The sequence below is a fragment of the Pseudophryne corroboree genome, chromosome 1 (genome assembly GCF_028390025.1).
Source record: "Pseudophryne corroboree isolate aPseCor3 chromosome 1, aPseCor3.hap2, whole genome shotgun sequence".
Lineage (NCBI taxonomy): Eukaryota > Metazoa > Chordata > Amphibia > Anura > Myobatrachidae > Pseudophryne > Pseudophryne corroboree.
The window spans coordinates 1169622955-1169911312 of NC_086444.1; the positions used below are offsets into that span (position 1 = coordinate 1169622955).

The following is a 288358-nucleotide window of genomic DNA, read 5'->3' on the forward strand; positions in this document are numbered from 1 at the left end:
CCGACAAAAAAAATTCGGTGAGGTTTTGCCAAAACGCGTTCGAACCCAAAACACGGCCGCGGAACCGAACCCAAAACCAAAACACAAAACCCGAAAAATTTCAGGCGCTCATCTCTAGTTACCGGTGACTGGGTCATGGTCCCGACAGCAGGATCCCGGCCACCCGTGTGTCGGCAGTGGGGTGAGCGCTAGAAAGCCCCTTGTGGGCCCACTGTACTTGCCACAGGTTATGTTCTGCCTCTATGGGATTCATGCATACCCTTAGAGGGAGAAAAGCCTGTGGTGCCGGTATTCCGGCCACGGCATTTCACTGCTTGTTGGGATTCTGGCATCGGTATTTTGACCATCGGGATCCCGACAGGTGGTCCCGTGATTGCCTCCCATCCTGGGGATACTTAGTGTTTATGGGTATCTCCAAAACGGCAGCTTTTGTGGGATCTCCTGCAAAAACTGGTTAGTAAACATGCCCCGTAGTATTGCTGGGGTCTACTAATACTGTATGCTGCAGACTATTAGTGCGGGCCCCACTTTCCTAGGGATACCAGCCCTGTGCTCACCAGCCTTGGGCTCATCACCCACACCTTTGGATGGGGTGTGGCGATAAAAATGATATTCTTTTCTGGTGCCCTTCCGGTCCCAGCTAGGGTGGTCAGAGCATGTTGGCACTTGGGGAACCTGGCAGACAGGAACAAATAAAGTTTCATGCTCATGCCCTGATCACAGAAGTCCCTCTTGCAAACAAGATACTGTAGCGTTGTACACAGTGGTTGTTACATATTAATGTTTAGCATCAGGGAATAGCTCTGCAAGCCATGAATTAGCCTAAAATTATCATTTAAGCATAATGGGCCTAAATCATGTTGGTATGCAAATGTAATTGTGATTATCTGGAGCTGCCGCCCAGAAATGAAATGAGACGCCCTCCAGAGTCATCATAAACTTATCTGCAGACTGGGACGGATGGGACGTGAGCAGTGGTGGATCTTGCCACGGGCAAGCAGGACTTTTGCCCAGGGCGCCGCCTTCCGGAGGGCGCCGGCGCCATCTGGAGGGCGCTGCACCATGGCAAGATCCGCCACTGTGCAGAGTGCCCCCCCAGCAGTGCCCCCGCACTGTGCCTATCCCCGCTGTGAGAAGGGAACCAGACGCTACGCGTCTGGTTTCCCTTCGTGGCGCTGGTCCCCCCCCGCTGTGAAGGGAATCAGACGCTAAGCGTCTAGTTTCCCTTCATGGAGAGGACCTTTGCGCGATGACATCATCGCGCACCGCACAGCATTGTAGCACAGACGCTAGGGGTCATAATTGACCTCTAGTGCCTATGCTGTGCTATGGGGGAGACGTCATGACTGACGTCTCTCCCATAGATCCAAGGAGAAGAGCGGCACCGGGGGGAGGTCTGCAGGTCTGGAATCAGGAGCGGGGTATAGTAAGTATACTTTGTTTGTTTGTTTTTTATTTCCTTTCAGCTGCGCTACAAATGGGGGCGTGACTGACCACGCCCCCGCATTAAGCCACGCTCCTAACTTTTGCCCGGGACGCCACAAGGGCAAGAACCGGCCCTGGACGTGAACTACAAACTCCAGAGTGGCAGAATGTGCTGCAGGGAGCCGGCCCAGTGATCACGGGTCCAGACCATTCCGGTTTTTACCCGATCCCCTTTATCTCTCTCCTCTTCATCTCTCCCCAAACTGATACATCTCCAGTTTGGAAGGTAAAATCACCAATGCACTATCAATTTGCAAGGAATTTCAAGTTTTCTGCTTGTAATAGAGAGAGAAGCTAGCAGGGCATTCTGGCACTTGTAGTTCTACAGTCAAAGATTTTTGACTTTGACATTAACGAGCACTGTTCAGTATGGAGAAACGTCCATCGAAGAGACAGATCATCAGTAGTGAACAAACAACATGTACAGTATAATATGAATCTCTGTTATTAAAATAAATGACTTCACATATATAGATTCATATTATGCATGTTGTTTATTCGGGATGTACTTATGTGACCGCCGCTTTCAATACATAGAATCCCAACAGTTGGCATGGCAACTAGCAGGGACTATTCCCACTAGTGGGTGTCCACAGCACTCACAGAGTGGGAATAGAAACTGTGGCGAGCACAGCTCACCACTGAGCCCGCAAGGGGCTTGTAGCGCTTGCCCCCCCAGCGGTAGTCATACCCAACCCCGTTTATTCACTGCCCCCTTCTCTTCACAAAGCTGTAATGTAATCAGTGTCGGACTGGGGTATAAAGGGCCCACCGGGGGGATGCAGTGATAGGGGCCCATACTTGGAGGTGTGACCAGCCTACAAAGGGGGTGTGGCCAGCCTCCACAGAGGCTTGAAATGCACAATAGTCTTGTGCAGTGTAATGCAACATATCTACCATGTATAACACAAGTGCACAGTCTGGAACCTGGTCCCTATAGGAAGGAGTGGGCCCTCAGGCAGTGGGGCCCACTGGTGGTTTCCCCTGTACCTCTGTGGGACAGTCTTACCCTGAATGTAATATTCAAGTTATTCCCTATATGATAAGAATTATAGGAATTTATGCAGATTTGCTTTACACTCATTTCTTAAATGAACATTTTTTTTAAGAAAGAACAAAGCATATAAAACATAAAACTGTTGCCTGCAAACCATGAACTATTCATGAGATGGCACTTTGCGGTTTTATAGGAACAGAATAGCCGCTGTATAGTCATTGTTATCTGCTACACCGTTAATACTTTCCTACAACATGAAACAGTCCATCTACAGTTACACATAAGCGTGCCGCTGCGTCTGCTCAGATAATAATCCCTTTATTACCATCGCCCAGTAACATTATCTAATATGCGACACATGCCCTCTTGTGGCAATTTGTGGTATTACTCCTATTAGTTATTTCCTATAGGCTTTTGTATCTAATGCTATCCAGTTCTCAGCTCTCACCCTCTCTCCTGTGTTCTTCTTACAAACTGTTCTTTCCAGTTGCACAGCCTTTGGTGGCTTCCTGATCCTCTCTGATTCCCATACCTCTACTTCAGCCTCTACCCCAGCATTGCATCTCTATGCTCTGTGCAGCACACACCTCTGTCCCTGCCTCCTAAGTGTCCCTGCTAAGTGCTGAGAGGAATCACTTGTGATCATTGCTACTGTACGTCTCCCTCAGCACGTTTTTATCAATGGACTGGATGACAGAGAATAGCACCTGGCTCAGCAAGTGCTCCATGTGTGTAATAGTCATCCTGACAGCCTGGGGACCCTTCTCCCTGCACCTGGAATTATGAATGGGTGACCTGCAGGAGCATACCGGGGGCTACAGGTAAGGCATGGTCAGTGATCTTTGTAATCATGATATATTGTAAATATATACATACAATCCTTCTCTCTCTCTCTCTCTCTCTCTCTCTCTCTCTCTCTCATGTGTATTTGTATATTTTACAAGTACAAGGATGGGTGCAGCTTCTATAACTGCATTCTGTGCCAGGCTGGTGACTGTATTTCTGTACAGGAGCTGTGACAATATTTGCAGCAAAGTTGCACAACTCACTGACACAGAGGTAGTGTATAACAATTTGCTAGTACAAAGTGCCAGTGTGACACTGAGGGGGATAATTGTTACTTTGTTTTGCTTTTGTCACCAAAGTGTTGAATGGAAACCTCACAGTGACAGTGATATGACTTTATTGTGACAGTATGTAACAATGATGTAAGGAGAGCAGCCGCGGTGTGTTACAGCAGTGTGGTACAGTGTGATGCTTACAGTGTTACCAGCATTGTGTGGACTGAGAGCTCCAGTGAGAGGAACCCGCTGGGCAGCATCAATGGCACAATCAGATCAGTAACTATTACTGTTAAATGCCCTGTGTGATCATTATCACCTGCCCTGTGTGATCATTATTACCTGCCCTGTGTGATCAGTATCACCTGTGTGATCAGTATTACCTGCCCCGTGTGATCAGTATCACCTGCCCTGTGTGATCAGTATTACCTGCCCTGTGTGATCATTATTACCTGCCCTGTGTGATCTGTATCACCTGCCCTGTGTGATCATTATTACCTGCCCTGTGTGATCAGTATTACCTGCCCTGTGTGATCATTATTACCTGCCCTGTGTGATCAGTATCACCTGCCCTGTGTGATCATTATTACCTGCCCTGTGTGATCATTATCACCTGCCCTGTGTGATCATTATTACCTGTGTGATCAGTATCACCTGCCCTGTGTGATCAGTATTACCTGCCCCGTGTGATCAGTATCACCTGCCCTGTGTGATCATTATTACCTGCCCTGTGTGATCATTATTACCTGCCCTGTGTGATCAGTATCACCTGCTCTATGTGATCATTATTACCTGCCCTGTGTGATCATTATCACCTGCCCTGTGTGATCATTATCACCTGCCCTGTGTGATCAGTATCACCTGCCCTGTGTGATCAGTATCACCTGCCCTGTGTGATCATTATTACCTGCCCTGTGTGATCAGTATCACCTGCTCTGTGTGATCATTATTACCTGCTCTGTGTGATCATTATTACCTGCCCTGTGTGATCATTATTACCTGCCCTGTGTGATCAGTATTACCTGCCCTGTGTGATCAGTATTACCTGCCCTGTGTGATCAGTATCACCTGCCCTGTGTGATCATTATTACCTGCCCTGTGTGATCAGTATCACCTGCCCTGTGTGATCATTATTACCTGCCCTGTGTGATCATTATTACCTGCTCTGTGTGATCATTATCACCTGCCCTGTGTGATCATTATTACCTGCCCTGTGTGATCAGTATCACCTGCCCTGTGTGATCAGTATCACCTGCCCTGTGTGATCATTATTACCTGCCCTGTGTGATCAGTATCACCTGCCCTGTGTGATCATTATTACCTGCTCTGTGTGATCATTATTACCTGCCCTGTGTGATCAGTATTACCTGCCCTGTGTGATCATTATTACCTGCTCTGTGTGATCATTATTACCTGCCCTGTGTGATCAGTATCACCTGCCCTGTGTGATCATTATTACCTGCTCTGTGTGATCATTATTACCTGCCCTGTGTGATCATTATTACCTGCCCTGTGTGATCAGTATCACCTGCCCTGTGTGATCATTATTACCTGCCCTGTGTGATCATTATTACCTGCCCTGTGTGATCAGTATCACCTGCCCTGTGTGATCATTATTACCTGCCCTGTGTGATCATTATTACCTGCCCTGTGTGATCATTATCACCTGCCCTGTGTGATCATTATTACCTGCCCTGTGTGATCAGTATCACCTGCCCTGTGTGATCATTATTACCTGCCCTGTGTGATCATTATCACCTGCCCTGTGTGATCATTATTACCTGCTCTGTGTGATCATTATTACCTGCCCTGTGTGATCAGTATCACCTGCCCTGTGTGATCATTATCACCTGCCCTGTGTGATCATTATTACCTGCCCTGTGTGATCATTATTACCTGCCCTGTGTGATCATTATTACCTGCCCTGTGTGATCAGTATCACCTGCTCTGTGTGATCATTATCACCTGCCCTGTGTGATCATTATTACCTGCCCTGTGTGATCATTATTACCTGCCCTGTGTGATCATTATTACCTGCCCTGTGTGATCATTATTACCTGCCCTGTGTGATCATTATTACCTGTGTGATCATTATTACCTGCCCTGTGTGATCATTATTACCTGCCCTGCGTGATCATTATTACCTGCCCTGTGTGATCATTATCACCTGCCCTGTGTGATCAGTATCACCTGCCCTGTGTGATCATTATTACCTGCCCTGTGTGATCATTATTACCTGCCCTGTGTGATCAGTATCACCTGCCCTGTGTGATCAGTATCACCTGCCCTGTGTGATCATTATTACCTGCCCTGTGTGATCATTATTACCTGCCCTGTGTGATCATTATTACCTGCCCTGTGTGATCATTATCACCTGCCCTGTGTGATCAGTATCACCTGCCCTGTGTGATCATTATTACCTGTGTGATCATTATTACCTGCCCTGTGTGATCATTATCACCTGCCCTGTGTGATCATTATCACCTGCCCTGTGTGATCATTATCACCTGCCCTGTGTGATCATTATCACCTGCCCTGTGTGATCATTATCACCTGCCCTGTGTGATCAGTATCACCTGCCCTGCGTGATCATTATTACCTGCCCTGTGTGATCATTATTACCTGCCCTGTGTGATCATTATTACCTGCCCTGTGTGATCATTATTACCTGCCCTGTGTGATCAGTATCACCTGCCCTGTGTGATCAGTATTACCTGCTCTGTGTGATCAGTATCACCTGCCCTGCGTGATCATTATTACCTGCCCTGTGTGATCATTATTACCTGCCCTGTGTGATCATTATTACCTGCCCTGTGTGATCATTATTACCTGCCCTGTGTGATCAGTATCACCTGCCCTGCGTGATCATTATTACCTGCCCTGTGTGATCATTATTACCTGCCCTGTGTGATCATTATTACCTGCCCTGTGTGATCAGTATCACCTGCCCTGCGTGATCATTATTACCTGCCCTGTGTGATCATTATTACCTGCCCTGTGTGATCATTATTACCTGCCCTGTGTGCTTACTGGCAGGTGCTGTGTAAGGTACTTTACTGATAATTAACATTTCACTGTACATGTTGTCAGCCGTGTATTGGAATTGGTGACTCTAGCAATAAGTCACCTGAGGATCAGTACAGCAAATGTTCTGTGTACAGTAATTACATACATTCAGGAGGGGGCAGCCTGGTTGACGGAGAAGGGAAAGGTGGGGGTGGGGGGACGGGGGAGCAGCTAGGTGGAGGGTACATAGGGTGTGATGCTGTGTTTGCGTCATTCTGGCCCCGCCTCCAGGAATATAGTGTCACGATTACCGTCATTGTAAAGCGGGAGCCAGGATGACACGATTCAGTGCAAACTGTGTCATCAAGCCTCCCAGACCGGTATCTGGATGATAGGTCCACAGTTAAAAGATCGAGAGGCCAATAGGATGACACCAAATGGTCGACATGCATATGGTCAACATGGTCATAGGGTCAATGTGGTCAAAGGTCGACATGGCAATGGTCGACACATGAAAATGTCGACACTAACTTTTTAAAAAGTCAGCTTTTTCATACATTACCATGGACTACAGTTGAGAACAGTAACCAGTGCCGAGCGAAGCGGAACAGAGAACGGCACCTTGCCCGAAGAATGCCGAGCAAAGCAAGCCATGTGAGGGGAACGGTTAGGGAGGCCAATCCCGGGCCAGTTTTTCAATCGATTGAAAAGTGGTCAATCCTGGGATTCTGGGGATACCCGGGATTGGCTTTTCCCTATGTAGCCGCCCCCTCGCCCGCCCGTCCCACACACATAACTCACCATACATCCAGGGCAGATGGGAAACATCCTCTTCTCCCTCTCGGCGGCTCCCGGCGGCAGGTGACGGCGCAGCGTGACTTGTGACTGCATGTCATGCTGCGCGGGGGGAGCCGGAGCCGGGCAGCATTGGTCTCTCAATCCCTGGGATTGGAGCTTCCTATCCCAGGATTGAATCCAGGCCATTTATGGGCCTAAATCCCGGGATTCCGGCGATCCCTATCCCGGGATTGGCCTCCCTAGTACACTAATTGGGGTACCACATGCTGGAAAGGAAAATTTGCCACCAAAAAAAACACTAAAAACTCAAGTCGACCTTTTCATGTGTCAACCTTTTAACCCTATCGATCTTTTGGTCCTGTTGACCTTTTGATATGTCAACCATTTGGTGTCAACCTAGAAACTATCGACCTATTAAACCATAGCCACCCAGACCGTCCACATCACTGATCAAGTAGGCAGCAGCAGCAGCCGCCAGGAGCCTCTTTCCCTGGGGTGGACATAAGAAGGGAGGCTGCATTATCTGCTGCCAGTGGTCTGAGCTGGGAGCGCCACAGTGCTGGGGAGACTTCCAGACTGTGGAGATCCCTTCACAGATGCTGCTACCAGGGGGCAGAAGCATAGCCAGACTAAGGTGGGGGCGGGGGGTGTGCAGGGCATACTGTACCCCAGGCCCCTCTCTGTCAGCCCCCCCCCCCCCCCCCCCCCCCCGGCCAGAGCACACTGACACTGACATCACTAGCTTTCCCTCTTATGCAGCAGCAGAACCAGACAGCCAGTATGCGAGCAGGACAGTATGCAATGCAGGCAGGACACAGGAGTATCAGATTTCATGAACTATCGACGGAGCTACCCAACAAGAGGAGAGATAGGAGGGTGGAGAGAGCTTTAAGTGATGACATAGGGTGGAATCCCTGTGTCACAGCACTCCACACCTGGGTGGGAGCCCTGTGTAACTTGTTATCTAATGAGGGTCTAGAGAGAGAGACACACACACAGTCCTCCTGAGTCCTGTCCCAGTGTTTAAGTAGTAGAGAGGCTGCTGCTATTTTTGCATGTGACAAGATAAACATGCTCTCTACCTGGACTTCCTTCTTAAATTATGATTGCTATCACCTGTGTTGAATTACCTTTCTTATCAATTAAATAGTTTAACACAGGTGACTACAATCCTATATTAAGAGGGAAGTCCATGTACGGAGCATGTTGTCCCTCCTGGAATGGGTCATGTTTGGAGGTATGCACAATCTTATATACAGCCCCCCCCCCCCCCTTCCTTCCACTAGGGCCCCCCTGTCTATATTGCTCCGGGAACCCCCAAAGCTTAATCCGGCCCTGGGCAGAAGGAAATGTTGGGTAAAACATTTGATTTTGAGTCGTCCTTTTAAATGACTCCTAAACTACCAGTAGTCCTGCATTATTTCTGTAAAAGCATAAATTGTCTTTTGTATTTGAGCCTCGGTTATAGCCAGTGTCAGACTGGGGCAAGCAGGGCCCACATGCGGAGGTAGGGGCACATGGAACAATGTGTGTGCCGCCACTGAAGAGACATGGGGGGTCATTCCGAGTTGTTCGCTCGCTAGCTGCTTTTAGCAGCATTGCACACGCTAGGCCGCCGCCCTCTGGGAGTGTATCTTCGCTTAGCAGAATTGTGAACGAAAGATTAGCAGAATTGCGAATAGAAAATTCTTAGCAGTTTCTGAGTAGCTCGAGACTTACTCCTACACTGCGATCAGCTCAGCCCGTTTCGTTCCTGGTTTGACATCACAAACACACCCTGCGTTCGGCCAGCCACGCCCCCGTTTCTCCAGACACTCCCGCGTTTTATCCTGGCACGCCTGCGTTTTTCCGCACACTCCCCGAAAACGGTCAGTTTCCGCCCAGAAACACCCACTTCCTGTCAATCACACTTCGATCACTTCAACAATGAAAATTCTTCGTTCGGACGTGAGTAAATCTACTAAGTTTTGTGCTAAAATACTTAGCGCATGCGCACTGCGTACCATGCGCACAGAGCCGGCCTTAGGCATAGGCAAATTAGGCAAATGCCTAGGGCATTTGGTATGCTTAGGGGCACCAGCAGCTTCTGCTGATTAAAATTATATGCAGCATGCCTATATTCTGTGTGCGACTGCGGCCGTATCTGCATACGAAATGCTATATTGCAGTGTATTCCTTGAAATCACTGTAATGTAGCATTTCGTATGCAGATACAGCCACAGTCGCACACAGAATATAGGCATGCTGCATATCATTTCAATCAGCAGAAGTTGCTTGCGCATCCTAGCCTTATAGTAATGCAAATAAGATGCATTTTCATAAACAAAAGGCGCCTGACGTTAGCAGAGCTGCCAGCTTAATCATGCCAGGCATCTCCTGCAGAACTAGCGGCGGTGCTAGGGGGCACCAGCCAAAATCTTGCCTAGGGCATCATATTGGTTAGGGCCGGCTCTGCATGCGCATTTTTGCCTTAACCGCTCCGTTGCGAAAATCGGCAACGAGCGATCAACTCGGAATGACCCCCATGGTCAGCCCACAGAGGAGGTGGCATGACCATATGCTGTCTCAGATCCACAGTCACAGATTTATTATTAAGATTATATTATCAAAAACTCTCAACAGACATCTGTGTACAGTTATAATTTATTATAATCCAATATAGTACATTGAATAAGATGAAGATCTTAATAGGAAACCTGGATTACTAATAACAGCTGCATTCAATAGACTGTAATTAGTCCCATGACGTATTCCAGTTAAGCTTCATCATTAATCTAAACTTATCATAAGAAGGTAGGTAACATACAGTGTGCTCATACGGTCTAGCAGCAAGCTATGATACTGTAGGTCAGCATTCATAAATCGCTTTCTGCAACAGCCAGTCAAACAGTGCACATATAGGCCCTCATTCCGAGTTGATCGCTCGCTACGGATTTTTGCAGCGCAGCGATTATGGCAGAATGGGGCTAATCTGCGCATGCGTATGCACAGCAATGCACACCCGCGTCGTACGGGTACAGTGAGCATCGTGGTTTTGCAGAGGTTCTAGTGACGCTTTCAGTCGCACTGGCGGACGCAAGGAGATTGACAGGAAGTGGGAGTTTCTGGGTGGCAACTGACCGTTTTCTGGGAGTGTTTGGAAAAACGCAGGCGTGGCTGGGCGTTTGCTGGGCGGGTATCTGACGTCATTACCGCGTCACTCGCCGCAGCAATCATCGCACAGAATAAGTAACTATAGGGCTGGCCTTGTTCTGCACAAAATGTGTAGCTAGCGAGCGATCAACTCGGAATGAGGGCCATAGTTCTGCGTGTTCACAATGCTAACTCTAGTATAACCAGTGTGCAGGGAAATCAATGGCAGCAAAAGACAGGAAACTTTTTTTCTTTTCTTTTTTATTGGAGGGCTACCTGGTCTCACCCACAGTAGCATTACACAACAAATACAGGCCTCTTTCCAAATGCAAACAGAGGGGTAGAAGCAAAGCTGTTCCAAAGAAATGAGGCACAAGCAGTGGCCAGAGGGACAATTAACCCATCAAAGATTTCATGCTACTGTATATCAGTATTAAAATGTTCCCCATCACCCAATCCTGGAACTTAAAACAACTACCCCATGAAACTCATAATCAGCTCTTGTGCAAGGATTCCCTAAACCTCAGGCGAAGGGCGCCCGGTGCAGTAGTGTTCCACTAGTCATTGATGTGTAGATGGTTTGCTCCCCTTGCCATGGCAGAAGGCAGCTCTAGGAAGCTATTGGGCCATAGATGCCTACCCTCCTGCATTCTGCAGGAGACTCCCTGAAATAGTAGCAATCTCCCTCACTCCCTAAATAGTCCATCAATCTCCCTAATTCTACCTTACCCACATTATGTAGCTGTTACATTCTTGGGGAAAACAAATAAAAATCAGATATACTTACATTCAAATGGGATCATCAGTGCCATTTCCCTGCACTGGTTATAAGGCATAATGATCCCTAAGGCTACATGCGTTTTAAATAAGGTTTCTCGTGGCCACTTACAGTATATGGAACCTCGTGTAATACACAAACAAATCTTGAGAAATATCAGTGTCTTTTCTTCAACAAGTAGATCTTACTAACTTTGGGGCTCAATTACATTTGGAGGTAAGTTATTTTTCTAACACCTCTCATATGTAGCAGTACACGTCCGCCCTGATAGGTGTTATAGACCCTACACACTACGCGATAACACTGAAAGATATGAACGATCTCGTTCACTAATGAACGAGATATCATTCATATCTTTCAGTGTGTGTATGCACCAACGATGAACGATGCACGGCCCCGCGCTTCTTCATCGTTGGTGCCGGGTCGCTTATATATGCATGCCAATATGGACAATCTCGTCCATATTAGCATGCATTGCTATGGGGCCAGGTGACAGGGGAGTGAAGAAACTCCACTCCCCCCGTCACCTTCCCCTCGCCGCCGGTCACCCACCGGCCGTATCGGCCATCGGGCACCTCGGCGGCCAATTGCCAGGTGTGTAGAGCCCATTACATTCACAATCTCCCTGACATTCTTTTTCGAAAGTAGGCAAGTATGTATTGGGCCCACTGCGGATATCTTAGCTCCCTGTGGGTCAGTCCAACACTGGTTATAGCACTTTCCACTGTCTTGTGGACAATGGTCAGGGATGATCTGTCTCCCGGGGCAAAGAGCCCCATCCCCAAATATGTAGTAGTAACCCTTGGCTTGCTTGAATACAGATGTCAACACTGTTTAGAATGACATGTATGTAGGGTTTAGTCCTGTTTCATTAAGGTACTAGCCCTTGCTTAATTTATTCTGTGATTATGGGGTGTCCCCACTTTTAAATGGAGCATGCAGACTCCATTGTCTCAAGACTCCAAGGTAAGTATTGCTGCATGTACTACACTACCACATCCAGCGAAGAGCATCACAGTGACCGCCATACTCTACAGAGAGCATCTCAATGACTGCCATATAATGTAGAAACCATCGCTGAACGTCATATAATGCAGAGAGAATCACAGTGACCACCACATAATGCAAAGAGCATCACATTGACCGCCATACTCTACAGAGAGCATCTCAATGACTGCCATATAATGCAGAAACCATCGCTGAACGTCACATAATGCAGAGAGAATCACAGTGACCACCACATAATGCAAAGAGCATCACAGTAACTGCCAAATAATACATATAATATAACAGTGGCTGCCATACAGTACAGATGGCACCAGTGACTGCTATGCAGTACAAATAGTGGGTGTGGTCACCTCATAATACAGACAATATTATTCCCACATCAATTATTAAGCCCTCCTGAAAAAACATTAATTACTTTTATAACATCATAATACCCAATTTTATCTAATTTATATAATGAACCCCTTTGCAGTCATTACCTTCATAATCCCCTTTATTAATGTACATGTAGTTACCTTCTTCAGGGGCATATTTATCATAACCTGCACCTAAGATACAGATAGTATATGATAAAATTGCCCAAATTCGCAATTGATAATTGAATACATCACAAGCTCTGTCCCTTTGAATCTTCTCCCCACACTTCTCAGGGTATTTTTTTCAATAAATACTGTACCCTGAGACTGTGTCTACACATGCTCCGCTGACGTACAATTCCCTCCCACACACACATACCCATGGGCCCTGCTCCACTAACACACTTACCTGCAGGCAGGGCATGCTGATTGGTGATCCAGTGTTCCTGATCTCCTGATCTGTGACGGTTAGGTCTAAAAGCAAGTTGGGGAAGGGACCTCTGACATAACCAGGGGAGGAGCCACATCACCAGGGCGGAAGCCATGCCCGAACAGGGTATCCGAAATGTACCATGGTGCGCTTGCTTTGCTCGCCACGTTTCGGGCACTTCGCTCGCCACCGGGTTACTAAGAAGAGTAGTTGGTGGCGTGGATAGTAGAAGAACTATCCTGCTGGCCTAGCTCCTCCCCCTGGTGTAGTGGCTTCTCCCCCTGATGTCAGAGGTCCTTTCTCCAACTTGATTCTGGCATCTACAGCTCTGTGACCCCAGTCATTTGATCCATGCATTGCACTGAGATGCCAACTGGGATTTCACAGCATCTTGGTTCACAATACAGATCAGATGATTGGGGTTACAGAGCACAATGATCAGATGTGGATCGCCGATCACCGGTCCCTGGGTGCAGGTGTGCAGGTGTCATTTTTATTTTATTTTTTTTGTGTGTGGTCTATTAGATGCACATGGCTGATCACAAAAGCCCAATCTGTGCTCTGCTTAGCTGTGGTATAGTAGATCAACAGTAATTAGATAAACAGTCATTAGGTTGACCCCATATGGTCGACATGCATTAAGTTGACCGGGTCAAAAGACATGGAAATGGTAGGCAGTAGAAAAGGTCGACAGGGTAAAAAGGTTGACATGGAAATGGTCAACTCAAAAGAGATTGACACAAATTTTTTGGGTTTTTTCTGTGTCGTTTTCAATATATCTATATATGTGACCACGTTTATTGTAAATGTAGACCCTCGCCATGCTTGGGATTGAGTGTCAACCATTATCATGTCGCCCTTTGCACCTGTCAACCTTTTAACCCTGCCGACCTTTTGACCACATCGATCTAATGAATCTCAACATGGGGTTGACATATTGACTGTCTATCTAGACACCGTCTTAAAAAAATGCGACGTTAAGAGCTTGGTACGATATCTCTGTCCATTTTATCTCTTTCCATTTTATCTCTTTCCAATAAGTAGTGCATCTGTCCCTTGGAGAGATATGAAGTGGACAGTTGCCCATAGCAACCAATCACCTTCTGTCATTTCAATGACTGTGCTAGATAAATGACAGAAGCTGATTTGGTTATTTTGGATAACTTTTCCACTTTATCTCTCTTGAAGACGTAATACATCTCCCCCTAAGGGAGATGGGTTATAAGTGGGAAGACAAAGGTGGGAGGGCAGATATATGATAGCTATGAAGAAATTTGATCACATTGCGAATTGAGTACTTCCCGCCATAAGACAGTTTAACAAAGCACTGGGACATCCAGGAAGAGATGGATTGGAGTGTCATCTCTTGAGCACATTGAGGAGAGGGCAGGAGGAGGAGCAGCAGGGTGGGAGCAGTGGGTAGGAGAGAGAATAGAAAGGGGAAGAAGGATTAAGAAGATAAGGTGTAACAACGGGAGCCATATAGAAGTGGGGAGGACAGGGAGGGTTAAAATGAAAGGGGGCAGAAAAATTCCACAGGGTGGCCAAGAATGTGAATGGTGGTGCAGAGTTTTGATTGGATAATAATAATAATATTTTTATTTATATAGCGCTCTTTCACTGACAGGACTCAAGGCGCTTTACAGACATCAAAAGAATGCACATAATACAGCAATAGACAGGCCACACAGACATAAAAATGAAAACCTAGAACGCATAGAGTAATCATAATGCAGGATTGGTGTAGGCATTTTGGCTAATAATGTCCATGGGTAGTGTATTCCACCCTCACAAGGTACTAGGCGAGGCAGTCATCTTGGGCTCACTGCGTAGGATTACCCTGGGCTGGGCAGAATAGTCCACCCCTAGAAGAGATGACACAAAATGGGGAGATTGCAGAGTCCTAACGTACAGAGTTGGGTCCCAACAAAACCATCAGGTCCATGTATTTTACATCTCATCCACAAGCGTACCAGATGGGGCAGCCATGTTGGGCGCACTACGAAGGTTACACTGTGGGAGGTGAGCCATACACGGACCCAATGCATATATGGGAAAATGGACACTTGTGTAGGCGTGTGATATAACCTTTCTCACACAAGCAGACAAACAATGGCAGTTGCTCAGTCATTCCTGGAGATAATTATATATCAGGTGCTAGTAAGGGGGAGGGGTCATAGACAAACAGCAGACAGAGAGGGGGGTGCTTTTCCCCCTTGATATCCCCACAGCACACTAAAATTACCTGTAACCATACCTGAACCTAACTGGTAATAGAAATTCAGAGAATTAGTCACACATGTTTGCAAACGCATGTTTAGCTGCTGAGTCACTTCACGGCTTCTCTGATATCAGCAGTCCTAACACTACATAATAGCAGTGCCCACATAGGGCCATGTAATTTGTCTACAGTAAGGCCTCATGATAAAGGCTATTACTAAAACATTCTGCCCCATAAGGGGACCCTTGTAATATCGGTATAAGAAAGCATACAGCAAAAGAGTGGTCTGCAAGACACACCTGATGACAAGAATTTATGATTTTAAAGTACATGAGCAGTAGCCTTCTACCTTATACTTCTTACAATAAAAGACTGACACCCGTTCTCACCATAAGCTGTCATGATGTTTAATAAAAGCATACAATACACACACTAGTTGTGAACACCTGAAACTAATTTTACATTTCCACATCACCCCACATTCCCATTTCTTACCCCCCTTACTTTAAGAAATTAATGAAGAAAAAGGAGAAGAAACCTGTATTGTTGACGCACTTATGAAAGACTAATTTTTCATAAAATATATCCTTTAATGTAATACAATTAAAATAGGATATGTTGTGTTATCACAAACTACAGTGAAACATAAGAGTTAAAATCACAGACATATACAATTATGTGAAAGAAATAAAGAATGTGAATAAGAGATTAAAAAACGCGTTCACGTGTGATAATTGATATATGACACTATTGCTTTACTATAATTATTAAATTGTTTCCACCATTCGGTCATTTAACTCAAATTGACATATAGGGGGTCATTCCGAGTTGATCGCTCGTTAGCAGTTTTTAGCAGCCGTCCAAACGCATTGTCGACATTGCATAAGGTGCACTACTACTGTGGGCATTGTATAAGAAGTGCTACTGCGGTGGGCATTATGTGTATTACAGGGTGGAACTACTGTGGGCATTATTACTATTGTGTGACTACGTCCCTTTCTTTTTGAGACCACGCTCTTTTTTTGCAATACCTTTATTACATAGGCGCCGTGGGGAGGGGGGGGTGAGTTCCACCACCTCTCTAGGACCACTTTAAGCACTGACTATATCTATATTCTCAGCTATTTCATTCAGAGATTTTACTATATTGGGATCCTACACACCCACTGTCTATACCAGTGATGGCTAACCTTGACACTCCAACTGTTGTTGAACTACACATCCCAGCATGCCCTGCATCAGTTTTAGCATGGCCAAATAGCAAAACTGTAGCAGGGCATGATGGGATGTGTAGTTCAACAACAGCTGGAGTGTCAAGGTTAGCCATCACTGGTCTATACCATTAAAGGAATAATCCCTATTTATTTGGTTAGGAGTGTGGGTGTAAATATTTTGAGGGACATGGCAATCCCAAATCATATATCAACCAGCCGAAGAAATTAGGATATGGTTGATATGTGATTTGGGATTGCCATATCCCTCAAAATATTTACACCCACACTCCTAACCAAATAAATAGGGATTTTTCCTTTAATGGCATAGACAGTGGGTGTGTAGGATCCCAATATAGTAAAATCTCTGAACAAAATAGCTGAGAATATAGATATAATGTACTGTATATTCAGCAATAATATCTAAAAATACTGTAAAATGCAATAACCTTCAATTGGAGAATAATTGATAGCTATTTGTATCCACCCACCCTCGTAGCCTCGATATTATAGAGATGATTCCACGAGGTATTCTGGAGGAGTAGGTGGTAAATTCTGTGCCAAGATTCTGTGGAAACTGACATATTAAAGGAGTAGACTTCTACAAAATATTAAACAAGTCAATCCCTAACAATATGTCAATACGAGTTAAATGACCGAATGATGGAAACAATTTAATAATTATAGTAAAGCAATCGTGTCATATATCAATTATCACACGTGGACGCGTTTTTTAATCTCTTATTCACATTCTTTATTTCTTTCACATAATTGTATATGTCTGTGATTTTAACTCTTATGTTTCACTGTAGTTTGGGATAACACAACATATCCTATTTTTATTGTATTACATTAAAGGATATATTTTATGAAAAATTAGTCTTTCATAAGTGCGTCAACAATACAGGTTTCTTCTCCTTTTTCTTCATTAATTTCACATGGTATAGATACTGTAGTAGATAGCACCCCCTAAGTAGATGAAACATTGCTCATGACATAAAAGAGGGGTTCCTAATAATCAGTGGCTGTATGGAAATAAACCACATGCACTCACGGTATTGATTTAAAATATTATGAGTGTGCAGATACCAAGTACCCCCCTTACTTTACCAAAAAAAACCTCTCCCCCCCCTCCGCCCTCCCACACACACACACACACACACACACATCATCTTTCCCACCTGTATGCGCTGACCACTCAACCATATTTTTCTGTGTATCCATGTTCAGTGTTTGTGTGTTCATGTGTATACATGTTCAATGTTTGTGTGTTTTGTGTATCCATGAGTAGTGTTCATGTGTTCTGTGTATCCATGTGTACTGTTAATGTGTTCTGCGTGTGTAGCCATATCTAGTCTTTGTGTGTCGCTGTATCCATGTGTAGTCTTTGTGTGTTCTGTGTTTTCATGCCTTGTTCATCTCCATCCATTTCATTTGATACATTTCCAGATTATACTGGATTTTCAACACATAATTAGACAAAGAACAATGTAACAGCTAAAGTGACAATTACAGAAATGCAGTAAATACCCAGACAGATAGAAAACCAATACAGATGCCAATAATGTCTCAGTATTGTGCACTGCCCGACACCGCACTATGGGGGTCATTCCGAGTTAATCGCTCGCTAGCAGTTTTTAGCAGCTGTGCAAACGCTATGCCGCCGCCCACTGGGAGTGTATTTTAGCTTAGCAGAAGTGCGAACGGTTCTATCGCAGAGCGGCTACAAATATATTTTGTGCAGTTTCAGAGTAGCTCAAAACCTACTCAGCGCTTGTGATCACTTCAGACTATTCAGTTCCGGATTTGATGTCACAAACCCGCCCAGCGTTCGGCCAGCCATGACTGCGTTTTTCCTGGCATGTCTGCGTTTTTCCACACACTCCCTGTAAACGGTCAGTTGCCACCCAGAAACGCCCACTTCATGTCAAGCACTCTGCGGCAAGCAGTACGACTGAAATGCATCGCTAGACCCTGTGCAAAACTACATCGTTCGTTGTGCCCGTACGTCGCGTGTGCACATTGCGCCGCATACGCATGCGCAGAACTGCCGTTTTTTAGCCTGATCGCTGCGCTGTGAACAAATGCAGCTAGCGATCAACTCAGAATGACCCCCTATCTGCAGTGTGACATCCATGCACTAATCTCATGTGCTATACACATAGCATGAGCAACTGCAGATCAGTGAAATGTCTCTTATTTGGGTGTAGTATGGTATGCCGGCGGCCGGGCTCCCGGCGACCAGCATGACGGCGCCGGGAGCCCGACTGCCGGCATACCGACAGCGTGGTGAGCGCAAATGTGCCCCTTGCAGGCTTGCTGTGGGCACGGTGGTGTACTATGCGCACCACACTATTTTATTCTCCCTCCAGGGGGGTCGTGGACCCCCACAAGGGAGAAAAAGTGTCGGTATGCCAGCTGTCGGGATTCCGGAGCCGGTATACTGTGCGGCAGGATCCCAACAGTCGGCAAACTGAAGACCACCCCTCTTATTTATGTGACTTTAATCCTCTGAATGTCACTCATGTCCTGTAAGCTGTGTCCCTTGTCCTCTGCTTACTTGTGATATAAGTATTTTTAGAGACAAAAGGTTTTTAAAATGAAAAAGCAGTGAGGTGTCTCTGCCTGTTCTCAGGTGTGTTCATGCATGAAACCTCAGCCCTGAGGTATCTTATTGATTATTGCCGCTGGGACCTGATAAATTGTGACACCAGTTTGGAGACCATCGACTACCTAAGCCATCCGCAGAACTTCTGTTACTAAAAGTAATTCTGGCATAAAATATCTGGGCTCAGTGCAAAAGCTGGTGCTACAGTACATCCATATGCATGCAAGTGGATAACAGAAGAGAACAGTAGATGGTAATGGATGTGACATCAGTCGTCTTCTTCTTCATAAACATAGTATTTAAAAATATTCATAATAAAATCTTAACATGCTCAAGGGCAAATCTTGAGTCAGAAATGTAATTAAGGGCAGCTTTAACATAAATAAATTATATATATATATATATGTAGAAGACGGTCCGGCACTCCAATAACTGGTGCATTTGTCCCTGGTGCCCTCACTTTCCCATAGGTAAATGCAGTAAAGATGATGTGCGGCACTCAGGATTGAAGAAAAGAATCACCACCAGCGTAATGATCAACGTTTCAATTTTACTGTGAAAATTGTCATCCCAGTAAAATTGAAACGTTGATCATTACGCTGGTGGTGATTCTTTTCTTCAATCCTGAGTGCCGCACATCATCTTTACTGCATATATATATATATATATATATATATATATATAGCTATTTTTGGGCCTTAACGCCCCGGAACGCCGTTCCTGAAGGTCTCTTCTAAAATGACATCATAAGGGACATCTGCGGCCTGGCCTGCCCTGCTGTCACCGCTGTCACCTCCACCGTTGCTTCCTGTGTCTGAGGGGAGGAGAGCGCAGCGCGGATCTCTCCTACCCCTCACTGTGTCCCGGTCTCCCGCAGCCATTCAGAAATGTGGCTGGGCCGTCAGCCAATGAGAGCTCATCTGCCGGCAGCCAATCGGGTCTTCCGACTGCCGGTCACGCGATACACACCTTTTTTGTCCCCCCATCTGGGCACGTCCCAGGGGAAAACAACTGCGTTTTGCAATGGTCAGTGGGAGCACATTGTGAATATAATTCTATTGCATGTAGGTTACAAATACACTTTAAAAATAAAACTCCATACAGGCAAGTCTTCTACCATTAAGGCCTCCATCCCTATAGTTTGCAGAATGGGGTGATAATATCGGGTATTGTTTGACCTAAAACCGCATAATTCAATTCTCTATTAAGAAGCCAATTGTGAATTGTTTGTGCGGACGTGCGTTGGATAGTTACAAAGCGAAAAAGCAATTACATAGAAAATTACTATCTCACAACATTTTTGTTATTTTTATCTGGTAAATACAATGCGCAGGAGTTGAACAAAAGTCCAAATCACTTGCATACATCCGTTTTGCCAGAAGCAAATTGGATGAACCTGTTTATACGTCTCTCCTATAGGGGTTATTATTATGCAAATGTCACTGAAGCATCTTTTGCGCAGTATGAAATTGTAGCGCCATTTACAACTAATTAAGTTACTGACTGTGATTCTTGTACTATCGCTTTAAAGAGCAAACAGCAATTATTCTAAACTAAACTGTTAAATACATTGTAGATAATTGTTACAACACAAAACATCAGCACTTTTCAGTACAGGAATAGAACCAGGGCGATTAGTAACGAGTCATGTGACTCATGTAATCATTGCTCAGAAAAATCATACAGTATTTATCTTTTAACAACAAAATTAAATTCAGGTATTTCCAGGAAGTACAGCTAATGTATTCTACAATATAAAACAATGAAAGCATCTTTATTTTACAGTTTCATGTACAAGTTATTTGCTATAATCGGTTATTATATGATTAATACAATTTTATTATTACTACTACTACCACTACTACCCCCACCATTATTTATATGGCACCACAAGTAGCCACAATGCCTTTCAGGGGTCAATAATACAATTGCACATCAGTACATAATATAAATTAACTATAACAAAATTATACAACCAAACGATGAGCGTTGTTAATGGGGGAAGTAAGGGGAGTAGTAGAGCAACTCATTGTGGCTAATGCAATCAAGAAATGGAAATATGCTTGGTGGAGGAGTGGAGTGTAACATAGTAACTAAGGTTGAAAAAAGACAATTGTCCATCAAGTTCAACCTATTTGTGGTCTCCTATGCAGTTTTATTATAGGACTAGTTATTTTTATGTTAGGACTAGTTATATTAACTATAATGCGTGCCTACGCACCAAAACCCTGAATATCTTTATCCAATAGGAATTTATCTAACCCATTCTTAAAGGTGTTGACTGAGTTCGCAGTTACTACTCTCTCAGGCAGGGAATTCCAAACATGTATTGTCCTTACTGTGAAAAAACCTTTTCGCCTCAATGTGTGGAAACTCCTCTCCTCTAACCTAAGCGAATGACCACGTGTCCTCTGTGCTGATCTTATAGAAAACAGGTCCCTCCCAAGCTCTGTGTATTGACCCCTTATATATTTGTAGATGTTGGTCATGTCTCCTCTTAGTCTCCTCTTTTCCAGTGTAAACATGCCTAGCCTTGCAACTAGAAGGGTAAACTGGGATAAAAAAGCAAAGCACTGAATCAAAGCAGCTTTTCACCTCGATTTGCTAGTTCCAGCAGCAGAGTACTGTAGATTCCCCTGTGTGTGTTGTCAATGATGAGAACTCATACAAGAATGTGTTTGTTCATTGATTAATCCCAAAATTGACAGCAGTCAGTGTTAACCAATGCAGAGGCATCGCGGGGGAGGGGGGAGGGGGGTTGCTGCTCTGAGACTGAGAGCTGGTTGCTACTCTGTGACATTATCATGCAGCAATCGGTTCCTGTGACTGAGGAGGGGTCACCAGTGTGAAGGGATAGTCTCCGTGGGCTGCCCATCATCTCCAGGAATGCTACCCCCACCCTCCGAGTGATGTAAACCAGGGCAAGGCCATGCCCCTTTCATTTGTAAGGCACTACAATGCTTTGCCAGAAAGTCAGGATAACAGAGCAACACAGACATTCAGGGACAGGGACATTCAATGTAAACAAAATACTGTAAAAGACTAGAAGTCCACACAGGAGAGAGCTTACAGCCAAAGGGTAACTATAGTGATTGCAAGGGTGCCATTGCTATGGAGACATGAGATTTAGGTTGCCCAGCTCTGGTGTGCTTAGTTCACGTGCATTAATAATAAGCTCCCTAAACCACACAGTATGAACGGAGCTGCAAATTCAAAAATTTAAATTTTGTTATCTATTGCTTGTACTTGTACTGTTTGGTGTGCTTTGTTCATGTGCATTGATATTAAGCTCTTTGATCCACGCAGTTTGAACGGAGCTGCAAGTTAAATATATATATATATATATATATATATATATAACATAGATGAAGTTTGGCACTCGTCAGACATGTACTTAGCTGCAGCCGGTGCCTTCATAAAGGGTAATCACAGGAGACAAAGATGCGGCACTCAGGGCTTTTGAAAAATACACAGCAACAACTTCTTGCTTTGCAACGTTTCAGTAGACCAACCTACTGTCGTCAGGCTTTAATATCAAATAAAAACATGTACATACCTTTATATCATCACCTCGTGCAATCCCGCCAGCTCGCCCCGGGACCACTCACCCGCCGAGTCGTGCAGGGAATGACGTCATCAACAAGCGACGACGCCGTGACGTACCCTTCACCATGGTAACAAATGTAAGCAATGCAGCGGAGAACTGTGTGTGCTGAAAGCATATGGAATGTAGTAATCATTACAATTCAAACACAACTTTGCAATAGATTAATCATAATCAGTACACAAGCTGCAACAATATTATATATAGGATACTCATTGAGGACATCAATAGCTATATTATTTAAAAAAGCATGAATAAGAGATTGATTCATTAAGCCCCCGTGGGTGTATTACCCCAAGGCGCAGAATCCATTTAGATTCTAATTGTAATAGTTTGGCACCTCTATTTCCTCCTCTCATATCTGCTGGTATATGATCAATCATTCTGTACCTTATACTATGTATTGGGTGTTTAAAACAAGCGAAGTGCCTGGCAACCGGCTGTTCACTGGTGCCAGTATCTAGGGCATTTCGAATAGCTGAACGATGGGCAGACATCCTTTCTTTAAATTTACGTTCGGTCTTGTCGATATAGCTAAGACCACAGGGGCATATAATTTGATAAATAATAAAATTGGAATTACAAGTCAGTTGGTAATGGATGGGAATTTTTTGCCCTGTCTGGGGATGGTTGAAACTGTCTCCCGTGAGCAGGTATTGACACGTTACACATGCACATTTAATATTTCCAAGCTTGGGATTCTTACCTAAAAAGGTCTTAGCTGAGGATTCTCTTTTTAATTTAGCTACATCTGTCTTGACTAACCAATCTCGCAGATTTCTGCCGCGTGAATAACACGGCATTAAATTGGTGTCCTTCAAATTTAGGTTATCATCTGAGGTGATAATAGGCCAGTGTTTTTTGGTTATCGTATTAATCTGGGAAGATTTAGTGTGAAATTTGTTTACCCATGGTAGAACAGATTTAGTCCCACTAGTTTTTTTGGTACTGGATAGAAGTGTCTCTCTATCTAGAGACATTACCTTGTTTTTAGAGCACTTTAATGCTTTTAACGAATAGCCTCTAATTAACAATTTATCAATGAGAGAGTCTATTTGTAACTCCGCTATATCATTGTTGCTGTTTATTCGCCTAATCCTAATCATCTGAGAGTAAGGAAGTCCCCTCGTCATTGATTTAGGATGGCAGCTGTTAGCATGTAAAAGTTGTTGTTTATCCGTAGGTTTTACAAATAAAGTGGTAGTCAAACTTGAACCTGTAATCTGAATCTGTACATCAAGGAAGCTAATAATGTTTTGATTCATCTTGAAGGTGAATTTGATGGGTCCTTCTGTGGCATTATAGTCGTTCAACAGATTTTCCAACTCTATATGATTACCTTTCCACAGGATGATAAGATCATCTATGTACCTGTTAAATAACAGCACCTGGGAAGAAAATAAAGGATTATTGTAGAACAAATCCTCCTCTACTCCAAACATGACTATATTTGCATAGACTGGCGCCACAGAAGAACCCATCGCACACCCTTGAATTTGCATGTAAAACTGTTTATCGTACAAGAAAAAATTCATAGTCAAAATTAATTCTAGCAGTTGTAAAATAACATCAATTTTTGATAAATTAAAGGCATCCTTCCTCAATAAAAACCTTTTGACCGCCGCCAGACCAAACTGGTGCGGAATTGATGTGTACAGACTAACTACATCAACGGTTACTAACCAGGTATCTTCCGTAATCGTAGTAACCTTGTTCAGATTATTTAACAAACTTGTTGTATCTAGTAGGAAGCTCGGTTCATTGCGAATTAGCGGTTGTAATAGAGCATCCAATAAACATGCTGATGGTTGCAATAATGCACCCCTGGCCGATACTATGGGGCGACCAGGTGGGGGATTAATGCCTTTATGAATTTTGGGAATTAAATAAAAAATGGGGACTAAAGGATGTTCCGGCACTAAAATTTTTCTTATATCTTCCGTTATTAAATTCACTGCTAGCGCTTGTTGTAAAATAATTTCCAATTTTTTCTTACAGAGACCTGTGGGATTGGATTGTAATTTAAGATAAATACTATTATCAGATAGTTGTTTCTGTGCCTCCTTGTTGTAATCAACGAAATCTTGTAGGACAATTGCCCCTCCCTTATCCGCAGAGCGGATAATCAAATTGGGATTATTAGAGAGCGATTTTAATGTCTCTCTTTCTTGTACAGTAAGATTTGGATGACATAGGACATTACTGTTAGTGGCTGTCACTACATCCTGTTCCAATAATCTCATAAAAGTTTTAATACTAGAATTGTATGAAATCGGCTCAAAGACTGATTTGGGCAAAAAAGGTTTTAACTGTTTAGGAATTGGAACTCTGTCTACTGGATCATGTCCTGGATTTTCTTTGAAATGTTCCTTCAACTTAATCTTCCTTTGCAATGAATATTTTTCGATATTCCATTGCAAGGGGTCAAATGGAACTGATGGAACAAAGGACAAACCTTTGCTTAGTAAGTTCATTTCAGTAGATGATAGTTCATATGAAGATAAATTCACTATGTTGTTTTTTTGGTTGTCGGTGGACGCCCTCCTCTTCCTCTGCCTTTCGTTTTGGCCACTTCTCCTGGTGCGCCATCTTTTCCTGGGTTTTTCACTCCTCTTGTTCTTGATCCTAAAGGGGCAGCAGCTTGGTTGGGTTTGTCCGTATCGCTGTTGGTCTCCTGAGATGACTCTGTATCAAATCGGGTGAAAGGTCTTCTATCTCTGCGAAAAAACGGACGTCTTTTTCCCTCTGTTCTATTGTCAGATAGCCATCTATAAACTGAATGTTTTTCGTAATCTTGTTCGACTTTTAATAATTTTTCTTTTTTAAAAGCTATCAGTTCTCTTTTATAGAGGGAAATTTGCTGTTGTAATTTGTCCAACCAGTCTCCTTCTTTATCAGCTGCCAAAGCCGGAGTGTGTATCAGCTCAAAGGCAGCTATTTTGTTTTTAACCACTTCCATTTCTTTTTTGGATTGTTCTATCACTAGGAGGATGAGATCAAACGAACATTTGTTTAATATGGCAGTCCAGCGTCGACAAAATTGTACGTCGTAGCGTCCTATAGTGGGACAATTTCTCACCCGGAATCCTCTGGGTATTTTCTTCATTTTATAGTAGTCACTGAGTGACAACCCGTGTAGATAGAAATCCACTTCCTTCTTTTTTAATTTTAACAAATCTTTAAAGATGTTCTCCACTGACGTTGCCTCCGCTTCGTCATTAATCCCCTTGTCGCAGAGTATTCCCTCCGCTTCAGATTCTGAGAAAGATAAGATGTCTCCTTCTGGAAACTTAAAGTGTCCAAATTGGTCCTCAATGTGTTCCATTGTCACAGAAAAAATGTATATAGGTCCGCAGTAGTTATCACAACACAGCTAGTGACTGTGACCTCAATTATATGCCCCTGTGGTCTTAGCTATATCGGCAAGACCGAACGTAAATTTAAAGAAAGGATGTCTGCCCATCGTTCAGCTATTCGAAATGCCCTAGATACTGGCACCAGTGAACAGCCGGTTGCCAGGCACTTCGCTTGTTTTAAACACCCAATACATAGTATAAGGTACAGAATGATTGATCATATACCAGCAGATATGAGAGGAGGAAATAGAGGTGCCAAACTATTACAATTAGAATCTAAATGGATTCTGCGCCTTGGGGTAATACACCCACGGGGGCTTAATGAATCAATCTCTTATTCATGCTTTTTTAAATAATATAGCTATTGATGTCCTCAATGAGTATCCTATATATAATATTGTTGCAGCTTGTGTACTGATTATGATTAATCTATTGCAAAGTTGTGTTTGAATTGTAATGATTACTACATTCCATATGCTTTCAGCACACACAGTTCTCCGCTGCATTGCTTACATTTGTTACCATGGTGAAGGGTACGTCACGGCGTCGTCGCTTGTTGATGACGTCATTCCCTGCACGGCTCGGCGGGTGAGTGGTCCCGGGGCGAGCTGGCGGGATTGCACGAGGTGATGATATAAAGGTATGTACATGTTTTTATTTGATATTAAAGCCTGACGACAGTAGGTTGGTCTACTGAAACGTTGCAAAGCAAGAAGTTGTTGCTGTGTATTTTTCAAAAGCCCTGAGTGCCGCATCTTTGTCTCCTGTGATTACCCTGTATGAAGGCACCGGCTGCAGCTAAGTACATGTCTGACGAGTGCCAAACTTCATCTATGTTACATTAGGAAAGATCACATAGCAGTGATTATTCCAGTTGGGGCACCCAGCAATTTTCAATTACATTGTCACCAGGCGATTCCTGTGTCTCTAGTACATCTAGAGGTTTTGTTTTTTAACAGTATATATGGTAACGTGTGTGGTGCAGTGCTCTATATTGAGGTCACAGTCACTAGCTGTGTTGTGATAACTACTGCGGACCTATATACATTTTTTCTGTGACAATGGAACACATTGAGGACCAATTTGGACACTTTAAGTTTCCAGAAGGAGACATCTTATCTTTCTCAGAATCTGAAGCGGAGGGAATACTCTGCGACAAGGGGATTAATGACGAAGCGGAGGCAACGTCAGTGGAGAACATCTTTAAAGATTTGTTAAAATTAAAAAAGAAGGAAGTGGATTTCTATCTACACGGGTTGTCACTCAGTGACTACTATAAAATGAAGAAAATACCCAGAGGATTCCGGGTGAGAAATTGTCCCACTATAGGACGCTACGACGTACAATTTTGTCGACGCTGGACTGCCATATTAAACAAATGTTCGTTTGATCTCATCCTCCTAGTGATAGAACAATCCAAAAAAGAAATGGAAGTGGTTAAAAACAAAATAGCTGCCTTTGAGCTGATACACACTCCGGCTTTGGCAGCTGATAAAGAAGGAGACTGGTTGGACAAATTACAACAGCAAATTTCCCTCTATAAAAGAGAACTGATAGCTTTTAAAAAAGAAAAATTATTAAAAGTCGAACAAGATTACGAAAAACATTCAGTTTATAGATGGCTATCTGACAATAGAACAGAGGGAAAAAGACGTCCGTTTTTTCGCAGAGATAGAAGACCTTTCACCCGATTTGATACAGAGTCATCTCAGGAGACCAACAGCGATACGGACAAACCCAACCAAGCTGCTGCCCCTTTAGGATCAAGAACAAGAGGAGTGAAAAACCCAGGAAAAGATGGCGCACCAGGAGAAGTGGCCAAAACGAAAGGCAGAGGAAGAGGAGGGCGTCCACCGACAACCAAAAAAACAACATAGTGAATTTATCTTCATATGAACTATCATCTACTGAAATGAACTTACTAAGCAAAGGTTTGTCCTTTGTTCCATCAGTTCCATTTGACCCCTTGCAATGGAATATCGAAAAATATTCATTGCAAAGGAAGATTAAGTTGAAGGAACATTTCAAAGAAAATCCAGGACATGATCCAGTAGACAGAGTTCCAATTCCTAAACAGTTAAAACCTTTTTTGCCCAAATCAGTCTTTGAGCCGATTTCATACAATTCTAGTATTAAAACTTTTATGAGATTATTGGAACAGGATGTAGTGACAGCCACTAACAGTAATGTCCTATGTCATCCAAATCTTACTGTACAAGAAAGAGAGGCATTAAAATCGCTCTCTAATAATCCCAATTTGATTATCCGCTCTGCGGATAAGGGAGGGGCAATTGTCCTACAAGATTTCGTTGATTACAACAAGGAGGCACAGAAACAACTATCTGATAATAGTATTTATCTTAAATTACAATCCAATCCCACAGGTCTCTGTAAGAAAAAATTGGAAATTATTTTACAACAAGCGCTAGCAGTGAATTTAATAACGGAAGATATAAGAAAAATTTTAGTGCCGGAACATCCTTTAGTCCCCATTTTTTATTTAATTCCCAAAATTCATAAAGGCATTAATCCCCCACCTGGTCGCCCCATAGTATCGGCCAGGGGTGCATTATTGCAACCATCAGCATGTTTATTGGATGCTCTATTACAACCGCTAATTCGCAATGAACCGAGCTTCCTACTAGATACAACAAGTTTGTTAAATAATCTGAACAAGGTTACTACGATTACGGAAGATACCTGGTTAGTAACCGTTGATGTAGTTAGTCTGTACACATCAATTCCGCACCAGTTTGGTCTGGCGGCGGTCAAAAGGTTTTTATTGAGGAAGGATGCCTTTAATTTATCAAAAATTGATGTTATTTTACAACTGCTAGAATTAATTTTGACTATGAATTTTTTCTTGTACGATAAACAGTTTTACATGCAAATTCAAGGGTGTGCGATGGGTTCTTCTGTGGCGCCAGTCTATGCAAATATAGTCATGTTTGGAGTAGAGGAGGATTTGTTCTACAATAATCCTTTATTTTCTTCCCAGGTGCTGTTATTTAACAGGTACATAGATGATCTTATCATCCTGTGGAAAGGTAATCATATAGAGTTGGAAAATCTGTTGAACGACTATAATGCCACAGAAGGACCCATCAAATTCACCTTCAAGATGAATCAAAACATTATTAGCTTCCTTGATGTACAGATTCAGATTACAGGTTCAAGTTTGACTACCACTTTATTTGTAAAACCTACGGATAAACAACAACTTTTACATGCTAACAGCTGCCATCCTAAATCAATGACGAGGGGACTTCCTTACTCTCAGATGATTAGGATTAGGCGAATAAACAGCAACAATGATATAGCGGAGTTACAAATAGACTCTCTCATTGATAAATTGTTAATTAGAGGCTATTCGTTAAAAGCATTAAAGTGCTCTAAAAACAAGGTAATGTCTCTAGATAGAGAGACACTTCTATCCAGTACCAAAAAAACTAGTGGGACTAAATCTGTTCTACCATGGGTAAACAAATTTCACACTAAATCTTCCCAGATTAATACGATAACCAAAAAACACTGGCCTATTATCACCTCAGATGATAACCTAAATTTGAAGGACACCAATTTAATGCCGTGTTATTCACGCGGCAGAAATCTGCGAGATTGGTTAGTCAAGACAGATGTAGCTAAATTAAAAAGAGAATCCTCAGCTAAGACCTTTTTAGGTAAGAATCCCAAGCTTGGAAATATTAAATGTGCATGTGTAACGTGTCAATACCTGCTCACGGGAGACAGTTTCAACCATCCCCAGACAGGGCAAAAAATTCCCATCCATTACCAACTGACTTGTAATTCCAATTTTATTATTTATCAAATTATATGCCCCTGTGGTCTTAGCTATATCGGCAAGACCGAACGTAAATTTAAAGAAAGGATGTCTGCCCATCGTTCAGCTATTCGAAATGCCCTAGATACTGGCACCAGTGAACAGCCGGTTGCCAGGCACTTCGCTTGTTTTAAACACCCAATACATAGTATAAGGTACAGAATGATTGATCATATACCAGCAGATATGAGAGGAGGAAATAGAGGTGCCAAACTATTACAATTAGAATCTAAATGGATTCTGCGCCTTGGGGTAATACACCCACGGGGGCTTAATGAATCAATCTCTTATTCATGCTTTTTTAAATAATATAGCTATTGATGTCCTCAATGAGTATCCTATATATAATATTGTTGCAGCTTGTGTACTGATTATGATTAATCTATTGCAAAGTTGTGTTTGAATTGTAATGATTACTACATTCCATATGCTTTCAGCACACACAGTTCTCCGCTGCATTGCTTACATTTGTTACCATGGTGAAGGGTACGTCACAGCGTCGTCGCTTGTTGATGACGTCATTCCCTGCACGGCTCGGCGGGTGAGTGGTCCCGGGGCGAGCTGGCGGGATTGCACGAGGTGATGATATAAAGGTATGTACATGTTTTTATTTGATATTAAAGCCTGACGACAGTAGGTTGGTCTACTGAAACGTTGCAAAGCAAGAAGTTGTTGCTGTGTATTTTTCAAAAGCCCTGAGTGCCGCATCTTTGTCTCCTATATATATATATATATATATATGACAAGAATTACTCTCCCACTGCGCTATTTCAAATAAAACACTAAAATTAATTAATTATATGGCTGCCTGTATCCTCTAAGTTCCCTGTTAGGAGGAACTAAATGTGTGAAAATATGAAATGAAATAGAGGAGATGGCGCCAAGGGAGTTATATCAACGCCCTACCTAAAAACGGACCCTCACAGTACTCTCCGGATAAATTACGTCAGATAACAAATACTAACATAAAAATTTATTAAAACAACATATAAACCCGACACAAATGTTCATAAGTATACAGAGTTGATACATTTACATTTCTCGCACAATTTGAACAATCAGTTTGTAGTGATGAGGAAAAAGCGTAGATATATCACTACGATTTCCTCCTTCTCCTTATTGTAGATTCGGAGGTAACATCAGATAATAGATAGATAAATAACCCAACGCGTTTCGTCTTGTTCCAAGACTTCATCAGGGGTAAAATCTACAATTGTAGAATAATAAGTCAACAAATACATAGCAATAAGCATCTTACACTCACATATAACATGACATATTGGTATCAAAAGAACATGACATAGCAACATGAGGAGGAAAACAGAATAAATAACATGAAGAAAGAGGAAAAAAGAGAACCAAAAAGCACAGGTTATGAAAAACATACCTCTTCATTTCAGAACATATTGTCAGCACATAAAAGGTCATTCAAAGATGTATGAACAACGTTTCAATATTTCAATGGGACTTGATTGATACAGCGAGGACCATACCTAATTAAAAAAACGTTTAATAACCTTTATTAATTAAAGGACACTTTTTGTTCAATTAGGCAGAGATTGGGATTAATCCAAGGGAACGGCACATACCTCATATATCATCAGCTTGAGTCTGACATTCAGATATTCGAATATGGGGAAGATTCATATGTGTATAGAATCTAACTGGTTCGCAAGCATAAGGAACCTAATAAATTGATTAATTGGGTATTAATTATAAGAACACCTACGAGTTCATAAATAGACCCCTATCTTATTTTGACACCCATAATTATAAAAATTCTGGTATCATTAATGTCTGATCACTAATGAACAGATCTCATGACTAACCCGTGTGGTTTCTATATATGATACAGAACAAAGCCACAGAATTGGCTATAACAAACACCAATGTTACCACTATACAATGATCCTCTACTAAATGATCTGATTATAACCAGCCATTTATTCATATTTGGAAAACCCAGGACTAATTGTATTAACCATCAGTATAGTGAACCCACATGATATGTTTATTAGGGAAACCCATCCTTTATGGACGGTATCACTGATCTATGATCGAATAATTCAAAGAAATTACTCAAAGTGCTACCCACAGGGGGTGTAGTTCATTAGTGCCAATCATTAAAGAAATCTCTATAATATAGCACATACCTCGTCGGTCAGCAGCTTGAACCTGACACTCAGAGACTCAGGAGTGAAGGCAATTCAAATGGGTATAATGTCTAACCAATTTAGAACACGTGGTAGACCTGGTAAATTAATTGGGTTGATATCAATTAGACCATCTATTAAAGTACCAGTATGGTACAAAGAGTTCCCACCCCATGGAGAAACAAATACTCCTTTCACTTAGTAAGGGGAAGATCTATTAACTATAAAAATTATATAAGTGAGTGTATAACTCATACAACTTAGTTTCATATTCATGAATAAATCTGTCATATTTATATAGTGAATATATATAATTAGTGCATATCATATACTCTTTAAAAAAATTACATTTATAAATGATTAGTGGTTAACCAGTCAATAAAATACATATAGTTGGTACAAAGTGTATACTAATAAATGGGACCACTTTCAAAGTTGATAATATACTATTGTAAAATCAAAAACAAAACCTTACCCTCCAGTGGTGCAGTGCTGACAGCCAAGTCTCTGTATAATGAGGCATTGGACCTGATAACCACCCTTTATAAAGGGAAAAGTGATTACATCACTTCCCTTGCAATGTGATTGGTGCTCTATATATATGTGCTCCATTTACTATATCAGAATGGAGATAACTTAACCAAAAGTGCATAGATTTATAATTTTCAAATAATCAAACTAAGTGTATTAACGGTATTATTATGAGAATAACTCCTTAGGAGGAAATACCTAATTGATTAATATTACCCATAATGCTTTTCACTGTCTCTCTGGTTACTATTTAGGGAAACCAAACCTGGCTAAATGCCAGGAATGATGTTGGACACACCCCATCTCCCCTTGATCGTATTGCATGACGCTGGAGCTATAATAAATAAATAAATAAATAAAAGTAAAATTAAAATTAAAATGGAAATAAAAATAAAAAAACAAAAAATAAATAAAAATAAATACTAATAATAAAAATAAATAATAATAATAAAAAATAATAATAAAAAATAATAATAAAAAATAATAATAAAATATATATTTTTTTTTTATTATTATTATTTATTTTTATTATTAGTATTTATTTTTATTTATTTTTTTTTATTTTTATTTCCATTTTTATTTTAATTTTACTTTTATTTATTTATTTATTTATTATAGCTCCAGCGTCATGCAATACGATCAAGGGGAATTACCCACAGGGGATCAGTCTAATATGTAGGACATGAAACTGAGTTAAATGAGATGGGGTGTGTCCAACATCATTCCTGGCATTTAGCCAGGTTTGGTTTCCCTAAATAGTAATTTATCCGGAGAGTACTGTGAGGGTCCGTTTTTAGGTAGGGCGTTGATATAACTCCCTTGGCGCCATCTCCTCTATTTCATTTCATATATATATATATATATATAAAACAATTCCCAAGTGCGCTATATTAGTTGAATATTTTTTCATAGATTCTCCCAAGAATACCCAAATGGATGTCGACTGTAAACTGGAGAATACTATTTCCTGAGGTCCTGAAACAGATAACCCCTCACCAGAGAATCACCCAAACAAGAGGCCCAAGGCCAATTAGTACCAATTGTTGGTTTATTAACACAGATTACACACATACACATTAAAAAGTTTTTACAAAAAATAAAATATGTAGATCAGTGAGAAATGTCCAGAATGTGATGATTAACAAGGTGTGAGCTCAAAAGGGAGTATCTTCACAAACTGAGTTAATGACATGTGGCTGACAGATCCAACGCGTTTCGTCTTCATCGGGGGTAATTCTTTAAGGGTGAAAAAAGAATGATTTCCTTAGTATTTAACAAAAGAGACTAAGGGGTACATTTACTAAGCAGTGATAAGAGTGGAGAAGTGAGCCAGTGGAGAAATTTCCCCATCAACCAATCAGCAGCTCTGTATCATTTTATAGTATGCAAATTATAGATGTTACTTCAGTGCTGATTGGTTGCCATGGGCAACTTCTCCACTGGCTCACTTCTCCGCTCTTATCACTGTTTAGTAAATGTACCCCTAAGTGTAGTAGAGGAAGAATGGATGTAATTGACAGGTACCTACCAATAACGAAAGTAGGACCAAATATGCAATTAAGAATGTGTATGTCAAAGGTCATAACCTAATGAAAAAATGAAAGACACACTATTTATGGATATAGTCAAAACAAAAAATTATGTAGAAAAAATTTGACTCAATAGACATACCTGAGAATAAGTAATTTATTCCCAAATGAAGCTTCTAAAATCTGATAGCTTGTGATAAAGCTCATCCAAAAAAATGATACCTGTGTAACGGTGTCCTTGAAACCACCTAATAAAGATGGAGGACATAATGTGTGATATAAACCTAACTAGGGTACATTACTTTGTAGGAGTAACAGACCTTATAGGCACATACCTGAATGTACTAGAGAGCTTTGACATCCATATGGTTTTACTCAAACTTGAAAAAATGTATATCTAAAAAATTCAAAAAATAATATATACATTTAGCGTGGGGTGTGTCAGCCATCATATACCACACTACAAATATATAAACATACATACCACAATGGTATAGCAGAAGTTAAAGACACTGAGACCTCCACAGTAGAATTCACAATTGGATCTTAAAAGTAAAAAAAATAGGATTTTGATACCTACCGGTAAATCCTTTTCTCTTAGTCCGTAGAGGATGCTGGGGATGCTTCAAGAACCATGGGGTATAGACAGGATCCGCAGGAGACATGGGCACTTTAAGACTTTAAAAGGGGTGTGAACTGGCTCCTCCCTCTATGCCCCTCCTCCAGACTCCAGTTATAGGAACTGTGCCCAGGGAGACGGACATTTCGAGGAAAGAATTTATTGTTAAACCACGGTGAGCATTTTACCAGCTCATACCTCCAGTATGCCGCAGAATGTGCATTCAATAGAATACCAGCCGACAGCATGAAGAATATGCAGCAATACGCTGACATAAAATGTAACACAACCTATGTGTGTAAACACAACCAGTAACAGCATAACGCATGCTATGGCCTGAATATCGTCAGCAACATGCTGACTTAAACACAACACACCATGTGTGTAAACATACCCAATGACTGCAGATACAGTAAGCACTAAGAGAAAAGGATTTACCAGTAGGTATCAAAATCCTATTTTCTCATACGTCCTAGAGGATGCTGGGGATGCTTCAAGAACCATGGGGTTTATACCAAAGCTCTAGAACGGGCGGGAGAGTGCGGATGACTCTGCAGCACCGATTGACCAAACAAGAGGTCCTCCTCAGCCAGGGTATCAAACTTGTAAACTTCGCGAAGGTGTTTGATCCCGACCAAATAGCAGCTCGGCAAAGCTGTAATACCGAGACCCCTCGGCAGCCGCCCAGGATGAGCCCACCTTTCTGGTAGAATGGGCCTTCACCGATTTCGGTAACGGCAATCCCGCCGTAGAATGAGCCTGCTGAATCGTATTACAGATCCAGCGTGCAATAGTCTGCTTGGAAGCAGGAGCCCCAATCTTGTTTGGAGCCCACAGGACAACAGAGCCTCTGTTTTCCTAACCTGAGCAGTTCTGGCGACATACTGTAGATTGTCAAAGCTCTGACAACATCGAGAGACTTCGATTCCGCCAAGGCATCAGTAGCCACTGGCACCATAATAGGCTGGTTTACGTGAAACGATGAAACCACTTTTGGCAGAAATTGCTGACGAGTTCTCAACTCCGCACTATTTGCATGGAAGATTAAATAGGGGCTTTTGTGAGACAAAGCCGCCAATTCAGACACCCGCCTTGCGGATGCCAAGGCCAACAGCATGACCACTTTCCAAGTAAGGAATTTCAACTCAACCTTACGCAAAGATTCAAACCAATGAGATTAAAGGAATTGCAACACCACGTAAGATCCCACGGTGCCACAGGGGGCACAAAGGGAGGTTGGATGTGCAGCACGCCCTTCACGAAGGTCTGAACTTCTGGAAGGGAGGCCAATTCTTTCTGAAAGAAAATAGATAAGGCCGAAATTTGTACACTAATGGAGCCTAACTTTAGGCCCACATCCACACCTGCTTGCAAAAAATGGCTCAACCGCCCCAGCTGAAATTTTTTTGTTGGAGCCTTCCTGGATTCACTTCAAGACACATATTTTCTCCAAATACGGTGGTAAAGCATCGCCGTTACTTCTTTTCTAGCCTGAAGCAGTCTGGGAATGACTTCACTGGGAATACCCTTTCGGGCTAGGATATGGCGTTCAATCGCCATGCCGTCAAACGCAGCCGCGGTAAGTCTTGATACACGCACGGTCCTTGCTGTAACAGGTCCTCTCGTAGAGGAAGAGACCAGGGATCTTCGATGAGTAATTCTTGAAGATCTGGATAGCAAGCCCTCCTTGGCCCATCCGGAACAATGAGGATCGCCTGAACCTTTGTACTTCTTATGATCTTTATCTCTTCAGAAAGAGTGGAAATGGAGGGAACACATAGACCGACTGAAACACCCACGGTGTCACCAGGGCGTCCACCGCTATTGCTTGAGGGTCCCTTGACCTGGGACCATATCTCTGAAGTTTCTTGTTGAGGCGAGACGCCATCATGTCTATTTGAGGAATTCCCCAAAGACTTGTCACTTTTGTGAAAACCACTTGATGAAGACCCCACTCTCCTGAATGAAGATCGTATCTGCTGAGGAAGTCTGTTTCCCAGTTGTCTACACCCGGAATGAAGACCGCTAGTATAGCGTTTACATGCCTTTCCGCCCAGCGGAAAACTCTTGTGGCTTCTACCATTGCCGCTTTGTTCTTCGTTCCACCCTAGCGGTTTACTTACGCCAATGCTGTTAAGTTGTCCGACTGAATTAAGACGGGCAGATCGCGAAGAAGATGTTCCGCTTGTAGACGGCCGTTGTAAATAGCCCTTAATTCCAGAATGCTTATTGCAGACAAGCTTCCAGGCTTGACCTTCTTCCCTGGAAATTCTTCCCCTGGAAAGACTGCTCCCCAGCCTCGGAGACTTGTATCCATGGACACCAGGATCTAATCCTGGATCCCGAACCTTCGTCCCTCTAGGAGGTGATAACTGTGCAGCCACCACAGAAGAGTCATTCTGGTTCTGGAAAATAGGATTATTTTCCGGTGCATGTGCAGGTGAGACCCGGACCACATGTCCAACTGGTCCCGCTAAAACCACTCTGGCATTTAACCTGCTCACCGAATGGCCTCGTAGGCTGCAACCATCTTCTTCATCAACGGAACGTATTGATGGATTTACACTGTTGCAAATTTGATCCGACTCTGGATCCTCAGATGTCTTTCCACTGGAAAAACCAAACTCTCAACAGTTCTGTATCCAACCTTATACCCAACTCCGACATCCGTGTCGTTGGGATCAACAGTGAATCTGGCAAGTTCAGGAGACAACCACTGTGTTGAAGAACAGTCAGAGAGAAAACAACGATTTGTACTACTTGTTTCTTGACCTCGCCGTAGTCAGGAGAGCGTCCCAGTACAGGATAGTAATGGCTTTTACTATTGAAGGAAAGCCATCATACTGCCATCACTCCGGTGAAATGGCAATGATAATCCTGAATAGCAAACCCAGGTAAGCCTAAGGCGGAAGGAACCGCACTTAAACCCTCTTTCTCCTTTTACAGATTTGAGATCCCTGCCCTGAGAGATTCCATCTTGTAGTTCAACTTCTTAAAAAGAATTTTTTTGGGATTGTTCTAACCGAGCTGTCCGGGCTCAGAAGCACAAAAAAGCTTGAATAACAGCTTTTTTTTTTTTTTTTTGTTTGAAAAATCAGTGAGGGGAATCATCTGGAAACTCCAGTATGCCCCCCTTGGGACTCTGTTCTTAACTCACCGGTCCATGTCCATTCCAGGACGGACTGAAGAGTATTAGACGTGTTCCCACCGGTGTGGGCTCCCGCAAGATAGACCCAGCGACATGTGGTGGATGTGGTATAAACAGAGGACGATATCTGCTTCTACGAACTTGAAAAGGCTGCTGACCTCTTACCTTTTCACCTTCCTCTACCTGCAAAGAAGGGGAAAAACGGTATCCATCCAGTCAAAATGACTGCGTCCTACAAAAATGCGTCACCAACCGTTGTGAGGGAACATAGCTCAAGAAGGTAGACTTACCAGTGGTATCTGCCGAGATCAACTTAACCAAGCCAGGTTTCACCTTCATAGGGAAGATACTCCAGTACTTCTCGGAGTCAGCCTCAGCATTCCATTGGTGAATCCACAACGCCCTCCTAGCCGGGACCGCCATGGAATTGGCCCGCGAACCCAAGAGTCCCATACCTCTTGTAGTCGCACGGCAGTATGCTGTAATGTTCCATATATGACCCAACTTGAGGAGTATCCCATCTCTCCCCAGGGTAATTATATCGGATGACAAGGTAACCGACCATTTCTGAATACAAGCACTTCCCCATGCGCATGTAATGCAAATATAATCAAAGCATATAATTAAAATATCACTTAGCTTCCTGTATACGATCCTTTGTGACAGGGCCCCGTGCAGAACAGGGGTTGACTCTCACTTTATTCTATCCACGGCGGGAAAAGAATAAACACTCGGACTCCTTGTGAGGATTTGAAACCATCTTGTCACGGCTGACCTAGAACTTTTCAACAGAGCGACCAGCACATGAGAAGGCATAACATTACTTCAGCATTCATTATTGAATATACACATTTAAATACACATATACACACATATATCTATATATATATATATATATATATATATATATATATATTTCATATATACATATTTTTGTCAGGAACATCAGGGTCCCTAGTGACGTTAATACGTTCTTAATGTGTATGAAACATGTACTGAATGCCCATGTTGTGGATCTAATCAGGAAACATCATGGTCAACATAAGAAATAGTATTCGTGTCGATATCAGGGAGTAGTAACTGGGCAAAATAACATTTTTGCGACCCCTAGGGGTCTGAGGGAAATATATTTTTAGTATTACGCCCACCACAAAAAATTACTACGTCTGTGTTCGAGCCACTGATCTATGCAACCGTACCATACATACATATGTATATATATATATATATATATATATATATATACACATACAGGTATAGCTTTCACATTATCATGTCAATTTTTTTACCCAGTCAGATTAGTCGGGGCCGACAGGGTCACCCACACACGTCTGTGTCTCCCATATAATGTTCTCATTAGAAAAGCATACATCTACTGACATGTTGACACTTATTTACATGAACCAAGTACCATCAGGAGTCGGCAGTGCTGACAGAGACGTTCCCATAGCCGTTTGTGGCAGAGCCCTCAGCCTCAGACATGCCTACTGTAAGGAATAGACCCAGTACTTTCTGTCAGGGAAACACAGCAGACGTTTACCAGCTCTAATTACACCATACTCATTATATATTGTGCTTTATTTCTAACATATATTGCACTAAACAACTGTGCCCCCCCCCCCCCCCCCCCTCCGTTTTTCACTGTGATCTGTTCAGCAGTGCTTTATTGGCAGGGCCAGCGTTTCTGAGGAGAAAATGGCGCTGGATCGAGCTGTGAGGGCTAAGCCACGCCTCCTTAATGGCGCGCTTCAGCCTCACTATTTTCTATATATTTATACCTGCGGGGGTCTGTATTTAGTGCCCAGGTACTTAATTTCTCTCTTGCCAGTCTCTATCTGAGGTAAACATGCTGCCCAGGGCGCCCCCCCCCCCCTCTCCCTGCACCCTTGTAGTGCCGCTTGTGTGTGGGAGCAATGGCGCGGTACCTCAGATAAAGTCTTCTGCCGTCACTGAAGTCTTCTGTTCTTCTTTTACTCACCCGGCTTCTTTCTTCTGGCTCTGCAAGGGGGGTGACTTCGCGGCTCTAGGAACGAGCAGCTAGGCGTACCAAGTGATCAGACCCTCTGGAGCTAATGATGTCCAGTAGCCTAAGAAGCAGAGCCTTTAAACTCACAGAAGTAGGTCTGCTTCTCTCCCCACAGTCCCACGATGCAGGGAGCCTGTTGCCAGCAGTGCTCTCTGAAAATAATAAACCTAACATAAAGTCTTTTCCGAGAAACTCAGTAGAGCTCCTCAGTGTGTGACCAGTCTCTCTGGGCACAGAATCTAACTGGAGTCTGGAGGAGGGGCATAGAGGGAGGAGCCAGTTCACACCCCTTTTAAAGTCTTAAAGTGCCCATGTCTCCTACGGATCCCGTCTATACCCCATGGTTCTTGAAGCATCCCCAGCATCCTCTAGGACGTATGAGAAATATTATTTCAATTAATGTGCACAAATTTGAACAACAATGAGCTCTCTATGAGAGCTTTCATAGATTTTAACTGCAGCCCATAAAAACAGGTAAGAGGGAAGAGAGCAGCTTATACACTCACCAGAATGGCTTATGCAGCAACCATGTGCAGAGGCGTCACTAGGGTTGGATTTCACCCTGTGTGGTAACTCATGGTGTCACCCGGTGTGGTAACTCATGGTGTCACCCCACATGGACCTCCTCCCATATCACACCACATGGAAACCTTAATAATGTTTTTGTACTAGTTTTACTTGTAAAAAGCAGAATCTGCAATCATTTCTGTAGCATGCTGGGGGCGGATGGCCATGAGTCCTTTGGGGCAAAGGGTGTCTAAGGTGAAAATCCAGAAAGATTCCCTTCTGGAAAGTGCACATTCTCTATCTCCTCCTCTTGGGCCTAGTTTCATAAATTCTAAAATTGTGAATTTAAAATCTTTAGTATTAGAATTTGGAACTTCCGAAAAATGCCGTGGTAGGCTGTGATTTGTAACCTTATTTTTTATACTACATAAATGCTCTTGTATTCTCAATTTGGCATTCCTTTTTGTTATTCCAACATACATCAAGTTACAGCATCATGTTATTCTATAAACTAAAAATTCGCTGTTACAATTTACCTTCTCTTTTAGGGTATACTTAAACCCATTCTCATACTCCCAAGAGAAAGTCGATCTTTCCATAAATTTGCAACAAATGCAGCGATTACATGGGAAACACCCCACAGTTTTTTTCAAAAAGGAGGAAGAACTATTATCTGGCTGGATGGCTGATTTTTTTTGTCCGTAATGCACTAGGTGCTCAGATATTTTTCAAATTACTGGCCCTTCTAAACACTACTTGAGGTTTACGGGGAAGTATCTGTCCAAGAACAGAGTCCTTCAACAGAATGGGCCAGTGTTTATCCAAAAATTTTGTAATTAAACGATTCTCTTTATTGTACGAGTAATAAAAGGCTTACATTTGGAGTCTCTCGTACTTTTAGTAGCCGAATCTTTGGATAAAAGACTGGCTCTATTAACATTACTTGCTCTATGTAAGGCTTCTTCAACCTTTTCCTGATTGAAACCTGTCTTTTAGCACATCTGCTTGTGTCAAAAAGTCACTAAAGATGCTACAATTTTTCCTCAATCTGAGGAACTGGTATATATTGCTTGTACTTGTACTGTTTGGTACACAGTAGCAAGGAAAGGCTCAGGACACTGCCTTTGTATGCGAGTGGTGATCTTGCTAGTACTACTGCTGTTTCATGCACTAGAAGAATACCTATTGCAGAAGCTGGGGCTAAACACAGTAAGGCATCTTTGTATGTAACATCATGTGATGATGCAGTCACTTCTAGAAGACGTGTCACCTGTAAAACAGGCAAGTCAGTGCAGAAAAAAGATACCAAGGCTGAAGAACAAACTGTGTGTTCACAAACTTAACAAATCCCTGAGCAGGGTCTAATGGTGTTCATGAGTACTATGTGCGAGTCTGACATTTCTGACACTGTACTCATAGAAAAGCCTCCTTTCACCATTTCTGCACTCTCTGTAAATGTTGGTAAGAGCAGCAGTAAACATTGAGACAGAAATTGAGGATGCTACCGTAGAAGTGAAACAGGATGTGAGGGATATTTGTGTCTCTGATTCTAAAATGGATATTGATGATGAGATCATGAGTGGTTCTAGGCACAAGGCAAGCAGGGTGAGCACCCAGGGCACTGCGGCCCTCCCATACCCTGCATCCCGCTCCCAGACTGCATCAGTGTGGGCACCCACTGCAGCTGGCGCCATTGTCGGACGATAGAGGTCATAAATGACCTCTAGTTTCTGTGTGGTGCTATGGGAGAGATGTCATGACGTCTGTCCCATAGAGGAGCGGGCGGCCAGAGACGGAGCAGCAGCGGCAGCAGCGGTAATGAAGCAGGAGCGGGGCTTGTGAGTATTGTGTTTTTTGTGTTTGTAAGCAGCGCTACTAGGGGGCACAACTACAGGGGGCACATTTACTTGGGGCACAACTACTGGGGCACATCTACTGGGGGCACAACTACTGGGGGCACAACTACTGGGGTCACAGCTACAGGGGGCACAGCTATAGGGGTCAAAGCTATATGGGCACAGCTACTGGGGGCACGACTACTGGGGGCACTACTGCAGGGTGCACAGCTACAGGGGGCACAACTACTGGGGGCACAACTACAGGGGGCATAACTGTGGCCACACCCCTTCCCTATGAAGCCTTGCCCCTATTGTTTGGCGCACACTATGTTTTACATGTCAGGGGGGGCACAAAAGGAAACTTTTGCCCTGGGCGCCACAAGGTCTAGAACCGGCGCTGGATGAGATGTTGTTTGTATCACAGTAATACAGCTACCAGTGGCAGCCATTGCCATGCCTGGGCATAAGATTAAAAAAAAGCCACCTCTTTTGTGTGGAACTATTTTTACCAAAATCCTGACAACATTTGTTAAGGCATCTGTTCTATTCCATTTGTGAGGCCAAAGTTAGTTGGAATTTGCAGTTCTGCAGTGCGTCTATTCATTTTCTTGGTTTCTTTTTTCCACCCTTAGCTATTGATATTGTATTCTTTTATAATCTTTTCTCTTTTATAATAAATACATTTTCTAAATCAAATGAATATAAATCAATCATTAAACAATCAATCAATCAATCAATCAACCAACCAGTCAGTCAATCAGTCATTCAATCAATCATTCATAAAATGCTTTACCTGCCTTGCACTACATACGCCACATCCATTTTCCTGTACCGCCCTGAGGCCTCTTCTTTTGAAAACATTCTTTCTATGGGGTCATATAGTTTATTAAACTGCCATCCTGTCTGCCACTGCAGTGTGCACAGTGTTTCATAGATTCGCTTTACTCTTTTAAACTGCCGTGTGTTTGTGCCGCTGCTCTGTGGCTTGGTTTAGCCAGCCAACCTTTGGCCAATATTGGTCAACAATATTGTAGGCTGTGAGATGGTCAAAATTGAGTTGAAATTGCTAGAAAGTAATGTTATTGAGGTTAATAATACTGTAAGAACAAAAACAGGTCCAAACAACAGGATTTTATCTGGTTTAGCAATATAATAATAATAATAATAATTATTATTATTATTATTATTATTATTATTATTTTAAATTCTACACCAAATCGTATTATAACAAAATAACAAAATATGTTTTCTATCCACAAAATGAGTTATGTTAAATAAATGTGATGGTTCTGATTATAAAAAAAATATTTAGTAACAGGACTGATTATGTAGCATCAAGTAACCTGACATATTTACAGAATGGTTTTTTTTTTACGTTTAACACCAGCAAAAATGTTATTTGCCAGCTGCAGATCATGAGATCAATATTATCAGTAGTTTGTATTATCATTTAATCATTATTGTATATCAAATTATTGAAATTGCAGCTCTGCCCTACCCTATCCCACTACTCCCCACTCTGTAGTGCATCCCATTTCCTTCCCACCACTACTCTGGAACATTTGCCGCCTGTTCTCTGTGACACGGCGCCTGCTCTGTCCTGTTCTCATATTTATGTGTTTTCGGCTGAACGTTCCTCCTCTCCTGGCTCCAGCTTGGCTAAGGTCTGTCTACCTACCAGTGGGGGCCGTTGGGACATGCATATTTTGGAGACGGGGCAGACCTGCCAAAACTAATAAATAGCTTCACACGTGTGCAATGGATTTACTTTAGAAAATAGCTAGAAACCTTCATAATAAAAGGTTATCGCTACTCCTCACCTCTATGGGGGGAATGCAAGTGTTTTGTATGCTGGCGGCCACTATATGTCGCCCGACAGAGCAATTCAAGTGTTGCTCCATTCGAGCATGCACAGCCCCCGGCACTGATATTACTGTTATGTTCTGTCATTTTGATGGACTGGTAACTAGTATTACATAAAGTAGATTTAGATACAGTAGACATATCTATAATGGGCGCATTTTGTGCGGTGAGTCCAGGGGGGCTAACATACCGCAAACCCTATACCCATGTCCAAGTAATTGCCTCTCCTGAGTCTCGCATCGGCGCTGCTGCTGCAGCAGAAATAACTTGCATGATAGCGCAGTGCTTTACGGATGCGCAGTAGAAATTGTTGCTGGGAACATGACGGGCGCCATGTTTCCAGAGACCTGCGTATGCTCAATAGAGATTAGTACCCACAAAAAGGATGGGGCCCGCACAGAATGCGCAAACGAGCCCCCTCCTGTAGACAATCAAAATCTAAGTTTAATTGGTGGCCTTTAAGAAATTGAAAAGCATTCCACGCCCCGCCCCCACCCCTTAGAGTATTATTGGTCTTTTTAATCTGTCACTCTGCAGTTCTGAACCAGGACTCTGCGAACATTGATTAATGACATATTGCAAATCTCGTTTCTACTGCTATCAATAAAATATAATCAGTGTACAGCACACTGTACATGTAGAGTAGTAGACAGGTCACCTTGGGGGGGGTCTGTAAGTGTCAGTAAGGGAGAAAGGTAGACTCCAAAAAGAAGCAAGTAGCACTCATATCTCCGACTCCAGTTTGTCCACATCTGCTATAGGTAATAACTATTGTCATTGGGTTTACTAAAGTGTACAGTATCTCAGATATGGCTGATGTCCTGGCTTATATACAATAAACTATCCTTGTTTCAGAAGCATCGTTCCATAAGCTGTATGTATAGAAAGCATCCTGGCATTACTTTGCTTTAAGAAAACAGCAGGCGATAATGTAGCTTAGTGTGCGATATTTCCAGCAGAGAACACATATAATGGATGCTTACAAGTCATCATCAATTTATCTCACCCAGGCTTCCCATTTCCTTTCATGGAGAGAGGTGGGAAACCAGAGTAGCTAACGATGCTTCCCAACACCCAGACCTGGAAACAGGCACTGTGCAACAGCTTGTGGCCTGCAGGGTCTCATCTCTGAATGTTGCCAGACCAGTATAATAGTGTACTGACTTGCCATACACAGAGCTCACATAAAACATCAGTTTTAGCCATTTCATGAATACAGGTGATTCTGAATGTGCCAAACAATGGGAAACAAGGGCTGATTACTGCTCTATTATATCTCAGCTGCTATAGAATCTATTCAGAGAATACAAACCATTACAATACTTCTACATTTCATGTACTTTACCTTTTCCATATGAATTCCATTTTTTTTTTTATGTCAAATGTGAATGTTTGAATCATATTTTGTTTGTGGCTTAAGTAAATTCAAAAAACTGTTTGCAGTTATAATGAAGAATATAGAGTTATGCAGCTGGATGCAACTGCTCTCGAGCATGTGCGTGATAAACATGCTAAATTATTGCTTCCACCGACCAAGCTTGAGAAGCAGACACCCACAGCCCTGCCCTGAATCATACTTGCCAACTTGTATTGCCTACATTCTGGGAGAAGCCTCGAGAGTAGCCCTTGCTGGCCACTTCAGTGGCTGGGCCATACACTCCACATGATTAGACTCGGCGCCACAACAGCAAAATGCTGTAATTCGCAGGTCCGTGTGAAGGGGGTGGGGCTAAAAGTGTGCAATCCGCATAATTGAATGCCGTACTCTTCCTACAGTGCTGTGATTCTAGTAATTATTGCCCATTCTGCCTGCGTCACTAGGAAGTGGGCAGGATGTGTGAGATGTACCTACTCTTCCAGGGGTGTGTGGTACTACCCGAAAAATAAGTCTCCCTGAACTTCTTGGAGAGTAGGCAAGTATGCCATGAATAAAAGAGAAAATTGACATTTACCACAAGCTAGAAAATCTGGCATTGCATTTCTGGATTTTCTAGCCTTTGGTAAATGCAATACCAGACGTTAGCATGGTTGCCAAGTCTCTTTCACCTATAACCTTCCAAACAGGGATGAACTGGGAGCAAGAATCAGCACCGGAATTCCTTAACTCTACATGCTTGATGACTCTGAGAAGACCACTTGGACGTGGAGGTGCTCAGCCAAGCATTTGGGCAGCCGAAGTTCCAGATGGCCAGACTGGCCGTGCTTCCAAACAAGTTCCACAAGTGAAAATAAAAAACATGCAATATCTTCAAGGCAACTTGTCATTGCGAGCCAAATATCAAACACAAGATCTGACAAACCATTAGGCTGTTATGAAAAAAATAAGTTACTGTAGTTTTAAAACTGTACTGACAGGGCTGGAAGAGGGGCCTATGCCGCTTGTGCCAAGCCGTCCTTTATACCCATGACATCACGCATAGGGGGTGGGCCACTAGCTCTAAGAAGTAGGAATAGACGTTCCATGCAGCTAATCAGGCTGCAAAGTGCATGCCAAAGCGTCCCTTGGATGCTTTGGGTTCACCAGCAGCAGTGCCACTGGCTGCAGAGTGACGTTCTAGGCACATGCAGGTGCCATAATGCACTGATGGTGGCAGGTGCACCCTGGCCAACAATACCACGCCCCTAGTTACTGCCCTGTGTACTGCTGTTATTAGATGAACTGCTAAGTAGAGATGAGCAAAGCAATCTGTCCAAATGTACAACGTTTCTGAATTTCTTACATTTGGGTCCACCAAATACTTTTGTGACTTGTGTCTGATTGGGAATAGGATTGACGGATAAGAAAAGCCGCCTGTAGGATCAGACCAACATCTGTGAAGAAAATGACAAGAAGCAAATCGCAATGTGACAAGACGCCATAGCATACCAATAGCCTCAGAACAATAACATGTAGCCACTTCCATTCTCATTATTCCTGTATGAAAGGAGAAGAATCTCTATTAGGGAATCTTGGTTCTTGTATGGTTTAGTGTAATGCCCCCTACACATTTGCCGATTTGCCGCCTAGGTGTCCGACGGCCAATACGGCCAATGGACGACCCGGCGGCAGGGTGGGGTGATGGGGGGAGTGAAGTTTCTTCACTCCCTGACATCACCTGGCCCCATAGCCCTGCATGCTAATATGGACGATATTGTCCATATTGGCTTGCAGGTATATACGAGTCGGCACCAACAATGAACAACCGCTGGGCCGGACATCGTTCATCGTTGGTTCCTACACACTGAAAGATATGAACAATTTCTTGTTCATTACTGAACGAGATTGTTCATATCAGCCACACACCTCGGCAAGTGTGTAGAGCCCTTAGGAGTTTCAGTTGCAAACTCAAGTTGATTGTTTTTTAGACTTGTTAGGAGCAAATCAAGATAAAAGGTGCACCTAGAAAAAAATAGGTTACACTGGAAGTAAAAGAGGCACAGTATAAATGTAATTTTCTCTGGCATCCAATCTGGGGGACACTAGAATACCATGGGGTATAGAGGGCGTTGTTCCAGGAACAGACACAAAACAAACAGGTTGTGCGCTACCTCCTCAGTTTCTTTTGTTGGAGTGGTCACCATCATTTGGGCCGAAGGGTACATTGTTTTTTCTTTTACGCTCATAAAATGTCTATCGTAGACTATCCTTCATTCACACGCATACTCAAGACATACTCTAAAGAAATAACTGACACCGACAACAGAAATAATTTTGCCAAATAAAAATGTCAGCTTTATTATTAAACAAAGGGTATGGTGGCAAGGAGGGACGGCCTATTTAAATCAAGTCCCTAATTATTCTAAATTTTAACCCTTTTTATTGTCGAAGACCCAAACAACATCTAAGTTTCAAACCAAAAGAAGAGGCAAGGCCCCAATTTCAGCCCAGCCTCTATTGCATCAGAAGGGGCAATATGGGCCCATTTGCCACCCCTTGTGTTGACAAATCTTTACCGGGGATACCGTGGCCAACTCTCCACTCAAGGTATTCCCCAACTCCACACCTAAAGGTGCTCAGGTGTCTACCCACTCCACCGGAGACCGTAGCCCACCTGGTCCGATGGTACTCCAGCCCCGTAATGTATCAAACTATACCACCTTCTCATATCCTGAGCACCTATAAACCCTTTTTTAACTACAGCAACAATTTCAGGCTGTCCCAACTTGCCACAGTTTCAACTAAACCCTGCCACCATACTGTCACGCTCGGCGTAATTTGAGGTTCCGACAACCGAGTTTCGGCTGAAGGGACAGCTACCTGTAAGGAGAGTAAACGAGGTGGCTGAATGTAATTCCTCCTCATGGGGTGGAAGCCAAACTAAGTGTTAATGTTGGCCGGAGGGCGTAAAGAAATAGAGGACTTCGTAGGAAGATAACTGTAGTTTTAATGAATAATCAGGCTGTACACGAATATTGGAGAAATAGAAGAAACTGGAAGAATTATAGTCTATGGTTAAATGACTTGAAGAGTGAAGCTGAAGAACTCCGGTAAAGAAGAACTGAAGACTGTGTTTTATGATTAAAAGATGAGGCTGAAGTACTTGGACTTTAAAGAAATGAAGACTGTGGTTTGTGATTGAAAGACGAGGCTGAAGTACTTGGACTTTAAAGAAATGAAGACGTGGTTTGTGATTGAAAGACGAGGCTGAAGAACTTGTTTGAAGAAATGAAGACTGTGGTTTGTGATTGAAAGACGAGGCTGAAGTACTTGGACTTTAAAGAAATGAAGACGTGGTTTGTGATTGAAAGACAAGGCTAAAGAACTTGGATTTTGAAGAAATGAAGACATCTGCGGGAACTGCCGTTAGCACCTGGAGCTCCTCTATGACCTGGGACCCTGTGAGCGCTTCCACGAGTGGCAACGGACTTAGACAGCAGGACTGCAGCAGCGTTTAGGTAACCGATGGATGAGAGCAACCAGGACCAGGGAACCAGAAGTAACCTGGGAGCACAGAGCTGGAGAACCTTTCACAAGGAGGTAACTTGAAGCACTGGCACTCTCCCTCTGAGCCAGCCCCCTTTCATAAGGGGAGAATACGCAGGATTGGCTGGACACAGATTGGGAACTTCATTGGTAATATTCTGGTCTCCAACATGGCTGCCCCCAGCACAGGAGACATACTTAGCTGTTAGCACACAGCTTTAGCCAGCTTCTCTCTCTGACACACTATACTGTGTCACCACTAGAGGACTTTACCGCAGCGATCCCCGCCGCAGCGCCCGGCTCTCCAGACCCTCGGCCCTTGGCAGCCGCACATCCGTCCAGGAGGATCCGCCGTCAGCAGCTCCCTGCCGCCGCAGCCTCGCCAACCAGCAGGATGGTAACACTCGGGAGCACCCGCCAGAGGTAAGGCTCCGGAGCCTGACACATACCTCAAACCTTAAAACACTCCACTTACTCTGTACCCAAAAAAATCCTTCTACCTAACTAATAAAATTCCCAACTATAGACGGAGGACAACAGGTCCTCCAGAAAAATTCCCATACCCTTCAAATTTAAATGGACACCATCGGCCATGTAAACCTGAGGGGTAGAAACTGAAATAAATGGATGCGGGACAACAAACCCCCAATTCTCACTCACAGCCCGGCCCACCACAGAATTGATTTGGCGCTGGACCAACTCTATGGCATCCGTTCTCTCCGCACCTCTTCACACTAAACGTGGAACGATGTCTGACCATCCCACACTTAGGAAGGGTAACCTGTTTTGTAGGCTAACTAGGTCCCTAACCATGGTTTTACGGCGGTCAAGTCATTTCCCCCGGCATGGAACACCACTCTCAATGTCTCAATGGGCATCCCAATCTCTGAATCTGCTGCCAAAATAGGGGCATGCTCCCAACGTAGGCCCCTCACACCGATCCACCTGATCAGCTCTGCTTCAGGGGACTGTAGGCACTCCAACCCAGACCTTTTGCCGTGAAAGACATATGAGTGCCCCACAATCCATATTGGACACTCATCCAAACGCCAATCTGAAAATGAAAAACAATATTCACACCACCTTCATACCACAAGAATTAAAAGAAATAACCTAAAAGCAACCATACTACCAAGTCAAAAAAAAAACTTTCCCCATTATGACCTTTCTAAAATGGTATTTTAATCATGAAACTATTTTTAATTTGGACTCTAAGATGACATATTTGAAAGGTGGGGTGGTGGTGGTGGTGGTAGGGGGGAATATGAAGAATCAGACTTGACGAGAGGTGAAAAACACACCTGTCAAGCTTGTGTGAACCCCATGGCTTAAGGCAGGTGACAGGATAAAAAATTCCTCAAGACCCCCAAATATGGCGAGTGGCTGAAACCTCAAGTCTGATTTTGTTACCCCAGGTCAAAACCTGATATATTTCCAAAATACATCAGACTTCCACCTACCAAGAGCTCTAATTTGCCCACTCAAACGGCCATCAGCTGCCGCTGTTGTTGCCGCACCTATCCGGAATTAATGGGTACCGTATTTCGATACTGGTAAACCCATCGTGAAAATACAGCGTTCTAACACCAATCTAAATTGGAATTGAGTAACCGGCATACCATCCCTATGCTGCAACCATGGACTTGGCATATCAGTCCTTGCTCTCAAATATTCCTTTGCCAGTGACACTGGGCAAAAATCGCAATAACCCCAACACACCTCAAGGCCACCCAACACCCTTTCCCATACTGATCAGTTTTGGAACGCTGCACTTTACACCATAAGCATCCCTTTTCCAGTGACACATGCTCACGAAGCATAGGTGACATCCCTGTTTTTGATGCTGCCAGCAATTCATCAACTCTAAAAGCCCCGAAGAAGGCCATCACGAAACACAATCTAAATAAAAGTGCCTCATAATCAGACGCACAGACCTCTTGCAAAACGACTGCCATGCGCCGCAACATTGAAATGGTTATTGGTCTTTGTGCATCCTGCACAGGGGGCATCGCTCGAGCCCACCCTTTCAATACTCTCGCTAAAAAGAAAGATTTAGTGAAATCATACCGGCCATCAAGTCTCAAAAAATAAGATAGAGCAGACAGTAAGCATGATACAAATCCTCTTGACTTGCCTTCGCTAAAACATTCCCAAACATAATCCAACAACATGGTATAATCACTCTTACCTTGATCTCGACACATGGACATATCTCTCCCACTCTCTAATTGCTGTTCTGTACCCCCGAAGAGTGGAAGGCGCCAAAGACCTTAGCGCTAGGCCTTCCAATCCGGACGTATCACCTGCCAGGCATAAGACAGGCAAGGATCACCAGATACATTTGCATCCGGCGCTAGCACCCTGAACCTGTGCCACTCAAAACGTGATAGAGCATCTGCCACACCATTTTCAATGCCTGGAACATGCCTGGTGCAAAAATGTAAATTCCATTGTAGACAACGCAGGACAATCTGACCCAACAAACGCAAAACAGGTAGACCAGCAGCTTTTTGTCTGTTATTTGCCTGAACAACCCCCGAATTATCACACCAAAAAACTACTGAAACATTGGCCATAGCTCTAAAGCAACAATGATTGGGAATAACTCTAACAACAACAGATTCCCTGTTAAGCCTTCATCAAACCATGCTTTAAGCCAGGGGGACGCACACGACCTGCCTTCATACGCTCCAAAACCCAAAGAACCAGACACATCAGTGAATAACTGCAACTCGACATTGGATCTGGGCAGTGGCGTGCGGTGAGGTCAGTGGCTGGTGAGGCACTACAGCCATAATGTACGCCGCATCCTGCCGATGACCCCTACCGCCTCCGAGCCAATGCCCGCTAACACCGCCAATGGCTTACAAACTCGCCCACCATCAACTGACCCAGCCCTCCGACACTAATTTGCATCTCAGTCCGATGCCGCCAATGCCCGCTGCCTGCCTGCTCATTATACTTGTTGTATATTGTACATTTTTATAGAAAAAAAAATAAAAATAGTGTTTGGGACTGGGAAGGGAGTGGGAGGAGGGCATGAATGCAATTTTTTTGTCCAGGGCTTCCATTAACTTAATGGAGAAGGGTCTGAATGGGTTAAAAAAAATGTAAAAAAAAAATGCGTGAGGTCCCCCCTCCTAAGTACAACCAGCCTCGGGCTCTTTGAGCCGGTCCTGGTTGTTTAAATACTGGGGGAAAAATTGGACAGGGGTTCCCCGTATTTAGACAACCAGCACCGGGCTCTTAGTCCGGTCCTGGTTCCAAAAATATGGGGAACAAAAGATGTAGGGGTCCCCCGTATTTTTAAAACCAGCACCGGGCTCCACTAGCCAGGGACATAATGCCACAGCCGGGGGACACATTTATGTAGGTCCCTGCGGCCGTGGCATTACCCCCCCAACTAGTCACCCCTGGCCGGGGTTCCCTGGAGGAGTGGGGACCCCTTAAATCAAGGGGTCACCCCCCCCCTCCAGGCACCCAAGGGCCAGGGGTGAAGCCCGAGGCTGTCCCCAGCACCCCTGGGTGCCGGGCTGAAAGTCATGTGTGTAAAAAAAAAGAATATTGTTTTTTGTTGTGGAACTACAAGGCCCAGCAAGCCTCTCCCGCTTGCTGGTACTTGGAGAACCTCAAGTACCAGCATGCGGGGAAATAACGGGCCCGCTGGTACCTGTAGTTCTACAACAACAAAAATACCCAAATAAAAACACAACTCACACACCGTGAAGGTAAAAATTTATTAAAACACACTTACACACTCACACATACTTACCTACATCCCACGCCGGTCACGTCCACTTGTCCAGTAGAATCCAATAGGGGTACCTGTAAAAATGAAAGACAGATTACTTACCTACATCCCACGCCGATCACGTCCACTTGTCCAGTAGAATCCAATAGGGTAGGGGTACCTGTCAAAATGAACATTATACTTACAAACTGAGAGAGAGAGAGAGAGAGAGAGAGAGAGAGAGAGAGAGAGAGTGTGAGGGCGGGATGTACTAAGCAGTAATATAGCGGTAAAACCTGTTACCGGCCCGATGTCTTTTCCCCGTATGTTCTATTAATCCTCAGCCTACTGCGCTGTCAGTTGCTTCTGCATCTCCTGTCACACGTGACTTCTTCGGCACGGTACCTGCTCTCATAGGTAGCCTATTGTTCCACCACGGGCACCGTATGTACGAACGTACAGGACCTGTCACCTCCAGGCATATGTGCCATCGTTTAATGATCGGAGGTGATGGGTCCCGTACGTTCGTATATACGGTGCCCGCGGTGGACCAATAGGCTACCTATGAGAGCAGGTATCGTGCAGAAGTCACGTGTAACAGGTGCAAGTGACAGCGTGGCAGGCTGGGGGTTAATTAAATACGGGGAAAAGATATTGAGCTGGTAGGACACACACACACCCCCCTACCTGCTGCTGGGGAGAGCCGCACGAGACCCACACACACACACACACACACACACACACACCCCTACCTGCTGCTGCACACACACCCACACACACACCCCTACCTGCTGCTGCACACACACACCCTCCCCCCTACCTGCTGCTGCTGGACACCCTTCCCCCCCACACACACACCTGCTGCTGCTGGACACACGCACACACACACTACCTCTGCTGCTGCTGCTGGACGACTCCCCCCCCCCACTCCCACCTGCTGCTGCTGGACACACACACACACACAACACACACAAACACTACCTCTGCTGCTGCTGGACACCCCCCCCTCCCACACACACACACACCTGCTGCTGCTGGACACATACACACACACACTACCTCTGCTGCTGCTGCTGGACGAGCCCCCCCCACCCCTCCCTACCTGCTGCTGCTGGACACACACACACACAACACACACAAACAGTACCTCTGCTGCTGCTGGACACCCCCCCCACACACACACACACACCTGCTGCTGCTGGACACACACACACACTACCTCTGCTGCTGCTGCTGGACGACACCCCCCCCCCACTCCCACCTGCTGCTGCTGGACACACACACACACACACACACAACACACACAAACACTACCTCTGCTGCTGCTGGACACCCCCCCCCTCCCACACACACACACACCTGCTGCTGCTGGACACATACATACACACACACACACTACCTCTGCTGCTGCTGCTGGACGAGCCCCCCACCCCCACCCCTCCCTACCTGCTGCTGCTGGACACACACACACACAACACACACAAACAGTACCTCTGCTGCTGCTGGGGAGAGCCGCTCCGGTCAGCGGGAGGGTGGAGGAGGGGGAGAGCCGCACATCACGGTGCTTTGGTCAGCAGGAAGACGGAGGAGGTCGGGGGAGAGCCGCACTCCCGCCTACCTCCAGCGACACTCACCGCCGGGACCCGCCGCCTCCAGCGCCGCATGTGTGGGATTGGACAGCAGATCCAGCACTGGATCCGCTGTCCAATCACAGGTGCCTCGCTGACATGGGGGTGGTGTCCCTGTCACTTGTATAAGTGCCGCTTCCCCATCTGTTTTGAATGGGCTTTTACAGCCCAGTGCTTGGCCCCGCCCCCCGCTCAGTCCCGTTTCAATTCTGTATGAGAGGCACCTGCTGTCAGTGCCTCGCAAGCACATTAAACCGCAAAAATTATTAGAATTAATTAAAGAAGATACTTATGACACAGAATATGTGTCATAAGTATCTTCTTTATATTATTTTAATAATTAATCACAGGGGAGGCACTGCCTCCCCTGACTGCACGTCCCTGGATCTGGGTTCAGACTGCCAAATGCGAACACCATTAAAATCCGACAAAAACTCTTCCCAAATATGCAAATCCTTACTGATTTCTTTAGATACACGTATAAAATGACCTGGCCTCTTAACACCAGCTGTCGCTCTTTCCAACTTTCTACTAAAGACCTTGCCCATTGGGATAACTCTACAAGTGAAATTAAGTGACCCCAATAATGATTGAGCCTGTTTCAATGTCACTTTGCCATTAGCCAAAGCCACCATTACATCCACCCTCAACTTTTAATACTTTTTTAATGGGCAAACGACAGCAACCCTCAATCGTATCAATTTCAATACCAAGAAGGTCAACAATGATTTAGGGCCCACCGTCTTTTTATCAGCTATTGGAACCCCGAAATCAGTAAACAATGACAATGCATTTGATAAAATATTATCACCAATATCGGACTCAGCGGGGCCCATGAACAAAAAAACATCCAAGTAATGAAGAAGTCCACACTTGCCTAAATATTCTGAAATGCACCAATGCAAGAAACTACTAAACTTTTCAAAATATAAACAAGATATAGAACAGCCCATAGGAAGACATCTATCTATATAGAAACCATCTGCCAGGCGAAAACCCAAATAGCAAATAAATTCCGGATCAATGGGCAAAAGATGAAAAGCCGACTCTATGTCAATTTTACTTATCAAGGCTCCCCTACCAAAAGACCTAAACTTTGCCAACGCGTCTTAAAAAGATTGATAAACTACCATGGTCAAAAACTCCGGAATGGCATCATTAACTGAAGATCCCTTTGGACATGATAAATGCTGAATTAATCTAAACTTTCTTGGGGTCTTCTTAGGAACAACACCCACCGGGGACAAAAGTAAATCCGGAACTGGTGGAGAACTAAAAGGTATAAACATACCCGCCGGGATACAATCCCGGGAGTATACCAAGAGCGCTGCTTCCACCCCAATTTCTATACTATTATATACTTTCACAACCAATTTGATATTCAATCTTTTTTATTTAAATAGGAATAGTCCTCTATAAATACACAAATAAAAAGAATTTCATCATATATAATACATGCTGCAGCATAAAGAATAAAAACAATCTTATTTACTTCCACATTAATTTTACATCCAAAAAAACCCTAAGAGGCTTGCTAATATCCGGATCTCAGGCTTATATTAAAACCAATTTAGCTGGGTAATGTCCACATTTCATCAATATGTCCCAGTAAGGTGCAAGGAATCTTTTACTTCATAATCTCTGTAATCCAAAACTGATTCAATTTATGAATATACTTATCTTCAAATTGTCCCAAGTTTACTTGGATCCCTTTTTAATTTTGTGTGCACACATTAGATTACCTTTACAGGTGTTACCATACGGGTTCTTTATAATATCACCTCCAGTAATTGGACTCTTTGCTGTTACGGTCCTCCTTTAATAGTTTAAGGCATCGATGGTCCAGTGCTTCTGCTCACAGTGCTCAGGCTCCCTCTGCTGGTAATGGCCCGTATTGCAATTTACACTGTGTGGCAGTATTATTGACCCCGTAATACAGCGTTCCGGAGGTGAAGATCTGTTATCACAGTCACTTGAATACGCGTTTCTCCGCCTGTATTACGGGCAGGGCCGGCTCGAGGCATGTTCGACTCGAGCGGCCGCGCAGGGCGCCACCCTTAAAGGGCGCCGCACGCTGGGGCCGCCATGTCGTTGCCTGGAGCCGGCCCTGTCTTGGAAGCCTGGAGGCAGCGGCTGTTCACTCGCGCAGCTGCCTCCTGTCTGTTAGTGAGATGTGCGCGCTATGCGGCGCCGGCGTCTGATGTCAGACACCGGCGCCGCACAACGCGCACATGTTCTGTTTCAGCAGGCTTCGGATCGTACAGCAGCACTCCTCCTCCTCCCTCATCGGCACAGCAGGTACTGGGGGCATGATATGTGGCACTGTGGGGGGCTTTTATCTGGCACTGTGGGGGCATTAATCTGGCACTGTGGGGGTAATTAATGTATCTGGCTCTGTGGGGGCATTTCCGGCACACTGTGGGGACATTTATCTGGCACTGTGGGGGCATTTATCTTGCACTGTGTGGACATTGGCATTTATCTGGCACTGTGGGGGAATTTATCTGGCACTGTGGGGACATTTATCTGGCACTGTTGGGACATTTATCTGGCACTGTGGGGACATTTATCTGGCACTGTGGGGACATTGGCATTTATCTGGCACTGTGGGGGCATTTATCTGGCACTGTGGGGGCATTTATCTGGCACTGAGGGGACATTGGCATTTATCTGGCACTGTGGGGACATTGGCATTTATCTGGCACTGTGGGGGCATTTATCTGGCACTGTGGGGACATTTATCTGGCACTGTGGGGGCATTTATCTGGCACTGTGGGGGCATTTATCTGGCACTGTGGGGACATTGGCATTTATCTGGCACTGTGGGGGCATTTATCTGGCACTGTGGGGGCATTTATCTGGCACTGTGGGGACATTGGCATTTATCTGGCACTGTGGGGGCATTTATCTGGCACTGTGGGGGCATTGATCTGGCACTGTGGGGGCATTGATCTGGCACTGAGGGGGCATTTATCTAGCACTGTGGGGGCTTTTCTGTATCTGGCACCGTGGGGGCATTTATCTGGCACTGTGGGGGCATTTATCTAGCACTGTGGGGGCTTTTCTGTATCTACATATCTGGCACTGTGTGGCCATTTATGTATCTGGCATTGCTGGGGGGCATGTCATGTGTTGCTGGCACTGCTGGGGGGCATGTCGTGTAGCTGGCACGGCTGGGGAGCATATCATGTAGTGTTCCCGCTAGGCGTCTGTGGCTAGGCAATGTGTCTAACGTGCTCTGCCTGGCACAAAGTGTCTAACGTGCTCTGCCTGGCGCAAAGTGTCTAACGTGCTCTGCCTGGCGCAAAGTGTCTAACGTGCTCTGCCTGGCGCAAAGTGTCTAGGAGGTTCTACCTAGTGCAGTGTGTATTAACTGCACTACTGTGTGGTGTAATGCGAATTGCCACTATTATGTGGCCACGCACCTTCCCCACGAAGCAACGCCCCTAAATTTTTGCTGCACTGTCCATGCTTTACCATGTGGGTAGATGAGCAACAAGCATTACAGTATGTACATCATTTTGCCCTCCTAACTTAAAAATGTGCCCTCCCTGCCCTAAAAAGTGAACACTATCGTATAGCTGGCACTGCTGGGGGGCATATTGTGTGTAGCTGGCACTGCTGGGGGGGCATATCATATCTATCTGGCACTGCACATTGTGTATCTGGCACTATACTGGAGACATTATGTGTATCTGACACTATACTGGAGACATTGTGTGTAAGGAACACTACTGTGGCTGTTATGTGTAAGGCTGCTAATTGTGTGCGTAGAGGGGGTGTGAAAACATATTTATTTATAGTCTAATAATATGAAGTTATGAGGCCACGCCCACTTTCCAAGAGGCCACGCCCTCTTTTCATGAAGCGCGCATAGGAGGGGGGGGGGGGGGCGCTTTTACATGTCGCTCAGGGTGCTAGTAGGCCTGGAGCCGGCCCTGATTACGGGGTAAATAATACTGCCACACAGTGTAAATTGCAATACGGGCCATTACCAGCAGAGGGAGCCTGAGCACTGTGAGCAGAAGCACTGGACCATCGATGCCTTCAACTATTAAAGGAGGACCGTAACAGCAAAGAGTCCAATTATTACTGGAGGTGATATTATAAAGAACCCGTATGGTAACACCTGTAAAGGTAATCTAATGTGTGCACACAAAATTAAAAAGGGATCCAAGTAAACTTGGGACAATTTGAAGATAAGTATATTCATAAATTGAATCAGTTTTGGATTACAGAGATTATGAAGTAAAAGATTCCTTGCACCTTACTGGGACATATTGATGAAATGTGGACATTACCCAGCTAAATTGGTTTTAATATAAGCCTGAGATCCGGATACTAGCAAGCCTCTTAGGGTTTTTTTGGATGTAAAATTAATGTGGAAGTAAATAAGATTGTTTTTATTCTTTATGCTGCAGCATGTATTATGTATGATGAAATTCTTTTTATTTGTGTATTTATAGAGGACTATTCCTATTTAAATAAAAAAGATTGAATATCAAATTGGTTGTGAAAGTATATAATAGTATAGAAATTGGGGTGGAAGCAGCGCTCTTGGTATACTCCCGGGATTGTATCCCGGCGGGTATGTTTATATCTTTGTTAATATTATAAGGAATGCAATTATCCTTTTAGCTAAAGAGCAGCAGCATCCACTAATTATATATAAAAATCTCCTCCATTGGTAAATCCCAGCGCCCTTTTATTTTGCACACACTGGGGTCCTTGTGTGAGAATCAGGGAACACGGTGTGTGCAAGTGTATGTGTTTGAGAACTAAAAGGCCCTACCATTCTTCCCAAAGCAACCTCTTTATCAACTTTTTCTTTTAAAATTTTTAGAAACTGTTCAGCCGAGCGCAAATTACGAACCACACCAGAACAAACTTGGCCCTTAATAGGCAAAGGGAAACCTCTGGAAAAACCTAACCTTAACAAATAAGCGTCTTCCCTGTTTGGGTAATATTCTAACTAGAGATATGCACTGGAAATTTTTCGGGTTTTGTATTTTGGTTTTGGATTTGGTTCCGCGGCCGTGTTTTGGATTCGGACGCGTTTTGGCAAAACCTCCCTGAAAATTTTTTGTCGGATTCGGGTGTTTTGGATTCAGGTGTTTTTTTTTTCCAAAACCCCTTCAAAAACAGCTTAAATCATAGAATTTGGGGGTCATTTTGATCCCATAGTATTATTAACCTCAATAACCATAATTTCCACTCATTTCCAGTCTATTCTGAACACCTCACACCTCACAATATTATTTTTAGTCCTAAAATTTGCACCGAGGTCGCTGGATGACTAAGCTAAGCGACCCAAGTGGGCGGCACAAACACCTGGCCCATCTAGGAGTGGCACTGCAGTGTCAGACAGGATGGCACTTAAAAAAATAGTCCCCAAACAGCACATGATGCAAAGAAAAAAGAAAAAGAGGTGCACTGTGGTCGCTGGACGGCTAAGCTAAGCGACACAAACACCTCAATATCACAGGAATTATTTGTTCTAATCAATGGTATTATTGATCCAAATCACTGGAAGAAAATTACAAAATCACAGGAATTATTTGTTCTAATCAATGGTATTATTGGTCCAAATCACTGGAAGAAAATGACAAAATCACAGGAATTATTTGTTCTAATCAATGGTATTATTGATCCAAATCACTGGAAGAAAATGACAAAATCACAGGAATTATTCATTCTAATCAATGGTATTATTGGTCCAAATCACTGGAAGAAAATGACAAAATCACAGGAATTATTCGTTCTAATCAATGGTATTAATGGTCCAAATCACTGGAAGAAAATGACAAAATCACTAGAATTATTCGTAAACATTTGTAGAAAGTCGCTGCTTTCTGATTACAGAAATGCTCAGATATTCCTGTGATTCCACAATCCCTTCCCAGAGGAAAAAGAAATTGAGAAACCGTTGTTTGAGAACGTTTGTTCTCTTTCCCTTACAAAGGAACAAACCACTTTCCAAGAAGACTGACGTTTTGGGGATTATGGAGACATAATGTTTTTGGAATATAAATCCTAAAGCAGGTGGTGTATTAGAGCAAAAGAGTGCAAGAGACCAGCCATGCAGTTTCTGAAATATTATGACAAAATGTTACTGTATTTCATAAGCACTCATTCCTAACTCTGCTAAGTACTGTTTGGTATACTGTATCTGGCTTCCATGAGGTAGTTGTCCATTATTTCAGCTTCCATTGACCTTTTTGAAAGCGGTAGAAGTTATCAATTCTTTTTTTTTTTTTTCCCTATTTTTAATTTTCTCCTGCATAGCCCAGTAAAATGTTGCAATGTTAAGTATTGACTTGTGCCTTCTGGGGGTCCACTTCTTCACCAAACCCAGCCAAATCTCATTCTAACCCTCTGTTCCACGTTCTCTATGTACCCCATCTGTGTTACCCATGTCTGTCTACCCCTCCCCTTTAGATTGTAAACTCTCACGAGCAGGGCCCTCTTCCTTCATGTGCTTATTCTTTGTCTTACTTTAATAATCTTCAACTGTACCACATCCAGTAGTCTTCTGCCACCTGATACTTATTTCAGTGTCATCTGCTGATGTAACTATGTTTATTTACCCTGTACTTGTCCTATACTGTCATCAACTGTAAGTTGCTGTTTTCCTGTTTGATTATTTATGTACTCTGTAATTGGGCGCTGCGGAACCCTTGTGGCGCCATATAAATAAAGGATAATAATAATAATAATAATAATAATAATAATATAGGGTGTATAATCCCCAGGTGTATCTCACACATCGCTCAGTACAGATTACAGGATGTATAATCAGTAATCACCAGGTATATAACACACGTCGCACAGTACAGTATACATACTGGTCACAACAATGCAGCAGATATTGAGCACTGATCAAGATACTAGAAGTGACACAGAGCTGCAAGATACAGCAATGGCCTACTGTACTGTACTATATATGTATACTGCTGGTCACCAAAATGCTGCACTGTCCTACTATATACTGCTCACAATAATGCAGCACAGATATGGAATGGATACTTGCAGTGACACAGAGCTGCAAGATACAGCAATGGCCTACTGTACTGTGCTATATATGTATACTACTGGTCACCAAAATGCTGCACTGTCCTACTATATACTTCTCACAATAATGCAGCACAGATATGGAATGGATACTTGCAGTGACACAGATCTGCAAGATACAGCAATGGCCTACTGTACAACTATATACTGTTGGTCACCAAAATGCTGCACTGTATATATACTGCTCACAAAAATGCAGCACAGATATGGAATGGATACTTGCAGTGACACAGAGCTGCAAGATACAGCAATGGCCTACTGTACAACTATATACTGTTGGTCACAAAATGCTGCACTGTAATACTATATATACTGCTCACAAAAATGCAGCACAGATATGGAATGGATACTTGCAGTGACACAGAGCTGCAAGATACAGCAATGGCCTACTGTACTGTACTACTATTATACTGGTGGTCCCCAGTCCCCACAATAAAGCACACTGAGCACAGATATTTGCAGCACACTGAGCACAGATATGGAGCGTTTTCAGGCAGAGAACGTAGATATTTTCAGCACACTGAGCACAGATATTTGCAGCACACTGAACACAGATATTTGCAGCACACTGAGTACAGATATGGAGCTTTTCAGGGAGAGAACGCAGCCACGTCCTCTCCGTTCAATCTCCAATGCACGAGTGAAAATGGCGGCGACGTGCGTCTCTTTATATAGAATACGAATCTCGCGAGAATCCGACAGCGGGATGATGACGTTCGGGCGCGTTCGGGTTAACCGAGCAAGGCGGGAAGATCCGAGGCTGCCTCGGAACCATGTAAAATAGGTGAAGTTCGGGGGGGTTCGGATCTCGGAGAACCGAACCCGCTCATCTCTAATTCTAACCAATAAGACAATTTATCCAATCTCACTAGAGTAGAGGCCCTACTTAGTATTTCTTCTGTCTGTTAAAACCTCTACCACCTGAGCGCCGTGAGCAGTCCCTAATGGGATGTGACTCTCCACAGCAGATACAAACATGCCGAAAACGACACTTAGACCCTAGGGTACATTGGCCATTATTAAAAGCATAGCACCTACCTTGACTGTTCTTTCCTGATGTCCATCTACTACTGTTACTACCACGTTTCTCACTAATCGCTTCAAAACCACTTTTCTGTGGTTGTGTAACGTCTACAAAAATCTCTGCATCTTTTTTCCCAAGATCTATGACAGCTCTGCCATGCTGTTTCCTACGAAAATCCTCATCATAAATCCTCCAAGCTGTCCCGCGCCCTGATCTCGCTAATTCATGTAACAAATACATATATTTGATTACATTCAAATGCTCTTGTGGTCTAGTCTCTAAATAACAGGCTGCAAAGGCCAGCATACCTTTTTGCCAATTTGAATATGATTTACATGCCTCCTCACCTACACCCAATTTCTGGCCACAGGTAATGCCTTCTTTGCTTTGCTAGTTAACGCAAACATGTTAACATATCTGCCCTCTCGTATGCGATCCCTAATTCTGGGCCGTATTCCTCTTAAAACAGCCGTATTAGCACATTCTTCATACAAGAATGTCTCACGGCGCTAGTACTAAATTTTAAATTTTATATTTATTCTAAAACAAACCTTAATAGTTAATAGGAATACAGATATTAATCAGCTGCTGAATGTTAATTGTGCTAGTGTAAGCACAAAATCAGTGGTTCCCCTTTAAGAAAGGGGGATTACCAGCTAGACAATATAAGAAAAGAACACTCTGCGCTATTTAAGAACCTTCCAGACTCCAAATAAAGTGAATTTACATGTATACATAAAAACACCTTTTTATTCCGGATTAGATTACACTAACATTAGATTACAGCCTATGAGGAAGCTCCAGTGACGAGCGAAACTAGTCAGAGGAAAGAAGGGACATCTGATGACAATATCATTCATTGCGGTTATCACCTAAGAATCACTGCACCACGCCGGACGCCAGCGAAATTACATCAGCGGCTTCACTTGGGACTGCAGCGGCATTTCATACGTTGGGTGCCGGAGACGTCTGGAGCTCCCTAGACGCACCTGACCGGCAGTGCAGTGTATCTCCAGCTGGATCCGTCTACGTGTAAGACGGAGGGTGAGAGTTTTTACCATTTAGCCAGCCTGATTAGGCAATCAGGAACTGTTACTATTATCTATGCAAAAGGAATTGCTTGAGACTTTGTAACAACGAGTGTTCAGTGTAATAACACAAGGAGCTGTTTTGAGACTTTGTAACAACAAGCGGTGATTACTACATCTGATTATTCTGTCTCTCTACAAGCAGTCAGTGGACAATCTGAGAATACTGATTTGCACATCAATTAATAAGTATATCCCCTATCGCACATATTGTGGTTATTATATACGCATGAGAGCTGATCCATATTTTGTTTTAGGTGCATATAGAAAGCCGGCTTTTGAAAATAAGAATTAATTAGAGTTGTTAAATTTATATATGCATATGATAGCTTTTTTATTAGATTAAGAATTTGATGTGGTTCCATCTACTAATTAGAGATTTATGTGATTAATCTAATCCGGAATAAAAAGGTGTTTTTATGTATACATGTGAATTCACTTTATTTGGAGTCTGGAAGGTTCTTAAATAGCGCAGAGTGTTCTTTTCTTATATCGTATTAGCACATTGCAGAGAGTCCTCAGGACCCTCCTCTGAGGACATACTAGAACTGCTATGTTTGTGCTTTCTTTTGTGTTTTCTCTTGCAACCACTGCAATCACTATCTACTGAATCTGAGGACTCAGAGAAAGATGTGGATGAACCACTACACTTCCTACGCCTGCGCCTATGTTTTTGTTTTTTGCTTACATATTTTCTCCTTAACCACTGACTTGTTACCCGAGCTGGCAACCATACCCTCCTGACACGCTTCAAGAATCAAGAGTCAAAATCAGACTCACCATAAAACCTACCACTATCGTCCATAGCGGATTCGACCACAGCTGCCGACTCCCCTGAATCCTCCTATAGCTTGAGAAATGCAAGGGGAAACATCCACTAGACACTCATCAAGTATGTCATTACCCCATTTTCCCTGCGTGCCCTAGCGCGTGAACCAGCAGCCGCTGGTTCACTTACACTACACTCATTAATCATGGAGGGCTTCTGCCCCCTCACAACTCTCCCCTCAGCATGACCCATAGTAAGAACAGGGACAAGTGCTGATATCACTGAAGTGGATATGGACGCCACCTCAGACAAATTCTAGCCAGCAACTTTGCGCCCTAAACACACTGCGCCTGCATATGACCGCCTAAGAACCGTGAGCCTGCTTTGCGTTACCTCAGACGCCACACATCTGCCTCTCACACTCAAATTAACAGGCTCAATTCTCTGCTGCACACCAGCATTTGCAAGGCCTAGAGTACCCGCACGCTGACCAACTCCCTCTGTAATTCCATAGGCATCCCGTAAACTGACCATCTCCCTGTTACCACCTCTATTGGGTGCTCCCAATCCTTGCACCACCAATTGTTTACTTGGGCCCCTTCCAGATTGCTCAACTCTGGAAAGTCCGAGTTCTGTAACAAACGCCTCTGCCCGCCACGGTCCCAGCCGCGGCGCACCTCCGGAACATGCAATCATGAGGTACCTCGGCAAGTTAAAAGAAAGAATAGTTAGAAAAAAAGGAAAGATTAAAGAAAAAAGGGGGAGGAAAATAAAAAAGTAAAGAGTGAAAGGAAATGGAGAAGAAAATATAACAATCACAATTATAAACAGTTCAGTACAACACAAACATAGAGCACTTCACTGAGGAAAAGAGGGAGAACTTAATCTATCGTCCCCTCATAAGGGTTAAGTCCCTTCCATCACCTGATTCATCAGCAACCCCATAGGTCAAGCAGTTACCATGGAAGCACCGCCACCTGTCCTTGCTGCTTCATTCAGTATACTACTCAGAATTTTATGTCACTTTAGACATATGAAATGTCCGCCATTCTCTTTTCCTTTACTGTTCTGTCAAGTACTAATTAGGCATATCTGCGGAGTTCTGGAGAGTCCTATGCTTTGTCTTCTACACGTACTCCCTATGCTATTGAGCTCCTGGAGAGGGGTCACCCTTTTGTGGATCTGTATGTTACTGGGGACCTCTAAGTACTTCCTAGGCTGCTGTGTTGTTTTTGTTTACTGTGTAGTTATTATATCCTCTGGGCTTAATAAAGAAACTGCCATAGCCAGGATCATGAGATGCAGAGGTTGAAGGACAGTATGAGGCCCACAAACAAATGTAGTTAGTCTTGTGCCTGATCCTGCAACAGCACCTTCTATACCCCATGGATTCCAGTGTCCCCCATATAGATTAGGAGAAATAAATTTAAGACTGAGTACCAAAAATCTTTTTATTTTTTTTTGTATGTAAGTAAAACACTGGCTTCTTTTACATGTAGCAAACACACACACAGGATCACTTTATTTTTACACTGCATTTACAGATGATTTTGGATGCACCTGTCTCCTAACTCTAAATCTGCCTGCACATTTTACATTTTTCCAAATCAAGGCGGGGGTTTTTTCGTTTTTTTTTTAATTATTAATATTATAATTAATTTTTTCTTAATGACATACACTTTCATGATGTAGCACTTTAGGCTCATCCGTACACACAGCACAGCGATATATGAGTTGTGCTCAGTGATGTCATTATTTGCAGGAATGACGTACAAACTACAACTACAGTAGTTATGAAGATTAATCTGCCCTATCTGGCCGTAGCTGGGTGGGGCTTGTTGTTTCCCCATGCTTGCCTGGGTGTTCTCCCATAATCTAAAAATATACTGGTAGGTTAATTGGCTACTGACAGAAAATGATCGCTAGTGTTTATGTGTGTGCATGTACATGTGGTAAGTGTTAGCCATACCAGCCAGTATTCAGGCTGCCTCCTCCGGGAGGAGGCAGCCAGCTCGGCATGGCGGGGGGGGGGGGTGTCTTGGCATGCTGGGGCGTTATGGAGGAGGGGTGATGCTGGATAGGGGCGGGGCGTGGGAGGTGTCCGTAAAATTGCATCATTGTGGACCTGCCCCTGCTACACAGTGCTGACAATGCAGGCATTGTGAGGCAAGGGGCGGGGCCACAATGACGCTATTTACATCAAATCATGTCATCGACCCCCCTTCCCCTGTCTGCGGGAGCTCATGTGCGGCTGCGGGGGAAGTACAGGCAGGTGCTGTTGGCCGGGAAACTTGCCTTCTCTTCCGGGGGGCCGGGAGCGCCACCCGATTTTCGGGAGCCTCCCGGCCATTCCGGGAGAGTAGGTAAGTATGGTGTTAGCTCCACTGGGGCAGGGACAGATGTGAATGGCCAAGTATTCTCTGTAAAGCGCTGCGGAATATGTGTGCGCTATATAAATAACTGGTAATAAAGTAATAAAATAAAAATAATGGAACAATACCAGTATTGTTACTGCTTCTTGTACAGAGACGCTTCTTCTCTCTGCGGAAACACTTCTGCCTGATTGTGTTAGTTATGGGTAGAAGAAAAAGGTATAAGCATTTTATGTCTATAGATATAAATAGGGAAGCATATAAAACTGACTAATAAAAGTTAATAGAGCGCAAGAGATAGCTGAAACAGGAATGCGGCCACCAGTCTATACTGTATGAGCACCCATCAGCATACACAAAGTAACGACAAAGAGGTGTATCTTGACAGACGGAAGGATGCTAAGAAAGTGATCAGACGCGCAAAGGCAGAAGCTGAGGAAAAAATTGCCCAGTCAGTAGATAAAGGGGGCAAAACTTTTTTTAAGTATATAAGTGAAAGGAGAAAATCAAATGGAGGAATAATAATACTTAAGACAGAGAGTGAGCATTTGGTGGAGGGTGACAAGGCAATAGCAGATCACCTAAATCATTATTTTTGCTCAGTATTTACTACAGAAGAAGGGATGGGGACACAGTTAAGTTGCAAGCACATTCATAAAAATAAGGTGGATGAAAGTACATTTACAGAGGAGAAGGTCCTAACAGAACTTTCACAACTAAAAGTGGATAAATCAATGGGACCAGATGGGATACACCCAAGGATACTTAAAGAGCTAAAAGATGTGCTGGTTACACCATTAACAGAATTATTTAACCACTCACTAAATACAGGTGCTATTCCAGAGGACTGGAAAAGAGCAAATGTAGTTCCACTGCACAAAAGTGGAAGCAAGGAAGAAGCAAGTAACTACAGACCAGTAAGCCTTACATCAGTAGTGGGGAAAGTAATGGAAAAACTATTAAAAGAAAGAGTTGTGGAATATCTTAAATCAAACCACTTACAGGATCCAAAACAGCAAGGATTTACTGGTGGTAGATCATGCCAAACAAATCTTATTGACTTTTTTGACTCTGTGACGAAAATAATAGACCAAGGGGGAGCTGTAGATGTAGCATATCTAGACTTTAGTAAGGCATTTGACACTGTCCCACATCGCAGACTGCTAAATAAACTTGAAAGTGTGGGGGTGGATTATAAAACAGTTAAATGGATAAGAACCTGGTTGCAGGATAGGAAACAGACAGTTGTAGTTAATGGAGTGCAATCTATGGAGGGAAATGTTACCAGTGGAGTACCCCAGGGATCTGTACTTGGTCCAGTTCTCTTTAATACCTTTGTTGGTGACATTGCAGATGGTATTGAAGGGAAGGTATGCCTTTTTGCCGATGATACAAAGATATGCAACAGGGTAGACACACCGGGAGGGGTAAAACAAATGACTGATGACCTAGGTAGGCTTGAGAAATGGTCAAGAACGTAGAACTACAGTTTAATGCTAAAAAATGCAAAATCATGCACTTAGGTCTCAAAAACCCAAAGGCTAAATATAGTATCAAGGGTACTATAATGGAAACTACTGAGGAGGAAAGGGATTTAGGAGTCACTGTTTCAAGTGACTTGAAGGCAGGAAAGCAATGCAACAAAGCAATGAGAAAGGCAAGTCAGATGCTTGGTTGCATAGGGAGAGGAATCAGTAGTAGGAAAAAAGAAGTGATAATGCCACTGTATAGGTCATTGGTGCGGCCCCATCTGGAATACTGTGTCCAGTTCTGGAGACCATATCTCCAGAAGGATATAAATACATTATAGAGTATACAAAGAAGGGCAACTAGAATGGTGCATGGCCTACATCACAAAACGTACCCGGAAAGGCTAAAAGATCTTAACATGTATAATTTGGAGGAGAGAAGAGAAAGGGGGGACATGATAGAAACTTTCAAATATATCAAGGGTCTTAACAAAGTTCAGGAGGGAAACATTCTTCAAAGGAAGAGAAATATTAGAACTCAAGGACATACACTGAGACTGGAGGGGGGGAGGTTCAGGGGAAATTTAAGGAAAAATTACTTCACGGAAAGGGTAGTGGACAAGTGGAATAGTCTCCCATCAGAGGTGGTAGAGGCTAAGACTGTAGAGCAATTAAAACATGCTTGGGATAGGCATATGAATATCCTTACAAAGAATTAAGGTTCAAAAAGGGTTGAGATTACCTAAAGGATAAAAAAAAAGGGGCAGACTAGATGGGCCAAGTGGTTCTTATCTGCCGTCAAATTCTATGTTTCTATGTTACACGTGAAGAGGTCAGCAGTAGCGGATCTTGCTACGGGCACACGGGATTTTTGCCCGAGGCGCCGCCTTCCGGAGGGCGCAGCACCATGGCAAGATCCGCTACTGTTGGTCAGTGCCCCCCGGTGCTGTGCGGCGCTGTGAAGGAAACTAGACGCTACCCGTCTAGTTTCCCTTCGTGGAAAGGACCTTTGCTGTGCGGTGCGCGATGACATCATTGTGCACCGCACAGCATGGTGGGACTGGCACATAGACGCTAGGGGTCATAATTGACCTCTAGTGTCTATGCTGTGCTATGGGAGTGACGTCATAACGTCTCTCCTATAGATCTGAGGAGCGGCGCCGGCAGAGGTCAGCAGCGGTCGGGAATCAGGAGCGGGGATAGTAAGTATAATTTTTTTTTTTTAAGCGGCGCTACTCTACAGGGGGCACAAATGGGTGCACAACTCTACAGGGGGCACAAATGGGGGCACAACTCTACAGGGGGCATAACTGACCACGCCCCTGTATGAAGCCACGCCCCTATTTTCGCCCGGGGTGCCACAAGGGCTAGAACCGGACCTGGAGGTCAGTATACTGTACAAGGAATGTTCGAGAGAGGCTTACTCGGCTTTTAATGGGGAAGTACATGTGAGGAATATTGATTTACTCCGATCTTTCCCTTTCTGAAGCTAGGATACATACAATGAGTGATGTAAGTGATTTTTATTTTGTAGTTACTAGTTGAATTTCAAAGCAAAAGTGTTGCAGAGAATCATTATACTGTAGGACACTTGTGAGACCAATGGATGCAATGGGGTCTATTCATGAAGCAGTGAAAAGTGTGGAGAAGTGAGGTGGTGGAGACGTTGCCCATGGCAACCAATCAGCATTGAGGTAACATTTATAATTTTCATACTATACAGTTGTACGGAGCAGCTGATTGGTTGCCATGGGCAACTTCTTTACAGGGTCACTTCTCCACTCTTTTCACTGCTTTATGAATAGAACCCTATGAGCAGAGACAGCTTCACCTTCTCTGAGATAAAGTCTACGTGTTGTGTATTACAGGTCACAAGAGCCGAAAATGCCGATGGACAAAAATGTGTCTGTGCTCTTCAACTGCTCGTACACATCATCGCTGACGAGAAGAGATGGGAATAAGACGGCAGAGATAGCTCCTCAGCAGGTGGTGGTTGGGATGCTACTGACTGTTATCGACCTGGTCACCTTCTTGGGAAATACAGTGGTCTTCATCTGCCCCGTGGTGGAAAAGAGACTGAGGACTGTAACGTACATGTTTATCATGTCACTGGCTATGGCGGATCTCCTGGTGGCTTGCCTGGTTATGCCTTTTAGGTAAGAATATCTTTCCTTTCTTCATAATTCAGTATTTACTGGTATGTTCACCTCTGTCCTGCTTTATTTACTGCCCCCAAATCTGCAGCGTCCAGGACTTAAGTGAATGGTTCATTTGTTGAAAGCAAGCCTGTTCCAGTTTTCTTTCTGTAACCCGAATGCTATAAGTAGCTGCAGCTCTGCATTCTACCTACCTATGGGGGAGATGTATCAAATCTTGGAAAGAGACAAAGTTCAAAGGGCAAAATGGGCAGATGTCCTAAGCCTTGGAGAGTGATAAAGTGGAGAGAGAGAGAGAGAGAGAGAGAGAGAGAGAGAGAGTGAGAGAGAGAGAGTACCACCCAATCAGCTCCTAACTGCCATGACAGGCTGTGTTTGGATAATGACAGCTAGGAGCTGATTGTTTGTCACTTTATCTCTCTCCAAGGTGTGATACATCTCCGTCTATGACTGATGTTGAACCATGTGAGGCCTTTTGTCAATGACAGTTATTGGCTGTTTGCTGTACTTAGTGTTGATCCAACCGCTGTGAGCCCTCTCTGCCTGCTCCGCTGCTCCAATTCCCAGGATGGCAGCTCCATTCTGTGCAGGCACACAAAGACTGGCACCATCTTGGATACAGCTGGATGGTGTGTCTCCCCGCTGTGAGCAGACCCAAACACCCGCCAGTGCCGTCTGCCTGCAACCAGGTGTGACTGTGCACCACACAAACTGCAGCCATTATAGAAATACAGTACCACAGATTCATAAGCGGAGTCAGATTGGTTATTAAGGGCATCCTATGTGTAACACCCCGATCTCCTGTTTATAGCCAGCAAATTGTACTTCACAATCTGTACTAAATCTACTTACACTCAATGCCTGTGAGAGTCTGTTATGCCGACAGACAGGGTGTCGGCTGTCAGTATACCGACAGTGGCATCCCGTCTGTGGGAATCCCGGCAGCGAGGCATTGAGTCCCCACATGGGCTCGCTGTGCTTGCCATACTTTGGGCCCGGCGGCACACTTTGCTCGCCACAGGTTATATTCCCACTTGGTTCCCACCCACTGAGTGGGAATACCCGTCGATGGTCGGGATTCTGACCGTCATTATTTCACCAGCTGTCGTGATTCCGGTGTTATTCTCCAGAATGCGGGGATCCGGACAGCCGGTATTTTACCTGCATCCCCTGTGAGCATAGGCTTACACACACAGCATACAGGTCCAGGGGCATATGTGTATAATGTGAATACCAGAATGTCAGCATTGGCAGGCATCCACAGAATGTCAACATAACTAAATGTCGGCTTTGTGAATGTTGACAGAATGTGGACAACCAATTGTAGCCTTATTTAGGGCTAGGCTTCGGCTGCAAATAAGTTTAGTAATAGCGGTTAGAAAACCAAATGACATGTTGACATTCTGGCAGTATCATTATGTCGACATTTGAAATGTTGTCCTCCTCTCCATGTCGACATTCGGGCATCAGCATTCTGAACTTTTTATAAAACCTCTGGTTGTGGGTGTTTGGGCACCATCCCCATGCTACCAGTTCAGCTGGCATTCTGATATGATGACACTGCGTGTGAGTCAGCTAATAACTCACAAAATGTAACAGCGCAGGTGCCGTAGCCCTGCTGGGATCATCACTTTACTTTTTAGCGTTCGCTGGCCACCTAATCTCTAGTGCCGCAGTTGTATGCGCAGATCTATGTTCCCGGTGATTTCTCTGCTGTGAGTGCTCATACCTTTGTGTGGCTGCTGTGTTCTCTGTGATTGGTGCTGCACCAGGGCGGGACTCCACAGAGGGGAGTATAATAATGGTGCAGGGAGGGTTCTGTGGGCCACCCTGGACCCAGTGACCCGTGTTCACTGCAAACACTGCACCCAGTATAGATAGGCCACTGGTCGCAGGGATAACCCTGACGCCTCTGCATGAGTTACTTGATATATTGGGCAGATAAATAATTTGCCGCGATATACTGTAAGAAAATATTCTTATCAGGGCTGAAAACTGACTTTGGAGTTGTGGTGAATCTGTCCATTCCCCCTGAGACGGTATTGCTGATATATGAGTATACAGTATAATGTATGCAGGTGGGAGGAAGGGGGGGGGGACACACCTGGATTTATCTTTCACACCACCTACCTGATGACAGAAACAATAGTGTATTAGAATAAAAATACAAGAATGAGGTGCTCATTTATTATTTATTGCATTTAAGACACATTGGGCGGGATGTACTAAAGGAAAAATGCGTTAAAACCCCTGAAAACGGGTGTTTTACCGCATTTTCAAATGTACTAAGACCCTACAACCGTTTTTTCGCCGTCCAGGGTATCGCCATCTCTGGGTGGCGATATCCTATAGAAGCCTACGGACTTCTTATCGCCGACCGCCGCAACCCGCCGCCCATGCCGCATACGCCTCCCCCCCCCCCAGGCATACCTTTCTCCAGGCATCCCTGGTATTGGAAGGTAATCTCCTCCCCCTAGCAATGCAGCCGGAGGTCCTTCCGGCTGCGGGGGGGGGAGGAGGAGGCGCCGGGGGCAGCCTGCTGCTGCTTCCTGACGTGTAGGCAGTGTGGAGACTCCTGGGAGGTGACAGAGACCCCCCACACACCACCTCACAGGTATCGCGGGGGGTCCTCCGTCACCGCATTGCGATATTGATCGCATATGTTAGTACATATGCGATCTACATCGCTGCAATAAGCGGCGAGGGGTGGCGATGTATCTTAATACATCCCGCCCAATAGGTGAGATGTGATTGGAGCAGAGTATGAGCTGAGTTTGCAAAATGCCCAATTTTGCAGAAAAAGTTAGACATTTTGCAAACCCAGCCAATGTAATTGCGTCTGAGTGCACGCAAAGTCAGATAGAGCGCCCGGTAAAAAGTCTGATCCAGATGTTTTGCCATGTTAAACATACAACTTGGCCGATGTAATGGAGTCCAAGTTTGGAAATCTCACACAAACAGCTCTACAAAGGCGGACATAAATAAACCTGGTTTGTTTGGGGCGAGCTGTATTTGACAATGTTGAAAATCAATTACAGGTACACAATTACAGCACATTTACAACAAATAAACAGTTCAAAAATTATTTCTAACCTTAAAATAAAGAAAAAATACTTTGAACTCTCAAAACAGTCCAAGTACTGTGCATGTCATTTTTGCACAGTTGCACATTTTTACCCGCAGACTCCATTGTCCGGACCGCGCCCTGCCAACGGCATTCTAACGCTGTTGGCACGTCCCCTCCCACCCCGTGACCGCTTTTGCCTGTCAATCAGGCAGGGTGATCGCAGCCCTGAGATGCTTTTAGCATCTCACTGGGCTCCCAGGGTGCGCACGCACAGCATACCTCCCAACTTTCAAATGCCCAGGGTCGAGACGTTCGCACAACCCGAAAAGAAGGCGTGACTTAGTGTGGGAGGGGCGTGGTCTCCGCCGAGTGAGCATGGCCGAGCGTCACTGGCCCATTTTCTGCATTTTGGGGGCGTGCCCAGCGCTTCCCGAGCAGCTGGGCAGCCCCCTGCTCCCCTCTCAGCATTGAATAGATGCCATGCGCGTTCTCACCGCATCTATTCAGAGATCACTCGCTGCTTTGCCCAAAACCTCCCCCAACTGCCCCACCCCCACCCACGGGACACTGCGACCCGCAGGAGGGACAGCGGGACATTGTCCGAATAGCGGGACTGTCCAGCTGAAATCTGGACAGTTGGGAGGTATGTGCGCAGTGCGGCCGCTGCGCGTACGCACTCCACAAAAGGATTCAGACTGCGATCGCTGCCGATCCAGTCTGAATTACCCCCAATGTGTAAACATTTGCAAAGGTCACAGGCTGCTTAGATAAATCTGTGCATTTTTTTGGCAACTATTATTTTTTGACAGAGTACTGTACATTTATGTTGTTACCAGAGGCCAGGGGACTGGTGATGATGGGAAGTAGAAGTTAATTAACTTTCATTTTTCCATGTAACCTATTAAGTATAATTCAAACCACGTCAGTATTACTCAGCAAGCGCTGGACAGTTCTTGGAAATAGCCAAGTCTTCAGCATGAAATGGAATGTCCTTACTCCTTCATACCAGCAACCAAGACAGCTGGAGAGAAATTGTACATAACAGCTTTTTCCATTTTATATCAGAGATATAGCTTGCAAGACCGGCTTGTTCTTCCTGCCGGCATGGGGTGTACGCCGAAACCCTTCTCTTTATTGAGCCTTTCTAGACTGAAGTCATGAGATCGCAGTAAGGTTATATAGAAAACACATAGAATGCTGAACAAATAAGTCATAGATACATTTCTCGGAACAACATCCGCAGCAGGTTCCTACCAATACAAGTAGCCGCATTACATGCAATATGGGATTTGTAGAGAGTGATGGCTGATGAGTCGACGACCTCAACTGTGGGCACAAATTACTTACCGCTAAAATGGAAGACGTAGTTTGAAGAGGAGTAGTGAGAAAGTGGGTGAAAAAGAAAAGAAAGGTTATGACTGAAGAAGATGAAAAGGAGAATGAGGCTGGGTGATGTAAAAGAATATTTTGGATGCTGCAGATGGACCATTGTTATTTATACTGACTGGACCAACTAGTATCTCGGAAACTAAGAAGCGTATGATGGATAGTACCAAACTAGACTTACCCATTCCGTTATGCTTCTATAGTAGTGTGGCATTATTATAGGTGGAGTGCAAGCTGCCCTTTAAAAAAACAGAGGGGGAAATTAACTAAGATGTGAGTTCTATTTAAGATGGAATGTTGCCCATAGCAACCAATCTGATTCTACTTCTGATTAATCTAGCACCTTCTAAAAGATAATACCTGGAATCTTAATGGTTGCTATGGGCAACATCCCATCTTAAATAGAACTCCCATCTTAGTAAATTTACCCTAGAGAGAGCTGCCATCATTACAGACAGAGGGCCTCATTCAGCATGGATCGTAGATGTGCGAAAAATCGCACATCTACGACCCATTACACTGACGGGGGGAAACCAGCACAGGGCAAGTCCGTTCTGCATGCCAGGTCCTGCCCCCACGATGGTGATGCTTTTGCATGTTTAGGGTTGCCCTCTGCCTACGCAGCCTAGCTGCTAAGGCAGATGGCAACCCACCATATTTTGGGTTGCACTGGCTGCGTGCGATGTCACTCAGCCGCCATGGGCCACCTCGAAAGCGGGCCGGACACACCTGTGTTGTCCAGACCGCGCCCCTTCCCCCCAGCGCCGCCGTGATGTCCCTAAAGCACCGCCGCAAACGCCCACCCCTGCCCTGCGAATGCCTCTGCTTGTCAGTCAGGCAGAGGGGTTCGCACATGTGAGATGCCATCGCATCTCACTGTATGCGCACGTGCAATGCAACTTCTGCATGTGCGCGCACTGCACTGGCCCTTAGCATGCGAACGCTGCCACTGCAGCATTCCATGCTGAATTAGGCCCAAAGCTGCCAATCTATCAGTGAGAGCTGCAAGATTGCTAGAACTAGCTACTAGACTATTAGGGAACTGCCAATCTCCTATGTGGCAAGCTGCCCCAGGAGTAGACAGAGTCCAGGTCAAGCTCAAAGGAGCAGAGGGAGTCCATGTCCAGTCCAGAGGAACAGAGGAAGTTCAGGTTCTGCACAGAGGAACAGAGGAAGTTCAGGTTCTGCACAGAGGAACAGAGGAAGTTCAGGTTCTGCACAGAGGAACAGAGGAAGTTCAGGTTCTTCTGCACAGAGGAACAGAGGAAGTTCAGGTTCTGCACAGAGGAACAGAGGAAGTTCAGGTTCTGCACTGAGGAACAGAGGTAGTACAGGTTCTGCACAGAGGAACAGAGGAAGAATACAGGTTCTGAACAGAGGAAGTTCAGGTTCTGCACAGAGGAACAGAGGAAGTTCAGGTTCTGCACAGAGGAACAGAGGAAGTTCAGGTTCTGCACAGAGGAACAGAGGAAGTTCAGGTTCTGCACAGAGGAACAGAGGAAGTTCAGGTTCTGCACAGAGGAACAGAGGAAGTTCAGGTTCTGCACAGAGGAACAGAGAGCATCCAGACCTTAACCTTTACATGTATTAGCCAAAGGATAAATTCAACTATGCTTGGTAATGGGGTGGTATTTCTGAGGGTTCGGTATGTAATACCGGCGGTCGGGATGCCGGCAGTCACATGACTGACAGCGGCATCCCGACGCTGAAGATCCCGACACCGCGACAGGGTAAGTATTTTACCAATCTTGGCATCGGCAGCCACTGTAGCCTATGGGCTACTCACTGCAAATTTCTTATAAGATGGATTTTAAGGATTCCGATGTCTGCTGGCAGGTCAGCCGACATCCGACGTCCATCAGCGCTTGCTCAGTAGCGGCAGTGCTGGCCCGGGAGGGTGGAGGAGCAGAAGGTAGAGGCAGAGTGATTGCATATGTCCCGGCATCTCAGTAATGATATAAAGATTCTTTATTGCCATGAATTGGGGTGATAAGGAACCTTAATACTGGGACATACAACAAAAAATAGTAGATATGTCCTAACTCTCCAGCAGTGATCTGGAGCTACAGTAGTGTTTGCTGCTGTACAAAACCATTCAGCCTGACACTTCTATCCACTGTGTACTTACCAAACATTCTACTTGTGATTGCAGGTTCATTAGCATCATCTTTAGCAGTGTTTGCCCATTTTTTTATGTTAAGTCTTGTAAGTTTGTCTACCAACCGGAAAGCACATAGGGGGTAATTCCAAGTTGATCGCAGCAGGAATTTTGTTAGCAGTTGGGCAAAACCATGGGGGTCATTCCGAGTTGTTCGCTCGCAAGCTGCTTTTAGCAGCTTTGCACACGCTAAGCCGCCGCCTACTGGGAGTGAATCTTAGCTTCTTAAAATTGCGAATGAAAGATTCGCAATATTGCGAAAAGACTTCTCTGTGCAGTTTCTGAGTAGCTCGAGACTTACTCTGCCAGTGCGATCAGTTCAGTGCTTGTCGTTCCTGGTTTGACGTCACAAACACACCCAGCGTTCGCCCAGACACTCCTCCGTTTCTCCAGCCACTCCCGCGTTTTTCCCAGAAACGGTAGCGTTTTTTCACACACTCCCAGAAAACGGACAGTTTCCGTCCAGAAACACCCACTTCCTGTCAATCACATTACGATCACCAGAACGAAGAAAAAACCTCGTAATGCTGTGAGTAAATTACCTAACTGCATAGCAAATTTACTTGGCGCAGTCGCACTGCGGACATTGCGCATGCGCATTAGCGACTAATCGCTCCATTGCGAGAAAAAAATAACGAGCGAACAACTCGGAATGACCCCCCATGTGCACTGCAGGGGAGGCAGATATAACATGTGCAGAAAGAGTTAGATTTGAGTGGGTTATTTTATTTCTGTGCAGGGTAAATACTGGCTGCTTTATTTTTACACTGCAAATTAGATTGCAGATCGAACACACCACACCCAAATCTAACTCTCTCTGCACATGTTAAATCTGCCTCCCCTGCAGTGCACATGGTTTTGCCCAACTGCTAACAAAATTCCTGCTGCGATCAACTTGGAATTACCCCCATAGGGCGATGTTTTCTAAATGGGTAAAAAAAAATACTTTAATAATGAAATGTAATACTTCTTTTTAACTCAAGAAGTAGTTGTACTGCTCTGTAAAATAAATAATATTTCAGTCTGTGAGAATTAATAAAGGATTGTCAACATGAATGACCTTAAACCACATTCAGCATTGTAGAAACATTCTCATGTACAGTAGAAAAAGAGTATCTCCTATAGCTATATGAGGGTTTCGAGCGCTCAGCAGGGCTGGTGTAGGGAAAGGGATGGCTATCGATGATTCAAAATCATTCATGGTCTATGACCGATGTCACATACTTTTACTATCGATGGGGGAGAACCAGATGGTTTCCCTCCATTGATGGCTAGGCCTAAACAAATTTTGTTAACAACACCCCCACCCCCACATTGTGATTGGCCCCCCCGGGCCTTTCACAGAAATAACAGGGATGGCCATTGATGAGAAAAAACATTGATGGTCTCCTATAGAACAGTTAGTGACCATCAAAAGCCAATCTCAGTTTCGCCATCGATGGCAACCATACCAATGGCCATCCCTAGGCTGGAGAAATGTGGTGGGCTGGTGGAGTGTTCAGTTGGATTGAGTCCCTCCCCTATCTGTGCTCATTGGCCACCAGCCTCCTCTACTACATCACAAGTGAACCAGGGATGGACATCGAAATCCGATGTTTACCAACCGTCAATGTTTTTGTTTCAATGGTAGTGGGGGGTTTTTTCAATTCGACTGTGGCCTTCCGATGGTTTGCCACCAAAGATTATAATCATTCAATGGTGTTCCGATGGTAGACTTTTTTTTAATTCTTGATAGCTACTCCTCCCCCAACTCCTTCCTGGCTGCTGTTTCTGCATCATGGAGTCTTTATGAGTTTGTTGGAAGCTGTCTCTGAGTCTCTGCCTGCCTCAGACGTGGCCCTGCTCAGTCTCCTCATTACCTCCCCTCTCTAGGCTGCTGCTAGGCAACAGGGCACATTGCTAGCTCTGATTGGTTCTTACTGTCTCAGAGAGCCAATCAGAGTGCATCCTTTGCTATGCAGCAGTGACAGTGTCTCTACTCCTCACTGCCTGGCTGTACTGGCACACTTCAGCAGCCTCCCTGCCTGTGCCGAGCATGCTGGACTGTATTTATAGTGTACCCTCCAGCTCCCATAAGCAGAGTAGCGCTGCTAGTTTCACTAATGTGTCTGTTGCTCCACGCTCCACTCTGATCCTGCCCCTAGGCCAACCACGCTTGCAAAGGTTTTTGCGCATGTGCAAATCATAAAATTAGTTTTTACCATTACTTTTTTAATACAATTGTTAGTTACCATCTCATTTAAAGTTTCAATGGTGGAAACCCAGCCATCATTAGACGCTGAGCTTCTGATGCTCATACCTAAACTGAAATTTTGCCTTTTAATATGTCACTTTATATCCTAACTTCTAGGATTAGGGAGACTATATATTTATTTTTTTATCTGAAATACATACTATATGTAACATGCATTCATTGAATCTTGTATCTCAACCACACAGAGAGATAGTGCAAACATTACATCATTGACAACTATAATAGATTATTGGCAAAATAATTTGCCCATAATACATTATCTAGGGTATTCAATTATCCGCAAATTCGCTGCAATTTTTTGCCCGAAATGTTTTCGCGGCAATCGGGCGAAAATTGCCGCGAAAAATAAATGCTTCGTTTTTCGACCTATTTAATTCCAAACGGGTTTCACGTGAAAATTCTTGCAGTGAAAAGTGCAGGTGAAAATGGGGAAATCAGCCTGTACCCCAAAAAATGCTAAACTAACATAGGAAATCAGAAGAGAAGTGTGTTAGAGATCACATTAGAGAGTTTTTGGGGACTTAAATTGTGTGAAATGGCTGTTATATGCATTTTTTTTTAAAAATGCAAAAAAATTATAGAAAGCAAGTTTTTTTGAGCAAAATAAATGCTCTCATTAAATTTGGGGTACATGAAAATGGGTATAAGTATATATTTGGGTCATTTTTGGGTACTTTAAAAAAAAAGAGGAAACATACCGATTACTCCCATCTGCAAGCCTAAAAACACCTGTCCCACTCATAAAGCACCCCAATATACCTGTCCCATACCTTGAACCCCAATTTCCATCACTTTGTACTTTTTCACCCCAAAAATGACATGTCATTATTGGCCAATTAAAAATAATTAAAAACCTCAACGTGCCTAATTAGTCATTAAGGGGGGTGTCCCAGGAGTTCTGTACCATATCCAAACATTTTTACCTTGAAATAGTGACTTTTCCCAACTTTTCACCTGCTTCAGAGTAGGTGAAGTGAAATTAGTGAAAAAATGATCACCGATAAATTGAATAGGCTGTAATTGCGTTTCGCGGGAAAAGTCTGTTTTTTCGCGCGAAAACCGGACTTTTCACGCGAAAAGTCAGTTATCGCTGCTAATTGAATATACCCCATTGAATGTAAATAATGTAGTGTTTGCGCTCTTTTACTGCTTAATTAGCATAACTGTAACAAAGGATTAGGGAGACTATAATTTCTTATTTTTTTGTAATATTTTCTTTTTTTTAGAATACATATTATATGCCAATCACTATTCATTGATTCTTATATCAATGAATAGTGATTAGCATATAATATGTATATAAAAAAGAAATAACTAAATGATAGTCTCCCTAATCCTAATACTGTGTGATTTAAACTACCCAGCTTCATAAGAAGAATGATAGTATTAATTATGATGAGGTGTTAATAACTTAATATAAGACTATGCGTTCTCATTTTGGGAAAAGCTTTTTCTAGCCATGGGGAAAAAGGGCAAATGATGGTAGATGGATGACTTGTAAATTATACAGTGGAGTGGATGACCACAGTGGTGCAAGTAGAAAAAATGTCTTACAGGTAATGTGTGCGTGTGCCAAAGGCCAAAAAAATGGGTGTGGCCAAATGCTACATGGGGCGTGGTCAATTAAAATGAGGGCGTGATACACATATGACCCCAATAGTGCCAAATACACGTTGTCCCACAGTGTCAGATATACATTGCCCCACAGTGGCAGATACACAAATGCCCCGAGAGTGCCAGATATACATTACCTCACAGTGCCAGATATACATTGCCTCACAGTGCCAGATACACAAATGCCCCCACTATGTCAGATATACATTGCCCCTCAGTGCCAGATACACAAATGCCCCCACAGTGCCAGATACACATGCCCCCACAGTGCCAGATACACATGCCCCCCCAGTGCCAGATACAGAGATGCCCCCAGTGCCAGATACAGAAATGCCCCCCAGTGCCAGATACAGAGATGCCCCCAGTGCCAGATACAGAAATGCCCCCCAGTGCCAGATACAGAAATGCCCCCCAGTGCCAGATACAGAGATGCCCCCAGTGCCAGATACAGAAATGCCCCCCAGTGCCAGATACAGAGATGCCCCCAGTGCCAGATACAGAAATGCCCCCCCAGTGCCAGATACAGAAATGCCCCCCAGTGCCAGATACAGAGATGCCCCCAGTGCCAGATACAGAAATGCCCCCCAGTGCCAGATACAGAAATGTCCCCACAGTGCCAGATACAGAAATGCCCCCCCAGTGCCAGATACAGAGATGCCCCCAGTGCCAGATACAGAAATGCCCCCCAGTGCCAGATACAGAAATGCCCCCCAGTGCCAGATACAGAGATGCCCCCAGTGCCAGATACAGAAATGCCCCCCCAGTGCCAGATATGCCCCCAGTGCCAGATAAAAAGATGCCCCCAGTGCCAGATACAGAAATGCCCCCCAGTGCCAGATACAGAGATGCCCCAGTGCTAGATACAGAAATGCCCCCCCAGTGCCAGATATGCCCCCAGTGCCAGATAAAAAGATGCCCCCAGTGCCAGATATGCCCCCAGTGCCAGATACATATGTCCCCACACATGCCCCCCTCCCCTGCTGCATACCGCGCTGCTGCTTCCTGTGTGTGAGGGAAGGAGAGCGCAGCGTGCACCTCTCCTGCCCCTCCGTGTCTACCTTCAATTAAGCGCCGATCCGTGATCCGTATCCCACCGCTAAATTCTTAAGGGTATGCCGTACTTACCCGTACCCGCACACTTGCAGCGCTGGATGACCATCAATGGTTTCACCAACCAAGGGCATTGCAGTGCATGGCATAATATATATTTTTTTATTTTTTTCCTGTGGTGGCCATGATCTGTTGGTGCAAGGTCAAAAACTGGGGTGTAAGGTAGTCTTTTCAGACGAAACCACGCCCATTTTAACGAGATCACACCCATTTTATTAAGGCCACGCCCCCTTGTCGGGAGCGCCCACGCCGAAGGCGCGCGCATACCTTTTACTTTTTATATCTATAGTGGGGGGCGCATTTTTTATGTCAAGGGAGGGGGGGCGCATTTTATAATCTCGCACTGGGAGCCAAATTGGCTAGAAACAGATCCTGTTGCTACTCTGATATGATGATTGCAGCAGTACAAGTGAATATATTTGGAACCCCTGCCCCCTCCCACCTCCCCCCCCCCCTTCCTTAGTGAGGTCCTGAAATTTCCCCAGGTGAGTGCCAGTGTGGCGTGATTGACAAGTCAGAGACTCAGGGGAGACTGGTGGGGCATAGGCTCTGATCCAGGTACTTGTTGTAGACTGTCATCCTGAATGGAAAGTGGTCTGTTGTATCCACAGAAGATCACTTGAGCCAGGAAATACAAACATCGAGCCACCCAGGCTGAATATGGTTAAATAGCTTTATTTTTTTCTTTCAAGCATCCTTCTGTATGTTATATGATGGCATATAAAGAGTCAGGAGGGAACATTGAGGCATATAAAGAGTCATACACTGAAATCTCTATAATGGGTGCAGGTTATGGGGTACATGGGCCAACAACACCCTGCACCCATGTTCAGGTACTTACCTCTCTGGGCATCTGTGTTGGCGCTATAGCAGCAGCACATATCATGTGTAGTAGAGATTAGTAACCAGGAACATTTCGGCACCATGTTCCCGGAGACCTGCATACTGTATGTACAGTAGATTTCTGGCACAATTCCAGAGTTTCCTGGGCTACAGAGAGGAGGGGACAGCACAGAGTGTGCACACAGGCCTACGCTGCTCTTAAACCGCCCCTTAAAAATTAACATATTTCAGGTCACTTTCAAAATATCAACCTCTGAGCCTCTCATGCCCCATTATATTCTGTAATGCTCCCTGATGCCCCATCAGGGAGCATTGCAGAATATAATGGGTCATGAGAGGCTCAGAGGTTGATATGTTGAAAGTGACCTGAAATATGTTCATTTTTAAGCAAGAAAAAAAGAGAGACATTGTTTCCCCCAGCACCCTGAATGATAACAGTAACCAGATATAAATCCCACATAATATTAGAATTCAGAGATCTTGGTTACACATATTTGTTTGTGCAAATATGTTTAACCAAGATCTCTGAATTCTAATATTATGTGGGATTTATATCTGGTTACTGTTATCATTCAGGGTGCTGGGGGAAACAATGCCTCTCTTTTTTTCTTGCTTAGAAATACCCCTCCCTTTCGAGCACCTGAATTATATCATTAAGCTGATTGAGTATCTACCATTATATATATATATATATATATGTTCATTTTTGTAAGGGATGGGGGTTGGGGGCAAAGAACATTTTCACCCTGGGCTCCACTTTGTCTAGAACCGGTCCTGATGATTCTCACTTGTTCTATAGTAAAAGGTGAGACCATTAAAAAAACCTGTATTGATTAAACTATTCATTTTAACAATGTGGCTCTCTTAATCTACTGCCCCACTCGCCAGAAAATAAATAATATTTGGGAGGAGGTGTATTATATATTATATGATATAATCAATACAGCTACATTATCATGTACAAAGGCTTTAAAAAAAGAAACTTTCATGCTTTTTTTTTTTTCAAATTGATCTGAAACAGGCAGCGGAAAGCCAGGCTTCTAGTTCCACGCACGCACCAAGCTCCTGCGTGTGTTCAGTAATGCAGATTAGAAGCCTGCAGTCATGTTATCACTGGCGAGATTCCTCATGACAGGCGAGTGTCACTCAGCTACCACAGGGATAAGATATCCATACACCGCTGGAAGTCATTTAAAAAAAAAAATTTTTTAGCAATGTGATAAGCAGCAGTAAAAAGTGTCTCTTGTCACCTGAAATTTTAATAAATAGGCTCCTCAATCTACAGCAACAAAGGGACTACAGGAGCCCAGTGATTCTGGGTTGCACTCTCTCCAGAATTGCTTTTAGCAAACTGCAGAAAAATGCTATAAAGGAAATTTTCATGACAGTACAGGTTATACAGGACTGCCAGAATAGATAACACGGTATAGTATGCAGAGCCAGGGAATTCATTATCTGTCAGTCTGAGGATAGGCAGGAGGGCAAATTGGACTATGATTTATTGAGGGCTTTTTCAGCCTTCATTGGATTAAACTAAAGTATTTGAGGATGAAGGCTTAAACTTGATGGGCTATCATTTTTTTTTTCTACCTAAACAACTATGGTCCTGATTCATGTTTGCAAGTAAAACAAATTATCAAGCAACTGGCAAAATCATGGGCAGATGTAACATGTGCAGAGAGAGTTAGATTTGGGTGTGTTTGTGTTCAAACTGAAATCTAAACTGCAGTGTAAGACTAAAGCATCAGTATTTACCCTGCACAGAAACAATATAACCCACCCAAATCTAACTCTCTCTGCACATGTTACACCTGCTCCACGTGTAGTGCAACATGGTTTTGTTAATTTGCTTTACTTACAGTCATCACTAAGACCCCATGGGGGTAATTCCAAGTTGATCGCAGCAGGAAATTTTGTAGCAGTTGGGCAAAACTATGTGCACTGCAGGGGAGGCAGATATAACATGTGCAGAGAGAGATAGATTTGGGTGTGGTGAGTTAAATCTGCAATCTAATTTGCAGTGTAAAAATAAAGCAGCCAGTATTTACCCTGCACAGAATCAAAATAACCCACCCAAATCTAACTCTTTCTGCACATGTTATATCTGCTCCACCTGCAGTGCACATGGGGGGTCATTCCGAGTTGTTAGCTCGTTATTTTTTTCTCACAACGGAGCGATTAGTCGCTAATGCGCATGCGCAATGTCCGCAGTGCGACTGCGCCAAGTAAATTTGCTATGCAGTTAGGTATTTTACTCATGGCATTACGAGGTTTTTTCTTCGTTCTGGTGATCGTAATGTGATTGACAGGAAGTGGGTGTTTCTGGACGGAAACTGCCCGTTTTATGGGTGTGTGCGAAAAAACGCTACCGTTTCTGGGAAAAACGCGGGAGTGGCTGGAGAAACGGAGGAGTGTCTGGGCGAACGCTGGGTGTGTTTGTGACGTCAAACCAGGAACGAAACTGACTGAACTGATCGCAGATGCCGAGTAAGGCTGGAGCTACTCAGAAACTGCTAAGAAGTGTCTATTCGCAATTCTGCTAATCTTTCCTTCGCAATTTTGATAAGCTAAGATTCACTCCCAGTAGGCGGCGGCTTAGCGTGTGCAAAGCTGCTAAAAGCAGCTTGCGAGCGAACAACAGTCGGAATGACCCCCACTGTTTTGCCCAACTGCTAAAAAATTTCCTGCTGCGATCAACTTGGAATTACCCCCCATGTACAGTAATTGTAATGAATACATTTATAAAAAAAAATGTAAGCACTTCTGTGTTCATATAATTACCAGATATTGAAGTATATAAAGTCTTTGCCCAACCAACAAGTCCCTTGAAGGACATTATACCGTATGACACCCCACCCTGCCAGATTTGCCTTTTTTTACACTGATCTGAAATTAAAGTGGTCAACATATAACCATGCACAGGGCCGGCAACAGAAATCTTGGAGCCCGGTACACTTTATTTTTGGGACTTCTCCCTGCCCCCCCCCCCCCCATCCCTTCCCGGGAAATACAGGGTTGGAATAAGTATGGACTTAAAGTGGTCCTAAAGAGGTTGTGGAACGCCCACATTGAGGAAAGCAATAAAGGATAAATAGGGGGAGATTTATCAAAACATATAAAGGGGAACTAGTGGAGAAGTTGCCCATAGCAACCAATTAGCATTACGTTATCATTTATCTAGTACATTCTATAAAATGATAGCTAGAATCTGATTGGTTGCTGTGGGCAGTTTCGCCTCCTGTCTTCTCTGGAAATTTTGATACATCTCCCCCACAAACTCATCACTGCTTGATAAATAGAGCCCTGCTAGTGCCACATTTATTTATTTCATGGCAGGGATGGACTGGGGCTGTGAAGAAATTCTGGCAACCTTGCTGCACAGCCACAGCTCATGGGGGCGTGCGAGGAGTGAGGGGGGGGGAGGTCTGACCTGACAGCACTCCCTGTATAAAGGGCACGGGTGGGACGGAAGAAGGGTGGGCAGCTGAGCAAAGAGCTAGGAGGCTGCTCTGCTCAGCCAGTCCCACTCTCTGTGTAGCCGAACCGGCCCATCTGGCCAGATGGTCGGTCCGGCCCTGTATCATGGTATGACAATCTTTACATATACATCTGTGAATGCTGCATGACACCGTGAAGATAAAGGGGTCCATTTTTATACTTAGTTGGAGCACAAAATCAGTGCCGTCTGTAGTGGCTGGCTAGCCGTGCGGCCCCATGGGGCACCCGCCGCTGCACTTTTACATGTTCCTCACTGCTCCAGGTGCTCCCCCTCCTCCCTGTCATTAGTACTCTGCTCAGGGGGTGGAGTTTCACGGAATTACGCATTTGCATCACGACGCAATGCATAATTTCTCAAAACTCCGCCCCCAAGCGGAGAACTATGACAGGGAGGCGGGGGAGAAGGAGGACTAAGTAACTGGTGGGCTGGCATGCAGACGGGTTAACAACATGTATTACACACCCCTGGCAACTAGCATTACACACCGCTGGCATTACACACCCCTGGCAAATAGCATTACCCCTGACAACAAGCATTACACACCCCTGGCAACTAGCATTACGCAAACCTGGCATTACACTCCCCTGGCAACTACTAGCATTACCCCTGAGCCCTGACAATGAGCATTACCCCAGGCAACTAGCATTACACACCCCTGGCAACTAGCATTACCCCTGGCAACTAGCATTACACACCCCTGGCAATGAGCATTACCCTAGTAACCAGCATTACAGACCCCTGGCAACGCACATGACACCCGTGCCAGAGCATGAAACCCGCGGCAACAAGCATGGATCCCAGAGCATGAAACCCCTGGCAATAAGCATGACACCTGGCTGTCCCAGAGCATGAAACCCGTGGCAATAAGCATGGATCCCAAAGCATGAAACCCCTGGCAACGAGCATGACACCCAGCGCATGAAACCCCTGGCAATGAGCAGGTCATTTTAAAAGTAATTAGAAGCTTTACTGTAGGGAATAATATAACACAGCATTGTGGTGTGTGGCATAACATGATGCAGGGGGCATAATATGGTGCAAGGGGCATTACTGTGTGGGACTTAATATGGTGGAATTTTGTTTTTCCCTGGGGTGGCCAAGGTTTGTTGGTGCAGGGTCAAAAGCTGGTAAGGCAGTCTTTTCCTGCGAGGCCATGCCCATTTCTAGCTAGATAATGCCCATTTTAGCAAGATCACACCCCCTCACTGGGAGGGAAGGGGGGGGGGCATTTTTTTATGTTGATTGGGGGTGGGCGTATATTTTTAAATCTCGAACAGGGAGCCAAATTGGCTAGAAACAGCCCTGCACAAAATTTGGTCATTCCGAGTTGATCGCTCGCTAGCTGCTTTTAGCAGCCGTGCAAACGCTAAGCCGCCGCCCTCTGGGAGTGTATTTTAGCTTAGCGCAGAAGTGTGAACGAAAGGATCGCAGAACGGCTACAAAATAATTTTGTGCAGTGTCAGAGTAGCTCCAGACCTACTCCTAGCTTGCGATCACTTCAGACTATTCAGTTCCTGTTTTGACGTCACGAACACGCCCTGCGTTCGGCCAGCCACGCCTGCGTTTTTATCTGGCACGCCTGCGTTTTTCCACACACTCCCTGAAAACGGTCAGTTGACACCCAGAAACGCCCACTTCCTGTCAATCACTCTGCGGCTAGCAGTGCGACTGAAAAGCTTTGTTAGACCTTGTGTGAAACTACATTGTTCGTTGTAATAGTACGACGCATGTGCGCATTGCGCCACATATGCATGCGCAGAAGTGCTGATTTTTTGCCTGATCGCTGCGCTGCGACCGAAATCTGCTAGCGAACAACTCGGAATGACCCCCTTGGAGCACAAAAGAGTGAAAACTTCTCAGAACACTGGAACATTAAGTACAGTAGGACAATTATCGGTCTGTTCCCATAGAATCTCTAGGACAGAGGCGGAACTACCGCCAGTGCAACCAGTGCGTTGCACTGGGGGCCGCCTCTGTCCAGGGGCCCAAAGCATGTAATGAGTCAAACTGACTCATTACATGCCGCTGTGTGCTGCGGGCAACCGCTGCCCGCAGCACACAGCCGCCCGGAGAGGAGAGGAGTGCAGCGGCACGGGGGTAAGGAGGAGGAGGGAGGTGGAGGAGGGAGCCGCAGCAGCGCTTTGTTACTGGTGGAGGCGCTGCTGCTGCTGCCCCTCTGCTTCACTATAGGCTGTCTTCCGAGAACAGCCTATAGTGAAGCAGAGGGGCAGCAGCAGCAGCGCCTCCACCAATAACAGCGCTGCTGCGGCTCCCTCCTCCACCTCCCTCCTCCTCCTTCTCTCCTGCCCGGGAATCGTCAGAAGCTGCACCGAAGAGCCTGAGCCAGCGGAGAGGGTAAGTATAATTCTTCTTTCTTTCTTTCTTTCTTTCTTTCTTTCTTTCTTTCTTTCTTTCTTTCTTTCTTTCTTTCTTTCTTTCTTTCTTGGGACTGCCTGCTGCAATGTGTAAAAATGGGGAATATGCCTGCCGCTATGTGTAAAAATGGGGAATCTGCCTGCCGCTATGTGTAAAAATGGGGAATCTGCCTGCCGCAATGTGTAAAAATGGGGAATCTGCCTGCCGCAATGTGTAAAAATGGGGAATCTGCCTGCCGCTATGTTTAAAAATGGGGAATCTGCCTGCCGCAATGTGTAAAAATGGGGAATCTGCCTGCCGCTGTATGTAAAAATGGGGAATCTGGCTGCCGCAATGTGTAAAAAGGGGAACGCTGTCTGTCGTAATAAGTAACAAGGGCACGCTGTCTGACTTAAAGTGTAAAAAGGGGACGCTGTCTGCCGTTATGTGTAAAAAGTGTACGCTGTCTGCCGTAATGTGTAAAAAGGGGACGCTGTCTGCCGTAATGTGTAAAAAGTGTACGCTGTCTGCCGCTATGTTTAACAAGGGCACGCTGTCTGCTGTTATGTGTAAAAAGTGTACGCTGTCTGCCGCTATGTGTAACAAGGGCACGCTGGCTGCCGTTATGTGTAAAAAGGGGACGCTGTCTGCCGTTATGTGTAAAAAGTGCACGCTGTCTGCCGTAATGTGTAAAAAGGGGACGCTGTCTGCCATAATGTGTAAAAAGAGGAATCTGTCCGCCGTAAGGTGTAAAAGGGTCTCTACCTGGTGTAGTGGTGCTACTGTGCGGCGTAATTTGAATAATGGAGACTACTGTGCACCGTTTTATGAATTGGTATTATTTTGTGGCCACACCCCTTCCCCACGAGGCCACGCCTCTATGTATTTTTGCGCGCGCCTGCGGCACGCACTGCCCCTATTTTGCATGCAGGGGTGGGGCTCCGATGCCGTTTCTTGCACACAGTGCTAAAATGTCTAGTTACGGCACTGTTGCTAGGTATCCATTTCTCTGGCCCTGAGCAGGTCCCCCTCACCAGATCCTCTCCAGGGGTGAGGGGGTGGACTTGGATGGGAAGAAGGGGGGGCAAAGCATTTTGTCGCACCTGGGCCCACCGCTCGCTAGTTCCGCCACTGCTCTAGGAGGTGTGTGTCTCTTGTCTCTTGCCAGTAGCGGATCTTGCCACGGGCAAGCAGGGCTTTTGCCCGGGGCGCCGCCTCCCAAAGGGCGCAGGGCGCCCTCCAGAGGGCGCCGCACCAGGGCAAGATCCGCTGCTGCTGTGCCCCCCACTGCCCGCTGTGAAGGGAGACTAGACACGTAGCGTCGTTTCCCTTCGTGGAGAGGTCCTTTACTGTGCGTTGCGCGATGACGTCAGCGCGCACCGCACAGCAAAGGTCCTCTCCACGAAGGGAACTAGACGCTACGCATCTAGTTTCCCTTAGTTGAGAGGACCTTTGCTGTGCGGTGTGCGATGACGTCATCGCGCACCGCACATTTCAGAGCGCTACAGTAGTCTGTACAGGGGGCGTAAATGACCACGCCCCCTGTACGAAGCCACGCCCCCTATTGCCGCCCGGGGCGCACAGAGCTCCAGAACCGGCCCTGTCTCTTGCCTACAGTAGAGTCTTCTGCACTATCTGTTGGAGTAACAGAAATAATAGACATGTCTGAGTACTTAAAGATCGCATTCTTCCTCATAAATAGGTAAAACTGTCAGTGGACGAAAGCAGGTGGCAATCTGACATGTCCTATGTTTTTTGGAATGTCAGCAGCTGTAACTTAAGTTCGTGGCTAGAGTCATTGTGAACTCATTTTGTCAGTGCCAACCTGCAATCAGTGCATTGTACACAAATGTCATATTGCACCGACCTCCCCTGATACACTGAGTAATAGCATACCTCCCAACATGACCCTCTCCAGGAGAGACAGAATGTTCTGCTCCTGGACTTCCCTCTTAATTTATGATTGCCATCACCTGTGCTGAAACACCTTTCTTATCCATTAACCTGTTCAACACAGGTGCCGACAATCATAAATTAAGAAAAAAGTCCAGAAGCAGTGCATGGTGCCCCTCCTGGAGAGGGTCATGTTGGGAGGTATGTAACAGGATAATGCAGAAAACAGGTCCGTCTGCCTGTGCTATTAGCAGTGTCTATGTATCAGTATGCGACCTTCTGAGACCTCTTCCATTTCACACTGAGATCATTATCTCGTGTGCTGCTTTTACAGGTCTCTTATTTTCAGACTAATATCTAGAAATATGGAATTAGAGCAGGTCTATAATTTACACACTCAACCAGAATGCAGGGCATGCTAGGACTTGTAGTGTCGCAAGTTTCCTCGGCTCACTCGTCTGTGCCTTAAAATAATAATTTGCTACATTGCTTTTTGGAATCCTAGATAAGTCTATATTCAGAGTAAAATCATGCTAATCATTATGCTCCTGGCAATTGGCATTAATGAATACATATGTACTGTGGGGGTAATTCAGAGTTGATCGCAGCAGCAAATTTGTTAGCAGTTGGGCAAAACCATGTGCACTGCAGGGGAGGCAGATGTAACATGTGCAGAGAGAGTTAGATTTGGGTGGGTTATTTTGTTTCTGTGCAAGGTAATTACTGGCTGCTTTATTTTTACACTGCTATTTAGATTTCAGTTTGAACACACCCCACCCAAATCTAACTCTCTCTGCACATGTTACATCTGCCTCCCCTGCAGTGCACATGGTTTTGCCCAACTGCTAACAAATTTGCTGTTGCGATCAACTCTGAATTAGGCCCTGTATTATATGTTAAGCCGATAGATAATGTACAGATGACATAACTGAAAGTACATATCCAGCAAGAGACCTCTCTGGAAAATTGAATAAAAATGAAAGACGAGAGGACGGATAGAAAAGTAAGTTAAATATTGATAAATAGCTCCCAATAAATGTTGTATACTTTTTGAAAATGTAATAGTGTTATCTTTTCTACAAGATGGGATTCTTCTACAGTTGTTCAATAAACCTCATATAGTCTGAGGATTGTCCGTAACATAAACCATAACATCTTAACACTTAACTATAATAAATAAAGACACGGAGACTTGAATTTGGCAGAAAATGTTAGCTATTTATTTAAGTGAACCATTAACTGATGAATAATTAAACTAAAGTATGGTGGCCAGAAAGAACGGCTAAAACTAACCTATCCCATGAACAAAAAACCTATCTTATAAAAAACTGACGTAAACCTTCCAACAAACAGTAGGTATCCGCTCAACCTCCATCTTGACTACCCACCCGTGAAGGTGATGAGGCTGTACCCATGAAGGCGGTCCAGCAGATGTAATACCAGTCAACAAAGGAGAGCGCACCTAAAAATCAACCACCAAACGACCTCCAATCAACTCCTTTAATACAACAAAAGTTAACTTGCCGTTCTTTCCCGCTCAACAGCAACTCCGCACCGCCACCATACCCCTAACCCAAAGAAGCAACCACCGAAAACAGATCCTCAAGGAAAATAGAAAGTCCCTGCCTAGTCAAATGAACCCCATCCGGTCTAAACAAGTAGAAGAACCGAAACTTGATCCGCTGGTGCCACACCACAGCACCACCAAGAGCCACCACAAACTTAGCAACTGCGGAATTGACCTTATGCCGAGAGGCATAAATCGCCCTGCAGTCCGCAACTCCACGCCAACACAACCACTGCACAATACAGGACCAGATAAGTCTACAGCCCGGCCAAGCACCCGCAATCACCTGAAAGTCATGAACAATTGCCAATCTAAGATTCACTGCCTTCCTCTTACCCAGGTCGTTCACTGCCTTCCTCTTACCCAGGTAACCTTCAGATCCTGCCACAACATCCGCCTAACTCCTATCCACCTCACGTCATCCGACCCAACAAAGCCAGGAGCCCCTTCCAAAGCCACCAACTTGGCTGCCCAAAAAACATAGGAGTGACCAATCACCCAAACACTAAACTCATCCTCCCGCCAACCTAAAAAGGAAAACAAAACAGAGAATCGTGAATATACAAAGTGAAACAAAAACCCAGACCAGAACAGGAATCAACTACTAGAACGAGGATCTGCCAAAAAGAAAAATTGACTAGAGGACTCTGAATTTCCTCTCGCACAAGCTTCGGGCCAATCGAAGCAATGAAACGTAAGGAAAAATCAAAATAAGAAAAGGGGAAATGAGGGTGTGTGTGTGTGTGTGTGTGTGTGTGTGTGTGTGTGTGTGTGTGTGTGTGTGTGTGTGTGTGTGTGTGTGTTAGGGAATGGAGGGGGGGGGGGCGTTTGGGGTCACACAGAATAACTCGGCTGGAGGTGAAACGTAAAAACCTGTGAGGAACTTGTAATTAGATGTCAATTAGGCGAATTGAATGAATTAAGCCAAATCAGTTCGTCAGTTCAGGCAAAAAATCGCAAAGCACTCCAGACCCCCACTGCCAGCAGTGGCGAGTAGCTAGCCATCTGAGTAGGGAGGACAGGGGAGACAAACAATACAGAACGAACAAACTGAACTGAAACGTATAAAACAGTACACGAACAACATGTTAGTAAAAACAACAACTCGCTCACGCAACAACGGGCCGAATGTAACGCTTATAAGCCGCCGACTTCCAGCGGCCCAAAGCCTTAATTTCGCCCACGGCGCGCCCTGCAGATGCTGCGGAAGTGACGGCCCCAATTCTAAATGAATGCGAACCAAAGTCCCGAGGGGAGAGACCCAAACTGGACAGGCAGCGCCGCATCATCCAAGTAAATTGGTATTTCGTCAATGGCAACCCATCGTAATGCAGAAGCCAAGACCCTTCTGACAAGGGCCTGACCTCCGCGTACCGACTAGCCAATGCCACCAGACAATAGTCCCCATTACCTGATGGTGCCAAAGTAATCCAATGACCTCTACCCATCTGATCAGTTTTGGAGCAGCACAGCCTGCATAGTACGGACCCCACACCCACGACAACATCCGCGCGCCGCATAATGGCCTCCGACTTCTTAGAAGCCGCAACTAACTCAGAAACTCTAAACGCGCCATGGAAAGCCATGGAAAAAGCCAACTGAAACAGAAGCGTTTCAAAACGGGAGTCCGCCACCCCCGCCACCACCCCCAAGAGGGAAGAAAGCAGGGACGCATCAATGGGGCGCCGACTATCAGGAGGCACCGGTGCCGAGCGTGCCCAACCTTTAAGCGCCTTCGTCAACAAGAAACTCTTCGTAAAATCCGGCATGCCCTTCAACTTTGAATAAAAGGATATCCCAGCGAGGTATCGAGACACCACGGCCCTCGATCGTCCCGTTACGAAGAGTTGCCAAATGAAGTCCAGAAACAATCTCTGACCCCTCTTACCTCTAGGCCCTTGGTCATGGGAAAAGTCTTCCCATTCCTTCCAGGCCTGACGGTATCCTGTGAGAGTGGACGGAGCCAAAGATAGCTCTGCTAGCCTTTCCAATCCGCCATGATGACCTGCCAAACATAAGAAGGGCAGGGCAAACCCGCTGAAGCAGCCTCCGGGGCCAACAAACGGAACCTATCCCACTTCCCCCTGGACAATGCATCGGCGATCCCGTTATCCACCCCGGGAACGTGCTGAGCCCGAAACAGAATATTGCAGCGCATACAAGTCAGCACGAGCCGCGACAACACCCGGAGGGCCTTAGCCCTTTGGTTGTTAACCGCGTGCACGACCCCTAAGTTATTGCAGCGAAAAAGAATACTGCGATCGCGATGGCGCTCCCCCCAAACCTCCAAGGCCATCATGATGGGAAAAAGCTCCAGCAACAACAGGTCGCTGGTCAGCCCCTCCCGCGACCAAGACTCGGGCCATGAAGCCGTGCACCAAGCTCCGTCTAGATAACAACCGAACCCCGACGAGCCCGCCGCGTACGTAAACAACTGCAGGTCAAAATTGTCAACGAGCGGGGCCATCCAGATCAGCACACCATTGAAATCCACCAGAAACGAAACCCACACAGAGAGGTCTCGCCTAATCTCAGCCGAGAACCGGACAAAATGGTGTGGCCTGGACACCCCAGCCGTGGACCGTTCCAACTTCCGACAAAAAACCCTGCCCATGGGAATCACCCGACAGGCAAAGTTCAACAGTCCTAGGAGGAATTGAGCCTCCCACAACGTCACCTTACGGCGCTCTAAGCACCGCGCTATGGACTCCTGAAGCTTCGCAACCTTGTCCCGAGGCAGCCGGCAAGCCCCTGCGACCGTATCGATCTCGATACCCAAAAAGGACAAACAGGAGAGAGGCCCCTCCGTCTTGTCCACGGCCACAGGGACGCCAAAATGCCCCAACAAGGCACGCAGCGACAACAACAGGAAACCACAGCGAGGATGCGCGGGCCCCATACACAAAAAGTCGTCAAGGTAATGCGCGATCCCGCCACCTCCACAAGAAAACTCCACACACCAATGTAAAAAGGTGCTGAACTTTTCGAAAAAGGCACACGAAACGGAACACCCCATAGGCAGACACTTGTCTACAAAGTATTCCTCCCCGACGCGGAAACCTATGAATCGAAATGACTCCGGGTGCAAAGGGAGCAAGCGAAAGGCCGATTCAACATCCAGCTTGGCCATGAGGGCCCCGAGGCCGCAGCCCCGCACCATGCCCAGAGCATCCTCGAAAGACTGATACACCACCGAACAACACTCCGGTGGAATTGCATCGTTAATAACCGAGGACCCAGATGGATAAGACAAATGCTGAATGAGCCGGAACTTACCCGGGGCCTTTTTGGGCACGACCCCTACCAGGGAAATAATCAAATCCTCAACAGGCGGCAGCGCAAAGGGGCCCGCCATTCTCCCCAGGCGAACCTCCTGCTCGACCTTTTCCCGAAGCACGTCGGGAAAATCCTGATCAGACTGCAGGTCCCTGGCGGCCCGAACTAAAACCTCCCCCTCCACCGGCAAATGAAAACCTGACGCAAAACCATCCCGCAGAAATTTTGCGTCGTCTCTGTTTGGGTACCACCCCAACCATTTGAACATGGCCCCCAAATGAACCGGGGTTGGTGCCCTAACTAGCGGCAAGCCCCCCAGTTGTTTTTCCGGCCGCGCCCCCGGCCGCCTTAGCTCCCGGTTGCCCTGCGCGGAAGCAATTGGAAGCCGGGTGGGATCCATTACATCGTAAGCAAAGGTGTCGAAAACGACACAGTTGACCGAGGGGGCACGCGTAATTGTTGAACGCGAAACACTTCCCCTTTGCCGGCGCCTGTTGCGGAGAACAGGCCGTGTTCCAAGGGCAGCGTGGCGGAGCCTCAACAGCGGGCCGAGACTGACTCGCCACCGCGGTCTGCGCCACCGACGCCCCTTTAGCCACCAATTTCATATCCTACGCTCGTGTGACCCGAAGCCATACCTCCACATCTTTGCATCCGAAGTCAATGATGTGCAGGCAATCGTGCTTCTGACGGAGCTGCTTATCATAATGCAGCCACGAATCGTCCTTAGACTGACGCTGCATGTCATGCACGAGGTGAATATACCTGATGACGTTGATGTGTTCATCAGGGCGATCCTCCAAGTAGCACGCCCCAAAGACGCAGAAACCCGCCAACCAATTGTCATACGAGCGAATCCCGGTGCCGCGCCTCACGCCGTGCGTACTTGTAAGCCCTCTTCTTAGCCTTTGTGGTGCTACTAGCTGCCGACTGCAACGAAGAAGAAGAGGAAGAAGATCTACTGGTCCTACTGCTGGACGAAGAAGAAGAAGACCCACGTGGTACAGCAACTGTATCGGAGCCCCACTCACCGGTCGGCCCGCTTCCTGAAGGTGAAACGTCCGCCACGACCGGCTCCTCTTCCCGATCGTCACCCGCAACCGAATCTGAAAAGGAAGGGAAAGCCGCCACGGGTGCCGAAGCCCCCCTGGTGGGGATGAAAGCAGGCGCCCCTGCGGGCGACAGGGCAGCGCCACCCAGCAGCGAAGCGGCGGAGCCCATAGCGCGGCACGCTTGGAGAAACTGCGCCATAGCGGGGCCAGAAACACAAGGGAGAACGGCCGCGTCGACCAAAGCGGGAGCCACGGAAACGCCACTCGGGGACAACGCCGACAAAAACGGTGCAAATGCCGCCGTCATTGCCGCCGCAACGGCAGAGGGATCCGGAGCCGCAGCCCCAATGGACCCCGCGCTCCCCGGGCCCGCAGCAGGGACGGCCCTCGCGCCGCTGCCACGCCGACCCGGGCGGCCCCGACTGGGCCCAGCGCCAGACGGCCTTCGTGCGCCCTCACTCCTGTGTGAAGCACCAGCTGCCCCAACACTGCCCCGGCCCCCACTGACCCCGCCCACCGGGAGAACCGAATGGCCACCACTCCCAGACCGCTCCACTCCACCCTGGCCCCCCACAGTGACCGCAGCAGAATCCGGAGAGCCCCCCCCGCGCTGGAGTGCCAAACGCGTACGCGGGCGCGCCCGTGCCCGCGAACCAGCAGCCACCTGGCAGGGGCGGCCAGTGGATGAGCCACTGGCCGCAGCCCTGAACAAAGCCCCCTCATCCAACGGGGATCTGTGAACGACTCTCAGCGGTGGAGGGCGCGGGGACCGCACGCGCGCTCGTCCCCGAGCCGCCGCAGCCGGAGAGGGAATACTGCCAGCGGGCACCCCCGCTGGCTTCCCCCTCCGACTGCCCGATCGCGTCCTCCGCCGCCCGGCGCCCCGTCCCACACTACCCGCCGCTGCGCCGGGCGAATCCCCCAGCGCCCGCGGCACAGCCAGTGTGGGAGCGGACGCACAGGCACCCGCAGCAGCGTCCGTAGACTAAGCCTCGGCCGTGAGCGCAGCGCTCCGGCCCGGGGCCCGAGAGGAAGAGGGGGCAGGAGGATAATACCTTGCAGGGGCACCAGGGGAGCGGTGGGGACGGGACATGGCGGGCAGAACGCGCTTAACCAGGAGGTAATGGGCACAGAGAGGGGATGCAATGTGGCACAAATCTAAAGTGCACCCAGGCCAGGCAGTGTGATTTACACAGGAATAAGGGCTAGCAGCACAAAACACAGGAGCAAAAAAAGGGGGGGGGGGATGAGCACTCACCCCTACCACGATTACAGCAGAAGAGGCTGACCCAGCCCCTTTACCAGGCTTAAAAACCCTTTCCACCTACCCCCAACATTCATTCCTATTGGCTAACAATAAACTCCCCTAATGCCTTACCGTCCTGCCCCCCAGACTAGCTGAGGTTTAACCCACTCCTCTCCTATTCTGTCAATTCGTTCTCCATAGAGTTGAAAATACCCAGATGTTCCTCTTACATTTCTGCACTGGGATGGGACCAAAAACAAAGGACTGACAGTCACAGAATATCAAATAAAGGCCCTCATTCCGAGTTGATCGCTCGCTGCCGATTTTCGCAGCGCAGCGATCAGGTGGAAAAATGGCATTTCTGCGCATGCGCATTTTACGCAGCGCGTATGCGCTAAGTACTTTCACACAAAACTTTGTAGTTTTACACAAGCTTGAGCGACGCTTTTCAGTTGCTCGAGTGTTCGTTGTTTGATTGACAGGAAGTGGGTGTTTCTGGGCGGCAACTCAGCGTTTTCAGGGAGTGTGCTAAAAAACGCAGGCGTGCCAGGTAAAAACGCAGGAGTGGCTGGAGAAACGGGGGAGTGGCTGGCCGAACGCAGGGCGTGTTTGTGACGTCAAACCAGGAACTAAACGGACCGAGGTGATCGCAGTCTAGGAGTAGGTCTGGAGCTACTCAGAAACTGCAAGGAATTATTTAGTAGCAGTTCTGCTAATCTTTCGATCGCAATTCTGCTAAGCTAAGATACACTCCCAGAGGGCAGCGGCCTAGCGTGTGCAATGCTGCTAAAAGCAGCTAGCGAGCGATCAACTCGGAATGAGGGCCAAAATCTGTTATGTTGTATAGAGGAGTTGGGTTTGGGTGACCGGCGTTTAGGTTCCTGCCGGTCACAATACCAACGCCAGGATCCTGAGCTTTAGATTGCTAGTGGGGGTGGGGAGGGATTTGCGAGCACTGCGAAGCCCCTTATGGGCTTGCCAGGGGTGTTTCTAAAGAGGAGGAGGCCTGTGTGCAGGATCCGGCTGGGCCCCCTGCTCTGTAGCTGGCAGCGCTGTATAGACTCTGGGCATTAGGGTTCCAGGGATCTCCAGGAAAATGGTGCGGTGGCCATTTAACCAGTGAATTTCCTACTGTGCATGCGCGAAACACCGGGAAAATGGCGCAGCGGGACTCCAGAGCGTAAGTATTTCATTTAATGGGTCACTATATAGTTCAGAAAAGGCAGCCCCAACACTGACACTCCTGGCGCTGTGTTAAATAATTTTACAAATATAGATGTAAATAGATAATCACACACTAAGAGTGCAGTAATCCACCTCAGCTGCACGTAATAAGGGTTTGGCTGACAGAAAAGACAATAAATAGATAATTACTACGCTTGTGGATGCTTATTGCTTATATCACATCAAATATATATACAGTATATATATATATATATATATATATATATACTTAATAATAAGTATTAAGAATTAATATTAGGAAGGCCCTGGACCTCCACCCACTGCACCCATTATAAATACACCAGTGGGGCTTGCTGTGCTCGCCAGAGGTGCTGTTTCCACTCTGTGGGTGTTGTGGACACCCACAAGCGGGAGTAGTCCCTGTCAGTCGGCATGCCGAATGTCGGGCTATTAAGCGGGTGGGATCACGGCAACGGTGTTAAAATGGACATGTGTGTAACAGTTGCTACAGTATATGTACAAGGGTAACATCTCTCTCATTAAAATGTTGATTTCAACTAGAGATAAGCGGGTTTGGTTCTCTGAGAACCGAACCCCCCCACCCCCCCTCCCCCGAACATCATGTCCCGAGCCCGGATTCGAGTCAGGCTCGGTTTTACCGCCTGACACGGAAACCAGAACAAGGCAAAACATCGTCATCCCGCTGTCGGATTCTCGCAGGTTTTGGATTCCATATAAGGAGCCGCGTGTCGCAGCCATTTTCACTCCAGTCCTGGAGAGTGTAGCGATAGGACGCCTCTCTCTCCTCAGTGTCTGTCTGTGCGGGAAAGTGGTGTGGCGACCTGCTCTTATGTGTCATTCCAGTGCTGTCTTGTGCTGCATCAGTCCAGTGGTGGTGTATTGTGCTGCATCAGTCCAGTCACAATGGTGGTGTCCTCTGCTGCCATATGTTCAGTGCTGCTGTATAAGTCCAGTGCAGTGCTGCTGTGTTGTGCTGCATCAGTCCAGTGGTGGTGTCCTGTGCTGCCGTAAGTCCAGTGCTGCTGCTGTATAAGTCCAGTGCAGTGGTGCTATGTTGTGCTGCATCAGCCCAGTGGTGGTGTCCTGTGCTGCCATAAGTCCAGTGGTGGTGTCCTGTGCTGCCATAAGTCCAGTGCTGCTGCTGTATAAGTCCAGTGCTGTGGTGGTGTCCTGTGCTGTCATAAGTCCAGTGGTGGTGTCCTGTGCTGCCATAAGTCCAGTGCTGCTGCTGTATAAGTCCAGTGCTGTGGTGGTGTCCTGTGCTGTCATAAGTCCAGTGGTGGTGTCCTGTGCTGCCATAAGTCCAGTGCTGCTGCTGTATAAGTCCAGGGGTACTGCCATATAAGTCCAGTCCAGTGGTACTGCCATATAAGGCCAGTGGTACTGCCGTATAAGTCCAGTCCAGTCCAGTGGTTCTGCCGTACAAGTCCAGTGGTACTGCCATATAAGTCCAGTGGCACTGCTGTATAAGTCCAGTGATACTGCCGTATAAGTCCAGTGATACTGCCGTATAAGTCCAGTGATACTGCCGTATAAGTCCAGTGGTACTGCCATATAAGTCCAGTGGTACTGCCGTATAAGTCCAGTGATACTGCCGTATAAGTCCAGTGGTACTGCCATATAAGTCCAGTGGTACTGCCATATACAGTAAGTCCATTGGTACTGCCATATAAGTCCAGTGGTACTGCCATATACAGTAAGTCCAATGGTACTGCCGTATAAGTCCAGTGATGCAGCCGTATAAGTTCAGGGGTACTGCCATATAAGTCCAGTGGTGCTGTCCTGTGCTGTATATTATTTACTCCAAATAAAGGGGTTATTAATATTTAATCCAAATATTTTTTACAGGGCTTGCCCTGTTTGGTTTAGGGGTATGCTCTTCTGTGCAAAATTTTGTTATATAACTCCGTCCAAATAAAAGGGTTATTATTAGCCAAATTATTTTTACAGGATTTGCCGTGTGTATGTGTGGTTTAGGGGTACGCTCTTCTGTGCTGCATATTGTTATATAACTCCGTCCAACTAAAAGGACTATTATTATCCAAATTATTTTGACAGGCTTTGCCATGTGTGTGGTTTAGGGGTACGCTCTTCTGTGCCGCATATTGTTATATAACTCCATCCAAATAAAAGGGCTATTATTATCCAAATTATTTTTACAGGCTTTGCCATGTGTGTGTGTGTGGTTTAGGTGTAGGCTCTCCTGTACCACATATTGTTATATAACTCCATCCAAATAAAAGGGTTATTATTATCCAAATCGTTTTTACAGGCTGTGCCATGTGTGTGGTTAGGGGTTCACTCTCCTGTGGCACCAATATTGTGCGTGTATTACATCTGGGCAAATTGCAGCACGTCCCATGTTTTGCACATACAATTAATTTGGTGGTGCAGAATTTTTTGAGAAATGACAGGGGCATGCAGGAGATGCGGTCAGTGGCCCGACAAATTGCAGGACACTTTCGACATTCATCCACTGCATGCCACTCCTAGATGGGCCAGGTGTTTGTGCCGCACACTTGTGTCACTTAGCTTAGTCATACAGCAACCTCGGAGCACCTCTTTTTCTTCTTTGCATCATTTGCTGTTTGGGGACTAGTTTTTTTTAAGTGCCATACTGTCTGACACTGCAGTGCCACTCCTAGATGGACCAGGTGTTTGCGCCTCACACTTGTGATGCTTAGCTTAGTCATACAGCAACCTCGATGCACCTCTTTTTCTTCTTTGCATGATGTGCTGGTTGGGGACTAGTTTTTTTAAGTGCCATCCTGTCAGCCACTGCAGTGCCACTCCTAGATGGGCCAGGTGTTTGTGCCGCACACTTGTGTCACTTAGCTTAGTCATACAGCAACCTCATTGCGCCTCTTTTTCTTCTTTGCATCATTTGCTGTTTGGGGACTAGTTTTTTTAAGTGCCATCCTGTCTGGACACTGCAGTGCCACTCCTAGATGGACCAGGTGTTTGCGCCTCACACTTGTGATGCTTAGCTTAGTCATACAGCAACCTCGATGCACCTCTTTTTCTTCTTTGCATGATGTGCTGGTTGGGGACTAGTTTTTTTAAGTGCCATCCTGTCAGCCACTGCAGTGCCACTCCTAGATTGGCTAGGTGTTCATGTCGCACACTTGTGTCGCTTACCTTAGCCATCCAGCTACCTCATTGCACTTCTTTTTCTTCTTTGCATGATGTGCTGTTTGGGGCCTAGTTTTTAAATCTGCTATCCTGTCTGCCACTGCAGTGCCACTCCTAGATGGGCCTGGTGTTTGTGCCACACACTTGTGTTGCTTAGCTTAGCCATCCAGTGACCTCATTGCACCTCTTTTTCTTCTTTGCATCATGTGCTGTTTGGGGCCTATTTTTTAAATCTGCCATCCTGTCTAACACTGCAGTGCCATGCCTAGATGGGCCAGGTGTTTGTTCTACTCACTTGGGTCGCTTAGCTTAGTCATCCAGCGACCTCGGTGCAACCTTTTGGCATTAAAACAATATTGTGCGGTGTGAGGTGTTCAGAATAGAGTGGAAATGAATGTTATTGAGGTTAATAATACAGTAGGATCAAAATTACAACCAAATTCTGTGATTTTAGCTGTTTTTGTGTTTTTTTCAAAAATCATCCAGATCCAAAACCAAAACCCGAAAGGGTGGTTTTTGCTAAACCAATCCAGATCCAAAAGACGAGCGGGGATCCAGATCCAAAATCAAAACACAAAAAGTGCCTGCCGCACTTCTCTAATTTCAACATGGAGGGAAAAAAGGAATGCCTTCTTCTATAAGTCTGTATAAGCACACCCCAGAGTTACCTTCATTTGTATCTAACTCTATTAGTAGCTGAACACTGATGACATCTGCATGTACAACAAACACAGTTGAGAACAATAGTTGCAATATCAAAATGACACATGTCTGACGCCCCCACTCAACAACCTCTCAAACCAGTCCCATCTTGGAAATCATGTCCTTAAACCTTAGTGTTGGAATTGGCTTTGTTAAAACATCTGTCAACATGTATAAGCAGCAGCTGGAATAGCACTTAATCACACTGTGTCCTCTTAAGGGGGTCTCTGTCGCTGCTCATCATCCAGCCCCCTCCCCTTATCCATTCCCTGTAGAGTAGAGGTAGTTACAGCCTCCTCAGTGTCCTAACCTGCAGTCAAGGGCGGAGCTACCATAGGTGCAGGTAGTGCAGCTGCTATGGGGCCCAGAGCTGAGAGGGGCCCACCTTCCCTGTCAAAGTTACATGTGTTATTTACATTTTTTACCATTGGGTGGTACATAAGAGTCCTTTCAAACTTTTTTCTTGGGACCTGCAATATATCTAGGTATGCCCCTGGACCTGCTCATTGTAGTGTGGTATAAAATGAACTGGGGGGAATTTTAATGTTATATAATATGATCAGGAGCACTGTAATAAGGCACAATATGAACGGGGAGCACTGTATATCATAATGTGAATTGGGGGTACTGTGCTGCATTATGTGTACTGGTAGCTCTGAAATGTGACATAGGGTGAACTTAAGCACTACTACGATTCATAAAAGAAACTAGGGCACTACTATGGGGCATAACATTAAATAAGGCTCTACTATGGTTCAGACAATTCATTAGGGCACTATTATAGGGCATACAATTAACAACTGCTGTAGAGAAGTGTCTCTCTAGAAGCATTGGGACAGGGGCCCCTTCAAAATGTTGCTATGGGGCCCACAAAGTTCTGGCTACGCCCCTGCCTGCTGCCTTATCTTATTTATTCTTACCGGCTACTGTTTGCTATCCTAGGATCCTGCTCCGAGGCTCACTGCTCCTTTTTCTTCATTACCCTTCCACTGTCCCTTTTCTCTTCTTTCTTGTTCCTTTTTCCCCACCCCCATTTTTTAAAATCTTTTTCCTTTTATTCTGTCTTTTGTATACTCTAATGTTTTTCGCAAAGTTCTCGGCTCAAGACTGCAACGTAAAGTGGAAAATGATGAATGGACGATGGCTCTGACTTTATCTTTTTCCTTTTACTGGGTGGCCTTGAGGACTCTTATATTGATTACATTGTTCCCTTCGACACGACACACTTTATGCTGTACAATCCATTCTAGGCGGCACACATTGTTATCAGCAATTTCATTGTACAACCTTTTTTCTTTCCTCACTATGGTCTCCTCACTAAGGTTATTGCTGTGTTATTTGACCCTTTCTGGTAATGCCATTATTGGCTCAATACATATAATAAAAAAATAAATAAAAAAAAGTACAGTAAGCAGAATCACATCTTACTCCACTGTATCACGCAGGTAACGATGCTTCACATCAACATGTTTGCTTATCGTTTTATTGTTTGCAAGCTTTATACATCCTTGAATGCCCTCAAACAATACTGTAGGTTGAGCTTCTAACTCTTCAGAATCCTGTAGTAGCTGACGTAACCAAACAACGTCCTCGCTGTCAATGGCTCCTGAAATGTGTTCGGCCCAATATGCATCTACATATGCTTGCTATCGGTGGCAGCTCCTACCTTGGTGGAGGAGGAGGGCTGCCGCTGGTGATGCTGCCAAGTCTCCGCCGCCTTTCTCCGCTGTCGCCTGGGTCCCGGCACCTGTACTTCTTCCACTTCACAGATGCGGGGGGCCAGGCGCATGCGCAGTAGCAGCAACGGTACTGTGCATGGGCAAAACCATAGCTTTTATGGACTGCATTGGCTGCAGTCCATAGAAGCCGGCTACTGCTGATGAGGCAAGGAGAAGGCATCCTACATGAAGCCAGCTCTCTGCCTATCGCAGCCCGGTCTGGCAGTCCCGGAGGGAGGAAACACTTCCCAAATGTGGCTGCCTGTAGTGTCTGTGACTGGCAGGTAAGACTTCCAATACGATGTCACTGGCAGCCACAGTGAAGCTAGTGCAGTCTCATGGACTGCAGCTGGCTTCACTGACAGTGAGCTGAGTGGTGGAATTTCCCTGGGGGCACTGCAGTCTTGCAGCCCATAGGTGAAAAATGCCACTGCTTGCAATTCAAATTTACCTTCTGGCAATATCAGGTTCAAGTATTGCATGTGTTTAAGGTACTGCATCACTCTTCTAGTGCATTCCAACCTCTGATGAGGTCTTCTCACACGTCTGCAAAAATTAGACATAGCTACTGAAATACCAGCCATTGTTGTGGTTGCCACATGATAAAGGCCCCTCCACTGCTTATGTGCACTGTTCATTATTTGGTAAGAGATCATCTTCCTTTTTCACCCTCTGACTTCAGATATGATGTACCCATTGGTTTTGACACACTTTTGCTGCTGATATTCCAATTGCATGTTTTCCTGGAGCTAACTCTGATCCCATGGCTAGAGCTGTTTGAGCAGCTTTAATCCATTTTCCCTTCTCATGGATAGGCACTTTCTGCATCTCTTCCCAGGATTCTGGCTCGAGTTACGGTGCTGTCTGAGCAAGAGAAGAGAACCATCCTTTACTTAAGCAAGATATTCTTCATGATTTTCCGATACTTCATCTTCACTGTGCAGCAGATAAAGAGTTGCAAACATCAATGAATGTAAGAATATATTTCTATTGTGCTGGGGTCACATCCTTCATTGGTCCACATACATCTGTGTAAACTGGCTCTAGACATTTCTTTGCTTCACGGTTACTGGTTTTTGGAAATATCTTTCTAGTCATCTTCCCTGATAAACAGACTACACATTTCATTACTTAGATGCAGGGATCAATTTGTTTTTGGGCTAGTATTCTTATGGCTAGTGGATTTCTCTGCCCTAGATGACAATACTTGAATACCGTTAAAATGCTTCTGCTTAGTGGTATTAACAGTTTCATTATAATTGAACTGATACAGTTGATTTGTGAATTTTCCTTTTTGCAAGTATGTGTCTACCATTTGTAATAATACATTTATCACTTTTAAATGTCACAACATGTGTGGTGTCAAGACGGGAACAAAGAAGACATTCTACTTAAGTATCTGGTAAATGTTGGTAAATGTTGGAGAGGCTGAACAGTTAATATAACCTTCTCCTTCTTAGACCATATAATGACCATTAGCTGTGGCTATTCTTTCTGAATTACGCTGGTCTAACTAAGTAAAAAAGTTTTTAGCATTTGTCACATGATTTCTAGCACCTGACTGAATACACCAGGCATTTATTACTGAAGTATTTGCTAGCTCCTATATAGCATTCTTTGCTTCTTGCTTTGTATCTTGTTTCTTTAGATGATTCATGCTGTGTTTCCAGACTCAGCAAATCTGCCTTTAGGAGACAAGGGGTATTATTTAGTAAGCGTAGATTTTGACTGATTCGTTGTTTGTCTGCGATATCACATCAATTTTGCAAATCAGAGATTTACTATAGGCTGACCAATGGGTAATCACAAGTGAAAAAAACTTTAAATAGTGATAGACTACATTACACTATCGGAACAAACATTGTATCCTTTACATAGACAGCAATAGAAATCCTGGATTTACTAAGAATTGTGTTGTTAAAATGGCTAGAACATGCAGAAAAATTTCATCACAATAGAATAATTAAATAGATGACCAAATCAGTGGAGTGTTTGGATAATATAGGTCTCCAATTTGGCCACCCTTATCCATGATGCAAATAAAAGGGGTCCGTACTGCCTGCAGCAATGTGGCTGATTTAGAAATAGCTGAGAGTGAGTTTGAAGCATAATTGCCTACTCTACCGGAATGGCCGGGAGGCTCCCAAAAATCGAGTGGCACTCCCGGCCATCCGGAGGAGTTGACAAGTCTCCCAGCTGGATGTTCACCCCCCCTGCACACTGCCACAACTGTCCACACCCCCACTGGCAGTGGTGCACAAGTTATTGGTCTGTTGATGCGATCGGTGCTGATTCACATCATCGTGGTCCCTACCTCACAATGCCAGTAATCTCTGCATTGTGTAGTGGGGGTGGGGACCATGATGATGCCTATTCTGCACCACAGCCCCTGTCATGACCCCGCAATACTGCCAATCAGGCTGTTCCCTCCGGGATGGGGCAGCTTTAATATCAGCAAGTATGGTTTGGAGCCGCTAAAGTGCGTGTGTTTGTATGGCTTGGGGTGTTTTTATAACATCTATTTGGTGACACAGTTGCATGTGATGCCTTCTTGACCTTCCCTCCTGTCAGCAAACATGGTTTAACATATGGGCAGCAGCAGTAGTATATATTATGACAGCTGAACCTGTAACTGCCCACAGTGCAGCCAGCAGCTCATAATGCTGGAGCAACATTGGTGCACACTGGTATTGTAACTTCCCACTGTGTGGTCCAGAGTGTCAGGGTCTGGAGTCTTGCCATCGGTTCTTAGTCCCAGGGTCTCCCTGTTCTGGGCAAAAAAAGGGACAGAGAAGATTGTCTCTTAGTTGGCGCACAAAGAAAAAGAAGTTTTGATTAGTTTTAATAAATATAAAATATAACTTTTATTATCAACCAATAAAAAAGGGTGATGTGAAATATATGAAAAAGTCTTGACTAATGAAATATATCTTTTTTAATGAAATGTATCTTTATAATGAATAAAAATTGTATTAAATTGTATTCACTGTGTGTGATTAATCATTGTACTCTATATAAAAGAATTACTATATTCACTATGTGTGATTGATCATTATACTCTATATAGAAAAATTACTGCATTTTTGTAGGAACCAGGATCTGTGTCTCAGATTATCTTGCTAGGCTTATGAGGATAAGATATAATGTGTCTAAACAGGTCTAGCAGTGTTATGATTATTTTGAAACTAGTATCACTGTCTAATCAGTTCTGACAGTGTTACGATTCTTCTAACCACCGCTGTATTGTGACCACTAAGGACAGATTTGATATGAGTTTTACTGTTTACTGGAGCATGTTAATTTGTTGCGTCATCTAAGATGTGATAATATACAACATGCATAACACAGACAAGCCGGAATATCCGCAGACATCTGTTATTGACACCTGAGCTGCTTGTGATGTAGCGTTATTCCCAATGCAAACTGTCTATGTGTGTACACTAAAATTGTCCACAAATATCTTTAAAACACATTTTTTGTTATGCTAACTGGGATCTGATAATAATCAGCATAAGAGACACAAACACACCAAAGTGTCCGCAAGCATCTGTTGCGGACCTCTCAGCCGCTCGTAATTAACTTCATTCAGTGTGTGAGCTATCCATTTACACACACTGAAATTATCCTCAAGTACTGCAAAAGTACTGTTCTGGTCATGGCTGTGCTGTGGTGGCGTGTAGCCGGGTCCCACTCGTGGTAGGAAGTTGCAATGTATCTGGCAGAGTCAGCTGGTGTGAGCTCAGGAATCAGGGACTTAGCAGGGAAAAGGAGTGCTTCCTTATGTGTCTGCAGTTATGGGAGCCACTATGTTGGAGACCAATGCATGCAGTGTAACCAGTACCAGTGCTATCTGTGGTTTCTTAGCCAATCCCAGTCTGCTCCCCCTTTTAAAGGGGTTTGGATTTTAATCAAACACTGCCATTGCTTTATGTTGCTCTTCCTAGAAGGTGCTTCAGTTCTATGTTCCTGCAGACGTCCCTGTTGCTTGGTGCTTCAAGTCCCTGGAAATCTGCTTCGCTCTCCAGCATTATACTCCACTTTCCTCTGAGCTCTGGTCCCGAGTTTGAAACCGGCGCCGCCTCCTGGGGCTGCCAGCTTGCCAGGTAGAAGCTGTAGGTGATTACTTTGTTCTCGGCTCAGTGACCAAGTATCCAGAGTTCGCAGTCAAAGTCTTTCAGTCATGTTGTCCAAGTACTCAGAGTTTACAGTCCAAGTCTTTCAGTCATGTTTTCCAAATATTCAGAGTTCGCAGTCAAAGTATTCCAGTCACGTTGTCCAAATATCCAAAGTTCATAGTTCAAGTTTTCAGCTATGTTCACCAAGTATCCAGCGTTCACAGTCCAAGTCCTTCAGTCACATTATCCAAGAATCCAGTTTCCAAAGTCTGAGTTCTTCAGTCATGTCTACCAATAATCCCGCTTCCAAAGGCTGAGTTCTTCTGTCACGTTTTCCAAGAATCCAGTTTCCAAAATCTGAGTTATTCAGTCACATTTTCCAAGCATCCAGTTTTCTTTGTTCTTGTCTTTGACCTGCAGCAATCCAATCTCCAGTCTTCATAGTTATTGTCTACAAGTCACCAAGTAACCTGTCTTTATAGTTACAGTCCCCAAGTCGAAGTCATTCAGTAGCTAATCTTTACAGTTGCCGCCTCCAAGTCAGTCTTCCAGTATTCAGTCTTTACATTTGTCTCCAGGTCATAGTCTTCTAGTGTCCTGTCTTCACAGTTATTGACCTCAAGTTACAGTTATCGAACGCTCTTCACAGATATTATCTTCAAGCCATGGTTTACAAACTCTCAGTCTTCACAGGTATTATCTCCAAGCCACAGTAATCAAGCACCAGTCTTGCTACAGAAACCACATTCCCTAACTTCACAACAACAGCTTCCTAGCCCAGTTATCTCATATCCTGTTGTCATAGTGTGCTAATCCTTCTACCCGGGAGTCCATGAGAAGGAACTATATTCGGCCTCCATGTCTTCTTCTGTCAGTGGTCTCTGCCACCTGCGCTCAAGTCCATTCGTCAGATACTGCATTCCAGCCTGACCTGACACAGAGCTCCTAATACAGGGGGGAATTAACCCTTTACTGGTGCACACTGTTGCTGCAACTGCCCGCAGTGCAGCACAGAGTTCCCACAGTGCACACACAGAGCTCCTAATAGTAATACAGAACTACATTAACCCTTTATTAGTGCATACTGGGGCTGTAACTGCTTGCAAATGTTTTTGGTGTCTGCCAATTTCCAAAGGTGCCAGGGTGCTACCATTACTATAAGCACTGTGAGTAACTGTAGTGTGTAAAAAAATATATTTACACAGTTGTGTTCTCATACATCTTTGTTGAAAGGGGCTGCATGGCATGGCTTTGCTGTGATCAGGGTAACGCCACGCCGTTGCAGTCCTTTGTTCTGCTAAAGCAGCACAGAGGAATCCACTGTAAACCACGGGTAGCGGGAGCATACCTGCCCACTACCCATGCCCATAGACTGCAGCAGAGTCCCTCTTCATATGTGGGGCAGCGGGAGCGTCTTACTCCCGTTGCCAGCGTATACACACCAGTTCTCTGTATTCACTCTTTGCCTACGATGCAAAGTGGCACTGCATTAATAATATAACACTGTGTGAGATGCAGTGTTAAGTCAGTTGTTAAAACAGAAAAACTTGTCATTAGAAACACATTTTTCCGTCTAAAAATTGGGTGTGTTCAGTGCCAGGCAATGGCACTGTTACAATAATGCTTAGTAGCTGCCATGCCACCACGTTAATATTATAAATGCTGTGAATTGGTATGGATCATGATCAGTTGATAGAAGAGCAGGAACAGCAACCAAGTACTAATGCTGTGGCTGCTACTAGTCATGATGGTAAAACTAGTACTTCAACATCAACTAAAGCCATGCTCAAGGGCATAGAGGGTACCTGAAATCAAAACAATATTTCACAAATAGTAAAGAAATAAACATCACCTCTAATATAGGAAAAGTTTACTGATATATAAAATTGCCAACATGCCATACTCCGTATGCAGTGGCAAGGAAAGGCTCAGGTCTTGGTCATTATTTACGATTGGTGTGTCTAGAACTGGTCTTTCTAGAACTGCTGTATCTCAGGCATCTTCTTCTGCAACCTCAAATGATGATGCAACACCTCACTCAGAGTCTAAAGGCCCGTACACACTGGCAGATATATCGGCTGTTCTCTACGGCCTCCTCCATGTCTCCTGATGTATTGGACTGTCTCCTGGTAGCCCCTCCATGCTCTGGACACTACGCTGACAGACACAGCAAACCTTCTTGCCACAGCTCGCATTGATGTGCCATCCTGGATGAGCTGCACTACCTGAGCCACTTGTGTGGGTTGGAGACTCTGTCTCATGCTACCACTAGAGTGAAAGCACCGCCAGCTTTCAAAAGTGACCAAAACATCAGCCAGAAAGCATAGGAGCTGAGAAGTGGTCTGTGGTCACCACCTGCAGAACAACTCCTTTATTGGGGCTGTCTTGCTAATTGCCTATAATTTCCACCTGTTGTCTATTCCATTTGCACAACAGCATGTGAAATTGATTGTCAATCAGTGTTGCTTCCTAAGTGGACAGTTTGATTTATATATATATATATATATATATATATATATATGTATATATAAAAGAAACAGGCACTTGACGTGTTAAGACTTCACCCAATCAGCAGATATTTAGTAATTCTTGGTCCCGGTTGTGATGTTATGTCCTTATAAGAATCATTTTCTACAGGGTGTTCGGAAAGTCACTGTGCACTTTTTATAAGGCAGTGAAAACAGTGGAGAAGTGAAGCAGTGGAGAAGTTGCCCATGGCAACCAATCAGCATTGAGGTAACATTTCTAATTTGCATATTATAAAATTATACGGGGCAGCTGATTGGTTGCCGACTTGCCATGTCCTGCTGGAAGGTGAACCTCCATCCTAGTCTCAAATCACAGGCAGACTGAAACAGGTTTTGCTCAAGAATATCCCTGTATTTAGCACCATCCATCTTTCCCTCGACTCGAAACAGTTTCCCAGTCCCTGCTGCTGAAAAACATCCCCACAGCATGATGCTGCCACCACAATGTTTCACTGGGGATGGTGTTCTTGGGGTGATGGGATGTGTTGGGTTTGCACCAGACATAGCGTTTTCCTTGGTGGCCGAAAAGTTCAATTTTAGTCTAATCTGACCAGAGCACCTTCCTCCATGCATTTGGGGAGTCGTCCACATTCCTTTTGGCAAACTCAAAATGTGCCTTCTTATTTTTAACACAAGTATTGTTTTTTTACTGGCCACTCTTCCATAAAGCCCAGCTCCATGGAGTGTATGGCTTTTTGTGGTCCCATGCGCAGATACACCAGTCCCTGCTGTGGAACTCTGCAGCTCCTTCAGGGTTACATTTGGTCTCTGTGCTGCCTCTCTGATTAATGCCCTCCTTGCCCGGTCTGTGAGTTTTGGTGGCCGGTCCTCTCTTGGCAGGTTTGTTGTGGTACCATGTTCTTTCCATTTGAAAATGATGGATTTAATGGTGCTCCAGAGGATCATCAAAGATTCCGATTTTTTTTTTTTTTTAATAACCCAACCCTGACTTGTACTTCTCAACATCTTTGTCCCTGACAAGTTTGGAGAACTCCTTGGTCTTCATGGTGTGATGCCTCTTGCTTAGTGGTGTTGCAGCCTCTGGGGCCTTTCAGAAAAGGTGTATTTATAATGACATATCATGTGACACTTAGATTGCACACAGGTGGAATTCATTTCACTAATTATGTGACTTCTGAAGGTAATTGGTTGCACCAGAACTTTTGAGGGGCTTCATAGCAAAGGGGGTGAATACATATGCACATGCCAATTTTCACATTTTTATTTATAAAAAATATTTTTTATATACATTTTTCTCATTTCACTACACCAACTTAGACTATTTTGTGCCGGTCCATCACATAAAATTCAGATTAAAAATAAATAAATTACAGGTTGTAATGTTACAAAATAGGTAAAAAGCCAGGGGAGGTGAATACTTTAGCAAGGCACTGTATATAGAGGTGTTTAGAAACAAAATAAAAAGTATCCAAACCTGTCTTGATGCTAACGGTGGTCATTTTCAACATTGTTTATAATTAATCATTCGTGTTTACATCATGTATTATACACTGCTCTAAAAAATAAAGGGAACACTAAAATAACACTCCTAGATCTGAATGAATGAAATATTATTATTAAATACTTTGTTCTTTACATAGTTGAATGTGCTGACAACAAAATCACACAAAAATTATCAATGGAAATCAAATTTGTTAACCCATGGAGGTCTGGATTTGGAGTCACTCAAAATGAAAGTGGAAAAACACACTACAGGCTGATCCAACTTTGATGTAATGTCCTTAAAACAAGTCAAAATGAGGCTCAGTAGTGTGTGTGGCCTCCACGTGCCTGTATGACCTCCCTACAATGCCTGGGCATGCTCCTGATGAGGTGGCGGATGGTCTCCTGAGGGATCTCCTCCCAGACCTGGACTAATGCATCCGCCAACTCCTGGACAGTCTGTGGTGCAACGTGGCGTTGGTGGATGGAGCGAGACATGATGTCCCAGATGTGCTCAATTGGATTCAGGTCTGGGGAACGGGCGGGCCAGTCCATAGCATCAATGCCTTCGTCTTGCAGGAACTGCTGACACACTCCAGCCACATGAGGTCTAGCATTGTCTTGCATTAGGAGGAACCCAGGGCCAACCACGCCAGCATGTGGTCTCACAAGGGGTCTGAGGATCTCATCTCGGTACCTAATGTCAGTCTGGCTACCTCTGGCGAGCACATGGAGGGCTGTGCGGCCCCCCAAAGAAATGCCACCCCACACCATTACTGACCCACTGCCAAACCGGTCATGATGGAGGATGTTGCAGGCAGCAGAACGTTCTCCTTGGCGTCTCCAGACTCTGTCACGTCTGTCACATGTGCTCAGTGAGAACCTGCTTTCATCTGTGAAGAGCACAGGGCACCAGTGCCGAATTTGCCAATCTTGGTGTTCTCTGGCAAATGCCAAACGTCCTGCACGGTGTTGGGCTGTAAGCACAACCCCCACCTGTGGACGTCAGGCCCTCATACCACCCTCATGGAGTCTGTTTCTGATCGTTTGAGTAGACACATGCACATTTGTGGCTTGCTGGAGGTCATTGTGCAGGGCTCTGGCAGTGCTCCACCTGTTCCTCCTTGCAAAAAGGCGGAGGTAGCGGTCCTGCTGCTGGGTTGTTGCCCTCCTACGGCCTCCTCCACGTCTCCTAATGTACTGGCCTGTCTCCTGGTAGCGGCTCCATGCTCTGGACACTACGCTGACAGACACAGCAAACCTTCTTGCCACAGCTCGCATTGATGTGCCATCCTGGATGAGCTGCACTACCTGAGCCACTTGTGTGGGTTGTAGACTCCGTCTCATGCTACCACTAGAGTGAAAGCACCGCCAGCTTTCAAAAGTGACCAAAACATCAGCCAGAAAGCATAGGAGCTGAGAAGTGGTCTGTGGTCACCACCTGCAGAACAACTCCTTTATCGGGGCTGTCTTGCTAATTGCCTATAATTCCCACCTGTTGTCTATTCCATTTGCACAACAGCATGTGAAATTGATTGTCAATCAGTGTTGCTTCCTAAGTGGACAGTTTGATTTCACAGAAGTGTGATTGACTTGGAGTTACATTGTGTTGTTTAAGTGTTCCCTTTATTTTTTTGAGCAGTGTATATTGAAACATGTGTGTTAATAAATATACATAATTGCACAGTGATTTTCCGAACACCCTGTAGTTAGTTGTATTCTCTTTCATTTTCTAAAGCACCAACATATTCAGCTCATTACTTTGAGATCATAATGCAAATACTGTACAATGACACAAAACAGGAGGTAAGGATGACCCTGCTTAATTGCTCTTAAATTCTAAAAGGTCGGGGAAATACTTCATACGTGAGGTAGAGGAAAAACTACTGTGGCTGTTGGTTGGGACCCATGTACTCTCATGATTCAACCACTGTGCTCTCTTTCTTGGTTTCACGCAGAGGGTGTATACAGGGGATACGGCGAGGATCCCGGCAGTAGAAATACAGGCGCCAGCATCCCGAATGAGAACACAATCCCAGCGTCAGCATCCTGACAAGATACATTTTTTACAAATTGAGTACACAACAAAGGGATCTATTCATGAAGCAGTGAAAAGAGTGGAGTAGTGAGCCTGTGGAGAAGTTGCCCATAGCCAGGGCTGTTTCTAGCCAATTTGGCTCCCAGTGCGAGATTTAAAAATGCGCCCCCCCATGACATTAAAAAATGTGCCCCCCCCCACACACACACACACACACCTAGATAAAAAAAAACATGCACGCGCACCCGGCAAGGGGCGTGGCCTCATTTAAATGGGTGTGGCCTCATTTAAATGGGCATGGCCTCGTCTGAATATACTACCTCACAATCCAGTTTTTGACCCTGCTCCAACAGATCACGACCACCACAGGAAAAAAAAATTCTACCATATCAAGCCCCACACAGTAATGCCCCCTGCACCATATTATGCCACACACCGCAATGCCCTTGATACATTAAATCCCCACACTACGGCAGGCAAGAGTCCCCATTTCACACATTACGGCAGGTGTCCTCATTTTACACATTGAAAGAGAGAGAGAATACTTACAGAGGCGATTACCGCTCTTCGGTCCGCCTCACCAGTCGCTCCTCGCGCCGGCCTTTCCCTCTTCCTAACTTGGATCCCCCTCTGTACTCCGCTCGGGGGGGGAGTTTCGCGGAGTGACGGGGTTGCGTCGTGACGTAACGACGCAACCGCGTCATTCCGTGAAACTCCGCCCCCCGAGCGGATTACTCGGGGAGAAATAGGAGGGGAAGTAGGGAGCCACAGTTAGTGCCGCGGCGGGCGCCCAGTGCAGTTGCACTGCTCGCCTGCCCCAAGAAACGGCCCTGCCCATGGCAACCAATCAGCTGCTACGTATAATTTTATAGAATGCACTTGCAAAATGTTTCTTCAATGCTGATTGGTTGCCATGGGCAACTTCTCCACTGGCTCACTTCTCCACACTTTTTTCACTGCTTCATGAATAGACCCCTAAGTTGCTCAGATCAATAACTTGAAAGTTACAATACAAGAATGTGAGTTTAAGGTTTTATTCGCTTATCTCCTTGTTTGTGCTGAGATACTGGAAAAGGTTTATCAGACTCTTTTTTTGGCAGTAACCACTCAGCCTCTCACTGCACAGACATCCCAGCTCTGCAGGGGAAGCTCTTTAGATGTGGGAAAAAGCTTTCATCATTTCAGTTCATGTTGCTTCTATAGAAATAACACATCCAATCGCACTGAAATGCTTCTTAGCATCCACCATACATTATAGTTTATCTGCTGTACATGGGATGAAATATTTATCAGGGAAACTGGGCAATGGAGGAAATAATTTATTAATGGTTGAAAAACCGTCTGGATGAAAGGTCCACTGTGACTGGCACAGACAAGCATTTGCAATGGGACATGAGATGTGGAAATATAAACTCCTTGTACAACTTCTGTCATCTCTGCATGGAGACAGGGGAGCTTATGTAATCGGCGGAAATGTCGGTGAGTCTGCCTGTATTTTTAAAGCGGCAATCATTTAAAAGGCAAAACCGTGTTGGAATTTCACTGGAATTTCCACAGGACGTGCAGCTTGCAGGCTACTGTATTACATAAACTCCAGGGATTTAATAAAGGATGGAGGAGGCACATGTGCAGGCCCCACCCCCACAGTGGGCCCCTCCCCTATACCATCTGATGGCTGCCATCTTTTGTATGATATTTTCAGAATAGTTTCTCATGTAGATCACAGAGACTCTGTCACAGTGTTGTGATCTTTGCAACTTCCAGCGCTGGCTCTATCTTTCCGAATATAGCAGCCAAAAGATGGCCAATAACAGCAGGTATAGAGTGGGGTCCTGCTGCTTGGCACACTTTGGGGTCTATTCTGGGTGCAAAGTGCGTGCCACAGGAACCCGCTTCACATGAGTATCCATGTGACCATCCACCACTTGTAGAACACATAACTGCAGAGATGCACTAGAGTTCTTTTATAGTATACTAGTTAAAAGCCTGTCAAAATGATGTACACCAGGGCTGGATTATAAGGGGGGGGGGTGTCAATACCAGTGCCGTAACTAGACATTTTAGCGCTGTGCGCAAGAAATGGCATTGGCGCCCCACCCTTATGTAAAATAGGGGCAGTGCGCGCCATAGGCGCGCAGAAAAAATATAGGGGCATGGCTTCATGGGGAAGGGGTGTGGCCACAGAATAATACCAATTCATATTACAGTACACAGTAATCTCCATTATTCAAATTACGCCGCACAGTAGCGCCACTACACCAGGTAGAGCCTCTTTCACACATTACGGCAGACAGCATCCCCTTTTTTACACAATACGGCAGACAGCGTCCACTTATTACACATTACAGCAGACAGCATCCCCTTTTTACACATTACGGCAGACAGCGTCCCCTTTTTACACATTACGGCAGACAGCGTCCCCTTTTTACACATTACTGCAGCCAGTCCCCCATTTTACACAGTACGGCAGACAGAGTCCCCTTTTTACACATTACGGCAGACAGCGTCCCCCATTTTACGCAGTACGGCAGACAGAGTCCCCTTTTTACATATTACGGCAGACAGCGTCCCCCTTTTAACACATTATGGCAGACAGCATCCACTTATTACACATTACGGCAGACAGCGTCCCCTTTTTACACATTACAGCAGACAGCATCCCCTTTTTACACATTACGGCAGACAGCGTCCCCTTTTTACACATTACGGCAGACAGCGTCCCCTTTTTACACATTACTGCAGCCAGTCCCCCATTTTACACAGTACGGCAGACAGAGTCCCCTTTTTACACATTACGGCAGACAGCGTCCCCCATTTTACGCAGTACGGCAGACAGAGTCCCCTTTTTACATATTACGGCAGACAGCGTCCCCCTTTTAACACATTATGGCAGACAGCATCCCCTTTTTACACATTACGGCAGACAGTGTCCCCTTTTTACACATTACGGCAGACAGCGTCCCCCTTTTTACACATTACGGCCGACAGCGTCCCCTTTTTACACAGTACGGCAGACAGTCCCCCTTTTTACACATTACGGCAGACAAAGTCCCCTTTTTGCACATTACTGCAACCAGTCCCCCATTTTACACAGTACGACAGAGCAGACAGAGTCCCCTTTTTACATATTACGGCAGACAGAGTCCCCCTTTTTACACATTACGGCAGACAGCATCCCCTTTTTACACATTACGGCAGACAGTGTCCCCTTTTTACACATTACGGCAGACAGCGTCCCCCTTTTTACACATTACGGCAGACAGCGTCCCCTTTTTACACAGTACAGCAGACAGTCCCCCTTTTTACACATTACGGCAGACAAAGTCCCCTTTTTACACATTACTGCAGCCAGTCCCCCATTTTACACAGTACGGCAGAGCAGACAGAGTCCCCTTTTTACATATTACAACAGACAGAGTCCCCCTTTTTACACATTACGGCAGACAGCGTCCTCTTTTTACACATTACGGCAGCCAGTCCCCCTTTTTACACATTACGGCAGACAAAGTCCCCTTTTTACACATTACGGCAGACAGAGACCCCTTTTTACACAGTACGGCAGACAGCGTCCCCTTTTTACACATTACGGCATACAGCGTCCCCTTTTTACACATTACTGCAGCCAGTCCCCCTTTTTACACATTACGGCAGACTGCGTCCCCTTTTTTCACAGTACGGTAGACAGCGTCCCCTTTTTACACAGTACGGCAGACAGCGTCCCCTTTTTACACAGTACGGCAGACAGCGTCCCCTTTTTACACAGTACGGCAGACAGCATTCCCTTTTTACACATTATGGCAGACAGCGTCCCCCTTTTTACACATTACGGCAGACAGCGTCCCCCTTATTACACATTACGGCAGACAGCGCCCCTTTTTACACATCACATTTCATACATTATGGCAGGATAGATAGATAGACAGATAGAATAGTTGATACTTACCATCTCTCCGCTGGCTCAGGCAGTCAGGCGTCTCTGCGCTGGCAGCTCCGGAGGCAGGGGAGAAGGAGGAGGGAGGGGGACTCGGGAGCCACAGCAGCACAGTGTAGAGTCCCCTTTTTACACATTACAGCAGACAGCATACCCTTTTTACACATTACGGCAGACAGCGTCCCCCTTTTTACACATTACGGCAGACAGCATCCACCTATTTACACATTACGGCAGACAGCGTACCCTTTTTACACATTACGGCAGACAGCGTTCCCCTTTTTACACATTATGGCAAACAGCGTCCCCTTTTTACACATTACGGCAGACAGCTTCCCCCTTTTTATACATTACGGCAGGACAGATAGATAGATAAACAGACAGACAGAATAGTTGATACTTAACACCTGTCCGCTGGCTCAGGCAGTCAGGCTCCTCGGTGCTGGCAGCTCCGGAGGCAGGGGAGAAGGAGGGGGAGGAGGGAGCCACAGCAGCGCAGTTTAATTGCTGGCGGCGCTGCATGCAGCTGTCCCTCTCCTTCCGCATTGGCTGGCCGCCGCTGCTGTGAATGCTGGGATGAGGGAAGAGCATCCCAGCATTCACAGCAGCGCCGACCAGCCAATGCGGAAGGAGAGGGACAGCTGCAGTGGCGCTGCTACCAATTACACAGCGCTGCTGCGACTCCGGAGTCCCCCTCCCTCCTCCCCTGCCCCCGAAGCTGCTCCTCTCCTCCTCTGGCGCACACAGCACGAGCGGTTTGTAATGAGTCGATTTGACTCATTACAAGCCGCTGACATGGAATCCTGGCAGTTGCGCCCTCAGGGCTACTGCGCTGTGTGCCAGGCACACCTGGCACACTCGCAGTTACGGCTCTGGTCACTGCTCCCACAATAGCTGCTGGGTTTCTGGAACTCTATTGAAAAAATCTGCATCTCTCTCTCCACTGTCCCTATTTGCCCCTACCATTCCACTCTCTCTCCCCAGTCCCTATCTACCCCAACCAATCCCCTTTTATCAACTTTTCCACCTCCACAGTGATGTAATGACCAAGTCCCAGATGACTGGCTGGCTGGTTAAGAATCCAGGGTCTATACCAGTACCAATTACTGTAAATAATTTCCCCTGTGTAGTAGCCACATGAAATACGTATGGTATGTTCACATTATTCTTCATTACTTAAGTTATAAAATCAGAATGCTCTTTAGTGTGTGAATAGAAAGATACCTAATTTCTCCCAAAGCATATGTACCAGATACCTCCAAATCACATCTAACCACGATGCAAACATCAGGTATTTTTCTATGAATTCTGATGCTCCCAGCTATTGTAGAAATATCATTGTTACGTGATGACAGATAACATATGATTTCAATCATTGTTCTTGCTTGAAGTTTGAACTTACTTTATGGTCTGAGAGATGTATGAATAATCTTGCTCTTTTGGTGCCCAAAGATGGCTTTAATGCACACCCTTACCAGCTCTATATCAGACATGGATGAAAGGACTTTTGTTTACCGATCTCCTGTCCAGGTAATTGCCTTTCCTGCTCATAGGATACCACCAGGGATGTCTGAGTGATACTACTATTTATCTGTGTGAGCAGAATTATAATGGAACATCAAAAGAACATAACTTAAAATATGCACAGATATACCCAGAATCCTTACAAAGATACATACAACTGCGTAAATTAGCTTCTGCGCATATGCTGTATGCACAAACTCCATGTTTCTGTCCATGCTAAGAAATCTGTCATTTAGAGTCCATCATATTTTTCTCCATATGATACCTTGCAGAGTTTAGTCGCACACCTTTTCCAAAATGAAAAAAAAAAGTAAACGATCAGCAGTTGTAACTTAGAATTTGATGCTGAATGTTACCATCGTCTGTGTTTGTTCCGGTCTATTGACAGCTATTCTTAAATGATAATAAAAAATGGAGGAAATAATACTTCCGCACTTGTCTGAAATCACTAAAAAAAAGGTCTCTTTTTGCAAATGTAAAACTTTTTGACCAGGACTTGCAGTAAACAGCAAATATAAAACTTTTTGACCAGGACTTGCAGTAAACAGCCCAATACGGTTCCTGTGAAATTACTGATGCTACTGATTTTTCTCCCTCACCAATGTCACTCCCAATGCCCCGTAAGCCAAAGCATGATTGGGTGTGCTGAAGTAGGGTGACCATATTATCCCTTTCACCTGGGACGCTCATGGATTACACAGGTTCTGTGGATGGCTGACTTCAAGCCTACATTTCAGCGGGTTTTAATCAGCCACAGAACCTGTGTAATCCATGAGCGTCCCAATAAAAAGGGATAATATGGTCACCCTAGCTGAAGCCAGTGGCAGTTGACACCTGGGAGCAGCCTGCACCCTCCTCCCCCCTCCCATGACACTATTGACTACACATAACACAGCAGACCTAACGATGGGACAAACTCATCTCAAACCACGTGCAATTCCATATATGCACAACCCTACTGTCACAGTCCGGCGGGAGACTGTGCAGGGGAGCCAGCTCTTACCTGTCCGGTCCCTTTGGAGAGGTCCATCTGGTGGAGGTGCGGGCTGCTGGCGCCGGGCAGGGTGCGCTGGGAGGACAGGCAGGGGCACTGGTTGGTGGGTCTGCAGACTGGCAGCATGTCCCTCCAGCAGAGGTTAGCGGTGCTGCTGTGGTGCCAGGGCTTCTGTGTACAGGCTGGGCTGTGTTCCCGGTGGCCATCTTGGATGTGGGCAAAAAGCCTGCCTTGCCCACACTTCGCCAATTTATCACTTTCCTGTGGCCAATTGGCTCCGATCAGCTGCTATAAGACAGGAAGGCCTGGAGGAGGGAATTTGCCAGTGCAACATCTTTCACAGTATCTGTGAAGCTAGTTCTCTGTGCTCCCGCAGCGTCTCCAGTGTCAGGTTCTTGTTACCGCAAAGTACCCAAGCCTCCTGTTATAGCCTTATGCAGACTGCCGACTCTGTTCCCATGTCCTACCTAGCTACCTGTTCCGGACACCGCAGTAACCAGCCTTCGGAATTCCTCCTTTAAAGTACTGGGTCACTTTTCCGGTATCCTCAGCCACCCGCTAACCTACAGTCGTATCTCTATTCAACTGTCTTTGGCGAACCCTGTTAAACTACTCCAAGTAATAAATGCGCAAGACCTTCATCCGTCCCGCTCGTTTGTTATTCAGAGATCCAAGTGCACCAGAATCATCTTCCCCAAATCCGGATCCACAAGAATCCTCAGACGTGACACCTACACAGCCTGCAACCACGTACACTTCCCATTAGTGAACCTTGTCTAGATGTGGGCAATCTATTACAAGCCAGTCTCAACATGTAAGCGTAAAGTGGAAATGGGACTGAACTGCTTATGACTTTTCATCACCCACAACTGGTTTTGAAAAATGCACAATGAGAAAAATGGCAAGGAATTAGCATTCTACGCTGCATCAGCCCCATTGTATATAGAAAAAAATGCCTGTCAGCCTCTGGCAACACAGGAGACAGGTCTAAGGAGCTTAAGGCTGAGCCCGGACTTGGCTGTCATTTTTATAGTACATGTTCTTTATGTTACTGAGGCTGTGGATCTACAGTGTGTTTGGGACCACTGTGACAATTCCCATGACGTCACCAACCAGGAGCGCCCATGGTTGTGCATCTCTGACTCTACTGCATGCTCCTCCGTACACAACCGTGGCCTCTGCGTACACTCAGTGGAATGCATGCACCGTAGGGTTTTTCTGGAGTTTTCACAAGTGCACAGTAGCCCCCAAAAAATGCTGAACTGCGCAAACATCGATATTGCGTCCACCTCTGCATAATGCCCAATATCTTCTCTTTAATGGACCTAGTCCATACAACAACAGTGTCCACACCTGTAAGAAGTAGGGAGGACTTTAAGACTGTGAAATTTGCAGAGTCTGTAGCTTTCTTAATAGACCGGGCTGAAGAAGTGAGATCGTTCCCTGTATGGGGGCTAGGTTGTTTTTTTATCTGTTACTGCATACTGACAATTTTAAAACGCCAGTTTGTTTATTTGATCCCTAGTCAAGTTGTATGAAGACCCCTATTAGGGCACCCAAATACTGCACCAACTGCCACTCTACTAAACAAAATATCCCATAACATCATAATATAGTGGAGAATTGCACAAGAGATCTACACAGAAATGTGTGGATTACAGCAACAGTTTATGGATTCTTTCTACACAACAGCATAATGCTGCTAAAAAACACTCACCAGCATGGAAGCGTAAGTAGGTGGTAAGTCACTCACCATCTACTTGGGCTGTCATGCTGGTGAGTTCTGTTAGCTTCATGCTCCTGCTGTTGTGCAGAAAGCCTCCGTAAACTGTTGCTGCTGTAATCCACACATTGCTGTGTAGATCTCATGTGAAATTCTCCACCATATTGTGCCTGTTATGAAGTTTTCTTTAAACAGAGTATTATCTACAAAGTTGTTAAGTGTTGCCACAAATAAAAGCAAGTGTCTGTGAAGTGAGGCAGCAGTGTGCAATCAGAACAAAGGGTTCATAGAGGAAACCCCCAAGTGTATTCCTGCTATAGAAAACAAGTGTTAATCTGCCTGTGGTGCAGAACAAGAAACCTTTGCAAAAGACAAAGGGACAGTTACTGGGATACATGCTGGTAGATGTAGCACCAAACCTGCAGTCAAATGTACGGGTTTGCTGTGTTGAGAATACTTTTGAAGCAAAGTGTGATACAGTGAAATGTGAGAAATGGAAAAAATAGCAGCGCTCGTGGGAGCAGCAATATAATCTCAAACAAATGGAGAGCCGGAAATAAGCAGAAATTATTTAATGAATATTGCAGTTAAAATATATATAGCATAAAATACTTATAACCTAAATTGCACAAATGACACTACAATTGTAAAAAATATATAAGATATAAAAAAGTGTCCCTTGTTTAATGGAAAGCCGCATTCTATATTATCTGAAGGAAGAAATCACATCAAAAGTTCACAAGCCGGAGGAGCTGTTACATCAGCTGAAATGATTAATCACAGCATGAGATGAGAACCTGGTTGAAACAAACCTATAATAGTTGTAGCATAAAGTGCTTGTTGGCCACTTAGAAATTATGTTTCAAACTCAAGCAGACAGAGTTACTTTGTGAACATATGCAACTAGTGATGGGATAAAGCGTAGCTCCTGAATGGCAATATTAATCGCTGTGAATTGTTCACGTGATCCGTGACGAAACGCGTCAGTACTCCTCCCCCTACCTTCTGGATTGACCACACGTCTCCTAAGGCATCTAAGCCCGCTTCTCTCCTTACGACATTGCAGCGGGCGGCACTCATCCAATGAGAGAGAAAAGCGATATCTACAGCTGGTCCATCGCATCTGATCCCGCCCTGGTATCTATACATATCCTCCAGCACAATGCAGGATTGAGCATACTTGGACTCACATGAGGACGCTTGGGTTTACCAGCTCACTGGAGAGGTAACTTATTCACCTGCTCACCGCTGCTATCAACATCTCACTGGCTGCGATTGCCTATGCCTGATTGACATACAGAAAAGTAATGGTACTTTCAAATGAGCGCAGTGAGTATTAGAGTGCTGCCCAGGTTCAAAAACAAAGGAGATAAACACAAATCTCCAACATTAGATTCAAGAAAAAGAGTGGTATTGAACCCCTGGCGCACTATATTACTAGATGCTGTTTCTATTGTTGAATAAATGGAATGAATATGTTGGTTGTAACACAACACTGACAATATTTATTAAAATACAATCCCCAGCTGGGAATAAATAAAAGCAAACAAGTATTAAACATATACACACAAATGTGGTAGATGGGAAGGAACCCAGTGCTTTCATAAAGTGCTTTCCGTGCTTAAAGTCCTTCTTATTTATAGAAGAAATCTCTCACCATATTGCATAGCCGCGGTGGGCTAGCTTTTTGAAGAGATAGCTATGGTCCTAGGCTTTGAGAAAGGCCAATAAAAGACCGAAACGCGTTATTTGGATAAAGGACAGAAGTGGTGGAGATCGGGGAACCAGTGACTAGGAAGCTGACACGCTTGCTGCGGTGGTGCTGGGCATTTCAGCCTAGGACCATAGCTATCTCTTCAAAAAGCTAGCCCACCGCGGCTATGCAATATGGTGAGAGATTTCTTCTATAAATAAGAAGGACTTTAAGCACGGAAAGCACTTTATGAAAGCACTGGGTTCCTTCCCATCTACCACATTTGTGTGTATATGTTTAATACTTGTTTGCTTTTATTTATTCCCAGCTGGGGATTGTATTTTAATAAATATTGTCAGTGTTGTGTTACAACCAACATATTCATTCCATTTATTCAACAATAGAAACAGCATCTAGTAATATAGTGCGCCAGGGGTTCAATACCACTCTTTATGCCTGATTGACAGGCAGAGGTGGTCGCGGGGCGGGAGGGGGCATGCCAGCAGTGTTAAGACGCCATTGGCGGGGCACAGTTCGGACAACGGAGGTGTGTCCAGACCATTGGGTGGGTGGGCCGCGGCAGCTGCGTGACGTCACACTCAGTCGCTGCAACCTGGAACGCGGCAGGTAGCTCCCTGTCAGAGCGCAGAAGCTGTGCAGGTAGGGAGCTACTCGCCAGGTACAAAAGCATCACCGCCATGCAATGCTTTTGTACCTCTGCGGGGGGGGGCTAACATGTGGGGCAGACTAGCCCTGTGCTTGGCATCCCCCCGTATGTCAGAGTAAATGATCAAAAATGTGCTAAATTAGCACATCTACGATCAACTCTGAATTACCCCCTAAAGCTCTTGGAGAGACAGGTCTCAAATTGGCTTGTCTAACTAAGAAGCTCCATGAATGCTCTGGGTAAAAAGAATAATGTCTTCATACAGTATGCAAAAGAATCACACTAAGTGGGAGAGAGACAATGATACAAAAGACTTGGAGATAGTTTGTCTTCAAGCAAATGCAGATGTTCCAGTCCATTTTGGCTACATCCAGAGCAACTTCAGGGGGTCTGACTGAAAAAAATGTATTCCTAGAGGAAACTCTGCATGAAACAGCAGAACATAGTGACATCTTGGAGGAATAATGTTACCATGTATGTTCTATGATTGAGAAGTTGCAGGGAGAGAATATGAGTCTTGAAAATATCGATCAAGGGCACAGAAATGGTTGCACAATCTCTGGGTGGAAATGGGTGCCAGAGAGCAAGAATGTGGGCAGAAATAAAAATTACAGAATATGACATACTGTGCTGAACAAAATTTGGGACTTGTTACCCTTGAAGATATAGGGGGTAATTCCAAGTTGATCGCAGCAGGTAATTTTTTAGCAGTTGGGCAAAACCATGTGCACTGCAGGGGAGGCAGATATAACATGTGCAGAGAGAGTTAGATTTGGGTGTGGTGTGTTCAATCTGTAATCTAATTTGCAGTGTAACAATAAAGCAGCCAGTGTTTACCCTACACAGAAACACTATAACCCACCCAAATCTAACTCTTTCTGCAAATGTTATATCTGCCCCCCCCCTGCAGTGTACATGGTTTTGCCCAACTGCTAAAATATTTCCTGCTGCGATCAACTTGGAATTACCCCCATAGAGAGCAAATCTTCTGCAGACTTAGAACAAGTTGGAAAGTGCAGTGGGAACAAGTACCCAGCTGGAAAGACAGCTCTCTGCAGCTCTCTCCCACTTGGAAGTGGGAAAAGCAAAAACGACAAAGAAGTGTGTCTCAATTCTGCAATTAGATTCTGGCAATATTGATACAATTGATCAATTTTTACAATTCTTGGGTTAAAGCTAAATGGTACCTAATAATTAATGTGGAGTATTGGATATTGAAGGCAATAAGTACAAACCTGCTGCAGAATATGAAGGTTCTGGGCAACCAATAGAAATTATCTAGAGAATGATGGTCTTTTACTCAAAGAGTCCACCCTTAGTAAGCAGTCCTAGTATATAAAATGGGAACTTTTGTTGAAAGAGTTTCTGGAATAGTCTGATCCTACCAATAGTGTCTTGAACAATAGTATGCTACTGTGGAGCCATTCAAAGCTAGAGTCCTTAACTGAAGTAACTTGTCCTGTTAATCAATGTGTTGGGAATTGAGAAAAATTGGAAAGTCTCAAACCCCTGGGGACAGTTACAATCTCCATTGTTCCTGACATCACAACCAGTGAGCAGGACAAAGATCCTAACTTCTTGCCAACTGATGTGGGGATTTAGGCTAGGTGGTGACTGTGATCTACTTAATCAGCATTCTCTATAGCCACATCCAAGTTGTGGTGGAGTAGGCTAGGTGGGGTTGGTGATCCATGAGTCATTGTTGGGCCGGAGGGACCTCACACCAAGAACACACATAACAACCACTAGCCACATTTACCTTACTTTAACTGTGGGTAAATGTCATCAATTTATTTATTTGAATGTAATTCATTTAATTAATTGATTTTATTAGCAAATGAAAGGCTTAGAAAACACAAATGCTTTGCATGTGTGTATGATACACCTTTTTGCTTTTTCATATCACTTGCATTATGAAATCACTATTGCTCCTCCAGTTATTTGTGAGCTCGGTGGAAATTGAAACCTCTCCTACTTTACACTCTTAATATGGCAGCAGATTTTACGCTTATTCGACCGGCCCCCATTTATTCTTGGGTGGACCTGTAAATGGATCAAAACCCTAAAGCCATTAAATCAGAATGGCCCATTGTGTCCTCAGTACATGAATAGCATTATCTCAAACACTTGTTTCCATAATCGTATCTGTTATATTTCAAAATACTTCGGGAAAACTTGTTGTAAAATCAGCCTAAAGCAACTTAAATGGCAGCAATAATAATCTATCAACAAAATGAGTTAAAAGTTAACTAATGGGAAATGAGTGTTGAATTCCATAAATCAATTGAGCCATTTAGTAATTCCACCTTGACAAGGCAAAATACGGTATTATAGATGTTTCCTAGAAAGAGCTTTAACATATTCAGTATGTGGAAATTATTTATGCCCTTGATCAACCATCTGTGCCATTTGCCGGTATACGGTCTGATGTATGCCTAATTAAGGTTGGGGCTTTCAGTGATCGCTCTCCTGATATAAAGTATCTGCAGGGCTTGTGCACGTGAACCGCATTCTAAATGGGAGTCAGCCGTGTACTCTCTTCGGAGCACAGCACCCAGGATATGGAATATATTAATCAGCTTATTTCAAAACAGAGATTTAACTGATGAACAGATTAACACAACGGTGATTTTTATTTTGTTGTTCATTTTGCAAATAATCGATCTTTGTGAGCTGTAAGCTTTGTGGTCCACTAGAATTAAAATGAGAGGCTGTAAATATGGGTCTTATTCATGTTTGTATGCACTTGTCACCTATGCAACGGCAACTTTTTAGTTACGATGTTGCTAATCATCGCAGGTGAAGCTGCTGCCCAGAAAAAAGATAGATGCCCACGGGAGCCATAGCAAACTCAATCGCAACTGCGTACACATATGCAGACCATACACAATAATGAGGAACACTGACTGCTGGGTATACCTATGGCTATGCAGACTGGACATGGCAGTAGTGATGCAGGCAATATGTTTTTGTACATACATGATTGCAGCTGACGGCATGTACGTGCCTCAAATATGGCCATGACATGTATGCATTTTTGTATTCACTCCTCATTACCTCTCCTAAACTGGCCTTACCTGCCAATCACTCAGCGATAAAAATCTCAGTCTGAGTGCGAGCGCCATGGCACCATGGCGTGTGCGCAGTTCGATCGCAACACATGCACAGTGTGCCGATAAGCACTCCATTACATGAACATCACCATTGCATACAAACATGAATAAGGCCCTATGGGTCTAATCCAGACCTGATCACAGCAGCAAAAAATTTTCTCTAATGGCCAAAACCATGTGCACTGCAGGGGGGGGGGGGGGGGCAGATATAACATGTGCAGAGAGAGTTATATTTGGGTGGGTTATATTGTTTCTGTGCAGGGTAAATACTGTCTGCTTTATTTTTACCCTGCAGTTTAGATTAAAAATCTAACTCTCTCTGCACATGTTATATCTGCCCCCCTGCAGTGCACATGGTTTTGCCCATTAGAGAAAAATGTTGCTCCTGAGATCAGGTCTAAATGAGGCCCTATATCCCTACGCAACTGCTTTGCTACCTTGCAGAATAGGGAATACCGCACACATGAAAAACGTGTTTCTTTCACTCCTCTTAGTATAGTTACAGCGCACACTGATTCAGTTGGCAACTCCTAGGAATACCAGGAATGTATACTGTATGTAGTTCAGCCACTTGGCTAAGAATCAGGGGTGTCTTAAGAGAGGAGGGGGCACGTGTGCATTCTCCATGGGCACGTCCATACGTGTGCATTCTCCATGGGCACGTCCATACGTGTGCATTCTCCATGGGCACGTCCATACGTGGCCTTATGAGGCAATAAAAGAGAATGTAATCTAACTTTATAATGAGAGCATTCTGGCATCACTTCTCATTGTTAATGAGTTATTTTGCCCAGGTGAATTATTGTCTAATATATTTGAGAATAATAAAGTGTATATGGGATTTACTATGTGCTCCTATTGGTTTAATTACATAATTTACCTTAAAATATTCTTAACATATGTGCATTCATTTGATTCCTTTCTGTTTGTTGTGTAGATGGGAAGGCTTAGTGATACAGTTACAGTACAGATCTCCTATGTAGCTTGTATGCTAATTCACAGGCCCGAGACACACTTGTAATCCTTAGCTGTTGTCTTTAATGATGCTCTTTGATTTTAAAGTTTAGATCATCGTTGCTTGATATCCGAGTGTTCAAATCACACATCCATCCTCATTGGAGTACACTCTATCATAATAGCCAATAACCTCTCAAGACTCCCTAAGACTTCAATGCATAATGCCTGACTGTACAGCCTCCACATTCTGTATCACAGTGGACAGCTGTGGGTAAGCCAGTGTTGTGTGTCTTGCAGTTATGCCCAGACTGACTATCTGGCAACTCTACATAACAGTATTAATGAGCTGGTTTGGGCTCCTCACACAGATCCAAACAGCTGTTTATTACAACTGTGCATTCTGCATTTAGTAACCACTAATATACTTGTGTCAGCACTAGTGCCAGATAGATACCAGCACAGGCTGCTGTGGTTTACATGCCAGGGAAGTTTTTAATGCTAGTCTGGCCATGCTCCCAGTGATCTTGTTTTTTTTATGTAGAGCCGCATTGCTTATATGGCTCATTGTTAGTGCCTACTTGAAAAAACCTGATGAACGTACAGTATAAAAGTACAGTATAAAAGTACACACAGTTGCACGTAGTTAGACATGTTGGGCTGCGAAAAGTGTTGGCTTCATTTTGCAGGCACTGTCATGCTGTGAGTGAGAGAGGAGTTGTAGGCTTTTTCCAGGTCAACTCTCTGATGCAGTAATCTTCCATTTATGAAACTTATTTTAAATGATAAAATGGCACAGTCCCACGGGAGGCCGAGTGTTGCTATTATTATAATGATTATCAGTCTGGGCAGTTGAAGAAGATCATCCGGTCTATTTGTATGTGCTACTGTGAGCAACTGGGCATGATGTGCAAATTGGGCATGAGATTTAGTGCGGTAAAAAAAAACGCGCATACCTCACGCCCAATTTTGGATTACCGCGGATATGCACACTCCTGTTACCCGTCGTATCCAGTTTTCAAAAAATGGTTTCGGAGTTTTCAGAGCTGAAAAAAATTATACTCAACTGCCAAGTGGTGTTCGTGGCTTCTGTTGGTCTTCCCTCCATCTTTACACTGGGGAGGGTGCTGCTTGGAGGCTCTGGGGCTGCTGGGAGGCTCAAGGACTGCTGGGAGAAGTAGTTCTCCCAGCCACTGTCTTCAGGGGGTATGACACTACATGATGGGGTCACGCACACACTCACGCACACACACTGACACATACTTACACACACTCACACACATTCATTATACTCACCACTTCTGCAGAGGACCGGATTCTGGTGCTGGAGAAGACACCGCCTTGAAAGGTGAGTAATTACTGACTAAGCTAATTGGAAACTTTCAAATGCCCCACCATCAATTGACTCTGCCACTATAAATGTCACATTTATTTCATCAATGGATATGAACTCAATTGCTAACTCATTTTGCCGTTAGTTGCACAAATGTGATCTGAACTTAAACATGTTCAACTTTAACCCTGTTAAAGATACTTTCTTTTCTGGGAGTTCTGCATTGAAACATTATGATTTTCATTAAAAAAAACATTGTGGCCGAACATACAGTTAGTATTCTGAATAATTTTTCATAATTTTCACAGTATTTTTAGAAGGACACCACACAAACTAAAATAATAATTGTGAGGAAAGCTGAAAGAGTTTATATTGAAAATGGTGACCTTGTGTGCATGATTAACTCTAACAGTTTCACACTGCATTCTTATCCAGTGTATCACTGAAGGAGAGATGTATCAAGGGGATGTAGTTGGGATCCGTGCACGTGGGATCCCGTCAGTCAGAATGCCGGTGCCGGAATACTGACAGGTGAGATTCCAAACATAAGTATCCCGGGGAGGTTAGGGTTAGGCTGCGGGGGGGAGGGTTAGATTTAGGCTGTGGGGGGGAGGTTTAGGCTGTGGGGAGGGGGGGTTAGGCTGCAGGAAGGGGAGGTTATTGTTAAGCTGCAGGAACCAAGGGTTAGGTTTAGGCTACAAGGAATGAGGGTTAGGGAGAGGATTAGGCTTAGATGCCTCCTGCACCCCTGTTGGCATTTAAAACAGTTGGGTTGCCGGGGTCAGTAATATGACCATCAGCATCACGACTGCCAGTATCCTGTACCCAACCCATATCAAGCCTTGGTGATCGATAAAGTGGAGAAGTTGCCCAAAGCAACAGATCATCTTCTAATTGGTGGTTTGCTTTGGGCAACTTCTCCACTTTATCCCTCTCCAAGGCTTGATACATCTCCCCCTGTGTCTCTTTCACACAAGCCAAGCAGGTGTTAATGCCTTTCCACTCGTGCATCTCATTCAGGACCTACTTAAGAGTTTGGGTGGTAAGTGGAGAGAGCAGTACAGCTTTGATTCATTAGGTCCAATTCCAGATATCATTGCCTATGATATAATGGAAGGATTTTTTTTTTCTTTATCTTCACTCCTTTATTGCATTGCAAAACTACATTTTTAGTTCTAAGTGGTTTTATCTGGTAAGGGATTTGTAATGCTGAAAAATATATTTGCTAATTCATATTGATGTAACTGTGTTTTGTAATAATTTAGGACACATTACATCTACTACATGCAATTCCTGTCACTGTCAATGTGTTTAAAAGATTAATGTCAGTACCTTGGACAGCAGCACTCACCAGGCAGCAGTTTTCAGGACCTTGGAGAGCAGTGATGTTGTATATACAGTAGATCAGACAGTTGTCATTCTTCAGGACCTTGGAGAGCAGTGCTATCATATATACAGTAGGTCAGGCAGTAGTTTTCAGGACCTTGGAGAGCAGTGATGTTTTATATACAGTAGATCAGACAGCTGTCATTCTTCAGGACCTTGGAGAGCAGTGCTATCATATACACAGTAGGTGTCAGGCAGTAGTATTCAGGACCTTGGAGAGCAGTGATGTAGTATATACAGTAGGTCAGGTTTATTTAATAGCATCTTGCATGCACAGTATTTGTTCTAATTTTGTATCATCAATTATGCAGAGAGAACCGAACAATCCCACAGTATTCCACAGTAGAAAACATTATCTGCTGGAAGACATGCACACACAATTAAGATATAAATCAAATGTGACCTAGACAGAGGTCATTAGTATTTCATTTTCTGTACCTACTGTATACTGGATATGTAATCTACAACTGTTTATGTACAGTGTATATAAACGTGATATAATGTTCTAAACCTTAGGTTCTAAACTGGTAGCAGATACACAATAGATCAGTCTGCTATATGTGTAAATCATTACAAATGTAACTTGTCTACGTCCTAAGCCATGGAGAGACATAAAGTGAAGAGATAAAGTACCAGTCAGTCAGCTCCTGTCATGTTACAGGCTATTTGAAAACTGGCAGGAGCTTGTTTCTTGGTACTTTGTCTCTCTCCATATTATTTCCCTGCGAGGCTCAGTACATAGACCTCTCATGATTCTGTGATATATATTGTCTAGTGGTGTTGTTTACATCTTAGTAAAGAGTAATTGAGCTTGCAATGAAACAGGTAAAACAGACAGCTGTCCCAACAAACATGTAAATAATATACCCAGTGTACTTCTTCTGCAACTGCTCTCTTCCGTTGTAGACCTTTTCATGCTTATTTATTTTGCTGCCATCTATAGGTAGGGTTTAATATTTACTTTTTCACACTACATAGTTGAACGTACGTTTGTTTTCATAGCATATCTTCCATGTATTCATACTGTGCACACCCAGAAAATGAAGCACATGCAGTAATGAGAATGCAAAGTCAAATGCATTCTGATCATATGAAAACTTTCACTCAGAGAGGTATAACAGTAGTCTGAAGAGGCATTCTGACATAAGCTAAGCTCAGTATAACTGTGTTCATGCAAATGAGGCCCATACAGAGTAAGTATGTATATGCCAGTTTGGAGGTATATCCTTTGTACTTTTGCATGTTCTCCAAATGCGTCGAGCTCTACATACTGTATATGCACAGAAATATGATATTTTTCTTTAGTTTTCTTTTATTTAGTTTTAGTTTGGTTTCTTTTCAGGAATATACAGCAATTTTATTTAATCTGTCCCTATAGCTGCAGAAAAACAAGAAACAAGGAGTTAAATATATTGTTTTGACTTATTAAATAAATATGTTAATCTATTTTTTTTAAGCCATTAGCCTCTTGTAATAGTCATCAAGATTGGCTGCTAAAAGTGACAAATTACTAAAAGTGTATGTAGAGGGAAATAATGAGTTGAAAGTTGCATAAGTAACATATAGGGGGAAATGTACTTTAAAAAGTACTTAATATTATGATGATGATGATGATGATGATGATGATTATTATTATTATTTATGACTCTACAAAATTATGCAGAGTTATACAGTGAGGAAATAGAGCATAGTACAAAAACATAAAGAACCATAAGGCAAAATACACAATGAGCAAATGCCTAAAACAACTCACATACGTTCAATTAGCAGAACAACAATACTAGTAAAAATTAAGCATAATAATAGAATACTCTAAATAAGGTATATTACAAACAAGTCTCCTATATAGCATGCAAGAGGCATAATATAAAGATGAACAGGTAGCTGTGATGCTAGCATAGGGGGATCTGGTCATGTAACTGGCGCTCGGGACCCCAGCGATAAAAAAAAACCCTACAGTTGTCATGTCGACTAACAGGGACTATTCCCAATCATAGGTGTCCATGACACCCATACAGTGGTAATAGAACCTGTGGTGGGTGCAGCAAGTCACCAAGCCCGCTGTGCGGTGAGCGCAGTGAGCCCGCAAGGGGCTTTTTTGTGCTCGCCCCCATCGCCGGCATTCTACGGCAGGGTACCCAGCCCCAACCCAGCAGAGGCTAGTAGGCCAGAGGACCCTGTACATGAGAGCTAACAATCTGGTGATTGGTGAGGCTAAATAAGTGTGAAGGAATGTACTTTACTTGGGATTACATGCCGAGGCGAGAGGAATGCCTCATGTAATATCACATCTGCCTTGTAGGCTCACATGTTTAGGACAAAAGGGCAGTTTAAATGGCATATAATCAACCAAATACATGTTTAGGTATGGGGCCGGATGTAATGCAGTGCGAGACGGCTGGAGCGCTGAGATTCCCGCCGAACTCGTACATTTTTTTAAATGGGCAATCATTCAAAAGGTTGACATGAAAATGGTCAACACTTGTTTTTTCAACGTCTGCTTTATTTACTATTCACATTTATTGGGAATAGTAACCTGTGGCGAGCAAAGTGGAGTGAGCCACTGAACCCTAAGTGTGGCGAGCGAATCCGTGAGGATAGAAGTTTGAATTGATGGTGGTTAGATAAGAGGAAAGATCCTACATCTAGGACAAAATAACAAAAGCCATGTGTAGACCATTTGTGTGTTGACCATTTACATGTCGACACTTTTATACCTGTTGATCTTAAGCACTGATGACCATTTATACCTGTTGATCTTTTGTACATGTAGACTATATAGTGGCGACCTAATGACTGTCGACTTATACATTGTCGATCTATTAATCCACACCCCCATGGCTGCGGGGACAGAATAAACATTAAAGAATCAACGTTTGGATTATTTGTTGGATTGGGTTTCAGAAGCATAGCTTCCCCGCACTGCCAGTCACTGGTGCATTCTATAATGATGCAGGAGGAAGCCGGCAGTGATACGTCAACGGATAATGCCGACAACACTCACTTCTTACTCTTCAGTGTATGAGGGGTGGGACAGTGAAGGCAGGATGGTAGTGAGGTGGGAGCTTCTTCCTTGGTGCCTCTTTTCTGCCAGCACCATTGTACTGATGCATCAATGTAGGGGGAAACAACTGTGTACAGAAGTCACCCGAAACTCTGTCCATGTGTGTGAAATAGAGCATCCTTATGTGTTACTGTGAATAAAGGAACATCATTTATTTAGCCGTGAGTATAAATTCTGATTAGCTGGCTTTAATACAATGTGCTTTATTTTAGAACATTCTCTGAGTTCTATGTACATAGTTGTACATCAGCAATCAACTATTGTCCACAGTGCAATTTAACTTACACTTCCAGAAAGTGATTTATCAGACTGTGCAGCAGATTAATGAGGCCGTTCCCCTTACAAGTTCTCTTTCTCTTTATTGGAAGCTATGGTTCCAGCAGACGCATTAGCCGGCTATAGAGCTAAGGGGACTGGAGAGTGGAATGGAGAACATTATTTTATGATAATGTTTTACTACCTATGTAGCAGATTTTTGCTGAGGGTATACCTTAATGACCATGATTAAAAGCCACAACATAAAACGTCATAAATCATTTTAAAGTATATGATAAAATCATCTGTATTTCTCCCAGAATAATGACCATGGTGTGATATTATCCCATCTGTTTACCACTAATTGGAAGCTACATGAATTTTACCTGAAAATTATTAACATCTTGTGCTATGGAGAGCAATTGTTGATAATAAACAAGCAGAAAAGTTAAGGTTTTTCTTCTTCAGGCTGCAACTAATAATTTATGATTCTGGACTATCATGGCAGCCACAGTCACATGGCACATGGTGTAGCATGCAGAGAGGCTTTGGAACACTCCTCTGAGCTTCATCACTGTGACATCCCCTGCCATCACATGACATGCTGAGAGCTATGAGACTGTGTGTCTGTGTTTTGTCATGGAGCTTAAGAGTTGTAGGAGGTTAGCTATGGAAAAGGAGCACATGCAGGTTTTGAAAAAGAGGCTTTCTACTTTGCCTTTCACCAAAGCATCATGTGATTTGGGAGAACTTCACATACAGACTCTTTTACAGACTAGCACAAATTCAAACTTGTACAGTGCATCCCGGAAAGTATTCACAGTGCTTCACTTTTTCCACATTTTGTTATGTTACAACCTTATTGCAAAATGAAATAAATGAATTTTTTCCCTCAAAATTTTACACACAATACCCTATAATGATAATGTGAAAAATGTTTTTTGGGAGATTTTTGCAAATTTAATAACAATTAAAAAATTAAGAAATCACATGTACATAAGTATTCACAGCCTTTGACATGAAGCTCAAAATTGTGCTCAGGTGCATCCTGTTTCCACTGATCATCCTTGAGATATTCCTACAGCTTAATTGGAGTCCACCTGTGGTAAATTCAGTTAATTGGACATGATTTGGAAAGGCACACACCTGTCTAAATAAGGTCCCACACTTGACAGTGCATGTCTGAGCGCAAACCAAGCATGAAGTCAAAGGAAATGTCTGTAGACCTCCGAGACAAGATTGTCTCAAGGCATAAATCTGGGGAAGGGTACAGAAAAATATCTGCTGCTTTCAAGGTCCCAATGAGCACAGTGGCCTCCATCATCTGTAAATAGAAAAAGTTTGAAACCACCAGGACTCTTCCTAGAGCTAGCCGGACGTCTAAACTGAGTGATCGGGGGAGAAAGGTCCTAGTCCGGGAGGTGACCAAGAACCCGATGGTCACTCTGTCAGAGCTACAGCATTCCTCTGTGGAGAGAGGAGAACCTTCCAGAAGGACAACCATCTCTGCAGCAATCCACCAGTCAGGCCTGTATGGTAGAGTGGCCAGACGGAAGCCACTCCGTAGTAAAAAGCACATGGCAACCCGCCAGGAGTTTGCCAAAATGCACCTGAAGGACTCTCAGACCATGAGAAACAAAATTATCTGGTCTGATAAGACAAAGATTGAACTCTTTGGCGTTAATGCCAGGTGTCATGTTTGTCGGAAACAAGGCCCCCGCTCATCACCAGACCAATACCATCCCTACAGTGAAGCATGGTGGTGGCAGTATCATGCTGTGGGGATGTTTTTCAGCGGAAAGACCTGGGAGACTAGTCAGGATAGAGGGAAATATGAATGCAGCAATGTACAGAGACATCCTGGATGAAAACCTGTTCCAGAGCGCTCAACCTCAGACTGGGGCGACGGTTCATCTTTCAGCAGGACAACGAACCTAAGCACACAGCCAAGATATCAAAGGAGTGGCTTCAGGACAACTCTGTGAATGTCCTTGAGTGTTCCAGCTAGAGCCCAGACTTGAATTCTATTGAACATCTCTGGAGAGATCTGAAAATGGCTGTGCACCAACGCTTCCCATCTAACCTGATGGAGCTTGAGTGGTTCTGCAAAGAGGAATGGGTGAAACTGGCCAAAGATAGGTGTGCCAAGCTTGTGGCATCATATTTCAAAAAGACTTGAGGCTATAATTGCTTCTAAATGTGCATCAACAAAGTATTGAGCAAAGGCTGTGAATACTTATGTACATGTGATTTCTTAGTTTTTTATTTTTAATAAATTTGCAAAAATCTCAAAAAAACTTTTTTTACATTGTCATTATGAGGTATTGTGTGTAGAATGTTGAGGGGGAAAATTAATTTATTCCATTTTGGAATAAGACTGTAACATAACAAAATGTGGAAAAAGTGAAGCGCTGTGAATACTTTCCGGATGCACTGTATTTATCTGCCCTATGCTTATACACGAACTTCTCTGTCCTCCCTCTCCAAGTGCAAGTGGATGCAGGTGTAAGAGACGTACACTACAAATGAATATATGGATGCTAGATTTGCTCCTCTGCAGTGCACCAAAATGTAAGCAAGTTGCATTTTCATATGGTGCACAACTCTAAGGGTCTGAGGGGGTCCTTCAGATCTGATCGCTGCTGTGTGTTTTCGCACAGTGGACGATCAGATCCAAACTGAAACATAGAAACATAGAATGTGACGGCAGATAAGAACCACTTGGCCCATCTAGTCTGCCCCTTTTTTTTTTTTTTTTTATCTCTAACCTTGTTTGATTCTAATTTCTTTGTAAGGATATCCTTATGTCTATCCCATGCATGTTTAAATTGCTCTACTGTCTTAGCCTCTACCGCCTCTGATGGGAGGCTATTCCACTTGTCCACTACCCTTTCAGTGAAGTCATTTTTCCCCAGATCTCCCCTGAACCCCCCCCCCCCCCCCCCCCCCTCCAGTCTCAGTGCATGTCCTCGTGTCCTATTGCTTCTCTCCTTTTGGAGAATGTTTCCCTCCTGCACTTTGTTAAAACCCTTGATATATTTGAAAGTTTCTATCATGTCCTCCCTTTCCCTTCTCTGCTCCAAACTATACATATCGAGATTTCTTAGTCTTTCTGGGTATGTTTTGTGATGTAGGCCATGCACCATTTTAGTTGCCCTTCTTGGTACAGTTTCTAATTTATTAATATCCTTTTGAAGATATGCCCTCCAAAATTGGACACAGTATTCTAGATGAGGCCGTACCAATGATCTATACAGTGACATTATTACTTCTTTCTGCTGCTGATTCCTCTCCCAATGCAGCCAAGTATCTGACTAGCATTCCTCATTGCTTTGTTGCATTTCTTACCTGCCTTTAAGTCACCTGAAATAGTGACTCCTAGGTCCCTTTCCTCCTCAGTAGTTTCCAGTATAGTGCCATTAATACTATATTTAGCCTTTGGAGTTTTGAGACCCAAGTTCATGATTTTGCATTTTTTGGCATTAAACTGTAATTGCCAGACTCTTGACCATTCCTCTAGTCTACCTAGATCCTCAATCATTTGTTTTACCCCTCCTGGTGTGTCTACCCTGTTGCATACCTTTGTGTCATCTGCAAAAAGGCAAACCTTCCCTTAAATGCCATTTGCAATGTCATCAATGAAGATATTAAAAAGCACTGGTCCAAGTATAGATCCCTGGGGTACTCCCAAGATCTTGTCCATGCAATAATCCTAATATCCAATCCCAAACTTTCAAGTTTATTTAGCAGTCTGCGAATGCATATGCACCGCACTGCACCGGCACGTTGCACGGCTGCAACGGGCATCGGCGCTTTGAGACAGGATTGTGCAAAGGATCCATTTGCACGGGCGTTCGCAAGGAGATTGACAGGAAGAGGCCATTTGTGGGTGGCAACTGACTGTTTTCAAGGAGTGCCTGGAAAAACGCAGGCGTGTCCAAGTGTTTGAAGGGAGGGTGTCTGGTATCAAATCCGGTCCCGAACAGGCTGATGTGATCGCAGCGGCTGAGTAAGTCCTGGGCTGCACAGAGACTGCACAAAATCAGTTTGTGCAGCTCTGCTACACATGCGTTCGCACACTTGCACAGTGAATATACACTCCTCCTGTAGGCGGCGACTATCTGATCGCAGGACAGCAAAAATTGCTGCCCAGCGATCAGGTCTGAATTACCCCCTGAGTTTGAGTTGGGCATTGTAGCTTCAGTTGCTGCATCTTTGGCAGTCATACATCTGTGACTTTATGCTAATTCCACCACACACCCTTCCCTTGTGTACATACATGCATCTAAATGTACAAGGACTAAGACACCCACTTCAAACGTCTCCAAATGCTGCAATTGTGCTTGGTGTGTCTATAGCAAGGGCGTAGCTACAATAGGTGCAGGAGGTGCGGCTGCTATGGGGCCCAGGCTCTCTCAGGAACCCAGCCCTCTTCCTGCACCTAGTTGCTGAGCCCTGTTGGCTGCTTTTATTTTCTCAGCAGTGTGCTGCTGCACTGCAGCCACATCTCCTCTGGCGGCCGGCTCCTCCTCTCCTGAGTCCTAACAGATGCTGGGAGAAGGCGTGGCTGAGCTTGCAGGAACATCCCTGGACCGTGGCCATGCCTCCTCCCAGCGTCAGTAAAGACAGACAAGACGGAGCCGGCCGGAACGGAGAGCAGAGTAGGCCACCGCTGAGAAATAAAAAGCAGGCAATGGGGCACCGATGGTGAGTGCCCGTCTGAGGACCCTAGGGATGGGATCTTTGGTCAGTACATGGGGGGTGTCTCCGTGAGCAGTCCACGGGGTGGGTTGGAGGGGGATTCGGTGTTTGTGAGTAATCCAGGGTGGTGGGGTTGGTCTGAACAGCTAGCCAGGAGGGCCTCACGGGAATTGCGCTGAGAGGCCCCCACTGGTATAGCTACGCCTCTGGTCTTTAAGCCTACTGTACCATCGGTGACCATCGGTGACACCATCAAAACTTGCACCAGGGCTATCCTATGTGCGGATTCCATGTCTGAGTATAGTTTCCAGTGTAAACACCGTGGTGCACAAACACTTCAGCAAACATCCCCCCACTATACTCCCATAACATGCCCATATAATCTCCATGTGTCTGAACAGCCACCTCCCTGTCACTAGCAGAAATGTATACGAATATCCAGGGGTGTGTTCATGGAGATTAGGGTCCCACTGGTGACATATTACTGGTGATATAGGGGTCTATTTACTAAGACTTGGATGGAGATAAAGGACATGGAGATAAAGTACCAGCATTTTTGATTTTTGGATTGCAAAAATTAAATGATTTTAGCTGTTTTTATCAATTAACAAAAAAAAAATCCAGAACCAAAACACGAGGACGAAATTAGAACCAAAACCAAAACACGGGGGTACGCACACATCTCCAGCAGAACTGCAAGCTGAATACAGTATTGGCAAAGCTGGTACACTGTTAAAGGGAAGAGAGACCAGCAGGTGAATACCAACAAGCGTTAGCACTCCCAGCAAATACCCAGACATCCGCAGTGCAAGAGGGAAAACACCAGCTCTCTGCATGTACCCCAGGACAATAGGCATTGCTAGTGAGGATCCACCACTCAGAGTCACGGGACTCATAGGGGTAAATTTACTAAGATGGGAGTTCTATTTAAGATAGGTTGTTGCCCATAGCAACCTATCAGATTCCAGGTATTGGGCCTAATTCAGTATGGATAGCAAATTCTGCTAATTAGTAGAATTTGGCATTGCTATCCTTTGGATCGTATGAGGGGGCCGCCAATCGCAGTGCAAGGCCACCCAGCATGCTGCCAGCCGCCTCTCCCCCTGAAGTCCATACACATGTACAGTATATAGTTTACCCTTACACTATATTCTATTTTATTATTTAGGACAAAGCAACAGGAAGCATTTGTCTTATATTTATCCCTTGGGCAGCATTTACATTGAGCACACATTCAACCGCATAAAGGGATCAGCACAATTGATCCATGTTTTCTATGGATCATCATTAGGGTAGAAGGAGGTCGCTGGGGATGTGACTGCATGCATGCAAGGGGATTGGGAAAGTATGTGGACTATTGTTATTCATGGGAATGTTTGGAGGGACACTGATGGAGCTATGGGGATGCATGTAATACTATCCATTCTTTGGGGGAGATTCAAATGTTTAAAAAGTCAGTTGGGTGTCTGTTTTTTCCTGTCTAATAGACAGGAAAAAACAGACTCCCAACTGACTTTTCAAATGTTTGAATCTCCCCCTTTAACTGTGCACTTGTGGTTGGGCAGGGAAAAAGTGAGAGGGCACGGCGGGTGATGTTTCCAGTAGGTCTAGTGATCGACGTAAAAAGTTACACATGTGACCCCTGCACTGAGGGAAATCAGCTCACACTGAGGGGTCTATTCATGAAGCAGTGAAAAGAGTGGAGAAAAGGACCAGTGGAGAAGTTGCCAATGGCAACCAATCAGCTTTGAAGGAAGCCTTTATCAAGTACAGTCTATAAAATGTAAGGGGGATGCTGATTGGTTGCCATGGGCAACTTCTCCACTGGTCTGTTTCTCCATTGTTTTCACTACAGTGCTTGGCTAGTACAGAAAACATAAACCATTCTTATCTCTTACACATGCGCCAACTTGCCGGGGTGTACGGTGATAAAGTCATGTCCCGGAAACAGGTTGGGCATTTGGTGCATTGCCTTTGATAGTGGTGGTGGATCGCTGCTCATCTTGAACGTCTGTCCTGCCATTATCAAAGGCTGTGCACTACCACCCAAACATGTTCCGTCACGTTCTCACCATACATCTCAACAAGTTGGCAATGAATTTTGGCTGCTGATGTGTCCTTTAGACACAGAGATCTGATCACACTATGCTCCTCAATGTCTGACCATGTTTCTGCTGGCCCCGCCATCGTACAGCTGATGTTGGGAGAGTATGACTGATGTGAGGCGCAGTCTAATGGTTGTGAGAGGAAGCAATGGTCTACCTGCTCTGGACTGGTGGGAAATTGGAATGAAATGAAGAACATTACACGCGTGAGAGGACTTGTTACTTTACTTATTGAACCAACCCTGTATAGATACAGTAGTATCATTTTCCCAATGAAGAGCCTGGAGCTCAGATGCTGTTGTTCTTTATTCAGACTACATTTGTAGTCAGAAAAGGGTTAACTATGTGGCTCCTCTGCTTCACTGTATTTTATGTATAAAATCCTCACATCATCTCCCTTCCTAACCTAAATCGGGTGTAGTAGGGTATGCCGGCGGCCGGGCTCCCAGTGACCAGCATACCGGCGCCGGAAGCCCAACCGCCGGCATACCGACAGCTCGGCGAGCGCAAATGAGCCCCTTGCGGGCTCGCTGTGCTCGCCACACTGCGGCACGGTGGTGCGCTACGCGTGTCACGCTATCCTCCCTCCAGGGGGGTCGTGGACCCCCAAGAGGGAGAAAAAGTGTCGGTATGCTGGCTGTCGGGATTTCGGTGCCGGTATACTGTGCGCCGGGATCCCAACAGCCGGCAACCTGAAGACCACCCCCTAAATCCTGTTGTTTCCTTTGTGGATGTTGTTATATTGTTCCTGATGGAGTCTTTTTGTTAGACCAAATTGCGCTCAGACTACCCTCGGATCTCCAGGACTGGTTTGTGTGCGACTGGTCCTGATGTTATCCTGCATTCCATCATTCTGCAGACACTAGCCTGTGAGTTACTGCTTTCTGCAGCCTTGATTCCTTCTGTCCCCATTCAGCGAGACATGTGACACACAGGCAGACAGGTATATATGTGTTAAGTCTGCTTGTAGCTGCGACACTCCCCAGGCTGCCTTCTCTGCATGCCTATTAATGGGGGTCATTCCGAGTTGTTCGCTCGCAAGCTGCTTTTAGCAGCTTTGCACACTCTAAGCCGCCGCCTACTGGGAGTGAATCTTAGCTTCTTAAAATTGCGAACAAAAGATTTGCAATGTGGCGATAAGACATCTCTGTGCAGTTTCTGAGTAATTCGAAACTTACTCAGCATCTGCGATCAGTTCAGTGCTTGTCGTTCCTGGTTTGACGTCACAAACACACCCAGCGTTCGCCCAGACACTCCTCCGTTTCTCCAGCCACTCCCACGTTTTTCCCAGAAACGGTAGCGTTTTTTCACACACTCCCATAAAACGGCCAGTTTCCGCCCAGAAACACCCACTTCCTGTCAATCACAGTACGATCACCAGAACGAAGAAAAAACCGTGAGTAAAATTCCTAACTGCACAGCAAATTTACTTGGCGCAGTCGCAGTGCGAACATTGCGCATGCGCACTAAGCGGAAAATCGCTGCGATGCGAAGAAATTTACCGAGCGAACAACTCGGAATGAGGGCCAATGTTTGCACTGACGGACTGATCATTCCACTCAATTTAAACTGCGTCTGCCTGAAATATTTTTTACTAACATTAAACAGCAGTATAAGAGGATTTTGCCCATGAATCCTGCAGATGCGACATTAAATGGCCCAGCAAACAGCTGCTAAGGCTCAAGCAACACAGGCCTTGCAGCAATGACATACCTATGAGCAGGATTTTCAACCTCAACCATCCCTGCACCTCTGGTACATTAAACGGATTACCTACATTTTTCTGGGATTAGCATTTTACCATGGATTTATGAATCAATGCCATTGCATATTTATATACAGTACTCCTGAAATCCTGATGGTTAATCATTTCACTACTGAATATTGAGGTGTTGACCTGCCATCTTGGAGTAAAACATCTATTATTTGATATTTTGATAAATAATAGATTTTCTACTCCAGGCACGGAGATGCGCAGGTGAACGCCCCAAATTGGTCCTGTTACAGCCATTTCTGAGTGCTTTTTCCATTACTGCTGGAAGAAAAAAAATCTGCACTCAGCTGACTTGAACGTCTCGGATAATTTACACAATGTAACAATGTACTTACAAGATCTCTGCTGCTCTTGCCTGTGACTTTTTCTCCCAGCTGAATCTGCATGACACCCGCTGCACTTTATGGTGGCAAGATCTCCCTCAAAAGTGTTCGATACAAGCACTTTTGAGCAAAAGGGGTGCGAATCAGCCGGGCAAAGGGTGCAAATTGGGCTGCCGTTTCCAGAGCTTTTTTGCTCCCTTCACCCACAATTGAATTCCCCTTTGAGTGTCATGTTAGAACAACATTTATCTGTCCTATTCCCAATCAATTCCCAATCCTCAATCCTGTATCTTTCAGGCTCTATCTTCCTTGTCCCTTAAACATTCATCCGGTATTTATCATGGCTATTGTTAAACCAAATTGTGGATTCACGAACATACTGGTTCATCTGCAATATTTAATACGTTGGCTTAAACATTGTCCAGAACATTGGGGCAGATGTATTAACCTGGAGAAGGCATAAAGAAGTGATAAACCAGTGATATGTGCGAGGTGATAAAGGCAGCAGCCAATCAGATCCTAACTGTTAATTTACATATTGGAGTCGATTGGCTGGTGCCTTTATCACCTTGCACATATCACTGGTTTATCACTTCCTTATGCCTTCTCCAGGTTAATACATCTGCCCCATAGTTCTTGGAAGCTGGGTGTCATAAGCCACTGCTGTGGCTCATTCCTGTTTGCATTCTGTTTATGTTTTTATGTTGTATTTCTGTTTGCATTCCAGGTTTTCTCATGTACTTGTTTAGGGTACTGTTGTGATCTGCCGTTGGTGAGTCTGTGTAACTGCAGCCTGTCTCCTGTATGTGTGGCTTGTGCAATCTCACCTGTCAGATAATTAGGCCATTACCTTGTGTCTGGCTTCCAGCCATCTTGATTGGGGCGTGCTTCCTTTATTACCAAACCTGCCCTTCATCTGACGCCGGTGATAGCTACAATCCTGTTTGTACCTATGTCCGGGCCCTGTCCTATGGTGGAATCTTTAACCTGTGCAATTAGTGCTATTGTACTTCTGGTAGTGTCCAGCTGGAATCCTGTGTACCCTGTCCTGACACAGTCCTGTGTTCATTACCCGTCACCTGAGTTCCTGCTTCAGTGAGAACCTGTCAGCTCGTATGAGATCCTGTCTGCCTGTGTTGAACCCATGACCCAGAGACCTTGCCAGGTTGATTACCTGACCAGAACCAGCTAGCCTAGTATTCAGGTTTTTGTGGAGTTTCCACACAGACACTGCTTGCCTGCATTTCTGTATTATTACACCTTTGAGCATTGTTGCTTTCACAGTTTATTAAGTTGCTTATTACATCTTATGCATTGTTGCATTCACAATCACTTGTATAGTCAGTGTCATTGCTTTCAACACTCTGTACCTTGGTTCCTATGTTGGGATTTTGGCGGCCGCGCCGCACATAATCTGTTCATTGTTTCTTCTGCATTCTCTCCCATTGGTAGTCACGCTAGTCTTAGTTAGCTTTCCCCTTATTTACCCTCAGTCTCAGTTGGTGCCTTGTTACCTTGTAGGACCTGGGGTCATCGGAGTCTCGGCGGACCTAATTCGCCCATTCAAACACGGCTTGTATAGGAGAAGACTAGCTCTGCAGGCACCAACCGACCACTGCAAGGAATAACGGAGTCAGTGGTTAGGGTAGGTTTAGTTGTGGTATCTTTATCTAGCAGCAGCTTCACTCGTGAGTACTTGAACTCCGCAGTTGCCACCCACTACCCTGAGTTCCAGATACTCAGATCATAACATTAACACTGGGTTCTAAGGTCCATGTTCCACAACTTCTCCAGAAATGTTGTTTGTCTTCCCAGTAAACAAGGACCTCTTACAGTATGTCCTGAAGTAATTTTTTGCAAAGAGGGATAAAAGGAAATGGTTAGTTACATAGCTACACCCAGGGCCGGATTAACAATGGGGCGGATGGAGCTGCAGCTCCAGGCCTCCCATGAAAATAGGCCCAGAGGATTCCCTGCAGTGCAGTGTTGACAGGAAAAAATGTTTTTTCCTGTCACTACTGTGACCACCAGCCCAGCACATTATCACCCTGGCTGCCCCAAACATAGTACACACATACCCCCAGTTCCTGGCCGCTGATCACCAGAGGCCGGAGCGCTGCAGACCTATGCTCCGCCCCTGGCTGTGCTAAGCTCCGCCCCGCCAACTGAGGATTTGCCACCAGAGTGTGACCCTCCTGGCTGCGATAGGGCCCGCCCACTGTCTGCAATAAGCTCCCCCCCCCCCCCCCCCGGCCATCCGATGCTTTACCACTAGTGACCCTCCTGGCCATGCTAGGCCCCGCCCCCTGGGCGCGATAAGCCCCGCCCCCCGGTATGAGATGCTGTACTAACAGTGTGATAGAGAAACTGGCTGCGCTAGGCTCCGCCCCCTGTGCGCGATAAGCCCCGCCCCGGTATGAGATGCTGTACTAACAGTGTGATAGAGAAACTGGTCGCGCTAGGCTTCGCCCCCTGTGCGCGATAAGCCCCGCCCCCGGCCATGCGATTCTTTGCCAGCAGTGTGGGAGGCTGGGAGCCTCCTGGCCATACTTAGCTCTGCTCCTGGTCATTTGAATAGCTGTGTCACCAGAGTGGACCACCCTGGTCTCACTTAGCTCCGCCCCCAGTCTTGATAAACCCCACTCCTGGTCACCTGAAATTGTGTCACCAGTGTGGGTGTCCCCTGATTGCTCTAAGCTCCCCCCCAGCCATCCGAAGAACCTATGGTTTGGTGTGCAGTCTGCTGGACCAACTACAGCACTGGATCTCTGCAACCCAGGATTGGTGAGTGATTTTTTTCCCCTAGTTGGTTGTATTCACTGTTGTTGTCTGTAAAGCAGCATACAGATGTGTCCCTTTTTGTCCTTGCTGTAATGTGTATGCATCGCAGCAAGCACACCGTGGCATAGCTGGGCGCCAGAGGCGTAACTAGGGTAAGGCAAGTGGGGCACGTGCCGTGGGCACCTTGGCAGGCCCAGCAGAGGGGGCGCCGCCGGCAGCCAGGGCATCATGCCCACTCGCCCCCGTCATGCCGCAATGCGAGGGGAGGAGAGCGCAGCGTCTCTCCTGCCCCTCAATGTCCTCAGTGCCGCTGCCAGCAGCGCTGCATGTGTCCGGTCTCCGGCGGTGTGTGCCAATCAGAGCTTGCGGACCGGCTCCTGATTGGCTGCTGGTTCACGAGCTCTGATTGGCTAATGAACCGGCACCACATAGCCGCCGCCGGAGACCTGGAGCGTTGAGGGGCAGGAGAGGTGCTGCGCTGCGCTCTCCTCCCCTCACATAGCAGAGGGAAGGAAGCGTTGAGTGACGGGGGGGTCTTATATCTGGCACTGTGGGGCATGTAACTGGCACTGTGGGGCATTGTATCTTGCACTGTGTGTGGGGCATGTATGGCACTGTTAGGCATGTAACTGGCACTGTGGGGCATGTATCTGGCACTGTGTGTGGCATGTATGGCACTGTGTGGCATGTATGGCACTGTGTGGCATGTATGGCACGGTGGGGCATGTATCTGGCACTGTGTGGGGCATGTATGGCACTGTGTGGCATGTATGGCACTGTGTGGCATGTATGGCACTGTGTGGCATGTATGGCACTGTGGGGCATGTATCTGGCACTGTGTGGGGCATGTATGGCACTGTGTGGCATGTATGGCACTGTGGGGCATGTATCTGGCACCGTGGGGCATTGTAACTGGCACCGTGGGGCATGTATCCGGCACTGTGGGGCATTGTAACTGGCACTGTGTGGCATGTATCTGGCACCGTGGTGCATTGTTACTGGCACTGTGGGGCAATGTAACTGGCACTGTGGGACATATATCTGGCACTGTGGGGCATGTATCTGGCACTGTGGGGCATGTATGGCACTGTGGGGCATGTATGGCACTGTGGGGCATTGTAACTGGCACTGTGGGGCAGTGTAACTGGCACTGTGGGGCATGTATCTGGCACTGTGGGGCATGTATCTGGCACTGAGGGGCATTGTATCTGGCACTGTGGGGCATTGTATCTGGCACTGTGGGGCTTTGTATCTGGCACTGTGGGGCATTGTATCTGGCACTGTGGGGCATTGTATCTGGCACTGTGGGGCTTTGTATCTGGCACTGTGGGGCTTTGTATCTAGCACTGTGGGGCACAGCCAGAGCCACAGTGAAAGCCACAGCAGCCGCCGCATCCTCCGCACCGCCAACCACAGCCTCCTTCTTCACATCACTGAGGGGGGCGCCGCCGGCGGCCAGGGCATCATGCCCACTCGCCCCCGTCACGCCGCAATGTGAGGGGAGGAGAGCGCAGCGTCTCTCCTGCCCCTCAATGTCCTCAGTGCCGCTGCCAGCAGCGCTGCATGTGTCCGGTCTCCGGCGGCGTTAGCCAATCAGAGCTTGCGGACCGGCTCCTGATTGGCTGCTGGTTCACGTGCTCTGATTGGCTAATGAACAGGCACCACATAGCCGCCGCCGGAGACCTGAAGCGTTGAGGGGCAGGAGAGGTGCTGCGCTGCGCTCTCCTCCCCTCACATAGCAGAGGGAAGGAAGCGTTGAGTGACGGGGGGGTCTTATATCTGGCACTGTGGGGCATGTAACTGGCACTGTGGGGCATTGTATCTTGCACTGTGTGTGGCATGTATGGCACTGTGGGGCATGTATCTGGCACCGTGGGGCATTGTATCTGGCACCGTGGGGCATTGTTACTGGCACCGTGGGGCATTGTTACTGGCACCGTGGGGCATTGTTACTGGCACTGTGGGACATATATCTGGCACTGTGGGGCATGTATCTGGCACTGTGGGGCATGTATGGCACTGTGGGGCATTGTATCTGGCACTGTGGGGCATGTATCTGGCACCGTGGGGCATTGTAACTGGCACTGTGGGGCAATGTAACTGGCACTGTGGGACATATATCTGGCACTGTGGGGCATGTATCTGGCACTGTGGGGCATTGTATCTGGCAATGTGGGGCTTTGTATCTGGCACTGTGGGGCACAGCCAGAGCCACAGTGAAGGCCACAGCAGCCGCCGCATCCTCCGCACCGCCAACCACAGCCTCCTTCTTCACACCGCTGCCGCCGACCACAGCCTCCTCCTCCTCTGCACTGCCGCCGACCACAGCCTCCTCCTCTGCACTGCTGCCGACCATAGCCTCCTCCACACAACAACTGACCACAGCCTCCTTCTCCTCACTGCTGCCCATTAGGTAATCTAACCTTGCTGCTTTTCTCTCTCCCTACTGTATCTCCTTGCTGTACCTCTCTCTGTCCCTGCTGTCACTCTCCCTGTCCCTATGTCCCTCTGTCTCTCTCCCTTTCCCTCGGTAACTCTCTATGTCCCTGCTGTCACTCTACCTGTCCCTATGTCCCTCTGCCACTCCCCCTCTCCCTATGTCACTTTCACTGTCAAACTCCCTGTCTCTCTGTCACTCTCCCTGCCCGTATGTCCCTCTGTCACTCTCCCTGTCCCTATATCCCTGCTGTCACTCTCCCTGTCCCTCTGTCACTCTCCGTGTCCCTCTCTATGTCCCTGCTGTCACTCTCCCAGGGAGAATTTTGGCTCATTCCGTGTGGCATAATGTGAATTTTGGCTCATTCCGTGTGGCATATAATGTGAATTTTGGCTCATTCCGTGTGGCATATAATGTGAATTTTGGCTCATTCCGTGTGGCATAATGTGAATTTTGGCTCATTCCATGTGGCTTAATATCAATCTTGGCTCACACTGTGTGGCATAATGTGAATTTTGGCTCATTCTGTATGGCATAATGTGTAAGGAGGACCAGTACTAGATATTATAGCTCCAGGCACTTTAAGTGGGAGCTACGTGCATGCAATGCTAACTGAATTCCCTCCAATGTGTATCCAATTCCTGGCCAGTGACTGGGAGGTGGCTATTAATGGGCACAAAAATGGGCGTCTCATGGGCGTGTTGCGTACATGATGCTAAAGTGGTTGCATACACAGACGATTCATTGTTAACATTGGAGGCCACACTCAAATTGGAAAATCTGCACTTACCCAAGGGCTGGTGCAAGTTTTGACAGTGCGACCAATAATAGTATCTAAAGAAGCACCAAGCGGTGTTACAGCATCTACAGATACTGACAGTGGGCGTCTTAGTCCTTGCACATTCAGATGCATACTTGTATACAAAGGAAGGGCTTTGCAGTAGCATTTGCATAAAATGCAGGTCACATAATGTTATTTAATATTTATTTTGTATTTCTTATGTTTTCATGTTCTGCACTATGTTTACAGATAGATATTGGAAAATTATAAATTTTGAGGTATATGTCTCTGCCAATGCACTCTAGATAAAAATATTATTAATAAACCATTATTTGTGAGTGTGTGGTTGTGGGGGGATATGCAATGATCAGTAATATAACAGGAGGATATATGCTTCATATAAGCCAGAGGGGAGGGAGTTTGAAATGGTTGAAGACAGACGGTAGACCACACTCCCTGTTAAGACCACACACCCCCAACACTGGTCATACCCCCCCATCAGTACTCATACAATAGGCCCTTCATAAATCTCAGCTCCAGGCCCATGTGGACCTTAATCTGGCACTGGCTACACCCCTTTCAGCAACACAATATCAATAATCAGAAGACTTAATTTCCTTGCTAAAACCCTGGTATTATACTATGTTGATATCTGTGTCAGCTTTTTCCTGATTGAGTTGTGTTATCTGGTCTGACTCATGCCCAGGCTACTCTCTACTGATCTATGTCCCTGCTGCCAGACTGGGTTGCTTGTGACTGCAGCTCCCATCCATGCCTGTATATCAATACCATGTTTGCTGACTACTTCCCTGCTCTGCTACAGCTTGATCAATCTTACTAGTCTGACCAGATACCAATGTAGAGGTCAGTTACAGTATTTTCATAGAGCGGGCTCAGCTATACAAATACCAGAAAGAAAAACTTGATAAATGCCATCTCGGATTTGCACAAGAATTTATGAAATGACAAAGATTGAATAGACTTGACATTTGTGAAGCTGTCATTTTTGCTAAGTGTGCATTTAAGGGGAGTGCTCCACGATGTACTGTGCTTGACTTTTCCCCTCTATGCAATTCTTTCATTGACAGTTGGTGAAAATTGCTTTGGTTGTTTTGCAGTTTTACTATATGATTATTGCAAACATTAAGTGGCTGACCACAGAGCAATGACAGCTTACACTACACAACTGTCACCCAGTGCAGCCACAGCCACAGAGCAATCAGCGGTTAGGGGGTGCATCCTTATCACCAAGTGCTCACATACCAAATTGACTTACAGTATCTGTTTGTAATGGAATCACAATTATGGGTTTCGTCCAATCCAGAAAGGTGCTTAGTGTGCTTGCCTCAAAGAAATCCAAACATATAGACAGTATGGTATAGTATTAAGGAAACAAATGGAATATAACAGTGTGCACTGTATAGGATACTTGATTAATATCACATGTGTTAAACTAATATCACATATATTACTGCAAATATACAAAAATAAAAAGTTTTGCACAGAATTTTATCAATCATCCATTCTCAATCCAAGTTATTGCAATTCGAGTAAAAAGTATATTCTATCGTAATTTATATCAAGGGGGAAGGTGCACACTGGAATATGTATGCCAATAGCACAGGTCAGAAGTATATTGAAAAGCAGCTTATATGTTATCTTTTGCTCCTTCTTAAGTCACCTTTAAGTCTGTGCATTTATTCCATAATAGGATTGCACTCTATGTCAGTCTAGTAGCATTAAGAGATCGGGTTGGATATAAATGCCAGCAGGTCAGGATGCTGGTGGTCAAATGAGTGACCACGACTTATCGACACCGGACGGGGTTATTTTACCCCTACCCTACCCTAATCCTCTAGGGGTGTCAGCTACGGCTAATGACCCCCCCCACCCCCCACCCCAAGTGCCTAACCCACCCAACCATAAATGCCTAACCCTAACCCCCCCAACCCCCTAGTGACTAACTCTAATCCTATTCAAACACCAGCCTGGTCAGAAATGCTTGTTAATTGGAACTAAATCTTTGATTATGTTTCCACCACCAGCACTCACCAGTGGAATCTGGCTATTATCTTGAGACCATTAATGCTGCCTCCACCTTTACAGCTGTCATTACTCTTACCTATTTAGCTGTGCGTTGACAAGCAGACAGGGACAGAGTTTCCCTGTAATGGACGGCAATGAGGCACTGGCATAGCAGTATGTGAGAAAAGAATATATAAAATAATGAGCATATGTATTAAGGTGAATATTTGGCAGCTGTGTAACTGGACGAGTGAGGAAATGGGGAGGGCGAGCACATATGGTAAGGAAATTAGGGGGGATATGTACTAAGCAGTGATAAAAGTGGTGAAGTGAGCCAGTGGAGAAGTTGCCTATATCAACCAATCAGCATTGACGTAACATTTATAATTTGCATACTATAAAACTATAAAGAGCAGCTGATTGGTTGCCATGGGCAACTTCTTCACTGGCTCACTTCTCCACTTTTTTCACTGCTTAGTACGTGTCCCCCTTAGGGCGGGATGTACTAACCTCCACCGCTGCAGTATCTGGCTTTTTTCTGCGCATCCTGGCTTTTCTCTGCGGTTACTGCCCGGCGCAACCAGTTGTTCCCCCACGCTTCCCGTTTATTTTTTCTCCTTTCACTGCAGGCCGCTGAGTCCTGCACTCTCCGTAGCGCATGGTTAGCGCTGCGCTCTCCCTGCTAATTGCGCATGTGCACTAGTGTCAGCAAGGTCCAGGATCCGGTGTCCCACAGGCCAGTGTGCTCCTGCCAGGAGGCTGACATAATTGCGCATGCGCAACTGATAGGGGGAGCGCTGCGCTGACCAAGCGCTATGGAAAGCACAGGACTCAGTGGTCGGGCGGTGAAGAGGTGGACCGCAGTGAAAGGAGAAAAAAAACGGGGAGCGTGGGGGAGCAAGGGATAGCGACGGGCAGCGGACTGGAGACCAATAACCACAGAGAAAAGTCAGGGAGCGCAGAGAAAAGCCAGATACCGCAGCGGTGGAGGTTAGTACATCCCACTCTTAGTCACTACAATTAAGCTTATATGGTACAGTCAGGAAGCCAGAACATCTGTCTGGAGCCCAGAGGCATAGCAGTCTCAGATGGGGAGTATCCAGAATTCATTTTGGCCATTCATCTCTGCTGTGTCCCTCCTCCTCATGCAGGTGATATACTGTATTGCCAGACAAGTGTCCTATTTACTGTAGTTGGTCTCTGTTTATACTGGGGTACTATGGTGTGCTATCATTATATAGGGTAAAATAATACTGTGCACCTTAGTACCTGAATCATTGTTGGCCTGCTCTGTCCTCTGTACTTTGTGCCACCATCTCCTCCTGTGCTCTGTCCTGAGCTGTAATCCGGGATGGAGCTTTTTGTGCACCTGAGGCTCTTTTTGACCACTAGCTTCAGTAAGTTGCTGGACATCATAGTAAAACAAAGTAATTGTCATGATGCAGAGTAGCATAAAGTACTTTATGGGGCATTATTGACTTAATTTAATTTATTATTTTGTATATAGTAGATGTTATAACATTTTACTGCATTTGTTAGCTTACACTGGATGCCTTTAATGTTGGCTATGTGAAATGGGCATGAGGGGCATCAGGGATGGCCTGGCATGTAAGGGCAAGTGTTAGGACTCTGTTTTCTTGGCCTATACAATACTGGTATTCACCAATAGGGGCTGCTCTTCTGAGCAATTTCTTTGACCAAGTGTCAGATATAGCCTACTCATTACCAACATGGATTACACCTGACACCTGGCTAATTAAGTCTGCGTGATCCAGTACTCATTGCTGGACCATCCGTTGTCTCTGGTTACTTGTGTTCCTATGAGCACCTGTGTTTTTGTGCCTGCCAGCAAAGGAACTTCTGACCACACAATAGGTTATGTTACTTTTGTCTATTATTCGGTTATCTGGGACTTTGGGGGTAATTCAGACGTGATCGCTAGGGTTCGCTTTTTGCATCCCTGCGATCAGGTAGTCGCCGCCTACAGGGGGAGGGAAAAAGTGATGTGCAGGTGTGCGATCGCTTTTCTAGCAGTGCTGCACAAACATCAGTTTGTGCAGTCTCTGCTCAGCCCAGGACTTACTCAGCCGCTGCTATGGATTGCTGGTGATCGGGGCCAGAGCTGACGTCAGACACCCTTCCTCCAAATGCCTGAATCCGCCTGTGTTTCTCCGGACACTCCTTTAAAACGGTCAGTTGCCACCCACAAACGGCCACTTACTGACAATCATCTTTCGATCGCCCGTGCGATCGCTTTTTCATTCACACCATCCCGTCGCTAGGCACCGATGCCCAATGCAGTTGTCCGATGCAAAGGCGCATTGTGGTGCATACGCATGCACAGTTTAGATCTGATCGCATGCTGTGCGAAAACGCACAGCAGCTATCAGGTCTGAATTACCCCCTTTATTTGCTGTGGCCATTCTGACCACTCTGAATTATTCCTGGTTTATTATGCATTTGTCCAGCACTTAATCGACCTCTGCCATTGTGTCCACTTGGAACTCTGCATTATTACCAGGCCATTACTGTCTGCATTTCAAAGGTGTACCTGCATTTCCTAAGTATACTAGCATTCCTACTGTAAGTGTACCTGCATTTCTAAGTGTACATGCATTCCCTGCCACTGTTTCTTGACTTAATATGAGTGTAATTCAATAAATAAGGCATGGGTCTTCAACCTGCGGCCCTCCAGCTGCTGTGGAACTACACATCCCAGAATGCCCTGCCTCAGTTTTAGCATACCTTAATAGCAAAACTGTGGCAGTGCATGCTGGGATGTGTAGTTTCACAGCATCTGGAGGGCCACAGGATGAAGACCCATGTAATAAGGTAACAAGATCTCTCATTGTGTAAATTTATTCAACTCACACTAGAGATGAGCAGTTCAGATTCCAAGGAATCCAGATCACTCTGGACTCCAGGAATCTGAGACCACCTGAGCTGCGGCTCAGGTGTTCCCTCCAGACTCAGATCGCTTGTTGAGGGTGAGTGTAATACTCATGGAGTCGGATTCTTGAGGGACGTGGATAATATATTATTATTATTATTATTATCCTTTATTTATATGGCGCCACAAGGGTTCCGCAGCGCCCAATTACAGAGTACATAAACAAATAATCAAACAAGAAAACAGCAACTTACAGTTGACGACAATATAGGACAAGTACAGGGTAAATAAACATAGCTACATCAGCAGATGATACTGGAATAAGTATCAGGTGGCAGAAGACTGCTGGATTTGGTGCAGTTGAAGATTATTAAAGTAAGAAAAGGGTAAGCACATGAGGGAAGAGGGCCCTGCTCGTGAGAGCTTACATTCTAATGGGGAGGGGTAGACAGACAGGGGTGAGACAGATGGGGTACATAGAGAGCGTGGAACAGAGGTTTAGGATGAGATTTGGCTGGGTTTGGTGTAGAAGTGGGTCTTGAGAGCCCGTTTGAAGTTTTGTAGAGAGGTGGAGAGTCTGAGGGGGAGAGGTAGGGAATTCCAGAGAAGTGGTGCAGCGCGTGAAAAATCTTGGAGGTAGGAGTGGGAGGAAGTAATCCGTAGGCAGGAGAGTCGGCGAGCATTAGCAGAGCGAAGAGGACGGGTGGGAGTGTAAAGCGAGATAAGATCAGAGATGTAGATGGGAGAGGAGTGGGTGAGGGCTTTGTAAGCAAGTGTGAGAAGCTTGAAATGGATTCTGAAAGGAAAGGGGAGCCAGTGAAGGTCTAATAAGAGAGGAGAGGTGGACGTAGTGCGTTTGGTGAGGAAAATGAGCCGGGCAGCAGCATTGAGGATAGATTGGAGTGGAGAGAGGTATTTGTCAGGTATGCCAGTCAGGAGGAGATTACAGTAGTCCAGTCTGGAGATGACCAGTGAGTGGATAAGAGTCTTAGTAGCATCCTGGGTCAGAAAGGGTCAGAAAGGGTCTGATCCTGGAAATATTTTTTAGATGAAAAAGGCAGGTTTGTGAGAGGTGCTGAATGTGAGGTTTGAAGGAGAGGAAGAAGTCAAGGATTACTCCAAGACAGCGCACTTGGGGGGTAGAGGAGATAGTAGTGCCATCAATAGATAATGAGATTGTAGGAGGTGAGGTTATGCGGGAGGGAGGGAAGATGATCAGCTCGGTCTTAGACATGTTAAGTTTAAGAAAGCGCTTGGACATCCAGGAAGAGATAGCAGAGAGACAGTTGGAGATACGAGTGAGGAGAGTAGGGGAGAGGTCTGGAGAGGAAAGATAGATTTGAGTGTCATCAGCATAAAGATGATATTGGAAACCAAAAGAACTAATGAACTAGTGAGGACGTATAGAGAGAGAAGAGAAGAGGACCAAGGACAGAACCTTGTGGTACCCCTACAGTTAGTGGAAGTGAGAGGGAGGTGGAGTCATGAGAGGAGACAGAGAATGAACGGTTAGAAAGGTAGGACGACAACCAAGAGAGGGCAGTGTCACGCAGACCAATGGAGTGAAGGATTTGCAGTAGGAGAGGATGGTCCACAGTGTCAAAAGCAGCAGAGAGATCAAGTAGAATAAGTAGAGAGTAGTGTCCCTTAGATTTAGCAGCATGGAGGTCATTGCATACTTTTGTAAGGGCAGTTTCAGTGGAGTGGAGAGGACGGAAGCCAGATTGGAATGGGTCAAGCAGTGAGTGTGAGGAAAGAAAGGAAGTAAGGCGGTTGTAGACAATACGCTCAAGGAGTTTGGAGGCAAAAGGGAGTAGAGAGATGGGTCGGTAGTTGGAGAGAGTGTTTGGATCAAAGGTAGGTTTTTTAAGAATAGGAGAGATGAGTGCATGCTTGAAGGCAGAGGGGACAGTGCCTGATGAGAGGGAGAGATTGAGAAGGTGGGAAAGATGGGAACAAGCAGAAGAAGAGAGGTAGCGGAGGAGGCGGGAGGGGATAGGGTCAAGTGGGGAGGTGGTGAGGGGACAGGAACGAATGAGGGCCATGACTTCCTCTCCAGATGCATGGGAGAAAGATGACAGAGTTGGTGCGAGGGATGGGGAGGGTTGGTAAGGGATGGGAGAAGGCTGGTTACTGATGGTCTGGTGTGATGTGATGTCCTGACGTATGGAGTCAATTTTGGATGTGAAGTAAGTGGCAAAGTCAAGAGCAGAGAGTGAGGAAGGGAGACGAGGTGGAGGTGGGCAGAGGAGTGAGTTGAGAGTGGCAAAGAGGCGCCGGGGGTTGGAAGACTGGGAGGAGATGAGGTTCTTGAAGTATGACTGTTTAGCAAGAGAAAGGGCAGCACTGAAGGATGAAAGCATAAGTTTGAAATGGAGGAAGTCTGCCTTAGAGCGTGATTTCCTCCAGTGTCGCTATATAAGGCACTGCAGCTGGGACTCTGCACAATTTCACTCTAACACACACTGCACTGTACTCTGCTGTATTGAATGTGCCGAGACTACAGACTCACTAGTGGCTGTGCTTTCTAAAGTAACTATGGGGGCACACTGCTGTATGCTGCTATCCATAGATCTATTGATTGTACTTTTCTGTGCACTGTACCCCAGTACACTGTGGCTATGTTTCATAGATGTGTTATAAACTGCCATGTGTTTGTGCCACTGGTAATGATGTGATTCAGTGAGTATGGGCAAATTGAGGGCTCTGATGGCATGTAAGGTTCATGTGGAGCTGTTTACATATAACGGGGCATGTGTGGACCTTTAATATGAGATATACAATGATTATAACCCTACTGCAGTTTTGGCCATGCCCACATGTTACACCCTTGTCTGGAAATCTATAAATGAAAATGTAGTAACCCTAGACACCACTCACTGAAGGCAGACTTGTAGGCAGCAGAGATCTAAATCTTACAGTGGAATAGTTTCATATGCAGGTACATTTGGCACATACTTGCAAACTTTAAAATGTTCTCCTCCAAGAACGATGGGGGGAAATGTGAAGGGTGATGCTCCTGGTCATTCTCTAAAGACACAACATCATGCCATACTTCTAGCAACTAGGAAGTGGGTGGTAGTGTGGCCAACACTTCGGGATAGTAGGCTCTACAGGATTTGGCAGCATATTCTTACTTTGTCAGTATAACAGGATCTTCAAATCACTATGTAAGTGACCCTTCTTCTTCCACTACCTTAAATCTGTGGTTGCTAACCTCCATTCCCTTCCTTGCATCACCCACTGGGGTCTACTCATGAAGCAGTAAAAAAAAGTGGAGAAGTGAGCCTGTGGAGAAGTTGCCCATGGCAACCAATCAGCTGCTCTGTACAATTGTATAGTATGCAAATTATAAATGTTACTTCGACTTACGGTGGGCGGGGCATCCAGCATGGCCGCATTTTAACTGAGCTCCCTACAGTGACCTGCATAATCAGTGCCCATCCTGCATAAATCCTGCTTAATTCTATAATCCAACTGACCACCTGCAGAGACCACATTACATGGATCACTTTGAGGTCACTTTTGTTGGGGAGCGTTCACTTTCCACCAGAGTCCGGCCACCGTCACTGATGGCCCTCATGGCAGCCTGAGCCGTTGGGAGTAGCGTGCTCCCTCCCGCACTTACTGTGACTCTGTATGCCGGCTCCCTAACTTGTTTCCGAGTAGGCTCCCGCTATCAGGCGGCGGCAGTGTTATCCCCACTGAACCCCATAACAAGCCTGTCTAAACCCCGGTGGAGTGGTCCCGCTACTTTGCCCGACGATCGAGGAGACATCTTTCGCTGGTACCCCAGACAGGGTGGACCCTGGAGCCGTGTCCTGATGATCTCCCGCTGGATCGGCTGTGGGTCTGCGGCGGAGTAGCCGTGCATTGGATGTATATCATCGCGGGAGACCCGTGACCGTCATAACCTGCCCTCCCTGGTCTGAAGCGGACTGGAGGAGACGCACTGTCTGCGCCCGGTGGGGGGCTCATCGGGACCGGTCACCACAGCGGCGTGACTGCAGACCCTCTACGGGAGGTGACGTTACCCCTACCTGCGGCGGGGAAGAACAATGAGGATCTCTGCGGTGGAGCAGGAGAAACGCTGGCAGGAGCCTCTGCTTACCGCGGCTCAGTCACTACTCGCTGGCTGGTCTTCCCAGGGTGGCCTGTGGTGTGCCCTGCAACCCCTGATCGTGGTCTGCCCTCCGGGTGATTGGTGGACAGAAGAGGAGGCTCTGCTGTCCTGACCACGGTCCTATCTGTCTGCGGAGAACCAGTGTCTCTGATCCTGCCTGCAGCGGTGCTCCCACCCCCAATTCTCGTTCAAGTGGGACGGCTCCCTCTCTGTGGTGTAGCTGGTGCACAGCTCGATTCTCTGCTCCCTGGTTTGCTGCCCCCTTTGTCACAGATACGCACCTGGACACAGCTGTGGATACCCGCGTGCCTGTTGGATCCTGTGGCTGCAGTGTATGCAAGATGACACTGGGACCCCACGGATCCATTAACATCAGATCACTCCCCCTCATCTAGGAGGAACAGTGCTTGGTATACGAGCTGCGCTGGTGAAGATTCTCACGTTGCAGGAACCACGCTCCTGACTGTATGGTTCCTGAGGAGACGTTGGGCTTTACAATTCTTCCCCAGGTACTAACATTGTCTGTTTACCCCAACTGCATCTTTACTAACATCCCCCTCTCTGTATTTCACACCCCACATACCCAGATTCTTTGACCCTCCCTACCTCCTGTGTTGCCCTTTCCCCCCCTCCTCCACCCTACTGCCCTGTATCACCATTTACCTTTTCTGCCTTCCCTATTCTTGACCCTATTCTTGCTGAGTGAGTTGGACTTAGAGACTGTGCAGGAGCCACTTACTGCACTTTACACATAAACTCGGTTGCTGAACTTCTGCTCACATTATCGAAGAGGACTGCTACCCTTTCTTTTGTCCAGCATTTTACCCTACTCTGGAACGTATATCAGTTGCATGCTCTCTGCTGAAGCTCACAGCTTGTGCACCACCGCCACCTAGTGGCCTTGAGCTTTTGTAATTAGACTGCTAGCTCAATTGTGACGTTTATTAATTTCCATTTATTGCTGGCTAATTGTGACATTTGTTATTTTTCTTCTTCCTCTGTAAGCTATATGTGACGTTTATTATTTTTTTCTTCTTCCAATATTTCTAAGAATTTCATGTGACATTTGTTATTTTGTATACTCCAAGGTTTCTAAGTGATATACCTCCGTTCTTTTCATATGGGGACTTCTATGTGACATTTGTTAGTTTCCCTTTTCAACGAATTTTGTGTGGTATAACCTTCTTCTTTTCTTCATCCGCTGAGATGTGTATGTGACGTTTGTTATTTTTATTCAGAAAATTCTATTCTGTATTGCTTGACATTTCAAATTGTTTCTAGATATATGTTTTCTTCCCAGCCGAGGACAGCCGTGGCGCGTTGCCAGGGCCGTCCTGTGGGCTTATTTGCAGGGTGCGGTATGTTCTGAATAATTAGATCTGGTTTTGCACGTCCGCCCGAGCTTCATATGTAATCACCCCTGTTTTACTATCACTGCCCATGCCTGTGGGATCAGTACCTGCAGGAGACACTGACTGTCCCACATTTCATTTTCTGGAGTATGGATAAATACCTCGACAAAGCCATGCCTCCGAAACAATCCAACACCTCTTAGACATCCCCCCTAAATCAGGTCCACCCTCCCCTCCTCAACTCCCCCCTGACAGCCAAAGAAATTTCGGATTTTCTTATGCCCTTGTTTGATAAGCGATTTGACGACCTACAGACCCATTTAGAAACGGGTTTGGCTCGCATAGATTCTCATGCGACGCGTATATCCGCATTGGAAACGAGACTGGGTGATACTGAGGACTTAGTCCAATCCTGTCAGGAGGGGGTATCATCCTAATATAAATACATACAACAACTGCAGGATAAAGTTGAGGACCTGGACAATAGATCTCGTAGGAATAACCTTTGATTTATAGGCATTACAGAGTCCTTAACGGGCTCAGCCCTCTCCTCCTATTCGTTGGGAATCATAGACGATATTGAAATCCCACATATCGAAAGAGCCCATAGGCTGGGAGCGATGCAGGACGGGACGCGGAAGCGCTCCCGACCGGTCATAGCTCGCTACTTAGACTACAGGGCCAAGGAACAGGTTCTCACAGCTTATCGTAAAACTAAAGAACTGTTAGTCAAGGGCCACGAGATCTTGATCTTTCAAGATTTCTCGGCTGCTGTGGCTCAGAAAAGAAAGGAATTCTCTGGACGTTTGCTCCCATTTATATAGTAAAAATATCCGATTCGCCTTGCTGTACCCAGCTAAACTGCGGGTCTCAGAGAATGGAAATCAAATGTTTTACACAGACCCGGAGGTGGAGAGGTCTCACTTTCTGCCTCGCAGATCCCCATCAAGGTCGCCTATTATTTAGGATATCAGTCGGTGAAGTGTAGTGGGTTGAACGGATCGGGTACCTCTGCCTCGGGCGGATGCGTGTTAACCTATCTTATGTTTTTTTTTTTTTCTTTGTTCTAGTTGATATTGCAATTTACTATACGTGTCTGTTCGCCCATTAGTCGAAATGTCGGTCATTGAACTGCGATAGCTTGAGCAGTTTGGATACCCCCGCCTCGGGCGGATGTGTGTTACTCCACCTTGTATTTTATCTTTCTTTAATCCTATAGTTCGTTTTTGTTAGTATTTAGTGTGCGTACCACTAGACCTAGTTGGTACCCACCATGGTTTTGGTTATTAGGAAAATGCTAGAAAATGAAGTTATGAGTCATCATGGTTTATTATTTACACTTCAGCTACTACAATTGTGCAATGCATTTGATGTCATGTTGGTGTTCCTACTACTACAATTTACGCTGCGATGGAATCTTTGGGTTGGGAGGGGAGCCGCCATTGTGTACTTGAAATTACTGATTATCTGCCAAGCATCTCTCTGCCCCGTGGGGGTTGAGTAGCCATGCCGACAGTAGCTTCTACCTCGTCTGAGGTACTGCCCCCAAAACCCATAAACTTTATTTCCTGGAATGTTGGAGGGCTCAATTCCCCAGTCGAATGACGCTGCGTGGCCACGCACATCAAATGCTCTCACCCGGATGTGGTTTTCTTACAGGAGACTCACTGGCTGATGGGCGAGGAGGGTGTATTGAAGGCCCCCTGGCTTGGTTACTGTATCTCTGCTCCTTTTCGCACTAAGGCCAGAGGGGTGGCCATACTCTTTCGGACAAACCTTCCTGTTACAGTTTTGATAGAACTTATTGACCCCGAAGGCAGATATATAATATTGGATATAGAGCCTTTTCACTCTAAATTTACCCTTGTCAATCTATATGCCCCAAATGTCAACACACATGTTTTTATTCAAGACCTCAACCACATTCTTCACGGTAGAACCAACTATTCCCTGATAGTGGGTGGGGATTACAACATGGTAGACGATCTCACCGTTGATAGATCACCGATTATACCGAGAACTACTGACCCCCATAGTAGACACTTGTTGGCATTTCGGGACTCTTTAGACCTTTCTGATCCATGGAGATTGCTGTACCCTACCGACAAAACCCACACCCATCTGTCTCTGGCACATGGGACGTTGTCTCGCATTGACAAATTCCTAATTGCAGATGAATTGATGTCACAGGTTGCTGGGGTGGATATACTTGATATACTGATCTCTGATCATGCTCCAGTCACGCTGGCCCTGACCCATCCTCATATGCATTCAACAGACTATATTTGGCAATTCCCACAATACCTAGCAAACTCGGAGGGCTTTAAATTATATCTCACGTACCATTGGACCAATTACGTTGATGAAAATATAGATTACTGGGATAGACCCGATATCTTCTGGAATGCCTCTAAGGCGGTGATGAGGGGTCACATTATTAGCTACGTAGCCCAGAAAAAAAGGGAATCCAAGGCGGAATATACCGCACTGAAAGCAGCAATGTGAACGGCTTTCCAAACATATACTTCTGCGCCCACGGACTCCACACTCACTGAATATAGACAAGCTAGACGCCTGCTTGAAACATATTTAGCGACCCAGGCGAAACGCTCCTTAGACTTTACCAAAAATAAATTTTATACATGGGGCAATAAGGCGGGTAGGTTACTAGCTGTCATGTCCCGACCTCCTAAAAGACGACACACCATAACTGCTATACATCACCCCGTGTCAGGCCGTATTATTACCAAATCTCAGGACATAATAACACAATTCCAAACCTATTTTCAGGCCTTGTTTAGTTCTACACCGGTAGATACCGACTTGCAAACGCAATTGCTTACAGATGAGGTACTACCACCTTTAACCTAGAGCCAGAGAGAAGCTCTTGTGGGTAATATAACGGCGGAGGAAATCAGCGCTGCCATCTCTAATCTGCCCCATGGTAAATCTCCGGGCCCAGATGGCCTGTCGGGAGATTACTATCATATATTACAGGCCCATATAGTCCCTGCCTTATTAGAATTATTTTGTGCCATACTTGAACGTAGTTCTCCATCCCCACTGTTTAATGAAGCATTTATTACCCGTATCCCTAAACCCGGTAGAGACACTACTTTTCTTTCTTCCTATAGACCAATTAGTCTGTTGAATGTCGACTATAAATTATTGGCAAAGATAATGGCACTGAGGCTTCAGTCCATTCTCCCTGATATTCTTACTACAACACAGATGGGTTTTGTGACTGGCAGACATGCAGTTAAAGCAATTCGCATGGCACTGGCAGCGGTGACGGCATCTCAATCTCCATGTACAGACTCAAATATGCTTCTTAGCCTCGATGCCAACAAGGCTTTCGATATGGTCCTGTGGCCACATTTGTTCACTGTGTTAGAAAAAAGGGGCTTTGACACGGATTTTATTAATTATATTCGGTACATTTACGACAAACCATCTGCTTCTTTGTTAGTGAACGGGATCAGGGGCCGAAGATTCTTTTTAGAAAGAGACACTCGTCAAGGATGCCCCTTATCACCGCTATTATTTAACTTAGCTCTAGATCCACTGCTCCGAACGTTGCAGGATTGGCCAGACTTCCGGGGTATTAGAGTGGGCGGACAGGAAATTAAATTGTCGGCCTTTGCCAATGATATTCTCCTTTACATAACTGACCCCGAGCATTCCCTTGCTTTGATCCTGGACAAAATCCAATCATTTGGTCATATATCAGGTTTTAGTATCAACATGGACAAATCTAAGGCATTATTGCTGTATGGCAACTTGCATTGTCCGCACTGGGCCTCCCGCTTCCCCTTACACTGGGTATCGACGTATATTACATATTTGGGTATTATGGTGCCACGATATATATCTGAACTATACAAACTTAATGTAAGCAAGGCCATACGTACTTTAACCGACGATACTAGGGGATGGGAACGTCTTCCATTGTCATATATGGACAGGGCTAACCTGCTAAAAATGGTAGCTATACCACGCATATTGTACCCATTGCAAACACTCCCTATCCTGCTGACTAAACGAGACGCACAGACGATTAACAAACTAATCAGAACATTTATATGGAAGGGAGGCCGTGCACGCATCGCTTTACGTAAACGTATCCAACCCAAATCCAATGGGGGGATTAATTTCCCAGATGTGGTAATTTATAACCAGGCGGCACTCTTGAGACACTTAAGGGACTGGCTACAAAACAGCTCGATATATACGAATACCTGCTTAGAACAAAATTTCCTAGTGAATATAGATTTGACATGTTTTCTCCACCAACATGATTGGGAAATATCGGACCACGTTAAGTCGAACCCACTTTTATGGTCTACCAGGAGAGTGTGGCACATATTGCGCCACAATGCGAAATTGAATCAATACTATTCTTTACATTTGCCCTTAATCAAAAACCCAGAATTTTTGGATGGCATGGCTGCTCGCCCCTTTGTGTTGTGGAGGGAGGCTGGTATAATATCCATTCGCTCATTGGTGTCTGTGGAGGACCGCCGCTTGCTAACCTTCTTGGAGGTCTCAACGAGAAATGTTGTGGTTGCTTCGTCCCCCCTTCCATTTCTCCAAACACAATTTTATGTTAGGCACGTTCTCACACATTTTGCGGAAGGGGATTGGACTAATTCTCTAGACAGCCTCTTATTACACCCTGTACCTAGCCACAAAGCCATATCCATACATTATACATTTTTAAGGACAATCCTGGATCATGCTACCATGGCGGGTGGCATGTCCAAATGGTTGATCCACTTTCCTAGGCTGATTATACCTGTAATGGAAAAAGCATTATCTTATTCTCGAAAGGTCCTGCCAGCCAGTATGTATACTGAATTATTTCTTAATATATACCATAATACATACCTATCCCCGCTACGGCATTTCCATATGGGAACGTCGGAAACACACTCTTGCCCAAAATGCCACCAGAGTGAGGCAGATACCTATCATTGTCTATGGGCATGCCCCATCGTGCAGTATTTCTGGCACCTTATCAGGAGATATGCAGAGGCTAAACTAATAACCTATGTGCCATTCACCCCCGAATGGGCAGTTTTAGGTATCATTGATCCTACTCTCTGAATGCCATCGGAATGTAGGAAACTATTGATAGCCCTCAGCGCAGCCGGGAAAAAAAACGATTTTACAGGGGTGGATAGACAGCACGCCTCCACAGATACCTTTATTTTTTAATAAATTACACCACGTATTCAGGATGGACTGGGTGGAAGCCATTGTGGATAGAGGCACACAGGTAGACAGGTTCTTTAATCTTTGGGAATCATATATATCCACTCTACCCCTTACCACGAGGCTGCAAATCCACAACAGTCTACCTTCCTACCTCTGTCTGTCTGTCTTTGCCCAGTTTTGTTCTATAATTGTTGTTCTAATTGTAAAGCGCAACGGAATATGCTGCGCTATATAAGAAACTGCTAATAAATATAAGAAACTGCTAATAAAAACACCACATGGTACCAAACTAGAATGGCAGCACAAGACCAACCTGTCTCTTTGGTTTGCGAATTAACATGTATGGCGGCTTTCCCTAGGGTTACTTCTATTGTCCATAACTCTATAAATGATACGACTGAAGGAATACGTACTCTGTAACAATTTTTATTATTATTCATATGTGAAATCAATGCACAACGCACATTTGTAACCCTTCTTTACTGCAATTTTTCATTGTCTTTGTATCTTTCTGGATTATATTTATCATGATGTCTCAATAAAAAAAAAATTGTTAAAAAAAAAATGTTACTTCAATGCTGATCTCCACATGCTCACTTTTCCACACTTTTCACTGCTTCATGAATAGACCCCTGTCACATACAGATTGCTCCCACAAACACACCTGAAGACTTTTCACTGCTTTGCACAAGATTAGTTCACAATGGGTAATTAGAAGACAAAAAAAAAAAGTCTATTTATATCAGTGAGGGAGGCACAGCCTTGATTAACTGTAAAGCTGTGGTTTCCAAAGTTTTTCTAAGGATGAGAGAAAAAGAAGGAAACAGAAAAGATTTGAAGTGGACACAGTTCTGGTATTATTTGCTGTACAGCAGGAGGAGTGTGTGACTGGTGTCAGTCTGAATAAATAATTCTAAACGTCTATGAAAGTTACAGGAGTCGTCAGATCATTAATGTATTACACATTAGTCAAAGCGCTTCTACTAGAAAGTCTGCTCTGAAGACATGTGGCTGGAGAATTTAATGAATCCTTTTTTTATTTCTTCTGTACTCGGATGATTTTATTGTATCAGACAGGACTTTGATATTTTTTTCATGCCTTGGTTTATTTTTTTATCATTTCATGTTACTTTTATGAGATGATAGAAGATCTAACAGTGGGAAGATTTATAATTGTTATTACATTGGATGCTCCTTATGCCTGACTCACAGGGTGGCTTAATCCGCCAAAGTAACCAACAAGGATGTGAAACTTTCGGAGACACTGGAGCACCATACAGAATTTTCAAAACTAAAATCAATGACTACTGATGCTCCTCGTGTGACACCTGGTATAGGTAAAATGTGATGCAGCTAATAGTGATGAGAATACATATCCAGGTAGCTGTGCCGTAATATGGACATTTACAATGGTAATCCATAGCAGTTTCATAAGACACATTTTGATGCCCAGTTGAGCGGATGGATGCTTGCAGAGCATATCTTGTGTGTTAGCATGCTGTGCATGCTCCATATCTGGGTGTATGCAAATACGGGTAATGTAGAGTCATTGCATCTCCATTTGGAACTGAAGGGAGTAGCTGAGCTGCAATGGAGTGTTCTTAGTTAGGCAGAGTGACAGTATGAAAGAGTTGCCCGTAAATATAAATATAGGCATATCATTTCCAACAACTAAAGGGCTGGGCAAACCAACTGATGATATTGGCCAGTGGCGTAACTTGTGAGTGGTGGGCCCAGGTGCAAAAATCCTCCCCCACTCCAGCCCTATAATAATATGCTACACGGCACTGCATGACATGGAGATGTAGAGGGTGACAAAGAGAGGCAGTGGGTGACTGGGATAGGTAGTAGGTGACAGGGAGAGACAGTGGGTGATGGGCAGAGGCAGTGGGTGACGGGGAGAGACAGATAGGGTGACAAGCAAAGGGTGATGGGCAGAGGCAGTGGGTGATGGACAGAGGGTGACAGGGAGAGGCATAGACTGACAGAAAGAGGAAGAAGGTGACAGGCAGAGATAGTGGGTGATGAGCAGAGGGTGACAAAGAGGCAATGGATGAAAGGCAATGGAGGATTGGGAGAGGCAGAATGTTACAGGGAGATGCAGTGGGTAACAGGGAGAGTTAGTGGGTGATGGGCAGAGGCAGTGGGTAACAGGCAGAAGGTTATGGGGAGAGGCAGCGGGTGACAGAGTGTAACAGGGAGAGGTATTGGATGAAAGGGAGAGGGTGACAAGGAGAGTCAGTGTATGATGGCCAGAGGCAGTGGGTGATGGGCAAAGGGTGACAGGGAGAGGCAGAAGGTGACGGGCAGAGATAGTGGGTGATGGGTAGAGGATGACAGGGAGAGGCAGTGGGTGAAAGGTAATGGAGGACAGGGAGAGGCAGAATGTTAAAGGGAGATGCAGTGTGTGACAGGCAGAGGGTGACTAGGAGAGGCAGTTGGTGATGGCCAGAGGCAGTGGGTGACAGGGAGAGACAGTGGGTGATGGGGAGAGGCAGTGGGCGATGGGCAGAGGGTGATGGGCAGATGCAGTGGGTTATGGTCAGAGGGTAACAGGGAAAGACAATAGGTGATGGGCAGATATATTGTGGGTCATTCCGATTTGTTCGCTCGTTGCCGATTTTCGCAACGGAGCGATTAAGGCACATGCGCTAAGTATTTTAGCTCAAAACTTAGTAGATTTATTCACGTCCGAACGAAGAATTTCCATCGTTGAAGTGATCGGAGTGTGATTGACAGGAAGTGGGTGTTTCTGGGCGGAAACTGTCCGTTTTCTGGGAGTGTGCGGAAAAACGCAGACATGCCAGGATAAAACGCGGGAGTGTCTGGAGAAACGGGGGAGTGGCTGGCCGAACGCAGGGCGTGTTTGTGACGTCAAACCAGGAATGAAACGGGCTGAGCTGATCGCAGTGTAGGAGTAAGTCTCGAGCTACTCAGAAACTGTTAAGAATTTTCTATTCGCAATTCTGCTAATCTTTCGTTCGCAATTCTGCTAAGCTAAGATACACTCCCAGAGGGCGGCGGCCTAGCGTGTGAAATGCTGCTAAAATCAGCTAGCGAGCGAACAACTTGGAATGACCCCCTTTGAGTGATGGACAAAGGGTGACGGGGAGAGGCAGTGGGTGAAAGGCAATGGATGACAAGGAGAGGCAGAGTGTTACCGGGAGAGGCAGTGGGTGATGGGCAGAGGGTGACAGGGAGAGGCAGAGTGTGATAGGCAATGGGTGATGGGGAGAGGCAGTGGGTGAATGGGAGAGGCAGAGGGTGACAAGCAGAGGGTGACAGACAGAGGGTGATAGGCAGAGGCAATGGGTTATGGGCAAAGTGTGACAGGGAGAGGCAGAGAGTGACAGGAAGAGGCAGAAGGTGACAGGCAAAGATAGTGGGTGATGGCCAGAGGGTGACAGGGAGAGGCAGTGGGTGGAAGGCAATGGAGGACAGGGAGAGGTAAAATGTTAAAGGGAGATGCAGTGGGTGACAGGCAGTGGGTTACAGGGAGAGGCAGTGGGTGACAGGCAGAGGGTGAAGGGGAGAGACAGTGGATAATTGGCAGAGGGTAAAAGGCAATGGGTTACAAATATATTACATATACAATTTACTTATATGGGGCCCACGGTTGAGCTGCATCACCTGGAGGATGGCTCCTCTGTAAGTTTTCACGCCAGTGACAGTCACAAGATTGTGATGTCAGATCCCCAGCACCGGCAGTAAGAAAGTAGGCAGTCACTCACTGACAGTGAAAGGAAAGAAGTGCCGGTACTCAGGAGGAAAGGGGATGGCTAGGGGGACCAGACCCTACCTCCTCTTCTCCTTTTGCCGTACCACATCCCTTCTTTGCTACTGCATGCAGCGCTGCAGCAATGTACTATAAGGAGACTGTCTGACTCATTATTGTGCTGGAGGTTGTAGGCCTTTTCATTGCGGCAGGTCCCGCTGCAATGCACTGGCTGCACCACTGCTAGTTCCGCCACTGATAATGGGTGTCAAACATACATAGTGTGGGGCACTGTGCATCCCAGTATGTGTTCATTTTTGCATGCAGGCAAACATTCACATTGGTTACCCTCCACGCAGTTTGGGAGTGCATACAGCCAATTTGCATTTTACTTTGCAATAGCATACTGTATACTGTACACATGGATTCTCTTACCTGAATGGGGGTGTCTACACATTACACCTGTCACTTGAGGATTTTCCAACTAATCAGGGACGCCACGTAGTAGCTGTCTCCTGATTGGCTAAGCGCTCCTGAGCTTTCACTCAAGTGGAGCCCATTCGCTTCTGTGGGGAAAAATCCCCAATGAAGTGTATGGTGGGAACCGGTGGTCTGCGGTAGACCACACGGTTAATTGAGGTCAACCACAAGATTGACCTCAATTAACCGCGAGGGTACCCTGGGGGTCATTCCGAGTTGTTCGCTCGCAAGCGGATTTTAGCAGATTTGCTCATGCTAAGCCGCCGCCTACTGGGAGTGAATCTTAGCATCTTAAAATTGCGAACGATGTATTCGCAATATTGCGATTACACACCTCGTAGCAGTTTCTGAGTAGCTCCAGACTTACTCGGCATCTGCGATCATTTCACTGCTTGTCGTTCCTGGTTTGACGTCACAAACACACCCAGCGTTCGCCCAGACACTCCTCCGTTTCTCCGGCCACTCCTGCGTTTTTTCCGGAAACGGTAGCGTTTTTTCCCACACGCCCATAAAACGGCCTGTTTCCGCCCAGTAACACCCATTTCCTGTCAATCACATTACGATCTCCAGAACGATGAAAAAGCCGTGAGTAAAAATCCTAACTGCATAGCAAATTTACTTGGCGCAGTCGCAGTGCGGACATTGCGCATGCGCATTAAGCGGAAAATCGCTGCGATGCGAAGATTTTTACCGAGCGAACAACTCGGAATGACCCCCCCTGTTCGGGGCCTGTTCCTCCCCCTGGTGACGTCAGAGGTGTTTTCCCCAACTTGGTTTTAGCCATAACCGTCTTTTCAACCCCTGTCACTGGTAACAGTAGCGAAGACCAGGTATGCTGCCCAGTGCTAGACCAGCCACATTTCCTCTCTGTGATGGCGCCTCTCAACTGCGACCAATGAATCCCTTCAGAGCCCAGTAATAAACAGATCCAGACTGCACACGCTGCCCCTAAGCCGCATGTAGGGTCTGTCACATCACACAGCCTGTCCCCTGCTGCAGCACACAGTCCAGGAGAAGGGCACACTTACTGACAGGTACATTTTCTAATAAAGAGTCCTTCACAAAGGCTCTCCAAACATGGGCACATATATACAAATCATTTCTCTTGGTGGAACATCACGTATTAAGTTCACATTCTTACCTGCTTAACAACTTGCGTTTGTCTTATGCTGGCTCACATCGTTCACGCTATCATCCAGTGTGTATGCACCATGTCGCTGACGAACAATGGCGGGGTAGGGGGGTGGGCGGGTGATATAGCCCATCGGACATGCATGCATGCCTGACAGGCGATGTCACTGATGACACGCAGGAGAGGGCATCATCAGCAACATCGCCCGTCGGGCATGCATGCATGTTCGACGGGCAATATCACCAGCGAGGGCCATGCTGGCGAATGCAGCATGGCTCCAGCTACCCTCCCCGACACACACACACCCGCCATTGCCTGCCCGCCTCCGGGTCCCGTCGCTGACAACATCGCTACTCAGTCCTGTGGCGGCAGACTAGGTTATTTTGTTTAATGACACTGTTGTAGAGAATGGGTTCTAGTGTTAATACTAAAAACGCATGAATTGTCATGTGACCCCCATGTTCTGAAGCTACCAGGCTTGTAGAGACCATTTTCATCAGAGACGTAGCTACAGGCCCTTGTGCTCAGAAAAAAATCTGAGCTTGGAGCCCCTAGTAATGTGGTAGCACTAACATGGCCTGTGTACAGTATTTATATTTCCATTTCCCAATTTCTGCCAAGTAGCGCCCAGCACATTCCGAATACATCACACACACTGTGCATCAGGATCAGACATGGGCTGCTTCACAGACCTGGGCGACAAGGGGTGCACTGACACGGCTCACGGGGGCCATGAACCACGAATCAGGGTGGCCTGGCCTTGCAGCACTCCCCCAACTGTCAGTATGCCGGCCACGGATGCATGGTAGGATGGACGAACAGAGAGCCAGGAGGTTACACTACTCACCCACCCCGGCGATCTGTGTAGCTTGACTGGCCCAACAGGTCATCAGCCCTTCTGGCATTGTTTGCTGCTGAGACTTAAAAGTTTTTAGTATTTGTAGCAAAAAAATTGCTACACTCCAAGAACATTGGCATTGCATGTAACTCAGAATGAGTTTAGACTAGTTCATAGCCTATGACTACAGTAATTACTGTAAGCCAGAGGTTCCCAAACACGATCCTCAAGGCACCCCAACGGTCCACGTTTTAAATGTATCCATGCTTGGCCACACCTCAGTCATTTTGATTTAACCCTCTGTGCTGAGCCATGGCTATACCTAAATCCTGGACTGTTGGGGTGCCTTGAGGACCGCATTTGGGGACCTCTGCTGTAAGCGATGCATCTTTTAAAAAATGCAAATCAGCATGGGGTGTATTTGCATTGGGGCACCGCTGTGTGCTTATTGCACAATGGAACAACTGGCTTCCCACCATAATGCGCACTATACAGGGATGTGTCACAGCACCACAGTGTCACTGCACCAAAGAAGGGTTTAAAGATCTTTACTTGAAACACTGCTGGATTCAAGGCATTCAATGGAGATTAGTCCGGCAATCATGGGGAGATAGGAGAGCCCGCTGTGCTAATAATATTCCCACACACTGTAAACTTTTTTGCTGTATAGACTAAGGTTAAAAGGTTTCTGAATCGTGAGTACTGTGGGAATATATATATATATAGAGAGAGAGAGAGACGGTCAGGAATGGAAAGCTGGTTGGAGAGTGGAGTGATCAGTGGTAATTACCACCACAGATCCATCTGTTTACCTAAATCAGTGAGTTTCAGTCCACAGTTCTCAGTGGTTATCATACATCGGAGCAGATGTTATTGATCTCATTGTTCCTAGGTATAGCATGTAATAGCGAATAGCGATATAGCAAAGGGTTCTTCACCCAAATGTACCAAAGTGAATTCCAATTTGAAAAGTGTAAGTAGAAATCTGACTAGATTGCTTAGAAATTAAGCAAACATCGCTCTGTGTGTAGTGGTGCCGGCGACAGCGATGCGCAGCCCCACTCGGAGCTATCGCCAGCTCTAGATTGGGCATGCATGCATGCCCAATCTAGTGAGATCGCTCACTTTGCTGGGTGAAGTGAGCTTTTTTTCCCTACCTTGCTCAGCACACAGCGCACACATCGAGCTGTGTGCTGAGCTTGAGAGATGAGCGTTCTGTGCTAGATTGCTCAGCACACATCTCCGGCAAGGCCGGCTCTAGACCTTGTGGCACCCAAGGGCGTGGCCTCGTTAAAATGGGCGTGGCCTCATCTGAAAAGACTACCTTACACCCCAGTTTTTGACCCTGCACCAACAGATCACGGCCACCACAGGAAAAAAAATTATTACCATATTAAGCCCCACACAGTAATGCCCCCTGCACCATATTATACCACACACCGCAATGCCCTTGATACATTAAATCCAGATTTTACACATTACAGCATGCAAGAGAGACCCCATTTTACACATTACAGCAGGCAAGAGACCCGATTTTACACATTGCAGCAGGCAAGAGACCCCATTTTACACATTACAGCAGGCAAGACTCCCCATTTTACACATTACGGCAGGCATGAGTCCCCACTTTACACATTACGGCAGGCAAGTGTCCCCATTGTACACATTACGGCAGGCAAGAGTTCCCATTTTACACATTATAGCAGGCAAGAGTCCCCATTTTACATATTACGGCAGGCAAGAGTCCCCATTTTACATATTATGGCAGGCATGAGTCCCCACTTTACACATTAAGGCAGGCAAGAGTCCCCATTTTACACATTACGGAAGGCAAGTGTCCCCATTTTATACATTACAGCAGGCAAGTGTCCCCATTGTACACATTGCGGCAGGCAAGAGTCCCTATTTTATACATTACGGCAGGCAAGAGTCCCCATTTTACACATTACGGCAGGCAAGAGTCCTCATTCTACACATTACGGCAGGCATGAGTCCCCACTTTACACATTAAGGCAGGCAAGAGTCCCCATTTTACACATTATAGCAGGGAAGAGTCCCCATTTTACATATTACGGCAGGCAAGTGTCCCCATTTTACACATTATAGCAGGCAAGAGTCCCTATTTTACACATTAAGGCCCTCATTCCGAGTTGTTCGCTCGCAAGCTGTTTTTAGCAGCTTTACACACGCCGCCTACTGGGAGTGAATCTTAGCATCTTAAAATTGCGAACGAAAGATTCTCAAAATTGCGATTACACACCTCTTAGCAGTTTCTGAGTAGCTTCAACCTTACTCGGCATCTGCGATCAGTTCAGTGCTTGTCGTTCCTGGTTTGACGTCATAAACACACCCAGCGTTCGCCCAGACACTCCTCCGTTTCTCCAGCCACTCCCGCGTTTTTCCCAGAAACGGTAGCGTTTTTTCACACACTCCCATAAAACGGCCAGTTTCCGCCCAGAAACACCCACTTCCTGTCAATCACATTACGATCACCAGAACGAAGAAAAAACCGTGAGTAAAATTCCTAACTGCATAGCAAATTTACTTGGCGCAGTCGCAGTGCGAACATTGCGCATGCGCACTAAGCGGAAAATCGCTGCGATGCAAAGAAATTTACCGAGCGAACAACTCGGAATGACCTCCTAAGGCAGGCAAGTGTCCCCATTTTACACATTATAGCAGGCAAGAGTCCCCATTTTACACATTAAGGCAGGCAAGAGTCCCCATTTTACACATTATAGCAGGCAGAGTCCCCTTCTACAAAGAAAGAGAGTGAGAGAGAGAAAGTTATACTTACGTTTGCAGTGGTCCTCTTCCATCCAGCTTACCGCTCTTCGGCCCGCGTCGGCCTGCCTCTTCTTCATCCTACTAGCTTGTTGGCCTCCCGGGCAGCTCCTCCTCCTCCCCATCATCAGTACTCCGCTCGGCGGCGGAGTTTCATGTAATGACGCATTTGCAACACAAACGCATCATTGCACAAAACTCCGCCCCCAAGCAGAGTAGTAATGACGGGGAGCATACAAACTGAGCTGAGACTCAGGGAGCCCGGGACTTGGGAGGGTAGGCAGCGTAGTGACGCCCATCAGGTTGTGGCGCCCTGGGCAAGAATCCTGCTTGCCCGCTGCAAGAGCCGCTCCTGATCTCCGGGACAAATCTCCCCGTATATACGGGGCTGAAGAGCAGTAGAATGTTTTGGTGTTGGTTTTGGTTTTGGATATGGATGATTTTTGAAAAAATTATAAAAACAGCTAAAATCACAGAATTTGGAGGTAATTTTGATCCTACGTTATTATTAACCTCAATAACATTAATTTCCACTCATTTCCAGTCTATTCTGAACACCTCACTCCTCTTAATATTGTTTTTAGGCCAAAAGGTTGCACCGAGGTCGCTGGATGGCTAAGCTAAGCGACACAAGTGTGCGGCACAAACACCTGGCCCATCTAGGAGTGGCACTGTAGTGGCAGACAGGATGGCACTTAAAAAAACTAGGCCCCAAACAGCACATCATGCAAAGAAGAAAAAGAGATGCAATGAGGTAGCTGTAGGACTAAGCTAAGCGACACAAGTGTGCGGCACAAACACCTGGCCCATCTAGGAGTGGCACTGCAGTGGCAGACAGGATGGCACTTAAAAAAACTAGGCCCCAAACAGCACATGACGCAAAGAAGAAAAAGAGGTGCAATGAGGTACAGTAGCTGTATGCCTAAACTAATCCACACAAGTGTGCGGCACAAACAACATGGGACTTGCTGGAATTTGCACAGATATAATACACGCACAATATTGGTGGCACAGCGTACACCTAAACCACACACACGGCAAAGCCTGTAAAATTAATTTGGATAATAATAACCCTTTTATTTGGAGCTATTATAATAATATACAGCACAGGCGAGCGTACCCCTACACCACACAGGTCAAACTTTGTAAAAATTATTTGGATAATAATATAGGTAATGTATATAACCCTTTTATTTGGAGTAAATAATATACAGCACGGGACACCACCACTGGACTTGTGGCAGCACAAGACACCACCACTGGACTGATGCAGCACAAGACAGCACCACTGGACTGGACTTATATGGCAGTACCCCTGGACTTGTACGACAGTGTCAGACAGGATGGCACTTTAAAAAACTAGTCCCCAAACAGCACATGATGCAAAGAAGAAAAAGAGGTGCAAGATGTAATTGTCCAGGACTTATACGGCAGTACCACTGGACTTATACGGCAGTATCACTGGAATTATACGTCAGTATCACTGGAATTATACGGCAGTACCACTGGACTTATACGGCAGTATCAGTGGAATTATACGGCAGTACCACTGGACTTATACGGCAGTACCACTGGACTGGATTTATACGGCAGTACCACTGGACATATACGGCAGTACCACTGGACATATACGGCAGTGTCACTGGACTGGATTTATATGCCAGTACCACTGGATTTATACCGCAGTACCACTGGACATGTATGGCAGTACCACTGGACATATATGGCAGTATCACTGGACTGGATTTATATGGCAGTACCACTGGACTTATACGGCAGTACCACTGGACTGGATTTATACGGCAGTATCACTGGACTTATACAGTAGTACCACTGGACATATATGGCAGTATCATTGTACTTATACGGTAGTATCACTGGACTGGATTTATACGGCAGTACCACTGGACATATACGGCAGTATCACTGGAATTATATGGCAGTACCACTGGACATATACGGCAGCACCACTGGACTGGACTTATACGGCAGTACCCCTGGACTTCTACGGCAGTGTCAGACAGGATGGCACTTTAAAAAACTAGTCCCCAAACAGCACATGATGCAAAGAAGAAAAAGAGGTGCAAGATGTAATTGTCCTGGACTTATACGGCAGTATCACTGGACTTATACGGCAGTATCACTGGAATTATACGTCAGTATCACTGGAATTATACGGCAGTACCACTGGACTTATACAGCAGTATCACTGGAATTATACGGCAGTACCACTGGACTTATACGGCAGTACCACTGGACATATACGGCAGTATCACTGGACTGGATTTATACGCCAGTACCATGTAACACTGGACATATATGGCAGTATCACTGGACTGGATTTATATACGCCAGTACCACTGGATTTATACAGCAGTATCACTGGACATATACTGCAGTATCACTGGACATATATACGGCAGTACCACTGGACTTGTACAGTAGCACAGGAACACCACCACTGGACTGATGCAGGACAACACAGTACCACTGCAACGGAGCAGCACTGGACATATGGCAGCAGAGGACACCACCACTGTTACTGGACTGATGCAGCACAAGACAGAAGACACCACCACTGTACTGATGAGGGATAACACAGCACCACTGCACTGGACTTATACAGCTACACTGGACATATGGCAGCAGAGGACACCACCACTGTGACTGGACTGATGCAGCATAAGACACTACACTAGAATGAGCAGCACAAGATAGCACTGGAATCGCCACCCCACTTTTCATCCCGCACTGACACTGAGGATGGAGACACGTCCTCTCGCTACACTCTCCAATTCTGGAGTGAAAATGACGGCGACGCGCGGCTCCTTATATGGAATCCAAAACCCGCGAGAATCCGACAGCGGGGAAAAACCAAGCTGGGCTTGGGTCCGGACTCGGGTAGTGAAGTTTGGGGGGTTTTGGTTCTCCGAGAACCGAACCCGCTCATTTCTAGCGCTGACCCCTGTGTTTTGGTTTTGGTTTTAGCAAAACCACACTCAAGTATTTTGGTTTGGATTCAGATTTCGGTTCGGGTTAAAATCACTAAACAATCAGGAAGAATTGGTAAATCTTGATTATAAAAACCATAAAAACAGCTGCGAATGCGATCATGTAATTTTATCAGTCCAAACCTCAAATTCCAAACTGTGGGGAGATTTGAACCGGGACTCAGTTCAGATCGTCCTGGGGATCCGTACTGGATTATGGTTCCATTTGGATCCACAAAAATTGGGTGAATCTCTAGTGAAAATGGGTAGTCAAGTTAGTAGCGAGGACAATGTTAAGATTTTCTAAAACGAGAGTACAGATGTAGCCTTTCTCATCACCCCCGTGACTATTCTCTGGTGAGACTACCTTGCCGCACTTAGCCTGCCCACCGGTGGGCATATGCAAATAGTCGCACCAGGATCCATAGGAAATACAGTGGGGGTGATTCAGACCCAGTGGCGTAACTACTGCCCCCGCAGCCCTCGCGGTGGCTTGAGGGCGAGGGGCTGCGGGGGCGCCACTGATTTACAGCAGACTGACATGCGGACGAGCGTCCGCATGTCAGTCTGCAGTCTCCTTCCCTCCGCCGCTTTTTGGATTGACACAGAGGGCACAGCGCGCCTCCCTGTGTCCGTCCTGCTGCATCATCTCCGGCGGCCGCGGGTCTAATAGGGGGAAGTGCCGTCCGTGAGCTCTAATTGGCTCACGAACCGGCACTTCCCCCTATTAGACCCGCGGCCGCCGGAGATGATGCGGCAGGAGGGACACAGGAGAGGTGAGCTGTGCCCTCTGTGTCCCTCCAAAAAGCGGGGGGGGGGGATATCTGGCACTGGGGCATATATGGCACTGGGGGCATATATGGCACTGGGGGGGAATATCTGGCACTGGGGGGAATATCTGGCACTGGGGCATATATGGCACTGGGGGGAATATCTGGCACTGGGGCATATATGGCACTGGGGGGGAATATCTGGCACTGGGGGCATATATGGCACTGGGGGGGAATATCTGGCACTGGGGGGAATATCTGGCACTGGGGCATATATGGCACTGGGGGGAATATCTGGCACTGGGGCATATATGGCACTGGGGGGGAATATCTGGCACTGGGGGCATATATGGCACTGGGGGGGAATATCTGGCACTGGGGGGAATATCTGGCACTGGGGCATATATGGCACTGGGGGGAATATCTGGCACTGGGGCATATATGGCACTGGGGGGAATATCTGGCACTGGGGGCATATATGGCACTGGGGGGGAATATCTGGCACTGGGGGGAATATCTGGCACTGGGGCATATATGACACTGGGGGGAATATCTGGCACTGGGGCATATATATGGCACTGGGGGGGAATATCTGGCACTGGGGGCATATATGGCACTGGGGGGGAATATCTGGCACTGGGGGCATATATGGCACGGGGGGAATATCTGGCACTGGGGGCATATATGGCACTGGGGGGGAATATCTGGCACTGGGGGCATATGTGGCACTGGGGGCATATTTGGCACTGGGGGGGATATGTGGCACTGGGGGGGAATATCTGGCACTGGGGGCATATATGGCACTGGGGGGTAATATCTGGCACTGGGGGCATATATGGCACGGGGGGAATATCTGGCACTGGGGGCATATATGGCACTGGGGGCATATATGGCACTGGGGGGGAATATCTGGCACTGGGGGCATATATGGCACTGGGGGGAATATATGGCACTGGGGGCATATCTGGCACTGGGGGCATATGTGGCACTGGGGGGGAATATCTGGCACTGGGGGCATATGTGGCACTGGGGGGGTATATGTGTACCTGGCACATGGGGAGGGCTATATTTGGCACTGGGGCATGTGAGTACCTGGCACCGTGGTGGAATATCTGGCACTGGGGACATATGTGGCACTGGGAGCACAGCCCTAGCAACAAGGACTACCTCCTAGCAACGAGCATGACACCCAGTGCATGAAACACCTGGCAACGAGCATGACACCCAGTGCATGAAACACCTGGCAACGAGCATGACACCCAGTGCATGAAACCCCAGGCAACGAGCATGACACCCTGAGCATGAAACCCCTGGCACCGTGCATGGATCCAAGAGCATGAAACCCCTGGCAACGAGCATGACACCCAGTGCATGAAACCCCTGACAACGAGCAGGTAATTGAAAAGTAATTAGAAGCCTTACTGTAGGACTTAATGTGTAATTGGCATTACGGTGTGTGGCATAACGTATCACGGACATTGCGGTGTGTGTCATAATGTGTCACAGGCATTACGGTGTATGGTATACTATATCGCGGGCATTGTGATATGTGGTATAATGTCTCAGGGTCATTGCAGTGTGTGGCATAATGTATCACGGACATTGCGGTGTGTGTCATAATGTGTCACAGACATTGTATGTGCTATAATGTATCAGGGGCATTGCAGTGTGTAGCATAATGTATAACGGGCATTGCGATTCCTGTCATAATGTGTCACAGGCATTACGGTGTGTGGCATAATGTGTCACAGGCATTACGTTGTGTGGCATAATGTGTCGGGGGCATTACAGTGTGTGCATATTGTGTCATGTGCATTATTGTGTGCGGCATAATGTCTAAGGGCCATTGCAGTATGTGGCATAATGTATACTGGGCATTACTATAAGGAGGAAAAATGACAAATAATGTAAGGGGCATGAATCAGGATTATTTTTCTTTCCTGTGGTGGCCAACGTATGGGCGTGCAGGTTGCAAAACTGGGGTATAAGGTAGTCTTTTCCTGCAATGCCACGCCCCTTTATGCGAAACCACGCCCATTCCAATGAAACCACGCCCCTTTTTGGCGCGCGCATATTTATCCCTTTCTTGCTCCCAATTATGGAGCATGAAGGGGGGGGGGCGAAGAATTTTTTGGCTTGGGGGAGAAAAATTTCTAGTTACGCCACTGTTCAGACCTGATCGTTGGGCTGCTAAAATTGTTGTCCTGCGATAAGCTAGTCGCCGCCCAAGGGGAGTGTATATTCACTGTGCAAGTGTGCGATTGCATGTGTACGCCGAGCAGCTAAAATCCCCCTCAGTCAGCGGACAGCTGCAAATCTGTTCGCACCTCACTCACCATCGAATGTTTTTTCTAGTGTGTGCAGTGTGTGCAGCCCAGGACTTACTCCTACAGTGCGATGAGAACAGGCCGATCGGAGCCGGAGCTGACGTCACACACCCTCCCTGAAAACGCCTGGGAACGCCTGCGTTTTCCCTGACACTCCCTGAAAATGGTCAGATACCACCCAGAAACGCCCGCTTCCTGTCAATTACCTTGCGAATGGGCGTGCGATTGCATTTTTCGCACCAGCCTGTCACTGACCGGCGATGCCTGTTGTTGTTAGCTGTCACGCATGCGCATTGCGTTGCATATGCATGCGCAGTCTATTGCTGACCACCCTCTGTGCAAAAACGCACAGCAGCAATCAGGTCTGAATCACCCCCATTGTGCGATTGTGGGTGCAACTGTTTGTACCTGCGCATGGTTAATTACTGCTGCAATGCGTGCGCTCATGTGAACGCATCGCAGCAACGATGAGAAGGGCTGCTCTGTAGGTGGGTGTATAGGTAAGGATTTTTATAACATCAGAGGTTTTGACAAGAGGACAATATCAGTCACCACATTGTGCCTGATTCAGAGGTGGGTGCAGTGTTGATGTCGCAGTCGGACGATATATTAAGTCTGCGCAGCAGCACAGACTTGGACGTATGGTCTGGGAATTTTAGTGGGCATTCCTGGGAGGTAACAGGGGGTGGTGACCATTTTGAAGGCATGTCTCAGCATGCATCTACGGCTCCATATGCAGTAACAGGGGCTCCAGTGTCTCACTTCCTGCAGCCATGCTGCACTACCATAGAGTTCTCAGATAACTGGCTCAGACAAGCTCCTGTTGGAGCCCCTGTCCTTACCAGTGGCACCAAGGGGGGGGGGGGGTTGTTCCAATCACCTAGGCCCAGGTCTGATGAAGGGGCCCATGTCCACACCTCTTGTGATTAGGCCATACCCCCTGAAAAGTACCTGGGCCAAGCCAGGCTCTCTACTGCCCTGGATAGGAGGCATGCCATGCTCCTGTGAGTGGATGTTAGATAGAGGTGTGGCTATGCCCCCAGCATGCTGTGGTCAACCCACTCCAGGGGGGCCCAGGAAGTTGTTGTACCGGCCCAGGACACAGGATTTCTCTTGGCAGCCCTGGTCCTTGCATGTGAACAATGATATTTGCCATTGCTACTTCATTTATTTTTGCCATGAACCCAAAAATTAATAAATGGGCCCCACCCAGTGTATGCTCGGTTTGCAGTGTTTTTCTCATCTCACCATGGAAATCCTGGGTCCCTAATTTAGTATTGGCTTGTTATAACACAGGATATGGGATCAGTACTAAATGTCGCCGGCCGGAATCCCGGCAGTCGAAATACCGACACCGGAATCCCAACCACACAATCCCAACAGGGGTGGCGAGCGGAACGCAGCCCCTTGCGGGCTCGCCACGCTGCGGGCACGGTGCCTCGCTACGCTCGGCACACTATTATATTCTCCCTCTATGGGTGTCGTGTACACCCACGGAGGGAGAATATGTCGGGATTGTGGCGGTCGGGATTCCGGCGTCGGCATCTTGACCGCATCCCCAGGATATGGCTACAAGTATCAGCTGATATATCAACAACATTTTAAAAATGTTGTGTTTATATTTACACTATTGATCCCCTAAAGGTTACGTCAGTCATTGATGTATGATAAGGATATTACCATGCATAGGAATCCATGTTTTGTCTTGCAGTATAATCTATGAAGTCACCGGGATGTGGCTGTTTGGAAAACAGTTCTGCAAGGTCTGGATCTCTTTTGATGTACTGTTCTGCACGGCCTCCATTGTCACCCTGTGCTTTATCAGCCTGGACAGATACTGCTCAGTGGTCACTCCCTACCACTACTCTAAGAGGATGTCACGTCACAGGTGAGTGTCAGTTACATTGACTTCTTTAAAGAAAATGCAGAGCAATGAGATTGTTTTATAATATTACAATATTAGGTCTTTAGATTATTCACACTGAGATTGACATTAATAAATAAAGATTTCATACGTCTCAAAATTTTAAACTAGCTGGATGTATGAATTTTATAGAGATTTGCATTTTACACCCCAATATTGTTGTATCAGTATTGCAGGCACCTCACATTGCTGCTTTGTGCTGCTGGGAGACCCTGATCTTTCCACTATATAACTCTCAGTCTGTGGCTTCCAACTGCCTCCTTTCTCCTCCTCACATAATGTCACTGCCCCGTCACATGCAGCCCTCTCCTCACTAACACATTGCTCATCTCTTGATATACTCTGTGCTGCTGGGACCATGCTCTTTCCACTATATAACTCTCAGTCTGTGGCTTCCGGCTGCCTCCTTTCTCCTCCTCCCATAATGTCACTGCCCTGTCACATGCAGCCCTGTCCTCACTAACATACCACTCATCTCCTGATATACTCTGTGCTGCTGGGACCATGCTCTTTCCACTATATAACTCTCAGTCTGTGGCTTACGACTGCCTCCGTTCTCCTCACATCTTACCACTGCCCCCATCACATGCAGCCCTGTCCTCAATAACACATCATTCATCTCCTTATTGTTAGGGCTTATGGCCTGGATCCCTCAGGGTGAAGATTGATGTTGAATTGGCTTTTCATTTGCTTGCCACGCATACTGATTTTTTCAGGTTCATGGGTTTCCATATTGGGAGGATTTCATCGACTAGTGTTTGCCTATGTGATGTTCAGTTTCCTGTGCCTTTATTGAAAACTTTAGCAATCTTCCTTGGTGTGTGGAGTGTTTTTGTGGAGGTCATGGTATAGCTCACTACTGTATGTAGATTTTCTTTGTGTGGCCCCTACTGGTTTGGATTGATGCACTATTGTATTGTTTTCCATATGGGCTTTGTTTTGTCGTTTCAGTTGCTGGCGACAAGACGTGAGGCCTGATCACTGTAGGGTGTCTTAAACTGTGCCTATAGGGTTGGGGTAGGGTTTTTTGTTGAAAACTGGAAAGGGCCATGGTTGGTGTGTCCAAGCATCAACATTTTAACTGATTGTCATCATAAATTAACTGAGTTTGGGTCTCTTCTTAAGGATTTTGATAGTATTAGGCTTTGGGTTGCCCTAGTAATTGAAAATTTCAGTTGTAACTATTTACAGATGTAGGAGGGTCTACATGGTTTGATGGTTACCTTGAGGAATGGGTGTGGTTGAATCTCCCCAGAGATCTATTGCTTCTCAAACTCTTTACAATCATGGTGGTATTGGAAGTTTAGGGAGAACAACTGCATAATTGCAGCACACAACCCGTACCACTAAAGAACATAGTTTTTGCTAGCTTGGAATGTGCTTATGTAGTTTGTTTTAAATTATTGGCAATGCAGCATTTTGTATAAGGCACGATATGTGCATGGGGTAGTTAATGCAATAGCTGATGCGTTGTCACGGTTTCAGTGGTCGAGGTTTTGATCTTTGGAGCTGATACTGTTGGTGTGCTTTGCCCTTCATCTGTTTGGCAGGTTATATGGTTGTCATGGTGGGTTTAGTGGAGAGATCTCTCACCTCACTTTGGGGTCGATTCAATTCGGCAACAGATGAATAGCGCCGGGAATTAGCTCCCAACGCTATTCAATTCAGCTAAAGTTAAGTCGGCGAATGCCCGTTCTTGCCGACTTAACAGGTAGTTTTGTCGGGAGAACGAGTATTCTCCGACTTAACTACCCGCGGCGATGCTGATTCCTGACAGAATCAGCCTCGCGCCGGCCGCGCGACAGCTCTTTGGTCGGTTTTCTTCTCTCACCCCCCGGGGCTGAGAGAAGAATTCCCGACAATTGCGGGTAACTAGTCGCTGATTTGAATAGTGTCGGGAGCTAATTCCCGGCGCTATTCATCTGTTGCCGAATTGAATCGACCCCTTTGGTCACCCTGAGGGAGGTAGGCTTTTTCTCGTGGAAGCAGATATGGAGGTAAGAGTGGCATCAATTGTCGCTGTCAGATCCACGATACTTGATTTCAAGAGTTTAAAATGCTCTCCAACCTTACCAAGAGTTTATTTATTCAGAAGGCCTTGAAGGGTTGTGCTCGCATGGCTCTGGTTGCACCCAACAAGAGGCGTCCTAATGATGTTTGCCTCCTTTCTTCAATCCTTGCGGACAATGCAGACTAGGTTTTTCAAGCATTTTATTTCATTTAATTATTTTTATGGCCCTACTTGTGGTCTTCCAGATTAGACAGTCGGTGGCATCCTCCAAATGGTTGGATGCATCTATACTCTGGTCGGATGTCCGGGGTTGGAAAAAGGTAATTGCTGTGCAGGCTGAAACGCTCCATAACTAATAAGCTAGGTAGGGGTAAATGGATTTCGCTGATTCCTTTCTCAGGACTACAGAGTTTGCCTGGTTACCTCGGCCAAATAGTACTTAGCCATCAGGCCCACAACTGCATGTTCCTGACTAATGCATTACAATGAAACACCTTTGACCAAATATTAGTTTAGCTGGGTATAGAAGCTCTGTGTTTCTTGCCTCTGCCTCTCTCCTTGGGATTTTGGTACGCATTCTTTTTTTTAGCAGGGCTGCCACGTATTGAGAGATGTTTACTTTTTACCTGTAATAATAGACTTAATTTGGCTAATTGGCAATTTTCATTATAATTACACAGGCCCCTCAGCAGTTATTTTGGTCCTTTGACAAATGAGGGACTTTGCTTTTTGTCGAAAATCTTTTTCAGGTTATTGCTTCAATGCATTAGTAGAGTAATAGTATGGTGGGGGAGAGAAAGGCAGGTTGCCACTCCAAGTGTAAATTTTGTTTCAATTATTTAATTGGGATTGGTGTGCAATCCTAGTGAACGGGATGCCAATGGTCACACTACTGATGCCTGCATCCCGAAAGTTTAGTTCCCGACAGGAGCATATTTAAACTCCCCTCCCTACCCCCTAACCCTCGTTTAATGCAGCCTAACCTTAACCTCCCCCTTAGTGCCTAACCCTAACCTCCCCTTAGTGTCTAAACCTACTAACCCCCCTCTTTTCACAGACTAAACCTAACATCCCCCCCCCCCCCTGGTGGTGCCTAACCCTAACCCCTCTCCCCGCAGCCTAACCACTCTCCCTGCAGCCTAATCCTAATCCCCCAAGGTGGTGCCTAAACCTAACATGCCCCCCTGCAGAAAAACCTTAAATGTCCTGGCTATACTTACCTTTGGTATTCCAGCTCTCGGGATCCTGACCTGTTCTGGATTCTGGCTTCGGTGTTCTGATGGGTGTTGGGATTCTGGTGTCGTTTTTTTGCCTGCCAGGATCCTGACGGCTGGTATCTTATTATCATGATGTTTGAGTGCGCTCACGTTCATTGACTGGTTAGTTGGCTGAACCACCCTCACAGGGGCAGTCATACCAATTTTTTTCCCTATACCAGAGCCGCTTGTAGTGGACCGCAATTTAAGCCCCGCCCTTGACATATTTCACCACAACCCTTGCTTAGAGACTTGTGAATCATGTCGCGAGAGTGCAGGGTATAATGATGCAATGATCCCAGTACAGCTTAGGGAGAGAGAGAGAGAGAGAGAGAGAGAGAGAGAGTGTGTGTGTGTGTGTGTGTGTGTGTGTGTGTGTGTGTGTGTGTGTGTGTGTGTGTGTGTGTATGCTGCACCATTAGGCACGACTGATAAGTGTTTTTATGTGTTTTTTCACCCCTACCCAATACCCATCCTACTGCCCTCATCTTCCTCCCAGACCCAGCCTACCCCCACACACCAGTAACCCTGCCAATCTCATGACCTCTTCATCCCCAACTCTCCTGCCACACTACTCCACTATCTCACCTGATACACATGTAGATACTATGAAAAATACATGGAGTTGATGGTTATTTTGATTCTAAAAGAAAACTATGGGAACAGGACGCAGAAGCAGTTTCTGCTGTTTAAAATGATATGCAGCATGCCTATATTCTATGATACAGTCGCAATTCCACACAGAATATAGCTATGCCGCATATCATTTAAATCAGCATAAGCTGCTTCTGCACCCTAATACATCCCTTTGTCCATCAGATGCATTTTCCAGTGCTAAGAGTGGAACCAAATAGGTAATCAAGGTGATCTTAATGTCTAAATATGGTTTTAGTATTACAAACCAATGTATAATAACTCGCAGAACATTTTCCCAATGAGACATGAGAAACAGATATGGCACTTATGCCGAAGGATTGGGATCGGGATGTCGGCAGTCAGAATACCGACCGTGGCATCCCAATTTTGAGAATCCCGACAGGGGAAGATAACTATAGTTACCTTCCCTCAATGGCCCCCTAACTCTCCCTTCTAGCAGCCTAAACCTAACCCCCTCTCCCTGCAGCCTAAACCTAACACTCTCACTACCTGGTGCAATGTGTATAAGGGGCTACCTGCTGCAATATGTATAAGGGGCTCTACCTGGTGCAATGTGTATAAGGGGCTACCTGGTGCAATGTGTATAAGGGGCTTGGCCTGGCGCAATGTGTATAAGAGGCTTGACCTGGCACAATGTGTATAATGGGCTACCTGGCGCAATGTATATACAGCAGCCCCTCCCCCCTCCCCACATCAGAGCAGCAGTGGATGGCGGGCGGATGGACATGTGGGTCGGGAGGAATGGCTGTAGAGGCACCAAGCACCCAAGCAAAGGTACAGCGGGTGAGTAATTAAGGGGGGGTTGGATGTTCAGTGGCCAATATCATTGTGCTTTGTGGGGGGGCAATATCATTGTTCCTAGGGGCGGCCTGACCAGGGCCGTCTTTTCGTATGGGCTCAATGGGCTCTTGCCCAAGGGCCCTAGTCTGATAGCTGAGGGTACCCTCTTTCCAGGGGTACCAGATTTTTGAAAATCGGCCCTGGGGAACCGGAGATATCCGACTTGAAAGCGGTGGTCCCTATCCAAGCCTGTTATTTGCTCCTCCCAGCTAGATATCTCGGGTTCTGTCTAATTTAGAGTTTTTTTGAGTGTATACTCCAAAAGCTGTGACTCTCCCCTTGTAGTGGACACTGGCAGCTTGTCTATACTATGCCCAGAACCAGAGATATCAGCCTTCAAGCAGCTGGTCCCTGCTCCAGCTACACACGCCTAATATGCAGTTTTAGATATTCATTGGTGAATTGCTCTGGCTCCTGAACTATGATCCCCAAGTCCCTAGAACCTTCTGAAAGGTGGGACTCTCTAGTTTTTTTATCCATTTCAAAGCTAAGAAATATATCTTCAGGAACTTGCGATACCTGCAGTCAAGCAAGCTGCCCTCCCACTAGAAAATGATAACTATTAAGCCCACTCCACTATCCACCCCTCCCCTACATATTAAACACCCCTTACCACCCTGGAAGTCATGTACCAGGGATTCTTCATTCAGCCCAATGCCCCCTTCTACAGTTTAGTCCCATCTGTGCAGTAAAGGAGTAATTAGCAGAAATTACTGCTCCAGGTCCTACATGCTGAGTGGAAGATAGAACACCCCCTACCCCTACCCGCGGGACATTAAAGCTGATGCTAATACCACCCCCCACCCCTACCGCTGGAGGATGGGTAGGGGGCCCAGTGCATTGTTGTGCCCAGGGGCCTACACTGTTGTTAAGATGGCCCTGGGCCTGACCCCTAAATCTGGCTCTGGCTAGAACCTGAGGACACATAGGCCAATTTCTAAAAGCTTTTGCATTTTAAAATTCTATAAGTGAAAATTCTGTACTACATGTCTGGTATATTATGAACATACAATAATGACACGCTGTCATACAGTATACTACACTTCATTTGTACCTCATCGCTCAGAGAAATGTCACGTATGCCTTTTATTGCACTCAAGGGTATTGCTTAAATGGACAGAGTATGTTATAAATTCATGTTAAAGCATTGAGCCAGAGAGGCTGTAAAGATATTTGATCAAGCGTCCAGTCTTCTACATGGAGTGATGTGGACATTAATGGGGAGGGAAGCGTTCCTAATCCCTGTCACACACTCTTTGTGGCATCGTATAGATGGAAATCGTTCACATACAGTACATCACTCAGGTGACAAATTGCAACTGCCACCATTGAAGTCGATGAGCAGAGGTCATCTGCAAAATTAAAAGAGAGATCGATGAAAATAAATAGACATTTAAAACTTCGGTAGTTGAATGTAAAATTATGTAAATTTAATTGAAGGCAGTAATGTATTGTGATGCTGAGATCGTTTTCTCCTTTATTACTGTTGAATCTGCGGTATCTGTAGTTATTATTATACCTGAGATGACAGTGCTAATGGGTTGTTCTTCCTAAATTCTATGTTTCAGCTAACACCCCAATCTGCTCATGCAGCAGAATTAGGGGAACACTACAGCCTGGGATAGCTCACCCTCTCCAACACTCAGTTCACATTGACCACCACTAGGGGGGGGCTCTGTCCAGTCAGTGCCGGCGTGTAAATTGATTGTAGAATTTGAGTGTGAGCTGTTGCAGATCTCATAAACTCGAACCACCACAATTTAGTTAATTAGATAAAAATAAAACATAAGGATGGAAAAATTATTTCATGAAAACAGTATTAGGGTTACTGACTTGTATGATAAATACGGGCCTGATCTGTCAGGTTAATGTATGGTTGTTTCGATATAAAGATGTACAGTATGCATATTGTGGTAGCAAGGGGCTGCCTGCAGACAGTATGGGGTGTGATATATTTTGTCAACATTCATTGTGTTGACATTCATTATGTTGACACTGCTGAAATGTCGTCATGATTAGATTAGGCCCTGATGGTCTAGTAGTGACTTACCTGGTACAGTGGGTCCATCAATGACGTCATTGTGACTTCTGGTGGATATTGCGCAATTTCAGGCGTAATATTCATTGTTACCCCTAACCCGCCCACCCCCACCCCTAGTGCCTAATCCTAACCACCCCTCTGCTGCCAATTAATTGCAGAGTTTGGACATTTGTATATGTCGACAAACTTCAGGTGCCGGCATGTTCAATGTTGACATTTCAACAATATTGACATCATAACTGTCAACACTGTGATGTTGACATTTTGGGCTACACCCCCTCAGTATGGTGTGCAGTCATGTTTTTGACAATAAAAATGTCAACAGTCAAAAGGGTAACACAATAATGTTGAATGTCATCATGTTGACATGGTTAAAATCTTGACACCCAAAAAAATGTTGACACCTGCTACATTAAACAGACATGTAGGTTGTTTATGAAAAACAATGTGTTGTCTATTGCTGGGTATACACTAGATGACATGTGTGCCCAGCGATGTCATCAGCGACGGGACCCGGCGGCGGGGCAGGCGTCGGCAGGTGCATACACACTTGCCAATGCTGCCAGCAACGAATGGCGGCGGGGGGGGCATGGCCCTCACTGGGGATATCGCCCGTCGAACATGCATGCACGGCTGACGGGCGATGTGGCTGGCGAGGCGCCGGAGTGCGCATCGTCAGCAACATAGAGCATACACACTAGATGATGTCGTGGATGATGCGTTGGAATCGGCACATTGTACAGGATATCATTTAGTGTGTACCCAGCTTTAGGGATCTTTTTATAAATATTTTTCTGTAGGTAGTGGTAGACGTCATATGCCTTTGTGAGAAAGTGTCACAATTTTCTTCTACTAATTAAAAAAGAAATTCCTACTGCGGCCTTCTGATGCATTGTCCCCAGGCGAACATCTGAAAAGCCCCCAGTAGAGCTTTACGCAAGTCCCTGACTGTGTCTCAGTAGAGCACATGCACACTTATCTGAGACACTTATCTCTGAGCCCATAAGGTCACACATACCCAGTCAAAAGTTGAACTTGAACTTACTGATGTTTTGGCGTCAGTATTCTGAGAGGTGTGGGATTCCGGTGCAGGTATTCTCACTGGCGGGATCCCAACTACATCACCCTTTTACCTATCTGTTTTCAGTACTAGATCTAGATCTTTACTGTACTGATCATTCACCAGTCCATCATGATAATCTACACAGAACACAATTTCATTTGTACCAAATTTTAACCTTAAATAAATTCCTGCACTTCACATACTGGTTTTAACACTTTTTTTTTCTCTATATATTTGAATATTTACCAATGGTATATAATCATAATCTGATTGCCGTTTTATTGGCAGATGTATCATTATGACGGTGACGATATGGGTCTACTCCTCTCTGATCTCCTTCCTACCGGTCATGCAAGGCTGGAATGAAATACCGGGGATTGACTTTGATAATGGGAAAGAATGCATCTTTGTGACCAACTGGACCTTCGCCATAGTGGCCTCCTCCTTAGCCTTCTATATCCCATTCATGATCATGTGCAGTATGTATTTCTTCATCTACAGAGCTTCCAGATTAAAAGCCACCCGCATCGTGTCTCAGACGCTGGATCTCCATTACCACCCAAACAGCAAGCGCCAGAACAACTTGCAACTAGAGAATAAGGCTACCAGGACCATGAGCATAATCATCTCGGTATTTGTCATGTGCTGGCTGCCGTACTTTGTCCTGAATGTTTGGATAGCAGCCAAGGGCACAAGCTCCACCAGCCCCGTTCTGGTGAACACCTTCAAGTTCATTACATGGTTGGGGTATTGTAATTCCACCATCAACCCCATGTTGTATGCTTTCCTGAACCGGGACTTCCAGAGGGCTCTAAAAAAAATATTTATTTGTAGACGCTGGAGGTCTCAGGTGGACATCGGAGATGACATGGTGTCCATCGTCACCTTCTCAAAGACAGCTCAAGACGCAGAGTACAACATTAAACTCCCAATGTCTAATGGTGGGATAAAGAGCAAACAAGCTATAAAATGTACAAATACATTACACTACTAGCCAACGGATTATTGAATGCAGGGATGACCCACTTATAGGCTATGGTAGGTGCCTGAACCAAGGGTAGATAATGGATGCAGTCTAATGTAGCCCATACACTTGTGAGATACGGCATACAATCCTTCGATTTCGGCCGCTCGAATATCGCGTCTCATGATAGTATGTGCTGCACTTAATATTTATCGCATCGCAGTGCGATCGCATGTGTTTTTAAAAACACATGCAATATATCGGACTACGATTCGTGATGGGCACCCGCCGGCAGCAGCCAGAGGCCGCTCCCAAATGGCGGTGACGTGCCCATCACATGATTACCATGCGATCTATTGCATGATCGCATGGTAATGACTTTGGCAGTTCAGGTGCGATGTCCCGCAATGTCGCGGGGCATCGCACAAGTGTATGGGCACCATAAGATCTGCATTGGTTGTTGTTGTGGTGGTGGTGGTGGTGGTGGGATATACTGACTTTCTATATCTATGATTCATTAATGTTCCAAATAGGTGCAACTGGTCGGTAAATAAAGACCATGCTATGCCAAAGCCATATTTGGGAAATTATTCATAAATACATGAATTTTTTTTTTTTTTATGGAATTCACTGATAAACAAATGAACAGAAATACCTTCATCAATCACAGAGCAGAACTGTTTCCACTTTGAAGCCTCATCCGCAATCTTCATATTCTTCCACTTTAAACTTAAAGCACTTCGAATCTTGTTGGCGGCACATAAAAGGCTTGGCCACTCGCATTCTGTTCAAAGACATTTTATTTGAATCTTACAAGAATGTTGTTCTCTCTCTTATTATTAAAAAAATGGAAATATAATGTTCAATACGCACACATTGTGCCTCTCTGTTTACACATCTACTGTATGCTGCATGTTATGTTATGTTACATGCAGATTTTTTTTTGTACAGTTTGCAATGTACCCTTTATATGATGCTTTGTATCCCAACAGTGTGCCAAATAAGGCATTGCAGTGACGGCACTTTTACAGGCAGACAGACAGATTTTGATAAAGCTTTGTCATATGATGTATCTAACGGTGTTATACTGTTATATATATATATATATATATATTTCCAAAGCAGCCGGCACTCACCTATATAATATAATATAGTCACCAGTCCACTATGCCCGTCTAAGCATAAATATACGTATGAATGTGGAAAGTACTGTATATGACGTGGAACAGAATTTATAGGACCCACGGGATTTCATATATAGTTATGTCTATGGGGATGCTAATTATATTCTAACAAGGTGGTTAGATGAGTATCAGATGTTTTTGTCTGATTGAATGTAGGACCCAATTATATAAATAATTACCAGTACCTATATGGTTCATAATTCACACATAGATGATGTATAGGAATGTTGTGTGAATTATATATTACATCTGAATATAGGTACAATTGCTATCAGCCACATATATTGTATTCTCCTATTTTGGTTCTCATTACCTCTTGTTTCTGTGCCCTCTCATCGGTACCTGGTTATCTGGATACTGGCAGTAGAAGCACGTCTGATTCCTTGGATAAGCATTTTTTGGTCCTCTCATCAGCAATTCATTGTCCTTTGATATGATTGCGGACAGTAGAAACCATTGATGTTATTTCCATGTGAAGCTTCCTTCTAGCAATACCAGCCAAAAGGGTACCTCGCATGCACAATTCTAACTAATATTTACACCCTCAGATTGAGAATTTCTATTTTGCATAAAAGATTTTTCAGCATGTTTTAACATGTTTTGATATAATTGTCTAATATATAGTTTTTCGGTGGGCACCATTTAAAAAAGAATATCTTTTTTTCTATCAGGGACCTCTCCTCTGTACTCTCATTGACCTGTGCTAACCTACGGTCACACGACAGGTCAAAAGCAGATATAGATCTTGGGATCTATGCGTGTGCCAATACGGTTCTCTCATTGAAAATTCAATGCTATTTAGCAGATTTTTAAAAGCAGAAACCGTCACATGATCTTCCTTCTGACTGTTATCTTTAATCACCGCACATGTGTAAAATTAAAGGTGGATATATGTACGTCAGTACTGTTTAATTTTGCTCAGCAAACATGTGCTAAAGAGCAAGTAATGGAACCAATGTGTCCAATAATAAATGTTTCTAATGTGTGAGACTGGTAAACAATTATATCTAAAGTCCCAGTCAGTCATGCTCTGATAAATTGTTACTATTTTTCAGACACATAAGAACATATCTTAGTGAAAATACCTTTTCATGAGACTCAATATTAGAGAACTCTAGTTGTTCCAATAAATGTCCAAATTATTATACAGCTACCTTTATAAGACACAATAGGAAATGATTTAATAACAGTGTTACATTTATATAAAATATTACTCTACAGGAGTGAGTCCAATATACTCGGTTTCATCTGTGTGTTCCATTATTATATGTTTTACGTTGTTATGTCTGTGTAAGTCACTTAATTGATACAATTATTAAAAGTTAAGTTTTAATTATTCTAAAGAGTGCCCCAACAAAATAGAGTTTTCTTTCTCTTCTTTCTTGCCATTAATATCCTTCGGCAGAGAAGATGGCACTCGGAGCATATATGATAAAAGCTTGTATTAGATCATCAACAGTTAACAGTTTTGGAGCATCCGCTCCTTCATCAAGATGGTCTATGTGCTTGTTGTTAGGCGCCGGGGTCCGCTTGTCTGCGCGGCCCGGCGCCTAGCAACTAGAGACGCCGTGCGCGTACAGCCGCCGGCTCCCTAGCAACGCTAGACGCCGGGCGCGCTGAGCCGCACGGACCCTAGCAACGGGGACGCCACTGGCGGACCGCGTTCCCCGTTGCTAGGCTTTAGGAATTAATATATTCACCTGCTCTCTGGCCGTGCAGCAAGGCAGCTGCACGGCATTTATTCTAATCAGCCTTTTAGCAGCTGATTGGAGGACTCCTTGTTAAATACACTCCCAGGGCTTCTCACAGACGCCGGTAATAGCTTCCTGCATGCTGCCTTTGTTTGCTGAGAGTCTGTTTCCAGTCCTGCTGTATCCGGTCATTCCAGTCCTCAGAAGTCCGGTATTCGGGAGTTGTCATCTCATCCCAAGAGGTTGTTTGGTTCCCTGGAGTCCTGACTGATCACCGTTTTATATCCAGTGGTGTTCGTGAGTTGCGGCTCTGCCGTGTGTTGCGGCTCAGCCGCTTTACCTTTTATATTTTGTGTTTGGAGCATTTGCGGAGGGTTCCGCTACCACAAGTCCTCTCTGGTACTCGGCGGTGCCGGGTAGGAGAATTGGACAAGTGGATATTTTGGTTGTCCTTTTCCCTGGCGGTTTCTCCGCACATATTATAGTTTTGAGTTTGCTTAGCCCCTGGCCTGGTTGTTTAGTTAGAGGGCCTCTTGTTATCACCCTGTCTCGGGTTTCCCTTTGTCTCTCATTAAGACCGGGGGGCATCGAAGTTGGGCAGACATAATCCGCCCTTCAAACGCGGCTGCCAAGGGCTCAAGAAACCATAGTCTCGCAGGGGATTTCTGACAACACGGGTGAGACAACAGAGTTAGGGCGCCAGGGGCTATTTTCCTGTCCTGCTCCCTTCCCCAGCATTCCGTTCCAGTGCTCCGGTCCTTGCCATAAGATCTCCTCTGACCAGAGTGCTGGAATCATAACATTATTACCGGCCATACCAAAACCTAAAATTAAACGGGGTTTAATTTTTTTTCATTCAGTTTTGTGAGAGTTTATCGGCCTCATGAATCCGACAGGTTTAGGGCCAAATCCTGGTCAGCTCTTAGTCAGCCAGATTCAAGAACTCACTCAGATGGTTCAGGATCTTTCTCTTCGGGTGAAGTCGCAGGAAGATCTTTTGCGAGCTTCCCCAAGGGTAGTCCCTGAACCAAAGATGCATTTGCCTGACCGTTTTTCTGGTGATAGAAAAGAGTTTTTTAATTTTAAAGAATCCTGTAAACTTTATTTTCGTTTAAGACCGACTTCCTCGGGTACTGAATCTCAGCGGGTCGGGATTATTATTTCTTTACTCCAGGGGGATCCTCAGACCTGGGCATTTGGTTTAAGAGCAGAGGATCCTGCATTGTTGTCAGCTGACGCTTTTTTTTAAGTCTTTAGGGCTCTTGTATGATGACCCTGATAGAGAGGCGTCCGCTGAAAGTCAGCTGCGCGCTCTCAAACAAGGTAGAAATCCTGCGGAGGTTTATTGTACGGAGTTTCGCCGTTGGTCGAACGACTGTGGCTGGAATGACCCAGCCCTGCGCAGTCAGTTTCGCCTCGGCTTATCAGAGTCTATAAAGGACAGTCTCCTTCAGTACCCCGCTCCTGAGACTCTCGATAAACTCATGGAGCTTTCTATTAAGATTGATCGTCGTCTCAGAGAGCGGAGGGCTGAAAGAGGAGCACCTGTAAGGTCAAGTCCGTGTGTATATTCCATTCCTGAAGACGTAGAGGAGCCCATGCAGATGGGTCTCTCCCGGCTGTCTTCTGAGGAAAGAGCCAGAAGGCAAAATTCTGGTCTTTGTCTGTACTGTGGGGGTAAGGGACATTTTGCTCGTAATTGTCCGAACAAGTCGGGAAACGCTTTGACCAGGTGAATTGTGAGGGGGTTCACCTAGGTCTGCAGCTTATCTCCTCGAATAACTCCCTTTTAGTCCCAGTTAAAGTTTCCTTTGGCAGCCTCAGTTCTTCGGTGTCGGCTTTTGTTGACAGTGGAGCTGCAGGAAACTTTATGGATTTAACTTGGGCTAAGCCCTTAGGCATTCCTCAGTTACCTTTGGGTAGGTGTGTCACCATGCATGGCTTAGATGGGAGTCCGCTGTCCAATGGGATTATTTCTCTCCGTACACCCCCTGTACTACTTACAGTAGGAGCTCTACATTCCGAGAAAATCGAGTTCTATCTTACACATTGCCCAGCAGTTCCAGTTGTTCTGGGTCACCCTTGGCTGGCCTTTCATAATCCCACCATTGATTGGCGGTCGGGGGAGATTTCACAACGGGGTACTTTTTGTGATAAGGAATGTATCACGTTTCCAGTCAGAGTAGCAGCTATCATTCCAGAACTCATTCCGGTGGAATACCAGGAGTTTGCTGATGTTTTCTCCAAAGGCAATGCGGACATTCTGCCTCCCCATCGGCCTTATGATTGTGCTATTGAGTTAATTCCTGGTGCCGCATTGCCAAAGGGAAGATTATATGCATTATCCGGGCCAGAAACTGCGGCTATGAATGATTATGTTAAGGAGAGCCTTGAGAGAGGATTTATTAGACCATCAAAATCTCCTTTAAGTGCAGGCTTCTTCTTTGTGGAGAAAAAGGATGGCTCGCTTAGACCTTGCATTGATTTTAGAGCCCTGAATAAGATCTCAGTTAAAAACACCTATCCTTTGCCGTTGATTTCTGTACTCTTTGATCAGTTACGTTCTGCTGTGATTTTTTCTAAAATTGACCTTAGAGGAGCGTACAACCTCATCCGAATTAAATCTGGAGATGAGTGGAAGACGGCCTTCAGTACTCAGTCGGGTCACTACGAATACCTGGTGATGCCGTTTGGTCTGTCCAATGCTCCAGCAGTTTTTCAAGACCTCATTAACGATGTGCTCCGTGACTTCCTAGGGAAATTCGTGGTCGTTTACTTAGACGACATCCTGATTTTTTCTGAATCAATAGAACAACATGTTACCCAGGTGCGTCTGGTTCTTCAAAAGTTGCGTGAGAATCATTTATATGCCAAGCTGGAGAAGTGTGAGTTTCATGTCACGGAAGTATCTTTTTTAGGGTACATAATTTCCCCTCAGGGATTTTCCATGGAACCAAAGAAACTCCAGGCCATCCTTAGTTGGGCGCAACCCACCAATTTAAAAGCAATTCAGCGCTTTTTAGGGTTTGCGAATTATTATAGGAGGTTCATTCATTCTTTTTCTGACCTGGTTGCTCCCATTGTAGCTCTGACAAAGAAAGGAGCGGATCCTACCAACTGGTCGCGTGAAGCTGAGTTGTCCTTCCGGGCCTTGAAACAAGCCTTTGTCTCGGCTCCAGTCCTCAGACATCCTAATCCGGAATTGCCCTTTGTGGTGGAGGTTGATGCCTCGGAGGTTGGAGTGGGGGCTATCCTTTCTCAAAAGGATCCGGAGTCTCTGGAGTTACATCCTTGTGCCTTTATGTCCAGGAAATTCTCCTCCGCTGAATCCAACTATGACGTTGGTAATCGGGAGTTACTGGCGGTAAAGTGGGCTTTCGAGGAGTGGAGGCATTGGCTGGAGGGAGCAAAACATACTATTTCGGTATTGACTGACCATAAGAACCTGCAATACATTGAATCGGCTAAGCGGCTTAATGCCCGGCAGGCACGTTGGGCATTATTTTTTACTCGTTTCAAATTTATAATCACTTTCAGGCCTGGTTCCAAGAATACTAAGGCTGATGCCCTGTCACGTAGCTTTCTTCCGGTTCACAATAACAATCCTGTTACCCCCATACTTCCATCTTCGGTCATCTGGGCGGGCCTCACACAAGATTTATTTACCCAGTTAAAACAGCTTCAACACCAGGCTCCTAGAATTACTCCTGCTGGTCGTCTTTACATCCCTGAGTTTTTGAGAGCTACTGTTTTAACGGAATTCCATGATAACAAAGTTTCAAGGCATCCAGGAGTCTCTAAGACATTGGAGTTAGTTTCTCGCTCAGTATGGTGGCCTGGTCTTTCTAAAGACGTCAAGGAATTTGTTTATTCATGTCAGGTTTGTGCACAGCATAAGGTTCCCCGTTCCTTGCCTATCGGGCAACTTATGCCCTTAAATGTTCCTCTCAGGCCATGGTCTCATATTTCCATGGATTTTGTGGTTGACCTTCCCCTTTCAGCCGGATTCCGAGTCATATGGGTGGTAGTGGACCGTTTTAGTAAAATGGCTCATTTTATTGCTCTTCCCCGATTGCCTTCTGCCCAAGGGTTGGCAGTTTTGTTTCTCCGCCATGTATTCAGGCTTCATGGGTTGCCTACTGATATTGTTTCTGATCGGGGTCCACAATTCATCGCACAATTCTGGAAATGTTTTTGTGCCTCATTGAAGATGAAGTTGTCGTTAACATCCGGTTACCACCCACAATCCAACGGGCAAACCGAACGAGTTAACCAATCATTGAAACAATATTTGCGCTTGTATTCAGCCAAACTCCAGAATGATTGGTCCGAGTTTCTTCTGTTGGCTGAATTTGCTTACAATAATTCTTGTCATTCCTCCACTAAAGAGTCTCCATTCTTTTCAGTTTTTGGTTTTCACCCCAGAGCTAATTCTTTTTTTCATCATTCCTCAGTCTCCTCGCTAACCTTAACCTCCCATCTCAGAGCCATTTGGAAAAAGGTGCACCTTGCTCTCAGAAAAGCGGCCTTTCGAGAGAAGAAATTTTCTGACAGGCTCCGACGTCCTTGCACTTTTAAGGTGGGAGATAGGGTGTGGTTGTCGACTCGCAACATCAGGCTTCGACAATCCTCAGCTAGACTGGGACCCAAATTTATTGGGCCATTTCTTATTATTAAAAGAGTCAACCCAGTTGCCTTTCGGTTACGTTTACCAAGATCTCTCAGGATTGGAAATACGTTTCATTGTTCCCTGTTGAAACAATACGTTTCTTCCAGTAGATTTCCTCGGAAGATCTCTCGGGGTAGATCTCCAGTGGATGTACAGGGACAACAGGAGTTCTTGGTAGAGAAGGTTCTCGATTCCAAATTGTCCCGGGGTCGGCTGTATTTTCTAGTTCACTGGAAAGACTAGGTCCGGAGGAAAGGTCTTGGGTCCTGGATAAGGATCTTCATGCCCCGAGGCTCAAGAGGGCATTTTTTCGGGAATTTCCTCAGAAACCTGGCTTTAGGGGTTCCTTGACCCCACCTCAAGGGGGGGGGGGGGGGTACTGTTAGGCGCCGGGGTCCGCTTGTCTGCGCGGCCCGACGCCTAGCAACTAGAGACGCCGTGCGCGTACAGCCGCCGGCTCCCTAGCAACGCTAGACGCCGGGCGCGCTGAGCCGCACGGACCCTAGCAACGGGGACGCCACTGGCGGACCGCGTTCCCCGTTGCTAGGCTTTAGGAATTAATATATTCACCTGCTCTCTGGCCGTGCAGCAAGGCAGCTGCACGGCATTTATTCTAATCAGCCTTTTAGCAGCTGATTGGAGGACTCCTTGTTAAATACACTCCCAGGGCTTCTCACAGACGCCGGTAATAGCTTCCTGCATGCTGCCTTTGTTTGCTGAGAGTCTGTTTCCAGTCCTGCTGTATCCGGTCATTCCAGTCCTCAGAAGTCCAGTATTCGGGAGTTGTCATCTCATCCTAAGAGGTCGTTTGGTTCCCTGGAGTCCTGACTGATCACCGTTTTATATCCAGTGGTGTTCGTGAGTTGCGGCTCTGCCGTGTGTTGCGGCTCAGCCGCTTTACCTTTTATATTTTGTGTTTGGAGCATTTGTGGAGGGTTCCGCTTCCACAAGTCCTCTCTGGTACTCGGCGGTGCCGGGTAGGAGAATTGGACAAGTGGATATTTTGGTTGTCCTTTTCCCTGGTGGTTTCTCCGCACATATTATAGTTTTGAGTTTGCTTAGCCCCTGTCCTGGTTGTTTAGTTAGAGGGCCTCTTGTTATCACCCTGTCTCGGGTTTCCCTTTGTCTCTCATTAAGACCGGGGGGCATCGAAGTTGGGCAGACATAATCCGCCCTTCAAACGCGGCTGCCAAGGGCTCAAGAAACCATAGTCTCGCAGGGGATTTCTGACAACACGGGTGAGACAACAGAGTTAGGGCGCCAGGGGCTATTTTCCTGTCCTGCTCCCTTCCCCAGCATTCCGTTCCAGTGCTCCGGTCCTTGCCATAAGATCTCCTCTGACCAGAGTGCTGGAATCATAACACTTGTAACATCCTGATGAAGGAGCGGATGCTCCAAAACCGTTAACTGTTAATGATCTAATACAAGCTTTTATCATATGTGCTCTGAGTGCCGTCTTCTCTGTCGAAGGGAAAATGTATATATATATATATATATATATATATATATATATAAATATATATGGGTCACACATGATGCCAATGTGCATGAAGTTGAGTGTTTTGTTGCTAATGCGCGTGGTGCAGTAATGATTGAAGCACACAGTGTGTGAAATGGGGATCAGTACGAAATCCCGCTGGACGGGATCCCGGCGGTCGAAAGACTGACACCGGAATCCCATCCAGCACAATCCCGACAGGGGTGGCAAGCGGAACGCAGACCCTTGCGGGCACGGTGCCTCGATACGCTAGGCACACTAATTTATTCTCACTCTATGGGTGTCGTGGACACCCACGGAGGGAGAATATGTCGGGATTGTGCCGGTCGGGACTCCGGTGTCGGTATTTCGACCGCCGGTATTACGTCCGGCGGGATCTTGACCGCATCCCGTGAAATGTATTGGGAGTTCCTGGGTGGTGGCCATTTATATGCATGGAAAGGCTCCTTCTTATGGGGGTATCATGGGAGCAGGGCCGGCGCTTCCATTAGGCAGCTTTAGGCAGCTGCCTATGGGCGCCGGGACCTGAAGGGCGGCCCGCTGAGGTTGCCTGGGGAAACATGAAGCAAATGATTGGCAGGCATCCGGTGATGGCAGTAACTGATCTCTGAGATCGGTTCATCCTTTAACCTTTAACACTCGCATGCTGCAGTCTGAGCGCCTGCCCATCCCTTTTCTAATTTGCCAGATGGGACATCAACGTGCATAGGTCAGGTGGTCCCCCCATGTGCTTCATACACCGTGACCTGATGCCGCCCCCACTTCCCCAGTACCTGGTGCTCCTTCGTCCCTGTTCTGAAGGCAGGCTGGACAGCCACTTCCGCCGGGACCCTCCTGCATGAATGACGGTAGATGCTAGAATCAAGTGGGCTAAGGGACCTTTTCCGTCTGGGGGAGGAGTTACGACACAAGGGGGAGGAGCTACGCCAGCGGGATAGCTCCTCTACTATCCACGCCACCAACTATTACCTTTAGTAATCAGGTGGCGAGCGAAGCGTAGCGAGCCACCGAGCCCGAAGCGTGGCGAGCGAAGCGAGCCCGCGAGGGTACTTTTCGGGTACCCTGTTCGCCCGTAGCTCCTCCCCCTGGTGACGTGTCTCCTCCCCTAGATACGTCAGAAGGTCCCTTCTCCCACTCTGAAATAGAATCAACCGCATGATGACCGCGCTGATGGATCCCGGGCAGCACTGAGCAGGGGCACCAACTGGAGGACATATGGTGAGTGTGACTATGGCAGCGCTGGGGACACCGGGCATTTCTTCTGCTGGAGCCTGGCCTGGTGACGGCACTGCTGAGGCTCTGTAGTGCCGGCGTGTTTTGTATGTGTGCAGGGCCGGATTGTAGGACAGATGGGCGATTATCCAGGGGCCCCCAGAACGCAACGAATATTGCTCAGCCAGCGAAACCATTCTACCAGGCCGGCTCCTGGCAGCAGGGGAATCCATTGCCGCGATTCGCGGGTGGAAAGGGGGCGGGGCCTAATGCCGTGAAGTGACCGCCCCCATCAGAGACCTGTGCTGAAGTCTAGCAAGGCAGGGACAGGTACTGTGCCTCTCCCCATCCCTCCCTATCTCTCCCTCGCTCTCCCTATCTATCTCACCCCCCTCTCTATCTCTCATTCTCTCTCTCTCTCTCTCTCTCTCTCTCTCTCTCTCTCTCTCTCCCTAGCTCTCTTTCCCTCTCTCCCACCTCTCCATCTCTTCTCTCTCTCTCTCTCTCTCTCTCTTTCCCCCTCTCTATCCATCTCTCTCGCTCTCTCTCTCTCTCTCTCTCTCTCTATCCATCTCTCTCCCTCTCCCCTTTCTATATCTCTCTCCCCTCTCTCTCTCTCTCCCTCTATATCTCTCCCCCTCTCTCTATCTCTCCCCTCCCTCTTTCTCCCACCCCTCTCTTTCTCTCCCTGATGCGCTCTTTCTCGCACTCACTAACCCTCCCTCTCTCTGTGTCTCTTCTCTCTCTTTCGCTCTTGCTCCCTTCAATTTGTCCCTCTCTATCCCCCACTTTCTCTCCCCAACACTCTCTCCCTCTCTTTTGCTTCCCCCTCTCTGCCTCTCTCCCTCCCTGACACCCTCACTCTCTCCCACTTGCTACCCCTCCCTCTCTGTCTCTCCCCCTCTCTCTCTCCCTCTTTGTCTCTCCCTCTTTCTCTCGCTGACACGACCTCTCTCTCCTTGACACCCTCTGTCTCTCACTCTAGTTCGCTCCCTCTCACTGGCTCTCACCTCTCTCTCTCCCTGACACACTCTCTCTCTTGCTCCCCCCTCTCTCTCTCTCCCTGACACCCTTTGTCTCTCTCCCACTCGCTTTCACTCTCCCTGACACCGTCTCTCTCCCTCCTTTCTGCCTCCTCACTCTCTCATTCCTCTTTCTTTCTCCATCACTCTCACTCTCTCTCTCTCTCTCTCTCTCTCTCTCTCTCCCCTTTCTTTCCTTCTCTCTCTACCTAACACCCTCTCTCTCTCACTCTGCTCACTTTCTCTCATTCCCTCTCTTTCCTTGACACTCTCTCTCTCTGGACAGAAAAAAGAAAGAAACTCTCTTGTTGGGGCACTCTTGTCTATGAAAAAATAGAGTTACTTAAAACTTAAGCTTTATAGCCTCTGAGATAAATTTCAAATGGGGCATAACTCTATAAAGAAATTTCTAGAGTTGGCGCAAATATAAGGAATAATGTTAAGAAATTTAAATTCAATGATTCAATTCAAAACAGGGCACTGCAACAGGGTACGCTGCTGACTCGACCGCTCTCCACAGCCGCCCACTCTTTCATCCTTCTATCTGGTCACAGCAGCGTCAGGATGCGCTCACCACTGTCCACCGTGACTATACATCACATATAGCAGGCAGCAGCGGCTCTCCACAACCTCACCGGAACTTTGTTCTACCCCTCTCCAGCTCTATTCCTCTCCTCTGCCCACACCTCATCTCTCTACCTCTCCTCTCCAGAGTGCTGTCATTGGATCATGTGTCAGCAGTGTCTCTGCGCTGAATTTAATTAATTAATTGAATTAATCAGTGACAATCTGACTCCATTTTTCCAATAGCAGACATTCTATATACCCCCCATCTCCTCTCTAGAGTACCGGCTCTGCGGACATGGTCACTCTGTCATCACTGCGACCCTTTGCATATGACAGAGCAGCAGCTGCCCTACAGAGCTCATACATCGTGAGACCTTATTTTCTGTCACCCCTGAGTGTGCCCAGTATCTGGTCTTTAAGTGGACATGGACAAGGTCGACATGGAAATAGGTCAACATAAGTTTTTCAAAAGATTTTTGTGTTTTTTTGAACTTTTTCATACATTACGATCCACGTGGACTACAATTGGGAACGTAAACCTGTGCTGAGGGCTGCGGTAGCGGAGTGAGGCACCTTGCCTCGCTCACCATGCAAGGGGACACGGTGCACTAATTGGGGTTCCCTGTCACTTTACGGAGAAAACGACACAAACCCCCCATAAAAAACTCAGCTCGACCTTTTTCCATGCCGACCATGTCCTTGTCGACCTATATCAGGTGTCGACCTAGTCACTGTCGACCAATAGTGGTTGACCTAATGACTGTTGTCCTAGTTACTGTCGACTCTATGATCCACACCCAGTGTGCCCATGCAGGGTTTTATCGTGGTAGATACATCATTGAATCTAAAGTAATCAGTAATATTTTCACTGCTAGCTATCTTATACATTGTATCCATCTATGCGGCAGACTTATACATTGTATACACCTTTGCGGCAGACTTATACATTGTATCCACCTATGCGGCAGACTTATACATTGTATCCATCTATGCGGCAGACTTATACATTGTATCCACCTATGCGGCAGACTTATACATTGTATCCATCTATGCGGCAGACTTATACATTGTATCCACCTATGCGGCAGACTTATACATTGTATCCATCTATGCGGCAGACTTATACATTGTATCCACCTATGCGGCAGACTTATACATTGTATCCACCTTTGCGGCAGACTTATACATTGTATCCATCTATGCGGCAGACTTATACATTGTATCCACCTATGCGGCAGACTTATACATTGTATCCATCTATGCGGCAGACTTATACATTGTATCCACCTATGCGGCAGACTTATACATTGTATCCATCTATGCGGCAGACTTATACATTGTATCCACCTATGCGGCAGACTTATACATTGTATCCACCTTTGCGGCAGACTTATACATTGTATCCATCTATGCGGCAGACTTATACATTGTATCCACCTATGCGGCAGACTTATACATTGTATCCATCTATGCGGCAGACTTATACATTGTATCCACCTATGCGGCAGACTTATACATTGTATCCATCTATGCGGCAGACTTATACATTGTATCCATCTATGCGGCAGACTTATACATTGTATCCACCTATGCGGCAGACTTATACATTGTATCCATCTATGCGGCAGACTTATACATTGTATCCACCTATGCGGCAGACTTATACATTGTATCCACCTTTGCGGCAGACTTATACATTGTATCCATCTATGCGGCAGACTTATACATTGTATCCACCTATGCGGCAGACTTATACATTGTATCCATCTATGCGGCAGACTTATACATTGTATCCATCTATGCGGCAGACTTATACATTGCATCAATCTATGCGGCAGACTTATACATTGTATCCATCTATGCGGCAGACTTATACATTGTATCCATCTATGCGGCAGACTTATACATTGTACCCATCTATGCGGCAGACTTATACATTGTACCCACCTATGCGGCAGACTTATACATTGTATCCATCTATGTGGCACACTTATACATTGTATCCATCTATGTGGCAGACTTATACATTGTATCCATCTATGCGGCAGACTTATACATTGCATCCATCTATGCGGCAGACTTATACATTGTATCCATCTATGCGGCAGACTTATACATTGTACCCATCTATGCGGCAGATTTATACATTGTATCCACCTATGCGGCAGACTTATACATTGTATCCATCTATGCGGCAGACTTATACATTGTATCCACTTATGCGGCAGACTTATACATTGTATCCATCTATGCGGCAGACTTATACATTGTATCCATCTATGCGGCAGACTTATACATTGTATCCATCTATGCGGCAGACTTATACATTGTACCCATCTATGCGGCAGATTTATACATTGTATCCACCTATGCGGCAGACTTATACATTGCATCCATCTATGCGGCAGACTTATACATTGTATCCACCTATGCTGCAGACTTATACATTGTATCCATCTATGCGGCAGACTTATACATTGTATCCACCTATGCGGCAGACTTATACATTGTATCCACCTATGCGGCAGACTTATACATTGTATCCACCTATGCGGCAGACTTATACATTGTATCCACCTATGCGGCAGACTTTTACATTGTATCCACCTATGCGGCAGACTTATACATTGTATCCACCTATGCGGCAGACTTATACATTGTATCCACCTTTGCGGCAGACTTATACATTGTATCCATCTATGCGGCAGACTTATACATTGTATCCACCTATGCGGCAGACTTATACATTGTATCCATCTATGCGGCAGACTTTTACATTGTATCCATCTATGCGGCAGACTTATACATTGCATCAATCTATGCGGCAGACTTATACATTGTATCCATCTATGCGGCAGACTTATACATTGCATCCATCTATGCGGCAGACTTATACATTGTATCCATCTATGCGGCAGACTTATACATTGTACCCATCTATGCGGCAGACTTATACATTGTATCCACCTATGCGACAGACTTATACATTGTATCCATCTATGTGGCACACTTATACATTGTATCCATCTATGTGGCAGACTTATACATTGCATCCATCTATGCGGCAGACTTATACATTGTACCCATCTATGCAGCAGATTTATACATTGTATCCACCTATGCGGCAGACTTATTTTGAACTGCACTTTAATGATTCTGATTTGTTTCTTTCATCAACATCACCCCTCCACAGCAGTATTGTATCACATTACGTTTTACATTGACACATTGTTAGCCAGTTCAGCAACACACTATTGTTTGTTACCATACAGAGGGAGTCTGTTAACCATTAATGACAGGTTATTGAGATGGACTGCATATGCCACTCATGTATTTTGTGACTGCGTGTGTTACTAATTTAGTGTGTGTGTGTGTGTGTGTGTGTGTGTGTGTGTGTGTGTGTGTGTGTGTGTGTGTGTGTGTGTGTGTAAATTGCTTCGGCCTAATATTGGGGGTCATTCCGAGTTGATCGCTAGCTGCCGTTGTTCGCTGCGTAGCGATTAGTGAAATAAACGGCTAATCTGCACATGCGTATGCATTGCAATGCGGACGCACGACGTACGGTACAAAGAGCATCGTGGTTTTGCACAGGTACTAGCGAAGCTTTCAGTCGATCGCAAGGAGATTGACAGGAAGTGGGAGTTTCTGGGTGTCAACTGACTGTTTTCTGGGAGTGTTTGGAAAAACGCAGTCGTGGCCGGGCGTTTGCTGGGCGGGTATCTGACATCATTACCGTGTCACTCGTCGCAGCAATCGCACAGAATAAGTAACTACAGGGCTGGTCTTGTTTTGCACAAAATGTGTTTGCAGCCGCTCTGCTGCACAGGCATTCGCATTCCTGCAAAGCGAAAATACACTCCCCCCGGGGGCGGCGACTATGCGTTTGCACGGCTGCTAAAAACTGCTAGTGAGCGATTAACTCGGAATGACCCCCATAGAGTCAGTCTGACCTATAATTGATGAAACTCCTTATATCGAAGCATCCTGCTTTTTATTATCTATATTTCAGGTTCCGTACAATTTTAGAACCGTACTAGACTGTCAATATACTTATATAGGACTGCCTATGTGTTTTGAATTGAGTACTTGAACTCAAATTTCTTAATATTATTCCTGATATTTTCACCAACCCTAGAAATTTCTTTCTAGTGTTATGCCCCATGTGAAATTTTTCTCACAGGCTATCGTATATCTATTATAATTATTACTAATAAAAGTTAAATTTGAACTAATTCAATTTTTTCATAGACAAGAGTGCCCCAACAAGAGAGTTTCTTTCTCTCATTTTTTCTGTCAATACTATATTTACTCTCTGGGTGCACCTCCACCTGCTATATGAAATATACGCTAGCTATTTGATGTGGACTGTTCTATGACCCCTCTCTAACGACTTTGACTTAAATTGCTGTGCTCATTGACTGTTTCCCAAAACCTCCCCTCTCCTTGGTTGACACCCCCTCTCTCTCGTATCGACACCCTCTCTCTCTCCCTGACCCCCGGTTTTCTTTGACACCCTCTCTCTCTTCGTCGCTTCTCGCTCCCCTCTCTCTCCCTCCCTGACACCCTTTTTCACTATGTCACTCCTCTCTATCTCCCTCTCACTCATTCTCCCCTCTCCCTCTCCCTTGCTCCTCCCTCTTTCTCTCTCTCTCTCTCTCTCTCTCTCTCTCCTGCTCCCCCTGCTGCCTTACCTTATATCCACCCCTCACACACTATGATTCACAACTCACCCCTCTCCTCTTTCCTGGGTGGAAAGAGGTAATTGGGAGGGGAGGGGGGGGGGAGCAGTATGCAGAATTTTTGCCTAGGGTGCTGAGAAACCTTGCACCGGCCCTGCATGGGAGTATAACATGTGTGCGGCTGAAATGGTTTCAAACTCAGGCACTTAATCGCTCACACTGGAGGAGGTACTCTGACGGAGTGTACACTGACCAAGCAGGATTGTTGCATCCAAAGGCGCTCAACGTGGTCGTCCTAGCCCTTGCACATTCAGACACAGGCTTGTACAACAGGGAAAGGGGCGATGCTGACATAAGCATAAAGACGCAGACGCAGCTACAGTATACAGCGCTAAAGCAATTACAGCAGCGGGTGACCCGGAATCAGCCCCAGTGACTTTCATTGTCTGCTACAAACAGCAGATAGACATCCAATTTACAGGAGCAATATTATTCTTGTTTGTTTCTTTACCCTCACGTGTCTCCTGAAAGTCACATCACGGTCTATAGCACTTAGCGCCCCTATTACAGGTAGAATTACTTGCCTTTTTTTATCAGGCACTTATTTACACAGGCATAAGAGGAGGAGGCAATAAGTATAGCCATCGACCATCGATGATTTAAAATAATCTATGGTCTATGCCCGATGTTGAATACTTTTGCCATTGATGGGGAGAACCAGACTTTTTTTTTTTCACTACAAGTTAGCCCATCTCCAATCCCCCGATGCACTCACAAAGCCCCGCCCCCATGCTCTGATTGGCCTGCAGACTAGTGAATAATAAAGCAGGGATGACCATCGGTGGGAGAAACCATTGATGTTTCCCTTGCAGATGAGTTTTAACCCATCGAGGTTAACCTATTGATGGTGACCATTAATGGTTAACCCACCGATAGCCATTCCTAGGAGGTAAGGGGAGGGAATGGGATATAAATGACCAGTGAGAACCATTCCGGGCTGTCTGATGTGTGTATAGAACTCTACATCTCACTTAATTAACCTTGCATGTAGGGGCACAAGCTTTCATTGTCAAAAACATAAAGCCCAGTTGATGATCGGTTGCTGTGATTCACAAAGAGCCCTGCTGCCTCCTACAGAAATATCCTTAACTGAAGACAAAAGTAAAACCATTCATTGGGTTCGCATGTGCTTTCCTGCACTCATCCAAAATAAAGAAACACAATATATAACACATTAAAGCTATTGGTCTTATAATTCTTTAACAGACTATTTGTACACGTTAGGCTTGAAGAACCAGTGTCCCACTGACTGCAATTTATCAGTTCTATCCAACAAAGAACATGATTTGTCTACCAATCACTGTAACAAGCTGCGGCCGCTCACTTCATTTCAGGAAAAACAAGTGAAAACAAAACACTGACAGCACATTTCCAGTCTGAAGGGCCCGGCGGTAGCACGGAATTAAACAGCTTGGTGCGTTCTCACTTACGTACATCAGAACAGAATTGTCTTCCATGCGCATAATGACAGATCAATAAATCACTTCTCCTTTTATTCTTTGTCTGTTGGTTTCGTTGTTTTTTTAATACTGATGTGCTGGGTAAGACCGGCTGCTGTGTGACAGTAATAGGACAGAATAAAGAGCTCTACAACTGCCATGCTGTATTGACTAGAGATGAGCGCCTGAAATTTTTCGGGTTTTGTGTTTTGGTTTTGGGTTCGGTTCCGCGGCCGTGTTTTGGGTTCGACCGCGTTTTGGCAAAACCTCACCGAATTTTTTTTGTCGGATTCGGGTGTGTTTTGGATTCGGGTGTTTTTTTTAAAAAACACTAAAAAACAGCTTAAATCATAGAATTTGGGGGTCATTTTGATCCCATATTATTATTAACCTCAAAAACCATAATTTCCACTCATTTTCAGTCTATTCTGAATACCTCACACCTCACAATATTATTTTTAGTCCTAAAATTTGCACCAAGGTCGCTGGATGACTAAGCTAAGCGACACTAGTGGCCGACACAAACACCTGGCCCATCTAGGAGTGGCACTGCAGTGTCACGCAGGATGTCCCTTCCAAAAAACCCTCCCCAATCAGCACATGACGCAAAGAAAAAAAGAGGCGCAATGAGGTAGCTGACTGTGTGAGTAAGATAAGCGACCCTAGTGGCCGACACAAACACCGGGCCCATTTAGGAGTGGCACTGCAGTGTCACGCAGGATGTCCCTTCCAAAAAACCCTCCCCAATCAGCACATGACGCAAAGAAAAAAAGAGGCGCAATGAGGTAGCTGACTGTGTGAGTAAGATTAGCGACCCTAGTGGCCGACACAAACACCGGGCCCATTTAGGAGTGGCACTGCAGTGTCACGCAGGATGTCCCTTCCAAAAAACCCTCCCCAATCAGCACATGACGCAAAGAAAAAAAGAGGCGCAATGAGGTAGCTGACTGTGTGAGTAAGATTAGCGACCCTAGTGGCCGACACAAACACCGGGCCCATTTAGGAGTGGCACTGCAGTGTCACGCAGGATGTCCCTTCCAAAAAACCCTCCCCAATCAGCACATGACGCAAAGAAAAAAAGAGGCGCAATGAGGTAGCTGACTGTGTGAGTAAGATTAGCGACCCTAGTGGCCGACACAAACACCGGGCCCATTTAGGAGTGGCACTGCAGTGTCACGCAGGATGTCCCTTCCAAAAAACCCTCCCCAAACAGCACATGACGCAAAGAAAAATAAAAGAAAAAAGAGGTGCAAGATGGAATTGTCCTTGGGCCCTCCCACCCACCCTTATGTTGTATAAACAAAACAGGACATGCACACTTTAACCAACCCATCATTTCAGTGACAGGGTCTGCCACACGACTGTGACTGATATGACGGGTTGGTTTGGACCCCCCCCAAAAAAGAAGCAATTAATCTCTCCTTGCACAAACTGGCTCTACAGAGGCAAGATGTCCACCTCATCATCACCCTCCGATATATCACCGTGTACATCCCCCTCCTCACAGATTATCAATTCGTCCCCACTGGAATCCACCATCTCAGCTCCCTGTGTACTTTGTGGAGGCAATTGCTGCTGGTCAATGTCTCCGCGGAGGAATTGATTATAATTCATTTTAATGAACATCATCTTCTCCACATTTTCTGGATGTAACCTCGTACGCCGATTGCTGACAAGGTGAGCGGCGGCACTAAACACTCTTTCGGAGTACACACTTGTGGGAGGGCAACTTAGGTAGAATAAAGCCAGTTTGTGCAATGGCCTCCAAATTGCCTCTTTTTCCTGCCAGTATAAGTATGGACTGTGTGACGTGCCTACTTGGATGCGGTCACTCATATAATCCTCCACCATTCTTTCAATGGTGAGAGAATCATATGCAGTGACAGTAGACGACATGTCCGTAATCGTTGTCAGGTCCTTCAGTCCGGACCAGATGTCAGCATCAGCAGTCGCTCCAGACTGCCCTGCATCACCGCCAGCGGGTGGGCTCGGAATTCTGAGCCTTTTCCTCGCACCCCCAGTTGCGGGAGAATGTGAAGGAGGAGATGTTGACAGGTCGCGTTCCGCTTGACTTGACAATTTTCTCACCAGCAGGTCTTTCAACCCCAGCAGACTTGTGTCTGCCGGAAAGAGAGATCCAAGGTAGGCTTTAAATCTAGGATCGAGCACGGTGGCCAAAATGTAGTGCTCTGATTTCAACAGATTGACCACCCGTGAATCCTTGTTAAGCGAATTAAGGGCTCCATCCACAAGTCCCACATGCCTAGCGGAATCGCTCCGTGTTAGCTCCTCCTTCAATGTCTCCAGCTTCTTCTGCAAAAGCCTGATGAGGGGAATGACCTGACTCAGGCTCGCAGTGTCTGAACTGACTTCACGTGTGGCAAGTTCAAAGGGCATCAGAACCTTGCACAACGTTGAAATCATTCTCCACTGCGCTTGAGACAGGTGCATTCCACCTCCTATATCGTGCTCAATTGTATAGGCTTGAATGGCCTTTTGCTGCTCCTCCAACCTCTGAAGCATATAGAGGGTTGAATTCCACCTCGTTACCACTTCTTGCTTCAGATGATGGCAGGGCAGGTTCAGTAGTTTTTGGTGGTGCTCCAGTCTTCTGTACGTGGTGCCTGTACGCCGAAAGTGTCCCGCAATTTTTCTGGCCACCGACAGCATCTCTTGCACGCCCCTGTCGTTTTTTAAATAATTCTGCACCACCAAATTCAAGGTATGTGCAAAACATGGGACGTGCTGGAATTTGCCCATATTTAATGCACACACAATATTGCTGGCGTTGTCCGATGCCACAAATCCACAGGAGAGTCCAATTGGGGTAAGCCATTCCGCGATGATCTTCCTCAGTTGCCGTAAGAGGTTTTCAGCTGTGTGTGTATTCTGGAAACCGGTGATACAAAGCGTAGCCTGCCTAGGAAAGAGTTGGCGTTTGCGAGATGCTGCTACTGGTGCCGCCGCTGCTGTTCTTGCGGCGGGAGTCCATACATCTACCCAGTGGGCTGTCACAGTCATATAGTCCTGACCCTGCCCTGCTCCACTTGTCCACATGTCCGTGGTTAAGTGGACATTGGGTACAACTGCATTTTTTAGGACACTGGTGAGTCTTTTTCTGACGTCCGTGTACATTCTCGGTATCGCCTGCCTAGAGAAGTGGAACCTAGATGGTATTTGGTAACGGGGGCACACTGCCTCAATAAATTGTCTAGTTCCCTGTGAACTAACGGCAGATACCGGACGCACGTCTAACACCAACATAGTTGTCAAGGCCTCAGTTATCCGCTTTGCAGCAGGATGACTGCTGTGATATTTCATCTTCCTCGCAAAGGACTGTTGAACAGTCAATTGCTTACTGGAAGTAGTACAAGTGGGCTTACGACTTCCCCTCTGGGATGACCATCGACTCCCAGCAGCAACAACAGCAGCGCCAGCAGCAGTAGGCGTTACACGCAAGGATGCATCGGAGGAATGCCAGGCAGGAGAGGGCTCGTCAGAATTGCCAGTGACATTGCCTGCAGGACTATTGGCATTCCTGGGGAAGGAGGAAATTGACACTGAGGGAGTTGGTGGGGTGGTTTGCGTGAGCTTGGTTACAAGAGGAAGGGATTTACTGGTCAGTGGACTGCTTCCGCTGTCACCCAAAGTTTTTGAACTTGTCACTGACTTATTATGAATGCGCTGCAGGTGACGTATAAGGGAGGATGTTCCGAGGTGGTTAACGTCCTTACCCCTACTTATTACAGCTTGACAAAGGGAACACACGGCTTGACACCTGTTGTCCGCATTTCTGTTGAAATAGTTCCACACCGAAGAGCTGATTTTTTTGGTATTTTCACCAGGCATGTCAACGGCCATATTCCTCCCACGGACAACAGGTGTCTCCCCGGGTGCCTGACTTAAACAAACCACCTCACCATCAGAATCCTCCTGGTCAATTTCCTCCCCAGCGCCAGCAACACCCATATCCTCCTCATCCTGGTGTACTTCAACACTGACATCTTCAATCTGACTATCAGGAACTGGACTGCGGGTGCTCCTTCCAGCACTTGCAGGGGGCGTGCAAATGGTGGAAGGCGCATGCTCTTCACGTCCAGTGTTGGGAAGGTCAGGCATCGCAACCGACACAATTGGACTCTCCTTGTGGATTTGGGATTTCGAAGAACGCACAGTTCTTTGCGGTGCTACTGCTTTTGCCAGCTTGAGTCTTTTCATTTTTCTAGCGAGAGGCTGAGTGCCTCCATCCTCATGTGAAGCTGAACCACTAGCCATGAACATAGGCCAGGGCCTCAGCCGTTCCTTGCCACTCCGTGTGGTAAATGGCATATTGGCAAGTTTACGCTTCTCCTCCGACAATTTTATTTTAGGTTTTGGAGTCCTTTTTTTACTGATATTTGGTGTTTTGGATTTGACATGCTCTGTACTATGACATTGGGCATCGGCCTTGGCAGACGACGTTGCTGGCATTTCATCGTCTCGGCCATGACTAGTGGCAGCAGCTTCAGCACGAGGTGGAAGTGGATCTTGATCTTTCCCTAATTTTGGAACCTCAACATTTTTGTTCTCCATATTTTAATAGGCACAACTAAAAGGCACCTCAGGTAAACAATGGAGATGGATGGATACTAGTATACAATTATGGACGGACTGCCGAGTGCCGACACAGAGGTAGCTACAGCCGTGAACTACCGTACTGTGTCTGCTGCTAATATAGACTGGTTGATAAAGAGATGTCGTAGTATGTATGTATGAAGAAGAAAGAAAAAAAAACCACGGTTAGGTGGTATACAATTATGGACGGACTGCCGAGTGCCGACACAGAGGTAGCCACAGCCGTGAACTACCGTACTGTACTGTGTCTGCTGCTAATATAGACTGGTTGATAAAGAGATGTCGTAGTATGTATGTATGAAGAAGAAAGAAAAAAAAACCACGGTTAGGTGGTATACAATTATGGACGGACTGCCGAGTGCCGACACAGAGGTAGCCACAGCCGTGAACTACCGTACTGTACTGTGTCTGCTGCTAATATAGACTGGTTGATAAAGAGATGTCGTAGTATGTATGTATGAAGAAGAAAGAAAAAAAAACCACGGGTAGGTGGTATACAATTATGGACGGACTGCCGAGTGCCGACACAGAGGTAGCCACAGCCGTGAACTACCGTACTGTACTGTGTCTGCTGCTAATATAGACTGGTTGATAAAGAGATGTCGTAGTATGTATGTATGAAGAAGAAAGAAAAAAAAACCACGGTTAGGTGGTATACAATTATGGACGGACTGCCGAGTGCCGACACAGAGGTAGCCACAGCCGTGAACTACCGTACTGTACTGTGTCTGCTGCTAATATAGACTGGTTGATAAAGAGATGTTGTAGTATGTATGTATAAAGAAGAAAGAAAAAAAAACCACGGTTAGGTGGTATACAATTATGGACGGACTGCCGAGTGCCGACACAGAGGTAGCCACAGCCATGAACTACCGTACTGTACTGTGTCTGCTGCTAATATAGACTGGTTGATAAAGAGATGTCGTAGTATGTATGTATGAAGAAGAAAGAAAAAAAAACCACGGTTAGGTGGTATACAATTATGGACGGACTGCCGAGTGCCGACACAGAGGTAGCCATAGCCATGAACTACCGTACTGTACTGTGTCTGCTGCTAATATAGACTGGTTGATAAAGAGATGTCGTAGTATGTATGTATAAAGAAGAAAGAAAAAAAAACCACGGTTAGGTGGTATACAATTATGGACGGACTGCCGAGTGCCGACACAGAGGTAGCCACAGCCGTGAACTACCGTACTGTACTGTGTCTGCTGCTAATATAGACTGGTTGATAAAGAGATGTAGTAGTATGTATGTATGTATAAAGAAGAAAGAAAAAAAAACCACGGGTAGGTGGTATACAATTATGGATGGACTGCCGAGTGCCGACACAGAGGTAGCTACAGCCGTGAACTACCGTACTGTGTCTGCTGCGACTGGATGATAAATAATGATATAAAAAATATATATATATCACTACTGCAGCCGGACAGGTATATATATTATATAATGACGGACCTGCTGGACACTGTCTGTCAGCAGAATGAGTTTTTTATAGAATAAAAAAAAAACACCACACAAGTGAAGTCACACGACGAGTGTTTAACTTTTTCAGGCAATCACAATATAGTATACTACTAACTATACTGGTGGTCAGTGTGGTCAGGTCACTGGTCAGTCACACTGGCAGTGGCACTCCTGCAGCAAAAGTGTGCACTGTTTAATTTTAATATAATATGTACTCCTGGCTCCTGCTATAACCTATAACTGGCACTGCAGTGCTCCCCAGTCTCCCCCACAATTATAAGCTGTGTGAGCTGAGCACAGTCAGATATATAATATATACATAGATGATGCAGCACACTGGGCTGAGCAGTGCACACAGATATGGTATGTGACTGTCTTGTACTCCTGGCTCCTGCTATAACCTATAACTGGCACTGCAGTGCTCCCCAGTCTCCCCCACAATTATAAGCTGTGTGAGCTGAGCACAGTCAGATATATAATATATACATAGATGATGCAGACATGCAGCACACTGGGCTGAGCAGTGCACACAGATATGGTATGTGACTGAGTCACTGTGTGTACCGTTTTTTTCAGGCAGAGAACGGATATATTAAATAAAACAACTGCACTGCTGGTGGTCACTGTGGTCAGTCACTAAACTCTGCACTCTCTTCTACAGTATCAGCCTCAGGTCAATCTCTCTCTCTCTCTCCTAATCTAAATGGAGAGGACGCCAGCCACGTCCTCTCCCTATCAATCTCAATGCACGTGTGAAAATGGCGGCGACGCGCGGCTCCTTATATAGAATCCGAGTCTCGCGAGAATCCGACAGCGTCATGATGACGTTCGGGCGCGCTCGGGTTAACCGAGCAAGGCGGGAAGATCCGAGTCGCTCGGACCCGTGAAAAAAAACATGAAGTTCGTGCGGGTTCGGATTCAGAGAAACCGAACCCGCTCATCTCTAGTATTGACTACTAATTCTGGTGACAGAATAGACTCTGCACAAATAACTGCAGAGAGATGTAGGTCTGACGTGATGCTGCTGTAGTGCGTGCAGTAAGGTATAGGTCCCAAGCAGGGCAGCCATCGGGGGGGACTGGTGTCCCGGGCCCTTTCAGAAAGGGGGCACACCCCTTGTTCCTACCACCAATACCTGTAGAGCTGCACCAGTCTGTGAATCAACAGCAGGCTGATGCACAGGGAGGAATTCTTAAAACAAGCCTTATCTGCACATCAGTTCTCTGTAAACCGTTCCTGTAGGTCCGCAAAACTCCACCTATAGGTAACGTCACAATGTATGACAACACATAGGGGTGGAGCAGTGCAGCAGAATCTTTTTTTTTTGGGAGGGAGGGCCCTGTCTATTTTGTCAGTCCCAGGCCCCATATTTTCTGATGGCAGCCCACTGATAGATTTAGGGGCGGGGGGGGGCAATGGGGGAAATCGCCCCCCCCCCCCCCACAGCTACATACCATGTGGTGCTGTATCGGATCTCCTCACTCTCCTCCTCTGTGCCTATGTGCAGCCGCTGCCGGCTCCCATCCACCCCAACAGCAGCCAATCGACTGTCTCTGGCCTAGTTCCTGTGGTGCAGGCGGCTCACCCCAACCCAGCCGCCGGGGAGCATGTCTGTGAAGCCAGATCCAGCACATAGGAGAGCGGGGGTAACAGGCTGAGAAGTAGGTAAGTTGCCAGGGGGAGGTGGTGCAAGCACTCCAGGCAAATGCTGCTGCTGGGGTCGAAGCTGGTGACTGCGGAGCAGGAGGATGTGGATGTGCAGTCTCAGCTGCTGGAAGCCTCCATGTGAGAACCAGTGGGTAAGGAACATGGGGCAAGTGGGCACATGTGCTTAGGTAGGGGTGGATTTAGCCTATACAATTTCATCTTTAGGTCTGACTGCCTGTGTCTGAACACTGTAGCTGCCAGCTCTGTCCTTGCACCAAATTCAGGAGACTTCTCTCACTCTCTGACCCCTCTCTCTCTCACCTCAGTCTCTCTCTCTCTCACCTCAGTCTCTCTCTCCTTTGATCTCTCTCTGACCCCTGTCTGTCTCTCCACTGATCTCTTTCTCTGACCCGTCTCTCTCTCCTGATCTCTCTCACTCACTCATGATCTCTATCTCTCTCTCTCTGACCCGTCTGTCTCGCCAATGATCTCTCTCTGACCTCTGTCTGTCTCTCTACTGATCTCTCTGTGACCCATGTCTCTCTCTCTCTCTCCTGATCTCCCTCTCTCTCTCTCTCACTCAGTGATCTCTATATCTCTGGGATGAGAAGTGGGAGGAGTAATGAGTGGAGGGGGAGGAGTCAGGATTCATTCATAAACTGCCCACACACACACACACACACACACACACACACACTAAATGAAAAGTCTGGATCCGCCCCTGTGGCAGCCCTTGTACATGCTTCAGAGCTGGAAACAAAGCAAAGGGGTTATTAGCCTTGCACCTTGCCAGACAAAACCATATCCAGCATTTGTGGGCTACATACAAAAGCAGCCAGTATTTACCCTGCGTGCACATAAAATGTACAGTATGTATTTGCTACCATTGCATTGTAGCACGGTTTGTCCAGGTGCAAAGTCACTCATTCGCTTGAGTCCAGATGGTTTAATCAAATTGACTGAGGTACCAATTAAGTCACCTGTGCTCAAACATGGCTATCCTTAAAACCTAGACTGTAATGGCGGAGTTTGGGGGAAAATGGAGTTATGCTGGATGTACATACACAATAAGCGATATGTACCAAGCCCGACACTGCTGCCGATGGGACCTGATGTAAATACTAGTGACATCCGCTATCTGCCCCGCTGCAGGGCCGAAGGGATATATCGCTAGCGATCCGCGGGAGCGCACGTCATGGGTACGCACTAGACAATATACCCGATATGTCATTTAACATCTGAAATATGAAGTCATTTGAAACATGTACAGAATACACACCGTAAATCACTTAATTGTCACTTGGGGGTAAATTTACTAAGATTCGTATTTTCCCGTTTCAGGTCAAAGTTCAATCACGAATGACATTGAAAGTGTAAAACTGCTACTTTTTGAATTTGTTACGATGGATTTACTAAGCTGTCGTATTCGGGTTTTTCTTTTCTTCCGATGTCGATGTCATTCGTGTTTTTTTTGTGTTTTTTACGGCAGTGATTAGCAAAACACTGCCGACTTTTTTACAATTAATCTCGGCCGGATCTGTGTGATCCGTGCTGGGGTTCTATTTTTTTTTTTTTTTTAATTAAACACTGTAAAATTAAAAAAAAAAATTGCGTGGGGTCCCCCCTCCTAAGCATAACCAGCCTCGGGCTCTTTGAGCCGATCCTGGTTGCCGAAATATGGGAAAAAAATTGACAGGGGTTCCCCCATATTTAAGCAACCAGCATCGGGCTCTGCGCCTGGTCCTGGTTCCAAAAATACGGGGGACAAAAAGAGTAGGGGTCCCCCGTATTTTTAAAACCAGCACCGGGCTCCACTAGCTGGACAGATAATGCCAGAGCCGGGGGTCACTTTTATATAGTGCCCTGCGGCCGTGGCATCAAAAATCCAACTAGTCACCCCTGGCCGGGGTACCCTGGGGGAGTGGGGACCCCTTCAATCAAGGGGTCCCCCCCCCCAGCCACCCAAGGGCCAGGGGTGAAGCCCGAGGCTGTCCCCCCCCATCCAATGGGCTGCGGATGGGGGGGCTGATAGCCTTTGTTGTAAAAGAAAAGATATTGTTTTTAGTAGCAGTACTACAAGTCCCAGCAAGCCTCCCCCGCATGCTGGTACTTGGAGAACCACAAGTACCAGCATGCGGCGGAAAAACGGGCCCGCTGGTACCTGTAGTAATACTACTAAAAAAATACCCAAAAAAACACAAGACACACACACCGTGAAAGTATAATTTTATTACATACATACACACATACATACATACATACATACTTACCTTATGTTCCCACGCAGGTCGGTCCTCTTCTCCAGTAGAATCCAAGGGGTACCTGTTGAAGAAATTATACTCACGAGTTCCAGGGGTCCAGGGTCCTCGGGGAATCCAGGTGTAATCCACGTACTTGAAAAAAATAACAAAACGGACACTCGAGCCACGCACTAAAAGGGGACCCATGTTTGCACATGGATCCCCTTTTCCCGACTGCCAGAAACCCACTCTGACTGATGTCTAAGTGGGTTTCTTCAGCCAATCAGGGAGTGCCACGTTGTAGCACTCTCCTGATCGGCTGTGTGCTCCTGTCCTAACTGACAGGCAGCACACGGCAGTGTTACAATGTAGCGCCTATGCGCTTCATTGTAACCAATGCTGGGAACTTTCTTGCTCAGCGGTGACGTCACTTTAGGTCAACCGCAGGGCAGAAAGTTCCCATCATTGGTTACAATGTAGCGCATAGGCGCTACATTGTAACACTGCCGTGTGCTGCCTGTCAGTGAGGACAGGAGCACACAGCTGATCAGGAGAGTGCTACAACGTGGCGCTCCCTGATTGGCTGAAGAAACCCACTTAGACAGAAGTCAAAGTGGGTTTCTGGCATTCGTGGAAAGGTGACCCATGTGCAAACATGGGTCCCCTTTCAGTTCGTGGTCGGGACACCGTTTTGTTATTTTTTTCAAGTACGTGGATTACCCCTGGATTTCCCGAGGAGCCTGGACCCCTGGATCTCGTGAGTATAATTTCTTCAACAGGTACCCCTTGGATTCTACTGGAGAAGAGGACCGACCTGCGTGGGAACTTAAGGTAAGTATGTATGTATGTGTGTATGTATGTAATAAAATTATACTGTCACGGTGTGTGTGTCTTGTCTTTTTTTGGGTATTTTTTTAGTAGTAGTACTACAGGTACCAGCGGGCCCGTTTTTCCGTCGCATGCTGGTACTTGTGGTTCTCCAAGTACCAGCATGCGGGGGAGGCTTGCTGGGCCTTGTAGTACTGCTACTAAAAACAATATCTTTTCTTTTACAACAAAGGCTATCAGCCTCCCCATCCGCAGCCCATTGGATGGGGGGGGGACAGCCTCGGGCTTCACCCCTGGCCCTTGAGTGGCTGGGGGGGGGGGACCCTTGATTGAAGGGGTCCCCACTCCCCCAGGGTACCCCGGCCAGGAGTGACTAGTTGGATTTTTGATGCCACGGCCGCAGGGCACTATATAAAAGTGACCCCCGGCTGTGGCATTATCTGTCCAGCTAGTGGAGCCCGGTGCTGGTTTTAAAAATACGGGGGACCCCTACTCTTTTTGTCCCCCGTATTTTTGGGACCAGGCGCAGAGCCCGATGCTGGTTGCTTAAATATGGGGGAACCCCTGTCATTTTTTTTCCCATATTTCTGCAACCAGGATCGGCTCAAAGAGCCCGAGGCTGGTTATGCTTAGGAGGGGGGACCCCACGCAATTTTTTTTTAAAAAATAAGCACTTTCCCACCCCTTCCCACTGATATACATGCACGGATCTCATGGATCCGTGCATGCCTATCCAATCACGAATAAAAAAAAAAGGTGGTTTTTTTTAGCACTTTTTTACGAGTTGTAATTTTTCACGGCAGTGTTTGTTTTTTTTTTGCTTTGCACTTCTTAGTAAATGACCGAGATTCATACTTAAACAGCCGCGTTTTGACCGATGGTGTATTCATTCGTAATTTTTTACTTGGACTTGCAAAAAATTACGAATGCCCTCATCTCTGCCGTGATTAGTGTTTAGTAAATTACCGAGATGACACTTTGATGAAAAAACGGCATCTCGGTCAAAATCGGGAGCTTAGTAAATTTCCCCCTTGGAATCTTCAAGCTCACAAGGTTGTATTCGTAACTGACCTGCGGTGGACGAGAAGTGCTGAAAAATGGGTGTAGCAATGGTAAGAACACAATGAACTTGAGACTGTGAATATGTTTTCTTAAAAGTATTGTTGTCACCCACAGGGCTGGATTAAGCCTTCAGTGAGCCCAGGGGACTCAAAACAGGAGGGTTGGGGCCCCACCCCCTAATGTCCGCACCGCACCCCTGGCTGTGTCTTCTCTTGGTGGGTCCTAGATACTCCCAGGTGCTTCTAGCAGTGCTGACACTGGAGCCTGGAGACAGACAGAACGCCCCCCCCCCCCCCCCCCCCTCCCTTAATTTGGCCCTGGTCACCGATCTAAACCGCAAAAATGTTTTGTGAAAGTGATGAGAACTCTGGTCCTCTTTCAGTAATGATGACTTATGTGATCACTTGTGCAGTTTCCCCATTATCAGTTCCTGCGTGATCGCAGGCAGCCCTCAGTAAGCCTCTGTCTGATTAACAGGCCATTTTCCGGGAGCGGTGAGGCCAAGGTGTGCATCTAAAGATTCAGATTATTTTATTTTGCTAGGCCCTCTGTGACGGCCAGCCTGTGTAAACTGAGGCTTACTCTGTTGTCCGTTTACGGGGAACATCGGGACCATCGGCCGCGCTGTTAATCCCCGGCTGTGACACCGGTCGCAACGCTGGGATCGCAATTGCAATCGCTACTGAATGCGGGCCTCTGAACTTTGAAGAACTTTGAAGAGAATTGTAATTACAAATGGTAAAGATCTACACTTTTCAGAAAAGGTTTTTATTTTTTTACCATTTCTTTTTAATTAGCATGTTAGACAGACCAGATCATACTGACAGGACAGACTGAGGGATATTTATGAATATGTAACATTAATTTGACTGCTAATCCTAATCACCTTCTTATATGTCATATCTATGAACATATACAGTAATACTCTATTCACAGCTGACGGCCTTTTACCATGAATTATTGGAATATTGATGCATACTAGTAATTGATCAATTGCTTATATTTTTTTCCTTTTATAGGTTAGAATTCAGACATCTGTATTGGCTACAATTAAGTGTACCTAATTGTTATGTGTATTTGTAGCAAATTGTTTCAATTCTTGTATAAGACACAGTGCAAACTATTGAGATATTTATGAATATGTAACATTCATTTGACTATTAATCCCCTCTTTCTGGGGGTATCCGGTCTTTATGCCGACAAACATTAGGTCGACCACTATTGCTCGACATGAATTAGGTCAACATGATCTTTAGGTGGACGTGATCAGTTGGTCGACATGGCAAAGGTCGACACATGAAAAGGTCAACATGAGTTTTTTATTTTTTAAACTGTTTCTTACTTTATGATCCATGTGGATTACGATTGGGAATGGTAACCTGTGCCGAGTGCAGCGGTAGCGGAGCGAGGCACCTTGCCGAAGCGAGTGGACGCGGTGCAATAATTGGGGTTCCCGGTCACTTTTTACAAAGAAAATGACAACAAAAAAATGAAAAGAAAAAAAAATCATGTCAACCTTTTTCCATGTCAACCTTTTCGTGTCAACCTAATGACCATGTCAACCTACTCACTGTCGACCAACAGTGGTCAACCTAATGACTGTCGACCCACTTAGGGTCGACCCAATGAACCACAACCCTGTATAGGGCCTGTTCGGTTCCGGTATGAATGGTCGACCATGTTATGGTCGACAGTAATTAGGTCGACCACTATTGGTCGACATTGGCATGAAAATGGTCGACACATGAAAGGTCGACATGAGTTTTTTTACTTTTTTGGTGTCGTTTTTTGCGTAGAGTGACGGGGAACCCCAATTAGTGCACCGCGTCCCCTCGACATGCTTTAGGCAAGGTGCCTCTCTCCACTACCACTGCGCTCGGCACAGATTACCGTTCCCAATCATAGTCTACGTGGATCGTAAAGTATGGAAAAGTTCCACAAAAGAAAAAAATGTGAAAAACTCACGTCGACCTTTTCATGTGTCAACCTTTCATGTGTCGACCATGTGTCCATGTCGACCATTTCAATGTCGACCAATAGTGGTCGACCTAATGACTGTCGCCCATAACATGGTCGACCATCCAAATGGATACCGGCCTGTTCTCATCAGGGGCTGTAAGGAACGGAAGATGGTGTTTGTTCTCGCAGGCAAATGAATGGCCCCATTACATAAAATAAGTGTAAACTAGCGTTTCCATATGTGTAACTGGACATTTAGTGATGATGAATAGGCCAACAAATGTGACATCCTCAAATATGTAACACACAATTGACTGCTAAATGCTTTCTACCTTGAATCAGTGCAATATTGATTCATACTGTTAATTGGTCAATAATATATAACATTTTTCTATTTATGGATTATATCTCAGACATCTGTACTGGTTATAATTGAGAGTATACAATACATGTGTAGTTTTATGCAGTCAATTGTTTCAGTTCTTGAACATCAGTACCTTGCTGTATGAGGGGTTAGCGTGCTGATACGAGTCCAGAGATCGCACCGCAGCTTGGGTAACCTGTTCAGGTAAGGAGTGAGGAATATCATTTTAAACACTTTGGGCCTAATTCAGAGTTGATCGCAGCAGCAAATTTGTTAGCAGTTGGGCAAAACCATGGGGGTCATTCCGAGTTGTTCGCTCGCAAGCTGCTTTTAGCAGCTTTGCACACGCTAAGCCGCCGCCTACTGGGAGTGAATCTTAGCTTATCAAAATTGCGAACAAAAGATTCGCAATATTGCGAAAAGACTTCTCTGTGCAGTTTCTGAGTAGCTCGAGACTTACTCTGCCAGTGCGATCAGTTCAGTGCTTGTCGTTCCTGGTTTGACGTCACAAACACACCCAGCGTTCGCCCAGACACTCCTCCGTTTCTCCAGCCACTCCCGCGTTTTTCCCAGAAACTGTAGCGTTTTTTCACACACTCCCATAAAACGTCCAGTTTCCGCCCAGAAACACCCACTTCCTGTCAATCACATTACGATCACCAGAACAAAGAAAAAACCTCGTAATGCCGTGAGTAAAATTCCTAACTGCATAGCAAATTTACTTGGCGCAGTCGCACTGCGGACATTGCGCATGCGCATTAGCGACTAATCGCTCCGTTGCGAGAAAAAAATAACGAGCGAACAACTCGGAATGACCCCCCATGTGCACTGCAGGTGGGGCAGATATAACGTGTGCAGAGAGAGTTAGATTTGGGTGGGGTGTGTTCAAACTGAAATCTAAATTGCAGTGTAAAAATAAAGCAGCCAGTATTTACCCTGCACAGAAACAAAATAACCCCCCCAAATCTAATAGCCCTACACACTGGGCGATAATAGTCAAAGATATGAACAATCTCGTTTATTAATTAATGAGATACCATTCGTATCTTTGAGTGTGGAGGCACCAGCAATGAACGATGCGCGGCCCCGCGCTCTTTCATCGTTGGTGCCCCGTCGCCTGTGCATGCAGGCCAATATGGACGATCTCGTCCATATTTGCCTGCACTTCTATGGAGCTGGGTGACGGGGGGAGTGAAGAAACTTCACTCCCCCGTCACTGTTCCCCCGCCGCCGGGTCCCTTGTCGGCCGTATCTGCCGTTGGGCAGCTCGGCGGCGGATCGCTAAATGTGTAGGGCCCTTAACTCTCTCTGCACATGTTATATCTGCCTCCCCTGCAGTGCACATGGTTTTGCCCAACTGCTAACAAATTTGCTGCTGCGATCAACTCTGAATTACCCCCTTTGTTCTTATATAAGACAAAAGGAGATTTATGGTAACACGTACCATTGTTAAATATCTTTCTGCGAGGTACACTGGATTCCACAGGGAATAACATCGGGGGTAGAGTTGGATCTTGATCCGAGTCATCAACAGGCTAAAGCTTTGACTGTTCCCAGGATGCACTGCACTGCCTCATCTATAGCCCCGCCTCCAGGCACTGGAGCTCAGTTTTTTTAACCAGTCCAATGCAGTAGCAGGTAAGAGAGACGGTAGATGTTAGTCACATAGACCCACATTCTCACGACAGGAGAAGGTACCAGCGGCTAATGCCATACAAACCCAAAGAAGCTAACTGCGTCAGGGTGGGTGCCCTGTGGAATCCAGTGTACCTCGCAGAAAGAGATTTAACAAAGGTAAGTCTACCATAAATCTCCTTTTCTGCAGCGGGGTACACTGTTATTCCACAGGGAATAACACCAGGGATGTCCTAAAGCAGTTCCTCATGAGAGGGGACGCACTGTAGCGGGCACAAGAACCCGGCGTCCAAAGGAAGTATCCTGGGAGGCGGAAGTATCAAGGGCATAGAACTTGATGAACGTGTTCACTGAGGACCATGTAGCTGCCTTGCACAATTGTTGTGCGGACGCGCAACGGCGGATCTCCCAAGAAGGTCCAACAGACCAAGAAGAATGGGCTTTGATAGCAGCAGAAGCTGGGAGCCCAGCCTAAGCATAGGCTTGTGCAATCACCATTCTAATCCATCTGGCCAAGGTCTGCTTATTCGCAGGCCAGCCACGTTTGTGAAAACCAAAAAGTACAAAAAGGGAATCTGATCTCCTGATAGAGGCAGTCCTTTCCACATAAATACAGAGAGCCCGTACCACATCCAAAGATCTTTCTTTGGAGGACAAACCAGAAGAGATGAAGGCAGGGAATACAATCTCCTGGTTAAGGTGAAAAGATGATACCACCTTAGGCAAATAACCTGGGCGAGTTCGAAGAACTGCCCGGTCATGGTGAAAAATCAGAGAGGGTGGATGACAGGACAAAGCGCCTAAGTCTGACACCCCCCTAGCAGAAGCAATAACCAATAGAAATGCGACCTTAAGAGTTAGGCATTTAAGATCCACAGACTCGAGAGGTTCAAATGAAGACTCTTGTAGGGCATTCAGAAAAACAGATCCCATGGAGCCACAGGAGGGACATAGGGAGGTTGAATCCATATAACACCCTGAGTGAAAGTGTGAACATCAGGAAGAGACGCAATTTGTCTCTGAAACCACACTGACAAGGCAGATATATGGACCTTGAGGGAGGCCAGTTAAAGGCCCAAGTCTAGGCCTTGTTGTAGAAAAGCCAGAAGCCTGGAAGTTCTGAAAGTATTGTTATGCACACCAGTGCCTGCAGGAAAGTACTGGTGTCAGAACTGTTATGCACTCCAGTGCCTGCAGGAATGTACTGGTGTTTGAACTGTTATGCAAAACAAATGGACTCACAGACAGACTGGGGAATATGACATAACGTACACAGAAGGTGATAGGGTAACAAAATACACACAAAGTGAACAGAGAAGCCCAGAGGCCCTTGTATTAGAAATGCTCAGATGGGAAAAGCAAGATGTTGTGTTTTAATATGTAGAGAACCCGAAATGCTGTTGCTAAGGGCAACAGCAAAACCCTAAAAGGTTACCAACGGGTGTGGCAGTAAACTCCTTGGTCAGAGATGGAATGATAGACACAAGGAGAGTCTCCACAATCCTAATTCTCACTTGCAGTGCACAGGTTCAGCTTACTGCCACTAAACTGACCCCTGACACCTAGCACAGTGAGACAGGATTAGACAGGCAAGTCTTAGAATACAGCCGCAAACTTGCTAAGTTCACAGAGTAGTAACAGAACCCCAGCAAGCTAAACGACTGACTCCAGTCTTACTGCTAGGTCTGGATTGGCAGAGTGTAATACCAAATCCCCAGGCCTATTTGCAGTAAGCAACAAACAAATACAAAGCTACACAGTACTGGCTAACTTTCAGGAACTGACTAACCAACAAAGATTCAGCAGCATCTGCTTACCCTGAGAAGAGGCCTTATAAAGCAGGTGCTGTCCACGCCCCACTCAGACCTCACAGACTGTGAGCACAAAAACCAGCACCGGATCCCCTGCCGTGCACAGAGCCTATAACCACTGCACAGCAAAAGACCCGAACCGGAGTATCAGCTGCGCTCAGGTTACTCCGCTAGCACTTGTGTCCCGGTTGCCATGACGACGTGGCAGCACAGGGCAGGAGACCCTAACAGTACCCCCCCTCTGACGAGGGGTCAAAGAACCCCTACCACCGGGTTTATCGGGGAACTGCGAGAAGAAAGAGCGTATCAGTCTGGGGGCATGAAGATCACAACTGCGCACCCACGACCGCTCCTCCGGGCCATACCCCTTCCAGTGCACCAAAAATGACAGCCGACCCCGAACCACCTTGGAGTCAAGAATCCTTTCAACAACAAACTCCCTCTGGCCACGTATCAGAAGAGGGGAAGGTCTTCCACTGGAAGAAGGATTACTAATCGCCCGTTTTAAAAGGGAACAATGAAATGTTTTATTGATACCCAAAGAACGGGGCAGATCTAACTGAAATGCCACCGGATTGATAACCCTGGTGATCTTATAAGGGCCGATGAACCGGGGGCCTAACTTATGAGATGGCTGTCTCAACTTCAAATTCTTGGTAGACAACCAGACGAAGTCTCCTAATTTGAAGCTGCAGGGTCTTTTCCGCTTATCAAAAACCCTTTTGGTCACTAATGACACAGACACAAGGGCTTTCTTCACTTTCCGCCAAATACCTCTAAGGACCGAAACCACAGAGGAACCACCAGGCGTGGAGTCCAGGGGGTCAAAAGAATTGGCCTTAGGATGATGCCCATACACACAAAGGAAGGGAGAGATCCCTGTAGCAGAGTGAGCCGCGTTGTTATAGGCAAACTCCGCCATGGACAGATGAGCAACCCAGTCAGTCTGACACTTGGAGACATAACACCTGAGGAACTGCTCCAAGGACTGGTTCACCCTTTCAGTCTGCCCATTAGACTGCGGATGGTAGCCTGACGACAAGCTGACAGAAATCTGGAGATCGGAAACAAAATGCCCTCCAGAATTTGGCCACAAACTGGGATCCGCGGTCAGAGACCACATCAAGTGGCAACCCGTGGAGACGCACAACATGCAGCATAAATAATTCAGACAGGCGTCTGGCCGATGGCAGCCCAACCAGTGGAACGAAGTGCGCCATCTTCGAAAACCTGTCAACGACAACCCAGATGGCTGTCATCCTCGAGGATTTGGGTAAGTCCACCACAAAATCCATTGAAATGTGGGTCCATGGCTTAGATGGGATAGAGAGTGGATGTAATGGACCAACAGGAACCCCTCTAGGAGTCTTATTTCGGGCACAGATGTCACATGCCCGAACCCACTGATCCACATCCTTAGCCACCGAGGGCCACCACACCGCCCTAGATAGCAACTCCCGAGTTCTGGCAATACCCGGGTGACCTGCCGACTTCTTGGCATGGAATTCCAGGAACACTCGCTGTCTTAACCTAGGAGGCACAAACAAAAGACCTACCGGAAGGTCTGGAGGAGCCTGCTCCTGTGCTCTAAGGACTAATGATAAGAGGTCCTGGGTAATGCCCACTTTAATACATGATGGGGAAACAATGGGCAACGGCTCCTCGGTGGTCTCCTGGATTGGAGCAAAACTCCGCGAGAGCGCATCAGCCTTGATGTTTTTTGACCCAGGGTGATATGTTATCAAAAAATTAAAGCGAGCAAAAAACAAAGCCCATCGTGCCTGCCTGGCATTGAGACGCTTCGCTGACTCTAAATATGCCAGATTCTTATGGTCAGTGAGAATTGAGACCACAAACTTAGCCCCCTCAAGCCAGTGTCTCCACTCCTCGAGTGCATCCTTAATAGCCAACAATTCCCGGTTACCCACGTCATAATTCATCTCGGCAGGCGAAAATTTACGGGAAAAGTAAGCACAGGGATGAAGGCGATTATCAGACACTCCCATCTGAGAAAGCACTGCCCCAATACCCATCTCAGAGGCATCCACCTCCACCACAAAAGGACGCTCTGGATCTGGGTGTCGCAGCACCTTGGCCGAAACAAATGCCCTTTTAAGACGGGCAAAAGCCGCTTTAGCCTCACAAGACCAGTGAGCAACATCCGCCCCTTTCTTAGTGAGTGCCACCAAGGGCGCCACTATAGACGAAAATCCAGCGATAAATCGTCTATAAAAATTCGCAAAGCCCAGGAAACGCTGAAGCGCCTTCAAACTAGTGGGCTGCACCCAATCCAGGACTGCCTGTACCTTGGAACCCTCCATTTGGAAACCTTCTGGGGAGATAATATATCCTAGAAATGCGATTTGCTGAACTTCAAACTCGCACTTCTCCAGCTTCGCCCCAAGCCGGTGGTCTCTGAGTTTCTGGAGGACTAAGCGTACATGCTTCCGATGTTCCTCCAGGGAATGGGAGAAGATTAGGATGTCATCTAAGTATACAACTAAGAATCTATCCAAATATTCCCTGAGCACATCATTCATGAAATCCTGGAAGACTGCCGGGGCATTACAGAGCCCAAAAGGCATCACCAAATATTCATAATGCCCTGAGTGGGTATTAAAGGCAGTCTTCCATTCATCCCCCTCTCTTATTCGGATTAGATTGTACGCACCGCGTAGGTCAATCTTAGAAAAAATGGTGGCAGTACGAAGCTGGTCAAACAAGACCGAAATGAGAGGCAGTGGGTATGAGTTTTTAATCGTGATACGGTTCAATTACCTGAAGTCGATGCAGGGTCGCAACGAACCGTCCTTTTTACCCACGAAAAAGAACCCCGACCCAACTGGAGACTGTGAAGGTCTGATAAATCCCTTAGCCAAGTTCTCCTGAATGTACTCTGCCATAGCCTGAGTCTCAGGACGTGACAGGGAGTACAACCTGCTCTTGGGAAGCTTAGCATTTGGCAACAAATCAATGGCACAGTCATAGGGGCGATGGGGAGGTAGTACCTCTGCAACTTTTTTTGGAGAACACGTCCGCAAAATCTGCATAACACCCTGGCAATCCTGGCAAACTTAGCTGCGAGAGCCTGACTGGAAGGCTCAAGCAACTCCTGAAACAATCAGTACCCCAACTAAGAATCTCCCCAGAGACCCAGTCAAATTGAGGATTGTGGGCCCTTAACCAGGGTAACCCCAACACCAATGGGGCAAAAGTACAGACAGTCACATAAAAGGACAATTTTTCAGAGTGTGTGGCTCCAATAAACAAAGAAATCTGGCTAGTGCAAGAGGTAATTTTACCTTGGGATAATGGTTCCCCGTTTAACCCACAAATTCAATTTCCGATGCCAAGGGTACTAAGGGAACAGAGTGTTTCAGGGCGAATTGGCGGTCCATAAAAACCCCGTCGACCCCACTGTCCACAAAGGCCTCAGTCTTGACAGTTTGACCGAGGATCTTCAAGGTCACCGGAATGATAAAAGTCTTCTTGGGAAATTCTGACTTCTGGCCTGACAGGATATTTCCCATCACCCTCAGGCCCTGAAGTTTTCCGGCTTTTCTGGGCATGATACTACCACATGACCTTTATTCCCACAGTACAAACACAACCCCTGCTGTCTCCTCCACGTCTTCTCACGCGAGGAGAGGCGGGTAGCCCCAATCTGCATAGGCTCCTCGGAAAATTCCTCAGAGTCTGAGGTTCCCTTGGGAAGGAAGGAAATCTCAGTCTCCCTTTCAAGCCTACGCTCTCTCAGCCGTCTATCCACCCGGATGGATAACTGCATGAGCTGATCCAAGCTATCAGGCAAGGGATATTGTACCAGTTGGTCCTTTATCTGGTTAGAAAGACCTCTTCGGTACTGGTGTCTCAGGGCTGGGTCATTCCACTGGGTATCATGGGCCAACCTCCGAAACTCCATACAGTAAACCTCAACTGGCCTTCGCCCTTGCTTAAGGATCGAAATCTGAGCCTCGGCTGAGGCCGTCTTGTCAGGGTCATCATACAACATGCCCAGTGCCGTAAAAAAAGCATCAACACTTTTAAGCGACGGACAGTCAGGCTGCAACCCATATGCCCAGACCTGTGGGTCTCCTTGTAGCAAGGAAATCACTATGCCCACCCGCTGAATCTCCGACCCAGAAGACTGAGGCCTAAGCCGGAAGTATAGCTTGCAGCTCTCCTTGAAACAAAAGAACTGCGAGCGATCTCCAGAAAAACGATCCGGGAGATTTACTTTCGGCTCCTTAACCCCTGCAGGTGCTGCTGCTGCGGGAGCTCCGCCAGCAGCCTGGGAGGTGTGCATTTTAATGGACAAATCATTAAATTGTCGAGTCAGGACCTGCACCTGATCGACCACCTGTTGCAACGTATTTTGAGGGGTATGCTCCATATTCCCACAAAATTTCAACAGGAGTATTAGGCTGCTGAATATGTTATGCACACCAGTGCCTGCAGGAAAGTACTGGTGTCAGAACTGTTATGCACTCCAGTGCCTGCAGGAATGTACTGGTGTTTGAACTGTTATGCAAAACAAATGGACTCACAGACAGACTGGGGAATATGACATAACGTACACAGAAGGTGATAGGGTAACAAAATACACACAAAGTGAACAGAGAAGCCCAGAGGCTAAGGAACTGGGTATCTCCCTTGTATTAGAAATGCTCAGATGGGAAAAGCAAGATGTTGTGTTTTAATACGTAGAGAACCCGAAATGCTGTTGCTAAGGGCAACAGCAAAACCCTAAAAGGTTACCAACGGGTGTGGCAGTAAACTCCTTGGTCAGAGATTAAAGGATAGACACAAGGAGAGTCTCCACAATCCTAATTCTCACTTGCAGTGCACAGGTTCAGCTTACTGCGACTAAACTGACCCCTGACACCTAGCACAGTGAGACAGGATTAGACAGGCAAGTCTTAGAATACAGCCGCAAACTTGCTAAGTTCACAGAGTAGTAACAGAACCCCAGCAAGCTAAACGACTGACTCCAGTCTTACTGCTAGGTCTGGATTGGCAGAGTGTAATACCAAATCCCCAGGCCTATTTGCAGTAAGCAACAAACAAATACAAAGCTACACAGTACTGGCTAACTTTCAGGAACTGACTAACCAACAAAGATTCAGCAGCATCTGCTTACCCTGAGAAGAGGCATTATAAAGCAGGTGCTGTCCACGCCCCACTCAGACCTCACAGACTGTGAGCACAAAAACCAGCACCGGATCCCCTGCCGTGCACAGAGCCTATAACCACTGCACAGCAAAAGACCCGAACCGGAGTATCAGCTGCGATCAGGTTACTCCGCTAGCACTTGTCTCCCGGTTGCCATGACGACGTGGCAGCACAGGGCAGGAGACCCTAACAAGTATATGCATCATAATTCTTAGCAGCACACCAGGTGTTAAATGTTTAAATTAATGTTGTGGTTCTCGTCAGATAGGCATTTTAGTTATTATCAATAAAAGTTATATTTTATCATTATTTAAAATTCCCGGTATATGTATCCTACTGAGCCTCCGTCCCTGTGTGTGTACACTGACACATTTGGCTAAATCTTAATTTCCTATTGCCGTGAGTAGTGGTAAATAATTACAACTATGGGGTTTAAATCCCAGTGAATGATAAATATGCCTCATAGGGAGATGTGTTCCTCATGAGTAAAACTAAGAAACTATGGGGCAGATGTATTAAGCCTGGAGAAGTGATAAACCAGTGATATGTGCAAGGTGATAATGCACCAGCCAGTCAGCTCCTAACTGTCAATTTACATATTGGAGCTGATTGGCTGGTGCGTTATCACCTTGCACTTATCACTGCAAGGTGATAACGCATGATAACATTGCTTTATTACTTCTCCAGGCTTACTACTCCACTATTTACAGGAAGCACTCAATTTATAAAACTAATTAACGCTTTTTATTGCATATAAAAAATAAAAATAAAACATTCTCAATTAAATAGACGTTATGGGAAGAACTTACCGTTGATAACGTAATTTCTCTTATGTCCACAGCTATCCACAGGATAACATTGGAATATGCCGGAGCGACAGCGGAAATGACACCAAACGGTCACAAGCTTTCTGGCCTCCCAGGATGCATCGGGCGTCACCATATATTCCCGCCCAATGACTCAGTCAAATCAGTTCTTTCCACAGCGATTAGGCAGGAGCATCAGGTAGAAACTTATTTAGGCGATAAGACCACACATGCACACCCTTCCATACAAGAGGGAAGAGGTTTAGTGATTGTCAAGATCCTCAAATCAGGTGCGTCAGGGTGGGACCCCTGTGGATACCTGTGGACATAAGAGAAATTACGTTATCAACAGTAAGTTCTTACCATAACGTCTATTTCTCTGGCTGGGTCCACAGGTTATCCACAGGATAACATTGGGATTCCCAAAGCCAGTTTTAGTGGTGGGGACGCTCCTGATTACACAGGAGGACCTTTCGCCCGAAGTCTGCGTCATGAGAGGCAAAAGTATCCAAGGCATAATGTCTGATGAATGTGTTTATGGTAGCCCATGTGGCTGCCTTACAAATCTGTTCTGCTGAAGCACCCTGTTGTGCTGCCCATGAAGGACCTACCTTACGTGTAGAGTGAGCAGAGACATTAGCCGGAGTAGGGAGATCTGCATGAGAATAAGCTTCTGATATTACCATTCGGAGCCATCTTGCGAGCGTCTGTTTACTGGCAGGCCATCCTCTTCTATGAAATCCGTAGAGGATGTAGAGAGAATCTGTTTTTCTGATGGCACTAGTACGATCTATGTAGATTCTTAATGCTCGGACTTCGTCCAGCGACGCTTCTCCCGCAGAAAGTCCCGATACCTGAAAAGCTGGGACTACAATCTCCTCGTTAAGGTGAAACTTTGAAACCACCTTCGGAAGATAACCAGATCTAGTTCTGAGAACTGCTTTACCTGGAAAAAAAACTTAGGAAAGTGGACTTACACGATAACGCTCCTAAATCTGACACTCTTCTGGCTGACGCCATTGTCAGTAGAAAAAGTACTTTAGCCGTTAACCATTTAAGATCTGCTCTCTTAAGTGGTTCAAACAGAGGTCCCTGAAGGATTTTAAGAACTAGATTCAAATCCCAGGGAGCTGCAAGAGGAACAAATGGAGGTTGAATGTGTACAACTCCCTGAAAGAAAGTACGTACATCCTGTAAATCAACAATCTTTCGCTGAAACCATACAGTTAACTCTGATACTTGAACTCTCAAGGAAGCTACTTTCAAACCCTTATCCAGTCCTGCTTGTAGGAAATCCAAAATCCTGGATACTTTAAAAGATCTTGGATTCAAACTTTTTTCAGTACGCCAATGAATATAGGCTTGCCATATTCGATGATAAACACGAGCTGAAGAAGGCTTTCTTGCTCTAAGCATAGTTTGGATTACTTGTTTTGAAAATCCTCTAGCTTCTAAGATAGAGGTTTCAACAGCCACGCCGTCAAAGACAGACGATCCAGATGGCTATTACAACAAGGACCCTGTATTAGCAGATCTGGACGTTGAGGGAGCAGTATCGGTGCTTCCACGGACATTCTTAGTAGATCTGTGTACCAATGCCTTCTTGGCCAAGCTGGAGCTATTAGAATTATGGCTCCCTTTGCTTGCTATATTTTTCTCACTACTCTGGGTAACAGAGATATTGGAGGGAACAGATATGCCAGATGAAATTTCAAATTCACTGACAGTGCGTCTACAAGGACCACTCCGGGATCCTTTGTTCTTGATCCGTAACTTGGAACTTTGTTGTTTAGACGAGATGCCATGAGATCTATCTCCGGTAGACCCCATCTGTTCACTATGGTCTGAAACGCTTCTGGGTGTAATGCCCATTCGGTTTCCTGAATGGTGTGTCGACTGAGAAAATCCGCTTCCCAGTTCAGTACACCTGGAACAAACACTGCTGACAATGCTGGGAGATGGAGTTCTGCCCACCTTAGTATGGGAGTTACTTCCTCCATCAATCTTTTGCTGTAAGTTCCTCCCTGATGATTGAGGTACGCTACTGCATTGTCTGAGCGAATCTGGACTTCCTTGCAGACTGTCCTTTGCCTGAACTAGAGCCATATAAATGGCCTTTATTTCCAACAGATTTATTGGCAGGAGACTTTCCCTTACGGTCCATTTTCCTGGAACCAAAGGCTTCCGAGTACCGCACCTCAGCCTTGAAGACTGGCATCTGTTGTCAGGACTTGCAATTCTTATATCCAAAAGGGTCACCGCTTGTTTAAATGGTCTGTCTGTAGCCACCACGCTAGAGACCTTTTTACGTTTACTGGAAACTTTATCATCTGCTTTTTTATTGTCTGATGATTTCCGTTCCATTTGGTCAGAATAAGGTGCTGTAATGGTCTAGAGTGGGTTTGCGTATATTCCACCATGTCGAAGGTTGATACCATCAGACCCAACAGTCGCATTGCTGCATGGACTGACATTGTCTGGGTGTGCAACACTTCCTGAGTCATGACCTGCACGTTGACTATCTTTTCCTCTGGTAAGAAAACTTTCTGTAGACCTGAATCCAATATGGCCCCCAAATGAACCATCCGCTGTGACGGATTCAGAGACAACTTTTCCCAATTTATGAGCCAACCGTGTCTCTGTAAACAAAACTATTGTCTGTTGAAGATGGCTCAAAAGTAACTCCTGTGAATGTGCTAGGATTAACAGGTCATCTAGGTATGGGAATATTCTTATCCCCTGCTTGCGGAGATAAGCTGCCATAACCACCATAATTTTGGTAAATACCCTGGGTGCTATAGGCACATGTAGGTAAGCATCCTGTACATCCAGAGATACCATGTAATCTCCCGGTTTTATAGCCAACATTATGGAGCGTAATGTCTCCATGTGGAACCTTGGAATCCAAAATGTATTTGTTTAACATTTTCAGATTGAGAATTGGTCGAAATGACCCATTTGGCTTCTGGATCAGAAATAGATTGGAATAAAACCCCTGTCCCCTTTGTGATGAAGGTACTGGGACAATCACACCTGACTGCAGTAATTTTTGGACTGCTTCTTGCAGGGCATTGGCCTTCGACTCTATACGAGACGGGCTGGTGCAAAAAAATCTTTGAGGAAGCTGCCTCCTGAATGGGAACCCATACCCCTGAGATACCACCTTCTGCACCCAAGCATCTGTTGTCGACTGTTGCCATATGTGTGCAAAATGAAGGAGTCGGCCCCCAACCCTGGAATCTTCCAGGCGGAGGCCCGTCTCTTCAGGCTGATGGTTTCTGTTCAGGCTTGGAAGCTGGCTTTCTACTAGCCCATTGCTTCCTACCCCTGACCGATCTATTGGACTGGGGTTGCTTGGACTCCTCTTTAGCTTTCACTTTGCCTTGCCATCGAAATGGCCGAAACTTCGAACCCTTGGTCTTAGGGTTATAACTAGCCAGAAATCTGACCTTCTTTGATTCAGCTTCCAATTCTAGAATATCAGACAATTGTTTTCCAAACAATATATTACCAATGAAAGGCAATGCTTCCAATTCTTTCTTGGATTCAGCATCTGCTTTCCAGGTACGTAGCCAAACTGCTCTACGAGCGGCTACTGTCAAGGCTGAAGCTTTGGAAGCAATTGAACCCATATCAATTGCTACTTCTTCCAAATATTGGGCGGCTTGTCTCAAACGGCTCAAATCATACTCTTGCTCCCTATTAGGAGGAGAGAGGCCATTCTCTAGTTCCTCTATCCATTCGCCCATTGCCTTTGCTATCCAGGCCGAAGCCATAGCAGGTCTTACCGCTGCTCCTGAGAGAGAAAATATATTTTTCAAGAAGCTATCTACCCTTCTGTCTGTGTCATTTAATGAGGTAGATGACAGTGGTAAAGCAGATTTATGCACAAGTTGCAGTACATGTGCATCTACTTTCGGAGGAACTTCTCTTTTCGAACAATCCGCAGCTGGAAATGGATAATAAGAATCTTATTTTTTTCGGAATCTTATACTTTTTACTGGGCGTCGCCCAGGATTCATCCATCGTTTCCATCAACTCATCTGACGCTGGGAATTCAGTTTTAACTGTCTTTGTTCGTTTAGGTGCTTTAGATTTTGACACTGTTTTGGCTGAATCTTCCAAAGAGAGAACAGCCTTCATAGCATCAATAAGTTCAGCTACATCCTCTGAACTAAAACTCTGCGACTGATCATCATACGGAGTATTTGAATATACTGTATCATCATCTGTTGTATCATCTTGTGTAGTCTGCCACATAGACGCATCGGTCTTAGTCTTACCTGTCCCTTGGTTACCTGTAGAGGCTACTGGAACCAACCCGTAGGAAGGGAGCTGCATGTATGGGTTAATAGTGTAACCTAACCCCTGGGGTGGTGCTGCCGGAGTTAACCTGTCCGCTATTGAAGACAAAGTCTGTGCGAACCTACTCCATGGTGGCTCTGCTGGTTGTTGAACCAAATCCTGTTTTTTACTTTGCTGAAAAGCAAAACAGTTTGCACACAACCCCTCATAAGTGACCAACTGGCCTATACCAATTAACCCTGTTTTACAAGATAAACATGTTAGGGATGTAGGAGTGCCTGATAAATTCTCCTCGTCACTTTTGCCGCTCACAGACATGGTAATATTCTGTTAATGACTACACAATTTGTTACTGAAAATCACCTATATATGGATATATAGAAGTGAGATCAATCTGACCACAACCGTGCACCTGAATTGAGGTTCAGAACAGGACTAACAACATAAAAAAGTCAGCACACATACTAGCAGTCAGTGACATGTTAAGGCATTAAACATTGTCATATGAGAATACAACCCCCATAACAACTTAAAAGTAAGTAGGAAAATTGTACTTCTGTTTTTAACTGTTTTTTTTTCAAACATAACATGCAGAAACAACAGTAATATACAGGTCTCATATGCAATATGTACTAAAATTAACAATTCATACTAACAAGTAGAGAGAATTTTTAGTACTGTATACCCTTCCTCCATAGAGCGGGATACAGGGAGACTCACCACACTTCCATATCCAAACAAATACGTTCGCAAGACGCTGAGTGGATTCAGACGCTACTGGTGTACACTGCCGTTCTGATAACTGATGCAAGACACGGACGCTCACTAACAGACACGGACGCTCAGTGAAATGCCACGTGTATGTAGACGCTAAGGCCTGCGACTCGGTCCGGCCATCTCTAGTGTACACAACCGCAGCGTCTAAGCTGCGACCGAGTACCCTCGTGGTAGCGTCTGAGACGGAAGTGAGGTTCATGGACGGGAGATGCGCGGAAATTGGTCATGAACTTGGGGGAGGGGCGGCCAGGAGAGCGTCTGATTCCCCCCGTTGACTTAAACTTTAAGGATCGCGGCCTCAACCTAGTCCTGGCGGCAATGATCCCTAGAGCGTAGCGCTGTCGCACCAGAGAGTGTTCGGTGCATCAACACACTGTTTGTAGTCTCCACCAATACAGTGTAGCTGTGTCCGGAACCCCTAGTAAGAGGAAATCCATAGATTTACCTTCTCCCCATGCTCCGGCCACAGCCTGGTTACGTCTGCTGGACCTGCTAGAACATCCGACACAGACGCCCGTCGAGACAGCACTGTACCGCGAAGGTAAGCGTTGTTGTGACCTGGTGGGGAGTTGATGGAGCGACTCTTTCTAGTATGCGTTTAAGACGCTATTAAGAAAAGTCACTCAAAAAAACATAGTAAGACTATAAAAATAACATAAACAAAGCTTCAGACTGCTTTATTAACAGCAGCCCTGTGACCATGGTCCGGCTCCTGCCGCACCAAACAAAAAACTGATTTGACTGAGTCAGTGGGCGGGATTATATGGTGAAGCCCTGATGCATCCTGGGAGGCCAGAAAGCTCGTGACCGTTTGGTGCCATTTCCGCTGTCGCTCCGGCATATCCCAATGTTATCCTGTGGATAATCTGTGGACCCAGCCAGAGAAAAATACAATTAGACATGTATATTAAAATACATTGTTAATATAATCCCTTAATGTGGAACAATATAAGCACCAACATAGCACCAATATTGATTAAGCAAGAAAATCTGCGGTTTGGAAGTCCTCCGATTCCTTAATGCTGAACAATATATACACCAATATAACTCCAATATACATGAGGTAAAAAAAATCTGTAATTGAAAGTCCTCCAAATCAGTATATCATGATGTAAATCTCTCTATGATATAAAAGCAGACTAATGACTGCTCTTTCCACATGGCTCCATGGATCTGAGGAAGTCACTGACACCTGTTATAGGCAGAGAAACGCATTATCAAGTATTTGGTGAGCACTTGTCAGACTCTGGTGCTATTGCAAAAAAGCTGCGAGAACTCTATCTGTTTACCTCCGAACCTATAGATGGCCACATGGGATTAAAAAAGACCACTCTGTGATGTAATTAAATGATAATAACTGCAGTGTACCTAAAGAGGCTGCCTATCCTTATATCCCAGCCTGTGAGTATAACTAAACAAGAAGGACTTATGCCCAGCTGTCCTCATTGGAAAACACACTCATTAGTCTGCTTTTCTCTATCGTCCTAGTGGATGCTGGGGTTCCTGAAAGGACCATGGGGAATAGCGGCTCTGCAGGAGACAGGGCACAAAAAGTAAAGCTTTTCCAGATCAGGTGGTGTGCACTGGCTCCTCCCCCTATGACCCTCCTCCAGACTCCAGTTAGATTTTTGTGCCCGGCCGAGAAGGGTGCAATCTAGGTGGCTCTCCTAAAGAGCTGCTTAGAAAAAGTTTAGCTAGGTTTTTTATTTTACAGTGATTCCTGCTGGCAACAGGATCACTGCAGCGAGGGACTGAGGGGAGAAGGAGTCAACTCACCTGCGTGCAGGATGGATTGGCTTCTTGGCTACTGGACATCAAGCTCCAGAGGGACGATCACAGGTACAGCCTGGATGGTCACCGGAGCCGCGCCGCCGGCCCCCTTGCAGATGCTGAAGTCAGAAGAGGTCCAGAATCGGCGGCTGAAGACTCCTGCAGTCTTCTAAAGGTAGCGCACAGCACTGCAGCTGTGCGCCATTTTCCTCTCAGCACACTTCACACGCGGTCACTGAGGGTGCAGGGCGCTGGGGGGGGGCGCCCTGGGAGGCAAATGTAACCTATATAAAGGCTAAAAATACCTCACATATAGCCCCCAGAGGCTATATGGAGATATTTAACCCCTGCCTGATTTCTCTAAATAGCGGGAGACGAGCCCGCCAGAAAAGGGGCGGGGCCTATCTCCTCAGCACACGGCGCCATTTCCTCTCACAGCTCCGCTGGTCAGGACGGCTCCCAAGTCTCTCCCCTGCACTGCACTACAGAAACAGGGTAAAACAGAGAGGGGGGGCAAATTTATGGCGATATTTTGATATAACAAAGCAGCTATAAGGGAGCACTTATTATAAGGCTATCCCTGATATATATATATAGCGCTTTTGGTGTGTGCTGGCAAACTCTCCCTCTGTCTCCCCAAAGGGCTAGTGGGTCCTGTCTTCGTTAGGAGCATTCCCTGTGTGTCTGCTGTGTGTCGGTACGTGTGTGTCGACATGTATGAGGACGATATTGGCGTGGAGGCGGAGCAATTGCCAAATATGAGGATGTCACCCCCTAGGGAGTCGACACCGGAATGGATGCCTTTATTTATGGAACTACGGGATAGTGTCAACACGCTAAAGCAGTCGTTTGACGACATGAGACGGCCGGACAATCAATTAGTGCCTGTCCAGGCGACTCAAACACCGTCAGGGGCTGTGAAACGCCCTTTGCCTCAGTCGGTCGACACAGACCCAGACACAGGCGATGACTCCAGTGGTGACGGTGACGAATCAACCGTATTTTCCAGTAGGGCCACACGTTATATGATTTTGGCAATGAAGGAGGCGTTACATTTAGCTGATACTACAGGTACCACTAAACAGGGTATTATGTGGGGTGTGAAAAAACTACCTATAGTTTTTCCTGAATCAGAAGAATTAAATGACGTGTGTAATGAAGCGTGGGTTGCCCCTGATAAAAAGCTGATAATTTCAAAGAAATTATTGGCATTATACCCTTTCCCGCCAGAGGTTAGGGAGCGCTGGGAAACACCTCCTAGGGTGGACAAGGCGCTAACACGCTTATCTAAACAAGTGGCGTTACCCTCTCCTGAGACGGCAGCACTTAAAGATCCATCAGATAGGAGGATGGAAAATATCCAAAAAAGTATATACACACATGCAGGTGTTATACTACGACCATCTATAGCGACTGCCTGGATGTGCAGTGCTGGGGTAGTTTGGTCAGAGTCCCTGATTGAAAATATTGATACCCTGGACAGGGACAATATTTTACTGTCGTTAGAACAAATAAAGGATGCATTTCTTTATATGCGTGATGCACAGAGGGATATCTGCACACTGGCATCACGGGTAAGTGCTATGTCCATTTCGGCCAGAAGAACTTTATGGACGCGACAGTGGACAGGCGATGCGGATTCAAAACGGCATATGGAAGTTTTGCAGTATAAAGGGGAGGAGTTATTTGGAGTCGGTCTATCAGATTTGGTGGCCACGGCTACAGCCGGGAAATCCACCTTTCTACCTCAAGTCACTCCCCAACAGAAAAAGGCACCGACCTTTCAACCGCAGCCCTTTCGTTCCTTTAAAAATAAGAGAGCAAAGGGCTATTCATATCTGCCACGAGGCAGAGGTCGAGGGAAGAGACAGCAACAGGCAGCTCCTTCCCAGGAACAGAAGCCCTCCCCGGCTTCTACAAAAGCCTCAGCATGACGCTGGGGCTTCTCAAGCGGACTCGGGGACGGTGGGGGGTCGTCTCAAAAATTACAGCGCGCAGTGGGCTCACTCGCAAGTAGATCCCTGGATCCTGCAGATAATATCTCAGGGGTACAGGTTGGAATTAGAGACAGATCCACCTCGCCGTTTCCTGAAGTCTGCTTTACCAACGTCCCCCTCCGAAAGGGAGACGGTTTTGGAAGCCATTCACAAGCTGTACTCTCAGCAGGTGATAGTCAAGGTACCTCTTCTACAACAAGGGAAGGGGTATTATTCCACTCTTTTTGTGGTACCGAAGCCGGATGGCTCGGTAAGGCCTATTCTAAATCTGAAGTCCTTGAACCTGTACATAAAGAAGTTCAAGTTCAAGATGGAGTCACTCAGAGCAGTGATAGCGAACCTGGAAGAGGGGGACTTTATGGTATCCTTGGACATCAAGGATGCGTATCTCCACGTTCCAATTTACCCCTCACACCAGGGGTACCTCAGGTTCGTTGTACAAAACTGTCACTATCAGGTTCAGACGCTGCCGTTCGGATTGTCCACGGCACCTCGGGTCTTTACAAAGGTAATGGCCGAGATGATGATTCTTCTTCGAAGAAAAGGCGTATTAATTATCCCATACTTGCACGATCTCCTAATAAGGGCAAGGTCCAGAGAACAGCTTGAGATGGGATTAGCACTGTCTCAAGAAGTGCTAAAACAGCACGGGTGGATTCTGAATATTCCAAAATCCCAGTTAATGCCGACAACTCGTCTGCTGTTCCTAGGGATGATTCTGGACACGGTTCAGAAAAAGGTTTTTCTCCCGGAGGAAAAAGCCAAGGAGTTATCCGAGCTTGTCAGGAACCTCCTAAAACCAGGAAAGGTGTCTGTACATCAATGCACAAGAGTCCTGGGAAAAATGGTGGCTTCTTACGAAGCAATTCCATTCGGCAGATTCCACGCAAGAATTTTCCAAAGGGATCTGTTGGACAAATGGTCAGGGTCGCATCTTCAGATGCACCTACGGATAACCCTGTCTCCAAGGACAAGGGTGTCTCTTCTGTGGTGGTTGCAGAGTCCTCATCTATTGGAGGGCCGCAGATTCGGCATACAGGATTGGATCCTGGTGACCACGGACGCCAGCCTGAGAGGCTGGGGAGCAGTCACACAAGGAAGAAACTTCCAGGGAGTATGGACGAGCCTGGAAACGTCTCTTCACATAAACATTCTGGAACTAAGAGCAATATACAATGCTCTAAGCCAGGCAGAACCTCTGCTTCAAGGAAAACCGGTGTTGATCCAGTCGGACAACATCACGGCAGTCGCCCATGTGAACAGACAGGGCGGCACAAGAAGCAGGAGTGCAATGGCAGAAGCTGCAAGGATTCTTCGCTGGGCAGAGAATCATGTGATAGCACTGTCAGCAGTGTTCATCCCGGGAGTGGACAACTGGGAAGCAGACTTCCTCAGCAGACACGATCTTCACCCGGGAGAGTGGGGACTTCATCCAGAAGTCTTCCACATGCTGGTAACCCGTTGGGAAAGACCAATGGTGGACATGATGGCGTCTCGCCTCAACAAAAAACTGGACAGGTATTGCGCCAGGTCAAGAGATCCGCAGGCAATAGCTGTGGACGCGCTGGTAACGCCTTGGGTGTACCAGTCGGTGTATGTGTTTCCTCCTCTGCCTCTCATACCAAAAGTATTGAGAATTATACGGCAAAGAGGCGTGAGAACGATACTAGTGGTTCCGGATTGGCCAAGAAGGACTTGGTACCCGGAACTTCAAGAGATGATCACGGAAGATCCGTGGCCTCTACCTCTAAGGAGGGACTTGCTTCAGCAGGGTCCCTGTCTGTTTCAAGACTTACCGCGGCTGCGTTTGACGGCATGGCGGTTGAACGCCGGATCCTAAAGGAAAAAGGCATGCCGGAAGAAGTCATTCCTACTTTGATTAAAGCAAGGAAGGAAGTAACCGTGCAACATTATCACCGAATTTGGCGAAAATATGTTGCGTGGTGCGAAGATCGGAGTGCTCCGACGGAGGAATTTCAACTGGGTCGATTCCTACATTTCCTGCAATCAGGATTGTCTATGGGTCTCAAATTGGGATCTATTAAGGTTCAAATTTCGGCCCTGTCGATTTTCTTTCAAAAAGAATTGGCTTCAGTCCCTGAAGTCCAGACCTTTGTTAAGGGAGTGCTGCATATACAGCCTCCTGTGGTGCCTCCAGTGGCACCGTGGGATCTCAATGTGGTTTTGGACTTTCTAAAATCTCATTGGTTTGAACCACTAAAAAAGGTGGATTTGAAATATCTCACATGGAAAGTGACCATGCTTCTAGCCCTGGCTTCGGCCAGGAGAGTGTCAGAACTGGCAGCTTTATCTTACAAAAGCCCATATCTGATTTTCCATTCGGACAGGGCAGAACTGCGGACTCGTCCGCATTTTCTCCCTAAGGTGGTGTCAGCATTTCATCTGAACCAGCCTATTGTAGTGCCTGCGGCTAAAAGTGACTTGGAGGACTCCAAGTTACTGGACGTTGTCAGAGCATTAAAAATATATATTGCAAGGACAGCTGGAGTCAGAAAATCTGACTCGTTGTTTATATTGTATGCACCCAACAAGATGGGTGCTCCTGCGTCTAAGCAGACGATTGCTCGTTGGATCTGTAGCACAATCCAACTTGCACATTCTGTGGCAGGCCTGCCACAGCCTAAATCTGTAAAGGCCCACTCCACAAGGAAGGTGGGCTCATCTTGGGCGGCTGCCCGAGGGGTCTCGGCATTACAACTTTGCCGAGCAGCTACGTGGTCAGGGGAGAACACGTTTGTAAAATTTTACAAATTTGATACTCTGGCTAAGGAGGACCTGGAGTTCTCTCATTCGGTGCTGCAGAGTCATCCGCACTCTCCCGCCCGTTTGGGAGCTTTGGTATAATCCCCATGGTCCTTTCAGGAACCCCAGCATCCACTAGGACGATAGAGAAAATAAGATTTTACTTACCGATAAATCTATTTCTCGGAGTCCGTAGTGGATGCTGGGCGCCCATCCCAAGTGCGGATTATCTGCAATAATTGTACATAGTTATTGTTAACTAATTCGGGTTATTGTTGAAGGAAGCCATCTTTCAGAGGCTCCGCTGTTATCATACTGTTAACTGGGTTTAGATCACAAGTTGTACGGTGTGATTGGTGTGGCTGGTATGAGTCTTACCCGGGATTCAAAATCCTCCCTTATTGTGTACGCTCGCCCGGGCACAGTACCTAACTGGAGTCTGGAGGAGGGTCATAGGGGGAGGAGCCAGTGCACACCACCTGATCTGGAAAAGCTTTACTTTTTGTGCCCTGTCTCCTGCGGAGCCGCTATTCCCCATGGTCCTTTCAGGAACCCCAGCATCCACTACGGACTCCGAGAAATAGATTTATCGGTAAGTAAAATCTTATTTTATATCATATGAAGATTTACATCATGATATGCTGATTTGGAGGACTTTTAAATGACAAATTCATGTATATTGGAGCTATATTGGTGCAAATATTGTTCAGCATTAAGGAAGCGGAGGAATTCCAAACCACAGATTTTCTTGCATTATCAATATTGGTGTTATGTTGGTGCTTATATTGTTCCACATTAAGGGATTATATTAACAAGATGTATTTTAATATACGTGTTTAACAGTGGAGTAACTCCCAGAGACATCGGAGGCACTGGCTGCCGGGCTCCAGCTATCAGAGGGGGACCAAGATAGAAAGACTGAGGTGGCTGCTGAACTACGACAGATCTCTCTCCACTCATTTCAAAGTGATTTCCTACAGTCACTGCTGACTGTTGTCCTTGTTCACAAACCCCCATTGCGGCCCCCTTGAGTTGAAGAGTCTCAGAATGTGTGATAACAGAACAAAGTGTATAGTGCAGAGGTTCTCAAACTTGGTCCTCGTGGGCCCACACAGTGCATGTTTTGCAGGTCTCCTCACAGAATCGCAAGTGAAATAATTAGCTCCACCTGTGGACCTTTTAAAATGTGTCAGTGAGTAATTAATACACCTGTGCACCTGCTGGGTTACCTGCAAAACATGCACTGTGTGGGCCCACGAGGACCGAGTTTGAGAACCTCTGATATAGTGTATATAGTGAGCTACAGCTCTGCTGTTGTGTTTTATATGAGGAAAGAAAGAAGAGCAGACGTTGTTTTAAGGAAATGCACTAATTATTACAATAAACCTCTTAGGAAGAGGTGGTTACCAAAGCTTGGCGAAAGATAAAATTGTAAGGGATAATGTACCAACCAATCAACTCCTGTCATTTTCCACCTCCTACTCTGCCTACGGGCGCCTGGTATGAACTTCATTCCTGGTGCCTAATTGTTTTTAATTGAGAATGTTTTTTTTTTATATGCAATAAAAGGCATTCATTATTTTTCCAGATTGACTGAGTGCTGCCTGTATGCAGTAGAGCATTCCACATACAGTTTAATTGTAGGAAGCTGCTGTTTATTTGGATAAGACAATAATCTCCATCAGGGCCGACCTAGCCAACGCCTTCATGTTTGTGGCTGTGTTGTATTTCCTCTGATAGTTGTAGCCGTCGTCATTGAGAGAAACAAAGCAACATGTAAGAATTGTTATACAGATGTATAATGTGCAGGTGAGGCAAACTGCACTAGAGCCAGCAAAGCAGCTGCAATTGCCTGATAGTTAATATTGTAGTTATGGCAATAATACCAGTGGCGGATTTTCATTATGGGTTGCAGGACTGCAGACCTCTCCCTCCCCCCCTACCCCTTGGTACCAATCTGCCATCACAGCACAGAGTCTGTGAAGCCAAATGCAGTCCGTAAGACTGCACTGGCTTCACGGAGTCCTAACTGCCAGTCAAAGACACTGCAGGCTGTCCCATTGGGAGGTATTTCCTCCCTCTGGGACTGCCAGTCCGGGCTGTGAATAGCACATAGCAGAGCTGGCTTCCTGTAGGAAGCCACTCTCAGCCGTTCGGACAGCCCCAGGCGGTTTCTATGAGCTGCAGCCGATGCAGCCCATAGAAGCCGCAAGTGGCGCTGTACCGTTGCCACTACTGCGCATGCTCCGGTCCCAGTATCTATGAACGACATTGTACACTACAGATGTCGGGACCCGACTGGCCGGCGTCGGTGGGTACAAGGGAGCAGGGACCTGGTGGCAGGGACAAGGGAACCGGCAGCAAGACCAGAGGCAGACACCCTCCTCCATAAAGGTAGGAGCTGCCGCTGGTGATTACGCTATCATATCATATTTATACCTGTTAGTCAATGCAATCATTTTCTTTATAATGAATTGCAGAGCTGCCAACTGACCTAAGGGCTGAGGTTTATGATGGTTTTATTCACTGAATATACTGAAAATTATGTGTTAAATGGCAGCTGCGACATGAATAAAGCAGGTATTATACCAATAACAACACTAATGTAACATATTACTGCACTATTCAACAGACAGGTTGTAAAGTGGGCTGTGAAACGGATAATAACAAACCATCTACCGCAAATAGTTCCCAAGAATAATCTAACGTTGTGGAAAAAGCAACTAAAAAAGATCAGACACAATTGGCAAATTTTCCAAATTTGAGGTAAATTGGCTTCTGGCTAAAGAATATTATGCGTCCGTGGATCGCGCAGCCAACAACCTCTGCTCAAACAAACAGCAATATGCAATATTACAGCACTTCCTGTCTTCCTGCATAACAAATTCCTTTCAAACATCAGGTGCCACAATGTGTGAGATTGGGATATATAACCCTGCAGCCGACCAATGGTGTCCGGCAGTGATGGATGTGAATGGAAGGCGGATTTATCTGGATAGTTCCAATCCATTGAATGTACAGTAGTAATGTGATACACTCTCCTTCTTTCTCCTAGCACAGTGGTTCCCAAACTTTCTTGAATCACGGTACCCCGAGGATAAAAGATTTTTATTGATACATTTTGAAAAAAATATTAAATGAAGTAAATTGTGCCTACCTGTCAGTGGGGGTCATTCAGATCTGATTGCTACTGTGCGTTTTTTGCACAGCGGGCGATCAGATCCAAACTGCGCCTGCGTCTGAGCCGCAATGTGCAGGTGCGTCGGATGGTTACAACGGACATTGGCGGCTAGTGACGGGATGGTGCAAAGGATCCATTCGCACGGGCGTTCGCAAGGTGATTGACAGGAAGAGGCTGTTTGTGGGTGGCAACTGACCGTTTACAGGGAGTGTCTGGAAAAACGCAGGCAGGCTCAAGCAATTTCAGGAAGGGTGTCTGACGTCAGCTCCGGCACCGATCAGCAGGATTCAATCGCACTGGAAGAGTAAGTCCTGGGTTGCGCAGAGACTGCACACACTTATTTTGAGCAGCTCTGCTACACATAGGAACGCACACTTGCACAGCAAAAAAACACTCCCCCTGTAGGCGACGACTATCTAATCGCAGGACTGCAAAAAACGCAGCCCAGCGATCAGGTCTGAATGACCCCCTGTGTCATCCTTAGGGTTAGTTATGTGGTGGTGTACAGACTGCTTCTGATTGTTCACATGTTTTATGTTGGCAGCCAGTAGCACTGGTTTTGCCTATCACTTTGAACATAAATAATTTGGTTTGGTCCTGGACCACCAACCCGAAGCACCCCTGCAAGAGTCTTGTGGCACCCCAGGGTCCCTAGGCGCACAGTTTGGGAACCACTGTTCTAGCATATATCTGAAATGATGTGTGTCTTCTTTCCCCTGTGAAGTAACACTGCAGATAGGGAGGACACATAAAAGCACATACACTCTCCCAAAAGGCAATACAGGAACAAACCGGTCATCTCTGGTGGTTCCAAAGAGAAGATGATACTGGAACAGGTCAGAACCTCCTTCCCGAACACCGTGCCTGCCTCCTGCAGAAGAGAAGCCCATTGATACCCGATGACAGCAGAGGAGAGTCCCAATCAGAGACTTTGCTTAACTCTTTTCTGACCTCTCGGGGGTCCTTCATCAGAAGCATTCATGGCTTTAAACATGGTATGCAGTCAGCATACCGCTCGTCGGGATCCTGGCTGTCATGCAGGAATCCCGACTGGGGCATAGAGATGAGCGGGTTCGGTCCGAGTAAAACCGAATCCGCTCATCTCTACTGGGGCACCATACCGTCGTTGGTATACCGGCGAGGTAGGTGATTCCCCCTCTATGGGTGTCCAGGGGGGCTTCATTGCGCTCGATCCCCTGTCGGCATTCCCCCGCTCGGGATGCCGAAGTCGGTATACTGACCTTCGGCATCCCGTGCCGCGGGATACCATACCGATCCCCTAAACATAACCCCCTTAAATAGCACATGTTACTATGGGCCTAATTGAGGCCTGATCGCAGCAGCCAATTTGTTAGCAGTTTGGCAAAACCATGGCCCTCATTCCGAGTTGATCGGTCGCAAGGCGAATTTAGCAGAGTTACACACGCTAAGCCGCCGCCTACTGGGAGTGAATCTTAGCTTCTTAAAATTGCGACCGATGTATTCGCAATATTGCGATTACTAACTACTTAGCAGTTTCAGAGTAGCTCCAGACTTACTCTGCCTGTGCGATCATTTCAGTGCTTGTCGTTCCTGGTTGACGTCACAAACACACCCAGCGTTCGCCCAGGCACTCCCACCGTTTCTCCGGCCACTCCTGCGTTTTTTCCGGAAACGGTAGCGTTTTCATCCACACGCCCCTGAAACGCCGTGTTTCCGCCCAGTAACACCCATTTCCTGTCAATCACATTACGATCGCCGGAGCGAAGAAAAAGCCGTGAGTAAAAATACTTTCTTCATAGTAAAGTTACTTGGCGCAGTCGCAGTGCGAACATTGCGCATGCGCACTAAGCGGATTTTCTCTGCGATGCGATGAAAAATACCGAGCGAACAACTCGGAATGAGGGCCCATGTGCACTGCAGGGGGGAGAGGGGGGGCAGATATAACATGTGCAGAGAGAGTTATATTTGGGTGGGGTGTGTTCAAACTGAAATATAAATTGCAGTGTAAAAATAAAGCAGCCAGTATTTACCCTGCACAGAAACAATATAACCCACCCAAATCTAACTCTCTCTGCACATGTTATATCTGCCCCTGACCCCCGCCCCCCTGCAGTGCACATGGGGGGGGTCATTCCGAGTTGTTCGCTCGTTGCCGATTTTCGCTATGCTGCGATCTGTTGCTAATTGTGCATGTGCATGGTACGCAGAGCTCATGCGCTTAGTTATTTTACTAAAAACTTAGCAGTTCTGCTGTGGCTTCAGCGGCGCTTTTCAGTCGCACTGCTGATCGGTGTGTGATTGACAGGAAACGGGCGTTTCTGGGTGGCAACTCAGTGTTTTCACGGCGTTTGCAAAAAAACGCAGGCGTGCCAGGGAAAAACGCGGGAGTGGCTGGGGAAACGGGGGAGTGGCTGGCCGAATGCAGGGCGTGTTTGTGACGTCAAACCAGGAACTAAACGGACTGAGCTGATCGCAATCTGTGAGTAGGTCCAGAGTTACTCAGAAACTGCAAAGAATTATTTAGTAGCAATTCTGCTAATCTTTCGTTAGCAATTCTGCTAAGCTACGATACACTCCCAGAGGGCGGCGGCCTAGCGTGTGCAATGCTGCTAAAAGCAGCTAGCGAGCGAACAACTCGGAATGACCCCCATGGTTTTGCCCAACTGCTAACAAATTTGCTGCTGCGATCAGATCTGAATTACCCCCTATATTCAGCTGCCATTCACCACTGCTAATCTTCATTTCCAGCAGTCCATTTGCACATGTCCAAATCCAAGATGGCCACCATGCTTTCCAGGAAATAGCTGTAACGCCTCCCAGGAAATAAGGTGGCCACCGTGAGTTCCAGTATGAGTTTGAAATAGCAGAAAATATCTGTAAAACCTGCCAAAAAGGAAGTTGACCACCGGGGCCGAAAGCAGTGGCATGAGAGTGGACTATTGCCAGCCTGAGCCAAGGACCAGAGAGCCTACCCTGGGTGTCTTCTGGTGCAAAACATCTCACATGCTCATTTAAAGAACTGATCATTGCCATGTTCTTCCCAATATACAAAAGGACCCCCTAAAGGCCCATAATCTCTGGGTGTAACATCTTAACTAGCAGTATGTCAGCTATGATTGACTTTTACCTCCAGCTTACAGAAACATACCTTAGGGACACTGGGGATGTTTTAAGAAAGAATTCCAATTTAGAATGGAAACAAAGCTTCATTCTCTGTAGTGCTGATGTCAGCACTTTATATATGATAATCAGTGGTGGAAGTAGACATTTTTCTTAGTAGTACTGATAGTAAAAATGGGCGTGGTCGTGTGCCATGAAGGGGCGTGGCCACACAAGACTAGGGGAGTGGCTACATGACAATAGGGGCATGGCCACATTATGCCAGACACCGTAATGCCCCTTACACATTATGCCAAGCACCGTAATGTCCATTAGATATTATGCCACACACCGTAATGCTTATTACACATTGCTCCACACACCGTAATGCTTATTACACATCATACCACACACCGTAATTCATATTACACGTTATGCCACACACCGTAATGCTTATTACACATTATGACAAATACCGATCAGCGTGCATTCCGACAAGTCGGGTTTACCTGACTTGTCGGAATAAATGGGGTCCTAATGAATAGGTCGGAATCCCTTCCAACCTAAAACTGTCGGAAGCTGCTGTCTTTCCGACAAGACGGCAGCTTCCGACAGTTATTGAATATACCCCATTGTTGCAATTAAAAATGAAGTATCTCGCCAATTTACCATGCTGGGACAGTGGCTCCGATAGGAACCCGTTTCTGCAAAGTGTAAAAGTAAAGTGATAGCCAATGCTTACTTCTCAATTCTGGACCTGCACGTGCTACTGTACCCATTCTATGAATCCCACACCTGATCAGTTTTGCATAATGTAGCCCATAGGCTGCAATGGCTAATGGCCAACATCCGGAGCTTGATAAATTCAACAGTTCAGCAGACCCCGTGGAAACCTATAAGGCAGGGGATATCTGCTGCGGTCCCCCATACATAGGGGCATATGTATTAAGCCTGGAGAAGGCATAAATCAGTGATAAGTGCAAGGTGATAACGCACCAGCCAATCAGCTCATGACTGTCAATTTACATATTGGAGCTGATTGGCTGGTGCGTTATCACCTTGCACTTATCACAGCTTTATCCCTTCTTTATGCTTTCTCCAGGCTTAATACATCTGCCCAATAATCTGGGTGATACGTAATATCTGTGAGTACCCCACTAATATATGTTTTTGGGGGATGTGCGGCAAATATATTTTGATAAATATGCACCAAATAATGAATGGAAGACTCACCAGTCGCAAAAGGTAAGGAGCTCTAAAAATTCATAAAGATGGAGTTTCCAGATTGCAGATACCCCACAGCAGGGAAGAACATCTATTTCATTCTGAGGGAAAAGTGGGATCGGTATTGTATCCCGCCACACGGGATGCCGGAGGTCAGTATACTGACATCGGCATCCCGAGCAGTGGAATGCCGGCAGGGGACGAGCGCAACAAAGCCCCTTGCGGGCTCGCGACGTTCGCCACGCTGCGAGCTCAGTCATGGACACTCATAGAAGAGGAATCACCTACCTCGCCAGTATACCGGCAGCGGTATGGTGCCCCAGTTGGGATCCCGGTGTAAGTATTGTGACAATGGGATCCTGGTGAGTGGTACTGTATGCTGACCACACACCTGAAAAGCAAATGTATTAAAGCACCAACAGCTAGAACTATAAGATGGATGAATCTAGCTATCTGAGAAAGTATCAACCACCCCATCTGATCCCATTTCTCCATGGCATCCTCTGTCTGGTTACAATAAATTCATAGAGCAGCAATAGTATAAATATTTTTTTTCTTTAAATTGCAAGTTAAGGCCCGTACACATACACACTGGCAGATATATCGGCCGTTCTATTGAACGGCCGATATATCGCGGGTCCGTCGTCCGACGTATACGGGCGATATGTCTGTGAACTCCGTCGTTCACAGACTTATCGCGGCGGCCCTGCAGCATAGCCGATGGCCAATATATCTACCGATATATTGGCGCATCGCTGTGTGTGTACCGGGGACAAGCCGACCGCCCGTACACATGCTGCGGCAGCCGGCGGTGATTGACATCTGAACTGGGTGGCCATGCGTACACGCCCGCTGTCAAAGTCAAAAATATTACATAGAGAGACCATATAAACTGCACACATATAAGTCGCTATACTTGCAAATATGCGCAGCGAGCACAGCAATATATGGAAACACACGCATTTGCTCGGACATGGCACAGAGATGGATTCGGCACTTGTTTCATACAGTACATGGTTATAATAATGAACAGCACCAGACATCATGGAGATTTAGAATTGGCTAATGAATTAATGTCATGGATGTGTATCATTCGAACCGAACCAGATAAACACATCATGTTTGGTATTGAAGCAAGCAGAATGAGGTGTGGGTTAGTTTGAGGCCTGTTGTGGGACATTGCAGCAGATAGATATGATTATATGTATAAAAGCTAAGATCATATTGTTAGAACAATGGATGCTCAAGTCAACCTTTTACTAAGTTTTCAGGGCTGAACCTGATTAGCACATACAAAGAGAATGGTGATTCAATACAAAGGAGAAAGAAAGACCCCTCCCCCAGGTACTGGTCAAACAGGAAGGTAGTGGTCAGGTGTGGCCTCAGAGAACAGATGTAATGTAGCTACACTCACAGACACACACACAGCTACCTGGCACCAAGCAGCATGGCGGCTGAATCCCCAGGACATCTTCCAAACTAAAGGCTAAGTATTGAACTTCACATGGCTAGATAAGGAAACAGACAGATTGCTTTCTGGTTTAAATAGGATATTGTAACTTGGTTGTGTGATTGTTGGGTGTTTGTGGATACTCTGTGAAGTCTGTGATAAATTGGAACAGTATACAATCTGTAGCATAGTATTTGTGGTATTTGTTTGCCTATGGAGATTTAAAATAGATTGTGCTGGTTAGTTATAATATATATCCTGTTAATCATAAATACCACCATGCAGTTACGTTTGTGTTAATTACATTGTGATCTGGTCTTGTGATGAATATGCTCTGGTTATTGAGATACTGAAGTTGTTTGGGATGTGGAATTATGAGATGGTTCTAGGAAGTTGGATTACATTGTGAAAGGTGATTTAGATGGTTTGGAATTGTAAAATCAGAACATATGCATTGTTTTGAGGCTTGGACATTTTGGAATAAAGTGCCATGTGTTTGGACCTGCAAATCTAAAATGGCTGCTGCTGGATGTCTTCCCCTCCCCCTTTCAGCCATGTGGTGTGGTCTTTGGAATCAAGTGGAGGTTTCTCAAAATGGAGTCTAGCTTCCATCCCATGCTGTATTCAGCATTGACTAACTGCGCAGCGATTGTCTCTCACATGTGTAGTTTTATCTGCAACCATGTTGTCTCTTATTTAATGTTATCATGAGCCATTTCTCTCTATCTCTCTCTCCTTCTCTTCCCCTTCCATTTTCCCATAAATAGTAATTGTATTGTATTTCTAGTGTAGCTATTTTGGTTAGGAAGTCTTTGTTATATTGTAGTGTATCATTTGTACTGTTATCCCCTTTTTACCAGTATATTAGATATAATACAGTTAATAGGCTTTGGACCCTAAACCAGTATCTGTGTATTTCCTATAGTGTTAAGTGTTCACTTGAGCGTCGGTGACGCACAAGCAGCTTTGTAGTTAGTCAGGTTACACAAGGTTGCACTTACACCCTGTATTCACATTAAGGTATTCTGTGTATTTCATTGTTAAAAGGTTTAGACATAAAGGTATAGCTTTGTGAGCGTCTGCGCCGCTGGTGACCTCCTCGTGGTCTCGAGCGTATGCTACGCCATAGCGAATCATTACTCTAGTCATAACCAATAAAGTGTCCTGTGATCACTGGGCCGTGAGCGAACGTGACGCTTGAGCGTCTCGCCTACGGCTGAGCGATCGTTACGCAACCAGCGTACCCTTGCGATACTTCTTAAGTAAACAGCGTACAGTGTTCTTAGACCTCATAAAGGGTTGTTTATACGACAAAAGTATTTAGTATTGTCAATTGGGGGACTCGTCCTATCCTTCACATATCTCTGCTAGGTAATATCAGCAGACATTATCCATCAGCAAAGGGCGGGATCATATTCCTTGCAGTGCTGATTGGATAAGCGTCTGTTTCGCTTAGTAAAGGGTGCTGAGGGAATCCGGGACCGGAGGTAAGAACAGTACGCTATTGTCTTTGAAAATCTGGTTTTTATTTCAATTTGGTGCCAACTACACACTCAGGCCTAGAATAACTTTAGGAGTTTTGAATGATGACTTTCTTTGTGACAAGAGGCCGCATGGTCTGTCCACCATTTTGTGTGACCCTCATGGAGGTGGAAGGGGGAGGAGCAGCGGCCATTTTGGGAAGGTCAATTTTTTTTTTTTTCTGAGCGGCTGGTTTTCAGTTGACTCAGGAAACAATCAGCCATCCACTGTCAAAAAGAAATCATCATTTAATGAGGTTTTTTTTTTTTATGCATTTATTTAATCTATATCATAGTCAATCATAGGTAATAGTGATTGGTACTTATATGTAATATCTATATGCGTGTGCTTACATCAATGTATGTTATTAGATTAAATTTAGAATTGCATTTTCATCTGTGTAAGTTTCACATCTCACCTTCCTGTTTGCCATTTGCATTGATAACGTGCTGAGAAAAAAACAAGCACACAGCATAGAAGATACTGTGTGGTGTTTGGTAAGCGTTTATATAGTGAAATATCGCTTACAGTAAGGCGATACAGAAGCCACAAGACAATAGCACACATTTGTTCAGTTTCCAAAATTTAGTTTAAATACCTTACTTTACTGTAACGCCTCTGGGGAGAGCTATCAGACTACGGGAAATGATTTTTCTGATCAGAAAACTATAAGAATGATAGTGGGTTGAAAACGGTATGAGTGTATTGAATCCCGCTTTGTGGACTTTGTGATCTATGTGATAAAACGGTATTGAATTCCGCTTTGTGGACTTTGTGATCTGTGTGATCTATGTGGAACGTGATGAGCACGATCTGAGTGAAAACGTGCAACAGAGTGTGATAAAGTTTTCGTTGTATTACGCTCTGGCTGTTTTGGAGCACAGTAGGGAGACTCCAATGATCCTACCATTTATGGGCAACAAGTGTCTATAAGTGGTACGATTGGACCGCACGGTTGTATGTGTGACCAATAACGCAACGTGATATGAGGTCGTATATCCATGCGTAAATCTTGCCCTCATACGTGTTGTAGGGAGCACATGCAAGCGTGATTTGTGTAAAGAAAAAGGAAGGGAATTTTCTCAGGAAAATCTCTAGAGATAGGGCCTGCAACGGCTACACGTGTCTGCTAGAAGGCGGAACGGGGATACCCGGAGCAGAAGAAGTTCAGTGGAAGAGCTTTAAGGATTTCCAACGAAGTTCTGTGTTTGGTGCATTTTAGGAAGTTTTTCTGTGTTAAAAAGGTCCACAATGGCAGCCAAGTGCACAACACAGAGACGGTCGGAGGTCAGGATTCAGACTCCAGAGGCTTGCAGACCCCGAGGGTCTGCTCGGTTAGTAATGTGGGGGAAATATGGTCCCCACACTGAGACCTTTTGTGATGAATGGACACGAATGACTGCGGGGGATAAGGCACCATTTCCCGGGATAGGTAGTTTTGACTTAGAGGTGTTGCATAATTTAAGGCAAAGGATCAGTCTCATAAAATCCTGGAAACAACGAGTTAAACATGATGATTGTTTGCAGTTATGGCAACAGGAAAGTGAAATGCAAAGAAATGTAACTTACATATCTAACTTTCATCTTGAGAGGAGAGACATGGCATTGAAGAGGATTATGGTTGCAGAGAAATGGCACAATGTTGTACGATAAAAATGCACTTAGTAACTGTATTAAGAATGAAAGTGTTAAATGTAATAATGTTTATGAAAATGAAAGTGTAAAAATTACAAACGTTAACCTGTGCAAGTCGCACCCCATGTTAAACTTCCCTCAGGATTACCAACAAGAAAGTGAGCCCAGAACGATGTCGGCACCTCTTAAAGAAGCCATCCTACAAGACATCCAGGTGGACGCGACCAAATTGGTAAAGGCAATAATCAAACCCCCCTAACGGAGGGTCAGGTGAGGTCGTGTCCACAGGTACGTACAATGTTTTATATCACGCACAAACAAATGTACCCCATATTATAAGACCAAAACAAGGTGATGTGATTGAGTTTAGTCCTGTCAGGGTGATCACAGTCCCCAATGGGAAGACTGATGATCAGGGAACCATTCCCGTCAAGGACAGTGCAATGCGCCATCCCTGGTCCCGGACAGAATTGAGATCAATCATGTCTGATTACCCAGATCCTAGGAAAGATCTAACTGTATGATCAAAGATTCACAGAAGGTATATCAACTCCGTAGACAACGACATAATCATGGTATCCAAGGAATCAGGTAGGTACAGGGAAAGCGGTTGATGGTGATGAGCATCCAAGCGTTTGAGGAGGCATCAAATCAACCAAAACCCCAGGCCATTGGCACATGGAGGAACTTAAGGATTTGTGATCTGTGCAAAAGAGAAGGGCATTATGCCAGCAACTGCAACAGCCCACATAAAATCAGACCCCCTAGACATGAAAATGAGCAAAAGTTATGACACACCAAATTATAATCAGGGATCACATAGGAAGAATTTTGAGCCACACCCATGATAGGTAGTCAAGAAAGGTGATCATACGACTGATGGTAAGCCTGAGGTAACGGTTAATAAATTGGGAGGTCATTCACTGAAAGACACAGGAATGACCAGGTGAAACGTTGTAAATGTATCAGTGAAATGTTTTTTTTCTCTCTCTCTCTCTCTATCCCCATCTCTGACGAGTATTGGTAAGAATTCACACATTGCATACCCGCTTGGTCCTTGCAGAAGTCTACCAAACCCCAGCATGACCTCCGCCACAATGTATTTCTGGCCAGATACAGACAGTGGAGTAATGCAGGTGCTGGTGGGGAGGGACTGCTCAAGGAGACCAGTAGACACATAGATATGACAGCCTAATAAGTCTGACAATGTTTTTCTAATGCTAACAATGTTTTCTTAATGTTGACAATGTTTAAAAATGTTTTGTTTCTCTTTTCTTATTGATGGTTATTGTCGAGTTATGTAATGTATATATGCACATGAATTGTTCTCTATCTCTTTTTTTTTTTTTTTTGTTGTCTCTCTCTTCCCACTCATGTTTCCATGGTTTAAAGATGCTATGTCACCCCTCAGTTGGACCAATGGTAATGCCAGATTTTTGCTCCTTACAGAAAGATCGTCGGTTGGGAAGGAATATTGCATCACCAGAATGTTCGTTTGGAAGACTGAGAGACAGCACCTTTGAGAGGACAGCAGAACAAGAAGAACAACAAGACGAGAGAACTTATTATCGTAACAAGTTCTCCCCCCCCCCCCCTCAAACTGATTTCTTATACCCCCTTTACAAATTTCTTCTTTTCTCATCCTGTAAGATGGACTTGCCCCAAGAGACTGTGATATGGATTTTCCTGTTGACCATGATGTTGACCAGAACAGTCTGTTTCGGTGAGAGTACCAGTGAGGTCGAGAAAGGATCCAGAAAGGTCCTGATGACTGAGACGGAGGTGTAAATTTCCAATAGCAACCCAATCACCAAGCAAAGGCGAGTACCGGGCACGATCTAACAACCATGTTATTTGTAAACAATTGTGAAGGATTGTTAGTTCAAAAAGAAAATTGTATCTGTAGGCTCTGTGACAATCTGGTAGAGGATGGATGCATAAAGAAATGCCAATCCAGTTTTAATATCCATATGGACCGGCATCCATTGAGTGACTATCACTCCTTAGTGGGTAGTGTGTTAAATAAAACAGATTGTTGGGTATGCTCTCAAGTACCTCAGGGTCATAGTAAATCAGGGCTAGTACCATTTCCTTTAACGTTAGGGGAGGTACTTGAGCTAAAGGGTGGGAGACCGGTGGACAGGAGGTTTAATATCTCCAGCCCTCCTAGTTTGAAGCTCCACCAATACCATGTGGATAGGTCCCTATTATGTTTTAACATCTCCAATCCCCGAAAGCCGGGAAATTGGGAAGTGTCATGGAGCAACCAAACCATGACCTTTTCGCATAGAGCAGATAGAATGCCTACAGATACAGAGCTTGTACGCCACATAGCCAGTAGAGGAAAATCTTTCCGGTATAGGTATACCTTAGGAAATAGGATTACGAGAGTTGGAGAAGTATCACCAGGATACTGTGCACATATCGTACAAACTGATACGTGTACTAAACAGATGGGAGAATTAGGGTTAGGAGAGTTCACACGGAAAATGTGTAACATGGTAATGACATATTCCGTCCCATATGTTCTCCCCGATGATGCATATTTCATATGCGGGAGAAAGGCGTATGAGCGGCTTGCCCCAAACTCTGAAGGATTGTGTTGTATTGGAAAAGTACTACCTGAGGTAATGAGTCTAAGGAGTGAGGAAACTGTAATTAACCTGGATTTGGTATATGACTCAATGATAGAAACCATGATGTGATGAAAATGCGATTATACGGTCCGTTTCTTTCACCTGTTTTTCTGTTTTTCTCCAAGATACAAAGACCCCCTTGGACGAGGAAGTTGATGAGACGCTATACAGACAACAGACAAGAACCAAAGATGAAGTTTTGACGACCTATGATATGGACACTTGATGAACTTTGCCATGGATCCCCAGTTTCCCTAGTATTTTAAACTCACGCTAGCCCAACATTTTTTGTAAATCTGATGGCACTGACAAAGCTATTTGCTCATGCCCAAAGAGCAATACAGCGCAAAGAAGACGACTCTCAACAGATACCGAACAAAACTTCAACAACAGATGTACATTTCCCTGACATAGAATATCATTGCATTTTCCATAAGTGTTCTTTATCTTCATCTCTACAACCCTCAGGTAATGACACACATAGTCGATAGGGAATACAGGCACAGATATCAGCAACCACATACCTCCCCCATTCATGTATCATCAACTAAAATGTGCTCCCCCCATTTTGTTACAACCACAGCCGAAATGAGCTCGGTAAAGTTTGACAGCCCATCCACAGACCCTTAGTACGGGATAAGAAGGAATTCAAATGTATACTTCGCAATACCTCGAAGCTTGATGTACAACACGTACGGCACGATGATACATGACCCCCCAAACATGGATTCATACACACATGCTTCTGCTATCTCACTAGGTCATACCCTCTTCACACCTTCTCCTCTCTCCTCCCTTACCCAACCATGGAAATGTATTAACCCCTGACATATATTTTTCTCTTTTTGAAATGTTTTAGGAAGTGGCAGTTATTGGTGACTGCCAAAGGGTGGACTGTCAAAGTCAAAAATATTACATAGAGAGACCATATAAACTGCACACATATAAGTCGCTATACTTGCAAATATGCGCAGCGAGCACAGCAATATATGGAAACACACGCATTTGCTCGGACATGGCACAGAGATGGATTCGGCACTTGTTTCATACAGTACATGGTTATAATAATGAACAGCACCAGACATCATGGAGATTTAGAATTGGCTAATGAATTAATGTCATGGATGTGTATCATTCGAACCGAACCAGATAAACACATCATGTTTGGTATTGAAGCAAGCAGAATGAGGTGTGGGTTAGTTTGAGGCCTGTTGTGGGACATTGCAGCAGATAGATATGATTATATGTATAAAAGCTAAGATCATATTGTTAGAACAATGGATGCTCAAGACAACCTTTTACTAAGTTTTCAGGGCTGAACCTGATTAGCACATACAAAGAGAATGGTGACTCAATACAAAGGAGAAAGAAAGACCCCTCCCCCAGGTACTGGTCAAACAGGAAGGTAGTGGTCAGGTGTGGCCTCAGAGAACAGATGTAATGTAGCTACACTCACAGACACACACACAGCTACCTGGCACCAAGCAGCATGGCGGCTGAATCCCCAGGACATCTTCCAAACTAAAGGCTAAGTATTGAACTTCACATGGCTAGATAAGGAAACAGACAGATTGCTTTCTGGTTTAAATAGGATATTGTAACTTGGTTGTGTGATTGTTGGGTGTTTGTGGATACTCTGTGAAGTCTGTGATAAATTGGAACAGTATACAATCTGTAGCATAGTATTTGTGGTATTTGTTTGCCTATGGAGATTTAAAATAGATTGTGCTGGTTAGTTATAATATATATCCTGTTAATCATAAATACCACCATGCAGTTACGTTTGTGTTAATTACATTGTGATCTGGTCTTGTGATGAATATGCTCTGGTTATTGAGATACTGAAGTTGTTTGGGATGTGGAATTATGAGATGGTTCTAGGAAGTTGGATTACATTGTGAAAGGTGATTTAGATGGTTTGGAATTGTAAAATCAGAACATATGCATTGTTTTGAGGCTTGGACATTTTGGAATAAAGTGCCATGTGTTTGGACCTGCAAATCTAAAATGGCTGCTGCTGGATGTCTTCCCCTCCCCCTTTCAGCCATGTGGTGTGGTCTTTGGAATCAAGTGGAGGTTTCTCAAAATGGAGTCTAGCTTCCATCCCATGCTGTATTCAGCATTGACTAACTGCGCAGCGATTGTCTCTCACATGTGTAGTTTTATCTGCAACCATGTTGTCTCTTATTTAATGTTATCATGAGCCATTTCTCTCTATCTCTCTCTTCTTCTCTTCCCCTTCCATTTTCCCATAAATAGTAATTGTATTGTATTTCTAGTGTAGCTATTTTGGTTAGGAAGTCTTTGTTATATTGTAGTGTATCATTTGTACTGTTATCCCCTTTTTACCAGTATATTAGATATAATACAGTTAATAGGCTTTGGACCCTAAACCAGTATCTGTGTATTTCCTATAGTGTTAAGTGTTCACTTGAGCGTCGGTGACGCACAAGCAGCTTTGTAGTTAGTCAGGTTACACAAGGTTGCACTTACACCCTGTATTCACATTAAGGTATTCTGTGTATTTCATTGTTAAAAGGTTTAGACATAAAGGTATAGCGTTGTGAGCGTCTGCGCCGCTGGTGACCTCCTCGTGGTCTCGAGCGTATGCTACGCCATAGCGAATCATTACTCTAGTCATAACCAATAAAGTGTCCTGTGATCACTGGGCCGTGAGCGAACGTGACGCTTGAGCGTCTCGCCTACGGCTGAGCGATCGTTACGCAACCAGCGTACCCTTGCGATACTTCTTAAGTAAACAGCGTACAGTGTTCTTAGACCTCATAAAGGGTTGTTTATACGACAAAAGTATTTAGTATTGTCACCGCATAAGTTCATGACGTCAGTCCCCGACGGATCGGGCAGTATGTATGCACAGCACCCTGCCCGATCCGTCCGTCAATTGATCTGCAGATATATCTATAGGTGTGTACCCACCACTACAGTAGAAATTTATTTAGCATACATCTCATGTTTCTTACCCGTTCTGCTACTAATCATGATTTCCTTTTCAGAATCTCTCTGGAGGGAAACAAATTATGGCTGCCAGACACAGGACCCAATTCAGATTTGATCGTAGATGTGCTAAATTTAGCACATCTACGATCAGTTTCACAGACATGCGGGGTGACGCCCAGCACAGGGCTTGTCCGCCCCGCATATCAGGCCCTACCCCACCGCACAAGTAGAAAAGCATCGCACGGCAGCGATGCTTTTGCACCTGATGAGTAGCTGCTTGCCAGCTCAGCTCCTGCGCATTGGCAGGCCGCTACTAGCCGTGTCCCAGGTTGCAGCGGCTGCGTGTGATGTCACGCAGCCACCGCGGCCCGCCCCCCCCAATGGTCCGGACACGCCTCCATTGTCCGGACCGTGTCCCGCCAACGGCTTTCTAACACCATTGGCATGCCCCCTCCCACGCTCCGGCCCCGCGACTGGCCTAGGTAGAGGCGATCGCAGCCCTGAGATCCTGACAGCTTCTCACTGGATTCCCGGGGTGCGCACACGCAGTGCGGCCGCTGCGCATGCGCACTCTAACAACTAATTCAGACTGCGATCGCTGCCGCTGCACAACTGGTCTACTACACAGCCACAGGCTCACAGATTCACAGTACGTCATGTGGTGGCAGAGGGGAGGGAAGGAGGTGTGTCTGTTACCTGTAGTTCAGTGATTGTATTCCGAAAGCCAGAAGCTGAAGTGCAATGCACTAGGTTGCATATACTGTTGAAAGGAAAGTTTAATAAGGAGGCTTAATTCTGCCCAGGGACGGACTGGCCATCTGGAAGTTCTGGCAAATGCCAGAAGGGGCAAAATGGGCCAGTCCAACCAGGGACACTGTGGAGGATTCTGTGAGGGCCAGCGCACCAGCAGGAGAACCTGACACATATGAGAGACAATACACTTTTTTTTCCCTAAGATAAAATGATTCTCAGAAAACAGAGCTCAGACAGAGATTCCAAACCTTCTCTGCTCACTACAAGTTGTCTTTGTGACTGTGGTTGCTATCAGGGCCGGATTAAGCCTTAGGGGGGCCCGAAGCACTTAAGACAGGAGGGCCCTCCCCTCTTGTCAGCACCGTACAGCATGATTAAATAAATTGCTCTTTACTACAAGCTGCAGAGTCGTGCTGTGTGGCTATACTTGCTATACTTCTGCGTAATTCACACCAGGATTATATACAGGGCACAGTTTATATACACTGCTCAAAAAAATAAAGGGAACACTAAAATAACACATCCTAGATCTGAATGAATTAAATATTCTTATTAAATACTTTGTTCTTTACATAGTTGATTGTGCTGACAACAAAATCACACAAAAATTATCAATGGAAATCAACTTTATTAACCCATGGAGGTCTGGATTTGGAGTCACACTCGAAATTAAAGTGGAAAAACACACTACAGGCTGATCCAACTTTGATGTAATGTCCTTAAAACAAGTCAAAATGAGGCTCAGTAGTGTGTGTGGCCTCCACGTGCCTGTATGACCTCCCTACAACGCCTGGGCATGCTCCTGATGAGGTGGCGGATGTTCTCCTGAGGGATCTCCTACCAGTCCTGGACTAAAGCATCCACCAACTCCTGGACAGTCTGTGGTGCAACGTGGCATTGGTTGATGGAGCGAGACATGATGTCCCAGATGTGCTCAATTGGATTCAGGTCTGGGGAACGGGCGGGCCAGTCCATAGCATCAATGCCTTCGTCTTGCAGGAACTGCTGACACACTCCAGCCACATGAGGTCTAGCATTGTCTTGCATTAGGAGGAACCCAGGGCAACCGCACCAGCATATGGTCTCACAAGGGGTCTGAGGATCTCATCTCGGTACCTAATGGCAGTCATGCTACCTCTGGCGAGCACATGGAGGGCTGTGCGGCCCCCCAAAGAAATGCCACCCCACACCATTACTGACCCACTGCCAAACCGGTCATGCTGGAGGATGTTGCAGGCAGCAGAACGTTCTCCTTGGCGTCTCCAGACTCTGTCACGTCTGTCACATGTGCTCAGTGAGAACCTGCTTACACCTGTGAAGAGCACAGGGCGCCAGTGGCGAATTTGCCAATCCTTGGTGTTTTCTGGCAAATGCCAAACGTCCTGCACGGTGTTGGGCTGTAAGCACAACCCCCACCTATGGACGTCAGGGCCCTCATACCACCCTCATGGAGTCTGTTTCTGATCGTTTGAGTAGACACATGCACATTTGTGGCTTGCTGGAGGTCATTTTGCAGGGCTCTGGCAGTGTTCCTCCTGTTCCTCCTTGCACAAAGGCGGAGGTAGCGGTCCTGCTGCTGGGTTGTTGCCCTCCTACGGTCTCCTCCACGTCTCCTGATGTACTGGCCTGTCTCCTGGTAGCGCCTCCATGCTCTGGACACTACGCTGACAGACACAGCAAACCTTCTTGCCACAGCTCGCACTGATGTGCCATCCTGGATGAGCTGCACTACCTGAGCCACTTGTGTGGGTTGTAGACTCCGTCTCATGCTACCACTAGAGTGAAAGCACCACCAGCTTTCAAAAGTGACCAAAACATCAGCCAGAAAGCATAGGAGCTGAGAAGTGGTCTGTGGTCACCACCTGCAGAACAACTCCTTTATTGGGGGTGTCTTGCTAATTGCCTATAATTTCCACCTGTTGGCTATTCCATTTGCACAACAGCATGTGAAACTGATTGTCAATCAGTGTTGCTTCCTAAGTGGACAGTTTGATTTCACAGAAGTGTGATTGACTTGGAGTTACATTGTGTTGTTTAAGTGTTCCCTTTATTTTTTTGAGCAGTGTGTATATATATATATATATATATATATATATATATATTAGTGATGAGCGGGTTTGGATCCTCGGGATCCGAACCCGCCCGAACTTCACCTTTTTTTTCACGGGTCCGAGCGACTCGGATCCTCCCGCCTTGCTCGGTTAAACCGAGCGCGCCCGAACGTCATCATCCCGCTGTCGGATTCTCGCGAGATTCGGATTCTATATAAAGAGCCGCGCGTCGCCGCCATTTTCACACGTGCATTGAGATTGATAGGGAGAGGACGTGGCTGGCGTCCTCTCCGTTATAGTAGAAGAAAAGAGTAAAGAGACTGAGTGACTTATAATTGTGGGGAGGATTGGGGACGGGGAGCAGCTGTTGGAGTACAGTGCAGGCTTTTGATTATACCACCAGTGAGTTTAATCCTTTGTTTCTCTGCCTGAAAAAAACGCTCCACCATATCTGTACTCACTCAGTGTGCTGCACTGCTGCATGATATATCTGTGCTGAGTGCACTGCTCAGTGCTCACACTGCCTAATTGTGGGGACTGGGGAGCAGTTATAGCAGGAGTACAGTGCACAGTTTTGCTGACAGTGACCACCAGTCCAGTATACGTTTGTCTGCCTGAAAAACACTCCTGTGGTGGCTTTTTTTTTCTTCATACTAGTTTAGCAGTCTGCTGACAGTGTCCACCAGGTCCGTTATTATTATACAGTATATTTATTATATCTATTAGCAGTACGGTAGGCCACGGCTGTACCTACCTCTGTGTCGTCAGTGCACTCGTCGTCCATAAGTAATATAATACTATACTATCCATCCATCTACATTGTATACCTGTGGTGGCTTTTTTTTTCTTCATACTAGTTTAGCAGTCTGCTGACAGTGTCCACCAGGTCCGTTATTATTATACAGTATATTATATATATATATATAGCAGTACGGTAGGCCACGGCTGTACCTACCTCTGTGTCGTCAGTGCACTCGTCGTCCATAAGTAATATAATACTATACTATCCATCACATTGTATACCTGTGGTGGCTTTTTTTTTCTTCATACTAGTTTAGCAGTCTGCTGACAGTGTCCACCAGGTCCGTTATTATTATACAGTATATTATATATATATATAGCAGTACGGTAGGCCACGGCTGTACCTACCTCTGTGTCGTCAGTGCACTCGTCGTCCATAAGTAATATAATACTATACTATCCATCCATCTACATTGTATACCTGTGGTGGCTTTTTTTTTCTTCATACTAGTTTAGCAGTCTGCTGACAGTGTCCACCAGGTCCGTTATTATTATACAGTATATTATATATATATATATAGCAGTACGGTAGGCCACGGCTGTACCTACCTCTGTGTCGTCAGTGCACTCGTCGTCCATAAGTAATATAATACTATACTATCCATCCATCTACATTGTATACCTGTGGTGGCTTTTTTTTTCTTCATATTAGTTTAGCAGTCTGCTGACAGTGTCCACCAGGTCCGTTATTATTATACAGTATATTATATATATATATATATAGCAGTACGGTAGGCCACGGCTGTACCTACCTCTGTGTCATCAGTGCACTCGTCGTCCATAAGTAATATAATACTATACTATCCATCCATCTACATTGTATACCTGTGGTGGCTTTTTTTTTCTTCATACTAGTTTAGCAGTCTGCTGACAGTGTCCACCAGGTCCGTTATTATTATACAATATATTATATATATATATATATATATATATATATATATATATATATATATATATAGCAGTACGGTAGGCCACGGCTGTACCTACCTCTGTGTCGTCAGTGCACTCGTCGTCCATAAGTAATATAATACTATACTATCCATCCATCTACATTGTATACCTGTGGTGGCTTTTTTTTTCTTCATACTAGTTTAGCAGTCTGCTGACAGTGTCCACCAGGTCCGTTATTATTATACAGTATATTATATATATATAGCAGTACGGTAGGCCACGGCTGTACCTACCTCTGTGTCGTCAGTGCACTCGTCGTCCATAAGTAATATAATACTATACTATCCATCCATCTACATTGTATACCTGTGGTGGCTTTTTTTTTCTTCATACTAGTTTAGCAGTCTGCTGACAGTGTCCACCAGGTCCGTTATTATATTATACAGTATATTATATATATATATATATATAGCAGTACGGTAGGCCACGGCTGTACCTACCTCTGTGTCGTCAGTCGTCCTCCATAAGTAATATAATACTATACTATCCATCCATCTACATTGTATACCTGTGGTGGCTTTTAGTTGTGCGCATTAAAATATGGAGAACAAAAATGTGGAGGTTAAAAAAATAGGGAAAGATCAAGATCCACTTCCACCTCGTGCTGAAGCTGCTGCCACTAGTCATGGCCGAGACGATGAAATGCCATCAACGTCGTCTGCCAAGGCCGATGCCCAATGTCATAGTACAGAGCATGTAAAATCCAAAACACAAAAGATCAGTAAAATGACCCAAAAATCAAAATTAAAAGCGTCTGAGGAGAAGCGTAAACTTGCCAATATGCCATTTACGACACGGAGTGGCAAGGAACGGCTGAGGCCCTGGCCTATGTTCATGGCTAGTGGTTCAGCTTCACATGAGGATGGAAGCACTCATCCTCTCGCTAGAAAAAAGAAAAGACTTAAGCTGGCAAAAGCACAGCAAAGAACTGTGCGTTCTTCTAAATCCCAAATCCCAAAGGAGAGTCCAATTGTGTCGGTTGCGATGCCTGACCTTCCCAACACTGGACGGGAAGAGCTTGCGCCTTCCACCATTTGCACGCCCCCTGCAAGTGCTGGAAGGAGCACCCGCAGTCCAGTTCCTGATAGTCAAATTGAAGATGTCAGTGTTGAAGTACACCAGGATGAGGATATGGGTGTTGCTGGCGCTGGGGAGGAAATTGACAAGGAGGATTCTGATGGTGAGGTGGTTTGTTTAAGTCAGGCACCCAGGGAGACACCTGTTGTCCATGGGAGGAATATGGCCATTGACATGCCTGGTCAAAATACAAAAAAAATCAGCTCTTCAGTGTAGAATTATTTCAAAAGAAATTCGGACAACTGGTGTCAAGCCGTGTGTTGCCTTTGTCAAGCTGTAATAAGTAGGGGTAAGGACGTTAACCACCTCGGAACATCCTCCCTTATACGTCACCTGCAGCGCATTCATAATAAGTCAGTGACAAGTTCAAAAACTTTGGGCGACAGCGGAAGCAGTCCACTGACCAGTAAATCCCTTCCTCTTGTAACCAAGCTCGCGCAAACCACACCACCAACTCCCTCAGTGTCAATTTCCTCCTTACCCAGGAAAGCCAATAGTCCTGCAGGCCATGTCACTGGCAAGTCTGACGAGTCCTCTCCTGCCTGGGATTCCTCCGATGCATCCTTGAGTGTAACGCCTACTGCTGCTGGCGCTGCTGTTGTTGCTGCTGGGAGTCGATCGTCATCCCAGAGGGGAAGTCGGAAGACCACTTGTACTACTTCCAGTAAGCAATTGACTGTCCAACAGTCCTTTGCGAGGAAGATGAAATATCACAGCAGTCATCCTGTTGCAAAGCGGATAACTCAGGCCTTGACAACTATGTTGGTGTTAGACGTGCGTCCAGTATCCGCCGTTAGTTCACGGGGAACTAGACAATTGCTTGAGGTAGTGTGCCTCCGTTACCAAATACCATCTAGGTTCCACTTCTCTAGGCAGGCGATACCGAGAATGTACACGGACGTCAGAAAAAGACTCACCAGTGTCCTAAAAAATGCAGTTGTACCCAATGTCCACTTAACCACGGACATGTGGACAAGTGGAGCAGGGCAGACTCAGGACTACATGACTGTGACAGCCCACTGGGTAGATGTATTGCCTCCCGCTGCAAGAACAGCAGCGGCGGCACCAGTAGCAGCATCTCGCAAACGCCAACTCGTTCCTAGGCAGGCTACGCTTTGTATCACCGCTTTCCAGAATACGCACACAGCTGAAAACCTCTTACGGCAACTGAGGAAGATCATCGCAGAATGGCTTACCCCAATTGGACTCTCCTGGGGATTTGTGGCATCGGACAACGCCAGCAATATTGTGCGTGCATTACATCTGGGCAAATTCCAGCACGTCCCATGTTTTGCACATACCTTGAATTTGGTGGTGCAGAACTATTTAAAAAACGACAGGGGCGTGCAAGAGATGCTGTCGGTGGCCAGAAGAATTGCGGGCCACTTTCGGCGTACAGGCACCGCGTACAGAACACTGGAGCACCACCAAAAACACCTGAACCTGCCCTGCCATCATCTGAAGCAAGAGGTGGTAACGAGGTGGAATTCAACCCTCTATATGCTTCAGAGGATGGAGGAGCAGCAAAAGGCCATTCAAGCCTATACATCTGCCCACGATATAGGCAAAGGAGGTGGAATGCACCTGTCTCAAGCGCAGTGGAGAATGATTTCAACGTTGTGCAAGGTTCTGCAACCTTTTGAACTTGCCACACGTGAAGTCAGTTCAGACACTGCCAGCCTGAGTCAGGTCATTCCCCTCATCAGGCTTTTGCAGAAGAAGCTGGAGGCATTGAAGGAGGAGCTAAAACAGAGCGATTCCGCTAGGCATGTGGGACTTGTGGATGGAGCCCTTCATTCGCTTAACCAGGATTCAGGTGTGGTCAATCTGTTGAAATCAGAGCACTACATTTTGGCCACCGTGCTCGATCCTAGATTTAAAACCTACCTTGGATCTCTCTTTACGGCAGACACAAGTCTGCAGAGGTTCAAAGACCTGCTGGTGAGAAAATTGTCAAGTCAAGCGTAACGCGACCCGTCAACATCTCCTCCTTCACATTCTCCCGCAACTGGGGGTGCGAGGAAAAGGCTACGAATTCCGAGCCCACCCGCTGGCGGTGATGCAGGGCAGTCTGGAGCGACTGCTGATGCTGACATCTGGTCCGGACTGAAGGACCTGCCAACGATTACTGACATGTCGTCTACTGTCACTGCATATGATTCTCTCACCATTGAAAGAATGGTGGAGGATTATATGAGTGACCGCATCCAAGTAGGCACGTCAGACAGTCCGTACGTATACTGGCAGGAAAAAGAGGCAATTTGGAGGCCCTTGCACAAACTGGCTTTATTCTACCTAAGTTGCCCTCCCTCCAGTGTGTACTCCAAAAGAGTGTTTAGTGCCGCCGCTCACCTTGTCAGCAATCGGCGTACGAGGTTACTTCCAGAAAATGTGGAGAAGATGATGTTCATTAAAATGAATTATAATCAATTCCTCCATGGAGACATTCACCAGCAGCAATTGCCTCCAGAAAGTACACGGGGACCTGAGATGGTGGATTGCAGTGGGGACGAATTAATAATCTGTGAGGAGGGGGATGTACACAGTGAAAGGGGTGATGAATCGGACGATGATGATGAGGTGGACATCTTGCCTCCGTAGAGCCAGTTTGTGCAAGGAGAGATTGATTGCTTCTTTTTTGGTGGGGGCCCAAACCAACCAGTCATTTCAGTCACAGTCGTGTGGCAGACCCTGTCGCTGAAATGATGGGTTCGTTAAAGTGTGCATGTCCTGTTTTTACAACATAAGGGTGGGTGGGAGGGCCCAAGGACAATTCCATCTTGCACCTCTTTTTTCTTTAATTTTTCTTTGCGTCATGTGCTGTTTGGGGAGTATTTTTTTGAAGGGCCATCCTGCGTGACACTGCAGTGCCACTCCTAGATGGGCCAGGTGTTTGTGTCGGCCACTAGGGTCGCTTAGCTTAGTCACACAGCTACCTCATTGCGCCTCTTTTTTTCTTTGCGTCATGTGCTGTTTGGGGAGTATTTTTTTGAAGGGCCATCCTGCGTGACACTGCAGTGCCACTCCTAGATGGGCCAGGTGTTTGTGTCGGCCACTAGGGTCGCTTAGCTTAGTCACACAGCTACCTCATTGCGCCTCTTTTTTTCTTTGCGTCATGTGCTGTTTGGGGAGTATTTTTTTGAAGGGCCATCCTGCGTGACACTGCAGTGCCACTCCTAGATGGGCCAGGTGTTTGTGTCGGCCACTAGGGTCGCTTAGCCATCCAGCGACCTGTTTTTTAGGGTTTTTTGAAAAAAACACCCGAATCCAAAACACACCCGAATCCGACAAAAAAAATTCGGTGAGGTTTTGCCAAAACGCGTCCGAACCCAAAACACGGCCACGGAACCGAACCCAAAACCAAAACACAAAACCTGAAAAATTTCAGGTGCACATCACCAATATATATATATATATATATATATATATATATAATGGCAGTGCGAACCGTCACTCCTGTGCTGGAACAGTGAATTGTGGGTGCCTTCAGTTGAAGATGATGAATAGTAAAGGAAGGAACTGCGGCACTCCAGTCAAAAGGTGTAGAATTTTTACTGAAGCATTATAAAAGTTACAGGATGCCTATACAAGGCCGACGTTTCGGTGCTCCAAGCACCGTTTTCAAGGCAGGCATGAAGTTCTGTTCTAAATAGATGTAGCTAACATAACAAACATACATGAATTTTTTACCTAAATAGGTGCCCAGCCGTCACGCCGTCTGGAGAGCCGGGGCCGGCGTCCGCTTCCGCCCGCCGCTGCTGCTGCTGCGTCCGCGTCACTTCCGGTGACGTCAGCTGGCTTCCGCTCCGGTTGCCTTGGCAACGCGTCCCGGAGTCGTGGCAACGCGTTAAGGTGCCTGGCAGCCTAAGTGGAGCTGCTGAGTGATCTCCCCGGCCCTCCAAGCGGCGATCTGTCAATAGACACATAATGGGAGTTCACAGTGTGTACATGGCACAAAGTACTGTATATATGGCACAGGATAGTAGAACTCATACATGAACGAGTAACACACAAATATGCTCGCTCAATCTATTGTTATACCTAAGGCAACTCGATACAAGTGCCTCATATACTGAAATGTGCCGAGAGAGATGAAGGAAGGGTAGAAAAAGAGAGAGAAATGAAAGGAAAACACACAATATGACCAACTTTCAGCCCCATATAACTCGGCATGTAGATGTGATCAATAACGGACTGTCACTTTCGGGCCAAAGTATTACAATCCTCTATAGCAGAGGATACATAATTTCATGTGCAGCAATGTAGATTAATGTCCTCCGAACACATTCCAATTCAGACGTTCGTCTTCCATTGAGGGGATACTGTGTTAAGGACATGGATCCATCTACTTTCCATTTTAAGTAACTGTCCATCGCGATCACCCCCACGTAGAGAAGTGGGGATGTGGTCAATGAGAATATGTTTCAACTGAGACAATGAGTGTCCCTCTGCAAGAAAGTGACGTGCCACCGGTTGGTCTGCACCTGAGATTTGAGTGCTTTATTTATTGATGAACGGTGCAGCGCCATGCGTTCTCGGACAGTGCGGGTGGTCTTCCCACCGTAATACATATTGCAGGGGCAGATGATAATATACACCACATGCGTGGATAAGCAGGACAATACATGTTTAATCTTAAAGCTCCGATCCTTATGTGGGTGTTTAAATGAACTACCGGTAATCATGTGAGTGCACGTGGTGCACTTAGGGCACTTGTAACAACCTGCTGGTTTTGTCATAAAATGGGGTTGTACTTGCGTTTGCTTAAAGCCGTAATGTCCGTGTGGACCACCATGTCTCTAATATTTTTGCCCCTAGTGAAGCAAGCCATGGGGCGCTTTTGTCTGAAGCATGATGTTTCTTTATCCGTTGCTACTATGGGCCACAATGCCCGGCTTGCTCTTTGAACAACTTGGCTAGAGGTAGTGAAGGCCATTTTCCACGGAATGACCGCTTCGTTAGTTCGTGTTCTAGGGCGTAGTAGCTCGTTGCGACTCATGGCTAGCACCTCGTCCTTTTGTTTTTTCAGGAGGTTCCCAACTGTATCCTCTGGATAGAAACCTATCAATTGTGGCATCAATGCCTTTAACTGCAGTGACAGGATCGTCCGCAATTCTTGCTACCCTCATCATCTGTGATTTGGCAAGCCCTGTTTTAAGTGATTTGGATGATGGCTTGATGCAAAGCAATAGTGTGTTTCTGTCAGTGGGCTTGGAATATACCTCAGTGTGTATCTGACCAGATTTCAAGCGTCACTAATACATCTAAGTAATGGATGGCAGAGTGGCTATATTGATGGGTGACTTTTATGGTCGAGTCACGATGATTGATATCCTTAATCATGGTGTCCAGCAGCTCCTCACTCCCCGTCCAAATGATGAACAGGTCATCAATATAACGCATGTAGGTGATGATATGTCGCTTATACTCGTAGTTGTTGAAAAACATTTGGGACTCTTCCTGAAACATAAAGATGTTTGCGTAGCTGGGGTGCCACGTGACTTTCCCATAGCACAACCAGATAGTTGTCTGTAGAAACCGTCCATTATAGATAAAATAGTTACGAGTCAGGGTTAATTCCAATAATTGCATAAATAGATCAATATCTAAGTCATCGATCTGTTGAGATTCATAAAATGACTTAGATGCTGCAAGACCCTTAGTGTGAGGGATGGATGTATACAAGCTATTAATGTCCAGTGTGCACAAGATACTCCCCTCCGGGATATTGTCGATAGCTGCTAGTTGTTGTAAAAAGTCGGTTGTGTCCTTAATGAGAGTCGGTTGACTAATGACATGAGGTTGCAAGATACAGTCTAAATACATGGAGATCGGATGATATAGTGAGTTGCGTGCCGAGATGATCGGACGACCGGGTGGATGATTTAGGTTTTTATGAATTTTTGGAACAGTGTACAGGACAGGGCTAATCGGAAAGGGTTGTTGTAATGCCTTCAACAGCTTGGGGTCCAGAATGCCTCTCAAGTTGGCTGCCTTTAAGATGTTCCTGTAATTCTGTCTGGTATTGAACCGTGGGGTCACCCGCCAAGAGTTGGTACACCTCCCGGTCGGCAAGTTGTCTCTCAATCTCAGCCATGTAGTCGTCTAGATTTGAATGACAATGGCGCCCCCCTTATCGGCGGGGCGCACCAATTGATGTCACGATATTCAGACAGGTCGCGTAAGGCCTGATGATCTTGGCTGCTCAATTGTAATGTAATTTTGGTTGTGCCTGGACAAATTTTGGACAGAGTCATCCATTAATCGCGTGAATGTCTTGATGGAACTGTTGGAGGATGCTGGATCAAATGTAGAGGTACTCCGTTTAGACAAAAACACCTGTTGAGGTTTATTCTGTGATAAGGGTTCCGAGTTCTGGAAAAATTCCTGTAGTCGTAATTTTCTCGAAATTGATGCAGTTCGATATTCCAGTTAAGATCAGTGTGTCTGTTGGTGGGAACAAAGGATAGTCCTTTGTTGAGGACTCTCTCCTCGATGTCTGTTAGGACTCGGGAAGACAAATTGTAAATTATTTTTTCTTGGTCTTTTGAGAGCTGTTTCGCCGTTGCCTCTCGTTTTGCCCCCGCGGCGGGTGGCTTTGCAACTTGAAATTGATTCTGGCTGGAGTTTGGTACTTATGGCTAAAGGGCCGAGGGTCCTTCCAAAGGGTCATCAGATTCACGAGTGCAAACTCGCTGTCGCTATTTGATGTAGGGGCCTCACGTCCCCTAAGCTCTCTTCTTCTGCGCCAGCCTTGTTTCGACCCTTGCCCTGCTGTTCTGGCTGGGACATCCCTCTCCCTCCCATCAGCCAATGGTAGACTCGGTTAGAGTCGTAATCATTCTGGACCATTTCAAGCTTTTGGTTTTGAATTTAACCAATTCCTGTTGATACAGGTCAATTTTGTTTTAATGGGACGAGGTTAAATCGGCATTGGAGAGGCTCTTTAAAACCGTGCTATTTGAAGACTCCAATCTGGAGATTTTGTCACGTGCTGCCTTTAGTTCCCGCTCAGATTCTTGTATCACGAGAAGCATAAGATCAAAACTGCAGCGGTTCACAATCCCTATCCATTTTTGACAAAAGTCAGGGTTATAACGGCCTATAGTAGGCGCATTCCGGACTCTGAACCCACGTGGAATCATTTGTTGTCTATAATACTTGGTAAGAGATATTCCGTGCATCAAATAATCAGTCTCACGTTTCTTTAATTTAATAAGTTGCTCGCAGATTTCCTCTGCTGACTGAGATAGATCCTTGTGGGGCCAGTCGTCTTTAAATAGGATATCTTCCACTTCCTCATCTGTAAATCGGATGTATGAATCCTTTAGTGACTGGCATACCTTGCATCCCACAGGGAAAGCTGTGCTAGCCGAGGTGTGTGGCTGTGCTGTAATGTTGTTGGTCATATCCATATCACTCAGCAGCTCCACTTAGGCTGCCAGGCACCTTAACGCGTTGCCACGACTCCGGGACGCGTTGCCAAGGCAACCGGAGCGGAAGCCAGCTGACGTCACCGGAAGTGACGCGGACGCAGCAGCAGCGGCGGGCGGAAGCGGGACGCCGGCCCCGGCTCTCCAGACGGCGTGACGGCTGGGCACCTATTTAGGTAAGAAATTCATGTATGTTTGTTATGTTAGCTACATCTATTTAGAACAGAACTTCATGCCTGCCTTGAAAACGGTGCTTGGAGCACCGAAACGTCGGCCTTGTATAGGCATCCTGGTAACTTTTATAATGCTTCAGTAAAAATTCTACACCTTTTGACTGGAGTGCCGCAGTTCCTTCCTTTACCTATTCATCATCTTCAACTGAAGGCACCCACAAATTCACTGTTCCAGCACAGGAGTGACGGTTCGCACTGCCATTGTATCTTTGGGAGCTGCAGCCCCCACACAGAACCGAGCACCCACGGCCAAGTATCCAGCCCTGTGGTTTACACAGTCCTGGTTCATTTATTTTTACCAGCCATCTCAGCATCTGCCTATTCACATAAATGGATATGACCAACAACATTACAGCACAGCCACACACCTCGGCTAGCACAGCTTTCCCTGTGGGATGCAAGGGTATGCCAGTCACTAAAGGATTCATACATCGATTTACAGATGAGGAAGTGGAAGATATCCTATTTAAAGACGACTGGCCCACAAGGATCTATCTCAGTCAGCAGAGGAAATCTGCGAGCAACTTATTAAATTAAAGAAACGTGAGACTGATTATTTGATGCACGGAATATCTCTTACCAAGTATTATAGACAACAAATGATTCCACGTGGGTTCAGAGTCCGGAATGCGCCTACTATAGGCCGTATAACCCTGACTTTTGTCAAAAATGGATAGGGATTGTGAACCGTTGCAGTTTTGATCTTATGCTTCTCGTGATACAAGAATCTGAGCGGGAACTAAAGGCAGCACGTGCAGGGCCGGCGCCACACTAGGCAGCTTTAGGCAGCTGCCTATGGGCGCCGGCCACTAGAGGGCGGTGCTGCCACGCTGCCAGTGAAAAGAATAATTCCTTACCCTTAGCTCAGCTGAGTTTCACGGCTCAGCAGGATGCTGCACCGCCCTCCCACATGTTACCCACGCCCCCACGATTGGATCTCCCTCTCTCCCCCTCATGTTGGGAGCTGCAGATTGACCTTAAGGGGGGTTGATGGGGAGCTGGCACGGAAGCAGTTTTGGTCTGCTGGGGAGTTTGACGGTCTGGGGTGACTGGGAGCTCAGAGGAGAGGCTGGAGCAGGAGAAGGAGTGGCCGTTCCAAAGGTCCAGTGTACAGTACATGGTTCTAACTCAGCAGCTTCATAGGCTGGCATTGTGTATAGGCTGCTACTGTCCTGTGTGCTGTGTGTGTTGGTTGGCTGGCACTGATCTGTGTGTATGGGGGGGGAGGCAGACTTGCACTGACCCCTATGTGTCTGTGTAAGTTGGGCACTTGTGTGTGTGTGTGTGTGTGTGTGTGTGTGTGGTGTGTGGTGTGTGTGTGTGTGTAGGCTGCTACTACTCCCCTATGTGTGTGTCGGCTGGCACTGACCTGTGTGTGTGTAGGCTGGCACTCCCCCATGTGTGTGTAGGCTGGCACTGTGTGTGTGTGTGTGTGTGTGTGTGTGTGTATGTAGCCCCCCCCCCCCTTGTGTGTGTGTGCGTAGGCTGGCACTCTGTGTGTGTGTGCAGGCTGGCACTCCATGTGTGTGTGTGTGTAGGCTGGCACTTCCGTGTGTGTGTGTGTGTGTGTGTGTGTGTGTGTGTGTGTGTGTGTGTGTGTGTGTGTGTAGGCTGGCACTCCGTGTGTGTGTGTGTGTGTGTGTGTGTGTGTGTAGGCTGGCACTCCATGTGTGTGTGTGTGTGTGTGTGTGTGTGTGTGTGTGTGTGTGTGTGTGTGTGGTGTAGGCTGGCACTCCATGTGTGTGTAGGCTGGCACTCCATGTGTGTGTAGGCTGGCACTCCATGTGTGTGTAGGCTGGCACTGACCTGTGTGTGTATAAGCTGGCACTTCCCCCGTGTGGTGTGTGGATGTGTGTGTGTGTGTGTGTGTGTGTGTGTGTGTGTGTGTGTGTAGGCTGGCACTCCCTCGTGTGTGTGTGTGTGTGTGTGTGTTGTGTAGGTTGGCACTCCCCCGTGTGTGTAGTAGGCTGACGTGTGTGTGTGTGTGTGTGTGTGTGTGTGTGTGTGTGTGTGTGTGTGTGTAGGCTGGCACTCCCCCCCATGTATGTGTGTGTGTGTGTGTGTAGGCTGGCACTCCCCCCATGTGTGTGTGTGTGTGTGTAGGCTGGCACTCCCCCGTGTGTGTGTGTAGGCTGCTACTCCTCCCCTATGTGTGTCGGCTGGCACTGACCTGTGTGTGTGTGTAGGCTGGCACTCCCCCATGTGTGTGTAGGCTGGCACTGTGTGTGTGTGTGTGTGTATGTAGCCCCCCCCCCCCATGTGAGTGTGTAGGCTGGCACTCCCCCGAGTGTGTGTGTGTGTGTGTGTGTGTGTGTGGTGTGTGTGTGTGTGTGTGTAGGCTGGAACTCCCCCCCCCCATGTGTGTGTGTGCGTAGGCTGGCACTCTGTGTGTGTGTGTAGGCTGGCACTCCAGTGTGTGTGGTGTGTGTAGGCTGGCACTCCGTGTGTGTGTGTGTAGGCTGGCACTCCATGTGGGTGTGTGTGTGTGTGTGTGTGTGTGTAGGCTGACGTGTGTGTGTGTGTGTGTGTGTGTGTGTGTGTGTGTGTGTGTGTGTGTAGGCTGGCACTGACCTGTGTGTGTGTAGGCTTGCACTGACCTGTGTGTGTATAAGCTGGCACTCCCCCGTGTGTGTGTGTGTGTGTGTGTGTGTGTGTGTGTGTGTGTGTGTAGGCTGGCACTCCCCCGTGTGTGTGTGTGTGTGTGGATGTGTGTGTGTGTGGTGTGTGTAGGCTGGCACTCCATGTGTGTGTGTGTGTGTGTGTAGGCTGGCACTCCATGTGTGTGTGTGTGTGTGTGTGTGTGTACGCTGACACTCCCCCATGTGTGTGTGTAGGCTGACGTGTGTGTGTAGGCTGGCACTCCCCCGTGTGTGTGTAGGCTGGCCCTCTTCTGTGTGTTTGTGTGTGTGTAGGCTGTAACTTCCGCCCCCCCCCCCGTGTGTGTGTAGGCTGGCACTCCCGTGTGTGTGTGTGTGTGTAGGCTGGCACTCCCCCGTGTGTGTGCGTAGGCTGGAACTCCCCCCCACCCCCTCCCCCCCGTGTGTGTGTGCAGGCCTGGCACTACCCTGTGTGTGTGAGCGTAGGCTGGCACTCTGTGTGTGTGTGTAGGCTGTAACTCCCCCCCCCGTGTGTGTAGGCTGCACTCCCGTGTGTGTGTGTGTAGGCTGGCACGCCCGTGTGTGTGTGTGTAGGCTGTAACTCCCCCCCCCGCCCCCCCCCCCCCGTGTGTGTAGGCTGGCACTCCCAAGTGTGTGTATGTAGACTGGCACTCCGTGTGTGTGTGTGTAGGCTGACGTGTGTGTGTGTGTGTGTGTGTAGGCTGGCACTGATGTGTGTGTGTGTGTGTGTGTGTGTGTGTGTGTGTGTGTGTGTGTGTGTGTGTATAAGATGGCACTCCCCTGTGTGTGTAGGCTGGCACTCCCGTGTGTGTGTGTGTGTGTGTGTGTGTGTGTGTGTGTGTGTAGCCTGGCACTCCCCCACATGTGTGTGTATGCTGGCACTGACCTATGTGTGTAGGCTGGCACTGACCTATGTGTGTAGGCTGGCACTGACCTATGTGTGTAGGCTGGCACTGACCTATGTGTGTAGGCTGGCACTCCCCCGTGTGTGTGTGTGTGTGTGTGTGTGTGTGTGTGTGTGTGTGTTTGCGTGTGTGTAGGCTGACACTGACCTATGTGTGTAGGCTGGCACTCGTGTGTGTGTGTGTGTGTGTGTGTGTGTGTGTGTGTGTGTGTGTGTGTGTGTGTGTGTGTGTGTGTGTAATGGTGGCACTGACTCCTGTGTGCTCGAACAGTGGAAGTTATAAAAACACAAGAGGGCTCATGTTGAGAGGAGTCAATCAGTGTCAATGATCACATAAATTGGCGATATTTGGCGACTGCCCATCAGTAGCGGATCTTGCCACGGGCAAGCAGGATTTTTGCCCGGGGCGCCGCCATCCGGAGGGCGCTGCACCAGGGCAAGATCCGCTGCTGCAGGTGTGTGCCCCCCGGCCCCCGCTGTCCCCCCTGCTGCCGCTGGCCGCTGGGAAGGGAAACTAGACGCGTTCGTGGAGGTGCGGTGCGCGATGACGTCATCGCGCACTGCACAGCTAAGGTCCTCTCCACGAAGGGAAACTAGACGCGTAGGGGAAAATTTAATTCCGCTGCTTCGGCAGACAAGATATTCATACATCTTGTCAATGTAGCTTCCTGCTTCGCCTCGCTAATGAGGCGAAACAGGAAGTACTATAGAACATTGCCACTTTAGTTTCCACCTGCCACTGCATAATATCACCCTGAGCTGCAATTGACATGACCATAGGAGTTAGACAGATCCTTTAGGCGGAGCATGACATGCCAGCTCAGCAGCGCGCTGTGCGACCTCTCATACCATTTGGAATCTCCCTGAAATTAATTTCCAAAAGTAGGCAAGTATGGTGTGAGGGAGCGATCTGCGCATGTCTGCCTCCGCTGCTGCTGCCTCCCCGGCTCTCCCAGGTCCCGGACTCTTCCTATGTGTGTGGAGTGACTGGCTGCGGTCTGTCTGCTCAGCCTACGTGGGCCGTGGCTGTTTATTATCTCAAGCTGGGTGAGTGCTGTGGAGGTGGTGGGGGATTGCAGTCGAAAGTATTACAGAGATTGGCTCGCTGTGTAACAGGGCCATTATGTCTGTCATGTATATAAGGGAATGTAATAATGTGGGGCATATGTGTCATGGTGCGTTCACACTGGCCGATATATAGCTGGTCTGTCGGCTAGTGTGTACGAGCGATATCTCCGTGAACGTTGTCGTTCACAGACATATCGCGTCGGCCCTGCAGCACAACCGACGGACAATATATCTAGTGATATATTGGCGCATCGCTGTGTGTGCAGGCAGACAACCGCCCATACACATGCTGCAACAGCTGGAGGTGATTGACCGCTGAACTGGGCGGGTGTATGTAAATGCCCGCCCAGTTTGTGACATCAGTGCCAACGGATCAGGCAGTGTGTATGCTCAACACACTGCCCGGTCCATCCGCAGATATACCTGCAAATCAATTGATCTACAGATATATCTACCAGTGCGTACCCAGCATTAGGGCCATTATGTCTGTCATGTATTAGGGCATTTAATAATGTGGGGCAATATGTCTGTCATTATTTGTAAACAGGCCCAGCGACGGGGGGACAAAGGGGACACTTGTAACAGGCACTGAGATTCCGAGGGGCCCTGGACCCTCATGAATCTCAGGAGTCCAGTTCTTGTGTCCCCTTGCCTGTGCTGCACTTCATCGATTCATGTTGGTCACTGTGCTGCGTGCTGGCTGCACACAGCAGGCGGAGCTCGAACTGCTAGCTGCACCAGGGGGAGGGCTGAGCCCCTTTCCTGTCCTCGGCAACCCCAACGAGCTACGAAATGCTGGTATCCCAATGGGGGTTAAAGAGGGGATGCCCTCTCTGCCTGGAAACAACTACAAGAGCCTGTTGGACAGGGTGTCTCCACTGACGCACATGGCAGTTGGAGTCGTGGTAGGGATCCTGGAGCTGTCAGATCCTGGAACAAGGTCGTAGCTACCATAGGTGCAGGGAGTGCAGCTGTTATGGGGCCCAGAGCTAAAAGGGGCCACCTTCCCTGTCAGTTACATGTGTTGTATATATTTTTCACCATTGGGTGATACATAGGTGTCCTTAAAAAAAAAAAGTTGCCTTTGGGTCTGCAATATATCTTGGTATACCCTGAACCCCTTCAATATGTTGCGATGGGGCCCACAAAGTTCTTGCTACGACCCTGTCCTGGAGCCTGTACCCAGTGGACTTTGTCAAGGTATGGAGAGGGCAAGTCTGTGCAATGGCAGGTGTGATGGCGCTCTGCTTGGGGGAGCAGCGTGGCTGCAATACGGCATTGTAGCAACGAGGATGAAGTTACATGTATTTACACAGGACATTTTTAAAACATTAATCGCACAAATTACCTTTTTTTTTTTTTTGCAATCGTATAATAATATTTCTGTATGGATTGTAGCCTGTAGCTATCTATTGCTGATATATATATAGTGGATAATACAGTTACCTGCTTACTGTATTAGTAGTGAGTGAGCAGATATGGCATGTATAAAGGCAGAGCACTCGTATACAGATTGCACATCTGAGGGGAATGCTAATATCTTAATAACACGTGGCGCAGCCACATATCCCGAGTAAAACAATCAATGCTTACGATCTTTCAACCAATTAGACAGTGAAGTCTGCACTAATGTATTCTTTCTTCATAAAGATATTGTTCTGAAAAAATTTAAACAAGCAGACACAGTGCAGACTGTTGGGATAAAGAATCATAGATGATTTATTGGTTCTATTCACATAAATAGTATTAAACACTGCATATCATCCTCAAATAGCATGTACATAGTCCAGATCCAAATGTACTTCTCAATGCACGGCGGCGATGCTTTTGCATTCGCTGAGTAGCTACCTGCCTGCACAGCCTAGGTAATATCATGCAGTTGCTGTGGCCCGCCCCCGCAACAGTTCGGATACGTTGTCTGGACCGCACCCCAACAACGGCATTCTACTGTGTGTATTATATGTAAGCGGCACTACTACTGTGTGTATTATATGTAAGCGGCACTACTACTGTGTGTATTATATGTAAGCGGCACTACTACTGTGGGCATTATGTGTAAGTGCAGGGTTGGTTCTACCATTAGGCAGCTGCTTAGGGTGCCAGTATCTGAGTGGGCTGCCCTGAGTCTGCTTAGCACAAATTTAAGGATAACTCCGTGAGATGCATCCCTGTAAAACTTAATTTAGACGGTAGCTGTTGAACTTCTAAGATGCTGCCTACATACTTTCATCTGACAGACTGGAAAATGTGTACTGGTTTGTGGTTTTGGTCGGGGGGGGGGGGGGTTTGGGGGGGCGGTTAAAAGAAGGCTGAAGTTTTGCCTAGGGTGTCGAGAAACCTTGCACCGGCCCTGAGCACGTGACAAAATCTCCAGATTGGAGTCTTCAAATAGCACGGTTTTAAAGAGCCTCTCCAATGCCGATTTAACCTCGTCCATTAAAAACAAAATTGACCTGTATCAACAGGAATTGGTTAAATTCAAAACCAAAAAGCTTGAAATGGTCCAGAATGATTACGACTCTAACCGAGTCTACCATTGGCTGATGGGAGGAGAGGGACGTCCAGCCAGAACAGCAGGGCAAGGGTCGAAACAAGGCTGGCGCAGAAGAAGAGAGCTTAGGGGACGTGAGGCCCCTACATCAAATAGCGACAGCGAGTTTGCCACTCGTGAATCTGATGACCCTTTGGAAGGACCCGCGGCCCCTTTAGCCATAAGTACTAAACTCCAGCCAGAATCAATTTCAAGTGCAAAGCCACCCGCCGCGGGGGCCAAAACGAGAGGCAAAGGCGAAAACAGCTCTCAAAAGACCAAGAAAAAATAATTTACAATTTGTCTTCCCGAGTCCTAACAGACATCGAGGAGAGAGTCCTCAACAAAAGACTATCCTTTGTTCCCACCAACAGACACACTGATCTTAACTGGAATATCGAACTGCATCAATTTTCGAGAAAATTACGACTACAGGAATTTTTCCAGAACTCGGAACCCTTATCACAGAATAAACCTCAACAGGTGTTTTTGTCTAAACGGAGTACCTCTACATTTGATCCAGCATCCTCCAACAGTTCCATCAAGACATTCACGCGATTAATGGATGACTCTGTCCAAAAATTTGTCCAGGCACAACCAAAATTACATTACAATTTGAGCAGCCAAGAACATCAGGCCTTACGCGGCCTGTCTGAATATCGTGACATCATTGTGCGCCCCGCCGATAAGGGGGGCGCCATTGTCATTCAAAATCTAGACGACTACATGGCTGAGATTGAGAGACAACTTGCCGACCGGGAGGTGTACCAACTCTTGGCGGGTGACCCCACGGTTCAATACCAGACAGAATTACAGGACATCTTAAAGGCAGCCAACTTGAGAGGCATTCTGGACCCCAAGCTGTTGAAGGCATTACAACAACCCTTTCCGATTAGCCCTGTCCTGTACACTGTTCCAAAAATTCATAAAAACCTAAATCATCCACCCGGTCGTCCGATCATCTCGGCACGCAACTCACTATATCATCCGATCTCCATGTATTTAGACTGTATCTTGCAACCTCATGTCATTAGTCAACCGACTCTCATTAAGGACACAACCGACTTTTTACAACAACTAGCAGCTATCGACAATATCCCGGAGGGGAGTATCTTGTGCACACTGGACATTAATAGCTTGTATACATCCATCCCTCACACTAAGGGTCTTGCAGCATCTAAGTCATTTTATGAATCTCAACAGATCGATGACTTAGATATTGATCTATTTATGCAATTATTGGAATTAACCCTGACTCGTAACTATTTTATCTATAATGGACGGTTCTACAGACAACTATCTGGTTGTGCTATGGGAAGTCACGTGGCACCCAGCTACGCAAACATCTTTATGTTTCAGGAAGGGTCCCAAATGTTTTTCAACAACTACGAGTATAAGCGACATATCATCACCTACATGCGTTATATTGATGACCTGTTCATCATTTGGACGGGGAGTGAGGAGCTGCTGGACACCATGATTAAGGATATCAATCATCGTGACTCGACCATAAAAGTCACCCATCAATATAGCCACTCTGCCATCCATTACTTAGACGTATTAGTGACGCTTGAATCTGGTCAGATACACACTGAGGTATATTCCAAGCCCACTGACAGAAACACGCTATTGCTTGCATCAAGCCATCATCCCAAATCACTTAAACAGGGCTTGCCCAAATCACAGATGATGAGGGTAGCAAGAATTGCGGACGATCCTGTCACTGCAGTTAAAGGCATTGATGTCACAATTGATAGGTTTCTATCCAGAGGATACAGTTGGAACCTCCTGAAAAAACAAAAGGACGAGGTGCTAGCCATGAGTCGCAACGAGCTACTACGCCCTAGAACACGAACTAACGAAGCGGTCATTCCGTGGAAAATGAACTTCACTACCTCTAGCCAAGTTGTTCAAAGAGCAAGCCGGGCATTGTGGCCCATAGTAGCAACGGATAAAGAAACATCATGCTTCAGACAAAAGCGCCCCATGGCTTGCTTCACTAGGGGCAAAAATATTAGAGACATGGTGGTCCACACGGACATTACGGGCTTTAAGCAAACGCAAGTACAACCCCATTTTATGACAAAACCAGCAGGTTGTTACAAGTGCCCTAAGTGCACCACGTGCACTCACATGATTACCGGTAGTTCATTTAAACACCCACATAAGGATCGGAGCTTTAAGATTAAACATGTATTGTCCTGCTTATCCACGCATGTGGTGTATATTATCATCTGCCCCTGCAATATGTATTACGTGGGGAAGACCACCCGCACTGTCCGAGAACGCATGGCGCTGCACCGTTCATCAATAAATAAAGCACTCAAATCTCAGGTGGCAGACCAACCGGTGGCACGTCACTTTCTTGCAGAGGGACACTCATTGTCTCAGTTGAAACATATTCTCATTGACCACATCCCCACTTCTCTACGTGGGGGTGATCGCGATGGACAGTTACTTAAAATGGAAAGTAGATGGATCCATGTCCTTAACACAGTATCCCCTCATGGAATGAACGAACGTCTGAATTGGAATGTGTTCGGAGGACATTAATCTACATTGCTGCACATGAAATTATGTATCCTCTGCTATAGAGGATTGTAATACTTTGGCCCGAAAGTGACAGTCCGTTATTGATCACATCTACATGCCGAGTTATATGGGGCTGAAAGTTGGTCATATTGTGTGTTTTCCTTTCATTTCTCTCTCTTTTTCTACCCTTCCTTCATCTCTCTCGGCACATTTCAGTATATGAGGCACTTGTATCGAGTTGCCTTAGGTATAACAATAGATTGAGCGAGCATATTTGTGTGTTACTCGTTCATGTATGAGCTCTACTATCCTGTGCCATATATACAGTACTTTGTGCCATGTACACACTGTGAACTCCCATTATGTGTCTATTGACAGATCGCCGCTTGGAGGGCCGGGGAGATCACTCAGCAGCTCCACTTAGGCTGCCAGGCACCTTAACGCGTTGCCACGACTCCGGGACGCGTTGCCAAGGCAACCGGAGCGGAAGCCAGCTGACGTCACCGGAAGTGACGCGGACGCAGCAGCAGCAGCGGCGGGCGGAAGCGGACGCCGGCCCCGGCTCTCCAGACGGCGTGACGGCTGGGCACCTATTTAGGTAAGAAATTCATGTATGTTTGTTATGTTAGCTACATCTATTTAGAACAGAACTTCATGCCTGCCTTGAAAACGGTGCTTGGAGCACCGAAACGTCGGCCTTGTATAGGCATCCTGTAACTTTTATAATGCTTCAGTAAAAGTTCTACACCTTTTGACTGGAGTGCCGCAGTTCCTTCCTTTACTATATATATATATATATATATATATATATATATATATATACACACACATACACTGTGTGTGTGTGTGTGTGTGTGTGTGTGTGTATATATATATGTATATACATATATATATAAATATATATATATATAAAAGAAAGAAAAAGAAAAATAAAGATGAGAAAAGAATAATATATCTATAATAAATTAATAAATAAATAAAAATACATAGATAAATAAAAAAAAATTATAAAAATACAGATGAATAAAAAAAACTACAACTGCGCCATGCAGTAGTGCAAACTTATTCTAATGACACTGCACAGTAGTACCCCTCATTACGCTGCCCCTTGGGGGAGAGAGGGAGAGATAGAGAAATGGGAGAGAGAGTAATCACCAGGCCCGGCCCTACGCATACGCTGACTACGTGGCTGAGTAGAGCGCGGGACTCATCAGGGCGCACTGCAGTCAGTGACAGTGAGTCACTGTCACCCGTGCTGCAGCAATCCGCACTGAATAATACAAGCTCTGACCAGAGGCGTAACTAGGGCTTTCGGAGACCAGGGCAAGAAGAAGAGTGGCGAAACCCCCCCCCCCCCCCCAAATAAAAAAAGAAGTATGTGCGCTGTAGACGCACCAGAAGGGGTGTGGTCACTGAAAATGGGGCGTGCCAACATGACAATCACCTACCCCCTGTGTCGACTCTCAGCACACTATCACCTACCCCTTGTGTCGTCTCTCAGCACACCTTTATTCAATTTTTGCACAGTACGCTTGCAGAGTCCCCTTTTTACACAGTGCCAGATACACAATTGCCCCACAGTGCCAGATACACAGTGCCCCACAGTGTCAGATCCACAGTGACAGATACAGCGCCCCACAGTGCCAGATACAATGCCCCACAGTGCTAGATACATTGCCCCACAGTGCCAGATACATTGCCCCACAGTGCGAGATACATGCCCCACAGTGCGAGATACATGCCCCACAGTGCCAGAAACAATGCCACACAGTGCTAGATACATGCCCCACAGTGCCAGATACATGCCCCACAGTGCCAGTTACATTGCCACATCAGCAGGTCTTTGAACATCTGCAGACTTGTGTCTGCCGGAAAGAGAGATACAACGTAGGCTTTAAACCTAGGATCGAGCACGGTGGCCAAAATGTAGTGCTCTGATTTCAACAGATTGACCACGCGTGAATCCTGGTTAAGCAAATGAAGGGCTCCATCCACAAGTCCCACATGCCTAGCGGAATCGCTCCGTTTTAGCTTCTCCTTCAATCTCTCCACCTGCTTCTGCAAAAGCCTGATGAGGGGAATGACCTGACTCAGGCTGGCAGTGTCTGAACTGACTTCACGTGTGGCAAGTTCAAAGGGTTGTAGAACCTTGCACAACGTTGAAATCATTCTCCACTGCGCTTGAATCAGGTACATTCCCCTTCCTTTGCCTATATCATAGGCAGATGTATAGGCTTGAATGGCCTTTTGCTGCTCCTCCATCCTCTGAAGCATATAGAGGGTTGATTTCCACCTCGTTACCACCTTTTGCTTCAGCTGATGGCAGGGCAGGTTCAGGAGTGTTTGCTGATGCTCCAGTCTTCGGCACGCGGTGGCTGAATGCTGAAAGTGGCCCGCAATTCTTCTGGCCACCGACAGCATCTCTTGCACGCCCCTGTTGTTTTTAAAAAAAATCTGCACCACCAAATTCATTGTATGTACAAAACGTGGGACGTGCTGGAAATTGCCCACATGTAATGCACGCACAATATTGGTGGCATTGTCCGATATCACAAATCCCCAGGAGAGTCCAATTGGGGTAAGCCAATCTGCGATGATGTTCCTCAATTTCCGTAAGAGGTTGTCAGCTGTGTGCCTCTTATGGAAAGCGGTGATACAAAGCGTAGCCTGCCTAGGAACGAGTTGGCGTTTGCGAGATGCTGCTACTGGTGCCGCCGCTGCTGTTGTTGCGCCCATCTACCCAGTGGGCTGTCACAGTCATATAGTCCTTAGTCTGCCCTGCTCCACTTGTCCACATGTCCCTGGTTAAGTAGACATTGGGTACAACTGCATTTTTTAGGACACTGGTGACTCTTTTTCTGACGTCTGTGTACATTCTTGGTATCGCCTGCCTAGAGAAGTGGAACCTAGATGGCATTTGGTACCGGGGACACACTACCTCAAGAAATTCTCTAAGTCCCTGTGAAGTAACGGCGGATACCGGACGCACGTCTAACACCAACACAGCTGCCAAGGCCTGAGTTATCC

The 288358-nt window shown here is 45.9% G+C and overlaps 1 protein-coding gene and 1 long non-coding RNA gene across 5 annotated transcripts; one reads left to right on the top strand and one right to left on the bottom strand.

The window, feature by feature from the left end:
- The first annotated feature begins 2940 nt into the window (after positions 1 to 2940).
- LOC134929491 (octopamine receptor-like) lies at positions 2941 to 192315 on the top strand. Of its 2 annotated transcripts, none has more exons than XM_063925099.1 (4): positions 2941 to 3303; positions 70029 to 70316; positions 182412 to 182588; positions 190781 to 192315. In XM_063925099.1, exons 1-4 carry the CDS (start codon positions 3269 to 3271, stop codon positions 191484 to 191486), a joined length of 1206 nt encoding a protein of 401 aa, XP_063781169.1. In that variant the 5' UTR covers positions 2941 to 3268; the 3' UTR covers positions 191487 to 192315. The 2 variants fall into 2 exon arrangements, with proteins under 2 accessions (XP_063781169.1, XP_063781171.1); XM_063925101.1 differs by lacking the exon at positions 2941 to 3303 and adding an exon at positions 30333 to 30485.
- Positions 30851 to 32664, bottom strand: LOC134929508 (uncharacterized). 3 transcript variants are annotated; one of them, XR_010178609.1, is made up of 3 exons: positions 32046 to 32664; positions 31280 to 31578; positions 30851 to 31099 (listed from the first exon to the last, which is right to left on the bottom strand). It is a non-coding gene; the product is annotated as an uncharacterized LOC134929508 (long non-coding RNA). The 3 variants fall into 3 exon arrangements; XR_010178604.1 differs by having other exon boundaries at positions 31280 to 31385; positions 31482 to 32664; XR_010178601.1 differs by having other exon boundaries at positions 31280 to 32664.
- Positions 192316 to 288358: the final 96043 nt, after the last annotated feature.

Excerpts from the sequence above, each read along its gene's own strand:
- LOC134929491 (XM_063925099.1), top strand. The coding sequence starts at position 3,269 with ATGGGTGACCTGCAGGAGCATACCGGGGGCTACAG. Across the intron at positions 3,304-70,028 it reads GAGCATACCGGGGGCTACAG|GTCACAAGAGCCGAAAATGC; the intron begins GTAAGGCATGGT and ends TGTGTATTACAG. Across the intron at positions 70,317-182,411 it reads TGCCTGGTTATGCCTTTTAG|TATAATCTATGAAGTCACCG; the intron begins GTAAGAATATCT and ends TTTGTCTTGCAG.